Source organism: Phasianus colchicus, chromosome 2 (genome assembly GCF_987193195.1).
Source record: "Phasianus colchicus chromosome 2, bPhaCol1.hap1.1, whole genome shotgun sequence".
Taxonomy (NCBI): Eukaryota; Metazoa; Chordata; class Aves; order Galliformes; family Phasianidae; genus Phasianus; species Phasianus colchicus.
The window spans coordinates 42,486,161-42,717,439 of NC_143437.1; the positions used below are offsets into that span (position 1 = coordinate 42,486,161).

The following is a 231,279-nucleotide window of genomic DNA, read 5'->3' on the forward strand; positions in this document are numbered from 1 at the left end:
CATTTCATTATTTCAGATCTTGCACATTTTTAGCCAGTTCATTTCTGCTGGCTTTATAAAAGAGAAATACTTCAGGATATTTTAAAATGCTCTATGCATGCCAGAGCTATTCTCTTAAATTTCATTATTATCTAAAAGATGGTCAGATGTGGGCTACTCAGTGACTCGAGTTCTTCTGTACCAGGCATGCTGCTTCCATATCTGGGAAGCTGGTAGCTAATATTGGCACAACTCATCCAAGCAAAGAAAGAGCCACTCACAAGGACACGTTCCTGCCTCCACCACAGGAACACATATTGGTTGGCACTAACATTTGCACATCCAGTCAGTGAAAAAGATCAAGGAACTGAACTAGCTTAAAGTTCTGGGGAAGGTTTGGCTCAGTTTTAACTTAACCTCTTCTCCAGTTTGGTTCATTCTGTGGCTGTGTGAGTAATTGAACCAATAGAGAGGAAGAAGGAAATTGTAGCTTGGAGATGGCAGAGCGAGGCCACAAATTATAGTCTTATGCCAGGACTAGTAATATCACTGTTAAAAGCCAAGATCTTTGTCTAAAATGCAACAAAACTTTGTGCAGCCTCCAAACCCATTAGTAGCCTTATGAGAAGCAAGTGGCTTTATCTTCATTCCTTCTTCCCATGAAGAATTTAATTTACTTCCAGTTTGCCAGCAGCTCTTACATCTACACCCATCTTGCAGCAGGTTAACTGGACTAGGGCAGCATGCTGTATTTTTTTTCAATGAAATATGTTTCTCATGTATTTCCATGGGCTCTTAAACCAAGGGACAAAGATAAGGTGTGATAGAAGACATCCAGTAATAGTACATAAGTCAACTTTGCTGCATAAAGGATTTTTTGTCTTTATTTCTGGCCTAGGTGGTGTTATATAGTACGTGTATTTCCCTGAATGCTCTATTCTGATTTATTTCTTCTCCCTCACCTTCCTTGTTGTGTATTTGGACCTCCTGAATTCCAGAGATATGCAATAAAGTAGTCCTTAAAAATCAGATAGTTGAAATGAATCCTTCTCCCTTTAAATTCAAGTTTAATTTTTAATATTTCAGCTCACTTGAATTAAGATGAGGGATGAAAGTAAGAAGAAATGAGCCATGCATGTGAAGAAAAGATCTGAGGTATAGGAAGTGAGAAAGGAGATGAGCAGAGGATAAAATAACAAAAGAAGGAAAAGATGATATTGAAAATGTTAAGAACATAGTAATACTGCAGTGATAAGTCAAGCAATTTTGAGTTCTCGAGATGTTTAGCTGCAATTTATTTGCAGTTTCTGTGGATGTTATCTTAATTCCTGCATTATTGTCAGTGCTAGAGAGGAAACTGTTTAGAAGCTGAGCAGTGAAGTCTTTCATGTGTGTTGGCCCACGTGAGATTAAATAATGTTTGAATGTTTTATGGACATATTTTATAAAGCAAATAATAATAATAAAAGAAGTGAAATATACTACTCTGCTTTTTGTTAAGAGCACCACAACAGAGCTGCTATTCTTTCCCAGCACAGTAAGTGTCTAGGCTGACAGTATCTTGCCAATCCTAAGTCATTCGCTGTGCTTTCAAGGGATACTCTTGTTTGTAGAAAGTGTTTTGGATTTTCATAGCAGATTTATTTCTTTCTTTGAGGAAGGAATTACTAATGTATGTATATGGGGTATATATATTTGTACCCCGTGGCTGGGGCCAACTCTGACTCCTGTATTCAGTCTCAGAGAATGGTGTGTGTGAGTCAGGGTGGGGCTTGTGCCAAAGCCACCTCTGCTCCTGGTTCACCCCACTCTTCAAGAGTTGCATCTGCTGCCTGAAAGCCAGGTAATGGGGACCATCACACTCCTGAAACACTGCCTTCAGCTGGGATACTGCTCTGCCTTGGGAAAGGCTGTCTGGTTGCATCACAGTTTTCTTGGCTGCCCACCACGAGCAAGCTGCCCTTGAACCCCCTGTAATGAAAGGAGGGGGAACCTGGTTACATGTCTGTGTAGCAATTGCAATGTTTGCTTCTCTATCAGAGACAGATAATTCTTTTCTGGGTGTTAAAATTGAACAGTCTCCTAATGGGTGGACATGATTATCCACAGGTTAAGATTGCATATTGGATCTGTAGGGAATAGCACAGGTAGATCCCAATATTGTATTAGGATTAAAGTATCACATTTCAATGAATGTGTAATGTGTGAATCGCATTTTACACGTGGCATGCTTTATGGATTTGAGATGTTTTGTGATGTTAAGGTCATCCTTCAGAGAACGGTGGCTTCCATAGGATTTTTCATTGGTTTAAAGAAAATTGAAACATAATCAGTTTACCGGTGAAGTAATGAATTTAAGAATTGTTTTAAAGCATGTTCCATATTGTTTGGATGCACAGTGGCATATTGTGTTGAGGTAAACTGGTGCACTTGGAAAGATTTTTTAAGATATCTTGGCCACAAGTATTCACTGTACCACATAGGATAATAAGGAGAACACTGGCAGGTTCTGCAAGATTTGAACTGGTGTGTCTGATGGTATGAATAAGCAGTTGAACTTGTATTAAATGGTAGGGCTTACGTAATGGTAGAATTGATTGCACATTTTTATCTCTACTTGAGGAAAAACAGACAAAACAAACTGCCAATTTGGCATTGCACATATGGAAAATAGATTCTTCTTTCAGATGTGTTTGTGTTATACAGTGTGCTTCTTTCTATCCGTACCTCATTGAATTATAGGTTTATTTCAGGATTTGAAAGGTCATACTAAATTCACTGAGATATGTCCAAAGCTTTAGGCAAGTTAATAAGTTGATGTTTCTTTGCCCATTAGATTAGTTATCATAATTTTAGATATCATTAAATTAATCAGATGTTTGGATATTTCATATTCTGTATATAGCCTTTCAACAATTTTCACACAGTTGTCTGATGAGTAGGAAGACATATACAAGATGTTGACATTTCTTCCAGATTTGTTGAAGCATCAGTTAAGCAGACTCATCTCCAGTGTGGGCAGGAGCTGTTATGCAAAAAGAGTGTATTCTTCCTGCTACCTGGCGGCTTAGATGAGAGAGGTGGCACAACAGTTAAGAGGAGCCACTATGTGGCTGAATTTACATAAGGCTGCAGGAAAAGATCACCTAACACATATACGTTGAATGTGTTCAAATTATGCCAGCCTTCAACATCGTAATAGCAATCATTGCTAACTCAGAGGAGGAGACATCCATATAGCCTGTCTTTTGTGTCTTTATCTAAGATGCTTCCATTGAACCACAACACATGCTTTTGGACCCACGCTGTCCTTGTGATAAGGGGACTTCATCTTGTTCATTCTCACATGTTTGGTCAACTATTGAATAGAGGATATTTTACTTTGTTTCCAAACAAGCTGTCTAAGAATATGCCGCTACAGTTGTGTACTGCTGTGAGGTTATGCATATATATCTCAGGGCATGTGGATGATATCAAAGTATCTCAAAAAATTCAGGTTTTATTGCTTCATCAGATGTCATTAAATCTTAGAGTAGATGCTAACACAGTCATTTTGCTAGTCCTCTTCTCATGTCCTTCTCTGTTTCTGGTGCTAAAAATCCTGATACAAACATTTTAGCTTTACTATATAAAGTGGATGGAAACTGAGTTAAATGCTGGTTTTAGTTTGTTAGTGACAAAATGGGACACTGGGCCATACTGTACAAGGTGAATTAAGAAATAAGCATATGGTTTTGTAAATGTCAGATGGAACCTAACAAACTTTTTTGAGACTAGAAATTGTTTTTATTTTTCATGATTTTTTTCAGTTACAAAATTTTTGTAGCTGTATTGGAGAAAAAAAAAAAAGAGGGAGTGTATCTCATAGCACTTCAGACCTTTTTTTTCTCTGCTCTTTCTTCTGTGATCTGGATTTAAGAACTGCAACTATTGTAAGTTAAGACAGGCCTTCGATATTCATCTGAGAAGTGATAAAGAAGTCCAAGAAGAAGGATGTCAAGGCTTAAGATTTTAGGACTACGGATTATTGAACAAATCTCATTCTTGCAGTATCTAACATGGGATATTCACACAGTCTTAATCTTGACTTTTGGTGTGCATTACGTGTCATATATTTTTATCCTGCTAGCTATAAAGCCTATCTAGGTAAATTTGCGTGTGTTATTGGTTTATTCTTTTTTGATGTTACTTGCTGTTAGTCTATTTTTGTAGGAAAAGCTAGCAAGTATGTGCCCTGCCCAAACTGACATTTTGGCTGTGAGCACATAATAGTGGTCATTGTGTTTTCTCTGAAACAGCTCTTGTGAATTGGCAGAGTACTCCACCTCCATTTTATAAAAGAAGATTTGAAGCGGAGATGTGGCTAAATGGAAGTGCAGTTGCACACACTTCAGAATCTGAGTCTGACACACTGTCTGAGAGATACATCCTTTTGTACAAATCAAGAACCTGACCAGAAAGCAGCTCTTGCTCCTTTCTGGTTAAAAAGTCATGGATTATCGTCATGAGGCATATGACTTACCAGTTGGAAATAATAAGAATAAAACAACGCAATCCACACCCTCATTCTCATAGACAATCAAAATGTGACTGGTTTGGGGGTTTTTTGGTTGGTTGGTTTGTTTGTTTTATTTTTTTATGTGGACTATAGCTCAACATAGCCAGATATAGCAAGGTTCTTTTTCAAGGTTATACAAAAACAGTCTGAGATACGGATGGTTATTAACTCAGGTCAGTCAGCTGAACTAACAGTGAAGCTTTTTATCTACCTCATTTCATTTTCTACCTCCGTGTGTAGTTTCATCTAATAGAAGGAAGAAGTTCTACCTAATGTTTATAATCTAAGTTCTTAAGCCCTGTACATTCTTTTTTTCAGAGTTTCTAGGGCAAACAGGTTTTTTTTCTGCTTAGTGAATTGTCAGTTTGGTCTTTTGATGGCTATTAAATGTAAAAATGGGGGTTCCAGGAAATGTTCCACATACTTTCTCCTGTTAGGTGTACAGTATCTTCCAGAGGGCAAATCTGTCTATCAGTAGATTTCTAATGAATGCATTCCTTTGTAGAATTGTTCATGGCTAGTCTGAATAAATAGTAAACATATGCTGTGCGTAATGAAGTTCTGCCATCCAATTTTGGTTGTATAATTTTCACTAAAAGTAGATATTCATAAATATTCATGCTGTAGAATTGTTCATACTTCAGTTACCAAGTAGCGTCTTCCTTTCTATAAACTTGTAGTCCATTATAGGAGTCTGTTTCTGCTTATTATCCAAAGGTAAGAAAGAAGAATTGTATCTTTATCGATCTCCTTCAACTGCACTGGTACAGGAGCTTGTGCAACATAAATGAGATTGGACACCAAATGCCAAGCAAGACCTGTATCAGCCAATAGAGTACAAGTCTGATATCAATAAAAAGAAAAAAAAAAGCAATTGAAGCTGACACCTTTCTGGTTAAATTTCAGTGCAAATTATGACATGACCTGATCTCCATCCATGAAACAGACCACAGGAAACAGGCATGTGTGTGGCCATTGATGCTGTTGCACATCGTTTTGAGTCTATAAGCAGCAAAGCATATAACACAGCAGTCAATACAGCACTTGTTACATTTGCTAGTTTGATGCTCAAACAAGTACTAGATGCTTTTGTGAGGGTTAAAATGTCCATCATCTGGTGAAAACTCAACCAAATCTTGTTGTCTTGTCATGAAGCTGTTATTTATGCAGCAGCCTCAGTTTCCTGTGCACAAATAAGAGCAAGCCGTAAGTCTGTGTGATGCAGAGAAGACTGTGGCCAGGAGTCTGATCCTATCAGCTTTCTGCCCATTCACTGGACATGGGTAGACAACATGCAAGATTTGCTTTCTTTCTTCTGAACAGTGATTTTAATTTGCAAAATGGCTAAAAGGATCTGTACCTTTCCAGTAAAGTTCTCTTGCACCCTCATCCAGACAACATTGCTGATCACTTGCTTTATCATTGCTGGTAAGAAGCATGTCTGAGCTGGCAAATTGTTGTCTGTATTTCACATTGTTGGCTGGGGAGTGCGTCCTTGTTTTTGAGACAGCACTCCAGTCAAGTAAGCAAGACACTGCACTGGACAAAATATTCAACTAGATTCAGCAGCTGGAAGGGCTGGAATACAGCTTGGTGTGCTGATCAAATGAGATCCAAGCCCAGGCATTTTTTGCCTAATGTTTTTTGTTTGTTGGGGGGTCGCTTTTCTGGGGTCTTTTCTGTTTTTCTTATGTACTTTTGAGGAAGGATAGCCAGTATTACTACATATGCAAGGAATGTAGTATCAATTTGTATGTTTTTACTTTTACAGCGATCTCTTAATTTGCTCAAGTAGCAAAGTCATTTTGGTTTTGCTCATAAATAGTTGATTCACGTAAATGTTACAAAGTCCATTTTGGTCACAGGATCTGAAGTACTGTCTGTACTGAAAGAAATTCTATACTGCTTAATTTTACAGTACAGGCCACTGTCTCTGGTAGATGTCTTCTATCTGTGCTTTCTTTCAGGCAAACAATTAGCTCGTGTTTCTTTCAAACTTGATTCATGCAGTGTTGGCTGTTGGCATCCTATTGCTATTACAGTCCTTTAGTTTTCATGGGATATTATTGGTAATACTTGGCTTAACTTATAAAATTTGGAACCTGTGCTGTGAAATATCCAATTTCAAGTGGCTTCTCTTGGAGAATTTGTCTTGAATACTGGGCTTGGATTTCTTTTGTTTGCTTCTTTGTTTAAGCTTTTTTCCAATTGAAGAAGACTATTTTTGAACTTTGGTCACTGGTAACTGCCAAAATCTTGTCTTTATTTATTTTGTGCTACAACAAATACAATAATATTTTTAAGAAATATAATTCAGAATACACAGAGCATTACTGCTTGATACCATTGCATCATATGCCCCACCTTCTCTACCAGTTCTACTGTTTATTCTTGTCTTAATGTGATATTTTCAGTGACTTTTTCAAGCAATTTGTCAGCAGTTAAAGTTGCTCAAAGGAGAGCTGATAATGATTTATGGCCATAAATTTCTAAGTGCAATGAATTTTTCAAGTTGCTGGTTGATCTGGCAATTGTATGTTTATAAATATATTGATGAATGTTCTATTTTAATTGAATTATTTATTTTGACTTGCACCTTTTCTGCTAGAGTCATTGGGGAAAATGGATATTATCCCATTAGCTGACAGTCTGAGATTTTTTTTTAAAACCTCTTCACGTTTTTTGTTTTGAAACAAAGCTAAATTCCACATCCTAGTAGCATACAATGTGAATGCAACAGAAGAACAACTTGCTTTTCAAATCTGTTGTTGTGTTTAGTTTACGTGCTCATGTATTTTCTTTGATTTCTGTATTTGTATTCTTCAGTTTCTGCAACTCAGTTTCTTGTACAGTTTATAGCTGGAAGATGCACTCAGCAGTTGCTCTACTGCTCTCTTGTTCCATAGGTAAAGACTACCGTCCTGGCACTGATGATTATTAGTCCCTCTGTAGTTAATCCCTAAGCACCTGGTTGGAAGGAGCATGAGAAGGCAGGCAGATAATGCCTACTTCCGAGCCTGCACTTATGTTTTGGCAGGGATGTGAGAAGAGATTTGCTCCCAACCTGGGCAATGCTGTATGTGTTGCAGTGTAACCTTTAGCATCAAGCAACAGCTTCTACTCATTAACTGGATACTAGCAGATCATCTTCACCATATTTTTGGGTGCTAAAGAACTAAATTCTGAATGTAATAAATGGCTGCGTAGTCTCAGATGTTTTGATACATCTAATGGCATGTACTTGTATGTTAAAGCACTCTGTGCATCATAGAAAGTGAAGGCTGTGATAAACCTGCTAGCATAGGTAGTAGCAACCTCTCAACTACTATTGTTTTTTTTTTTTGTTATATATGGCAGTTCCGTATGTTTGGAGATGAGAAATGATCTTCTCTTCATGATGCTAGTGTCCTGGTGAGCCTCTGTTGTGTATCTGATGGGCAGGGAGCTACCCTGATCTTGTCCAATTGCTATTTAAAGCTGAAATGCCTTATCAGAATGAGAATGTGTGGCTCTGAAAAGCCTTTGTCAGTATGAAAGCACGGCTGAGTTAGGATGCTTCTTCTGCAGGCAGAGGGCAGGGCACAGACAGAGAGGTGCTGGTGAGAGCCCATGAGAGAGACAGGTGAGTGCCTCAGGCCCTTGCACCATTCAGTGCAGCTGCTGCAATTCGGTCACCACATGCAGGGTGCAATAAACTGCATCAGCTGATAATTTTGGTGCTGATGCAGCTTTACCAACAAAATTGCTTTTTACCTGCTTATTGCTTTTGGAAAGGGTTTATAGTGTACCCGTAAGTAGCTTAGCTCCTGCTGGACCGGCTGCCTTTACTCTCTTTAGCCAGAAGCTGGCACAGCTGTCATGGTAAAAGGCTTCTTGGTTTGGCTCAGCGCACACTGGGGCTGCACCCCAACAGTAGCACTGGGAGATACGCTCCTGTTGCCAAAACAGAGAATTAGAGAAGCAGTCTGAAGGAGGCAAATAGAGAAAGGGGCAAAGCAGATTGCTACTCTGCTGCATGTGCTGTACTGCAGTTATCTTAGGTGGGGGGAGGCAGCAGCGGTCAGGGCACAGAAGAGTCAGAGGCTACAGAAAATTGCAGGCTGAAGGTAGCCATTCAAACCTGACCTCTGTTTTGGGGAAACCGTAAATGCCAAACTATTCATTTACTTGTTTCTATTTTCTTGCTTTTCCAGGTACATAGATGACGTTTTTAAACAAAAGAGAGGGACAGAGCCTGTGAACAAAGCAGATAGTGACAGGCACAGCCAGCCAGCATGGTTCACAGCAGAGCCCAGACATGCAATTAAAGCAAAATCCAACCCTACTTAGAGCAGATCGACTGGAGTAGTATTGTCATTTAACCTCTGAGAGCTTTCTCAGGCTGTAGTGGTGTCAGCTCTCTCTGGGCTTATTTATCTCAGTCATTAATAAGTCATCAGAGCCATTCAATTTCCATATGGGGATATGAGAGAAAGGCATGTCTGGGTGCTCCTTGCTAGTCAGAAAAGAAAGGCTGCCAAGGGCGAGAAGCCCGAGCTGTGCACAGCAGGCAAAGATAGCTCTTTGGTCTCTGGATCACACTCAGATTCATTAGTTTCTGAATAAAGGCTGAAAAATGCATATATGGGGGGGGGGGGGGGGGGAGGAAATGCGGGTAGCTATAAGTCTGCACGCTTCCAGTATATAGTGAGCAGCTCAGAGCTGCAGCCTGTAAATAGATGCACATATTTAACCTCTGAGAAGGGCTGTAGCTGTCTGCTGGAGTATAATAAGAATAGTAATACTTACCATTTAGAGTGTGCTTTCTATTTTCAGAGCTGTGCCAGCATTAGGTATTTTAATGTAGCCTGGTGGGTAATCTAAGTTGGTGGGTCATGATAAGCTTTCTGATTTCAGAGTGGGGGAAGCACATCTGAACAAATCCCCTGAGTGAGAGGAGGCTGAGACCCTCCCTGTTCCGACTGCGGGTTCATGGCGTCCTCAGCCCTCTCCCTGGAGAGGCTCTGGTGCGGGAGCTCTTCTCTCACATCTGACCACTGGAGCCCTCGGTAATTATAGCGGCATTGAAATTCCGGGCTAAAAACAGAAGTGTAGCATGCGCCTGTTCCCCATGTGATTCGGAAACCAGGAAATCGAAGGAGTCTGGCTGAGAGGAGGGCAAAGCCATAGACACATCTAATATTTATCTCAAACCTGCTACGCCGGGGACTCGGAGCTGTCATCTACTGGAGCTGATTATGCATGCAGCAGCAGCGGAGCCTGATTGGGCGTAGTAGGACCTAAGGCGAGGGGGAGAGGGAGTGGGGAGAGAGTTGGGCTTGCAGCACCGAAATGTAAACAGTGGGAAGGCAGACGGAGCACAACGCCGGTGGGCGCCGAGCCGCGCACCTCTCGCCCGTTGCCCGCCGGGCTGGATGAGCAGGGGCAGGGCAGGCACGGCGGGCATCTCCTGCCTGTGGATATCCATCGGGGCTATCGGGATGCGCTAGCTTTCTCCAGCGCTGCAGCTCCGCCGTGCTCCGCACCGGAGCTCGGACGGGGCAATGGACATGAACATGAAGAAGTTCACGGTGCGACGGTTCTTTTCCGTCTATCTCCGCAAGAAGTCTCGGTCGAAGAGCTCCAGCCTAAGTAGATTTGAGGTAAAATCCGTGTTAACTTTGTTATATGCAGCGAATACCGTTATGTGCTGCTGGCAGAGATGAGAGAGATCGCCTGCGTTTGCTGACATGGTAAATAGTTAGAGGTGGTTTTTCCCTAAAGCTGCTGATGCTCACACCTGACGTTCTTTGTTTCCGTGTAATTCAGGGCTTTTCCTTGGGAGCCTTCAATATGTTGCATAATATATTTAGTGCGTTGCTAAGGATCCTTTTATCAGCCTGGCACAGGGGGAGGGAGCTGATTCAGGACATCATGAAGTTGTGGGAAATACTTACGGATTCACTTAAATTAGCACAGATGGCACCATGACTTGCAATAGCCTCATATTTTAATCTTCCTCCCCTGCAAACATATCATTACTTCTCAGTGCTAGATTTCCAAATAATTAATCAATTTACTAGTGTCTTGCATATCTATTGTATGCAAGATAGAGGTTTTCTTGCTTATTTTTCCATGGATTCTGGTTCTTACATAGATTCTTGCATACATCTTCTCTTCGTGCATCCCGTTTTTGTTGTTTTTTTGGTTTTTTTTTTTTTTTTTTTTTTTATTTAATTATCTTACTGTAAGAAGTTGTGTTCTTTAGAAGCAGGGGAGCAATGTCAAATTAAGCCTAAAATGGTTTGGCAGCATCAGGAGATAAAAAGCAGTTCAGGTCGGAGTTATTGGCAGATAGGAATGTGTGAATGGGGGAGAAGCAGGATTTCTGCCTCCCTTCCTTGAACCATTGTTCTCCAGCCCTATATTTGGAGCTGCAAACAGTCGGCAGGAAGTGAGATCAATCGAATAAATGTCAGTTTTATTTATGTTGTTCACTTTATCATTGCAGATGATCTGCAACCTCTGCATTAAAATAAAGGTGGATGGGGCCTGATTCTCCTTTGGCACACATTTGTTTTACACTGGTGTACTTCAGCTGACCTCCAAGGAGTTACTCTGATTTGCACCGGTATTCCCAGGAGGAGGATTAGTCTCATGCTGTGTGAATACATTTTAAAATGGTACTCCCTTAGTGTCCTATTTAAAGGAGTAGGTAATTGTCTAGACATAAAGTTCTTCATATGTCATTGCTTAAGCAGGACAGGAAAAAAAGCTGAGTTTGAAGCTGATCTTTTATTCTTAACTCTTTAAAATCAGTTTCCTTGAAAAACAATTAGGTAAGATGTACCTGACTTTGTTTCATTCGTTGGGAAGCTGCGCTATATATTTAAAACAACCAAATAACTGAAAGCTGCCATCAGTTGATCAAGCTCCCTCCTTTCACCAATCCTAACTGATTAAGGAAAAAGGGTTATGAACCCCCAATTGCAAAGTCTAGGCTGACAGAGATATTCCCTGTAACACATTGTAAATTGACCATGCTCCACAGAGCCAGCAGAAAGTAGAGTTTCTGAGTCGCATGAAGGAGTTCTTCTGTGACAGCTGAGGCTGCCAGTATCAGAGTGCAATGCTGGGAGGGGAGGAGGAGTTTTTGAGACAGTGGAGTCCTACCAGATCTCATAGCTTGTCATTCAACAATGCCATAGTTTGAGAGAAACAGCTTTCACCACGCTGAATGCTTAACTTGCTGAATAATTGATATTCAATAATTCAGTATCTATGGTATTGTTTTTCCTAAGGTGGGCTGTCCTACACCAAATTTATTTTCTAATCTTAAATAATTTTTAAGTAAGTTGCTTTGAGAAGCATCCTGATATGTGCCCTGCTGCACATGTAAGTTCAGAACATTGCATTTGCTTCTCCCCTTTCTCCCTTGACTTGGCAGTAATAACCAACTTTATGCAAAGTAACTCAGTGTTATAAAGCAACAGGGAATAGGGATTGTTCCAACCAGGAAGAAAAAGCAATTCATGAAATCTCTTCTGCTATTTTAAGTTTGAAAATCATCAGAAATTTTCCTACTTAGAGGGGGGAAAAACAAAACATGAACATCAAGCCCCCTCTGGGATTCCTATCCCTGAGTGCTTTTGTGTTTAAATTTGCAGCTAATCAGTGTTCTATAGCCAAATAGAAAGTGCAAAGAAGTCTACTAGTAGGTCGATTTTCAGAAGTCAGAATATTCTTCATCCCAGTCAGTACATATTTTACAGAGGCAATAAAAAGGCATGGATGATTACCTCATGGAGTGAGTAAATTAAAGGGAAGAAATTTGGAGATAACACATGTGGCATTGCTTTGCTTAGCTAATATACCAGGCAGAAGTTATGTGTTGGTAGACGACATTTGAAATTTGGAACAGGAATGCTATTTCTAAGCTGTGGAGTAGTTTTTTTTTTTTTAAGTGTTCTTTTTGAAGACTGATGGAAAGGGCTGAAGGCTTTAGGATAAATATTCCTGGATTCAATTAGTTGGAATTTTAAAAATACCACTGTAAGAGTAGATTCAAAATAATATCTGTTGTTAAAATAATAGGATCGGTTAATTTTTTTTACTGTAGTATTGCTTTAAATTGAGTTGCAATGAGCTTCATAACTTAGAGAACATGGATATAAAAGTAGAAAATGACTTGGCAAATCACAGCTTGTAGTTTGACCTTTCCTTAGTCATTTCATATGCCGATATAATTGCTGTACCTGAGACAACAAGATCATTACCCTGCGTAGATGGCTGAGTTTCACACAGTACTTCTAAAGAAGGCAGAGCACATCCTGATGAAGAAGATATTGCAAGGATTTTTGTTTCATCTTGACTAAAATGTATGCCATTTTGATTGTTCTGGGAAAAGTTGGCTGAAATTTGAACTTCTTTGGCTTCACTTTCAGGTTTCAGTTTGTTATTTTTCAATATGGCCTGCATTGCCCTTCATTTATAAGGCATCTAGTGATGTAATTTTATTAAATGCGCAGAGCCAAGTTCTACCCTTCTGCATGCACACAGAATTCTTATTGAAGTCAGCTGAAAATCCAGTGAAGTCAGTGGGAACTGCATGTGTGCATCCGAGAGAAGGGCTTTGTTTATGGTTCTTGCTGAGTGTTGATGAACATGAATGTGAAACCATCAGGAGAAAGTACACATAACATGGCTTACTAAAGACTTTGAGCCCCAGTAGAATGCATCTTACAGTGGTGAGCAATATTCCTTCATTCATAAATTGAAAGTTAACTATGCCATTTCAATAAGCTAGAGAAAAATCTAAGCATGCAAATAATTTGATTATATTTATTCCAGTATGCAGAAGCCTCTCTTTCTTTTTTTGTTTTTACTTTTTTTAAGGAAATGCCCAATTAAACATTGCCATTAATGCTTTTTGGAGATATTTTTACTTTTGCTCCGCTTGTGTATTTTTAAATCTTTATTCTTACTCCTTAATGCTTTTAATTCTTGTTTTGTCTTTCTGCTAATGGTGAATCTAAATTCTACTTGGTGTACGTATGGGGCTTAGAGTCCACCAGAGCTTTAAATTGATTTGAAGCCTAGTGTCTGTCATCACAGCCACCTGTGAGAGGTGAGACCTCTAGTTGGTGACTGGAATGTGGTCCTTTTTGGGTTCCAAAGCTGTTGCATAAGGAGTTGACACAAGACTATGAAGACAGGTAAGGAGTAATACAGCAGTACTGGCACTGGATTTATAATACTGCTACAAGAGATTTTCAGTTCTTATCTTCTTGAATTCTGATTTCCTGCTGGCTTAAGTTCCAGCAGCTTTAGGAAAGTGTTCAGTAAAAGCTGAACTAGACATCTCTGTGCACTAGGCTGGAACAATTCTTCTCTTGCAAGCACTTGTGAACTCTTCTACCCTTGTCCGGCAGTACCATTCTTCATCTGTAGTGCCTCTATTATTCTGCCTTCTCTTTTTTGCTTTTATAGATAACCATCTTTCAGTCAAGTATTAGAAAGAGGCAAGCTAGAGAACAAAGATGAGAATTAGCAGCCCAAGATGAACTCTGCAAGGTGCTAGTCCTGAAGTGGCTTTAGGACTTCTTTTTTCTTGGTAATTGTGATCTCTGCAATGTGTGTGTGTCCTTGCTACAGAAGTTACCAGAGCCATTGTAGTCCGACTTCTCCAGCTGCAGACAAGACTTTTATGGGGAAATGCTGCAATTCTTGTAATCTTGCATTGCCTGGCTGGGGGGAGGGAGAGCAAGGCAGGGGAATGAGAGCATGTAGTCCATCAAATAGAGTCACTTTGAGGAACCAGGAAATCTTACTTTTGAATTCATTCTTATGACTTGCTGTGTCATTACAGACAGACCTCTGTTCCCTATGCTCTCTGTTTGTAAGATGGAAATGATGATGACTGTTCAAATTCTTTAGCGTAAGTCTACCTATTTAAATTGGGTTTGGTAGTAAGAGAGTGCACATCTGTGTACACGTAATGAAGAAATGGCTCTTCCATTTCCCAAATACTTCTGACTTTGTTTCAAATAAACAGTATGCTGTACATCAGACCTGCTATGTGCTCCTCCCACCAAGTCTCAAATTAACAAAGCTGAGCAGCAGAAAAGGAAAATTAAATAGGTACACTACAGGAAGATCATAGAAAAAATAGGGCTGGGAGAGATCTAAAAAGCCTCATTCTGAACCTTCTCTCCTCCTCAGAAAACATCAGCTGTAGCTAAACCAAACACGTTTGTCTGATTGCTTCTTAAAGACTTCCCACAGTAAATGCCACATAGCATCCCTAAGAAGCATGTTTCACAATGTTATCCTTAGCGTCTGAGAGCTTTTCTAATGCTTAATATAGGTATTACTTATGGCAATTTAAGCCTGTGTCATCTTGTCCTACTCATTGCAACTGAGAGACAGATTGTGTTTTTTGCTTTGCAGCACAATTTTTATTCATTTAAATGTTTTTTAGGTCCCCTTTATCTGTCTTTGCAGTAAGGTGTGAAAAAAAAAAAAAAGGTTTTCCTCCTTCCTGAAAGTTAACTTGACCCTCACTATGAGAAAGATATCAAGGCCCTGGAGCCTGTCCAGAAAAGGGCAATGAAACTAGTTAAGGGTCTGGAGTACAAATCTCATAAGGAGTAGGTGAGGGAACTGAGATTGTTCAATCTGGAGCAGAGAAGGCTCAGGGGAGACTTAATTATTCTCTAAAACTTCCTGAAAGGAGGTTGTGGTGAGGGGGCCTCTTCCACATGACTATCAAGAGGACCAGGGGGAATGGCCTCAAGTTGTGCCATTTGGTTTGGAGATTCAGGTTGGACATTAGGAAAAATTTCTTCTCAGTAAGAGTGATCAGGCATTAGAACAAGCTGCCCGTGGAGGTGGTGGAGTTGCTGTTCTTAAAGGCATCTGAGAAATATTTAGAAGCTGTACTGAGGGACATGGTTTAGTGGGAAATACAGGTGGTATGTGGATGGTTGGGCTGGATGATCATGGAGGTTTTTTCCAACCTTGGTGATTCTGTGATCCTACAACTTTCAAGCATATGACCCTGTGCCAGTTTAAGCAGCATTGTTTGCATACAAAGGAAAGGAAGACCTTCCAATGCCTCTTTATTTTGAAGGACCCTATCTTGTCAAAGACCAATTCAGATTGTTACTTTATGCTCCATTTCCACCATGTAAGAATCTGCATGATGTCTTGGTCTGATGGTATTTGGCATGCAGTCCAGACATGATGAATCCTGTCCATGGACTCTGATGTCACATTGATTCTGATATGTCACATGATTCAATACAGGCTCTATTCACACAGCCAAGGTCCACGTTTGTTTGGACATAAAGCTGATTCCCTTTTGTAACACAAAATGTCTTCATTTGATAGTGAAATGGGTCCTGTATGATCAGCTGATAGACCGTGTGCTTGCATGCCTTATGTGGCTGGTGATAATAGAGCAGTATGGTGAGCACGTGTCGGGTTCTGACCATGAACACATGATAAAATGAATGAAAAGGGGAGGCCAGTGCTTCTCCACTGTCTTTGCAGCAGGTAATGCCTGAAATATGTGGGCATGGATGTTCAGGAGGACAAGATATCTGAACCCGCTGAACAGGTTGGAAGCAGTAGGTAGATGAGCCCCTGCCTAGCAGTAATTTGGAGTAAATTGATTTTATGCAAGTGGAAAATGTGTAATTTTGTTTTAGATCTTACCTCTCAACGTTATGTCCTGTGTGACCCTGTAGCACAAATAGTCTGTTTCATAGAACTGAATTCTCCTGTGCTTATTTTTATTATCAGTTGCATTTGAATTGTCTTTTTTCCTGCTAGTAACAGGAAAAGATTAGATTTTTTTGTGTGCTTTTTGCATTTGTGTCCTCACAAGGAACTGGAAAGGTTTGTCAAATAAAATAGAAATCTGAACAAAAAAACCCTTCTGTTTATTTACTAGTTATTCAAGTAGAACTACTTCTAATCTGAATATTTGCTAGCCAGTTCTTTTTGTTCACTTAGCAAGATTTGTAGGACCCCTTTTTGTGATGGTTCTGTAAAAGTATTTGATGTTAAGAATGACCTACTGTACTGCAGGGAAAGCAGCAGGTAGTACTGCAATCAGAAGTGTGTGTGATGCCATCAGCTCTTACCAGTTGTTTTTGCTTCTTGAAGAACAAAGTTGCAGGAAATGGAAAATAACTGAAACATTGAATCTATCTTCTAGCTCCTTGACTGACGATGTGTAAGGAAGAAAACGATGCATGTATTTTGGGTCTTTGCAGACAGCTAATATTCACAGAAAGGGAAGTACTTCCCAGGCTAGTGGTTTGGGATGTGAGCTCCCTCACCAGGGGTGTGCAAGGCATGGCTTTGGAAGACTGAAGGGAAACATGTGAGGGGAATTAGCTGTGAAATCTCTCACTGCATCTCGTGGTGTATTAATACTTGTGATCAATAAAATTACAGGATGTCTTGGGCTGGAACAGAAATTAAAGACCATCCAATTCCAACCTGCTGCTGTAAGCAAAGCTGCCACCCACCAGATCAGGCTGCCCTGGGCCCTGTCATCCCATCCAGCCTGGTTTTGAATGTCTCCAGAGATGTGGCATCCACAACCTCTCTGGGCAACCTGTGCCAGTGCTTCACCACCCTCTGAGTAAAAACTATCCTGCTAGCATCTAATCTAATGTCAGAATAAAGTTGTCTGAACTCTTTGCCATTGTTTTGAGAAATATTATGCATTTCAGAGTTTAAACTGTTTCAGTACGTGGGGTGTTACAATTTATCTAGCTTAAGCAAGCATCTGCTGCCTGTGGATTGATGTAATGTGTGGTCAAAGTTAGGCATGCAAGGACCCCTACTCCTGGCAGACCATGCAGTGGGGCTTGGTAGAATGTGTTCCCCTGGAGCTGTTGCCTGCTGGGACAGCAGCCTAGTGGCTGCCAATAAGGCAACTGGAGATTGTTTAATTGCCCTTAACGTTTCTTCCTCCTCCTTTGCTGTGGTACTGGTACCGTGTCTGTAGAACTGGGCGATCTAGGTTTGTGAACAGCCTGTATAAATTTGCTGAAACTGTTTGAAAATACTGCTAACATCAGCATTTTGGCAGAACTGCTTTCACTGTAGGATGCAGGAGAGCCTTGAGCCCTCCTCTAGCTGAACACCTAGTCTGCACAGGCTTCTGTGTGCAGTATACAGTGAATGAACAAGGTGGTCATAGTGAGAAGCATGTATTACAGAATGTGCTCTAAGACTTTGCCTTTCTGGCAAAAAAGATTTGTTCTTGGCATCTATCAATCCTGCCCATCCCAGGAGCTGGTACTTTGGTCCAACACTTTGACAGAGAAATAACCACTCTGGCTGTTCAATAAGAGGCCCAACACATTATATAATTTATATGCAAACTGGCAAGAACTGATAGAAGACATGAAAGAAAGCATCTGTAAGATGCATGTGATTACATAAGTAATTTTGCTGAAAAATAAGCAAAAAGCCTGGGTGACTATTTGTTTTTCTCAGTCAGGGAGTTTTTTTTTTTCCTTTAGTGGAAATTACTGTTTTTTTACTAGTGAGTAACAAAGAAAATCCCAAAGCTATTCAAGTCTTCTACACTTCCACACTGAGAGCAAGTCACAGACAAATTCTGTCACTCTGGCAGATATGTTTGTCTCTAACTTCTGCATCAGCATGTCTCCATGCCTTTCCTGCACAAGACAGTGTCAGTCTGTGACTAGAAAATGTCTGGGAGTGCAAGTGAATGTTGTAATTGTGTACATCTTAAAGTCATCTGTCTAAATATGCTAAAACCTGTTTACTTGCTAGTCTACACAATATCTACTTTAATTCTATATGATTATGCACTGCAATTCTAAGTAAACTGTGATTTGAAAGCAAGGCTTTATATTAGATTATTTCTATGAGGCAGTTAAAGTCCATTTCATATAACTGAACTTGAATTTTTGACTACTAAATGTGTGCAAATGTTAAATAGTATGTTTCAGAATTTTTTTTTTAATAACATTTCATTATGTTGAAAAGACCTGAGGCTTTTCCCTGGCAAGTAAAATCACTGGTCTTTTGAAATGAACTCAACATTTCACTGGATCAGTACTATCAAGATACCTAAACCAAGACATTTTCTAAATATGTACAATCATCATATAGTGTCAATACAAAAGAAATTGAAAGTGTTGGCATTTTCCAGCCAACATTTTGCAGAGCCTTAATTTGGAAAACTTTATGCATCTCTGAAGATGATGCAACTGTCCTTTTTTTCCAGATTCTCATACCACAGGGAGTTACCTTCTTCTTTGAATATGGAAACCAGTGAAATAGTCACAAGAGGAGAAGAAAGTGTTAGTTAATCTTAGCTCTTATTTCTTCATTCTGACTTTTTTCCCTGAAGTCCTGCTTCTAGAGGTGGAACTCCATGTTAAGAGTTAGTCAAGAAGTAGATGGAATCTGTGCCAATCCATACAGAAACAGTGCTGTGTTATGTAGAGTTAGGAAAGTCCTAGAGGAAGCATGTATCAGATAATGCTTTTCAGTCTCTGCACTGTTGCAAAGTTGTCTGGGTTTATGATGCCTGTCAGTCTGTGGTAATATAATTCACTGTCCTGGAAGTTTAAACAAAAAAAAATAAAACACTGTTGTATCATATTGCATTGAACAGCAATGCTAGGAAGGATGATGGGCAGCAGAACTTATGCCTGCACAGTATATGGAGATAGCATTTACTTACCTACTTCCCCCAGTTCCACCAGTGTAATTATAGCAGCACCCAGGAGTTTTCTTTTTCTTTCTCACTGTTGTCAGTGCCACTGATGCTACAGCATCCTGCTTTGCACAGTAGAGCAATTCAGTCTGTATTCACTTTTCTGTGATAACCATGTTCTGAAAATAAAACAACACATCTTATGCTATTTATTTCCTGATAGTATGAAATGAGTTTCTAGCAGTACTCTTAACAACAGGTAAGTGTAATCTTGCAGGCAAATTTATCTTTATTTCCCAGTTTGGAAAATCCACGTGGGACCTTAGGTTGAACACCATTAGCAGTAATGAGGACTGTTGCTTCCATCCAAAACATGCACTACCCGTAGTCAGCTGGAAGGTGATCATTTTATTCTGATTGACTTTTTGAAAATATTCTTTCAAAATATCAGGATAAAGTTCACAGGCCAATTGATACCATTCTATTGATACCATTCTATTAAAGGGTGTAAATATATTTAGAAAAATCATGGAGATGATGCAAGCTACCTGTTCTTTTCCTGCTTGGCTTAACGTTTTCTCATTCTGTAACAAGCTTATAAAAGAAGCCATAACAATCATTTGATTTATACTTGTATTTAAAGAAATGCTATAACAGGCAGACATCTGTAAAGCTGTAGCAGGAGTTGTTCTTGGATAGCTTTCTTTTCATGGAAGGTTTTTCCTAGGATTGTAAGGAAGGTCTTAAGTTTTGGACTTAATATCTGCATCTCTCTCATAATGCATGTTCAAATCAGTGGTTTAAAAATGTAATCATTTCTAATACAATCTTGGACATTTCAAAAAACAGCTTTTTGAAGAGCTTTATTTACAAAAAATGGGTCGGTCTTTTCCTCTCTTTACTGCTTGTTTCTTATTTATCTGTTTAGTTTTTTCTCCTGCTGCTTCTTTAGTGCATATCCATTCCTCCCCATTGTTTTCCACAGGCACAAATATCGGTGATTATAATCCACATCTAGGGAACTGTGGGCATGCCAAACAAAATTTAATGTGCTATACAGGCCACAGCCAAAGGAAAGCTTTCCCTTTTCCCCTTGCTTTTAAAATTCTTTTTGCTAGTGTGACATTTGTGGGATTGAGACAGAAAGAATAGTGTGGAACTCCTTGGAGTACTACTATAGTCTGCAAGCACTCCTTTATTTTTCTGGTGACCAGAATGTTATCACTGCCTGGGTATTTGTATCATCTCTTCAGGGAGGCATATCAACTCCAGTTTCCATCTTCCAGTTACTGAGGAAGAGAAATTAAGGCATTTTGCCTTCCTTTTATAATTCTTTCCTCTTGTCTTAAGGCTTTGCTTCCCTATTGTTTAAAAAAAAAAAAAAAAAAGTTGAGGACTTGGACATACTATGCACTGATGTGTAGACTCCCATGACTGAACTACAGAAATGCAGAGTCCCACACATGGAATACATACCCTAAATTATGGGCTCCTGGTATTGTGATACTCTCATTTTGCCTTCTCAGATGTTTCCTCTGTAAGGCAACCATTCCATTTTTTTTCCTTCTTCCAGTCATTCATCTGATTCAGCTTTTTTAATTTATGCTTTAGAATCAGACAATGGGAAGCACATATTTTTACTTTTCTTGCACTGACTCTGTTTTGGTACTTTCCACCCTCAATTTACTGAGGTAACTCGAGGGTCATCAATGAAAACAAAGCTTTGTGCTGGGAAGTGCTGAATCAGAGGACACACTCAGCTGAGTCTGGACAATGGCCAGCCAGATCCAAAGCAAATCCCAAATACAGTGCTTACTACATGTCTCAAATGTTGCTCTCATATGTGTAGTCTTTAACCTGTTTCTTTTCAAATGGCTCTACATTCTGACTCTCCGTAGCCAAAGTTCCTAGTGAGCCCACTTACAGCACAGGCTCTGAATGTATTGGTGAAGGTTTCATACCAATGACTTAGCTTCCAACTGAGCATGAACGTTTGTCTAGGATTTTAGCTCTACATACAGTACCATTTTTCACAGCACCATACTTAGTTTTTAAAGTAATTTCACTATGGTATCTACAGTAGCTATCTACATTATCATTTTGCTTTTAATGCTGACCTTTTCCTCTGGTATTCACCCTCTAGATTTTCTTTTGAACTTTGAATGAAAAACCTCAAAGTGAAAATCAGCTTTGGTCAGTTGTCATTTCAAGATGCGAGAATTCATGCAGAGCCTGATGGCCTTGTGTGGTTTCTGCACAGTCATCATCATCCATCTCAACTGGAAGACATAAGCTAGTTCATCTTGGGAATTTCATTACAGTTTTGAAGAAGCCTGCATTAGTTTATGTAATCACAGTTAAAAAAAAAAAATACAAAAAGAGAACAACACAAACTTCTATCTATAGTACAGTGTCCTGGTGACTAAGTGCTAATAGTCCTTTTAAATTTGCTATGCTTTAAAGCCTAAGACTCTCACAGTGCACACCTACCCAATTCAAAGCAAAATGAAAAGAAAATTCAAATTGCTGGTTTTGTTTGTTTTTGGAATCAGATCTGAATAGGAAGAAAACTTGTATTACTTTCATTGTGACACTAAACATGTTGGCAGAGTGGTGGTGGTGCTGATACAATAGCATTCATTCCACCTTGACAACACCTGAGGTCTATCAGTATGCATGGGCAATCTACCATCATTGTAACTACTTTTCAGCTCCCGTGCACCTGCCAGCTGGTAACATCAAGCTGCTTGTGAAAACTACACAAAATAAATATTGCCTTCTGGCTTTGGACTTTATGTGGGCCTTTTAAGTGGAAAATGGCAAGCTAATTCTGATTGAGTTGTATGTTGGAAATATTAACACATCTGCATCTGAAATCATATGTTCTGTACATATAGCTCCTATCTTGAGATTGTTAAATCTGGAAGTATATTCATGTAAAGATTTCATCTATCTTTTTTCATTACATACAGTGCAAGGAAGTGGATTTAGATCTTCTGAAGTTCCTGGTACACAAAAAGAGACCCATTCTACTGTGTGCAAACTGAAATGTCAGATATTTGTGGTGTTTCTCATTTACTTTTCTGAGACAGTAGTTTGTCCGTATGCTCTCTGTAGGTTATCTGAGGGGAGTTGCCTGTATGTGAGCACAGGAAATTACTGCAAATCTGAATTGTCAACTTAGATCCATTTTTAGTGAAGTGTTCTAAAGAAAAGAAACTTTATACTTTTTTTTTTTGTCTTTTCCACCCTATTGTCCATTTGCCTTTGAACCATTCTACATACATTTAACAGATGTAGACAGAAGAACAGTGTTACTAAGGACACAATGTTCATATAAGATTGATGAAAATAGGACGTTAGACAGTAGATCTTGCTAGTTCCATGAAATGAACTAGCAGTAAGGAGAAACAGTAAGGAGAAGTAAGAGTGGAAATATACTGTTTGGCCACTAAAGAAGCCAAGCAGAAAGGAAGGTGGCAGGACAGAGGAAGAGAATGTTATAAGAAACTGGGCTTCCTCATTATGCTGTTTACAAATAGTTTCTATGCTTCAAGGCCAGGAAGCAAGCTAGGATTATCTGTGAGGAGCATGTTTGGATTTGCTGCAGAAACAAGTGGATTAGTCTATTTACCTGTATAAATATTTAGGCTTAGAAATACTTATATCATGAAATTATTTATCGTAATAGTGTGGCCTTTTAGTACTGTTCTCCTATAATACAAAATAAGCATGCTCTTCCTTTTTAGCATTTCTGTTTCTAGTCTAATTGTTGAGGCAGAAGAAGTGATGAGCAGCAGTATTTTGTCAAGGTTATTGAGATGTTTTAAGGTAAGCAGCGTACAATATGGTGTGAGGTTGGTTGTTTTCTGGAATCTGGGAATCATCTTTGTTTTGAAGCATTGTTTGCTTGTTTTGAGCCTCTTATAGTATGGTATAATGGGGGGAAAAAAGAGGTATCTTAATATAGTATATGGAGAAAAGGATTTACAGAACTTAATATAAAATGACTGATTTATCAATGGAATTATTATAACATTTCTATAAATGTAAATAGAAGCATAAGCTGATAAAGTAAGAATATATTGGAGGAAAGAACCATAATGCATTATCTCACTAGATTTTAGAATACTTATTACAGAATTATAATTGAACATAAGCATTTGCTTGAAACATCCTGTCTTGCTTGCTGATGATGACATGAATAATTCATTTATCTGGATAAAAGTGGATATTTAGATGTCTAGTAAGAGAGGCTTTGGAGTGTATAACAGTGAGTCCTCAGGCTCTCTGGAGCAAACAAGCCTGGGAAGTATATTAGAATATTGTTTGTTTGTTTGTTTTACTTGTTCTGACTTTGCAGTAATTATTACAATGTGTTATTTCAAACTTCTGTTGGACAGGGCCATACTTACACATGACCAGGTTGTTTAGATAGTTTGATGTCTCATATTTTCATGCTGAATAATCATGTGGGTCAACATAGAGAATTTTGACATTTTCTGATAGTTGTGTCAAGAGCAAGGCAAGATTTCTGCATGGTTAGACTGTAGAATTTCTAAATTTTTTCAGTCGAGCCCTGATTGTATAACTGTGTCCCACAATCTGGAATTAAAACTGACTTGTTTTGTACAGTCTTCTTACCTTTTGCCTCTGAACTGCAGGTGAGACATTTGCACAGGAGAGACAGAGTGACATAGGCTTTACACTAACCAACAGGCACATCCTGTTGTTGGACACTATTCTATAATTTGCAATGAGGAGTATGTAAGCAAATAATGCCTAGAGCTACTTTTACTCCTTTTTAGGACAAATTTTGAGCAAGATTCATATTATATAATATATAAGGAATACCTTGTAATTAGTCATATTTTATGTGTATGTACATAGGAATTTATATGAATTATGCATGTAACAATGTGACTTCATATAGTAATGCAGTTTTTCTGTGGAAAATGCTACTAAGAGGATTAGAATTTGATCTCATAATACCATATACAACCTCTTATTGACTCAGAGCAGAGGTTTGTTTAGTTCTGCTTGACACCAAACAGATTAGCAGCTCAGGTTTCTGCTGCTGACATTCCTTTCAGACTGAAAATTACTGCAAAGTTCACTTCTATTTTTAATTCATGGAAATATCTCCTCATAAATAGTGCTGTATAATTTATTCTTAAAATTGTTTCTCTCTTTCAGGATCAACACTCCTCCTAAAGCAATTTTCAGGGCATGACTAAACGATTTCTGACCTTGTTCCTTCCCTTTTGTTCTCATGATCCAGCTATATTTCTAGATCATCTCCTGTCCTCACAGGTGTAGGCTTTTCCCTTTTGGTCTTTAAGAGGTTCTTCCGGCCACTGAAAATTGCTGCTGATGAAATCATCTTTTTGCTGGTTGCTTTGGATGTATCTTCTGTTCTACTATACCTTGTAGGAATAAAGACCAGCTGAAGCCCATCCTGTATGCTAAACAACTTCCCTCTGTGTGTTTAAATATCATATAAACAGCCATTCCTGTCACTAACTGAAGCAAACAAACTCAGAAGAGCAGTCACTGCAAGTGCAATTTCCCAGAAATTTCTGTGATTTTTCTGTTGCCATCATTTCCAATCTGCAGCAATTCCCATTCTCCGTTCTTCTGGTGTCATGCCAAAAGCTGTAGAACCTCTTGGTCAGATTTTATTTGTTAGTCATTGAGAACAGAACCTTATTCCTACTTTCATCCTAAATACTGTTATCACCATTACAGAGCCATTTTCTAACCTGCATCATTCACCATCTACTAGTGATACAACACCTAGCAAAATGTAATGTGAAATCCCCAGTGGAATACACTTGTGGAACTTTTAGATCTGTGATATTTTACAGTTCCTTGAGCTTCTGCTTTTGTAGGAAGTCATATCAGGGAAGCCAGTGATTTGTACCCAATGTTTGCCCTTAGCTGCTCATGCTGCCAATGCATTTATTGGCATAAAGACTAGGAAAGTTATTGGTGGTGTATGATAATCAAGACTATTTACATGACTATGATGGAAGAACTGTGGAACAAATACAGACATTTCTTTTTATTCAAATCATGTATTTGTATGTTTGCCAGTGAAGTTCCCGATTTCTCAGTGGTAAATAACACTTACAGGAGAGTACCTCTGCTATCGATCTTCCTTAGCGTTAGTATCAGTATTTCACAACCAAACCCTCTCTACATCTTGTGTTCATCAGCTAATAATTACTGGAATAAACTTGAAGATGGGGAATGTCTGTGTGTTTGCTATGCAAATGTCACTCTGGTCAGATAGAGTCTCCCCACTGCATGCACACTAGGATTCAGATCTTCGTCTCACCTTGATGGCCCCAGGTGTTCTCATTGGTCCTGATTCCTAATGTGTGGCAGTCAGCTTTCTCATTGGTCACTCTTGTAAACTTCTTGAGAACCAGCTTTATGCTTAATACTCCTCTGCTGAAGTGCTGCGTTTCAAGTGTCTGACCAACCAACACTGAATTCCCCAGCAGTCCTTAAGTTCCCCTTTTCAAGTTTTTGTTGTGTATACATCCTGGATTCACATTTGAGATTTCTGGTAGTTTGAGTAAAAGGACAGATATTGTCAGCTTTCCAAACCCAATTTTTTTTGTTATCTTACCATTAAAAAAAAAAATACATGGTGTCAGAAAATAAAAAGTGTGCATATGTTTCCTTGCTGTGCTTAGGTGTTCTTTGGCTTTGATCAGGTTACTTTAATGGGTTTTGTGGATTTATATTCAGATCTCTGTTTCTGATTAATCATAGGGAAAAGTTTTATATCCTACCCAATCCTGTATGCCTTCTCATCCCGATTACTCTTCTGAAAGGATACGTGTTCTAACCACATTGTTTTTCTTCCTGACTAGTCACATTCAACAATATTGCTCTCTGGAGGGATGTGTAAACAGGAAAACAACTAAATATAGATCAGAGAAAGAAAAGGAGTAGAATGCAACAGTGTGCATAGAGAGAAGTGCTTAGACAGATGGTGTAGGGACTAGAGGAAATCTGGAGAGAAAGAAGGAGACTTGAGAATGAACAACAGAGATGAAAAAAATCAGATTTACCCATGGTGGTACTAGTTCACAAGGGAAAGGAAGTGAATGGAACATCTCTCTGTTCCCTGGAGCAGCCTATAATAAACTGAGTTACCATGAACAGAGAACAGAGGCTGAAACAGAATTGAAACATTGTTTGCTTGTAAGTATTTGCCCTCTTGGTCACAAGCTGGTCAGCAGAATGCCCTGGGGTGCTGCAACTTGCTCCTGCTGATTATCTGCGTTTGTGGTAGGGAAGTGAGTCTCCCTATTGAACAGAACAGGAACATCTGATGGAATGGAAAATCATGGGAAGTTTAGCAAGATACTGCTTCAAACATCATCCTGCTTTGGACTCCTAATATTTTCAGTTTGGTTCCCTTCTGTTGTACTAACAGGACTAACCCTGAGCAGCCCAAGGCACTCCCAACAACAGGAAGTGAAGGAGAGCCCTTCACCTACATTTCTCATTTGCAAACCCCCTGGCACTAGCCATCACGTTTCTTGCCAGAAACAGCATAGGACAGCATACATTGAACGTGGCCATTCACTTGCACACACACACACACCAGGACCATCTGCAGTTAGGTTACCACTCTGCACAGCCCTTGAATGGCGTGAATGATGATTCTGATGGCTGGAGCCTTGGATCATTTATGGAAGACTCTCAGGGATCTGGGCAAATTAGGGTTGGATTCAAAACCTCCTGGTTGTTCTTTCTGCACTCAGGTGGTGTCTATTCCAAGTATAGGTCGTCTTTCTCTTTCCCAGCATCTTTCCAACAGTTCTGCCTGTAGCATGGGGGTTGGAACTAGATGAGCTTAAAGGTCTCTTCCAACCCAAACCATTCTATGATTCTATGGTCTGTACAGGCCAAACATCTGGTTGTTGATGACTTCTTCCTGAAATTATGATGACATAAGTTTTTTTTTTTCATATTGCAGAGTAATTTTACATTGCTTTGGTTTCTCTTCTCTGTTTACCTTCAAGTACTCATATTTCTTCTTTAGAAACACATTTTGGAAAAAATATACTGATAACAAATATCCATCACATCCCATTTAACGTTTAGAAATACTGTTCATTCTGTCTTTTATTCTTTAAATGAGACGTATATTCATCTGAGACAAGTTTTACTCTTGCTTGAGCAAACATGAGAAAAATAAGAGAAAACTAGAGAAGCTGGAAAAGGTATGGTTTTCTGGAAATGAAGAAAGCACATGGACAATGATATTATGAAAAACCATTTACATTACAATGAATGATTCAGCTATAACTTTTAAAATTACTTTAAACTTAGAAAATTATTTTGCTTTTTTTTTTTTTTTAAATAAATAGAACACTGTTATAAGTCTGTTATTCATTTGGTAATAGAATGTTACATCATCTTGGATGAGACTGCATTTCATGTACACAAGTCTTTGAAGGATTGAATTAAGGTTCTTTGTGCTTCACTATTTTACTGGTGTACCTTAAGTTTCAGATTTTCAGAAAGTGATCATAATATACATACTAAAGAGATTTACTGGATTTAGCCATTATATAATTAAAATAATATATCTTGCAGCGAGTAATTCAAGCCAGTCTCCAGTCTTGTATGTGAGTCAATGAAGCTCTGTACATGCTTAGTCTTAAAAGGTCTTTTAACCCTTGAAACATTCGTACAATTACTGATAATATAGTATGAACATACTGCTGGTCCATTATAGCTAAGGGCTGCTACATCTTCCCATTTGTCCAATGGCTTTTTTTTTTTTTTTTTTTTCAATCAGTGAAGGTATCTGAGATAGAATTTAGTCACATTAGTGTTTGTTGTGATGATGAATATTCTTAACAGCACTGCTCATTATATGTGTCTGACCCGTGTTAGGCAAGGATTAACGAGAATGTAAAGGGTTAAGAGTTTGTAGAGTATTTTGTGATCTCTCTAAGCCAAATTAAGCTTATTGTTATGCATTGCAAATTGTATTTTTGGAGCTCTATGCGTCAGCTTATATTCTTATAAGTCTGTAATATCTTATGCAACTTTAAATATTGTATGTTTATGTGAGACTGTAATTCAAATGAACAATCAGTTTTAGCCTTTAGTTTCTATACCTAATGCAAATGTACAGTGCTGCAGATTTTCCACTGCCCTCCTCTGCTTTTATCAGTTCTGGCTTCTGATGCAGCTTCTTGCTGCAGTCCCTTACCTGTGCTCCTAATAACTCATTTCATAGGTTCTAATATATGTCCTCAGCTGGGAATCAGTAGGCACCCCAGGCTGACTCCCTTGATCTGTGGCATGACCCTTGGGCACTCTGAAGAAGAGGCTGAGATGTGAGGGGGGAACGAGGAATTACAAACTCTTTTCTTTTTAAGACATTTTGCCACAGCAGAGGTGTAAGAGAAGAGAAGAAGCGAGCTTTCAGTTCAGTCGAGAAGCCTATTCATAGACTAGGACTGCTTTATGTTGGTACCAGTAGTTAAGAACAGGATGTTGCTGTGCTACTGCATTGACTGGAGAAACGGAAAATGCCCTGAGGGCTTTATATGTAGTGCATGAGGTTGACAGGCTGGGATTAGGAGTGTGAGGGGCTGCAGCAGCAGAAGTTCAGCACAACTCAAAACTGTCAGAGATGTGGTGCTGCTTGCTTTGCTGTGGTTATGTTGGAAGAGAGGAAGGCTTCCTCAGGAATAAATCCAAAATGAGAAGAGAAGGGAGAAGAGAAGAAAGTGGTAGGAGGAAAGGAGGCCCAGTGAAGTACAAGGAAGAGAAACAAGAGCAGAGAGGGTCAGAGTGAACAATGTAAAAGGATGAGCAACTTGCAGAAGCATACAGGGTTCTGTATATGTAGGGAAGAACAAAACAAGAACACCACCATAACCTTGTTCTGAGTGTTCCGGCAGCTGTTGCTGCCAACTGGTTTTATACTCTGCATGTCTTGGTCCCCACCTCTGTTCTCCCCAAGGTGCATTGTAGTGAATCACAACTGGTAATTACCGCTGTAGATGCAGAGTTTGTGCTGAGGAAAGCTAATACCTTTTGGTGTTTAGTTTTGTTTGGAAATCCTACAACAAATAGCTACTTCACAGATCATCCTTTTTTCTTGTATAGCTATGCTGGGAAAGTCCAGCAATGAACATGCAGCTTGAACCAGTGGCGTTCCAGAGGAATGCATTAAACATCTTCCTTAAAGAGGGAAGCAAAACGAACAGAACTGGGGCTTGTCCAAGTTACATCTATGTACCAGGCATCTTTTCTTTTTTAGTGGTCACAAATGACAAACCTAGGACAGCAAAAGCTTACTGTTTTAGACCAAGCCTAAAACACCAGTGACATAAGCCAGCAAACTTCGCGTCTCATTTTCAATACTCATTTCAATGTCTTTTCCAAGTTAATTTTGCTGTTTTGTAGCTCTCAGCAGAGCATCGCTGGCAGACTGCCATTTAAGATTTTAGTAGCCTTACTAAAAGAAAAAATCTACCCTTTACAACATAAACTGCATTGTCATTGGGCTACAACAATGATGTAGAAAACAGCACCAACATGATGTTAGTAGGTTGTTATCCACATGTTTTTTTCCAGATCAAGTTTTTATTATTATGTTTTTAACAAAAAGTTAATCTTAAAATATCACTTGCACTTCACTTTTTACACAATTCATGCATTTCCTAAGCTTAAAAATGAAAGCAAGTCAATAGATATGATTTAATGTTATATATATATATATATATTTTACTATCAGACTTCACTGTGTTAATTTTGTTAGATGAAATGGGTCCAGAGACTTAAATGTTTGTTTGCTAAGGCCATTAGCTATTGAGAATACATAGCCCATGTCAGTTTCTCCAAAATTGCTGTGTTGATACGTATAGAGAAGTGAGAGAAACATTTCTGTGGCTCTATTGCTATAAAGAATCAAAGACATGAAAAAAACCTAATTCTGTATTTAACTCTTCAGTAATGGTATCACTTACTACAATTACTGCCATAGCTCTAAAAAGTAATGCTATTCCTTTCCAAATGAGTTCTACTTAGTTAAAAATATGTTGCAGTATCACTTCACTTGATGGCATGCTTAAGCAGGGCCTTCAATATAGTATTTAGGTCTGAATTTGAAATTGTAACATACATTTTCAGGATGTAAGCTAGTGTTACTTACTGAGACAAGGCTCCATTTAATGTGGAACATAAAAGCAATACTGTAGAGTGTAGTGAAAGATTAAGCTTAAGGTTTAGCTATTAAAACTTAGTTCCAAAGACTTGAGTTCCTGGACCGATGTGATGACCTGCTAGATTGAGTTTCCATCCAAAAGGAGCTTTTTGTTTGCTCTTGTGTTTGTGTAAACTGTATAAAATAGCAATAGCAACCTACAGATGCATGCATGCTCCCAGTCCTGAGCTTACAATGCATGTGAATTTCCAGCTGGATGGAAGTCAATAAGCATGTGATAGTAAATTAAATCTTGGTAACAAATAACATTCCAAAATACGACTTGGAAGAATAAGTTATTTTTCTGAGCATGAGATATACACAGAAGATCAATTTTCTATTGGAATTATATATGGCAGTGTTCCAATGGCTGTTTTTCACTGGGCTACCCAGGCAAATGATTCAGGGTTGGCATGTGAGCTGGCTGCTGTAAACACTATGGGCTATGTTCTTCCAGACTAGAATGTGAAAAACTGGGAACCTTTTCCAAGAGCTTTTAGTGAGCTGTGTTTCTCTGAGCTCTAACTCTGTAGAGTCATAGGATCTATCAAGTCACCTGAGCTAAGCATTAACATGGAGAAGTCTAAGAGTAACACACAGCGCACTTATGTGAACAAGTAAATATTCAGCTGTGGGGTGCTAGTTTTGCCAACAGTTAATGTGAAAGCCTAATGCATCCTCTTTCTGATAGTTTTGTCCCCTCACTGTTGACAGGATGTAGTAAAAATAACCTCCAGCCTATAGATATCTAAACAGTGAAACTAGGATACAACTTTGGGAGGAGGAGTGCTACCCCCGGACTATTTATTACTACTAAGCAGCAGCAGGAGGCAAACTAGTTTCAGTTCATTTAGCTTAGTAAAAAAAAAGAAAAAGAAAAAGAAAAAGAAAAAAAGACTCTCTCCTGAGATTAGGAAGTAATTTCTTCCTTATTTTGTTTTCAGAGAATACTTCGAGATACAGTAATATACTTTCCCCTTGAGGAGTCATGTAGTTTGTTTAAAATTTCCATAGTAATCTATACACAGTTCAGAAATTTATCTTGCAAACCTGAAGAGTTGCTGAATGAACTCCAACATGGAGGAAGTTATGGAATTTCATGTTGTACTTGGAACAAATATGACTGTTTCCAGTTACAATGGCTGATTAAAAGCTGTAGATCTTAATAGGTATGAAAAATAATATCTCAGCAATAGATGAGTTAGTCCTTGTTTATCTTATAAAGCAAGGTAGAAATGAGTATCTGTACTTCATGGCAGAGAGTGAGATTCTGCTTTCTGAAATACATTTCCTGTACCTGTCTTTCTGGAATTAATTTATTCTAATGCCCCTTGTTGCATTTTTGTTCCATGCACTGAGCCTTTATGCCAGAATGTCAGGAATTCCTTTGCCTTTTTATTTGGCCATGGCATGAAAAATAAGCAAAGTTGTGGTAGAACAGTTTTACTTAGTCAGTTTCCACAACTTACCCTTGTGATTTGCAGCTGAGGTCTTTGGCCTTCTCCCACCATCATGGTCCATGAGAGTTTTGTGACAGGCTATTATTAAGGGATATGCAGGGTATCTCTTCTGTTGGAGACATGGGAGCTGTAGTTCTGCACCCACTACATTTGTTGGAAGGATTCCAGGAAAGGTAGCAAAAGTGTTGAAATGTGGCCATGTGCAATACATTTTGAGCACTGAATGATAAAGGCAAAACAGCTTCTTTACCCATCTTATTGTAAAGTTTGATATAACCTAAGTGAAATATATCATCTGAACTGTATTCTTTTTGGTGAGTGGGTAGCAGATAGGGAATCTATTTTCCTATGAAAAGCAATGTGTGACCTTGTAGTGCTATTTACATGCTTATTATTAATGATATAAACTATTATGTACTAGGAAAAGAATGTGAATGTTACCACTGTATTTGTCGTACAAATCATAGTTGCTAGACAAGTCCAGGCAAAGACCTCAATGCTTATGAATAATACAGTACTGTGTACTTTAGTTGTGATTGACTCTGCAAAAATTTTGACTACTTCAGTGAAGTGAATAAGCTTCCTCTTAAGTAATGCTTTTTGGCACTCAGAAGCAAAGGATTGTTGGCCTGCATATCCTGTAGCTCTTTTTTCTCACCACCACCTACTATTCTGAATTGTTTTTTGTTGTTGATCGCAGACAATCTTCTCTGATTTTTCTTTTTCCCCTACTACTTTCTGCATGGTCTCTTGTGCATTCCCTGCTCTCCTGTCCCTTCCCATTGGGAAACTGTGTCTTTGATTAGAACAAAAAAATTCTATATTGCAAAGAGACATACAGTGTTAACCCAAGGAGGACACCGATGTGAAATGCAAGCTTTTTATCATCCATGAGTCACTAGCTATGACTGCCAGTAAGATGCAGTTGAGGGGAGCAAAATTATTTGAGGGCCTGTTTCAGGAATACCAGCAACCGCAAGCCAGAATGCTCCCGTCATCAATTCCTCTTACAAATTAGTTCATGTTACAAGACTGAAGAAATACAGAGTATCCACCTGACTGTGTCTAGGCCCTAAAGCCTATCCCCAGCCATGGCTTGCCATACAACTGAAGGACTGTAGGTGGCAGGAAATTTCAGGAGCTCTCCTTGATCAATGATTGATGAGGTTCCAGTAGGCGCACAAACTGGTCTTAAGCCTCCTGAGATTCTTTTTCTGGCAAGATAATAGATAATGAGAGCTGAAGAATTTATTTTGGCAATAATACAGTAATTTTAATGTAAATGAGATTGAATTTTGGAAGCAGCTAAAAAAAAAGAGCTTGACAGAAGGGATTTACTTCTTGATGTTGGATACCAGTGTTCCTTATTTCTTCCTTTTCTAGTCATTCAAGGTGATTCCTGCAGCATGTGTCAAACGTGCCTCTAAGGGCGTGGCTGGTAAATTATATTTTTATGAAGCGTCCTCCTACTCTTCTGCTATGCTCAGGTAGAAGAACGGGTACAAACTGTGATGAAAAAGCAGTCTAAAAAACCATTAAGTGTGAGTTAGAGATGGTGTTCTTCCACTTCATGCCCTCTGGCAACTCCTTTTATAGCTCAGGCTTTTCACCCAGGAGCACTTCCTCTCCTGTTCTCAAGTGCTTTGCAGTAGTCCCTCCTTTGACACTCAAAAGTGAAGTTCCCTTAGGTGATTATGAGGAAGGAATCCAAGTCATGGACTTCTTCATGTCTTCTACCTTAAGAAAAAGTAACTAGATTAAGGTGCAAAAATTTCAATGAAAACAATGCCAATTACAATGATAGTAATTCTGATTGATAAGTTCTTTTGCTAAATGCTCCACTTATAACTTTTAGTGCACTCTGTAATTTCCTGAAGGGAGGTTGTGATGAGGAGGGGTTTGGCCTCTTCCCCCAGGCAACAAACAGGACACAAGGAAATGGCCACAAGTTGTACCAGAGGAGGTTTAGATTAGACATAAGGAAGAACTTTTTCTCTCAGAGAGTGGTCAGGCACTGGAATGGCCTGCCAAGGGAGGTGGTGGAGTCGCCGTCCTTGGCGGTGTTCAAGAGGCGTCTGTATGGGGAGCTACGAGATATGGGTTAGTAGCTTGTGGTAGCAATGGTAATGGTTGGAGAATTGGACTAGATGATCTTGCAGGTCCTTTCCAACCTTGTGATTCTATGATTCTAACCGCAAGTATTAAAAATCAGATTTTGAGTTCAAAAAACTAACCCTAAAAATATATTTAGGAGTACCTGAGTTCTGTAACGGCCAGCTATTCTCTGCAAGCATTTACTTATTTACTCCTCTGACTCGAAACATACTTTTCCTCAGACGTAATTGTCACAAATAATTCAATGCAGGGATTCATTTAGCAGATGTAAACTTGAAGATTTTCATCGTTAATATGTCCCATTATTTTTCTTTGTGTTTTTCTTCTTCTGTCCTTTTCTGGAGAACTGCAATCCAGAAGAATCATTTTTATTGAATTTTTGGAATGACACATCACATCCAACTGCCTCCCAGCATGTTGGCTGTAATAGACATGTGAGTAGTTGCACTATTCAAAACTGCTATGACAGAATGACATACTTTAATGTGTCACTTGGGAAATCTGAAAAGGACAGGAGTCTGTAGAGCAAGAAGTCGAGGATCTTAAAAGGAGTACCTTTAGGCCTGTTCTTTGAAGGAGTGGGTGGAAATGTAACTATTAAAATGTTTGCAAATATAGAACATTCCTATTCTTGCAATTTCCTTTCCGTTCTTCATCTCTTTCTTGGGATATTTTCTTATCCCCATCTTTGTAACACCCTTTACATCTGGAGTTGCCATCTGGCTGTTAGAAGAAAGGAGAAACTGACAGTTGTTTTATGTGCAGGTACTAGATGAACAAAAGCATATCTTTAGTGGATCCAGGGCGTAGGAAACCTAGTAAAAATGTGGAGACTAACTTGCATAAGCCCAAAGTAGTATGCTGAATCTTATTGTCACCTTGTATGCTAACTGAAAAAGAACATCATAAGCAAGTGAAAACTGGAGATAGCCTGTGTCTTGTCTGTTAAAGTTCATTCAAGTCAATAGATTACTTGTACAGGAGCTGTTCTCATATGCAGTTTAGAAAAAAAAAAAAAGCTTTTTGAGTCATGTGCCTTTTCTCTGCCTTGGAAAATGTCTGGCATGTGAAGGACACTGAAGATCAGTGCCAGCTAGAGCAATGAGATGGAACTTCAACTTGAGCTGTCCCAAATTTCTGATAGTGATGGGTGAGTAGAGCTGAGCACAGGGGAAGAAGGATGTTCAGCTGATGCAAGTTGCTTTAGCTCGTGTAGTTCCTCCTAGAGGTTTATACAAGCCTTATCAGCAGTTAGGATTTCCTTCAATTCTTGTAGGAATTTAGAGTGGGAAAGAAAACTGGTGGATTTACAGCTTTGGAAACCAACAAGACTTTTTGTTTATGAGCAGAAGAATCAAGAACCCCTTTGCTTCTTTACCAGTGCACGTTAAACCTAATAGAAATAAGACAGGATGGTAATTCAGTTTTTATACCCAGTTGTATTACTACTGATTAGTGTAAGAGGATATAGCTTATGGCAGTAGTCTTTACCATATAAATTTAAAAGGAATTCACTGAAAAGCATAAAAGTAATTTGCACAATTAAGTTTGCTTCTAAGAACTGTACTTGCTATGTTTAAGTGAATAGCAAAAGTAACGTCTCACCAGACAGTTTTGTAGTCTTTACCTCTTCAGGTTTCAGACTTTTCCTGTAAATGCCACTCATTCTTTATTCTGAAAGGTGGGTTTTATTTTGGAGCTCAAAAAGGGTCTGCAGGTGCTGCAGGAAAAAGACTCTCTTGCAAGCATACAAACTATATCAGAGTTGATTTCGGTGTCTTCTGTTTCCCTTCTTGCATGTTGTTTCCATCCCCCTCACCATGGTCTGATGAAAAAATAGCTGCTTATGATAAGCTGTGTGAAACCTACAAACAGAGCACTTCACACCTACATGCGGCTGCTTGCAAAAAAAATCTGGGCATTTTCTTTTTTATATTTCAACCTTTTTTTCTGTTTTGTTTTGTTTTTCTTCTAGTTGTTGTTGTTAAAACCTTCCTGAGAGCTCAAAGGCATTGCAGTTTTATTCCAGAGGGCTCAGGACAAGAGAGTAGCTCATTAACAGTCCTCTTTTGATGGCATGCCATAGGCTGATGGTGAACTCTATCATAGCAGTTACAAAGAACAAAACTGTTATCTGGACTTGCAAATGAAATAAAGCCTTTGGAGGTTTGCACTGCGTTGACAGCAATGCGTCTAAACTGGCAGTAATCACGCACAATTATGGGGCAATGGTAACAAATCGCAAAATTTGGAATTCTTTTTAAACTTTTTTAGTAGATCTTATATGAAATGATCAAGATTGAAAGTAGATGATAAGATTTTTATCTTCAGTATTACGAGACAAATTATCTGACTCCAAAAAAAGAAAAAGAGAGGAAGATAAAAAAAATGTGTAAAAAAAAAAGTGGAAGTACAGGCCTTTCATGTGGGCAAGAACAGCAAGATGAAGCAAGAAAAGCCAACTTTGAACTACTGAGCAAGAATATTCATAAAACGAGAGAAAAGTGTCTTTGATTTCCTCTTACATTGCTGGAATTCTTTATCTGCTTAGTGGTACTGAAAAATAGTAAAAGATCATGGGAAAAGTGTAACTCTCTGCTGGTGTGTTCCATAGACAAGAAACATTAATGGAAGGTGTCCCATTGGAGCTGATGACAGAATCTGGTTCTTTGTATTTGCTTGATTTTTGGTTTTTAAATGTTGTTTTCAGTAGTGATTTTTAGCAGTTTACTTAGAGTGTGCAGGAACTAAAGATGCTCTTTTTCAGAATTACTGAGCTCTACCTCAGCCATTCCAGTGCTCATGAGATTTTTCTTCCGTGCAATTGGAAGAAAAGAATGTTCTCAGGAGTGATCAGCATAGATTCACCAAGGGGAGATCTTGCTTGTCCAAACTGCTAGTCTTCTGTGATGACATAATCAGCTGGGTAGGTGAAGGGGGAACGGTGGATGTCGCGTATCTTGACTGAAGCAAGGCTTTTGACACTGTCACCCATAACATCCTAGAAGGTAAGCTTTGAAAGAGCAGGAAAGGTGAGCAGACAGTGGAGTGGATTGAGAACTGGCTGACTGGCAGAGTTCAGAGGGTTGTGATGTGCAGTGCAGGCTCTAGTTGGAGTCCTGTAACTAGCATGTACTCTAGGGGTCAGTACTGGGACTGGGCTTGTTCAGTATCTCCATCAATGACTTGGATGAAGGAATAGAGTGATTCCTCAGCAAGTTTGCTGATGATGCGAAGCTGGGAAGAATGGCTGACACATTAGAAGGCAGTGCTGCCATTTAGCAAGACCTGGGCAGGCTGAATAGCTGGACAGAGAGGAATCTTATGGGTTTCAGCAATTGTAAATGCAGAGTCCCACACATGGGGAGGAATAACTGCTTGCAGCAGTGCAGATTAGTGGCTGACCTGCTGGAGAGGAGTTCTTTTTCTCTGCAGAAAAGGACTTTTTTCTGGCAGACAACAGATTGGCCATGAGCCAGCAGTGTGCTCTGGTGGCCAAGAGGGCTGATGGTATCCCAGAGTGCATTAAAAAAGAGTGTGGCCAGCAGGTTGAAAGAGGTGATTCTCCTTCTCCACTCTGCCCTGATGAGGTCATGTCTGGAGTACTGTGTCCAGTTCTGGGCTCCGCAGTTCAAGAAATACAGTGAACTTGTGGAGGGAGTCCAGTGGAGGGCCACAAAAATGGTGAGGGGTCTGGAGTACTGGAGTATCTCCCTTATGAGGAAAGACCTGGGACTGTTCAGCCTGGAGAAGATTGAGCAGGGCAGGGGGGGAAAAGGGGGTGGGGGAGGAAAGGAAATGTTATCAGTGCTTGTAAATATCTAAAGAATGGGAGTCAAGTGAATAGGACCAACTCTTTTAAGTGGTGTACAGTGACAAGACAAGGGGCAATGGAAAAAAAGTGGAACACAGAAAGTTCCATACAAACATGAGGAAGCTCTTTACTATGATAGTGATGGAGTACTGGAACAGGCTGCCCGGAGAGCTTGTGGAATCTCCTTCTCTGGAGATATTCAAAACCCATCTGAATTCTTTCCTGTGTAACCTTTTCTAGGAAACCTGCTTTAGCGCGGGGGTTGGGACTGTTATGATCTCCGGAAGTCTCTCCCAACTCCTATGGTTCTATGATTCTGTGATTTTTATGTGCCAAATATTTCTGACCCTCAGAACATACCAGTGTATTTTATTTCCATCTATCAAATTCTTATTTTGAAGTTTTGCTTCAGGGCTGCATCCACCATTTCCTTTTATGGGACAATGCCCTATTATACTGTCTTCCACCATTTGGTTTGCAACCGATTGCTGTCTTCAGTGAGGCTGGAAAATTGACTTGGATGCGCACAAAATGTAATGATGCAAAGTGTCGTAGCCACATGATTTCAAGAAATCCTGCCTGATGTATGGGAAAAGGATAAGACCCATTTAATGTTGAGACAGTACAGTGGTAAGGATCTGTCCTGCTCTGACAGGAGGGAGGGACATGGATTACTGCTATGAGCATGGCCCAGACTTGCTGCTGTTAATGCCATTTTTAATGGATGACATGTTCCAACACTGTACCAATTGTAATACTCCTGAACAGGTAAAGGAGAATATAAATTCCATGCAAAGTATGTTTCAGATTTATAAAGATAAATCTGAGATAGATAAAGATAAAGAATACATATTTAAGGTTTTGTGTTTTTAAAGGGCACTAAGAAACATGCATGCTGTTCCAGTGAAAAGCTACATAATACTTAAAAGATAACATTTTTCTTCAGTGGGAGACAAAAACTCCTTTTGGTGAAATAACAAGAGTGCACCTTGTATGTTTTTTTATTAAATCCAAGAGCTTTTTTTTGTTGCTGTTGCAACAAGGATGCTGATGTTACAATTTTTGCTCTTGTTAAAGCTGTGCAGGAGGAGTTGGGAGTTAGGAATCTTTTTGCTAGACTGTAATAAGTATTTTCAGGCATATATAGAATCAAACATAGTTGCTGTGTTCATATACTAGCTTTGGTCTCAAGAACAATATAAAAATCATTGGCATGGGGGCTACACATGGAATCATTAACACTGTGTAGAGACCAGATTACTGTTTCTGGCAAAGTGCTTGCAGTAATTGATTCAGGCTTTTTAGGTCCTAAGCTAGAACCTCTGTTTAGCTCCTTGTTATGCGAGGTACTTAAGTTCCTAATTGTCATGTAGTCATTCACAGAGTGATTTGGAAGTGTGATGTGCTGTGAATGATTGGAGTTATTTATTTTTGTTCCAAAGTATGTACTGGAAATATGAGTGAATTGAAAGGCAACTGGGAATTGAGCCCATATCCTGCAGATACTTATGCAGATGTAGCAGATGAGTAGGCATGCTTATATTCAATTTTGTGCATAAATGTTGACATGAATAGTGCTTTGTTTTCTATCTGTAAAGGAAGGAGGTTCTTTTATATTGCAGCCTTTTGTCAATTCACTTTATAAATTAAAACATATTAACATTTCTTTTTAGCTTCTTGTAAAACCTGCTTGTGGTGAAAAAGTCCTTTCAGATTTGTCATAGTTAGGGAACTAGAAAAGAGAAATGAGCATTGCAGAGTTCTAACGAAGTAGAGTAGATAACAAAACTAGTCAGTAGAGTAGTTTTGATCGAATCAAAGTCAGAATTTAGATTCAGCTCGGGTAAGAACAATGTAGAGCATGCACTTTCTGACATTTATAGCAAAAGCCCTCAAAATCTGCAAACACTTCAGGCGTACAAGAAACTTCATGCAGATGAGTTGTCCTCTGTAGTTTAATCGAATGTAGGATTAACTGTAGTAATTAACTTACTGGGAACCAAACAGTAGCTTACCTCAAAAAAACAAACCTGAAAGATTATACCGTCTCAGCAGTGCAAAAGTTTCAGAGCATTTTTATTACATGAGCAATGTTTGGCTGGAGCTTTGGATGGTTGGCTGAGGTTTTACGTGAACTTTTAGTTGAACTTCTTATATAGTATCTCAGAATATTTCCTGAGTCGGAAATGTAATGCCACAATGCTATGTGGCCGTGCAGCCAAGCCATGACGATTTCAAGAGTGTGAAGGCTTTCTTTAAATCTTGCTTAGGTTAATTTCACAATTACTATTCACTTAGTAAATGCAAGCGAAGGTCTTTCACAGAGCTTGTGGGTAAAACACTGAGAATCACTGACATAACTACAGTCTATGTGCAAAGCAAAGCAGCCTGAAATGGGTTGCCTAAGCTCAAGAAAACTGATAAACCTTAAATTTTGTGTGAGAACATGAAAATGAGGCCCAAAGAGAAGGCACGTCAGAAGCTGGCCTCTGTGTGGCCTCAAAAGAGACTTCTTGGTAGAGAGCAGTGTCTGGCCAAGATCTAATGTCTGGGAACAAAGTCTCAGTTTATCCTGTCCTACAACTGCACTTGATTTGCAGACAAAGTTGTATAAGGTGGATGATTCCATTAACTCCCTTCTTCCAGTGAAAGTGAATGAAAGATATCCTTAGATGAAAGATATTAGCAGGCATGTGGTTAAACCTATCAGTTTTTCATCATTTTGCATTAAATTGAAGAAAATTAATGTAGTTTAATCCTTTACATTATAAATGATTGTAGGGATTTATCTGTTCTAGTAATATGAATTTTATATGTATGTGTTAAATGCTTCAAATTTCATTTGTGTGTTGATGGACAGGCAAATTTTTTTACATGTATTTAATATTGATTACTAGGTTTTCAGTAGAGGAAATAAATGGCATGGTTTTATTTTTCTAGAAAACATTTTCCAGTGATCTGAAAGATAATGGAAGCCAACAGTTTTGAAGGAATAAAAGTATGAGTTACAGTAAGTAGAGACAAGTTGCAGAGGACCCACAAGAATTAGCTAACTGTTGAAAATCTTGGCCATTTTATTTATATAAGCTATTTTACTTTGTATCTGTTTTGTTTTGTTTTTTTTTTTCTTTTTTCTGCCAGTGTGTCTTCTGTGATTCATGTTTCTTAAAATAGTTCATTTGGTAATTCAGAAAAGACAATACATTGCCTACACTTTTTCTTACAGGGCTGCACGGCAAAAATGGCAATGTGGGGTTGGGTTGAGGAAAGATGCAAATAAACAGATCCATCTGCAAAAGAGAGCAGATCTGTGGCTGACTGTAGGGAACAGTAAAAGTTCTGTCTCCTAGATAAAATATATATAGAAAAAAAAAATCTGGTTCAGTATTTATTAAAAAAAAAAAAAAAAGAAAAGAAAATTGAAGTATTTAGCCAAAAGGAGAGTGCCAAGCAAATGAGTCAGTATTTACCTCTGGTATCAGCCGATCTGGAGGAAGAATGTGAGGCCAGAATAAAGAAAGAGGTCTTGAGCTCGTTTCTGATTTATCTTTTTCAAAATATTATGGAAAAATACGTCCAAATTCCACTGTAATCTAATGAACTTGGGAGGAGAGCAGAAGCAGTAGGAGAGAAAAAAGAAGCCAACAAAGGATGACAAGTAAGTTGTAGGAATGAAAACAATTTGCAGTAGAAACTGAGAAACTACTCCAATAATCACTATTCAGTGAATTACTTCTGCTGACATTGTGGGCAAAGGAAGACAAAAGGAGAAAAAACTTTCTGTTCTGGTATGTGCTAACAAATTAAATAACCCACAGTATCTTCTTAATACTAGTGCTTTACTCATTACCCTTTACTCCTTTTAGATAATGGTAAGTTTTTTCAATTACTGACACAATAGAAAGTGCAGAACTATTTTTTCCCCATTTTTGGTAGGCAGCTGGTGAGGACTGCAGGAGAATGCAGGTCAGTGAAAATAGCCATGTAGTAAAGCAGACAAAATGATCTGGCCTTCCTGAGAAGGTTTACAGCTCCAGATGCTTCTTTGTGCATGTCTGTGCCAGGACACCTGTCCTTACACTACTGGAGAGGAGCTCACCCATGAAGGGAACTGAGCCTGTAGCTTATTGTGCATTCTCGGAAATAACGTGCAAAATAGAAAAAAATAACAAAAATTGTGTAATGGTTCACCTGTCTTTCCATGTACCTTTAAGAGATTTTCAGACTGTCAGCTTTCAAAAACATATTTCATCTCGGTCTTCTTGTCCAGCCTCATTTTCTGATCTCTCCCTGTTTTCTTAAAAAGATATTGGGAGCACAACCTTTTAATTAAAAATGCCTATTTAGATTCTAACCTAGCTTATGCAACTCAGCACACATGATTTCAATAAGGACTTCAAGTTCTTCAGGTGATCAATCACCTATTCAGATTCTTCCCAGCTTTCCTCTTCAGAATGACAGAGGTATATGTATAAGCTGCTTGTCGGTTTATATTTCTGCTGATAAGATGGAAAAAACAGTTCAGTTTCAGGAAAGCTGTCTCTTCACTCCTTTCTGTACTGATCACAGTCTCTTAAAGGAAAGAGCTGATGACCCAGGTGGATACAGAAGAGACAGGAAGCTGCCAAGGCAGTGAAGAATCAGGTTTTTCTCTCTGGAGGCACAAAGTCTGGCTTGTAGAATAGTTGTGATCAGAGAATGTAGTTATCCTTGCAGCCAAAGTATTGTCCAAAACCCATCCAAATTACATTGCCTGTGCTCTCATGTTCCTTCAGCTAATGCAATTACTGTCCGCTTGTTCAAATCAGAATGGAGAAAAGCTATTATCATTCTGCTAGAGGTAGGGCCAGGGAAGGCATGGGTAAAAAATCACTATAGGCTCAAATGCTATTCAAATTCCGAAGTTTTAAAGCACATAATATAACAAATTTCTGTCAGTGGGTATAAATTACATTTTGTTTTCATGGTCTGACTTTGCTTGGAAGTGTTTCCAGGGTTTGTTTTGTTTTTTATAAACCTTTATGGAGAAGGAAAATCCAGATTAAAAATTAGGGTCAGCTAAATGAGGGCAGTTAAGCAGATAGGCAGCTGCTCGTAGAGCTTAGAGAAAAGTACACAGTATGCAAACATGTGGATGAAATATTGGCTTTTTTGTTTGTCTTCAAGTATAAAAGCTCAATTGGGCTTTAATTAATCTATTGTTACTTTAAATAGTTCTACTCCTGCTTTGAAAAATCTGTCAAAGGCTACCTTTCCAATACAGAATTAAAATGGCTACAACCTTTAAGACCAGAAGTCTTAAAATATATCAAATCCTAGAATTGCCATTCTTTCCACTATCTATGTTGTAAAATCTGTCAAAAAAAAAAAAGTTTTGAACACAAGTGTATGGCTATTTCAAGTATGTGCTATAATTTCCTTTTTTTTTTTTTTTCCAACCAACATTATCTTTGCTAAAGAACATAAGAACATACAATCTTCTGAAAGTCTTCCATGCAGCAAAAATCCAAAGCCACGATTTCATTTATTTATTTATTTAACCTTTGCCTTTCCAGCTGCAGATTTCCAGCTGGCCATATTTTGAGAGATGATGAGTAACTGAAACGTAACAATAGAGATATAGCCCATGTTGTTTGAAAGGAGTTGAACTATGCAAGTCATGAGATTCAAGGCTTCAACTCTGCCCTGATCTACACTGCCTGTAGCATGTTTTGAAGAGACTATGAGAATGTGCTTGTGCATCATCTGAACTGTGATGTTTCAATCTGATTTGTACATCTCTTGAGAATAGTGCTGGTGCAGTAAGAAAATGTGTTAAGGACCAGTTCAAAGAGGTGTGTTGTAATTCAGTGAAATGTAACTGCATCTATTTCTCTTGTATGAGCTTGAGTGCTCCTAGCAAGCAAAAAAAGCGAGTGTTTGAAACAGACTCTAAATCTCTTATTTTGGCACATGTTTAAATATAGATTTGATGGTAGCAGCAACATCTCCATGTAATTGTACATTTTATATTCATTTGACTAAAAGAACTGTGCTGTGCAACATGTTGCTTCCTGTTTCCCCATCTCCCCGTATTTATGAAGGGTGGGAAGTGAAGTAATGCATGAGATTGTGAACACACATGACATCTCTGTGAAAAGGTTTTGCTTAGAGGCTAACCTCTAAGCTGCTACTTCACAAAGCAAAAAATTTGAGATGTTTACCATCAAAATACTGGCTCAGTTTAAGGCTTGGCTTGCCAAATGTGTTTGTTAACATGTGTAACTCATGTTTGTAACTCAAACTGGCTTGCTGACAAGACCCTGTTATCCTTTACTTCCAAGTACACAGGGCAGGCAGTAGGACATATCCTTGAAGAGGATTTGGCTAAGTTAGGTCTGGATAATGTTACTGTCTTTTCTTTAACTCTGTGGAAACATGTCTCTGGACACTATGTATGTATGTGTCTTATTTGCTTTATATTAATATTGCATTTGTAGTTACAGTGTGCAAATGAAAGTTGCCTGACAGCGTTGTACGAGGCATAATTTCCCAGTCCAAGGAGGAGGCCTGGAACGAAGCTAACTCTAGGAAATCCAGAATGTAGGATATGACCACTTGATAATAAGGTTTTGTCTTCATAACAGACACTCTGGATAGAATTTATTAGGTCAGCAGCATTCATCTTCTCTGAAAGCTGAAATGAGCACATATAACTGCCAGCGTCTTTAAGGTCAAGTGGATTTTTTTCTTACTATGAAATGTGGTACTTTACTTGGATTCTGTTTCTTAAATATCATAGGGTATGGTTTATTTACTGAAGCAGAGATAACAGTTTTGTCCACCCAACCCAAGCTACAGAAGGTTCTTGACTACCATTATTTGACCATCAGAAGGAATGGCTGTTGATTAAACAGCAGTTTGAAAGTCAGAGAATCTGTCTATCTATTTATTTATTTATTGTCAGACAGCATATATATTTATATATATATATATATACACACATATATATACATACATTTATATACATACATTTAGGAATCAAAACAAGATAAATGTTTTGTCAACTGATTGGACTTGCTCCACGATTACCTTGAAGAAGTATGAAGCACCAATGTACAAGTATATTTATCTGTCACTGTGAAGGAGGATTTAGAAACTAACAGATGTAGTTGGGGATTTTTTTTGTGTGTGGTATGTGAATCGCTTAAAAAGATTTCAGAATTATCTAGAGAAGGGTCTTGGTTGCTCCATATATCAAAGGCAAATAAATTTGCCAAATAGTTAACCTTTTTCAATGCCTTTCAAGTGAAGATCAGCTTTACAGAGAAACAGTATAAGGATTATTTTATGTTTTGTTTACCACTGAAAGTTTTTAGTTTGTAGTGGTTTAGCCTCTGAAAGCTACTTTCAGCTTTAAATTACATCTAGAGGAAAAAGTCAATTGAAGGGAATACAGGATGCCATTGTTTTTGTACTCAGATACTGAAGTTTTGTCCCATTAAGTCAGGACCAAATGTGATGTGTAAATCTCCACTTAAGTCTGTATGTGAGATTGGGAAAAAAAAACAAAACAAAACACAACAAAAAGAAACAAACAAACAAGAGGATGATACCAAAGTTATGTAAAGCTTGATGAAGGCTGTTTGGTTTGGGTGCCACAAGATTTTTTATTTAGAGAGGGAGATTTTTAAGGTTGTGAGAGGAGGAAGAAACGGTAGTTGACCCAGCATTGACTGAAAATAAGCTTGCTGGTGTCGGGTTAACTAAGTATATTAGGAACAGCTGCCTTTCGTGTGTACCAAATAGGATCCCTGAATATCAGCTATCAAATTTTCTAGCAGGCATCTGGAGTTCTGAATGTGATATACAGCAGCTCATTACTATTTTGAACAAGACCTCATATTTCTTCTTCTGAAGATATATTGAGAAACTGCAGTTCAGGTGACTTGTAGCAGACCTGTATCGCTTAAGCATCCAGGATCTCATTTCTTCCTTGATAATTGTTTTCTTGCTTTGTATCTCCCTTGAAAATTGATGGTGTCAGTTTGTTTCAATCCCTGTGACAGCAATGTTCTGCATTACAAATCAGTGCTGTGATCCAGCTTGGCCTGTCATGCAGGACACCTCCGTCAGGAGGAATGAAAGTGAGAGAGTCTTTACTCAGTGTCCCTCCCTAACAATCCCAATCAGTAATGAGGACTTGATGAAATGGCATTCATGTGTATGTTAGCTAAATGCATTGGCATAGAGCACGTACATCAGAGTAACACAATAATCCCAGCAATTTACATTGACTACTTGTATGAATACCTTTCCTGCTTTGCGCTATGCTAATGAAAAAGAAAGGGTGAAGGAGTCACAGTGAACAGGAGAACGTGAGTAGCTTTCTGGCCGTTTTCCTTCCTTAGGCAATCAGCAAGCTCACAACTTGAAAAAAAAAATTACGTTGACTTTGGCGCAGATGTGTGTCTGTAGCTCTGGGAATAGCTTGTCCCTGGCTGAATGGCATAGAGGATTTGCATTCAATTTTTATGAGCCTTAATAAGGCCATTGTTCTCCAGTTTCTGATTGATTGTCTTTATGTAATGAGGGCAACTGATAAAGACTCATCAGAGAGACTGATGAAGGTCAGCTGTGACTGCTTCAGTTCAACACAAGCTGCTAAAGTTTCAAAATGAATTACTTTTCATTGCACACAGTGAAAAGCATGTTACTGAAGGTTTTTTCCTTTTTTTTTCTCTTAACTTATGCCCGAGGAATGTGCTTTTGTCCTTTAAACCTTACTCTGTCATATGATAGCCCTTATTGCAATTTAGCTTAATTCTGTTGATTGATATCCTCTGGTTGATGTTTTCATAAGTCCCTGATTGGAGGTTCTCTTGTAGTGAGGTGTGAGTTGGGTGATCAGTCAACAGCTCAACAATCAATTCAAACTCAGGTGTTTTCATGCAGACACTTATTATTGATCATTACTAGTGCTACCAAAGAGTATAGGTACAGATATGCAAGCTCACAGATTCTGGATAAAATCTCCTCAAGGCCTGCAACTTAACTTCATGCACTCTTGAGTTCAGCTGCTTTATATCTGTTACAGGTGATGCTGAAGGCTGTGTTGATACAAGCATAATAGAGGTGTCAGAATCACCTGTCAGTACTTCTGCAATGAAAATTTCCTCACTTCTGGCAGTCAGCCTCAAAGTTCCAGAACCCATTGCATCAGCCCTCCACTAAACCAAAACACAAAGAGAACAGTTCTGCAGAGATGTAAAGTAGTCCTGTGTGCACTCTTGGTCCAGATGGAGCTGCAGAAGCAAGTACTGGATGCAGTTATGATCAGATGAGGCTACCTCTGTTCTGGGCTCCCCTTTCAAAAGAAAGCTCTTGTCTTCTGCTGTGAAACCCCACTACCACAAGTACCTGCCAAAATCGTACAAGACACAAGACCCAGAGGTTTCAGATTCTTGTTTGTTGTCTACCTCATCTGGTAGGACAGTTGTCATCCTGGAATAGCCATCCCAGAATTAGTTTGTCTCTATATTGATGTACTAGATCCTTGTAACTGGAATTATCGCCCCAAGCAATAGTTCGTAATGTGTCTGCTTTTAGTCCACTGATTCTGTCTGTTGCTTGACTTAGTCTCTCATGGACTCTCACCTTCGTGGATGTGTTTTACACCTTCACAGTCTGAACTCTTCTGTTTTTGCCTTAGCCTGTCCTTCCAGTGGGCATATCCGCTCCTGGAAGAAAATAAGAGGCACGCAGTCCTCTTGAATGAAAGGCTTTTTATTTTGAGAAAAGAATTCTGTAAGCCAATTTTGCCTACCAGTTCTTCACACTGAGGAGAGTAGCAGTTGTTCAGCACTGGAACTCAGACACAGAAGCATTTGCTTTTTTAGAATATCACTATGAATTACTTAATTTTCTGGGCTTTGTCACTTAGCTAGTTTTATCAGAAAATGTCCCAGATGTGCTTAAAAAATAATATTGCCCCTTTGCAAATAGTTCCTGTTTTTTTCAACAGAGGCCAAATAAGTTTCTTTCCTAGTGCTTGGCACTCTCTCTAGTGCCAGGCTGCTAGGCTCACTAAATCATAATAGCTCTGACTGTGCATACTTATATATGTAGCTCTGAGAGTATTTTTGGTGATCTGACTGAGTTTCCAGCCCTTGAGGCAGAGAAACTGGAAAATCATTCATAGAAGTCTTGTCAGGGAGACAGAATTTCCTAAGTAGATGAAGAGAGACTTCCTAACAAGAGATGTGTTTTTGCCTCATTTTTATAGCTGAATGGATTTTAATTCTAATGTAGTGTGAATTACTATCCTAATCCGAGAAGCTGCTAACTTAGCACATTCACAAGCACAGAAGTAGTGGTTGTATGTTTTCTATATGCTCTGCTATTACTATAAATGGTTATTGTGTGAAGTTGGATTGAACATTTTTCAGTTATTAATTCTGATGGCCATGTTGCCAGAGCCTTGCTACCCATCTGCACAAATATGCTGAAAATGCTTTCTGTAGCTGATGATTTTAGACAGTAGCACCTCAGTGTGATGAGGTTTGCTAACCACAGCTCTTCCATCAGAGTTTTCCATGCTGCATGGCTTAGGTGATGCCCTCCATGGAAGCAGTTTGAGTAATGGATCAGAAAGCTTCCCAGTATGAAGTTTATGGGATAGGTGTGTGATGGGGTGGATATCAAGGAGAAAGGCAGCACTTAAAGTGACTTTGGCTTTTGGTCTTTTGCCAGAGGGACTTAGCATTATTGCTCTGTTGGACTGTAACTGATGCCTTAGGATTTGATTGAGAAAGGTTTTGGGGACCTTTTTGGACTCTGCCTCTACAGTATGGCTACACATCCTTGTGATACCTGCTGACTGTAGCATTTCTATCTCCCTATTATTATAGAAAGTTTTGGTAGCAAATTATAATGTTATCTATATAAAAATGAATTGTGGAATATATATAGACTGTGAAATGAACTTCTGTGAAAATAATGACTTTGATAAATCCATAGACTGCTGCTTGTATACACAGCTCTGAAAAAAAAACCTGCCTGGATCTAGGGTATTGTTATATAATCCACAGGGGTTTGTTAATCTTAGGATGAGAAGTGATATATTTTTTTTTATGGTGTGCTTATATGTCACATAAATAACATATGAGCTTATGAAGAACGATGTTAAGATCAAAACACTAATGAGAAAAATGGTATTGTACAGAAATGCTGTAGTTCAGACAGTGGGTCCTCATCTGCACTTGTTTCTGTTACTGTTTGAGGGGATCCATACTGAGAATATATATAAAATATTTCATCCACAAAGCCTTTTTATATTTCCAGGGGGACAAGAAGGAAACACTGGAATAACATTAATTACAAAATAGAAACATAATAGTAGACATTGATTTTTTTAATTTATACTTAGGTCCCCAAGTAAAAACACAAAGCAGTTCCATCAAAAATAACATTGAATGAAGTAGATCTGTTGAGAAACGGAAACTAGGTAAGGGAAAGCAGAATTTATGAGAAAAAGTCACCTTGCCTATGGCACTGCCCTCAACATCATCTGCGTGATAGACTGCAGCCCCCTCTGGCCTCAGAGCTGGCTTCAGTGGGAAGGGCGTACTTCTAGAAATATTCCTTCCCATGTAGCTTTTTGTTTTACCTGATTTTGTATTTCTTCAGCCCAACAGAAGATTTATAAATCTGTCATAAGCCTGTATGATAAATTTATTTGTAAATTGTCTGGAAAATTGAATGTTCCTATTTAGTATTGTTCCGTTCCTGCCATCTGTGGATCTTCCATGCTGTCAGAATAGAGGCTAGCTAGAAAATCTGATTTAGGATTAGGGTCAATCTCTAGCTAAATTTGACCTGGGTGGCACTGAACGCTTAAGAACTCATTGCTAATGAATTATTTTATCAATCATTTACATGGTACCAAGATAAATAGTGTCCATTAGAGGATCAATGTATGATTTCAGCTGAAGAATTTTGTAACAAACAGAATTTTTCAAACAGAAGTTAAACTAAACTACACGCATTGTATATCTAAGTGTATATTAAGTTTAAGAATTTTCCTAATAAAAACATTAATTATATCCTTCACAAAGAAAATACCAAAACATTCATAAAGGTAGGACTAGTAGATGTAGCAAATGAAAAAGAACTCTGACAAAAAGGTGTGCATATAGCTCATTATACAGCAGTGAATTTATTGAATTTGTTTCTTGATTTGTGCCACTGTTGAAGCCATATTAATATAATTTTATTTAGGCTTGTGTCTGTTTCTCAATGATTGTTACTTGAATTCTTTCAACATAATTACTCAGCCACTGAGTTCCCAGTAATTCCTGTAATAATGTGAAATTGTATTTAAGTATCTTTATTTCTCTTTCTTCTTATAAGTCAGGTTTGATAGAAATGCATCCAAGTTTCCTGCAAAAGTATTGCAGTTCACTCATGTAAAGGTGAAGCATTTCACTCCTGAAGTTCCTGTGTTTTAAAGCCACAGTTTTGGTCCCAATAGAACACCTGAGACCTTCGTGCTGCAGTCAGGTGTGTTGGTCTCAGCAGGTGGGAGATGGGATCTGGGAAGCAGCTGTGAGCATCACATTTACATAACACATGTTAGAGACAGTGTCGGGTCTGCAGCCCTCTCTGTGACACCTCTGAGACTGAAATCCACTGCCTGGAATGTCTGTTACAGAGCACAGGTTCTGGCAAAGAAGGCTTCAATCCATGCTTTTCAGAACAAAGTTCTCTCATTTGATGAGGCTCTGTGACAAGAGATGTGGTTTCTGCAGTGTGAGTTTTCTTCTGCATGTATGTGTGGTGTCTGTAGGTGTATGTACTGTTTCCATTTCCACCTTTAAAAGAGTTAAGTGCCTTTAAAGCACAAAAGGAGTTTTTAATGAGAATTAGTCTCATTATGTGTTTTTACCTGATCCTATCATTGCTTGTTCCCTAAATCACAGGAGAATAAAACCTCCCCAGAACCTTATTTTGAAGCCTGGCATTGGTGTAGCCTGTCTTTCTTTGTACCAGGAGACAGGCAGGGAGAGAAGGGGGTGGATTGCAGAGCAGAAGTGCGGTGCCCCCATAAAGCATTTCATGAAGCAGTCAGTTTGATTTGGGGTTTGTTTGCTTTTCCCAAGGCTGCATCGTTTTAGTGAATTTTAGTGACATCTCCCCACTTTGATATATTTTTCATGTTTTATATTGTTAATCAATGCACTGTAAGGTGAAGCATTGGTTAGTTTGAGGTTGTGACCATCCGTTTGATTTACCTGCCGTGCTCATTAAGTATCCAGCTACAGCATTTTCTGCTGCTGCTGCTTTCTGTCATTGTGTGCCAGCCTGGAGTGGAACAGAAGCATTACTCAGCAAATGTCTGTGACAACAGTGGCTTGTAATTGCTAATTAGGCAAATGTATAGTAATTTAGCAAGTGAGATATTATAGCCATCCTTGATTTAATTATATGCTGCATGGATTTGAATAGCACAGTGAGAGGAACTAGAGAGGGAAAATACATCACAAAGTGCTCAGATTGCTTCGTTAAACAGTTTGGATTTTCCTTGGGATACAGCTTTCATACACCTGTTTCTTTTAGGAATCCATGTATACATCACTACCTTAATAGAATGTCATTAATTACTGACAGTAGGTCTCAGCTATTGCTGCACTTTGCTTCTTATCTCACAAGGGGTAGTTACTTCCTGCCCAAGTGTTTGTATTGCTCATTTTTTATCTGTAGGCATGGAGCGTGGCAAATATGCTGAAATGTTGCATTAGTATTTCCTCCTCATATGCATAATCTGTGAAGTACTTAGAATCTGCTCAAGTAGTAGGTGTATTTTCTTCTTCTAAAATATATTCACACTGTGTGGGGGGACAGGGGGAGGAAGGAGCAGAGAGAAGTGCATGATCCATTTTTAGTTTACCAACGTTTTAAATGTAATGGACTGGGTACTCCAGCCAGTTTCTTTGCATGGTGTGGAATGATACACTGCAAGCAAGGAAAGCAAGTGGAAATCCTCATTGAAAAACTTCCTTGTTAGGGTCATCTCAATCTACATGGTGGTCTCCTCTACAGAATATCCACTTCTTTCCCCGTTCTAGTATAGATGAGAGGAGGCAGAATGTGTGATGGAAAGTGGATATTACTCTTCTGCTGTTGCCACTCTTGTTTGTGCTAAGAACAGTGCTCAGGAAACTGCATTAAAAACTATTTGCTTCTGACTGCTGCTTGCTTTGTTAGAGTACAGCTTGTGCAAAGGAGAACTGATTCCAGCTTTACCTACAAGACTTTCTGAAAGGGTTGAAGGGTTTTGAGCTGTAATGTGGCATGCAGAGATGATGGAACTGTATGTGCCAACACTGCTGCATTATTGTTTCTCACGTCACAGCAACATCCTCCTACTCTCCCAGGAATGTGTTACTGCTGCCTGGATCTAGTACACAAAATAGATGGCACCCTGATCTCTGTCACTTTCTCAGGGTAAAAGGGAAGTCAAAGCAGAGCTGAGATAGAACCACACCTCTTTCTCAGCATGATGCCCACACTTCAGATGCCCTTTAGGGATGCCGAAGAGCTGAGTTTTCCTGGGTCTGAACTGGGAATGAGTTGAGAACAGGTCTTTGATCTTATGTTGCAACAAGGAGATGTTGTTTTATGCTACTTATTTCACATCCTGTAAAATTTATGCCCAATATTAATTTGTTATAACTAAATGAGTTATTCCTGAGACAGTCTTCCCCTCTCAGAGAATATCTGCTGTACTTTGCCTGATATTTTACCCTTACTCATGAGCAGCATTAATGAAGCAGGTGTGAAATGTAATTTTATTTGCACAATAAGTATCTGGCACATCAATAGTTCATTTCAGCAAAGAAGCATTGAGACAGAGGGCTGCAAATGAAAGCTGTTCCCTCAGCTTCTGGAAACGGTATGTTCAAATACTGAACAGAAGAACCTGACTTCTTCAGGTTGTAGCAGTAGATAGTGGCAGCAATCAACCTTGAGAAGCAACTAATTTACGCAGTAATTAGCAATCATTTGCTTTTATGTGGAAAACAAAGGTTGACAGTGTTTCTCAAGCAGTGAGGTGTCTGCCTCTTCCATGGACCAGCTGCAGTGAGGTGCAGTCTGCTGTAGTGGCTGTGCAGTCAGACATGAGGGCTGTACTTACAAGGGATGCTGACTGAATTATTTAGCAGCGTGGCTGCAGATCTCCTTTATCATGTGTTTTTCAGTAACACTTTTATTTATGCTTGAACTTTTTGCAGGCTGTAGTTTATTACAGCCTGACAGCATTTGTCTGTCTTTCTGGTACATCACAGATGAATGGCTGGGCATATATTGGTGATACAACTTCAGGATTTTGAAGGACGTTCCGACACTCAGAGAATGGAAACTGAACTTTTCTAAATATCAATGCACACATGTGAAATAAGCCACATTAAAATTCTATTTAATGATTCATAACTGCCAGGAGGCTGTAATATTAATAAGTAGACAGTAATGTATCATGTAAATTTGTGCGATTTGGGTTAGAAACTAAAAAGCTAGATGTCTAATAACAAGGCTTCGTTCGACTTGTTCTGAATAAATTCAGGACATATTTATTCTAGATCGACTTCCAGAATGATGTCTCTTGGAGTATTTCCAAGGGCTAATCAATATATATGGTGTGATACACAGCCTATTTTTAAAATGTGTGTGACCATATTCTAGTTTTAGATTGGTCATGATAGATTATCAGCTCCCAGTGAACTCCTATCATTCAGCAATAAAAGGGTCACGTTTCTATAATCTGGCAAAATACCAACGAGCGGCCTGAGAAGTTTGCTGGAAATAAGCAAGAAGTTCTCCAGCCTCTCAGACTCTCCACGGAGACCTTCTCTTTTCTCTGCTCTCCTCATCACTGTGGAGTTTGGGCAGGATTTTGCCTAGGGGCAGAAGACTAACATAAACGTGGAAGACTAATAGCCACTAGTTACATCAATTTGGGTGGAATTTTCCAGTATATTTATTACTCATTGCATGTAAAACCACTACTCTGGCACCCTACAGAGGACAGAAGGTGGCCCAACTCAGTGACCTTGTCAGGTACATAAGAAGTGGTGAAGAATAAGGAAAAATGTTTTCATTTGTAGTCTCTGCATCACTGGTTCACATCAGTGGTTTGCTCAACTTGTTAAGTCTATGTCTGATGGAATTAAGGGCTGCAGCATTTGCAGAAGAACCTGAGGAGTTTCAGTCTTGGCAAATTTTGAAAGTCAGCCAGCTTTTAAGGAATGTTGGTAGTAAACATAAAGAACAAATTTTGGGGATCCTTGAAGAATTTCCTCCAGGAATTCCAATTGTGGCACCAAACAAAGAAACACATTGTAAAAAAGAAAAAAGTTCTCTTCCTACTGATTTTCTTCTTTGATGAAAATTACAGGTTTAAATGCTAGCATCTTTCTAGCATTTTTGTCCTTATGCTATCAGGATCTTCTAATTTCTTTAATATATCTCTGGAACATGCAGTGGAAATTTTCATTAGTGAATTATTCATTTCCTATTAGCAAATGATGGTGATCCATATGAATAATCCCTAGATATAATATTGTTGACTTTATATGTCAGATTCCATTTCAGAGACTTCAGTTGCAATTAGAAATTCTTATTCATATTGATATTGATATTCCTAATCATATATTTGAGATTGGGTGTAATTTTAAATAGAAGACAGTACAAAATCCTAGGGGCACTTGATACTGATCTAATAGATATCCTTATGAAAACTGTAGACGTGGCTGTATATTCTGAAGGAGAGATGTGAAAGTATTATCTTCTTCCAAATATGAGCAAAAAAAATTTCTCATAGCTTTCAGCTTCCAATACTGATGCATACTCAAAGTGTAGGTGTGATTAGCAGTGTAATAAAAGTCCATTTTCTCTGCAAGAAGAAAAAAGAAAGTTACTTTGCCCTTGATGATAGCAATTCTAGACATGAGTAATCTTTAGGGCCTTACTGAATTTATGAGCAATCTTCTGAAGTGGCTGAAGGGAGATTTTGAAACTTGGTAAAGTTTTTTAATTAGCTTTTTTTTCTTTTGGTCTCAAAATCAGATCCCTATACAGAAAGCTTATACAAAATAGGTATTTGTGTATTATTTAAATGCTTCCTTACTGAAAAGTTACTGAAATATTTGATTCCACTAGCAGTAAAGATGAATGTGCTTTTTAGTGATTCACTGGTACAGTTGAAAGCAAAATACTACAGCCTTATGAGCTATGCATAAATGTTTCAATAGCAAAATGTAAAAAAGTAATATTCTTTAGATATGCTATGTCATGCTATGTATCTTGTTTTCTACACGTTGCTCATAGGAAAAAATAAAAACTCCAATACTTCAAGAGCTCTACTGTGTAAAATCTGATATTATGTTGGAAACTGTCCTAAACCAATGTTTCCTAACTTTTCCCCTTTCTTGGGGGAATCTGAACTTCAGGTTGACTGTGCTTCGACATGAAGGATTAGCACTGGGGAAGGTGCAACAGGCGTGCTTGGTGCTGAGCTTACATGAGTTTTGGAGTTCTGCAGTGTTTCTACTAAAGACCCCTGCTGATTGACAGCTTATTTATCAGGAATTGGAGTTACCGAGGGTCAGGTGAAAGAGAGGATGGCAAAACTTTTGGAGCTGTAAGTTCTTCCCACATGGCAGCCTGCAGCAGGAGGTTTGGTTGCTGTTGTGGATCATCACCTGCTAAAGGCAACAGCATTTACTAAACTAGGCTGGGCCGCAAGGTTCCCAGCAAAATTAAACAAGAATAAATGGCAGTGGATGGAGTCTCACCTGGGGCTCCTACTTCAAGGCTGCCCCTGCTAATGTCCCTCATGGCGCAGCTCACTTCAAGTACCACACAGAGCAGAAGGGGTTGCACAGGCTCTGTTTGGCTCACCCTGCTGTCAAAGTACAAGTCTTGACATTCACAGTACCATAGAATATCCTGAGTTGAAAGGGACTCACAGGGATCATCGAGTCCAGCTCCTGGCTCCACACAAGACCACCCAAAATTCAAATCCCACGTCTGAGATATTTCTTGAACTCTGGCAGCATGGGGCCATGCCCACCACCCTCTGGTGCAGAACTTTTCCCTAGCCCCCAGCTGACCCTGCCCTGACCCAGCTCCATGCCGTTCCCTTGGGCCCTGTTGCTGTTGAAGAGAGCAGAGCAGACCCAGGGACCTCAGCCTCTCCCCACACATCTTGCCCTCCAGACTCTTCCTTCTGCAAGTCCCATTTTAAAAGCCTCAAGTGTTTGTTTATTTTGGGCTGAACAGGAGGCATTATATAACCTTAATTTTCCTTTTTGTTGTGCTTACCTCAGGCTGGGAGAGATAGTGCCTTAGTTGTGTTTATGAAGAGGGTTTAATGGCACTGGTTTATATAAGACACTTAATTCTTTTTTTTTTTCTTTAAGTCACTCTGTGTCATGTTCCTTATGTTGCTGCCTTATGGCCTCCATTGTATGTACATGCTCTACAGCTCACTTAGCTTTTTGTGAAAAGGTCTCTGCCTCTATGACGTGCTGGCAGGGCTTGCCCCTCCCTAGGAGGAAGCAAACCGCTCAGAAATGGGTTTTATGTGTAACCATAAGAAGGGGAGCAGTGCAGGGCCTCGCAGTGCCCCACAGCTATCCTGCTGCCCACATGGCTGCTTTGGCCAGTGCTGGGTTGGCTCCAACTCTGCTACATGCTCACAGGTTCGGATCCAGGATGATTGTTCTGATTTGGAAGCAAACTTTTCTATCCTGTGCTTCTCAAGTATGGAGAGGTGGTGTGAAATTGTGCTGTTTGAGTTAACGACAGGCCTGGCAGATGTTGTGTGCATGTCTGAGTGTGTGCTCCATACCCACTTCTCTGGCTGTTACTCTGGTACATCTGCTGCTGTATCACCACATTGTAGCTACACCCGCACAGCCAATATGATCTTCCATATAGAATTATTTTACTTAACTAGATTTTCTGAAATCACAAAGTTATACCATTTCTAACCCAGTGGGTGCATTCAAGACCAGGTTAGATGGGGCTGTGGGCTGCCTGATCTGGTGGGTTGCAGCCCTGTGGTTGGCAGAGCATTTGGAGCTTGGTGATCTTCAGAGTCCCTTCCAACCTAGGTCTTTTAATGATAACAGCTTTGCAAAAGTTGCATTAATTGTAAAAACCCTTCCTCAAACTTTTTGAAAACTGTATAATGCTTTCTGTGTATGATGTTTCAAATTTTGTCTTGGGATGTTCTCAAAAGCAACATCTTTTTTTCTTAAACAACTTCAGACTAAAAATATAATTTTTTTAAATGAGAAAAGAGTTTTTTGAAGCTTCTTTTAAAGATTTGTTGTAAAACCCCAGTTTAAAAATTGTTCTCAGAATATGCTTGATTGGAAAAAACAAAACAAAATGCTTGCTGTAGTTTTTTATTAATATATGTCTTATATGTCTTCTTATATTGTAGCTATCTTTATTATTACCTAGGTAACCTGAACAACTAAGTGCCTCTAGCTCTGCTGTTAGACAGCCATATGATTACGCATAACAGAATCATGAAGGTTGGAAAAGACGATCAGGTGATTGTTGGTGAGAACCTTCGCTGGTATTGACTAAGTGCTTTTTCTTTTCCTCATACTTAGTTGCTCACTCTGGAATTGGTTAATCACTAGAAGTGTTAACACAATCCACAGTTAATGACAAGGCAAGCACCAGTTTCACTGTTTGTTTCCTGAAATACTGGAGTTGACATATTTTGAAAGAGAGAAACCCATTTGAGTGTGGGTGGTGCTTAGAAGATTAAAAACTGTTTCTGTGCAAATAGTGTCTACTGGAGGATTACTGTCATTGATGTCCCTGTCTGTTGGATCTGTGGAGATGGCTATTTTCAGTATGTCTGCAGGTAATGACTGTTCTTTGACTCATTAATCTCTTCTAATTATCCAAACAGATGTTGCTTAACCTACAAAATAGCTAGGACCAATAAAATCTCAAAGACTAATCAAGCATACAAGACAGAGGGAAAGTTTTAAGAAAAACATGAGGAAGGGACAACCAGCTAGCAGGAGAGGTGAAGGCACAACAAAGACAGAGAAGCCAGAAATAATTTTTGAAACAGTATATTGTACATGCAAAACTTTCTGCAATGGTAGACTTTGGGATTGGGTGAGTACCAATGATAGATTCTGGACATAGAAGGGGTTGTCCACCTGTGTGGTGATCTGAAGTGCATGTTCACTTAAAGAGATGGGTTGGACATCCATCTCATTTTTATTAGTAGAACTGGTATTGGGGAACAGGCAATTGAATCCTGTAAGAGTTCCTTTAAGGAGCTGCTGTTTGATCTTTTGTAAACTGGAGTATCATTTGGGAGTGGGTAGATATGCTCCACTGAATTGGGCATATCTGCACTCTTTGTGAGAGTGTATTGCAGATCTGCAAGATTTCATGGGCTTTGTATTCTCGTGATATTAGGGAATCATGAAATTTGGGCTTTATCCTTGGTCCTCTCAAATTCAACGTGTTGGCCATATGCAATCAGCCTAATTTTGCAGCATCTGAAAGTACCTGTCTTGCATGTTTTCTGAGACTATAATAATGTTCGTGTTACTACAACTTCCTGAAATGGATTATATCTACAATGCACATGCTGTTGTTGGTAATAACAATACAGAAGAATGAAATATAGACTTTTCTATTTTTAAAGACAAAATAAGGTAAAAGTTACAGCCTATAAGTTTTAACTTTTTGAAGAGTGCTGCATCGTATTTTGTAGAAATAGTTACAGATAATCAAGGAAGTTAATTTGTGTAGAAAGTAAAGTTTGTTTGTTTTTAATAAAATTACTTACCAGAGGGTTTTGACGACCCAAATTAGGCAAGCTTTGCAGTTAGTTTAGCAATACAGGAATACAGAAACTCTCCAATGGAAAATTATAGCAATGTATTCCCTCAGGAAAGAAATGTACAAAGCAATCATTTCTGTGGCACTCAAAAGGAAACCATCAATTTTTCCTTGCTTTATAGATGCAGCTACAAATTGCAACACTCATCTTCTTTCAGAGTAAGTGGTATGGGGAGGCCTTTGGCATTAGTGGTCAGCAGAATAAATCCTGTATTTGAATTGTTTAAATGTTTTGCAGTGGTAGTGGAAACTCTGAAGAAAATTTAATTTCACGGGGAAGGAAAGCAAAAATAAAAGGATGCTGCAGTACTAGTACAGTGTTGTGCTGCTATTCAGGTAACTTACCTTATGTGTTTATAAGCAAAAGTTATATATTGACCTTTTGTAGTGAAGTAGTTTTGTTTGGCAAACCATTTCAACTGGATTACTAAAGATTTTAAGTCATTACTAAACTAGGTGAACCATGCAGTTTCTCACTTAGTTTTCAGCTGAATTAGATTTGAATTACTGGATTTGATACAGCTGTGTGTAATGCAAAGATTTTTGCAAAGCATGAAGCATCTGCTGGCATTCTATGTAAAGAGCTTTCAAATCTGGATGAAAACCTAGATGTTTGTAGTCATTTTCTATATATTTGTTGGGGTTTTTTTTTTTTTTTTCTTTTGTGTAATGGGTCACGTATTCAGACCAGTATCACTTCAGAAAAAGTTTCTTTGAAACTTTCAGGTATTGCTTTTTAATATGCTTTATTTACTGTTGGTCTTTGTGAAGCATTATGTTTTGGACTGAGCTCTTTTCTTCAGAGAACTGCTAAAATCTAAGTGGCTGAAGTGCTGAAGCTCTTCTGGCTGCGATGATATGTTAGGAGCATCAGGAAGTCCCCCCCCTACTCCCCCACCCCAGACATCCATATCAGAAATATATGGCTCAGGTGCTTTCTTCTAAAGATAGAGTCAGTGGCTTTTACCTTTTTCAGAGAAGACTTTTGCATATTGAAGGGAGACAAACCTGTGCAATTCAAGCATTTTCTTTCTACTTCTTTAAAAAAAAAAAAAAAAAGTGAATTGTTGTTAATCTGTACTGATACAGCCAAGAAGCAAGTAAAATAAAGGGTTAATTCTTCAAACCTTTTTGCCTTCATCAATATATTATTATCATCACACTGTTGTAAATCTCATTTGTATGTTTTTCTTCAGTCAGGATCTACTTCTTTTTTTTTTAGAATAACTTTTACAAACCCAAGCAATAAAAGTACTCTTCATCCTTGAATTTCTTTCATAGAGTGATGCTATTTATATAGCTAGATCTTGATCTCTATTCTGGAGAACGTCCTTTGATGATCTTTGAATTGAGCAAGTAATTTGTTAGCAAGATGTTCCTATCTTCTTTTACTGCCTCATACTTAGCAAAAACAAATTTAGAAACTCTCCTTGTTTACAAAGGAGATGACAGTGCTAGTTGATTAAAAGGGGCGTAATTTGTTGCCCCACTTATCTCATTTTGTTGATTAGCTGCAACAGACGGTGATGCCCAATTCACTTTTTAAATGAGTAAATTTGGCACGTATGCATGATAGTTCCTCCTCTTCTTGTACCTTCATCAACAGACTCCAACTAGCTGGCGTTCTGCCACCATGGAAAGCGAGTTGTTTTCACTCAATGTGCATCTTGTGTTCGCCATCTGTATCTGCCTTTATGTAGGGCCTGCTCCTGAAAAACTACTAGAAGTGCAGTTTATTCTCAAACATTTACTTACATTGCTGGTAGCAGAGCTGAAAGCATAAATAAGAACTATGCTTATTAATGGAGTGAAGATTTTTTAGATCTAGGCTCTCAATTCACAAGGTGGATCTTGAATATCTGCTATGAATCTTGTAATGGCCATCATTTATTAATAGTATTTTTTATATTTATAGCCATGTGCACACAGTATAGGCCATTGGCAAAGACAAAGTACAATATCAGGGTAAAACACAAAATGCAGTTGAGAATAGGTAAGTTATGATCTGGTTACATGTTGCTGAGGTGGTATCTGTTCTGGCGTTTCTCTGACTTTGCCATGGAAGGATTGCTGTAATGCCTAACCTGAATCTTTTATGCTGATGAAGTTTATTGCTTCTCACTTCATTAGATGATTTATATTTGCTGCATATGTCTCCTGTCTCTCATAATTAGCAGATTATTGTTGGTAGAAACGAAGAGAGGGAATTTGCACGTTGGATAGGAGGGATCCAGTTTGCTTGTTTGTTGGTGAAGAAAACATGGCGAGGGATTACATGCCTTTGTGACTACCAAGGAAGAGGCGTTCAGTATCTGACTTAGCTGATAGGTGCTGTTTAGTACACGATGAACTACTTAGATATTTAATAAACTTTCACTTTTTAATACATCTTTTTTTTCTGATTTTTCTTCATATATTTAATATATATGTATAATATAAATAATACATATTTTTCTTGTTAATAACTGGCAACAGTGCTGTGTATTTTCTGTAATCCTTACTGTGTCTGGTAAACATCATTCTGGAACAACTTAGAGCCCATATACAAAAGGATGCCTCTGCCTTCAGTATATACCCTTCACTGTGATAAAAATGGCTTGACTTGTTCTGTTCTCTTTGGTTCCAGGAATTTTATTTACAGAAGCACCTAAACAACCTTCAGTGTCCTTAAAACAAAGAGTTCCTGCTTGTTGGCATAAGAGCAGTTACAGAAATTAGAGTCTGATGTGAATTTTTACTTCCTTTCATTTTTACTTCCAAATGAAGACTATACAGCAGTATTATATGACACAGCTTCACTTAACATTCCATATAGTTAGTTTAGATATTGCAAGTGTGCAAGATCACAATTCTCACTGATGACATTGACATGCTTTTGCCCAAGTTTTTGTTTTTTTTTTTTTTTTTTGGGGGGGGGGGAAGGGTAAGTAAACATTTTGAACATTTAAAACCAATCAGAAAGAAAAAAACAGTCCAAAAAAATAATGTGGTTTGAGAAAACTCTGAAAATTTGGACTTGTTTTTTGTGGGTCCCTTTCAACTCAAGATATTTTATGATTCTGTGATTTAACAAAGCAAACTAAAACTTCACTTAGGCACAGTGGGTCCCTGCTCTGTAGTCACTAATAAAAAAGAACAGTCTTTTAAATGTAAATAACTTTAGGAATACAAATGATGAAATATTTGTGACAAATTTGTAATCAGTTTTTCACAGCATTTTACATTAAAGATCTTTTTTTCCCTTAAAGTACTAGCTTCAATAACAGAAGTTTTAGCTGCCATGGCTTCCTGAAAAAACTGTGACATCATTCAGTGTTTATGACAGGACAAATGGGAAAAACAAGTGAGCATCGGACTTGTGTGTTTGATTAAACACTTATTTGAGGTAAAACTTGTGTATAGCTACAGCTTTCCTCCTTGGTCTCTACTTGTCATCTTCTGATTGTATTGTCTAGTTTTCCTCTGGTCCACAGTATTAATTCCAGGTTTCTCTCTTCCTTCAGTAGCTTAACTTTAGAACAGCTTTCTATGAAATGTGAGTTAAAAGTGGAATAGGAAGAATGCCTGTAGGCTGTGCCCCTTCTGTTGTTTGTGAATAGAAGGTTATCTTTTTCCAAAGGTCCCAGGAAGCTTTGTGTCTGCCCTGAGCACAGGAATAATCTTGCATACTGTGCTGTATTGCAGCCTTTAATTCCCTTGTCTGCGTGGGGATTCACTCATGGGAGAGGTCATGAAGCTGCAATATGCTGATGTCTCAAAGAAAATGAATACCTTAATCTGCACTCTATTCTTTATTCAGATGTAGCTTTATAATAGCTTATGAGAAAATCCATCTGCTTGCTAGGACAGTAGGTATGGGTTGCACTTCTGTCTCTGCCATGTCCATTAACTCTGCGCTGTGCTGCACATGGGACTGCAGAATTGCTTGTGCTTTTAGATTGGATAGCCTCAGTGGGCCAGAAGGATTCTGTCCCTCATATGTGAGTAGGTCAGGACTCTATGTTTGCTGCTTGCAATTATTATTTTCAGTAAAGCCATTTGGATCTTAGCAGGAAATTTTAATCTCAGTTTGATCTTCTGCCTGTTTGCATATACACAGAAAAGGTACTTGCAGAATGGAGGCAACAGCAGTGGATTTAGTCTAGTGCTAATATCCTCAGTACTTTAAAACACCAAAGGATTATACACAGAAATGGATTAAACAAAAGAGCTCCTTTCCACTGCCTGCTTCTGTCACCACGTACCTTCACTTTCAATAGAGCTTTTGTGAATAAAGTAGCTGAAGACGGGAATCAAGAGCACATGATGTAAAGTTCCCTGTACATGATTGCAGCAGAATAAGAAACCTGCAGGGCATCTGAAAGCCCTGTCTCACTGTCTGTAGGCACCAGGTACTGCGATTGGGCTCAATGTTATGTTGTATTAGCAGTCTTCTGACTGATGTCAGTGGAACTAGTGGGTTAATTACTGTCAGGATTGTGCTAAAGCATTTGAATGAAAAGACTGAAGAAACCTGCGTTTTTTTACATTTGTTGTGAAGCTTCCCCCAGTTTGAAAGTTTGGCCTGATATCTGACACAGCGTGGTGATTTAGCTTCCAGTTTCAAGCCCAAGAAAAACACCAACGCACCATGATTTCTCTGACTTGTGGCAGATCCGTGGCATTTGCTGGGCCACATAGCAATCTGTCTGCAGAAAGACATTGCCGTAGCTGTAACAGGTACACATGAGGTCAGAAAGATTAAACAATGGGAGCATCTCACATAGTCCACTAGAGACTGTAGAAAATCCATGTGAAAGGTGGGGTGAAGCAAAGCTTGGCCTGGAAATATAAGGAGCATGCATCTTCTGGAAAGTACTTATGCTCCATCCAAAGCTGAAAGAGCAACTGAGGCACTGAGAAAGGGAGAAATAATCTGTATGTGAACTTATCGGCCTAGAGTTCTTTTTCAGTCAGCAGAAAGTCACACGCTTACCAAGTGCTATTTTAGAGCCTTGCTTTTATCTGACATAAATCAAAGCCTAAAAGTACTCGATTCTCTGCCAGCTACACAAAAATTTAGACAGCTAGCTCAGATATAAACATTTTGGGTGAATCAACCCTGGAAGTCCTTCCAGACTGTGGATCAGCCTTAGCTGAGCTGTTGATCCATTTCTGTATTTGAGTATATTCACACAAAAGCTCTTTCTGTTCTTAAAATGTATTGTTGTTTTATAAACGGTAATTAAAATTAAATATTTTTGTCTGATGGTATTTAGGACTTTGATATTGAATTGGTATATGAAAAGATTTTGCAGCCATGAAGCTGTCATGGTAAGCTGAGAATCACCGAACTTTCCAACCTGAATTTTGTTGTGGAAAATCATATTGTATTTTGAAAACCACTGCAGAAGACCTGAAATGAGTCTTCCAAACAGTGTGGCAAAGGTGTTTTTTTTTGTGTCCATATGGATTTTCCAAATTGTTTGTTCTCACCTCTTCTTTTCAGTGTGGTGTATCTACAAAGTACATGCTTTTGGTTAGCACTGTAAACATGCACAGTAAACAGTTGTTGCCTTTGTAGCAAGAGGACCTGTGATGATCAGTAAGCAATCCACTCCTTAAAGATCCACCATATATATCTTTGAAATACGTTAGCGGCTTTTTTTTTATTTCATGAGACTGCAAAATATAGCAGGCTTCTCCCTGGGCCAGATTTCGAGTAGACTGCTAAAAATCTGCTTAGAGAGATACTTGTGTATGGTAACAGTTCTCAGGGCACTGAAAGGCGTACATGTTTGTCTGTCATGGCAATGAGGCCTACTCTTGCCATCCACATCTCAGGGTGCCAGCTGTACCCATGTTCCTGGAAGCAGGAAAAAAAATCTCGCAGCAGAAAGGGGATATATTGTGGTTTAACTGGCAGATAGCTCAGTTAAACACACAATTATTCTCTCACTCCAACTTCCCAGTGGAATGGGAGAGAGAATCAGGAAAAAAAACAAAGAAGTAGAACTCTTGGGTTGAGATAAAAACTATTCATTAAGACAGAAAAGGAAGAGAGAAGGAGAATAATAATAGTAATGGTAACAATATAATATGTATTTACAAAGCCAGTGATGCACAAAACAACTCCTCACTGACCAATACCCAGCCAATCCCTGAGCAGCTGACAAATCCCTGCAGTTTTTTAATGTGTTTTTTTTTTTTTTTTTTTTTTTTTTGCATTATGTCATTTGGTATGGAATATCCCTTTGGTGAGTTTAGGTCATCTGGCTTGATTCTGTCTCCTCTAGCCCCCTCGCTACCAGGACAGAACTAGAAGTTGTAACCCTTGGCTTCGCGTAGTCACTGTTCAGCAACAACTGAAACATCAGCGTGTTGTCAATATTGTTTTTTTTTTCCCAAAGCCAAAACACAGCATCATACCAGACGCTGTGAGGGGAATATAAAAGCTCTGTCCCAGCTGAAACCAGGACAGGAAAGAACAATATATTTGCTATTACTCCTGACCCATGGAAACTATCCTGATCTCAGGCACAGTTACACTGGTCCCAGGGGATTCTCCTTCAAAGGCCCTTGTGGGCCTCTTCACTCAACAAATTCTGCTTTCCTTCCTCAGCTGCTTCTTCCTCTTTCTTTGCTGTCACATACAATTAGCTTTTTTTTTGTCATTATGTTATCTGTACCACAGCTCATTCCTGCTCTGGAAAAAGCCTTCTGTGTCTAGCCTTAATTTTCAAGTTGTTTCATACTACATTTATGTTGTAGTTTGCAAAGTCAAAACAATTTTCTACCAATCTCCTCCCAGTTGACTTCTCTGCTGACAGAGGCACAAACCATAGTTTCTCTTCACAGAATCACAGAATAACCCGGGTTGGAAGAGACCTCAAGGATCATGAATCTCCAACGCCCCTGCCACAGGCAGGGCCCCGAACCTCCCCATTTAATACTAGATCAGGATGCCCAGGGCCCCATCCAGTCCAGCCTTGAACACCTCCAGGGATGGGCATCCACAACCCCTCTGGACACCCTGTTCCAGCACCTCGCCACTTTCTCTGTAAAGAACTTCCCCCTGACATCCAACCTAAATCTCCCCTCCCTCAACTTAAAACCATTTCCCCTCGTCCTGCTGTTATCTACCCTTTCAAAGAGTTGACTCCCCTCCTGTTTGTAGGCTTCCTTTAGTTACTGAAAGTCTGCAATGAGGTCACCCTGCAGCCTTCTTTTCTCCAGGCTTGTAATTGTTATCCTTTAGGATACCTCCTTTTCTCTTGGTGGTCTTCTTATTCCTAAGTCTTGTAATATTTTTCCTGCTGAATTTTCTTTTTGCCAAAACCATCTTCTGTCTGCCCTATTCGACTTCATCACCCTACAGAGAGCTTTGGTCCCTTCATTGGATCTCTGAGCTGTGAACAGTAGCACTGAAACTACTTTTGCCTTGACTCCTTAATGGCCTGGAATCAGTTTGTTTCTCTGCTAAGACTGTGCCTGTTAAATGCCACTGTGATAATAAAATTCATTACAACATATTTTTTCTTAACCTAATAGTAACAGTATTCCAGTTTGTGGTGTGAGCTAGCTGAAGCCTTTGCTGATGCTTAATGTAATTATCGGACGATGCAAAATGTGCTAGCGGGCTTATATTTATCTCAGAAAGACAATTATGAACCCTATAAGTGATTTTTAAATGGCAGAATGGTATTTTTCCCAAACTGAGTAATCAGTTCAGTAATGTGATTAGCTCTTCATAAAGACTTTTGTCCACTCCATCCCACAGTTTAAAACCAAATCTGATATATTGCCTTTGAATATGTGCATTCAGTTCTTTTAAATCACCATACAAATGTACTAGGGCTTTTTACAGTATTTTCTACCAACTATGCAGCAATGCTATTTACGCTACTATGCTTAGCAGTGTTTTCTTTGGTTCACTTGGAAACAGTGAGGAAATGGTTACAAATATGTCTTGCTTAAGTAGTTTATCTTCCTAATGCAGCTGGAATTTTTATTTCACACTGACTGAACTAGTACAACATCAGGAATTTCTTTTCTCATCTGTTAAGAAGCTGAGCTTAGCAATAAGTGAACTGGAGACAGTAACTAGCTATGTTTCTTGAATAGTATCCAGAACAGAGAGACTTTTTGTTTGCTTTCCTGCTTCCCTGAGCTTGATAGCACAGCACTGGAGCACTTAATATTCTTTCCAGCGCCCTTTTACTTCAGTAACACCACCTGCCTTACCTGCAGTTTAGAGATGAGGCACAGATGCATATGGGGCTATCCATGCCCTGTAACACAAATGCATGAACAGTGGGTTGCCATTACATTAGCACAGTCATTACGGATACCCGCAAGGGCTGGTGTGCTGCAGCAGATGCCAGCCAGCTCTGTAAAGTGGTGGAACGTGGTAGTGCTCCTGGGACATCTCCACAGAATGACCTAAGCCACTTGCAAAATGTTTTCAGGTTGTTCCGAGCAGAACATGCAGGGCATTTGCTGACCTGGCAGCAGAACCTGAGCTACAATGGTGCTGGGATGTGTGCTGTCTCTTCCTAGTCCATGTAGTCTTCATAATTCTGCTTCATGTTACAAACTCATCACCCTAAGGAAATAAGAATACTTATCTTTTAGAAGTAACAATAGTTTCTTCTAGGCACTGGATTCACTCTTAGTTATTTTTTATTCATTGGTGAATGAGCAGCAAGGTCTCTCCTTTTGCCTGTAGTACAATTGGTAGTGGACCTTACAACTCTTCTGAGATGTAACGCCAAAGGCACAGATGTAAACCAAGCCTAAAAGAATGTTGATGAAATTTTTCTTGTTTGTATTTATTGTAGCTTAGAGCGTTGTAGATGAGTTCTTTGTCCTTTAATGGTGTGACTCATTTTGAGATTGTTTCTGTTAGAGTTCACAAATGTATTTGAGTATTTGTAGAGCGCTGCTATATGAGTAAGGCCAGCCAATTGTTTGTATATTTTGTGACCAGATGGTTCTGCTTTTCTTCTGCTTTTTTTTTAACCCCTTGCTTCACTAGTACTTTTTTATTAGTGCCTTCTACTCACTACTCCACATAAATCTTTGTGGGTTGCACCAGTGAAATGCATCAATGTGTAGTAATTTCACTTTTTTTTTTTCTGTGCTAATTCTCACAGTATTCTCAAGAGGTAACAAAAAGCAATTGATCTTATTTTTTCAGGTTGAGGAGAAAGCAGATATAACGTCTAATTTGTTGAAGCTGCATAATCCTGATGCCTGAATTACTCCCCGCACCGTATTTTTAAGCACCTAGAAGTTTCAATTATCTAATTTCTTTTTAAAAATATTTTATTTCAGTAGAAGTAATGTTGAAACTTCCAGGTCAAGTATTTGTGAAGCTATCTCTTGTCAGGCTATTTAAAATCTGACTGAAATACTACTCTACATAAGTATTTTTCAAATTTTTACATTAGATGGCAATTCATCTCGCCCAACTTTAGGAACCCCTATGTTCATATCATCAGAGATAAATGTGCACTTTAAGAATGTGACTTCACCTGATCTCTGTTCATGACAAAGTGTATGTTTCTTTCCAATGACCCATTTATGATATTGCCCAGTTTACATCTACCCAAACCACCACAGAAGCCAGAACTTGGGTTGCAAACCTTTTAAAATGGAAGAATTTTTTTTTCTTTTTAAAAAATTTTTAAATTTAAAAACTACTGGAGACAGGCTTGGGAGGAGGCTAATGAAAATACTCATATACTTTACTCTTTTTTTTTTTTTTTAATGAATATTTGTTCTTAAAGAACTGAACACAGACCAGCATTTAATTTCCTGTGCTAGGTATTCAAATAGCCTATTACGTCTTGACATAAATTACTCTCCTATGGCTTGAACCAGAGTAGAACCTCTGAAACAGTGGTGAAAAGCTGGAAACATTACTGTCAGACATATCCTGTCCTAACTATTCCCATATCAGAGTTTTAAATGTGCTTCCCTAATGAACCATGCTATTTTGGAGAGTTGTGTTGCCTATGGTACTTGGATGTTGTGATTTGGTTTTACATTAGGTAGTAACCTACCAAACGGTAAGGCAAGTAACAAAATAAAGTCTGTATCTTGAGCATGTGCTATAGACTGAAAATGATTCTCTGGAAGAGATAACTTCTCTTTAGGATTACCATTATTTTCTCTTGCAACATTTTAATTTGTTTCTTCGTTGACTTAAGCCCCTATAGCAAGCAAACCCATCAAATCTGAAGGCTGGAAAATCTGCATATCAAAATTCCAGATATTTTTATTGGAAAATGAAGGTTGCCCCTTTTTTACAACCATAGATGCGTAGCAGTTTTGATCCTGTGAAAGTGGGGAGGTAAAGGAATAAAGATCAGAATCGTGTCCTACAAACTGCAAACCAATAATCATCTTCCATTAGCAACATATCTTAACTTCTATGTGATATAGTTGCATAAAATCATCTGTTGCTAAAAGTAGCTGACTCTGAAATGGCACCATGTCCAGTTATTTCACACCAGTTCAGGAAGTCTTGTCCCAATCCTTCTCATATATGAAACAGTGAGTCATTACTATTATGTCAGAAGAGTTCTTTGTGGTTGCTTCCAAGAAGCAACTGGGCATTACTGCATCTTTCTCTAAAATCTGCGTGAGGAAATCTTGTAAGTGAGCTTAGATCAGAGTTAGAGGGAGCAGCTGGCCTTCTGTTCTACCCCTGCTGCCTCCGGAAAATACCAAAGCAGATGTGTCTCAGCTATCTGCAGTCACAGGCAGGGCAACGGCAGAGGCTCTGTTTTCCTGTGTCACAATGGAGAGGAGATACTTGCATTTAAATCCTGGGTTACTTGTTTGTCCAAAATTTATACCAAATTGGGGTGCAGGTGAGTGCATAAGTGAATAATGGAAAATAGCTCCAAATTGGTCTGTCTTGTATTAATTAGCACAGAGAATCACTCTCCATTCTTCTTCCATCATGTATTGCAGTTCATTGACCTCTCTTCCATCATCTGTACTGCTCAGCTACAAGTTTCCTTGAAGCGGTCTCACTTTTGTCACAGGATGATGCTTTTTGTGCAAGTATAAATATTTACAGTAGTTTACAAAAGATTAAGCCTCATCAAGTCAAGCATTTCTGCTAATGCAGTGTCGGGACAAGTCAGCAGGGAGCAAGAGCCTGGGCTGCTGTGCACAGCTGTTGCAGACCAAACTGTGGAACATTCATTTTTGACTCACTGATCAAAACCTCTTTGGAGATTGACACATGGATTGTTTATTTTTTTCCAGAGTGAAGTTCTTTCCACTGAAATAGTTTCTTCATATTGTGCACAGAAGTCTGACTGTTGTCTGCAGAGTAAATATTTTGCCTTAGTTTAGTTGTTGTAATGCAAATTATTAGTGCAGATAAGTTATGCTTGCTGGACCAAGCAATTGAAAAATGCAGCTCAGAACAAAAATATCTGGAGATCTGCCCACAGCACTTGTGCTCTGTTGGGTTAGTTCTCATTCTAATCATTGGTACCTGAGGAAAGTTATCCCACATTCCATCATAGGAATGATAGGGGAAAATCCAAGGAAGTAGCAATATTAAAACAAAACCATAAAACTATGTTTGTTTTTCTAGGAGAGTAAAAGAAACAAGCAGAAGTCATTCCAAAATTCATGCAGCCAAATAAGCCACAAGGATGTTGAATGCATGCAAGGAGATGCACGGCCTGGCACTAATAATCCTTGGATTCTTCTGCAGTCTTTACTCACAGCATTGGTTTCTAGGCAAGAACAAAAAATCCTTAGCTGAACTACTTGGATAACTCTAGACAAGTATCAGTGACAATTTTCTTGCTGCTGCTTACATTGTGGAAATCTGCAGAAAGCCACTGAGCAGCTCAGGAATGAGCTAAGCATTGTAAGACTAGTTAGGGTACCTTCAGGTACCTTTACACCTTGAGTCCTGCTTGTTAAAATTGTATCTGCCTATTTAAATTCTAACCACTCTTTGAGAACATATTCCCTTTCACTAATTTAGATTGACATGATTCTTTATGTAGTCTATTTGCAAGCCATGCAGAAGGTCAGTCAAGAGCATTTTTAAGACCAGTGCTTCATCTTGCGTATTTCCAATTCACTTTCACTATTTTGCATTGCATAGTTCCAGAAAATTACATTTCCTGAGTAGGTCTAGCAAGACTATCTTCATGCTGATGCTTCAATGAAAATAGAAGTGCCTGGTGTTGATGGTCACTTAATGCAAATGTTTAAGATTGTGGTAGTATGGTTGCTCCATTGATTCTGAGTGGCAGTAGAGGCATTCAGCATCTTCTGATGTTGTGGGAAAATGGATAGTTTTCAGCCTTGGCTGTTTTACTGCTGGAGTCGTGTAAGTGGCTGAACTTAAAATACATCAACCCAGTGTCAGAGAGCCAGGAACATATTTCCTTAAAGGGACTGTGTCCATGTTCAGTCTTAAATACTGGAAGCTTTGCTTTTTGCTCTAGTGGGAGGTGGGGATTTGTCATACTAACTAAAACACCAGCTGTCCCCTAGCAGCTCACAAGCAATGCCACTGTAGTGGTGATTGGTGGACAAAGGAGCAGTCTGGCACATTTTTCTTCAATGCTGCTTTGTTGCCCCTTCCTAGTGAGAAGATGGCAGGAAATCCACAGGAAATCCTGCCTTCCTAGATAAACATCCTGCTTCCTCCTAAGAACCCCTGGAGCAGGCAGCTTGACATGACTGTGGGCATTTCTGTGCCAGGCAAATTGAAGAAGAATAATCTTTCATAGGAAGTGGCTAGAGCCTCATTGTTTGAGGTACTGAGAGCTACAGTGGACAAAACCCAGCCGGCCTGATCAAGTGTCGGTGGTAGTCTGAGCAGGAGTGTTGGGCTAGATGACCTCTAGAAGTCCCTTCTAACCAACATTTTTATGTTTTGAACCACATGTTATGTCTTTGAACCACATTCTAGCAGCCTTTTTCCCTCTTTAAAATGAGTGCAGTGGTAAAACACTACCCGGCCTTGTATGTGGTCCTGTTCTTTTCAAAATATATACGCTTTTTGAGATTTAATTAAATATACATGTAATTAAAGTATTGTTCTTATTGTAAGTTATGAAATAATTATGCTATTCTCTGGAAAGGCTTGAATTCATCATCTTAATACTCCCAAGATATTCCTGTAACTAAACACATTGAATGAACAAAGTTATATTAAATTTAATAACACACTGGGAAATATGCTTATACTGTGGCTTTGATGACTAATCTTAATGGATCAATTGAAACTCACTCATCATTTAAACCTGCAAACATAGCTGAAATGACTGAATGGTTCAGGCTGAGATGCACCTCACAGAAATGAATGGATTTGATGTTCTCTTCAGGTAGTAGATTTCAATCACAAATTTTGAATCTGAGGTGTTAGATCAAAGTAGAAGTAAATCTGAGGAAGATGGTGTATATAAAACTGAAGTTGGTCTTTCTTTCTTCAGAGCTTTGCAGCCCAAATATATTGTAAATTTTGTATCCACCTCATACTTCATCTTGTTCTGAGGAATGGTCCTTGCTGTGCTGTGCTGTGCTTCTGGGCAAATGGGGATGGGCAAAATCCTGAAATGGTGACTGAGTGTGCTCAAGCTGTTCTGACTTGAGAAAGGAGTCATTCAGTATTTTCATTATTTCATAGTTCTTAAGAGGCCTTAGTTCTTAAGTACGCACACAGGGGCTGGCCTGTGGAAGCCAATCTTCTCAGAATTCTTTTTATGGTCAATGGAGAACAAACTCCCAAGCATACAAGGTCTGGTGTACAGAGTAAAGGATGATAAATCAGGGCAGGAGCCTGACTGTATGGGGAATAATTCTTTGTGAGTACAATGACTGGTGAGCCATGTAGTGCAGATACTGTACCAAAGCTGTAGTATAGCAGAACAGGCTTATCTCAAAATAGCATTCTTAACAGTGTGCATGCTTCTCAGCTGCAGGCAGTTTCTGTAAAAATGCAGGTCACTTGGTATGAAAGCTCACCACTTCAGGACTTGATGATGACTTTGATTGCTCCATGTAGGTAGTTCCATAAGAAACAGTGTTTTTGAAATTTATTTTAGTTTTCTATTGTTTCTTTCATATAGAAGAAAAATGAAATGATGTATATATATATATATAATTTAATCAGAAAGATACTCTATTCTCCACAGTAATTAAAGCCAGAAAAACAAGAGGCTCTTGGCAGTTATGTACTGTTAGAAAAGTTTTAAATCTCTCTGTGAAAACTGGTTGTTGGTTTCAAGCATTTCCTTTCATGCAGATCACTTTAACTAGAGAAATTAGGATCAGGAAAACTAGTTGCTGTCAGATTATGATTGTATTCCATGATTCTGGGAGCATGCACAAAGTACAGGAAGCTTTCCAAACCAAGAAGAGGATATAGTCCCTGTCCCAAAGCACATGAATGTAAAGAGGAAGGGAGGAAAGAAGAGGGAAGAAACTGCAGCATGTAGTACAGTTAGGGTAATGCTAGATATGCATTAGATGAGTTGTTATAGCTGCTAGAAAGTGACAGCAGTTTTCTTGGAGAAGAGATGAATGGAGTGAACAAATTAACATCTATTTTGTTTAGTAAATAAATATGTTTTGGCCAAATATGTTCGTGAATGCATTTTCATTTTAGGTTATTATTTCTGTTTCTACTGCATGTAGTTTAAGAAGAGAGAAAAACTTCACACGTATGTTATATATCAATGTCTCTTCTTGAGGAAAGAAAAAAACAAAACAAGAATTATAGCAAAATTCAAACTAAAAGTAACGTTTCAAAGATTCTAATGGTTTTTAGTAGATGCATAAATATTTAAATCTATTCCTGAATGGGCAATTCCCCTCAATCTGGGAAACTAAATGAAATAAATTTTATACTAAAAATCCACGTTTTAGTTGTTGAGAAATTAGAACATATATTTTTAATAGGAAAGCACCCTGAAATGTAGGTGTACAGAACACTTCAGAATAAGAATGTGTGTAAATAATATCTTCCCTCACCACTGTGTCCTTGAAGAGAAGATATTTATTTCAGGTTTCTCTTCAGCTCAATGACTTTCTGGGTTGCTGCAAACTCTGTGTAATCCCTCTGGTTCTCCCATAACCCAGTCGCTCTCTTTTTAGAGGATCATGCCACAATAAAAATATACAAACAACTAAATCAAATATCTCTTGTTACAGCTAAAGAGATAAAAGTTCTTGTACAGCTGTCTCTTGTGTTTGCCATTCTTCTTCCTACCACCTCACTTTCACATCTAAATCTTTAATTTGTTTTCTGTTTAGAAGGATTCTGGTAGCAATTTTCCATTCTTCAAGGTAAATTGGAAGATGTACTTTTAACAATGCCTTTCCTTTGTGGTCTACTTATAAGAATTGCTGCTTCAGATTGAAGTGATCTTCACTTTTTAAGATGAATTCAAAGTGATGCTTTGAGCAAGAATGAGAAAGTATGTGGAAAGAAGCGTTCTGGAGCCTCTGTAGTACTGATGTGGAAACATGACACTATGTAAGCAAGGTCTGTGATGAGCACTGAGCTCTGTGGTATATCTCTGTTTCAGTTTCCTATACCTTTATTTAGATATAATCTTGAGACAGATAAACAGGAGGATGTCCTGATATCCAACCCATTACCCTGTCCTGCCTGTAAAATGTACGTGGTATATTTCAACAAACATTTGCTTCTATTTTCAAAATTTCATACATGATTATAGCATTACAGAAGATGAGATTTTAATTAACAATATGTTTCCTTAGGATAATGGTTCTGATTTGGCAATGTTGTTTTTTGTTGTTTCCTTTTCAGGAAGAAGGTATTGTGAAAGAAATAGACATCAGTCACCATGTGAAGGAAGGTTTTGAAAAAGCAGATCCTTCTCAATTTGAGCTGCTCAAAGTATTAGGACAAGGTTCATATGGAAAGGTAATTTTTAATGCCATCTAATCATTTAGAGCAGCACTGAAAATGTTGTGTTCTTTCTCTGAGTTCATTTGCACTGATAATATTGCCCATAATATTGTAGTATAAAGGCAGATAAGCCTCTTCTGCCTTCATTTTAATGCTGGAATCCTGTATGCGGAACAGTTTAGAAAATAATGTTTCTGGCTCTGGACGTAGTCTAAGGAACAGAAGTAAGCAGAGATAGTGAACAGTACTGTTTTTAAAGTTATACTTCTTTCCCTCTTTCTGACCTATCCACTACTTAAATAAGTCTACTACTGCTGCTTAGTTGTAGGAACACTGAAAAGCTTAAAAGAGGTTTGCTTCCCAATTTCTGCTGAAATTGTGTGATCACAAGCGTATTTCAAAATCCCCCATCTTTCACCCTGCTGGTTATCTCACAGTAATTTTGTAAGAAAAGCTGCTTTCTTAGACCTAGGTGCTAAGCGCTTAATTTTCATTGCAGTGTCTTTGTTTTGAGTTTTGATGCCTATAACCAAGCTGTATTTCCTTATACGTTTCACTGCTAAGTGCCTATGAAAGTGTATATGTATGCATACTGTATACATAAAGCATGTGTATTGAAAAAATTGTTGACATGTATGACCACAAGCTACTGAGAAACAACATTTTTATCTTAAGTCCAAGGCTTTTTTCAATCCCACAGGCAATTCTTTTTCAAAAGGATTTGTCAATTGCAAATGAGAATAGGAAGGAAAAATGGAGAGAAAGAAAGGAGATTCTTTCCATGGTTTAACTAAATAAGCCTTTGAAACCTGTGGAAAGGTGAGCCTAATTTACACCAAACATGGAAGTCCTCATCATTTTCAATGCTTTTTAAATTTTAGTTTATTTTATAAGTATTTCAGTGGTAGATCATTCCAGCTAACTTGAAGAACTGATTCATACCTAAAATCTATTGAGGTCCTAGGAAAAGCTGAGAACCATGACAGTGAGCCACAATCCTCAGTTTCATTCATGAGGGGAAAAAAAAAAAAAAAAAAAAGTATTTTGAATGTACTTAGTAGCTTTCTGAATATTCCAGAATTACAGTGATAAGTGAGGTTGTTAAAAGATCCCTGAGATGACAGACATCAAAAGAATTAGCATTCACTACCAAGTTTTGATCTAGAGAACTGCTTAAGAGCACTGTAATGATATTTGGGTTTTGAATGTCTGAGATTGTACTGACGTATTTCATTATTAACTGTCAAATTCAGCATTCTAGCTTCAGGCACTGTATGATTGAAATGTCTAGCCTCTGCTACCACTTCCTAAAATGAGATCAGGTTTTTGTGACACATTCCGCTTGATTTGCTGCAGGATCAGCATATGAGTGCGGATATTAGACCTGTCTGGAGTTGTGTAATTGTAAGGCACTTTAGTATCTTATGTGAAATTGGTCAGTAAATTCACAAAATCATCATAGGCACAGAGGAGCGAAATCTGATTGGAGATTTTTATGCAGTCTGTAAATTTTCATCACTTCAGTATTTCAGCTGATAGCTCAAATCTATAAGTCTCTGGGGATGCCAAGCTTTTTTTCAAGTTGTTCACCTGGGACCTACATCATTTCCTGCAGAATTAAAGAAAATGCCTTTGGTTTCAGAGGGAGTACAGTCAACACTATTGAAAGTCACAGCACTTGCTTGGGTTTCTGGAGTGGGATTTGGGTGTTGTACTCAGTACTCCAGCTAAGGGGCTTTTACTAGTTCTATCAACACATTTGCTTACTCATAGCCAGAGGTGCAAATCATACTTGAAAATTGAAATTCTGCTCAGGAATATGCCCATACTGTTCTGGTAAATTATTATTTTAAAGCTAATATAAAGAGTCCAGTAAGTATTTCAGGACCACTTCATAGTTTCAAGAACTAGCAAGACTATACCTTTAAGAATAGCTGGGAGGCAAACACCATTTTGCAAGGCAATGCATTTTAATTTGCTCTTTTTCCTTTTTAGTTTGGTAACTTCAGTATCCTCTGAAACAGCACACAGTGTTCTTGAGTCACCTGTTTTGGAGGAAATGCAGACCAAATGCCCTATCCCATAGAACAGCTGAATAGTGACTAGAAATGTAAATTGATTATTCATTACAGCAACTAGGATACTAGTTTTGCAGGATAACATGGAGGATAGGGGTTATTTCTAGAACTGTAGCCTAGTATTTTTGCAGATGCAGCATACTGTGTTGTTGTATGTGCAGTAAGTCTTTAAATCATAATATTAAGGTTTTGAGGTTCAGCATTTTCTTTCTTTTTCCTTTTTTACTCTTAAAAAAAAATCTATAACCATTTTTGCACAATAACAGTAATGCTAAAAATCTAGTGTTTTGGCAATTAAAAAATTAAACCTTTGAGTTGGACTGGATGGAAAAATATCCTAACATTTCTCTTTCTATCTGAACTTCTAAATGAATTGACTTCCTGTTAATATTGGAGCAGCTGAGCTTAATTTATTATGAACGTTAATGAAAGCACTTCAGAAATTCTTATGTGTTCCTGTTGCATCCAGATTTCATATTTGTTTCTGCAGTTGTGAGTACCAGAGGTACTTGCACGTTCTTCAAACTGGGAAACAGGAGGCAGGAATCAGCAACATCTGCCCAATTTCAGCAAGTTAGGGCAACTTAGCTGTAGAGCTGTACATTTCTCACATGCACAGGAAACATCTTGAGAATGAAAGCCTCACCAAAAATGTATCAGATCGTATAGCAGAAGTGTTGTAGCTGTGATGTTGTGCAGATGTAAGAGCCCTGTTAAGGTGTTCAGAGAAAGAATTTACTCTTTTTTCCTTCAGCTTCTCCGGATGGCTGTTAAAAGTTATCTCCTCCCACAAACCTTTTCTCAGAGAGTGCTTGAGAAAATTGTAAATTTTTTTACAGGTTTTTTTCTTTTCTTTCTTTTTTTTTTTTTTCTTTCTTTCTTTCTTTTTTTTTTTTTTAAGAAGGAAGTGTCTTTCAACTTGCAAATAACGTGCTAGAAACAGACTTCCTCATTTCTTTTTTTGGCTTTTCATGTTTTGGATGGAGACAATTTGCAAGGCTGCGTGGCTCATGAGTAAATGATGGATTAAAATAGTTGCCACAGATTTTTGCAATCTAAGTAGACATTCTAGAGTAAAATAATTTCATTTAGACTTCAATTCATGTATTTATATGTATATGTTACGTATGTGGACTTTGTGATGCTTTTTTGTATTTGGCATTACTTCCAGCTTCTGTCCAGTAGTAAAGGTGCTGAAATAACAGTTGAGCCGCCGCTGTCACGTTTCTGACCTCTGCAAACAGTGTGTCCTGAGAATCAACTAAAATATTGATTTATTTTCAAATATTAAAATACTGAACAAATTATAAAGACCTAACTAAATTACTGATTCCTTTTCTGTTGCCCTAGTGTTCAGACTAACCCAGAGTCAGATAAGAAATAATAGTTTCATGGAGTTAAACAAAACAAAAAAATCAAAATTTTATCTACAATTTATTTTATTCCAATTAAAATTGTACACTGTCAAAAGTTGTAACAAAGAAAGATGTCCTTACTATAATAATCTATCTAATGCTGCAAGGTTCATAACTAAAAGCTTCGTACCCCCTTACACAAACTGTTCTTTTTACAGGTATTTCTAGTGAGGAAGATCAAAGGATCTGATGCGGGTCAGCTTTATGCCATGAAGGTACTTAAGAAAGCAACTCTGAAAGGTAAGGTTTTGGGAAGGTTTTGGGCACTGGCTGCATTTTTGTGTTACTTCAACAGCTGCTTTTCTTGTCATTTTTGCATTACTGCTGTTTGATGGTATACAGGAGTTTATCACCATAGCAAATGTTCTATGAAAAAAAAGTACACAGAATATGTTACCTACACAGTACGAGAGCATGAAAACAGAGCAATGGTGCTTCCTACCATCTTGCTTTCTTTATTTTCTTACTGTTACTTCCAGAACTTTGCTGGGTGTGCATTAAATTGTATCGGAATGGCAGTATCTCTCTGTAGCTGAAGTACACTAAAGCAAATACTTTTAAATAAGGACATTGCTGGAGTAGAGCATGACTCTTGGCAGGAAGGCCTTCCGGGTGGTGCTTCTCACTACAAGCCTAAAAATTCACGGAAACTTATTTTCGAGTGTGATGAGTCATTCTGAGGTTCTTAACACCTTACTGTTTCCTAACTCGTGACCAGTCAGCATGTGGCCTCCATTCTCTTGGGCCAAATGACTGATTATTAAAGCTGGTGATCCTTTTCTGGGATCACTGGCTGCTGCAACCTTGCTATGACCACAAGGGAGTTTCTAGTAATGGGAGAGGTAGGTAGGACTGAATAATAAATATATTAAGTTTCATCTCAACTGAAGCCCTTATTGTTTGTTCCTCCAAAGAACTAGGAACATCCATGCTTCCTCCTGTTTCCCTGACCTAGTACTGTACTCTGCTTTTAACCCCCAAAAGCCAGTACATGTTGTTCTGGGTTTATTTTTCCAGGGCAGCTCTTTTACTTACTCAGTAAGTGTTTGCACAATGCAGAATTGTGCCTACGTGTTTATCCTCGAGTGAAAAGAGCTAATTTTTAAATAGTTCTGATGACTTAAGAATCCAGATTGCTTTAGTGTGTATTGATATGGGAAACCAAAAGAAGAATGAAGCTACTGCTAATTGCCAGGAAATGTTTCAGTAGGTCATGGCAGACAGACACAGCACCTTTCCTGAGTAATACTCGAGATAGTAAAGTGGCAAGTCAGGAATTAGGCACGTCTAGATCCTTTCTGTGTCTACAGTTCTTTATAACACAAAGCTGCTTCTTTTCTCCTCCATCAGCCTTTTACAGCATAATATTTATTAGTTTCTCAAGTGTGGTGACAAGCATGGGTGACAAGGTCCAAAAGTTGAAGTTGCTCTGTGTTGCATTTCTTTCCCATTCAGACTACTTGCCTCTCTGACTGGTAACTCTAGGTTTGTCAGTTATCTCAAGATAGCTAGCACATTAGTAGGAATTAATTTGTCCATACTAATTTATATAAATAAGTTAAATTCAACAACTATTTAACTCGAGGTGCAAAAATGAAGGCAAACCCTGTTAACACAGGGCAAGTGAGAAGGGTGAAAAAATGAAGATTGCTGTCAGTGAGCTTCCTTGTAACTTCTGGCACAGAGATAATATTTCTGACAGCTTAATTTCATCTTTTAAGTGAGAGCGCTGAATTGCTGCTGCCTACCTACACTCCAAAAGGATGCGAGTCACTTCAGTGTGAACTATTTATTACCATGTCAAGTAATGGGAGCAAAGCCATAAGTACTTGTTAGCACTGCATTCAGTATTTACTGACCAAGACATGCTATGAGATAAATTTCTGGATGATTTTCCTTCCTAATCTGTTCTGCACAGTATAATGTGGAGTGAAAACATGAAAGCTCAAGGAACTAGTGACATTAACAGGGTCACATTGCCACAAGTACCTTAGCAGTTCTTTCCCTTTGCAAAGCAAATTTGTGAAACATGAAATGGAGAAAGGAGAAGAAAGGGGGATTAAAAAAAGAAAGAAACAAAGAGAGGAGCATGATGAATTAAAACACACACAAATAATAATTTGAAGAAGTTAAATGCCTTCAGGAGTGAAGAGTTAAAATAGCTCTGTACCTTGAAAAGCATCCATGGAGGGTCCTGCCAAGGTGTTTCCCAGCCCAGGAGTAGGACTTTGGCAGTGACCAAATGAAGATGTTTAAGAAGCAGCAGAAGTACAAAATGGTGCTTACCCCAGTGTATCTACTGCTTCTTGCCAAAGTAGTCCCTTGCTAGATAACATGACCCCAAATTCATCAACAGTGAAGGCTAATGTAAGAAGAGTACTGCAACCAACAGCCACACCCTCCAAGTTATTGGAGCTCAGATAAGTTGGTTGATACAAGAATCTTTGTAGATCAATTCCTTTTGTAGATCCAAGTTTGAAGAAATCTGCCTAATAGCAGAATGATTCCAAAATCCAAAGTATTCCAGTTTAGATTGTAAAGATTTGCAAAGGCACATGCCGTAGATGCAAACATTTGTGGAAATGAATTTAATCTTTACCATATTAAAGTTTATGTTAAATGTAAAGTATGTCTGAATAAACACTGATAGGAACATGGACGTTTGAAAGAGAAAGCCACTGTTCCTGTTGGTTGTAAATGAGGACATCATACCTCATTTCCTTTTGCAGGACCTTGTGAATTAGGTAATACTGTTAAATTCTATCTTAATATGTTGGTTTTGTGTTTTCATTTTTTTCTTCTTGCAAATGAGATTTTTAGATTAAAAAAAAAAAAAAAAAGTGCAAGATAATAACATTGATATGATCACAAAATTGTAGAATGGCTTAGGTTGGATGGAACCTTACAGACCATCTGATTTCAAACCCCCTGATATCAGCAGGGCTGCCACACACCAGATCAGGCTGCCCAGGACCCCATCTGAACTGGTCTTGAAAGCCACCGGGAGTGCAGCATCCACAGCTTCTCTGAGCAGTCTGTGCCCGTGCCTCGCTGAGTCAGGCGTCTTGTCTGTCTGTTCTGAATGCACTGGGAGAATGAGGAAAGAGGGAAAAAACAGGGACTGATTATTCTGTGCGTATGTGTGCCTTGCATTCATCATCAAGGCTCCATCAGCTTTATTGAAGGTGCTTCAGGATTTCATGAACAAGAACTGTTTACATTGTTTACAATGTAAGCCTCACTAAACAAGTGTGAAGTGTTCATAAATCCCTCACAGGCTTCTGAGCTGGAATATAAGGGCTACCTCCAGAGCCTGAAAATTGAAGATGCGTCCCTCCAGAAGGTACGCAATCTTACAGAAAGTGGCATCAAACCATGATTTACTGATATAATGCTTCTGAACTTCATAAATATTACAGCGAAGAGGTATGGTCTAGCAAAAGTTATGTGTTGGGTTACGAGGAATTAGTCTGCACCTGCCCATCTTGTTGGCTGTGTGAATCTCAGCACTGGAAGCTGTTTGACACTGAGAACTCAGATATTCTACCTTTTCTGCTCACAGGGTTTAGAAAAGGTAATTTGTTTTGTCAAAAACTATGAAGTGCTTTGCTCTTTATGATCCCCCTCAGAGTAAGCCAGTAGGCTTATGAGTTTATAGTTGTGCTGACTGCGAGCGATGTTTATAGATGCAGTAAGCTCTGAGTGCAGCTCTGCTGACTCACAGAGAGCTTGCCCTGTGTTCTTAGGGATATAAGATAATTGATAATAATTGTACACTAAATTTAACAGCTGAGATGTCACCAGCTGGACTGTGATTTCCATCCAAACCATGGGAAAACTGTGGTAGTGGCTTCCCTGTTTGGATGTCAGCTGAAGTGGCTTTTTCAGTTTTCTGGTTTATGTGATTGAATTTTCCTGTAATATTTATGGTAATATAGTTCAAATATCGAACTATAATGAACTATTGAACTATAATGTTTTCCTTCTGCTTTGAAAGGATCAAAAAATGCAACAAAACAAAAATCTAAGGACAGATTAACCTCATGAAGCAGGACTCACAGAGCCTTCACCTGAGTAAACTTAGACTTTTGTGCTCAAGTTTTCATGTGTCTAGTCCTATTAAATTTGATCCCTATGATGGGGTGAGAGACCCTGCTACTTTTCTTGCTCTGACCTTTAGATTTTGGTTTATAATATTAAAGCGTTCTTCTTTTTAATAACTTTTTAATATCTTCCTTGACCTCTTATTATCCTCTTCTAAACACTTCATTGTGGAAGTCCTAACCACACATCCAGTTTCCTATGAGTACAAACCCAAGCAGAAGTGCCCTTCCTTCATTGTCTGAGGAAAGGCTACATGCTCAGCATCCTCAGGAACAATTACAGTGCGTGTTGCTTACTAGAAACAGCTTCTTGACTCTGATTCACTCTTACTCTAAGATTTTCCTTATCTAGGCCTTAGTTTCTGAATGAGGAAAGGGTACAGTACATTTCAGAGAGCACATTTACGTTGTTTCTAAGAGGCTGTGAAGAATAATGTGTTCTTATAAGGAGAAAGAACTGCGTTTAAGGGCCAACCTTACAATGTCAGCAAATATTACAGGGTATCTTGGCCTGTATATACTAGATGTTGACAGATGTTTATCTTCATAGGGTTTACTAGGAACATTAATGTGCATTCATTGAGACTGTAGCTTCTGGCTTAAGTACTCAATATTCTATAGTGATTCTGTACAGTGTTTGGATGAGAAGGGAATGTTTTTCCCTATAAAAATAAACTGAGCATGCATCACTTAAAGATTTTATTATCTGTTTCTATCCAAGCCTTGTGGAATTCTCCTTGTATAAAGTCCTGATTAAATTACAGCCTCTTCACAGTGCTAAGTGCATGGTGAAGATGCTGTTATCGGGCAAAATTTCCCACTATGAAGATGTTCAGACAATGAACTCTGGATATTTAAAATGCGTTCTGCTTTCCAAGGGAGAGTTTGGCTGTCACTGGTTTTCTTTTTTTTAAAAAAAAAACAGACAAACAAAAAGATATTATTATTAATAAAGCTTTTTCTAAGAGCCAAAGGAAATCCAGAATTTCCTTCATGCAAATTTTGGCTGTCAAGTTCTGTAAGAGGTCCCAGTGCTAAAAGTGATACTCAGGTTGCAAGATAGGAAGTATTCCTACTGTCCAAAAGAGGACAGAATAAGTAAGCCTTCACCTAACAACTACTGAAAATTATAATCAGTTTCCCTATCATTTTCCATACCTTTCACTTAAGATCACACTCTTCCACTCCTGTCATACACTTTGTACATAAATGCAGCAATACTGTCCAGTTCCTTCCTATCCCCAGTTTTGTTCAAGTACAACTCTCCTATTACAGTAAAATGAAAATGTAGTCCACTGCATAGTTGTATGTTCTTTTGGAACACAACTTCAGCAGCTTAGTATCTTGCTGGCCAAGTTAGCCCAATTTTGTTTTCCCCAAAGCCCTGGCAGCAGCACAGGACTCACAAGAAAACCCCAACCCTCTCCACGAGTTCAGTGGTGCAAAAGAAACTGTGACAGGAGTTCTAGAATCTGGCAGCATTGGTGTTTTTGATTATACCATGCTTTTGAAGCATTCTTTTCAATTATTCTCATTCCCTGTCCTTTGGTTTTCCGGGCACAGAAGTCTAGGAGCATACAAGCTGGGTTCTCTCCTAAGGAAATGAACTAGGAGCACACAGTGCCCCCCCAGGGCACACAGGCCAGGGGAATAGGGTATGATGCCAGCCCCCAATGCAGCTGTGTAGTATGGGAGACCACAGGGCCAAACACCCACTGCTAATTTCCACAAATTGCAGTTACACCACATGCTAATGTTGATGTAGGTTTAACAACGTAAAGTTTCAGATTTTGCAGTGAAGACTCCAAGGGCATATGTGTTTGTGCTTTTTACTAGATGTAGCACAGAGCTGTCTTAAATTATTCCATCTTTTTTTGCTAAGTTAACTTTCTCACAGCCTTGGCTTCTAATTTGAGTATCTCCATAGGCCCTCTTAGCAGCAGCTGAAAGTGTTGCATATTCAGGTATTCATTTGAAGATTGCCTGAAGCATACAAAGGAGATTCAAATCAGAAAAAGAGATCACTGAAAATTCTGTTGGTTTCTTTGATAGAAAAGGGTATATTCTACACCTGTGATCAAATTATGCAAGTTTGTTCTAAACATTTGTTGAGTCACACTCTTTTGTCAGTGAAATATAGAAAAAGATGACTGTTTTAAAGAGCAGCAGTTCTTGCAGGCTATTCTAGCCAGGAGAGGAGTGATGACCCTTTTCTCAGGAATCAGTAGTCCATCATACTTTTTTCATTATTGATAGTGAAGACTGGTTTTCAAAATCGCCTTGTAATTTTCAGTCAATTTACCATGTAACTCTTTGAAATTTCATTTGGTATTGCCTTTCTTGACACTGTGAGTAAGTATCATTGGAGCTACTTTAAACTGCAGCTCCCATAGGTGCCATCAGTGAATAGGTTTCAGACTCAAACTCGTTTGTCAAAGTCCCTGTAACAGACTTAATCAATGAGATTTCATTACCACTTGGTTTCCCTTAGATCATTCCTTTTGTCATATTCATTGTGCTGTATATCTAATGGCAGCTATTTGCAATTGTAGTTAATCCCAAATCATTTGTCACTGTACGGAAAAGGCCACGTCTGATATTTTCTACTATCAAGTAGCAGATTGCTATTGGTTGCTTTTATTGTGGCCTCAGGAACTGAGAGGTTACCTTGATGGTTGTCCGTGAGTGAAATGTGTATCCTGTTTAGTTAATGTAATGCAATTTCACTTTATCTGTAGAAAACCCACTTCTACTAGAAAAGTACTGGGAAGTACAAAGGATTACTCAGCCATCATACATTTCATCTGTAATAGCTGGCAAGCACAGAAAGGAGAGCATACCTTGCTTTAATTGAAGCAGATCTACAAGAGTGATGTGAAACTCTAGCTTAATGAAGGAATCTGTGGTGAGGTGAGTGCTGCTGCCTATGTGAAAGGCTCTCCAAGGTGGCACCAACCACCAGCTGATCCCTAGGACAGCTGCAGGGACTTGCTGGTTTTGCAGTCATGTTGTTTAGATGTTGGAAGTTTGCTCATTTGGAGAATCCCATTCAGAGCAGGTTCCTAGGAAAAGCCAGTCCTTGGATTTACTCATCATGTGACTGCTCCTTGCACTGTTGCACGATGTTTCCAGTTTCTTATGGTTGCCCACAGCTGTCAACTTCCATTCTCCTTCTCTTCTGTGTTTAGCTTCAGAATTAAACATAGTATTGATGGACAGGATGTACCTAGGCCAGTCTGGGTTTAGTAGTACTAGTGCTCACCATTTTACGTTATCTGCTGCCCTTTTCCTTTTGCCTTTCTCCCTGACCAATCAGGAACCTTTAAATCTGCTTTTCAGTTTTTATTTTGGCTTAATGTTGAGGCTTATTTGTTGTTTTTATGTTGTGTTTTCTTGTCATTTATCTTGCACTGCCTTTAAGGGGGCTTGTAGGCTTCCTGCTTGCTTGTGCTTCTATTTTTAAGAAACCCAGTGCTGAAAAGAGAAGCTACTATTGGCGACCTATTGAGTCAACTTGGCAGCATGTGAAGGGACTATTGAGAACCATTTTTAATCCTGCACTATCTCCCATGGTTATCTCCAGTCTGTAAATTATGTGAATCTATAGAAAATTTGTTCTTTTGGCTACTACAGGCTTAGGTGCTTTCAGTCTTCATCTCTTTGAATTAGTGTCACGTAGTCTGTTCTTTCATGGCAGGCTGTGTTTGGTGTAGGAGCTGGTACCTCAGTTCAAGAGTTCCAAGACTTTGGTTCTGCTTGTGTCTTTGCTGCCAACTTGATTCACAAACACCAACCAACTATTACTGCTGCTCCTCTTCTCAATCTCTAAACTTGCAGTGTTAACCTAATAGTGACAGCCTCCTCTTCACTATGCTTGATGTCCATATGAAAAGTAATAGTCAGATACTAATGATGATGTTATTAACACTCCTCTCCACTTAAATGATATCTGTGGCATTGTGCAATGTAATAGCTAAAGAATCCCAAACAAGAAATTGCTAGGCAATGTCTCTTCTGTATAATGCAATGTCTATTTGAAATAATCAGAGCTATGAATCAACTGTACTTCTACATAAAATTATAGCTGTAGCGGAAAGCTAAATTGGAAATACAATGGCTAAATATCCCTGGGATTTTTAACATCACTAATGGACTCCGAAAGTCTTTGGCTGTGGTACAAAGCCATTATCTTTATGAAAAACATTTGTTGTTTGTTCAGTTCACTGAATAAGTTGGACCAGTTGGAACATCCAATGTAATTGCCATTTAACCAATTTCAGCTGCCTGCAACTGCAGTACTTTTATGGCTGGCTGGAAACCGAACTCATAGCCATCCTCTGGGAGCTGCATCCCACTGCTTTTACTGGTTCCCATGATAAAAAAGAAAATGTTACTGCTTTCAAACATGAGGACAGATTGACAGAGGTCAACAATGGCATTTGATGGCATTTCAAATCAGAATGACCACAGGAAGTAGGGGTTATTTGGGCCGGCAATAGTTCTCCTCCTTTGATTGTGTGCAAATCTTCATGGAGCAGCTGGCCAGGCATGCAGTTCACACCTACTGCTGGAGGTATACTAGCACTCAGTTGACTCTGTAGAAGGGATATGGCACTGTATAGGAGGCTACCATCTGGGATTTGTTTCAACGGAAGCGAAATTATTGTTTGTGGTTTTATACTCTTCATGTGGGTTGTACATGTCAGTTATGGTTTCCTCATGCCTGTGGCATTTGCTCCAATTTGGAGGGTTTTGTGATGTTCAAAGAGAGGCCAGCAATCAGTGACAGTGACCTCCTTTCTATTTTGTCTATAGCATTTTCTATCTGCTTGTGTCTGTCTTTTACACACTTGAAAAGTTTCCATGTCACAGTAATTTAACTGATGTTAAATTGATGGAAGATTATTTTTGTAAATTTAGGCAAAGTCTGAATTACTCGGATAATTGCACTGTGTCCTGGTCATCTTTTTTTATGCTGTGACATAGTTCCTAGTTAGTGGGCAATTGTCAGCATCAACACCATTAGCTCAGATCTGCCTTCATGCTCAGATGGAGCACACTTTGACATTGGAATCAGGAAATAACTGACTGGTTGAGGCTGGCAAGGCTATCTGGGTGTATCTGCTCCAATCGCTGTGCAGCAGGGACACCTAGCAGGGGAGCAGGGTGCCTGGATCTATGCCCACACAGCTTCAGAAGATCTCCAAGACTCCACAGCCTCACTGAGCAATCTGTACCAGTGCTACATCACCCACACAGCACAGAAGTACTGCCTGACACCTCCTGTGTCCTAGTTTGTGCACTTCGCCTTTTGTCCTTGCACTGGGCACCACTGGAAAGAGCCTGGCTCTGTCCTCTTTGCAACCTCCCTTCAGGTATTTATAGACATTTATGAGATCCTCCCTGAGCCAGCCTTCTCCAGGCAGAACAGTCCCAGATCTCTCACCTGTCCTCATTGGAGAGATACTCCAGTATCTTCATAATTTTCTTGGCCTTCAGTTGGACTCCAGAGGTTATTATTCAATGACTGAGAATTGTGATGGGAATGAGATAGTGTTCTCTGCACCTTGAGGAAGCAGGCAGTAACATTGTCCTCCTCCAGCTGCTTTCTTCTTGAGGCTGCAAAAGAAGAGGGATGCTCGGCTCTAACCATTCCCATGTGGCTTTTTAGCTCTCTATTTTTCCTTTGCTTTGTTGAAATATTATGACATAACTTTATAGGCATTAATCCTAATGTAAATGATTGCTCTGTTTCAGTCAGACATTTCACCCAAATGATTGTGTACATTAGTGAGGGCTAGATTTTTTTTTAAAGGGATCTTTATTCAGATGGAGTCCCTGCAGCAAAGCATCACACAGTGCAAGATGCAGCCCCTTTCTGCTGCTACCAGAGCAGGCTAGTATCTTGCTAAATCATTATTTAGAATTTTATTCCCAATTCTGTTTTAAAAAATGTGTGACGAGGCTGCAATCACAGCTCTTTTCTCTGCTTCCTGTGGTTCGTTCTGTTGGGGTTTGCCTGGCACATCCCATACTTATATGCACCTTCTATTTATATTCCTTTCTTTCCTTATATTTTGATAAATAATTCTTCTCTATCCATCGTGTTTACTTCCTTTAAATATTTATCTGCTCTTCTCCTGTCCCCTTTTAGACATTGCTTGTTAAGGTTTATGTTTAGCTCTTGGCAATTACCCAGTGACATAGGAAAACGGAAGATTTCCTCTTCTAGTTCAAACAGTCGCAGATATTTTCAGAACTGTATACAAGGCTGGAGATGTAGATGGTGAGATCCTATTAATGTCAATGGCAGTTTTACTACTGACTGTTTTAGGGCCATGATTTCACCCAGAAACTCTCTGAACTTAATCATATCTTCCACTGGGCTCCCTATACGGTAGTGGAGTCCAGGCTGAAAAACCTTTTGCAGTTGTTTGAGCAGTGCATCGTCTCTCCTAATAGGAAAAAAAAGATTCCATTGGCCTTTTTACCCTCACTGTTTGTGTGGACAAGTTTTCCTGGTTGCAGCACTTTAGTCACTAACTCATTAACAACATGATACCAGGCTTTTCCTTATGCTCTCATTTAGGATTTGACCGTGCCTTGACTTCACACTCCACTTGCTGCTTGGGTTGGGGAGCTTTCACAGTGACAGACAGGCATCACACAGATGCTCATTTCCAAGGCAAATGTATCAGCTGAGCTACATAAAGCATGTCTGCATAGCATGTGTGAGCCTGGGCAAAGTGAAGGTTTGGTTTGTCTGTTCACTGACATTAAACGCTGAAATTTTCCTGAAATGTCTGTATTCTAAACTCCCTGTTGTGCTGTGTGCAGGTAGCTCAGTGGGCTGTTTGCATGGTTTCTCCTGCATGGTTTACAAACAGAAGCTTTGACAAGGCCTCAGATCTCTTAAAAGAAACAAGAGTCCTTGTGTTTAGATTATGAGCTACTATCCCATCTCCCTCAGTGATGTCTTAGACATACTAGCTTCTTATTTCACAAATCAAAATATTTAGAATTTAGTAACCCAAAATGCTCATCCAAAATATTTCCTTAGCTCAAGGAAGGTTGGCTCTGTGTTTACTGTGTGCAAACAACCTCATGGAGCAAGTGTTCAGAGTGGAAAGGCAGCTTAGTGTGTCTGTGAGTGAGGTGGCTGCTTAGCTCAGGGGGAGTGTTAACATTTGCCTCATGCTCTTCCCAAGAAACTTGTGTCACCAACGAACCACAGCCTTGCCTTAGCCCTAGCAGAATTAAGCTAGCAAATGACTCTCAGTTTATGGTAGTCACAAAAACATTATTTATTATTTTTTGTCACTACCCCACACTTAGAAGATGTGTAGTTGGGTAGTTTTGTTTAAAAACTTCTGGTGGGTTTGGTGAACTTATTTTTTCTGTAGAGCACCTTTAACTCTTCTGATTTAATATTCTGTCTTCTTCTGAATGTACATTACAACTGACAAATAAAAGACATATAGTTCATTTTCTGGTACATTGTCTATCCACAGGAACAGACCATTAGGCGAAATTGCATTTGAAAAATCATTGACAGTAAGCATTTCAGTGCAGGCAGACTCTATGTTTCTTTTTTAAAAATGATTTTATAGCTGGTTGTATGTCAAAACTAGTGTTTAAGAAATAATAGGTCAAAATTGAAATTAAAAACCCTTAGCAAAACAGTACTTTGATGAACCAAAACCAAATTTTTGCTATTCAATTTTGGCAAAACTTGCTGAATTTAGGCTTTTTGTTCCAATTCAGATCAAAAACCACAGTAAAAACATATTTAAAAATGTGCAAAATTACCAGTTTCAAGCAGCTCTACAGCAGGCATTTACCAGAATTAGTTTAGCCTATGAGCTAAACTGACCTGGTGGCAAATTACAGTATCCCAGTACATGCTTTCTCCACAGAGGGATAACACCACATTTTTTCTCCTTCCAGGAATTCTCACTTAATAGTGTATGAAACACTATTGTTCTTTTCCATTAACATCCCAGCTTGTCCAAGCAGAAGATTTCATACTGAGCCATTGAGGAAAATTTGGGAGCTCCTAAAACAAAATAGATGGGACTCAGTGGGCTTAAAATCAGAGCTGGAAGCTCTGTCAGTGATTTTCTATTTTCTCAAAGGTCCTGAAGTGGAGCGAACTTCCCTCTCAATGCTACTGGCTTTTTAGGACTTTAGAGACTAAATAAAAGGAATATTTTTTCTTTTTTTTCCTAAGGATTATCATATGAGGGAACATTTCTACATTTTCACCTTTGAGCCTGTGGTCATTCCCAATAATTTTCAAGCAGAAAAACGTTAGTTTTGCCTTTGATGATAAGCTGTAAAAAATATTTGTGGAAAATGCCAAAGTGCAGCCAATTTTCACACTTCCAGAGTAAAGTAGTCTGTAAATTTTAATCAGCCCTGCCTGTATGTACAATTAGGTGTACTGTAGGAGCAAAGAGCACCAGCTGTTGATTTGCTTCAAGCTCAGAAGGCAAGTGATGAAGCTTGTTACCCAGCCAGAACCAGCAGCTCTTGGAAGTCTGGATCATCTCCATCTCAAGGAAGATGAGAAAAACAATTTCTTTGTTGACTTAGCAACATCACAAGAGCAAACCGAAGGCAAACACTCATTTAATACTGGAATGCTTCATGAACACGAAACATGAAGCTTGGTGCTGCCTCTTCTTTCTAGCTGTATGCTAACTGTCCAGCATCAGCACTGCAGCATGGCAATGGCTACGAGAGAGCAAGAGCCTGGCAGAAGAAACTGTGAAGCTAGGGAACTGTGATGGAGAACATTCATCCCTCTTGGGACTGTAGGACTGTGAGCTGTATATGCTTTTCATAGAATCATAGAATGGCCTGGGTTGAAAAGGACCACAATGATCATCTAGATTCAACTCCCCTGCTATGTGCAGGGTTGCCAACCACCAGACCAGGCTGCCCAGAGCCACATCCAGCTTGGCCTTGAATGCCTCCAGGGATGGGGAATCCACAACCTCTTTGGGCAACCTGTTCCAATGTGTCACCACCCTCTGTGTTAAAAACTTCCTCCTAATACCTAACCTAAATCTTCCTTGTCTCAGTTTAAAATCATTCCTTCTTGTCCTATCACTATCCACTCTCCTAAATAGTTGTTCCCCCTCCCGTTTATACACTCCTATCAAGTACTGGAAGGCCATAATGAGGATTCCCCAGAGCCTTCTCTTCTCCAAGCTAAACAAGTCCAGTTCCCTCAACCTTTCCTCATAGGAGAGGTCCTCCAGCCCTCTGATCATCTTAGTGGCCCTCCTCTGGACCCTCTCCAAGAGTTCCACATCCTTCCTGTACTGGGGCCCCAGGCCTGGGTGCAGTACTCCAGATGGGGCCTCACAAGAGCTGAGTAGAGGGGGACAATCACCTCCCCGTCCCTGCTGGCCACCCCTTTTTTTAATGCAGCCCAGAACGCAGTTGGCCTTCTGGGCTGCAAGCACACACTGCTGGCTCATGTCCAGCTTCTCACCCACCAGGATCCCCAAGTCCTTCTCCGCAGGGCTACTCTCAAGGAGATCTTCCCCCAGTTTGTATAAATACCTGGGATTGCCCCAACCCAGGTGCAGCACCCTGTGCTTGGCCATATTGAACCTCATTAGGTTTTCATGGGCTCACTTCTCCAGCCTGTACATGTCCCTCTGGATGGCTTCCCTTCCTTCCAATGTATCAACTGCACCGCTCAGCTTGGTGTCGTCCACAAACTTGCTGAGGGTGCCTTCAATGCTATTATCTATGTCACTGATGAAGATGTTGAAGAGCACCAGTCCCAAGACTGACCCCTGAGAGACACCGCTTGTGTCTGGCCTCCACTCTGACACAGAGCCATTGATCACAACCTTTTGGCTGCATCCAGCCAGCCAGTTCCTGATCCACCAAATGGTCCTTGTTGGATTCTTTTAAGTTAGTACTAAGTTTTAAATGTCTATTTTACACAGGTTGAAAAAAGACCAACTGTCTCCCAACTGTTTTAATCAACTTTTCTTTATTGTGAAACTATGAAACTATGAGCCACCAGTTTCTCCCTTTGGATTATCACCATTTCCAGAGCCTCTGATGAGCAGTGTTTACTGGCGTCTCTGAATTCTGAGGCCAGCTCTTATTGGTTTCTCATTTGGAAGTTATACTTATTCATAGAGCATAGATTATTATTACCTGTCTCTAAAAGATAATAGTGAAATTGTTGCTATTGCTTGCAATTATAATAATAATTATACATCAATTCAACTTAAGGAAATATAATACAAAATACGGATAGATTACAGCAGAACAGAAATATGTTGTCTCACGGATCATTTTACAGGATAACTTGTCCACTAAGGTAAATAAGTTTAAGTAAAACAGATGCCTTACATCAGAAAATGATGACTGAGGTACAGCTGTGCAGAGGTTTTGAAAGCTTTCAGCTTCCCAGAAGTCATGGACAGATATGTAGGTTCTGGCTTTTTTGAGGGTGTTCCATTCTAGCAACTGTCAGCTTTCTCTTCTCTTCATCAAGTCCTTTATTCAGTGCATTTTTTCAGTGCTTGTTAGAACAGATTTATGTGATTTCAAGGGGTATAATTCTGACTTTGTTGGTGTTGTGTCCTTGTAAGATTTGGCTTATTTGATTTTGTTGCACATCTGCTGCTTACATACCTTGGATGAAGGAGAAATGTGTTCACATCTGTGCATATCCAGTTGGTTCAGCTCTGTTTCAAAATATATAAAAATTCAAATTTTACCTCTATGTAAAGATACAAGATTTATAGGATTATTCTGCTGGTCTGTCTGTTGGTGCACTTTTAATGATGGGGTTGAGCTCACTGGCTAATTTCAACCATAAAGCTAAAACATGCTAAAGCTCCTGCAATGTGTGTGGAAGTGTTTGCCAAGGAGAGATCTTCTGTTTTGCGTCCCAGCAGGGAGGAGATCCGAGCCCCATTTGTAGCAATGGGCCCCAAGGTGGTAGGTAAAGCCCAGGCAGGGTGTTTGGAAAGGTGCAGGAGGGAGCTCAGATTGCTGCTGGAAGAAAAGCACCAAGACTGTGTAGATCATCATGCTGTAGGGAATGAGGCTTTCTCGATTCACCTACTGTAGGGAGCCTGTTTTGGCAGGGCAGTTGGACTCGATATCTAGAGGTCCCTTCCAACCCATACAGTTCTGTAATTCTGTGAACTTTTCCAAAAATTTGGAGAGAATCGTGAACTTTTGGTGATAAATAATATAATTCAAATCTGAACGTTTAAAGTTTGAAATTAATTTAGATACATCTGTCCTTAGTCTCAATACTAAAGCATTCAAACTACTTTACAGAGTCACAGAATCACAGGGGTTGGAAGTGACCTCTGGAGATCATTGAGTCCAACCCCTGCTAACACAGGGTCCCTACAGTATGTTGCACAGGAAAGCATCCAGATGGGCTTGGAATATCTTTAATTTAAAAAAAAAAAAGTACAAAAGCAAAGTCTTTGATCTCTTAAAAGCAAAATATGTTCTTTTATATAAAAGGGGAAAAAAAAAAAAAAAGAGAGAACAAAATGACCTCCTCTAGACTCTGGTCTCCTAAAAACAGTCTGTGTCCATATTGATTTTTCAGAGTGCTTTTCTACAAAGATGTGCTTCATGCCCTGTAATTCTGTTTTATGCCTTTGCTGCAGCAGCTCTAGGGCTGAGTAGTAAAGCTCTGGTTGTAAAGGAGCTTTCCTTATCTCTGTGATGTTTTGTTTTTGGAGGCACAGAGGACCTTTCTTCCAGAAAAATAAATTTCATAAATTTATACGCATCTCACAGAAAATGTTTGTAGAATTTCTTCATGCCCTTACTGGTATACTTCTGCATTCAGGTGGCCACAGCACAGTCTTCTGTTTTATTCTGTGTTGCAATAATCCTGTGTGAAGGTAGGACATGAAAGGGTGCTGTTTAGAAGATTTTAGTATAATACTGCATGGAACAGAAATGCAGTAATGCAAATAATATTCCCAAATAGAATCAGTGAAACCTGATTATGTCTTTTTTGGAAAATCTGTATTTCTTCATATCTTGTGTCAGTAGTCACCACACAAGCACTTTGTCTTCTAGACACTCACACTGTGGATTTGTAATTAGAATCTAGGTCTCTATTTTTGCCTACAGCAGCCAGGATTGAAAAAAGAAAAAGAAAATAACAGAAATAGGATTTGAAAAGAATGCTGTGTGTAATTTCATATATATACTTGATTTTCTGTGCTATTGGCATGTTACAGTGCTAAGTGAAAAATTTGAAGTTGGACTGTATATTCCCAAGTCTGAGTTATATTTCTGCCTTTGTTCCACTGACTTCTAGGGAACATAAAGGATGAAATTTAGACCCAATGTTTACACACTGATTTCTCCTGCTAACAATACTTTTTAATGATGTTTTAAGTTAATGTAGTTTTTATCTTCCTCTGTTCTTGCTTGTTAATTAGTGTTTCCCTTCCACCAAAGCAAGGATATTTCCTAACAAAAGATAATTTTGTAGGTGTGGGTAAACTATTTATGATCAGTGAAGGTTTTTGCTAAGCATCCAAGCAAACTTTGAAGCCTTTTCATTGTTCAGGTATATTCTTTTTGTGTCTTTCTGAAGTGACACTTGCTGGTGCCATACATGCAGTGAGAGTCTCTCTATGGTTTTCTGGGTCACGAGATTAAGTAGCACTACAGCTGAAGTTGTCAGGAAGGATATAAGGCCATAAGGACATGTCACTGGGACACCTAACACATTCCTAGGTTCAAAAATCTTTAAGCTTTCAAAGGTCAATATCAGCCTGGTGACACAGGAGAAAGAGACTGGAGCTTGTAGAGAGGCAGCCAGTATACCAGGAGCAGCCCTAAAATACCTCCAGCAGGTCCTTGGGAGGGACCTGGCTCCTGTGGCTCAGGGCAGCAGGCCATGGGTATTCACACAGGGACTAGAGTCATATAGGGAATTGCACACTAACCACTCTCTTAAGAAAAATAAGTTATCACTTTGGTGCTCTTGAAGCATGGTAGCACTGTCTTTAGCTTTAGATACGTATGGTACATGGGTTGGTTATGGGACTTAGTATGAGGCTCATGCCTTGTAGCAATAAATCTGTATGCAAGAACAACAACAACAACAACAAAACAAACAAACAAGCAAAACCATTAAAAACTGCACTGCAATTTATACTAAAATATATTGCTCTTGAAGTAGAAATACCAGCTGTATTCCAGGTAAGATTTAGATGATAGCTTCAGGAAAATCTTAATAGAACTAAGAGTTATTTTGGTCAGCAATGAGAAAAGTAAAATTGAATAAAAATGTTTAGAAGTTATTCTTTAGCCGAAGAGATCCCAGAAGCAATATTCAGTCTCCACTGAAATTGATGTCTGAGTGATTTTTAACTTCATGAAGCTGTGACTTCAACTCAGGTACCTTGTCACTAGAAATATGGCAAGTTACTTTTCCCTTATGGTGAATTAACTATACGTTTTAATCAGTGTTATACCAAATACATTAGTATCTCTGTTATAACTCCCCTTTAACAGCTTTTGCAGGCCATGGTTTCTCTAATTAAAAGCTTTCTTGGGTTTAACTTGACAGCCTACTGAACAGATACAATGTCATTGCTCGTACATCAAGTAAAGTCCCTAGATCAGCACTGCTTGACAGTCCTATTGCTAGAGATGCACTGACTCTTGGTCTCTAAGTGAGAAACATGAAATTCATTGGCTGAAAATTAGTTTATCTTTCTGAATTTAAATCTTAACCATAGTTGATATTGTAAAAACTTCAGTGAAGGAAATAAGATTATGGTTTTATATTCTTTTTTAATAAATAGACTGCTAATCCATTTTTGAGAAGGATATTTTTTCCCCTTGGAAGGTGCTCTGAATGTATTTTTCCTTTTTTCCCCCTTTCCCTTCATTACTTCATGATTGTTGAAAATGAAATAGCCTCAGAAATAAAATTCATATGTTAAATTAAACCCCCTCTTTAAGCATTAGATAAAATAAACGGTAAATTTGTCTTCTTTGATGTTCAGAGCTAGACATACAGAACAAGCTGAGTTTATATGCATGCATATGCAGCTGTCTCCATTTCTCTTTCATATCTCATTAATACCTAGAAATGGGAATTGTTTTTATTTCAAGGTAGCAGGTGCTTCCTCCCCTGTTGCAGGTCCCACCAGTCTGGTCTTTTCTGCCTTACGACATGAGGGATTAGTTCAGGGATGGTTAGCTGGCCCAAAAGCATGCAAACAATCTTTATGACGTTATGCTCATTGCTCCAGGTTGTGTGCTCTGCTTCCATCTGATGTATGATTTAAGGAGAAGCAAAAAAACCCATGGGTAGAAAGGACAGGAGTTTAGCAGTTTAGCACCAGTTCCAATGGGATTGTATTTGTGAAAGTAAACATCTGGTGCAGGCAAAATCTGCCAAAGCCACCTGCACCTACCCTCTGTGTGCTGCTCTGAGTCCTTTCAAGTGGTCGAAAGCAGGGGGGGTAGCTAAGGTTATCTAATCCCCATCAATACCAAAGGCTGGGCAGAAGCTCTGAGCTTGAGAGCAGCCTTGTGCCAGGGGGTCCTTTCCAGAGATTCAGTTATTTTGGAAATGAAAGGAGAACTTCATTGTGATACACATTAACTGATCCCAAAATGAGACCATGCAAAAATGTATATGTTTGCTTGATGACTGTATAAAAATGCGCACTGCTAAAGTTTAGTCCTTGTCATCCCTGACACCAACGCAGCTATTCAGACCCTGTCCCTCTCTCCCCTTACAGCTGGATTCCCTGTGTAAGATCAAGCAGTCCAAATAAGCAGCCAGAACTAATTCAGATCACACTGAATTAATCTAATTACCCAACTACCAGGATATATGAACTAGAAGGGATGCTTCCTCAGAAGGGCAGGCTGGGACCACTGAATCCTAGAAAAAGTCTCCCAAGATGCATTTTTTTGCCCACTGTACTTGAATGATGAAGTCAGAGAAGTCAGACTGAGCTGAAGCCTTGTGTTGTAGGAATGTTATGTTCAAGTGCTACCCCTTCTTAAAACTTTTCCTGATGAATTTGAGATTCACATGCCCCAGTCCCAACAGTGTAAGTGGAATGAACAACAGAGGAATTCCTTGCTGTATATGGAATGAGAGAAAAGATATCTTCTTTCCTGTTATGGCAGAATTAATAATAAACCAGAAAAGAAAAGGCAAGAGGGCCTTGTGCTGCGTGTTTATTGAATATCATGTCTTATTATTAATTAAATATTAATATATGTATAATTAACTATCATGTGAAATGTTGGACATTTTTAAATGTGATGACAGTAAATGTGCTGCATAAGACAGTGTGCTATGGTGTTCAAGCTGCTGTGAGCAGGTGAGTATCCTAGAGAGGTGACTTTGGAGTTTGAAATCAAATGTTGCCCAGATACATGGAGGCAATCAGTAAGAACAGAATGCAGACCAAGAAAAAAAGGAAAGGAAGGGAAAGGGAAAGGGAAAGGGAAAGGGAAAGGGAAAGGGAAAGGGAAAGGGAAAGGGAAAGGGAAAGGGAAAGGGAAAGGGAAAGGGAAAGGAAAGGAAAGGAAAGGAAAGGAAAGGAAAGGAAAGGAAAGGAAAGGAAAGGAAAGGAAAGGAAAGGAAAGGAAAGGAAAGGAAAGGAAGCTTGTGGATTTGCCTTCCTAGAGTATATAATTAATTAAAATATCTGGGCCTGTGTGGCTTCTGCCCTCAGAGCATCTAAATTGAGCAGCTTTTGATGCTGGAAGATGCTGAGGGCAGATCACCAACACACGTGCCAAGCTGTAATCCCAATTACAGGTTCCAACTGTCTCTTTTGGTTGACACTGCAAAGGTAGTGATTACAGCAGCTTTGGAGCAGACTAGGCTCAGCAGAGGCTATCAGGCCATGACTAGAGATTTAGGTGTCTCTTGCAATGACAGAGACTTTGCTTTAATATCCCCATGATCCTAGGCTGTGCACATGGGGAAGGAGGTTGACACTGTAACCCTGCATGTCCACAGCCTGTAACTCCTGTAACAGAGGCCACCACAGCAGCAAGCAGGATGGGAGGAAAAGGAGTTCAGCAAACCATCCAGTGGCACGGTTGTTCAGAGCTTGCAGTACTGGTGGTAGGAGGACATACTGCTGTCTGCTAGAAAATTCCAAATTTGCTGCTGATGCTGGACTGCCCCTCAGATGGATAACTGCTTCTTTCTGCAGCTAGTACATTCCCAGTCTTGAGTAACCTAAGTCTGTGGCTGTTCAGTGCTACAGTCAATGCTGGATAGAACAGATAGATGAATGACAGTGTGTGTTGCAGAACAGAATAGCTGTTCTTTGCCTTTGCAGCATGATTGATGCTTTTATCCAGCTGTGCATGGTAAACCACCCAACTCATGTTCAAAATATCCTGTGGATTTTGTAGGATATGTCATTGTGTGAGCATATAGAAGTACAGAGAGGCACTTTATGAGGATATCTAACCAAACCTAATAGGAAGTATCCCACTCACCCACCTGTCCACCAAGAATTCCTGCCTGGGAGCATTCTGCATATCACAAGGATCTGGATCTACGGCATGAGGAATGCTCTTGCTTCACATATGTTAAGCATTTTCTAATTGTATGAAGTGTAATTTATATTCATGAGATAATGAGTTAAGATTCTGAGATCTCTTTGTTTTGCTTTTTATCTACAAGGTAACTTAGGTTGCAAATTATACATTGCTACTGACACAAGGAAAGCATCAAAACAGCAAGAAATTCAAGTTTTCCTCCACTACTTTTTAAGGTTTTCGGATCAGATTTTTTTGTCCTATTTCTGTGCATCAGTTCTTAATGTGCAGCAGCAGGGTATGTGGTTTTGTTATAGTATGTTCATTACTGAGGCGCTGGAAGTGCTTGGCTTCTCAACAGATCCACAATACATGCAGGCGATGACAGCATCTCACCAAGATCTCAGGCTTTACCACCTAAAATAGTCACATAGCATTCCTCATGGATGCTTTTGGCTGCAAAAATATTGGCATTGTGTAATGGAGAAGAAAATTTTAATACTTCCATTGCAGATTTAGAAAAATAGTGATTGACTGAAAAATGTCTGTCTAAGATCAAGAGCTGGCAATCTGAGAGCTTGAATACCCCTCAACATCTGAACATTGTTAAAGGTACTTGCTCCAAAATCTTCACTTTGATGACTGGGAACTCAGCTCACCTCCCTAACTCCTTTTTCTTTTAGTCTCATCTCAGCCACAACTGTTTTTCTCACTGCTTTCCCACAGTTATTACTCTATGTGTGAAAATCGTTTTTTATTATTTTTAATCAGTTTTTTTCTTTATTACTGATTGTTTAAGGGTATTGTTGGAGGCTTATGATAGTTCATAGTAATAATTTCCAGAGAATGTTTTCTAGAGATATCTAATAAAGACTGTTAGCATCAGCACAATACAAAATGTTAATTTGCACAAGGTTAGCCTGGCAGGCTCTGAGACTGGTTCATTTGGTGTAATCTTAAGTGAGATAGAGCTATTGATTTTATACAGTTTTGACTCTCATATTGTCAAAACACGATCACTTTCCCCTCGTTTGTAACACTGCAGTGCTTTTGGTTCAGACTGTTCTCTACAGAGGAGGAGGCAGCGCCCTCCTGAAGAGCTCACCCTTTGCAGATGCAAGACAGGCACAGTAAGGGGCTACCAGAGTGTGACATGGTTTGCCAATGGTTATACCACAAACCCTTAAGAGAGGGAAAGCAGGACCCAGCTCACCTGAAGCTCATTGCAGTACTGTATCCAGCAGACCATGATGCCTCTTAATGTGTTGCTTTTCTTATTTTGTTCTTTCCTTATAGTTCGAGATCGGGTACGGTCGAAAATGGAGAGAGATATTTTGGCAGAAGTAAATCATCCTTTCATAGTCAAGCTTCATTATGGTAACCATGATAAAGTATAATTCATGTTTGTTCTTAAATTTGTTGGAGAATTGTAACCAGATGTGTTATAATTTCAGATAGGTACCGGCTGCCTATATATGACAGTCTCTAAAATCATAGAATTTTAGTATAAGTAGCTCTTAGCCATTTATCCATCAAAATACATTTGACATAAAATGTAGTGTGATGTATTGTGCTAGTGGAGTTGCTGATGAGTTAGTTACATCTGCAAACCCCCTCACCTGCTGTCAGGTATCATCTAAGAAAACAGAGGAACTATTTTTAATAATCAGCATATTAGTGACTGTGAATTCAGTGTCTTCCTGGAGCTGCACTCCTCAGCCTCAGGAGCTCCCCAGGCCCATTACTACTACAGAGGGCTGTAAAGAGCCCTCTGTGAATAGTGCAGGCTCTGCCTTGCTCAGGGAACTCCTCACTGTGCACAGCACTCCATGTCTTCTGGTATTTGTACAATATAAAGCAATATGAATTCATAGGTGTTTAGAATTGAATGGAATATTTTAGTAATACATCATTGTCTCTCAGCTGATGCTGTTTTCCCTGTCATCTAAGATAGATTACTTATTGCTGTAGAGAAGTTAATTCTTCTGTTCTCTAAGTGAAAAATGACAGTAGAACTAATATCACGAATGATATACTATCAGTCAACAATATTTATTCTTTGGAGACTTTCTCTTGATTCAAATTTCCAATGTCTCCGTCTTTTTCTAATGCAGCATTTCAAACAGAGGGGAAGTTGTATCTAATACTAGATTTCCTGCGGGGAGGAGACCTTTTCACAAGACTCTCCAAAGAGGTAAGTAGAAAGATTTTAACTTTGGAAAAGAAATTCTATTCTCAATTTTCAGAAACCAGTGAAGCTGGTGAGAATGATAAAGGGCTTTGAAAATAGTCCATATATATACATACAGGCTATATATAAATAAAAGCAAGAGACAGATAGATAGAAAGATAGATAGATAGAGGCTATATATGTAGTAGAGCTGCATCATCCTGCATCTCTAAGTGGGTTCTTATTAATTATATTTGAATAATGCCACAGATAATTAAGCAGTTAGGCAGTAAGCATTACTACCACAGAAAACTAGTAGCCATCATCACAACAAAATAGTTTCAGGCTCATTGCTAACCAAATACAACTTGGCTGTGATGAGAGGCAATCTGAGCAGCCCATCTCCAATACATTTTGCCTGGGATGTGAGCACAGAGCTGCTGTAAAAGCACAACTGCTGCCAGCGGGAAGAGATGCTGTCAGTCATGGTCTGACCCCTGCAGAAGGTGTGCAGAGGATTAGGGCATCAGTCAACAGCAGGACAGTGCCACCTGCTGCAGTTGCTGCTGGCAGTAGGTTGGAGGTCATGCCCTGCCTCAGGCTTGCAGTTTGATTGTCACCTGCTTGTCCTGCTTTCCTCACCTCCCTGACCTCGATCAGTCCCCTGCCTTCTGCTCCTGCCTGTGGAGAGATGCTGCTGCTGAAGAATAGGATAGTTAGAAAACCAAACCTGTGTCTCACTAAAGCCAGCAGAGAGAGGTAGCTGCAAGATATCTACATTCATCTAGTGCTCGCCTGTTTCTCCTAGTGCTTCTTGGAGACAGCTGTCTGTGAGTCCTGCAGGCAGAAGTAGTGCTTTGGTAAGGGAGCCCTGCCACCTCCGGGGAGGAACCAGGAAGCTTTTGGGGTCCCAAGAGTTATCTGTATTCCAGGGTTTGATGTCACCAGTGTAGTGTCCTCAGCTCTTGGTCACTGTCCAGACTGTGGGGATGAGGCATCTGTATCCACTTGACACAGGATATTTGAAGATAAGATGAAGGGGAGGGGAGTCTCTCTTTGTTTTGGGGAGTTTATGGATGGACTATGAGAATAGAACTTTGATGCAGAAGTTCCCTAGCTGCATTTTCCACCCCACAAACCCAGTCTGGCTGGCAGTGGCAGCTGGTGAAATGCTGCTGTGGAATGGGCTGACAGGCAGACTGCTGAGTCCACCATGGGCTGTAAGCCCAAGTGTTCTCTTTCCAGACTTGTCTGCTAATGCAGGAAGGCATCAGCAGTGGGTTTATGGCAGTGCCAAGTAATAGCACCTGTTTATGTATTTACTATATGGAATCAGTTATTTTAAACAGAATGAAAAAGATTCAAGAAAATAAAAATATATTCCTGCTGCTCATTATGAAGTACAGATTTGTTACACTGCATTGTCTTTAAAGAATCTCTCTGATTTCCTGGGAGAAGAGAGAAAAAGTGGTTCTTGACACATTCTGCACAGTGAAGGAATGTGGAAGCATGACTCAGATTTTGTACTCATTTGACACTTTTGGTTTTCCCAAAGCTTTCACAATTCAGTGCACTGAATTCTCTGCTTTATGCTATCAATAATGAGATCTGTTAGCTTGGCAGTCCTAGTACATCTCTTTTCTGTGTTTGCAGCTCATCTTGTCTACCTATACTTTGCAGCTCTTTACCATAGAATCATAGCATCGTTTGAGTTGGAAAGGACTTTTAAAGGCCATCTACTCCTGCTCCCCTGCAATGAAAACAGGGACATCTGCACCTAGACCAGATTGCTCAGAGCCTGGTCCAGCCTGGCCTTGAGTGTCTCCAAGGATGGGTCTTTCACCACACCTCTAAGCAAAAAATTGTAAATTTGTGTTGAGATGACTCATTTTACTTGTGCCATATGTAGTATTTGTATTTGCATATGCAGTGCACCAGCTTCTCATTCTACATTATTATTGCTGTGCATATTGAACTTTAATTAGAAGTAAATTTCATCTGGGATACAGTAAAAGTTGAACCATTCTAGGAACAAAAGGATTTTCTTGGCATCTAAGCTAAGTGATTTGTTTTGTTTGCAGAAGTTTCTTCTCACCTAATCCAAAGCTTTCCAGTATTGGTAGTAGCTACTGAAAGACAACAACTGCCATCAGCCCTGTGTGTTGGCCAACACATCATTGCTCAGGGCATCTGCACCAGGATTGCTAAGGTTCAGCCTGAGGTCATGCTCCCTGATCATTTGCACTGGATCTGTCCCTGGCTCTGGCTTAGGGGGAAGCTGTTTCTTCTTCTAAAGCCAAAGCGTAGGTACTGTTGTAGATGCTCCTTTGCACTGGGGACACTTCTTCTAGCTGTCATGCATAAGGATATGCCAGGTTTTTTTCTTTTGCTCTCTCCCATGCTATCCCAAACCATACAAGCTTGAGTAGTACCATGGTGAAAACCTCTGGCACACTGTATCAGATATTTCCACCTGGAAAACCATAATCAGAATTCTATGCTTCAGGCGACTACTTCAGTAGTGTTCTGCTGGGGGTAGGGGAGCCCCTTTCCCTCCTGCAAAAAAACTGGGGAATCTTTCTCTGTAAGAGTCTGGTGGCGCCTAGAGGTTCCTTGGAGCGTTCCATGGGCGTTTAAATCTATCTCAGAGTGTTTTCATGCTGTGTATTCTGCTCATATTTGGGAAAAATATATGTTTCAGTTTCTAAAACAAGAAGCGTTACACTTCCTCAGAGGCGTTCCTCGTATTATTCTATGAGAATTCAGGAGTCAAGTGCCAAGATTTTAGCAAATTGAGAGGTATGAAAACAATAAAGGCTGTAGTGCTGAATGTTGAATTTTGCCGCTGACTTCCAAAGGGTAAGGAGTTAGAACCTTATTTATATTATTGTGACATGATGTCATCTAAACAGATCAAACAGATGAATGAGAGCAGCGTGTTTGAAGGAACAGGAGTACTCAGCAGATCAAGTTTTGTTTTATAAGGAGAATCTGGTAAGAATTGTTAATGTGAGCTCAGACAAATTATGGAAAATTGAACCTGATATGATGGGCCTTCCAGCATTCCTGAGTTAGGCAATTCCTTCCCTCTGTCTGCTTAATGCAAGCCAGCCCACCACTGTCTAGTAAATAGACATGTTCTTCTTTTCCTTCTCTCTAGGTGATGTTTACAGAAGAGGATGTCAAGTTCTACTTAGCTGAGCTGGCCTTGGCTTTAGACCACCTCCATGGGCTTGGAATTATTTACAGGGATCTAAAACCAGAAAAGTAAGTTAATGAGAAAGACTGAGCTAAAACATAAATACATGAGCTTTTAGGTTGTTTCTGCTCCTCATCTTGCTAGTAAATCAAAAAGTACCAGACTCTGCCTTCCTTCCTGCGTGAAAGACTATGCATGAGAGCTTAACCATCAGGAGTAGATTTTGTCCCCTCTGTGTAGCTGATAAGGTAGGGAAGGATCATATATTTTCACCAGTGAAGCATGGGAAGTGGTGAATCGGTGGAGCAACAGCTGAGGCAGTGGTGCTGTAATAATTATAGAAGCAGCCAAGCTGGTAATAACTGGGAGATCCTGCAATGTCTGGAACAGAAGCACTGCAATCTTTACCTGTGTTTATTTTTGGTTCTACCACAAGGCTAAGGCATAAATTCAGCACCAGACCTGACAGCTCCAGTCTCTGAGTCTTTCTATTATCTTGTTTTAGATGAGGCTAAATACTTTGACTGTGGTCCAGTATGACGTAGCCTCAGTTTAACGAGTGAGCTGAAAGCAGGGTTAAGACATATTCTGTTCCCTTCAGTATCACTGTTCTGGATTTGCATTATTTAATGTGGCCTTCCCCTTCATGAGATAGAGACTGTCCAAAGCAAATCCACTTCTAGATCATTCAAAATGTGTGGTAGCACCATTCAGTTTTACTGTATTCACTGCTTAACATAAATGAGACTCTGAAAACTGATGTGTGTGGTGCCTCATGAGAGATGATAACCAGTTTTTAAAAAACATTTTTATTAACAACTAAAACGGTTGTCCCAGAATGATTCTAGCTGGTATTTGCAGCTATTTGCTGTTGTTAATGTGGTGCTCTGTAGATTTTTCCTTTCTCTTTTTCCTTTGCAGTACGTCAATAGACTAAATGACACCCACAGAGCTATGGCTGGAAGTCATGTGATATTGCCTTTATTCTGTTCCACTTGGCTGGTGCTTTGCCTGCTTCTCCTGTGCCAGCTCCAATAAAGCAGGCTGCAGCATGTCAAACTTTCAGCCTGTTCAATGCAATGGCCACAAACATTTTAAAATGATAACCACTGAGAGCAGTCTGCTTGGCTGTTTATACTTCCAAATTATAACAGCAAAACAAACCTTTTCCTTTTGTGGAATTTAAAAATTTAAAAAATATGCAATTCTTTCCATCATGGTCACAGAAAAAATAAGAAATCAAGAGTAATAACAGAAGTTGGATTTTGTAGGTGAAAAGCTGAAGGAGAAGAGGCTAGTTATCTTCAGCATAGTAGTATGTGATATAAACTTTGTATGATAGTGTACGATAGCGATAGTAGTAGTACAATATGAATTCACATTGATTAACCTAAGAAAAGCTCTCAATCCTTTGAGCTGGAAACCCTTTCAGGTGGTCAAAATTTCCACCTGTTATACTCTGAATTAAACAGCAGAGGAATAAAGGTACCAGTTGGTTTTGTGATATGAGATGCAGGTGGGTAGCATCTCATGCCACAGCTGCTGCCACCACATGCTGTTGCATCATCTGCCAGCAATTCTTTGGGCTCAGGTTTGTTACTTTATTAATTCAGCTTCAACAGGTATGTATATTACAGAATAACTCCCTGTTCATTTCAGGGAATTTGGAGGAGGTGACCTTTAAGGGTCTCTTGCAACTCAAATGATTCTAAGAACTTTAGAATCTCTAACTAGAGTTAGAGCTTTTTTAAACTTTGTTTTTAGTGAGTGTTAATATGAACCATCTACTTTTCTTTCTGATGTTAGATATATTCCTTTTTATACTAGCATATGATATATGAAGCAGCTATTAGCAGTTATCCAAATATGAGCCTGTACATTCAAATATAAGTCACAGTGCTGCTACATTTATAGTCATGTGCCAGACTTCTTTTTATTTTTTTTTTTGCTTTAAAAGAAGTTAGAAACCAAGGAAAAATTTAAATGTGTGTGAAAACTATTCACTGTATGTGAAATATGCACAACGTGATTTTTCAGGGTTCTCAGCATTATGTGTCACTTTGTATTTTAATGCACATCTCTGTCTGAATTCAGTTGCAAGTGACAGTACTTAATATTTTTGCAGACCAAAATATAGCGTCTCTTCTCAGGGATCAGTGAATCAGGAAATTAGTGCTCACATATAAAGGGAGATCTGAGTGATTTGCCACTGCCACACAGAAAATGCCAACCTGGGAACCAGTTCTCTGCATTTTTATCTGTCCTAAGACCAGTCAGCCATCTCCTTCACTTTACAGCTTTGCTAAAATCCCTGGGTATTGTCTGTCTGTTCTGCCACTTGTGGTAGGAGTTCTCTGGAAGAAAACAGGGAGACTCGCCATATAACTAAAGACCTTTATAGATTGAGGTCAAACTAAGGTGACAGCCCTCATTCTGTTATTTCCTAGCTTTTTATATGTACTTTTATATGTATTTTTACAACCTGACATTTTAGTATGGTCCTTGATGTACAGTTAAATAGATACTGCCTTAGTATTGAGTTACATTATTATTGCCATTATTGAGTAGGAATAACCCAGACTGGTGTAACTGATGCTTATACCTGGGAATAAATCATGGCATCTGTTTAAGTAAAAAGAAAAAAACAAAACTTTTTAAATGGCTTTATAAATACCAAATCTACGTATGGTCATGTCTCAAACAGCAAAGCATGTCAGCCTGTGGCTGTTCCAAACTTAAAGTTTGGAAAAGAAAAACAGGTAGCAGAAAAAAAGATTCATTCTGAAGGGGAGAAAATTCCATATTTTTAAGTAACAGCTAGAAAAGGATAGCTTTCTAGATGAGATGGTACTAGAAAATGAGAACTATCACAGGATGATTTCATCTTCGCCCTTGCCAGGGTCAAATGTATTAAGGTCGCTGCAGATGTGTTGCATCTGAACCAGCATCTTAAAAAAGCTGGTGAAGAATCCACGGCCTCCCTAACAGGGCTCTCAGCATTGTTCTATCATTGGTATGGCTGATATCTAGAACCTAAGATGCCCTCAGCAGCTAATTTGACATTTCTTTGGTGCAGCTATAGGCCATGCTCCTTGGCCTGACCTTCCAGACTCCCCAGGCAGCACACTCAGCTCTCAGCAGCAGCCTTGGGGGGGATTGAGCATGTCCTCATACCCTCAGTCTGCACTTCTGTAGCCTAAACAGCCCAGTTACTGAAAACATTCTTAGCAGCCAGTCTTTCTAGGCATTCAGTCATTTTCATTCCTCCACTTTGACTTCTCTTGATCCATATCTCATCTGAAGTAGAACTTCCAGAATTGCACCACATCTTCACGAGAAGTTATTAGTCTGTTCTAAAAGATTTACTCACCCAGATCAGACTGCAAATCAAAGCAATTGGGATAAATTACTTTGTAAATATGTTGTCCTTCTCCTCCTTTGCTAAAAGATAAGCACTACATTCATCCTTTCGTTGCTTAGTGCTCTTGCCATCCTCCCAGAAGTTCCCAAAAGTAACTGCTAATAAATTTGAGATTGCTTTTGTCAGCTCTGCAAGTATCCTAAATTGAAGCTCATTGGAGTTGTTTATGTCAAAGAAGATTTGTTATAAAATAGCACTGTTCAGACCACTTGAAAGAACCCTCAGTACATTAAAATGTCCAGTTCAGTTGTTTTGTTTTTTTTTTTAGGACTCCCTGAACAAAAATTCGTATTAACAATTCAAAGCTATGAATTAAGTTTAAGTGCAGCCAGAATACGTACTCTGGGAGTTGTCATGAAGTGAGCTGTACTTATTTTTAAAAAGGCAAACGATTGATTTTGCTGGTAGAAATCTTGTGCAGAACAAGGAGATAATGATGCTTTTAAATTGCTTATGCCGCTTTCTTCTCCTTGAGTTCTCTTGGTGATTTCAGTGAAGTCCCTGGTGGAACAAGGTGCTGTTTGGTCATGTTGAAGCTGATGAAATGGGTGAGACCTCATTTACACAGTGAGGCCTGTTTCTGCTTAAGAACTGCAGCATCAAGCTATTAAATGTGACTGTACTGAACCAGAAAAGTGGGAAATTATTTTAAAGTAGTGTATGAAATATATGCTGTGGTTTAAGAGTGTGAATGGCTTAGAAGTAACTCTACCTTCTGTGAATGCACAGGCATTTTATTTATTTTTGCCTATTCTATCTCCAGGTACCCAGTTACACCTTGATATAGTTCTGTTGTAAAGGCTTCAGCTTACAAGGTGGCTTACATTGTGTCGCTCACAGGTGTCCATAAAAGGGACAGATAGCTGCTCATATAACAGCTCGCATTTAATGGAACATACTATAAACCACAGCAATTCATTCGTGAGCATAGCTGTCTTGTGTAGAGAGGAAAGATCTGAGAATTGATAAGGAGCCAAGACCTCTGTTATAAAATGGCTATCAGCATCCACTGAAACAAGCTGTCCCTTTCTGGGGCTTCATGATGTCGATGAAGCTACAGCGCAGATGACTTCAGTCTAAGACTGTTCAGCTTCTTGAGACAGTATGCTGTCATGCATACACTGAAATGTTAAAAAGTTGAGGAAAATCTTCATCTCTGGGAGATATTTGTATATTTCTTTCTATTCAGTGCTTTCAGACCAAAGCCTACAGTCAAACTTAATATTCTTTGTGAAATTTCAGATTTTCTTTCCAACCTGAGATTTTGGCTACAATTTCTAAAAAACATGAAATGTGGGTTGAATTTCCTGTGAAACTGAGCTGACTTGGAAAAAGAAGTTAAATCATTAAAAACAAAACAAATGATCTTAATGGCTTTGGCAGAACCATTGATTATGTTATACTGGAGTTCAATATGAAGCCTTGAAGACTTGACTCTACCAAAAAAAAAAAAAAAAAGAGAAAGGAGAAAGAGCTACTATGGCCTTGGTTCTAAAATAGAATATGAAACAATATCAAGAACTAATATTGTAGGCTTTTTATCTCTGTGCAGAAAAAACACACTGAACAACTAACAGCTGAGTTAGTTACAGTCCTAACTCTACCATGAGCTTCTCCTGTAGCCGGGAGAACGTAATTCCCCTGCTCCTAGGCTAGCTTCCCAGCCTCTGACATGGAGATTTTCAGATTTTATTACTCAAGGCATACATTTAAACTGAGATTAGCTAAAAATGTTTAATTTTTTGTTGGACCATACTGAGGCTAAAGTGGTGTTGTGTTTTTTTTTTGTTTGTTTGTTTTTTGAAGTGTTGTTTAGAAATAAATTGACAATGGCAGCATCCTGTAAACACATAAATCTTAAACTGAGCATCTAAAATGGAAAAATCTGGTAATGAAAGATTATCACTCAATGGAATTATAGCTTAGTTTGATATTCTCCTCTTGTTTTTCTTATTGTAATTTCAAAACATGGATTGAGTAGAAAGATTTTGCTCAAGGCCAGATCACATTAACAACTTCTAGTTCTTTTTTCCTTCTCCTAAATAGCAGTAGCTTATTTCAGTTTAGCTGATCCTGCAAACTATAGCTAACATAATTTAATTGTCACAATAGAATTTCTATTTGACACTGTGGGATAAAAAGCAGCAGTAGAATGATAGAGATAAAAGAAGACAGAAAGGGTGATCAGAGAGTAAATTTGCTTCTACAGTCAAAGAAAAAATATTTGTCAGTTGCTGTAGTGTGAACACTTTGCTTCTTAATGTCATTCAAAGCTGTTTCACTGCAGCAATTATATTTTTCTCCCAGTTAGCATACTACTTTCTTTTTTACATCAAAAGTAATTTTTCAGTTCATAACCATAGCATTGTATGCATTGGCAGATGGCAAATGTGGAAACCCCCAGCTGTCCCACGCATATAGCCAGGGGCGAAGGGAAGCTGAAGGCAGCCAAGAGTTCTGTGTAAGGGCAGATTTAGGGAACATGGGACAGAAGGAAACTATAGAGTATTCAAAGATAAAGGATATATGCCCCTAGCAAGGCAGGATCCGTTCATTTAGCTGCTCATACAAATATTTAGTGTGAGAAAGTCTATTGTATACTTCTGGCTCACTCAGCCCAAGTGTCTGATAGCTGCATGGCTATTGCCTTTCTTCATACCTCTAATGGAGGTGAAAGATATGAAAACCATATATTGCTGCATAGAAAAGCAGCATGAATTTTCCATAGGAAGTCGATGAAATATAAAATTGATGTTTCTGGGGAAAATTCCATACCCCTTGATTTGCACTCTTACTCACAGGGATTCAATGGGCGTGGGACAAAATCTGGGGTGATTTCTGTGAGCTGTGCTTCCTCAACCACTATTGCAGGGCTGGGTCTGTGAGGTTCAGGCATTCTCTCTCAATTTCAAGCTGGCAGGTGTTTAATTTGGTCACAAAAATACATGTAAGCAAGCCTGCTATGTTCTGGTACTTAAATTTTATGCCTCTTAAAAAAATCTGCAGAGAAAAAATCTAAGAAAAGAAGCTTTTATTGAGAAGAAAAGGTTTAATTATTGAACATATAGTAGTGACTCAGCTGCTGGCCTTTATTTGATGAGTTACACAATAACAGCCTGTTCCAAACACACAAATGAATGGCAGAAGATCACCTCTTTTCAATTATGTTTCAGCGCAGAGGAAACTTTTAACAAGAGTTACACACAACCTTTCCCAATGTGTTAGCTTCATTTCTGTCTTAATTTCTTCCTGAATAAATGGACCAAAGTGACTCTATAAGAGAATGAAAGTATAAAAATAGCTGACATCTTGCTAGACCAGTTTGAAAGCACAAATGCACTAAATCTAACTAGGACTGATGAAAAACCATCCTCATTACTGTTTCAGCACTAATAGGGACTAAATTTAACAAAATCTTATTATTTCTTAGTTTCACTGATCCTTCTTCTTTCTGTAAAAAAAAAAAAAAAAAAAAAAATTTAAAAAAGGCAATGTTTTTTTGGTGAACAACAGTCATTTTTCTTATATAAATGTTGGAGTGCCTTTGTGAGAATAAGAAATGTTGGCAGGTGGCAAACGTGAGAGCACTTGAATTTGGCTTCCAGGCTGAAATTTCATTTATGCTTCCTGACAGAATAAATTAGCAGGAGCTGAGATCCATGCAGCTAGACTGTGACTATTCATTATGCTCTAAAATCACTTTTATTACTTTAGCATTTATGTATCTACCTTTGGAGTTAATTTTAGACCCAGTGAGTCCAAGCCCTCATTATTTTTGTACTTGCCTTTATTATTATAAGAACAGCAGAAAACCTATAGCTCTGTCCCCTGCTGGAAGCAAATACTCTGTTGGTGTTTGCTTTGAACACCATGTTCTTTCTGAGCTCAGCTCACATCTTCATCCTGAGCGTGCTATGGACTAAAGAGGAGGCTCCCTGTTCAACTGCCTCAGGCAGTGATTGCTTCAGGCATGAGATCAGTTAGGCTTTGGGGGATCATTTTTCTTTATGGAAGCATATAATACAGTGAGGATTTGTTTACACATGTATTTGAATCGTATACATCTCATTACCTGTCTTAAACATTTTTATTAACTGCAATCTGTGACTACGTAGTGAAAGTATCTTTGCTTTTTGTTTTACAGCATTCTTCTTGATGAAGAGGGCCACATTAAGATAACAGGTATGTGAGGAGCAGGAAACTTAATGCCTACAAGCTGATTTAATTTGCAGTATGTTGCATGCAATTTTATCATTGTTTGAAAAGGAAGAAAGAAAGAAAGGAAGGAAGAAAACTTAACAAGCAGAAGAGCTTGTTCTTTTTTATGGCAATTTGTCATGCTCTCAGTCTTCGCAGCACATGGAAAACATAGGTTTTTTTGGTAAAATCACTCTCCTGACTGATAGAGCTTACATTCTTGACTGCCTGCCAACATGGATGGATGGATGTTCCCATATGACTTCTTATTCCAGATTAAATTATCTGAATTTATAGCTGTGTAGAGGACATCTTGGAAAGCCATCCCTTTGTGTGAGATGTGTTATCACCATTTCCTATCTGGGATTATTACTATTAATGCTACAGTAAACTAAGAATCTTTACCAGCATTTTCTTTGCCGAACTTGAACTATTTCTTGAACTGAATCTGCTGACTTGCACATTCTCTTCTGCTTTGAACCTCAGTGATAGGTTAAAAAAAAAAAAAAAAAAAAAAGTACATGTGCTTTCAAGACATATTAACAAATGTCACCCAGGTATGTCATGTAGGTAGAGCTTCACTGTGTGTGTACCTGTGGCTTTCCTACACACAGAATGTGCCCACAGATGGATGGGTGCTCCATTGTCTGTTTCATGTATTCTCCAACCATTTTTTATTTGGACAGTTTAAGTGCATAGGTGTTAATGATACCTTTTAGAAATTTGACAAGTATTTTTATTTCAATTAATTTAGATTTCGGTCTGAGTAAAGAAGCCATCGACCATGACAAGAGGGCGTATTCGTTCTGTGGAACAATAGAGTATATGGCCCCAGAGGTGGTCAACCGCAGAGGACACACTCAGAGCGCCGACTGGTGGTCTTTTGGTGTGCTCATGGTAATGGAAAAGTTGTATTTCTTTGTTGGAGTGGTGGCTGGAAAGTTAGCAGTCACTGAGATAACAAATATCACGTTCAGCAGTTAAGGGTTGATAGGAAAGTAGATGTGTGATAATTACTTGATCATTTTCATTGCATCAAGAATAGGAAACAAGCTGCCCTGGCAGCATATGAGCTAAAATTTGCCGTAGATTCTCTCCTTTGTCTCATTTCCGTCAGTGGTATATTGTTTCAGTTGGTTGCTTTGAGCCATAAATATTTTTGTTCCACAGGAACAGAGCAGGGCAAGCTTGTAAGAGTGCAAACATTTCAGAAGAAATGTCTACCTAGTTACTAACACAAATCTTGTTGTTGGAAATTTCAGAGGTCAGGGGCATATTCTTGGAGAAACTCAGGAGTGTACACTTTTTTTTCTTGTAAAGTATATTTTTAAAACAATGTATTTTTGAGGGCACTCTGAGTGCTTCATAGTACCTCAATGATTCTTTTGCCATTAATCTGCTTTCTTTACATCAGCATTTCTGAACAAAGTCACTTTCATGTGCCTTTTAATAAAGTATTTGATCCAGTGTTGCAGGAGCAAGTTACTAATTTAAGGTGGTCATTAATCCAAGAACTACCTATACCATCTAGAAATGTACCACAAGGAAAAACATGATAGAAAGGAGTTATTCGTGCTAAAAAGTAATGTTATCCCAAAGTCAGATAGGAATAAGCCCTTCCAGAAATGACAGTTTATTTAAATGTTGTTACCCTAAGCAAGCAAATGGTTTCAACAAAAGTAACAACAGGTGGCAATGTGAAAACTAGTGAGCATATTTTGGGAGAGAGCCTACATGCTGATCTAGCTGGTTGAAAGCAGTTAATCTAAGGTAAAGATTGCAATTAATTACCTGAATGTAAAAGAAGGACATCCTTATCTCTTAGAGACACAAAGCCATTTGTGGATGTTGAGCACTTTCAAATCACGTGTTTGTTCAGAAAAATCAATAGGTTATGTCTCCTATATAATGAATATAGTACAACCCTTTAAATTTTTCATGCGTTTACTCTTGGAGGATATCTGTGCCTTCTCACTATCTTTCTTCAGTTAAAAAGAAACACTGATGTCTTTGGTGCATAGATTGGTTTTCTTTCACCTCCTAATGAACTTGGCTCTTTGCCACATGTTTTTTGCTAGGCTTTTTTTTTTTTTTCTCAATCTCTCTTCTTCATATCCTCTCCCACGGATTCAGTGTGTTAGAAATGGAAAATATAAAAATCCATTTAAAGAGAGTTAAATTATTTTAATTGTAAGTTGATGCTTTAAGCCTCTGGACACCTCAGAGAAAAATATATTTAATCACTTCAACATTTTTTTCCTCTTTATAAATTAACTGATTACGGTGAGGGGATTTTCATACACTAAAGTGTACAAGGATTTCCACTGTTTCTTGGGTTCTGCTCATCACTTGCATCCTCTGTTAGATAAGCTGTTTTTATGCTAGTTGGAAAAGCTGCCACCATTCTCAAATGTTCTGCAAGTACTTGCCTCTTATTAAATAAGTGATTTTTACTGTTTTGTATCCAATTAAAAATGTGCTGGGGAAGTTGTGGTTTATCATGTCTAGACTTTTTGTTTGTTTGTTTTTTGCCTTCTTGAATCTTACTTATTGTATTGAAGATTTTAGATGGAATGTTGCTCAGTTTTAACACTATTCTTCAGAAATTTTGCATCAAGAGACCTGCACAAGCAGGCCTTACAAGGAAGAAAAATATTCCCCTTGCTAGCCAACATACTCTATTTTAGGGTAGTTTCCACTTTAACCTGTACAGGCTCTGGAAAAAACAATATAGTACATCAAAGCAATAAGGTCTTTTACAAAATCCTATCATGATATTCTTGTTTTATTCCCATTACATCGTATAGCATTCTTAATGAACCATATTTTGAACATTTATACTAGTTGCTATGTGAAGGTATTCAAATCCTTTGGACAAAATAAAATTCATTATGCTTCATATATAGCTAATAATGATAAATAAAGCATTTTACAGATGGTAAAACCGAGTGCCTGACCAACTCCCAACTTCCTGGAAAATCGCTGAAAGTGTTGAGAGGGGAAGCCAGCTGTTCTGATAAGAGTGTCTCTACTATCCAGATCTGAGTAATATCAAGTTTCTTTTGTAACTTCAACTTCTGTCCTAGGCTCACAATATTCAGGCAGATTTGGGCTAGGATTATTTGCACAGTCTGCTGTCCTTCCATCTGCTAGGAATATTCATCTGGCAGTTACCCCAGGCTGTGGATTTTTCTTGTAGTTGCTCTTCCTCAGTGACCTAACAGGATCACTTCTCGTATCCATTCCCACCAAGTTTGTTCTGTGGTTGTATTAACAGGCAGCTGAACTGGAATAGGGAATATTTGCCTTTCTTGCTGAATATTGGTATGGAAAGGAAGCCAAAGCTGGAAGGAGACAATGTCTTCTGAAGTGCTGGCTTTGAGAGGGCAGCTCTCCAGAATACCCAAGAAGTGAGTAGTTGGGAGGCAAGGAACAAACCAACAGATGGTTTATACAGATGGGGAAGCGGGAAGAGTGAAGAGTGCATTTCCCAGCAAAACTATGGATTTCACTTTAATAGCCAAAAATGCTGTAAAGTTTGTTCACACCTAGGCTCAGCTCCCAGTCAACCTATCATGACCCATATGACTCTGAACTTATGTAAAACATTAGCAGCAAAGACTTCCTTGTTTTCATGTTTAGGTTTAGCAAGGGTCTTGATATTTAAAAAAAAAAAAACAAAAAAAAAACAGGAAACCAGAGTGTTGTGCAGCAGCTTTAACTATATTTATTTTTTCATAGTTTTCTTCAGTTTCATTGTTTCATTTTTAATCTTGAACAGATTTTAGAATCAAGGCAGCATTTATAAGAACCAGTGCTTTCTTTCAGCTGCTGCTCGGTAGAATTCACTGTAGTCAAAAGCTCTGGTATATTTACCATACTATAAAGGCAGTTCACTTTAAATATTGATGTTAGGTGCATTCCTCCTGAATCTGCATTAGTCTCAGTATTAGACTTGTAAAATTGGTAACAAAGTGCTAGCTGTTGGAGCAGTGTGGTAAATACTCCCTGCAGCCTCTAGGACAAGTGACTTCCCCTGCTCCCTCCTGCAACTTCTATTTTTTCTTTCCTTCCTTCCTCCTTCAACACTGCATCTGAATTTCTTGCCCTCAGGTTGCTTGGCCCTGCACACATAGTGTGTTTGCAGATCTGTCTCTGATGTCCTGGTGGGTTGGAACTACGGTTGTCATCTTCTCACAAAGCCATTGGCCAAGCAATAGCATGTATCAGTTATCATATACATCAGCAGCTTCAAGCCCATTTCTGTCTAAATAAACGAGCTGTAGCAGTCATTGTTAGTGCTGTTAAATTAGATCTATTGTAACAGCAAAGTGACATGAGCAAGCGTAAGTGAATATTAGATACTTGCCTAGAACATAAAGGAAAATCTTTAGAAATCATGATGAGGGTTTTGTACAATATGTGCCACTTTCATTACTGCTCTGGGAAGTGATCTTCTCTGCCCCTTGTCACAAGGATATATGACCATTTTTGTCACGACAGAGGCTCTTACAGGTCACAGTTATTTTGAAAATAGCTCTTGAGCTCTCTGTCATTTAGGCAGTTTCAACAATTCTACTCTATCACGTTTCTTTCTAGCAGACAAGCTGCTTTCTTCCTCCTTTGTCAAGCAACTGCTCTCTTGACTTTCTTAAATCAAGCAGGAGTGAAAACCTTTGCATTTTCCAAATCTTGTCTGTATTTTTCAGTCATACAAACCTTTTAAAATATTTTTTTCCATGCTGCTGGCTCATATTTCATTATCTTGAAGTAATTTGTTCGTAATGCAAAAAGTCCTTCAATTAATTATTATCAATTAATTATTTGTCTTCTAAGCCTCTCATCTACCCTCCTCACAAAACTAGCTTAACAGTTTCACAGGTAGAATTTTCTTATGCCTTCAGATAGTTTTCTTATGGCACAGCTGTATTTAATCTCAGATAAGAGAGAGCAGTGAAGCTTTTGTGCAATAAGTTACAGAAACTACATAATGGTTGAAGAGACTGTCCTACTTTAAGAGGTATTTAATTACAATAACGAGCATTAATTAGCAGGTACTTATCCTAGAAGAGATCCAAAGCCTGAATCTCAGATACAAGTGGATAACTGTTCATTTTCCTCTTAATGGACACTGTCCTCCTTCATGCTTGGATGAATTATGTTCTATTTTTAATTGCTGATGCATAACTTTCATCAGCTACCACTCATAGCCCCATGAAACACTGCGTCTAGAGCTGCATGAAGGACCTGCTATCGAATCCATATTAGACAAGATTGTATAAGTATACCATCAATCAAATAGACAAGATTGTATAAGTAGTGCAAATATGCAATCAACAAAGGTGATAAGACTCAGATAAAAAGAATATCCTGAGTTGGAAGACACCTATGAGGATCGTGGCTCCACACAACACCACCCAAAATCTAAACCGCACATCTGAGAATGTTGTCCAGATGTGCTATGGCAGCTTGGGGCTGTGACCACTGCCCTGGCGAGTCTGTTCTAGTTCCTAGCCTCTGGTGGAGAACCTCTTCCTCATACCAACGTGATGCTTCCCTGACACAGCTGTATGTAATTCCCTCAGAAGGGCATGGTGAATTCATTTGCCCCACAGCACAGTCTATGCCAAATGCCTAAAAACAACTGTATTTGTTCAAACTAAAGTTTTGGTTAGCCAATAGCATCCATCTTGTCTCCAATATTGGCCACAGAATCAGTGCTGGAAATAGCAGCACATGTGATGCTTTTCCCCAAATTTACCAAAATTTACCATCAAGTATCAGTGTAAACAATTTAAGACCCTTGAACTAAGTAATCATACTGGTCCATAATATTCTGCGTAATCTAGACTTGCTGTGACATTTTTTCCATAACTACTGTTTATTAGGCCATTCCCTCTCAATTTTTCAGTTCTGTTTGAAATAAACAGAAAATGGTTGGTGTGTGATGAGCTATTAAGGCTGTCTCAACACTTACTCAATTTATCATTTATTCCACAGTTTGAGATGCTGACAGGGTCATTACCATTCCAGGGAAAAGACAGAAAGGAGACAATGGCTCTTATACTCAAGTGAGTATCAAAATCTATTTCATTCCCTTAACTATGAGTTAGCTATACACTTGGGGCAGCCTGTAGGTCCAAGGTATATGAAAGGTAGAGAATAATAATGTGCATAATGAGTTTTTCAAAGCTTTGTAAGGCATTCATAGCTAAATCCTATGTGTGGTTCTAAAATTGTCTTCAGAGCAAATAGCAGGAAGTGAATTACCAAACAGGCCTTACAAAAGAAATATGTATTAGTGTCTGTAATACAGAATTATACAATCATTATCCATACGGAAGTGGAGATAGATTCTGGAGGACAGCTTATGTTCTGTTTTTTGAGGGTTTCACATTTTTTTCATTAGAGAATTTCCTACTCGTTTAATGTTACGTGCAGCACAAGTATTTCAGAGCTTGAAGCTTATCCTTTATCAGTGGTGTTACATGTCTTCTCTGTAGCTGTGAATCACTGAGAGAAAAGTGTTATTTTCCCTAATCAATATATGATTTATTAGTATTATCTTCATGATACTTCATGTCTTTAAATTTCTCTGGATTCCCAAAATTATTCCAACATACTAAAAAAAATTTTTTAATTCCATAGGAAAAATACTTCTTAAGGTTTTGCAAAAAAGTATTAAGAGATTCATTAGATCTATTCCAGTGATGCCAGTGATAAAACATACTTTAACTTCAACAGAACAAGATCAGTCCCTCAGTTTGTATTGTGGTATGTTTAGATAGTCATGCCTTTGGTCAGCAAGTTCATTGCTTGCTCCTCCTAACTACTGCTATGCTGCTCTTTAAACCAAAGTGTGATGCAGAAAATTTTTTGAAAAATCTATTTTCTTTTCAAGTGTTGTGTCCTTTCAGAGCCAAGCTGGGAATGCCACAGTTCTTGAGCATAGAAGCCCAGAGCCTGCTGCGAGCCCTCTTCAAAAGGAACCCATCTAACAGATTAGGTACGCACATGCATTAAATCAATGCATTTGTTACATATGCTTGGTCTTGTCAACTGATGATCATTTCTCTCAGACCATCTTCCCTGGGAGTCATCCTCTTCATTATGCATGCATTTTAGATGCCTTGCTAGAATGCAGGAAACCTTCAGAATACTAGAGAAATTTGGAAAGAGCACGGACAAAGCATTGGAATACAAAACATGTTATTAGCTTGTATTTTCTTTTTCAAGGAAGAGGGAGAGTGAACCACCATCATTTATGAACTGTGTAAGGCAACTCATGCATATGATAATGTAGAGAACTTGGATGGCAGGGATCTTTTTTGTTTTATTCTGAGTAGATGAGCTGCAAATCAGAAGTGGGGGAAATAAAGGCAGTAAAATTTATCATGAGCTCCCCTGTTCTAAAATGCATTTTGATGCTGTCTCATTTTGGTTGCTACAAACACTTTAATGGTTGGTTTTCTTTATTGCTCTAGACATATTATGTCCTTTCTCACTGACATATTTTCCCCCTTTGTTAGTAATTCAATTTAAATTGTGATAAACTAGAGGGATATATTGGGTTCTGTATCTTATGCCATCTCTGCCTTTGTTTGGGAGTTTTATTAAGGAATTTATTACATTTGGTTAGATCACAGACCATGCCAGGCACATAATTGTCATTGAAAATTTAACATTCAGTTTTTATGTGTAAAAATAAGAATAGTCATATCAAGTGAATAATACCCAGATAATAGTATTGTCATCTTTTTCATTTGAAAATCATATCTTGTTCTGTTAAAAAAAAATTGAAGGTTTATTTTTGCCTCACGCTTTCTCATAGATTTTTAGATCAGTAGAGGAATAATTTGTTTTTAAAGGAAAAGGAAAAACCAAAGAGCAGTGTCCTGGTTTCCTTCTCCATTGTAACTCCTTCTGCAGGACTTTTGTGCTTAGGCCTGTGGGGCTGGCTAGGAATGGAGACCCTGTCCTTTGGCATGCTGCTGTGACCCCACACCTCCTGGGAGGACTCCACATGACCCGCAAAAAATTATGCACTCCCATAGATCCTTCCTCTTGACCTAATAATAGTTCTTGTAGACTGATAGAGGAGAAAGTGCAAGAACACATTTTCTCAACTTCTGCAAGCAATTGACTTCACATTAGAGAAAACTAGAGTTTTTGGAATTTCCACATTTAATCCATGTTCAGGAAGATAGGACACAACAACAAATATAAACTTTTCCTCCCTTCCTTTGTTTCTTTCTGCTTTCTTTCCGTTCTCTGTCTCTTGTTTTGTTCTGCTCTGTTCATTTTGTGGTTTCCCACAATTTTCTGTGCAACCAAAACGTGCTCCAGTAAAGTCAGTGGGCAGTTCTGGATACTAGTCCTTAAGAAAAAAAAAAAGTTAATCAGTTAAATAAACAAAGTTCCTTAGCATTAGAAATAAGCTAGGACAATTCTAGCCTCAGTATTTTTTCATTCTGATGAAGGAGAAACTTATTTTTTAAAGTTTATGATCTCATTAAATTGAAAGATAAATTTTTCTATGCATCAAAGCAGAACATATCTTCTCCATCTTCAACTACAGTATAAGGAGAGAATGACCATGTCTTTGGCCTCTATGTTTAATCTACTGGCACATGCTTTTGCTTTATAGCTTCATGGCCAAAACTTTAGATGTAGCTGTAGAAATCTTCAGAAGGCTTTCTGTATTTTAACTGATTGAGAATGAGAATGAATTGATGAAAACATATTTGAAGAAGAAATATTTAAATGATTGGCCTAAATGCTGAACAGAGACCAGCAAATACAAAGCCTGCTTCAGCTTTGTAGGTTGTATGTTTCTCTGGGAGAGGAAAAATAGTCTAAAGTTGAAAGGCAAGTGGAGTTTTGAAGGGAAAGAAGGAAGTTCATAGTCCTGTTTCTCTGATTTTGCTTTAAAATCTGATAACCATACTATTTCTTTCTAACAAAATTTTAAGGAATGGAAATTATTGCATTCTTCGTCATCCCTTGTTATGGGCACTGTCATTTTCTGAAGCTAAATTCTCTACCGAACAAATAGTCTGCATAATACTGCTTTGGTAGTATTGCTCTGAATAAATATAACAAATTGCAGATTATGAATGCACATAATTTTATATTACTACAGCAGATTAACTGGAATATCAGGCAAAGAAGATGTAAGCATCTTAGAAAGGAAATTGTATGATAAAAGTATGAGTTTATTGCATTGATAGTAATTAAGCAATGGACTAATTCTCATATCCCCAAAAGTCTGGATCTGTTCAGGTGGGTGAATTAATGTAGAGTATTTCAGGAACTCTTTACACTGCTGAGAGGTATAAAGATTTCAGAGTCCTCAAAATTGACGATTTTGGTCAAGATAGTATAAAGTAAAAGCATGTGCTAGTAGATTCAGCAGAGAGGCCAAATAAGTGGTTGTTTTTTCCTTAGTCCCAATTAGTTTCAATTGCATGAGATGATGATCTTTATGAAAAAAAAATTTTTTTCATTGAGTGAGTGTATATCTTCCTTGTAAACCTTAGAATGAATTTCAAAATATCTGAAGAAAAGCTGTAGAAAAATAAATATTTTATTTGCTGAAACTAAAATTCTTGAAAATCTTTCTGCTCATTTTGAACATTCAGATAATCAAGTTTCCTATTGTCGTCCTTTTTCCCCTTATTTTATTTCAATGCTCATGTTGTCCATAATAATTCAACCATCAAAAATAATTACAAATAAAACATTTTCCTGTTACTGCACGTAGACACTTTTATTACGGGCATAAAACAATCTTAGGTAATTACGTTCTCACTTATTAATAGGAGACAACTTTTATATAACTCCTTGTACTCTATAATGTGTTTAACCTTGCAGTTTGATCTAAAAGCATCATTTATCATCTTGGACCCTTGTGGGACTGTAGAGCAGCACTTGCAGGCAGTAGGTTTGATGTTGCAGATTATTCTTCACAAGTAGATCTGATTACAAAGTTGTAGCTGAAGTGAAGTTAGAAAAAAATAACAAAACAAACAAACAAAAAAATAGAAGTCCGGAGGAAGGTGATAGGTTTGTGCCATAGTGTGTGCCACCATGTGCTGCAATTCAGTGGTCTTCTCAGTCCTCATCCTTATTCCAAGAACTGTTCATTTCCATGAAGTAAGAGAATCCAGATGGGACTTCTGTGCTTGTTTTCTCTATGAAAGCATGTATCTTACCAGTACCACTGTAGATTTGTTGGCAGTAGATGAATGGCCTCAAATGTTCAGGATGGATCCATAGAGGTGGTACTATAAGCACCTCCACTGTAACTTTTCCCTTTGATTTCCACACAGGGCCAGGATGGCCCCCTAGGGCCTCTCTGGACTGTCCCCAAGGCTAACACTCTCAGACAATGTCTCTTCTGCTTTGGAGGGGACTGGGTCATAAGCCACTGCCTGCAGCCAGAGCATAGGGGCTAGGAGGCAGATGTGAGCTGTACCAGTAGGGAAGATCAGGGAATGAAAACTGCAGGAAGGACTGAGTCTTCTCTGCAATGTAAAATCAGCTGCTATGAGTTAGAAGTCCACTGCTCTTTGCAAACTTAGGCTATTACCATCCTAAATCTCTTTAATACACTAAGCTAGCCAAAGATGGAGACAAGCCATCACATTCCCAACAAAGTATTGTTTCTGTGCCAGAGCTCCAAGGTGGCCTCAATTGGGAAATGCTAATTTTTCAAACAAATACCCATGTCAACTGCTTGCTGCATTCCTTACTGCACACTTCAGTCCTCCACAAACAGAAGTAGTTAAAGGTGGCTTGGTTCTGATTTCTGTGTTTTTATAGAAAAAAGAAAAAAAAAAAAAAAAAAAGGAACAAAAAAAGTGTGGGTTTCAAATAGGTCATCTTAAAAAGGTGGTTCCTTCCCATCACACAGTAGTGTATCCATAAGCCTACAAAACAGGAAAAAGTGAAACAGGGCAGAGAAGATTGAATATATTGCCAGTTTTCCTCAGCCTAGGGAATGCTACCAGTAACTTAGGAGTGTCTGTAGCATTTATCCTAGCTCTCTGACATTGGTTTGGCACTTGAGTTTCATCCTCATTTAGTAAAGAACATCGAATGCACATTACAAAGTTTCCAGTCACCACCAACTGAGCACAAGACATTTATCACAGATATTTCTTCTCTGAAGAGTTGCTAAATGTAATTCTTTTCAGAGTAACTTTGTCGGTTTCATCTTTCTGTTGGAACTGCTGAAATTGGAATGATTCAGCTTGGGATATCTAGTATAGACTTAGACTATGCATGGAAAACACTAAGCTAGGGAAGACATAAAATAAGTGTTGTTACTGTCTTAGTCTATTCTCAGTATAGTCTTAGTATATTCTTAGTGAATAACTAGAAGTCATAAACTGCATCACAAAGAGCAAGAATAAGATAAACGTGTAACACTTCACCTGAATTCTCTCTTGGTCTCCACCTGCTTTAAGCTCAAGCGAGGAGTTTCCTGAACCTCCTTTGGTTTGTCAGTGAAGCAGATTTCTTCAGCAGATGTCTTTTTCATACACTTTTCTGGTCTCCTCCTGAATCTATATAAGTATTTTATATCCGTGTCCTCTTTTTCACGGAATTCCACATCACACATCTGGCTGCTGTCTGAAGAAAGACCTCCAGGATGCTCTGTACCTGATTCCTACTAGGATCATTTCCTGATCTGAATCAGGTACTGGAAAAAATATGGAATGGTTGATCCTCATCCCCACTTTCCAAGCAATCATGACTTTTTGATCTGTCCCATACGCTTCTCAGTCATGTGTTTCCACATTAAAAATTGTCAGCCTACTCAGTCATTCCATACTCTTCCTCTCTGCCTTTTTGATCTTTTCTACCTATAAAAAATATACCCTTTACTAGATGAGGGAATCAGCTATATTCCACACTCACATTGCGGGTGTACAACAGATATATATAGCGATGCAGTGATGTTCAGTGTTTGTTCTCTTTAGTCTCTCTAAGATTTTAATTATACATTTTTCTAGAACTATTCATCATAACCCAAAAGGTCACCTCAGCACATATGATTTTTTATATCAAGCTAGGATTGTTTATCCTCATGTGCGTCACTCATGTTTGTCTGTACTATAAGGTTACCAGTATAGGGAAGTAATCAGACCTGTATTCCTTTTGAAATGTTACCCAGAAGGCCTGACATAATCCTGCATACTATGTTCATAAAGTCTTTGCTTTTTGTATTCACTCATCAGTGAACATTAAGCAGACTGTAGGAAGCTGTTCCTGATCAGTGCATTTTGGCAAACACTGGTAATGTCGTGTACACAAGGAGAGCAGATGTCACATTTTACAAAAGCTGGAGTTGACAAGACCTTTCTAAAACTGCTTGTAATGTTGATTCTTCATTACAAATACTGCATTTAAAAAATACCACATAAAAAAACATAAAAAACTGAGTCCTGTGAGGTTCTGATTGCCTTTTGCAAGATGCTTATTAATCCTGAGTCCTTTCAGAAACCCAGGCTACTCAGCATCCTTGTAAAGAAGTGCTGCGTACCTTTCAAAAACCAGTTTCAAAATTGCAGTGTGAAGCCTTTGCTTCCAAGTGTTATTTCTTCAACTGAAAAAATGATGAAAAGTCTAATCAAACCCCCCAAAATAGCATCCTAAGTCATCTCTGACAGTTGTTTAATTATTACTGAATACTTGTTGGTTTTTTTGTGATGGCATTGAAGCAATTAAATTCAACAAAACTGACAAAATAGCAGTCTCTCTAGATTAAGATTCATTACCAGATCTCAGAGTAGTTTTCTAAAATATTCAATAGTGAACTTAAGAGGAAATTAACACTATTAACAGTGAAGGAAAGATACCACTGAGAGTGATGACTTTGATGCTCATGCAAATTTGAATATGATATTTGAAAAGGGGAAACCTAAAATGTTGCCTTATCTCAAATCAATTGGAGCATTTTGGTATTTTGAGTGGGAACTTTCTTGTATTGCAGCTTTTCCTACCTGTAGAGGTAGAGGAGGATTAGAGAGATTAGGCAATCAACAGCAAGTTGGTGGCAGTAGGCAGCCATAGCCTTGAGGGAGCATCGGGACATTTTGGAATTCCTCCTTGCTAGTCCCTGTGCTCTGCTGCATCTGAAATCCTACATCTCACCTGAAGCCCGAAGAGAGCTATCTTGGCAACAGACTCACATAAAGGAAAATAAAACCCTCAGCCATCAAGTTTTCATTAATGAAGTGCCATTGTTTGTTTATACAGTTATGGCAGTTGTACTGTTCAGGTTTTCTTGATTAAAAGAAAATTTGGGATGGTGATTCTGGTTTTTAAAAAACGGACTTGGAAAGGAAATTAGAAGAAGATGTGCCGTGCAGCACTCTACTAAACATGACATTATGTTGATTCTTTCTTTTTCATGTCAGGTGCTGGATTCGATGGAGTGGAAGAAATTAAACGTCACCCTTTCTTTATTACTATAGACTGGAACGTAAGTGGAGAAACCTTTTAATTCTTTCATTTTTCTTTGCTAAATTTGTAAGTCCGACTTCCCCATTTATCAGAAAGGTTAAGTGAACTCTAACATAGGATCTAGAGCTTTTTAAGTTGGTTCCTATATCTCTTGTGATGTATAAATATTTTTTTATGTATCTAAATATGAAAGAAACAGAAAGCTGCTCAGTTTTCTCTGACTACTTTTTTCTGTTTTGTTTGATGGGCTGTCTTATCACAGTACTATGTGAGGCTATTTATCTAATAATTTCTACATTCAACTCTGCATCGACTGTGAAAGCTGAGTCAGAGTGAAATGATGAGCTTTAAATGAAACTATTCCTGTAATATTTCATATTCTCTATACTTAGCCCTGCTGAGGCTGCACCTCAAGTATTGTGTTCAGTTTTGGGTCCCTCACTACAAAAAAGACATCAAGGCCCTGGAGCGTGTCCAGAGAAGAGCTATGAAGCTGTGACAGGTCTGGAGCACGGGCCTTATGAGGAGTGGCTGAGGGAGCTGGGATTGTTCAGTCTGGAGAAGGCTCAGGGGAGATCTTACTAACTACCTGAAGGGAGATTGTATAGAGGTGGGAGTTGGTCTCTTTCTCCCACGTAACAAGCAATAGGACTAGAGAGAATGGCCTCAAGTTGCGTCAGGCAAGATTCAGGTTGGATGTTAAGAAATACTTTTCCAAGAGGGTGGTCAGGCACAGGAATGGGCTGCCCAGGGAGTCACCAACCCTGGAGATGTTCAGGAAGCATTTAGCTGTTGTATTGAGGGACATAGTTTAGTGAGAACTATTGGTGATAGGTGGACGGCTGGATTGGATGATCTTAGATGTTTTTTCCAACCTTGGTATTCTGTGATTCTGTATTTTAGTTGCAAAGGAAAACAGAGCCAAAGAACTGGATTTGAAGGAGATGCTCAGAAGAGAGGCTGATGTTCTCCGTTTTTATTCTTTTATGTTCCATATTGATATATTTGCCCTTTCTCATTGGACCTGGCAAGTGGGACTAAATCCTAGTTTTATTCTTTACAATGTCAGGAACCTCCAGGAATCCTTTTCTCTCTTTGAATTATACAGAGTAGCTCCAGATCCTCTCTTTCAAGTATCTGCACATGCAGCTCCAAGCAGCCCCAAGACTTCCAGGCTCACTATTTCCCAAACACAACTACTGGAGTTGGCTGGTGTACAGCAGGTTGTGCTACATCATGCCAGGGAATAATAAATCTTCTAAGGTGGCTCTATCAACACCTTCTTGTCTGTTTTCGCCAATGTTAATATCAGACAGGATCTGACTCTTCTACAATACTGTGATGGGTGCTACAGAAATGTACTAAATCAGAGGATTTTCAGAGCAATGCTTTTGCATTACTGGGCATACAAAACAGCCAACCAGTACAGGAAATAGCAACTCCTCTCACAAGTGGTTGATGTTTTATTGAGGTGAGTCATTAATTTAACATCAGTGTTCAAAATTGGAACAGCAGTCATTTTATCAAATATAACATAGTTCCAATAAGAAATGTCAAACAGACATGATTCATAGAATGGTAAACAAGGATTTATTTTATTGCTATCAGATACAGCTCATAAAGCTAGCAGTAGAGTTTAGCTAAATATTCAACTCAGACTTGCAGCAGGTTAAGCCTTGCTTTTTTAAAGAAGCTTTGAGGCAAATACTTTTTGTTCATGATTTTGGCATCTGTCAGTGCATCAGAGCTCCCTTTTTCTGCATTCACTAATATTTTCTTGTTTAATTTTGTCTGACTTGTGTTATGGTATTGTTCTGTCTCTTTAAATCACGTCACCGTTCTTACTGGTTCAGTTCTTACAATAAATTCTGGTAAAACAGTGTGAATGTCTGCCATACAGCCATCTTCAAACCATTGCCCGTGGCTTTTCAATAAAGCTAATTCTTCTGTGAAAGCACATTTTATGGTGCTCTAGTGGCCTCTAAATGGCCTGCAGAATCATTTATTTTGGAAAACCGCATGAAGTTACTTTGAAAAGCATGCTGAAGAGTTGGCATGAGTCATTAGCATGTTACAAGATGATCAATTAAAGTGGAGTTTGAGACTTTTCTTCATGGCTCCACTGTATTTTTGTCCTCTTACATAGGTTCTGGAATATAGACTCTTCTTCATCTTCTGCTTTTTACTGATCATAAGATGCTTTGCAACTTTATCAACTCTAAAAGTATTCAAACAAACAGAATCTGGAAAGGGTTTTTATTAATACTATTACTGCTTCTGTTCCTCTTATATCTCCATGGTCTTCACCTTTGGGGCAGGTGTTTAAATCTTAATTTAGATGGGAACATTGGAACAGTGATGACATCTCTCCTTTCTCTTTTGCTAGTGTAGCATCTCCTTAAATCATGGAGAAATGAGCCAGTGTATCTTGACAAAGATCCACTCTTGCCCATCCAAAGGAATTTTCACAGTCCTCCATCATTTGAGTAAGTTCATGTGGGCAGGCAAGGGAAACATATTCCATGACCAGGCTAGATATGCACAAGCATTACTTGGAGCTAGAGAGGGAAGTATAATTAACTTCTTATGAGTCTTATTTAGACTGTAACTGAACTGTAAAACATAGCTGTAAAAACTTATTTTAATCCTATCTGATTAGTTCTCATTGCACTCTCTTGGATACAGATGAATCATTATTGCATAGGTCAACTATCTTTATAATATAGTTCCTCATTTATTCCTAATTTTACTATCACTCAGGGAGATCTTGGCACTGTACACATAGGTGCAGCGGCAGTAATGTATGCATTTCAGAGTGATATGATCCACACCAGTCCCAAGCTAAAGCCAAGACTTGGAGTTAGGATGGTGATCCAGCTGTTAACGAGTTCTCTATGGACAGAAGCAGAGCATGTGTGGAGAGCAGAAATGGATCAGGCATAGGTGTTTAGTGCTGATCTTCTGATTGAAGAAAAAAGAATCAACAAACAACAGCATTGATGAGGCAGGATGTGAATTTGATTTATATCTTTGTAACATAAAAGCCTCCATGGACAACAGGCAATTCTCCTGGAGAGCTTCTAAGGCACCTTGACAACTCTGATAGACAGAACTACTGCAATTGGCAGCATAGAAACTATCAGGGGCTGTAGTAAAATGATCCTATATCCGAAGCCCCTTTATCACAAAGGATCACAGTGGGTTATTGTCTTCTAGAAAACCAGTGTAAAAAGAGGTCATTTTTAAGAAGCTTTTTCCTACAACAGAAGTGACATGCTAACTAGAAAAAGAACACTAATCTGCTTAGTATCAGTTTATGAAAAGATTCAAAACAGAAATGAGAGTTAGTTCCTTCTTTCCAAGTTATATGTGATGTCTAGATATTATACTGATGAAGTCATTAGAATTGAAGGCAGGAATGTATAAATCGTATCTTCATTTACTGTCAGAGCTGTTCCCTTGGGTTTTGAATACAGGCTTGCTTATTGTCTCTATCAGTGAAATGTTTACCTGTTGGAGCGGTCATTTCCCACTTGTTTCCCATCTTTCACTGTCTTTAGACAGACACAACCAGACACAGTGTCTGGTTTTGGATGCAGGCAGTGAACGCAGTGGAAATGACATACATGATGTAAGGAGCCCTGTTATGATGCTCCAGATGCTCATGCTAAGCACGACAGAAGCAATAGATGCAATCCTGGCAACTGTGGACGTGGCTATAGAAAATCATCCTACTCTAGTCCTTTCCCACAATATCTTGGCTCATTCTCATATTCTGGGGCACTGTCCTTCAGTCCAGGTGTAACATTTTCTGTGTAGGTAGCACTGAACGAATTAAAGAATCTAATCAGAGTATTTATGCCAAAACATAAATTATAGCATGAGCTAATTACTGTATGACTGTTATTTTTACACTATTGTTGTCTAGCAACAAAACTTCAAGTCCCCACTTCCCAGGATGAAAAATAGGTGAAGGTTTCTGCAAAAGCCTGTCTTACTGCTCTAAAGCTTTTTGGTGGCACTGTGACACAAATTGGATAGCTCTTCTGTTAAATGAATGGATTGTCTTTTGTGATCAAACCTGGGATTTATAGGAAGTTCAGTTGTCCATCTCCTTCTGAGATCTTTTAACTGCTTACTGCCCTTGTCCTCTTATCTCTCTAACACAAAGAGACCCATAATGAGTTGCCTTCAGATAATTTCAATCACTGGATCTTAGAAAGCACAGCCTGGTTCCTGCTATTTGTGTTACTGTTTCTTCTTTCCAGGTCACGCTTAAAGAATTTCTGGCTTTTCATTGAAAATGAAAAATGAAATTCATTTTTGCAGACTGCAGGCAGAAGAGTGAGACAAAAGCAGTGTTTTTTGTTTAGATGACAGACTAAATTAGAACTGGAGCAAATGGCACACTAGAAAATGAACTGTCAGCTACTGCTGGGAAGAAGTAGAAAGAAAGAGGACACAAGTTCTATTTTCTCTAATATTAATCAGAGATCAAATTGAACTGGAATTGTGTTATTTAAGGCAGATTTTACCAACAGCAAAAGTTTGTTTGGAGGCCTGAATTCTGCTAGCTTTTCTATCATTTGAAGGTAATAGCATTGTGCCATTAATCTAGGAGAGAACAAACATTTTAGAAGGCAGTTCATCTTTTTGTCTGCTTATTGGGTTTTCTATGACAGGTAGATGTATCCTCGCACTACAAGCGCATCACTGTGGAGGGTAGCATCCTTCTACTTCTGAAAGGTGTCTGAGGAATAATTCAATTTTTTATCAAAGAAGCTCGGTCAAGAAAATGACTAAATAGTTAAACCATTTCCTCTTTTTTTTAAAAAAATATGTTTTCCAGGCACATCACATATACATTTTCTTCTATGGGTTTTGTAGAAGTCCAAACCAGGACTCTTGTGACTAGAGTTCACAGAATCATATAATGGCTTGGGTTGGAAGGGACCTCAAGGATTGTCTAGTTCCAACCCCCCTGCCACAAGATCAGGTACTTGATCAGACTGCCCAGAGTTCCATCCAACCTGGCCGTAAACAGCTCCAGGGATGGGGCTTCCCTAACCTCTCTGGGCAACCTATTCTAGCACCTCACCACTCTTTCAGTATAAAACTTCCCCATCTAAATCTCAACTCCTTTAGTTTTAAAGTCCTATCAGTCCTATCCACCTGTGTAAAAAGTTGGTTTCCTTCCTGTTTATAAATTCCCTTTAAATATTGGAAAGTGCAATGAGGTCTTCCTGTAGCCTTCTCTTTCCCAGGCTGAATAAGCCCAGTCCCTTCAGCCTATTGTCATAGGAGAGGTGCTCCAGCTCTTGGACCATCTTCACAGCACTCCTCTGGACCCTGTCCAAAAGCTTCACATCCTTCCTGTGTTGGGGGCCCCAGACTTGAATGCAGAACTCCAGCTGGGGCCTCACAAGGGCAGAGTAAAGGGGAACAATCACCTTGCCTCGCTGGCCAGCCCTCTTCTGATGGAACTCAGGTTACCACTGGCCTTCTGAACTGCAAGCACATGCTGCTGACTCATGTTAAGGTTTCCATCAACCAGGCCCCCATAGTCCTTTGCAGCAGGACTACTCTCAAGGAGTTCTTCTCCCAGTTTGTTTACATATCTGGGATTATCTCAACCCAAGTGCAAAACTTTGCACTTTGCTTTGTTGAACCTTATTAGGTTCACAAGATCCCACCTTTCAAGTTTATCAAGGTCCCACTGGATGGCAACCCTTCTTTCTGCTTTATCAATCACACCACTCGGCTTAGTGTCATCAGCAGGCAGGATGATAGCTGTTTAAAAATCACCAGAAGTTATTTGAGAGACAGATAAAAATGGTCAAATACAATATTCCAGACTTATCTTGGTATGTCATTTGCCACTCTGTTTGATTTTATGTTGGAAGAGATCATTGTGGAAGAGATATGCCACTAGCCTCAAATAATTTTGGGACTGTGACAAGACATGATCAGTTAATATGTTTTACCTAAAATCAGAAATATTCTTGGAAAGACTAGAAGGATCTCAAATCCTCTGAGAGATTTGCTCTCTATTTTTATGGAAAACAATAGCCATGATTCTTAGGTGAGTTTGTGTTGCCTGTGAATTGGCGTCAGCAGGATATGGGCCATTTAAAGAAAGATGTGTTCTGCCTGCAATAAGCCTTACTTTTAACTCTGCACTGTGGTTTAGTTTGCTTCAATGAATTGGCTTTGGTTGTAGTGGTTCTCTCAGAGCAGTAGAGCCAGGATAGCAAAGCCTGCAGATGACTCTGCTCTGCACATTCTTGTTCCTCACAATTCGATCTAGCTACCTGATTCTAAAAGCTGGGATGAAAAATATTTTAGGCTGTTGACCTTTTGCTGTTCCTAATCACCTAGTCAGAAACACTGGAAACAAACTCAATTGCAAGTGGAAAAGGAAATGGAAAAGGGTGTCAACCAGTTTGCACTCAGGAGGTTCCTTTCTCCCACACAAGCAACTTCTTTGTTTCCATCCCCTCCCATCAAGCGGATTTGTGATTACACATCTTTAGGTGGCATGTGACTCATGATGAATCTCAAATCCCTCCTCAGTAGAGGAGGATGTGGGTTAGGGATTCAAAACACAAAAGTAGATCCAACAGCACTTAAGAAACTACAGATGGAGGGAAGAATTGAGAGGCTGGGCAGAATATGGTTATGATAATGAAAAGAGAGTGCAGTTCCCAAATGATGTACAGTTCTAAAATGTTTTCCCATTTTTGGACCTCACAGGATGAGGAGTGCATTTAATTCAAGGAGGAAGCATGTGTGTGTGACCAGATTGCTTTTTGCAGTAGAGGCACTGCAGTTGTGAATTAAGACAAATAGAAGGAAGCTGGAAGCAAATAGCTTACTCAAGGTTAAATCCTAGCAAGAGGAAAACCCACAGTAGGTGCTGAGTGCTCTTTTAAAGCGCCCTGCAGACAGAAAAATGTGTATGTTAATTAATAGGTTTATACTTTTCAGTTGATGAGTGACACTTCCTGCTTAAGATCACAATTGGCTTTTAATTATTTGGAAGACTAGCTTTCCACTGTGGCTTACAACAATTATGTATCTCTTTTTCTCTCAGAAGATATGGAGCAATTTTGCACAAGCAGGAACTTTTTATGGTGAAATGGCCATTAATTACTGCAGTCATTTCCAACCTCGCCATTCCACTTTTCCAAGGAATCATAATTCAGCCACAAACATCTGCTTTATACTAATGCTAATACTATGCTGCAGAATGTCCTGCCTCAATAACTGTTATTTATCTATGCAAAATAAAGTTTAAATTATGTTGATGCGTATATATATTAGGTTTGACCACATGCTTTATATTATAGAAGTTAATTCACCACAAAAATCACAGTTAAAAAAAAGTCTTCCTGCTTGCAGAGAGCTGGACAGGCATATATTTAATCTCCATTAAATGTTTTGGAAAACCAGCTCATTATGAAGTTGTTTCAAAAGTTACCTTGAGTATATATATATTGTAAACAGTCATTAAATTGCTCTCCAGCTCTTATCATGATTTGAAAGTTTGAAAGAAACAAAATATTTCTGCTCAGGCATGCTAATTATTGGAAACTGTCTGTGGCAACAAATTCAGTTCTTTGAAACCTGAGAACAAAAGCATTGCCAGAAAGGGAGCAAACTTAGGGATGGAAACATGGGGCAGGGAGTCAAATGGGAGCTTTGTTCCTTGTGCTGCCATCAGCATGGTGCTCAGGTTTGGCCACTTCAAGCACAGATAATGCAAAGATAGTTGAAATGAATCGGACTCTTTAACCTCTGTAGGCTTTGGGTCAGTTTCAGACATACTAAGTTTATTCATCTTCCAGAATGTGTGTGTGTGCATATGAATGCTTGCAAAGGAACAGAGTGGAACAGTTTCTTTAACATTGCTAAGTATGAGTAAAGAGGCCAGGAGATCCCTTGTAACAAAGACAAGGTATTAGTGTACATATATGGTGCCTGTTACTTAGGTGGTCCTCTACATGCTCCCTCACTCCCCAGCAAAAACTCACTCAGATGTTACCTATTGTACACCTTCCTCTCTTCCTTAACTTCTTCCTTAGTTTTGTTCCTCTGCTCAGTTGCTCAATCTGCATTTTCACCCTTAAAGTGATTTCCCTCCCTTCTGCAGTGTTTTCTTCCTACTGTCTTTAGATGGGAAGATTGGATGGATTTCATCTAATCTTCTTCTGTGAGCTCCTTCCATTTCACCAGATACACCAAAAGAACAAATCTCTTGTTTAGGTTGTGAGCTCCAAGCAGCAAGGCCTGTTGCTCAGCTCCATCTGGCAGGGTGTCAAACATATTGCTAGTTCTTGACAAACAAAAAATGCTAAAGCAGTCACTGCTTCCAAGTGGTTCTTTGAGCTTGTTATCACTAATGTGATGCTTAGCTCACCCATATGTGGTTTCCTAATGTTACCATTGCATGTTCCAATCCTGCCCTTAAGATCAGTAAATTTCCAGATGCTCCAGATAGACTGTTCATGGTCTAAATTTTGACCAGAAACATTGTGTTTACATTCTGAGTCCTGATAACTAAGAACTGCAGGGACCAGCCAGGGCATAGATTTGAAGCCTGCCAGTTAAACGAGAGCCAGTACTGTGACTTCATCATCCTCTTTGTCAGTCCTGCAAGGATGGCGCTGGGCTAACAAAGGCCGCACGAAGGCAGGGAAGCCTATATGTGAGTATTGAAGTAGCAGAATTTGTTGCCAGGTTGCTGACTGTGGTTTGTTCTTCTTCTAGAAACTGTACAGAAAAGAAATCAAGCCACCTTTCAAGCCTGCAGTGGGACGGCCAGAAGACACTTTCCACTTTGATCCGGAGTTCACATCTCGGACCCCCACAGGTTAGCACAGTGGCACATGGGTGATGGATCTTTTTAGTGATTCATTTCAGTCATAATCTCCCTCCCCATTCCACTGAGTCAAAAAGTCTGATCACCTGTGGAATTGCTGGGTTTTGTGATACCCAACAGCAAGCAATGAGTGCTTTGCATTTCTAAGAAAAGGCAGGAACATTTCACCAACTCCACATTAATATGTCTGCATTGTTTATAGTGAAACAATGTAATTATTGGCTATTTTATTGCTATTACTGTTGCTTATATTAGCTGAATGTAACTGTTCTAGGCTTTAATTATGTATTCCATAGATGTTTCTTCAATTATTAAATGAGCTCTACTGCCTAGAATCAGGTTTAGTCCAAGTTTTGCAACCAGTCACTTGCCAGTCTAGTAGTTTGCTGTTTCACAGAAAGCTTTCTTTAGTCTGGAGGTTGAAACAGCTTTCTGCAGATTCCTAAGCTCTCCTCTGACAATTCTAAAGGTGCAGTTCCAATACTGACAGTTCATCATTGCAGGTACAGTTTTACATGACCTTTTCTCAGGGATTCATCTGAGTTTGAGTCAATTTTTCCGGTCACTTTATTTTTGAAGTCCACATAAATGTTTCATTTATGTTGACTCAGCTGTCTATGGAGCCTCACAGGGAGCAGAAGTGATCCAGGCTATAAGTGATGATTTGAACATGAATTAAACCAAGATCATTGCAGTAATCCAACTTAGAGTTCAGCCCACTAATGGTTGCACTGTTTTAAGTGATTGGGCAGTTTTCCACAACCAGTGCAGGCTCTTAGGCTGGCCTTACTGCTGAGAAAATGTATGTAAATTTACACCTCAGGTATCTAAATCTCCTCTTCTGCAAATAAAATAATAATGTTTGCTAACCCCAGCAAAGCATGCTGAAGTAAATTACTACAGATTTATTAGGCCTTTATGAATACTGTAGTACTGTAAGATGCTCAGGAAGGACAAAGCATTATAGCTTTCACAGTTAGGAAGATAGCCATTATAGGAGATTGGTGCTTGCGAGTGTGTCAGACATACACAATGATTCAATATTTATCAAGACTAGGAAAAGGATTTAGGATTCCTAACTATCACAGTTAACATAAAACATAAAATGTATTAACATCCAGTCCATACAATGGGCACATTAGTCAGTGGTAGTGAATATTTAACACTGAACAGCAAGCAATCAGTTGTTCTTATACGGTGTTTCATAAAGAGATCAGCAGTGAATTAAGAAGGAACAGTTGTTTTTAATAGAGATGACCTAGCACTTGTGGTTTAGAGCTGAGTCACAACTCTTCTGTAGTTCAATAATATTCAAGATTTGAATTATTCCCGTTCCATTTTCAAAATAAATACTATTTCCCCTTATTAATCTATTTTGGAAAACTACTCCAGTATGTACGCCATTGTAAGAAGTACCCAGTGATGAAAGAGATCTGATGAGATTCGTCCATATATTTTCAAGGACTGTTCTCGTTGACGCACAAGTAAACAAATCGCCCACTTTGTTTTACCAAAGAATAGGCTTTTCCACGTAGTTTGGAGTGAGGCTAGACTTGCTGTGCTTGTTTCTAACTTCAGCCAAAGCTGAGACTTTGTAGAGATATAAAATTAGCTGCAGTCTCTGTTTTGTTTTTCTGAGCAGATCAATTGTTTCTACCATATTACGGCTTCAGAAAAACTGAACCTTGTATAGTAAACCACGTGTTGCATTTAAGAAATCACATGATAAGTGGAATAAAGAATATTCACAGTTTACATGCCCAGGAATAGTTTGCATTGCTGGTCTTACTGCTTATGAAAGTGCCCTGGACAAAACACATACTGTGGGAGAAAGATTTCTTTAAAGCATTTCAGAATTCTAAGGGAAGCTCCTCTTCTCTTCTTGCTTTGGCAGGATGTTTCTCTCATTGAGAGAAACGTACCAGAGATTGTTCTCTAGTTGTTTCATTCCAAAGGCAGAACAATTCAGGGCTCTTTGAACTCCCCTGGAGTGGGGAGGTTACTTTCAACACCCTCAGCCAGTTTGTTCACCTGAGGACAAGTCAGCCAGCCTCTTCCTGGAGTAGATCCCAGCTCCTAAAGCTGCTCCAGAAAGATCCCTTTGAGACTGCAAACCACCATTCTGGGAGCATTGTGTTTTTACACTTGCTTGAAGTCTTTTCTCCTTTGCATTCTCCTTATCCACACATCACGTTGCATTACTCTATCCTTTGTAATTTCTGTAGTCAAGATGTTCCACAAAGGACAGATAAAGTATCCCGCAGCTTTTTTCCACTCCCTGGAGAACTTCTGCTAATCCAAAGCAGTGCTCTGCTTTGAGCTATCCATCCTTCTCCTGTCCTTGTCATACTGTCCCTTCTCTGCCTATGCAGACTCCTGACACAGACGGTGCTTCACTTTGGAATGAAAATTAACCATGATTAAACCTCTGTATCCAAGAGGAGTGATCTTGCAGACAATATCCCTGCACTGTTCACATCCAGAGGAAAGGGATGGAGAAGGCACATCAGAGTCTTTATTATGGAGGTGAACTAGATAAATACATGTCTACCAGTTCAGCAGAGTGTGCAGCTGACTGACAGGGTGACTAAGTCTATTGCAGTTGTTGTACTATTACTTTCTGATCCTTTATGCCACTCATGAGGTCATTTTTTTCCTTCTACAGATTCCCCAGGTGTTCCTCCAAGTGCCAATGCTCATCATCTTTTCAGAGGGTTCAGCTTTGTTGCCTCTAACTTGGTGCAGGAGCCTGCACAGCAGGATGTGCACAAAATCACCGTTCATCCAATTGTGCAGGTACGGATGCTGATGTTAAACTTTGCACCTGAAGGGCAGGTACATATGTGCACAGTGTATTTAAAATGCCTCAGCATTCCAGATTCATCCAACCCTCATCTGTTTCCATGCTTCATGTAAGAGATGGAAAATTAGATATATTTTTTCATGAAGGCTTTTATCTTTATGTTCACATTCTCCACTGCCCTACACAGGAAATAGGGATCACGCCTTATCACAGCTCAGATGAAAAGTACTTCTGCATACCTGAAACACTATTACAGGGCAGGTAATGAAGTGTTGTTTTTTAGTGACTGATGTTATTCTCAACAGTTTTGTCTAGAGTTATGGGATACAGTCAGTATTGGCAGAGAGGCTTAATGAATTATTTCCATAGGCTCCCACACACATGGAGCCCAAGCTCCTGGGTATAGGGAGGCCACAGTGTTCCTGTTGTAATTACACAAGAGCCTGGTCATACTCACATAACCCAGACTGGATTGGCAGTGGAAGGAGAATTTCCAGATTCTTGGTTTCTTGCTGTCATTTCCCTGTGACATTCTCTCCAGCAATTGTAATTTCACATTGGAGTAAACCAGAAATGAATTGCTACAAATGGCTCAGCACATCAGAGGAACAGTGAATCAGGAGAGAAGAGGGCAGCTCACAGACACTGCAGATTTTCCCACAAGGAAAAAGCTTTTCTCTTACCCACAGCAAAAGATACATATGCCTCAAGGGAAAGAGTCCTTGCTTATGGTATCAGCTTTCATCCCTATTTTAATAATTCATAGTTTATTGTTAAAAGCTCTTTTCTGCACCACTAAGTGAATTATTATCCAAAGAATTACATCTCAAAAAATGTAACTATGTTTTCTTCTAAAAATGTATTGAATATAATATGTGCATGTCTTACACAGTTACATGTCTGACAAGGTTCTGTTTGGGCTTTTCCAGTGAGGATACATTTTTAGACAGACGGTCCTAGAGGGTTTTTAGAGGTGCTGGTGATTTCTTCAGTCCTGGAGTTTGCAGCAAGGTTTAAATTTGGGCTTTGGGAGGGTATCATCACCTAATCAATCTGCCTGCCCAAATTATCTGGCCCTTCAGTAATTAGGAATAAGTTTCTGTAGTCGAGAAATGTGGATTTCTCAAGAGACTTAGGCCTGCAGTTCCCTGTGAATTTTTAATAGGAAGTGGTTGTCTGCATTCCATAAATAGTTTACAAAATCACTCCTTTTTTTAGTATTACTTCTAAATGGAAAACTCCCTTTTACAGACTGAGAAAAAGGTAAAAAGGGCTGGGACGCACTTGTTTAGATAAAAAGCTTTGGATATTTTTTAATTAGACTTAGAACGCACCAGCTGTGGAGAAGATGAGATCAAGCACTTTGTGAATAACTAGGCTAGTCCTTGCACTTATGTACCCATGTCCTGATTACCTTGTTTATTTTGTCTTTCTCTATAGCAATTACATGGAAACAATATTCACTTTACAGATGGATATGAGATCAAGGAGGACATAGGAATTGGCTCCTATTCCGTGTGCAAGAGGTGTGTTCATAAAGCAACAGAAACCGAGTTTGCGGTGAAGGTAAGAAAATCACATGGTTGATGCCAGACACGTGGTTGAGACTTCTCTGCCAGTCTATGCAGAAGTGTGATCAGTCTTACAGTGTTGGCTTATTTTTTTTTTATGTTGTTCTTTTTTACTTTCAAAAGATGACAGGTTTCATGATAAGCCTCATTATTTCTCATGCTTTAATAAAGTAAAGTTCCAGGATAAAAAAAACCAAAACTTTACAGTCTTGTATTGAAATCCCACTTATTATTTCAGCCTTGCTGCTTTCACGATCTAGATATGATTTTTAGCATATGATCATTCAAAACAAACAAAATAACAAAATGATTGCAAAATTGAATATCCTATGATTGCAAAATAACATTTTATTCTTCTTAAATTTAGTTTTGATAGTTCTTACTGTAATAAGAGAGATTTGTTAGTAAAGAGCACGGTCACTTTCAAATCATCAGGTTTCTTTATCTCTCCTTGATGTTCAGCACCAGCATGCTACACAAAGGCACAAATGACAGGCTTCAGTGGAGATTCAAAATATAAATTTGGTAGAATTAAGTTGAATATTAAAGACAGATAAGTGAATTTCAAACTTGTTCTAGCAATCCCATATGTTACAGCAGCCAACAGCCAGGAAGCTGCAAGAATGTATGTATGAGGGAATTTGTTATAATAGGAAAGAAAGGCTGCCCAGTAGAACTGCTTTGGAAGAGCTCAGAGAGCTAAGTTTAAACTTAGTTAAGTGCTATTGGTTAATAGCATGTAGGTTTTACAGAGGGCAAAAAAGTTTAGTGTATGTGTCAAGAAATCAATGTACTTTCAAGCAAAAAGTTACAAAAATTAAATTTTCTGTGGCAGAAAGGTGTAGTAGTTAAAATGTTCATATGCTAGAAAATTATTTAGTGATTTTGTTCTTGTACCAAGAAGTGGTAAGATTGGATTAAATGGGTTTAATGAATTTGGAAAGACACGGACAATTAAGTCAGATCCTTTAATTCTGCAAGATCTCATGGAACAGATTGCTTAAATGAGCAGAAGACAAAAAAGTAATTCCTTGAAATCAGTGCACAAAGAGACGTATTTACTAAACTTGCAGGAAATCACAGAATCATTAAGATAAGAAGAGATCTCTAAGTTCACCAAGTCCAACCGCCAGCCCATCTCCCATGCCCATTAACCATGTCCTTCAGTGCCACACCTCTACAGTTTCTGAACACTACCAGGGACAGTGGTGTCCATGGTGTCCACCACCTCCATGGGCAGCCTGTTCCAATACCTCAACACTCTTTCAGAGAACAAATTTTTCCTGAATCTCTCCTGGCACAACTTGAGGCCACCTCTCATCCTATCACTAGTTACCTAGGAAAAGAGACCAATCTCACCAATCTCAAATAAAGTATTGGTGGTTTACTTTTTGTATCTTAAAGTTCGTAGAAAAACTTAGCTTGTAAATGAGACAGTGTCTCTGCAACTAAATAAGAAACTTGAGTTTAAAGTGATCCAAACTGCAGGTCATAAGATAAATGAGTTACAGGTAGTCAATAGAGTAATAATGAAGTATTTACACAGTCTTATTTTCTATAACAAAATGGATGATAATTCAGTATCCATTGAAGTCCATGAAAGTTTTGGTGTCTCCAAGTAGTGTTCACAAAAATCTGGGAACCATTAATAATTCACAATTTGTTGATGTCATTGTTCAAACAACAGCTTTATCATAATTAGGAGCACAGCCCTACAAGCAGGTCTTGGGCTTGCACAGGAACATGATGGGATTGTCATTTTTAATGAATGGAAAAATTACCTATTAATTTTCAACAGATGATATTGTGCTATAGTAAATATAGGTCTTGTAGAAATAAATGACATCTGTGGTAAACAAAATGTGAGTTAAATGAATTGTTTTAATATTTTATGTATATCAAGAATTGCTAACAGCTTTATGAGTGTAATACAGTCAGCAAAAAAATGAAATATGAAGACCTTTATCCTCAAAGATGTCTGAGTGCCTGAATCCAAGACGGTCCAGCACCTACTTAGCAGTTATGGGTTTGGAGTACCTATGAGAATCTAGAGCAAACTCAACACATGGAGAAGCCCAATGCCTTGGAAGAGTTTAGCACTTTTGTTGCAAGGCTTATGCTCCCTTCCATTTTTATTAATTTACTCTTTTTATTCCTTTGTTCCTTAAGTTCTTGCTGCTTTCTTGTTATGCTAGTAGGTCTTGATTTTGACCACCAGGCTTAGGCAACTCACTTTGCATATCAGTTTCCAATACAGAGTGAGTCAAACGTGTAGCACAGACTTTGAGTTGCAGATGGCTGGTGGGTTTCTATTTGTACTGTCTTTCCAGCGTATTGACTGCTCCCTACTTGATTATTATTCCTGCAAATATATTGGTTTTATTATCCTTTCATTTTTTTTTCTATTTGATATCAAGTTTGTATCATTTTGTTATCAAAGTAACTCACTTTCATAAAGATTGCACAATGCCATCCATTTCAAGTAATTAGATGGTACAGGAGTTGCAACTGACATTATCTCAATTATGTATCAGTCCCTTTTGACATGCATCTTTTAACTCTCTCTATAAAAATCACTGTAATTACATTCTTTTGATTTCTTTCAGTAAGCATAATTTTCTCTGGAAAAAATATCTGCAGTGATCATTCATACAATAGGCAGTTTCCCCATTTGTCTGGTAACACCTCATTAAAAGCTCTCTAGTAAAGACTGATTGCTGACACGTCAGAGAGCATCATCCTATCTCCCCAAAGAATACTGACAATAATGAAGGAGTTAAGGAAATGACGTGATGGCATCACTGTGGAAAGGGGTTTGTAATGTCATCCTGTAAATAATCCCTTCATAGAGTCTGCTGCTCACCAGGCCTTATTTACTATCATTTTGTAGTGCCATACTGAGACAACAGAGTACTGAGCCAGAGTAACATGAGTCAGAGCTACTGCCAGAAAATCCACACAGAAAAACAAAACCTTTCCTAACCCAGAAGCAGCATGTATTTGTCAGAAACATTTCATTCCTTTTGCTTTTGCTGGCCATCTGCAACTAATTGGAGACCATCTTATAGAGATAATTAGAGGTCTAGCAATTTAAAGATGCTCTTTGTTGACATGATAAAAGCATTTGAACAGATCTGTAATTTAACTCTTTCCAGTGTTCAGTGAGATGAGGCACATCACTCACTGAGGGACTTTTGAAAATCCCTTCAGACACATGTCTGCACCTTTGGGCTCTGGGTTACCTTCAGAGTCCATTCACTGAACTTGCAGAAGAGATTTTTCTTCCAAGCCATTTGTAAGAATGAAATGTTGATAACAAATTCTGTGTCTATTCTAGACCTGCCCTACATCGAGGCTCCTAAATATAATGTTTAAGAATTGAAACTTAACACGTCTGTACTACTGAAAGCATTTCAATATCATACTGCCAGATTTCCAGCATGCTAAGTCTAACCTGAAACTAGTGGAACAAGCCTGTGTCAGTGTAGGTAGATTTAGGTTTAGCAAACCTTTGTGTAATATTCTACTGCACATACATACTCTGAAGTACTTTTAAAATGTTACTCCTAGGCTTTTTTTTTGCCATCCCGTTCCCAAGGGAAAGTTGGGAATATAAAGTTAAGAAATACATAAATATTGTTCATTCTTTGGAAAGTTTTATAAAACTCTGGTATACAGAAGAAAGCTGGGAAAAAAACCCACAGTGTTTCTCTTATGATGAATCTCTAATGTTTCAGATTCTTCTGCTTGAATATCGATCATCCTCACTACAGTAGGATGATTTTTTATAACAAAGGGAACTGTCAGTGTCAATCAGAATTACAAGCATCAAGTGGGTACAAATGTAACAGCGAGATCAGAAGGAAAAGAAAATCAGATTAAACTATTTCAATTGCATCATTATCTACTATCTAGAGAAAGTAAGTCAATTTATAAGAAGATTGATTCTAGAGCAGATGGGAGGGATTTCATGCACGGAAAAAAGGCTGCGATGGAAACTTGCACACATTCTCCAAAAGAGCTCTCTTTTGGAAAACAAAGGAGATGTGTAAGTTTTGGATATATCTGACTTTTCAAAACCTGCCAGAGATTTGATGCAATTAGTGTATGTCACAAGTTTTTTGCTTCATTTAAAATCATTGCACTGATTTCAAATTTGGATCTCTACTTCTACTGAAGCTTTCAAGCTGGATTTTCAAATATGCTTCTTACTGAAGCCAGATGAAGTTTGCAAAAAAAAAAAAAAAAAAAAAAAAAAAACTGATTGCATCTCAAGATTTCTCTATTTAGATTGACTTCTCCCCTCTCCAGGAGAGATTACTGGAAGATAATAGCCTAAGTAAAAACTGCTGCTGCTATGGCCTATTCTACCCCCCGTTACATTATCTGTACCAAACACTGCAGAGGTGGGTGGGATGGGGGCCAGATTCAACAGCTTGAAGGCAACTGCTTTCTTCTCTGTCAAAAGACTATCTACCTGGTTAAATCTTACAGATTTTTAGTTCTCCTATGTTGTTGGAGCCAGGGCAAATGACTGGGTAAAAGGACAGGTTACACTCTTCCTTCTCCCCTCCTCTGAGGAAACAAAGCATACAGCAGAGATAGTCCCAAATGACAACTTCAGTTTTGCAGATGACAACACTGCAGTGGAATTTGGATCTCAAATGTGTGAATTTCATGACTTTTTTTTTTCCTATCTCTGTAATGCACTAACAAACTATTTGGTTCCAAACGTTCCCAGCTGTGAGAAAGGCTAGATTTTGCTGTCTGTGTCTGCCTCTGGGATACAGGTTAGGTTATGCTGGAGATCTAGTAAATCCTACAGTTCATATATAATTCTGGTAATTACTAAGCATTGAAAGTGCATTTATCTCAGCATGTTTTGTATGGGCAGACTGGGGAGAATGTTCGATTTAAAGAGCTATAAAAATGCACTTCTCCAGTGGTAACGGGAGAAGTGATGTCAACATGCTATCAATAAACAGAAGACAGTGACTCCTGAGAGCTGTTTTTAGCAGGCCTGTGTAGTTAGATTTCCTATATACCTCTACTTATGTGCTCATAGCAGTGACAATCACCAGATGAATGAATTCCAGAGTTGTTTCATGTTTCCTTTAAACTTCATTTTCCCCATCCATTGATGTTCATAGTCTTGGTTTGCTCATTTTTAGGTGGTTGGTGTAGTTAGATATCCTTGTCAGAAGGCAGGAGGTTCCACAACAACGATTTTCCCATAGCTTATATTATGCCTGTGTCAGGAGGTTAGTGCTAAATGTAGAGAGCATGAATACCAAAAAAAGTGAAGTTAGAGATATTTCAGTATCCATGGTTTAAAGTAGATTATAAACAAAGGAGAGAAAATCTGAAAAAACAAGTAGTAAAATATATGCAGTAATTGCAAGAGAGTATCCAAGAGAGTTACAAAATATATATGGTTGAGGACAGGCAGCTGATGTGATCAAAATCCGTTAATATCTGTAAGATAATATAATTGATAGATAAAAACTCAGCTGCTATAGGCAACATGACGAGACAGAATGTCTTGAAGCTAAAAAAGAAAAAAACAGGAAAATAGGAAACAGGAAAATAGTGTGGTGGTGAGAGCGGTTGGTAATACACTCTTAAAGTGATGGTTGAGGTGTTCTTCCCCTCCCATGGAAAGAAATTAGATCTGATATTAGTGGAGTTGTAGCCTTACAAAATGTGGGTCAGAATTGTAAGATTATTTCTTACCTTGATAAATTAGAGAGAACGATTATGAAGCCAATGAAGTTTGGCATATGAAGCTGAGATTTGTGAAATCTTGTTATTCAGATTATTTTCACTGTCTGATGGATATTTAAGCTGGTAGTGTGGCAACAGACTCAATAGGATATAGAGTATTATGTGGGAGGTACAGATTTCAGAGATGATTTTAGGCATAAATCTCGGTGTTGCTTTGGATTTGCACAGGGAGGGCAGTTTTCCAGAGGGGTGCTCATCTGGCACTTTGCAAAAGAACCAGCATGGAAAGCTTCAGACTGCAAATAGAAATCTATGGGAAGAGTGCTTATAGACAGCATGAGACAGTGTCCTCATTATGTGCTGCAGAGAGAAAACTGATCACAGTAAAATGGATGGAATAGCAAAGGAGTGCAGTGGAGAAATTTTTCTGTGAGGATCTTGCATCTGTTCTGTGAGTGTATTTTGAGGGCTTTCCAGGTTGTCTCATTTTGAGTAACTTCAAAGTTCTTGACTTCCATGCAGAATGTTATTGTGCACATACTCACCATAGCAAGAGACAATAGAGCATATTTAATGCTGTTGTCATTTTGTAAGATTTGAGTTTAGTCGGATGCTTGCCAAGCTTCATTCAGCCTCACTTTTCTATTGTTTTAATTTAGTGTGCTCAGGTTTCTGCCAGGTACTCTCACTGTAAGTCAGCTCTTAATAGAAGCACATCTCAAACAGACAGGATCCTTCAGTTACATCTTCACCAGCGAAGAGTGTGGGGCTGTGCTGGAAGGGCTTAGAGGAGGGCAGGGCAAATAGCCAGGAGCACCCTGAGCACTTTTACAAGCAGTGAATTTTGTTTGTAACAGCAAGAGCCATTGCTGGATGGTGACAATTGGCTAAATGGGATCAAGGTGTTGCATAAGTCTCAACGGATAACCAGAGGAGGCAGATAGAAATACAGAAGTGTGGGCAGACCAGCACTTAAACTTGTGCTTCAGGGCAAATCTGAGATATTCAGTGTCTGTACAGCCCTCCAGCTTAAAGATATTACAGCCTCCCTCCCATTCAGTCACAAAACTCACAGTGCCCCTCTCCTTGACATTGCTGAGCTTCTCAAGAATGGTGCTGTTTTTCAGTGCTAACTGGATCTTTTCTGAGACGCAGGGTCAGGCATCAGCTTTCCTGTAGTTTAGCAGTATCACGTTTCTCGTCTCTAGATTGCTTGCCAAGCATCTAAGCATTTTGGACAGCATTTTGTCCTTTGCGGCTCTGTTTCTCTTTTGGGGCCATTTAAACTGTTTCTTGCATTTGTCTTCCATACTGATGTAATAATCTTCCCCTTTTGTAACATCCAAATATGACACCGTGGTTTTCATCCCTGAAGCTTTTTGTCAGAGAAGGTGGGAGTAGTGCTGCAGTCATCTCACGAACTGAAAACTCATCAGTTTGATCCATGGATGTGTGCTAGGGCTGTGCAGAGCAGCCTAAAACAGTGGAGAGCTTTTCACACTCAACCATTCTGCCTCTAAAATTGCAGGTTTCTCTCTAAAATGAGTTTTCTGCTCTACGGGTGCTGTTGAAACAAATTTTGTTAGTGTTTGCATTGCTTAGAAAATGTGTGCAACTGTATAGGCTGTGATTAATAAGTACTAAAGTTGCAGTCGGCAGCTTGGGAGTGCTAAGTCAGCAATGGGCATGCCTTCAGAAATCTTAATGCCTCACCTACATATCTTGATTCAATGGCCAATGCTTATTTCAGAAAAGCAGTGCTAATTAGGCCTGTTACTTTTTTTCTTCACTATTTTTCTGAAAGATTTAAGCAAGGATGAGGGAAGTGGAACTCTGGAGCTAATCAAAACTAATAGCACAGCAAATAGTCCCTCAGAAACTATTAGGCTTGGAATAGCTCTCCTTGGAGACATGTTAAATGTAAAATTATACCATGGTCTGTTAAATAATGTTAGCCTTTCTGCAGTGATTTTCCTCCAGCTTTAGTAATTTGACATCAAAAAAGGGACCGAATTAAAACAGATGCTTGGCATGAAGAGGACTTATTTTTAGAAGAAAATATTACTGAAATTGAAACCTGTACATTTTCCGGCTCACAAAACTGCAGAACTCTATCTCTGTGACACTTTTGTTGGAATTAATGCTGGAGACGAAACTGTCGGTTTATAATGTCTGTGTTGTAATACTACCTTTCTGTAGAAAAGATGAATATCCCATCTATAATTCCACTCACTAGTGGTACACTGAGTTTCAGATATGGAATTCAGCCCATAGATACGGTGTAGAAATGCTGTGGTCATCTCTCCTCCCAGGGAAACAAAAAAAAAAAAAAAGGATTCCTACAGGGAGTATTGCATCACACCATCACTCTGTTATATGAATTTCTTCTTAAATATGATTAACCCATACTTACATTGCAGACAGGCTGTAGAGAAAAATTCAAGATAGGTAGCAGAAAATAAAGCATCTTTAGAAAGTGTACAAAGCCCTCTTTCTCCTCTTTGCTTTTTGCACAAAGTCTTCATGCTGATCAAAAGATTCTTTCAGTCATCCTGCTTCCTGAACGCACTGGCAGCCTCAGCTGTGGCTGCTCGAGGTGTTGCAGTGCTCAGGTCTCTGGCCTGACCTGCTGGACTCTGCTGCTGGAACCAGAGCACCAGTCTAGGACTGTGCCCATGGCTCAGCTTTTCCAGTTCACATTCCTGTGTCTCAGTTTCAGCTGCCAGGAAAGGTCATGGGGGGCACTGAAGAAAAGACAAGCACCAGTCCTATTTGGGACTGAGGTCAAAAAGGGCAATCCAGGAGAGCTACACCTTATACCCATGCAGCACAGCCCACAAAATCTATTCCACCAGAGCTCCACAACCTCTTTTTAATTTATGCCTGTGCTGCAGGTTGTACCTTTAATGCTTCCTGATTATTGTTGATTGTGGTTGATCCACTGCAAGTGGAAGTTTTCCAGTGGAATAAATACGTTAAAACTGATTTCTTATTTTTTGGAGCCTATGGTAATGGCACTCACAGGCTTAAACCACAGTGCCAGTATTGGCACGTTTAGCTTGATTTTCCCAGGGAAATTGAGGAAGATGGCCCATTTTGATTGACATGACTAGGCAGAACATTTATGTCCCACATTTCTTAAGAGGAAGAAGCGAGAGCCAAGCAAATGTTTTAATGCAGTTGTTTGTTCATTAAAAATGTATAAAGACCTTTTTCCCCAGCACAGGAAGACTCAAACAGCAGCAAGCAGTTTCCTTGCTTCTCGCTCCAGCTTACCCTGGCCAGAGCCCATCCTTTCTCCTAAGCCCAGTATCAGAGCTGTTCCCATCACTGCATTTCATGTTTCTTTTCAGTCTTCATTCTCACACAACTGCTTTTCTCTTACCTTTTCTTTTAGTTTATTCATTTTCCAGACAGCAGAAGCAGTTAAATTGTCACCTCCTACCTCTTACCTTTTTCCAGTATCTCAAGTGTAGTGATGGAGAACTTTGTGTAAAGAACAGTCATCCTTCTTGCACAAGGTCATCCAGGTTAATTTCAGCTGTTTAAAAAGGCAATTTGCATTAACAAGGCTAATTCTGCCCAAAGCAGATAAGGGAGTGCTCACACATACCATTTCTTTGGCAGGGCTATGAAGGCTATAAATCCCAGCTGGTGGGTGGTATCAGACAGCTGAAGACTGTAACATCTGCTAATGGCATAGCTAGCTCCAGAAGAAGAAATTCATCTGCACAGTCAGAGACACAAAAATACCTCCACAAAACTGCAGACAGCAAATGTATACTCTCTGTATAGTTACTGTATATTTTGTACTTGCTCATTTTCAGTGACCCACTCACACAGAACTGTATTGATGCTCTTTTTTATACTCAACAGTACACCTGGCAAAGCTGAGACATTGAATACCCATCAGTAAGGAAGAATCAGGTGGTTTTTTTTCCATGCAGGGGATTTGTGACGGCACTTGTGAAAACTGGCCAGACATACTAAATAGGATTTTGAAAATATTATCTCCTGATCCTGTCTCCTTTAAGAGAGAAAGAGTTTAGTATTATCCCTTGATGGAGCTTGACTCATTTTAAAATATCATAAGGTTTTTACCCTGAATTCCACAGAAGAAAATACAACTTTTCTTTCAACAGGTCAGTAAAATAGACAAAGAATGCATTAGCCAAGGAACAACGCAAAAAAAATCACCATTAGAACAAGCTGAACAAAGAATACTTTTGCGTGTGTCGAGCCCATTTTACTCTGAAATTGTTTCCTCCAGTTATTACAGTGTTTGTAGGCAATCCTTGAGTGCCCAATACATCCGGAAAAATCAGTTTCTTATTTTTCTAAAGGACAACAGTAAACCTCTCTACTTCATAGCTCTTTTATTCCAAGGTACAATAGAACTTCTGTTACATTTTCAGTTATTTATACGTTATGATGTTTTTCCGAGTTGGTTTTCTTCCCCGTACATCTACAGAGTGAAATAGAAAAATAGCAGCATTGCATATTACCACAGGGCTGGAAGCAGAGAAAACCTTCCCTGAAGTCTGTAATGGAGGGTGTACATACATTTAGTTGAGTTCAAATCACAGTGACTTTCCTCAAGGAAGATCATTCCTTGTGCAAGGAGTTGCAGGAGGTTCATGGTCCACCATAAGAGACGAATAGGAAAGAGGCTGCCTTCATGCAAGATGCAGTATCTCAGGGGAAACAATGAGAGACTGGAAAATACTCTGTCTCACAAGAAATTTTACAAGTCAAATAGCCTAGCTAAAAGCTAGGTGATTAAGAGTTCATTGGGAGTACAGCAGTATTTGTATCTATACCTATAACATTTAATGCATTTTTTTTTTCTAGCATTTCAGCCTTCAGTGTATAGGTAGGACACAATTCAGAGTTTCTGGCCTTTATTGGAGCAGAGTACCTGCCAACAGGCTGTTCTGAAAGTGTAGCTCTGAGAGATGTGTCAGATCGCATTTGAAGATCATGGCCACATCAGATGGACCTGAAGTACTGTGGTCTGGTCCACACAGTCTCCACTGGATAATTCTGTGGGCAGAGATAAAACCTCTCCATGCTTAGGGACTGACAATAGAACTGGACTTTAAAAATGAGGGATTAATTAAATTCCAGAGAAGGAGCAGGAGGAAGATCCATTAACAAAGTGGAAAGTGGAGTGGAAAGCAAAGTGCCTGGTTTGTGTCTGTTATGGTAGTGGTTTGCTGCTGATGAAAGCCTACTGGAAAGGAGATTGGGACCAACCCCCTGAGAGCAGAGCCGTGGGACCCAGGAGGGGCTGGTGAGCGTAGACCTCAAATTGTTCCCAGAAGGAAGTTCAGCACCTGCTTTGTGATGCATCCCTCACCTTCTCTAGCAATCAGGAAGTCTGACTTAATGAACACTTCTCAAGTTACTGTCAAGGCTGCTTCATTTTCTTGGCACTGATCTACAGATGTGCGCATGGATAAACATGGAAGGCTGTGGAAGAGGTGTTCACAAAGATTTTGGAACATCTCAGGCCTCTGCCCGTGGTGCTGACTATGGTTCTATTTGTCTCAGCCTTGCCCCTACTCACACTGAAGCTCCTTCAAATAACCATCTGGGTAAATGAGAGTGGTCATTACCAGGAAGACAGGATCAGTGTCAGTCATTGAGATTTTAGTATAATGAGTAGTCTGAGCAACAATGGAGAGTGTCACATGCCTCGTTTCCTTGGCTGGATGGGACCCAATGTTCTGGTTTTATGTGAATGTCACATAAGTGAAGTACATATGTCATTTGAGTGACATCATTCCTTTCCCACTAAAGCCTTCCCCTTTCTAGCCAATTGTAAAATGGTGGAGTGGTGGCAACCATCCTGACTGCATGGTGTCACAGGGCTGCAGAGAGGCAGCCGAGGGCCTGCCCAATGGGGGCTCTGCAGTGGTGGGTTGGGTGCTTTGGGCAGCTTGTCCATGTAGTCACAGCTTCTGCACGTACTGAAGTAAAAGTTCTGTGTATTTAAAAGGACTGTTTTGAGATGAATATTTATAAAGCATGTTGGGATTGAGAAGCATTACATATTGTCTTGCTACTAAATCACTAGCAGACTGCTTCAGGTTATGTTTTGAGTTTTATTTCAATAGCTAGGACTAATTTTGGTTTGGATTTTTTTTTTTTTTTTTAGGCAGTATATATGTACTTATATTCCTGCCTTATTAATGGCTGCTTAAAGTTTTCCACAGCCCTAGATACCTTCTTTCACAGGAAAAACAACCCAGAATATGTCACTTGCTGCAGCACCATGGTGGTAGCGGTGCTTCCCACAGTAGCAGTAATACTTGCTGTTCTGCTGGTTTGTAGGAGGCAGGTAGATCTTAACGAGCACACATATATGTAACTCCATTAATTTGACAAGGGCTATATTAGTTTGCTCCAGCCAAGAATGTGGTCCCGAGTATCTTTTTATATGTTATTTATTGGTTGAGTGGGACACATTCGGCCACTGTCGTTTTATTTATGAGGGATTTCATTGGGTTTTTGAGAATGTCTGTACTGAACTAGAAGAACAACATTATTCTAAGGAGAAGTCTAGTAGGATTTTCTCCTCTCTGCATTGTTGAATTTTTACATTCATTTATTCAGAGGTGGACAACTGCCATTTCCCTGGATCAGCTCCCTGTTGCACTTGAACTTGTCACACTGCTGTTCAGGCAGAATTAAATCACTCATATGGCTTCAGATGCATACTGCAACTACAAGCAACTACCATCATCATTATCAGTACAAATGCATGTCAATCATGAGGAGTACAAAACCTCTGATGTATGCACTAATATGACTGATGCACTAAATTTTAGATATGTACTTAAATGTGTATCACCATAATTAAACATTGAAATTGCATGCAAAAACAGACAAGCATTTATCTCCATCAACAAAAGAGGTTTTTAAAAAGACATTTCCCTTCAAACATTGCAATCGAGGCTCTTCAAACAAGCATTGAATCTGTGCTCTGTGCTGAGTTCTTACAGAGAGCTAATCACATTTAAGGTTGGAAGCCTTCACATCCAATAATGGAATTGCGAGTTTCTTAATAATGTCACCCATTATTCTTCTGTAAACTTGTTATTCGAATGCATTGCTGCTGTTTTCTAGAAATAAGAAATTCTTACCAAAATATTTCATTCCTAATGAGTTCCTAGTAGAACAAATTTTTTGCTACTTCCTGTGAATTTACATTTGAATTTTGAAGTGTATCTTCTTTGGGTTATTTTACAGTTATTTTTTTGGTTTGTAGTTATCACATCTGCAAAAGAGAATCACTAATCAGTGCTCTTGACTGGGCAAGATTGGGAATTGATTGAGAATTTTCGGTGGGTCTGTGCTCAGTCCTTCCATCCCCTAGCTTTTACTGAGAGTAGGGGTTGCCATGACCCAGCTACAAGACCTTGCACTTGGCTTTGTTGAACCTTGTGAAGTTCTCGTGGTCCCACTGCTCAAGCCTGTCTAGGTCTCTCTGAATGGCATTCCATCCCTCAGGTGTGTCAACTCTGCTACACAGCTTGGTGTCATCTGCAAACTTGCTGAAGGCGTATTCAGTCCCACTGTTGATGTCACTGAGAAGACATTAAAGAGCATCAGTCCCAGTACTGCCCCCTAACGGACACCACTCATCACTGATCTCCATCCGGACATTGAGCCATTGACCCGCATTCTTTGGGCACACTGTTGCAACCAGATCTTCATCCATCAAGCAGGCCACTTGCCAAATCCATATCTTTCCAATTTAGAGAGAAGGATATTATGGGGGTTCATGTCAAAGGCCTTACTGAGGAGACAGATGACATCGGTGGCTCTTCCCTTGTCCATCGAGGCAATAATGCTATCATAGGCAGCCACTAGGTTGGTTGGGCAGGACTTGCCCTTGGTGAAACTATGCTGGTTATCTTGTTTCACTGCCTGGTCTTCCATGTGCCTTAGCACAGGAAAGTTAGTTCTGTGATTTTCTCTAGCACAGAGTTGAGGCTGGCAAGTTAGTAGTTTCTTGGGTCATCCTTTCTACCCTTCTTAAAAATGGGTGTGATACTGTCTTTTCTTCCAGTCATCAGGGGACTTTGCCTGACAATCATGACTTTTCAAATATCATTTTTACATGTTTGAGCTGGCTTTTACTAGAAAAATTATTAGTAAAAGAATGTTAGATATTAATCTAAGTTTTGTTTTGTTCTTAACGCTATTAGCTGGTATTTTACCACCCAGTGCTTTATTTATTCCAGATAATTGACAAGAGCAAGAGAGACCCTTCTGAAGAAATAGAGATTCTCTTGCGATATGGACAGCATCCAAACATCATTACTCTTAAAGATGTGAGTACTCACTGAGCACTACAATATTAAAGAATTTTCACTTTAGGATCAGGTTCACCTCTTATCTGGAAAATTCTCTAAGTTTGGAGCTAAAACAAGACACATTGAAGTCAAGGAAAAAACAAGGCATTAACAAATTATTGGCTAACAAATGGAAAAACAAGTCAGGTTGTACACTCTCCAAGTCTTGTCTAATCAACTGCAGAAAAAATCAAAGCTGCACCATGCTGGAGAACAACAAAATACACCTGTTTTGCAGTACTTTCCAGTAATTTCCCAGCCAATAACTCATTATGGTTCACACCTTACAGAAGTCTATACACATTTTTTGATCACTTACCCCAAGAAAATCTCACCCAGTTCCTAAATATTAAAGTATCTTAAAATTGTGCAAAAGAGAAATTATATTCCTTTCCAAAAGCATTTGGCATTGATGACTGTAACATTGTCTATTATTTCAACCTACATAAAGGATTATGACATGAAAACGGACATCTTCCAACTTAGACAAAGAAATGTCTTTTCCCCCTTTCAATTGACATTGAAAATAAGTACATGTTATAGCTCATGCCAATATACTCACCAGAACTGCAAATAAAAACTCTATGACATCATTGGAAGCAGGTCTTGGCCAACAGTATAATACAGTTCATTTAGCTGATCATGAGTCAAAGGGAAATATTGGTATTTAAAATGGCAAACATTACTCGGTAAAACGGGAAAGAGAATATTACGGGGAAGGAGGCTTGGGTGAGAGCCAGGAGACATTTCAGGCTGTGTGAAGTTGTGCTGCTTTTAGCAGTTTGGTCTACTCTGCCGACATGATAGCAGATCAGGAAGGCTGAGTTTCTGCATGGACACACCAGCAAGTTGCTACAGACACAAGAAAAAAGTGATGAGGAAGTTGTGTTATAAAGTTGCCTTTTCTGATGTTAAGCATAAGAAGCACATTTCCCATGCATTAGCTGACATTTTCTTCTTCCAACATCTTACAAGCCAATAGGCTGATTAAAGGGCCGACCTTCACCAAGTTAGATGAAGCTTGAGTCCAAAATATATGTTTATTATATTACTCTCACAGGTCTATGATGATGGGAAATATGTGTACCTGGTGATGGAGTTGATGCGGGGAGGAGAGCTCCTGGACCGCATTCTTCAGCAGAAGTGTTTTTCAGAGCGAGAGGCCAGCGCTGTGCTGTGCACTATCACCAGGACTGTGGACTACCTGCACTCCCAGGGGGTAAGCATTACTTTTTTGCTTCTCTGCAGCAACCTCTGTAAACTCCTACATTTTGTAAAAGCAAATGGTTGTGATTATCCTTCTCTAAAATATAGATATATTTTTTTCCCGAAAAAGCAGAGTTCAGTGAAGTTATATTTCATTCTTTTTCCACATTTAGAATTGTATTTGAGTTGTAAAATAGGGTTGTAGCCTTTCTAGTCATTTTGCATCTGAACTGCAGTACGTCAAAGTGGTGTTTTCATCCCTGAACTATAATGATTTTCAGATATCTTTCTGAAATAGTAATTGTTTACTGCTATTCCTTTCTGTTTATTGCAATAATTATTGCAGTATCTTTTATCAGATTTTCCAATGGGACATCTGAGTCAGTTAGAAATCTATCTGAGACCGGTGGAAAATAAATGCTCAGCTTCCAAATTGAAATGGCAGTTTGAGCAGCTGATGTGAAAGTTTCCTGACATGCTGTTGGAAAGCTGACTTAAAATCCAAGCTTCCTCTCCTCTTCCACTTTTCAAGGACAAACAGTTTGGATAACTAGTCAAATATTTGATTCTTTTTCCTTTCATGGTTAAAGCAAGCATATTTTGTGCTTGGACTGGTATGTTTTCATGATAGTTTTCCAGTTGTATAATCAGTAAAGGTTGTTTTCCCACCACAGAAATGCAGTACCTGTTGTAAAATATGCAGCATTGGGTGCCTACAGGGAAGATTTTTGTGAAAAGTAGCCCTACTCTTTAAATGTTAGCCACTTCTATGTCACAAGAAGACCCTTTCCTCCAATGGCAGGATTTCATTGTGACCTTTACAGCTGAATATTTCAGGGCTATCTGAGAGACCCTGATGCCAGTGTGTTTGTACAGCAGCCCTTTTGACTGCCCTCAAGAAGATTGCCCTCCCTTAGAACAGCTGGCTCCATCATATTTCAGCAGAGGTTGCAAAGCATACTCTTTTTTTATTTTAACAGATTTTAAACCTTTTTTTTCTCCTTTATTTACCTGAGGTTTTTGTGCAGCTTTTCTCCAAAACAGAAACATCTTGTGTGCGAGCTCTTGACTTACTCAAACAACAAACCAGACATGGCAGCCAATCCTGTGTGCTCCTCCTCTCCTTACTCATTATTCACTGCTTTCTCATTAAGGTGGTGCACCGAGATTTGAAGCCAAGTAATATCCTCTACATGGATGAGTCAGGAAACCCAGACTCCATCAGGATCTGTGACTTTGGCTTTGCCAAGCAACTGAGAGCAGAGAACGGGCTGCTCATGACTCCCTGCTACACCGCCAACTTTGTCGCCCCTGAGGTAGGATCACATTTCAAAGCTGCGGCTAACACTTATGACATAGAAAGAAGTCCTCTGTCCCTCTCACCCTTTTCTCATTGCCTTTCAAAGAGGAGCAGGGCAGATACACAGCAATAGGAACTTTCACAGTTTTTATTACTAGAAGTTTCCTATTCCTGTCAGTTTTTTCAGGAAAGTTGTTTTTAGTCTTAATATCAGGAGTAAGACCCAAAAGAAATACCCGTGGATGAAATCCTTACAACAATGAAGTTGGTAGGAGCTTTGCAATGATTTAATTGAGACACTGAAACATCTCTCCTCCTGATCTTTTCAAGAACTGATCTCACTGTTACGGGGGATACAGAGACTAATAGTAAAGATAGGAAAATTCTATGAATCCAAAACCCCTCTCTCCCAGGCCTCCCTGTCTGTCCTTACTCTCATTTTGGAAACAAGGAGTAAATTTCTTCATGGCATCAAGTCTCTGGGCTTCTTATATCATTTCTCTTACTATACCCTGCCGAGCTACTCATGGAGAAACACACTGTTTGATGCAAGTAATAACCCAGAACTGACCTGCCCTTTTCTGCTGAATTGCAATACATTGAGGTTCCCATCACTACCAGAGCTAACAACAACTGTGTGAGGGAGGAGAGGGCTACTTTCCTATTTTTACAGATGTGAAAACAGAGACAAGCAAAATAAACTCCACATCCAGGGAGTGGTAGTTCTGCATTGCCAGTGGGTGCTGCTCCTCTCTCTTTTTCTTCCTCATAACTGTCCTCCACCCAATGCTCTTCTGCATGGATGCAACTGAGAAGTAAAAAATGGGATGATCTTCCTGTACATGATCCTTCCATGATGCCACAAGATACAAGGATCCAGCATCAGAAAGAGAATCTGGTAGTATTACCAGGGGCAGTATAAATTCAAACAGATATTTTTTTTCAGTTAAAAAAACCTTCCACTGCCAAGACAGATTGGGTTGTTATTTTATCACTGTCTGAATGTTTTTTTCATTTTAGATACTGGAATGAGCTATATGAACTGTATCAAAATGAGTAATGAGAGATCTGTGGCACCCACAGATGCTTAATTTCAAAATCAAAAATTAATCGCATTTGTAAGATTTAGAGCACTGAGGTTTTCTCCAAGATACAATGTGCTTAAAATAGGTGTAGGTGTTTTTCCTGATGGGCTGTTTTTTTCAGTGTCTGCAATCACAAACATTGTCAGCCCAGTGCTGTTTCAGTTTAGCTTCTTCTGGTTTGAACTGAAGGCAGAACTCACTCTCCAGGTTGTTTGTGATGAGCAAGACAAGTCCAACTAAAGCAGGAAATGTCTGAGATTAACTGAAATGTTACTGGAACTGACAGAGAGCTTACATAGAGCCTCACTACTTTTACATTTTACTTGTGATATAATGCTGCCCTCCAGCCTGGACCTGGCTTCTGCATTTTCTGAGCCCCACTGCAGCATCTGCAATATGCTGGTGACACGGACCAAGAAGGCAGGAAGTCAGACCAAATGATGACACAAAAGGATAGCGGCAGAGGGCTGATGACATATTTGCATACTTGAGTCTTGCTTTATTGTGGAAACATTTAATTTGTAGTTCGGATGAGAATATTGGGTAAGTTGAAAGTTCTCAGAAAGAAAGAAGCACTCTGCCACCTAGTGTGAGCAATGTCGTTTGCAGAGAGTGAACAGGGAGTGAGCAGTCTACTGAGCTCTTGCATAAACTAAAAGGACTTCATTCTGCAGATTTCCTCCAAAATCTTTGAACTCTTTTTTTTTTTTTTTTCATTAAAAATTATAAGATTATTATCTTTAATGCCCATATCCATCCCTTTTTGTGTTACAGCTGAGAAAAGCCTGTATTTATAACACTGTTAATCCAATAAATCAAAATGCATAGAAATAGGAGGAATTTAGAGAAGCATCTGAGCCATTATCACAACTGAATGAATCCAGCTGAAGTTTGATTCTGGGCACCACAACACCCTGCTATGTGTGGAGCTAAAAAGCAGCTCATGAATATATTTCAGATCCCACCAAATTCTTTAGGTGACCTAGACCCTAAATTCTCCAGCAGTTCACCAGAGAATCATAGAACAGCTAGGGTTGGAGGGCACCTTAAAAATCTAGCTCCAGCCTTCTGCTGTGGGCAGGGCTGCCACCCACCAGATCAGGCTGCCCAGGGCCCCATCCAACCTGGACTTGAACACCTCCAGAGATAGGGCATCCACAGTCCCTCTGGGCAACCTGTTCAAGTGCCTCACCAACCTCTGAGTAAAAAATTTATTCCTAACATCTAACCTAAATCTACCCTCTTTCAGTTTAAAGTCATTCTCCCTTGTCCTTTCACAATCAGACCACGAAAAATGTCAGTCCCCCTCCTGCTTATAAGCTCCCTTCAAGTACTGGAAGGCCGCAGTGAGTTCTCTCCAGAGCCTTCTCTTAGAACCAGAGCCTTGTTAGTGGGCAGAAACTTTTGCAAAGCTCTTTCATTAAACTTAGATTTCTTGCTTTCACTTAGATTTGTTTCTAGGACACAAGTTATCTTTCAATTATCTCTCCCCCTCTTCCCCTCGTAAAGCCCCATTTTGGTCAAAATTTCCAGCACTTGATCCTGCCAACTTCATTTTCTTCCTTTAACAACAGTTGCAAAAGTCTTCAAGAGACATTTTAGAAAAGCAATGTCACTAGTAACTCACTGCCTGCTGTTGTTATCCATGGAGTGATGTTGTTGCAGGTGAGAAGTATCTGCCATCAAAGCTTTCTTAGGAGATGGAACAGAGTCAATGTCCCTGTTGTCTTGCAGAGCTGTTGCAAATTGAATGATAGCATGCAGCAACTCCTGCCCATCATTTTGGGGCTGTGTGAATACTTGCTTAATAGCCTTCTTCTCTAAATTTCATCACTACCTAATTTTTCTGTCATTTGTATTTGACTCTATTGTCCTTTTGTTATTTGAGAAAGACAAAGACAGTGATAGCAATGAAAATGTAACTGCTTAAGTAGCAACAAGAATGCCTACACCAAGGGATAAATGTTGGGTATTCAGTCTCACATATGAAGCAAGAAGCAACAGAGCTTGACAAATAGAAAAGATTGGGTTTTTTTCCCATAAATTCTAACATTGTAGAGGAGCAATGAATGCACGAACTAAAGACATAGGAACAATTAAAACAGCCTGAGAGAACACATGAAGCACAGGAGAGAAAGGTAGAAGAGGATTTTTACCAGCTTTGTCACTGGTGGAGAAAGTGTGCTTTCTCTCCATATTATTTCAGTGTGGCAGATGTTCTCCTAGCAGCATGGCAGATGGCTGCTTTACCACTCATCATTTGTAAAATTTGTCAAGGCAACATTTTCTGAAACTTTTTTTCCAGCAATACTTGATGTTTTCTGTGATAAACTTCAAATAGCTGACATCATTACTGGATAATAACCAGGTCAGAGAAAGACTTGCTGAATTTGTACATTTCCTTTTTGTGCGTTTTGCAAATAATAATAATAATAATAATAATAATAATGCATGTGATCCACCAGAAGGGTACTAAACTCTTCTTGTGTGTCAGAACTGAAGTTAAGTAAACAGAATGGTAGTCTGTGTTTATGAACAAAGAAGCTCTGGAGGTGGCTCATGAGTCTTTCTGAGCCAAAGAGAAACACAGCTCTTCCCGTGATTGCAGCAGTGCTTGTCAGTCGTTGACTTTACTTTCACTTGGACCTGCAGGGACTCAAACATAGGTTTCTTCTGTTATGCATTTGCATAGATTAAATTCAAATTACATCCTTGCTCGTCTAACTGTCCATCCTGTACCAATTCTGATCCTTCTCAGATCTCTGCCGAATATCATGAAATTTGCTTTCTCTGTGTGGAAAAGTTTTCACACATTAGTTGTTAATCCCCATCTAAATGCTGCCACTTTGCTTACACCAGAAGTAAGATAAGCCTTTTAGCTTTCTTTGCAGTTGTAATGTATCTGTACGAGTATGACATAAAATATGAGTTTTATGCATCTAGTTGCTGTATCAGATCCAAACAAAGCTCAGACATGCTTCCACTGTCAGTTAGCCCTATGCTTGATTCATCCACGGTGAACTTGGTGACCTTTCTGATTGGAGGACACATTAAGGAGTATTAAGAGCTTTCTTCAAGAAATGTTTAAAACACTGAAAAAAGTAGGGAGGGTTGCCTTGCTTTGATGTTGAAGGCCAACACACCACCTCCAGCTCAGACCCTGTAACGATGGGCCTGCACACTGACCAAACAACCCTGGTCTGAGCCCCTCTGTGCCCCACACTGCTACCAACAGCTGTCTCCTGAGCAGACACCTCTTCAAGCCAGGTGTTAGTGCAAGCCCTGGAAATGTTGCCTGATACAACCTCTGATCAATGCTTTTTGCAACACAGAAGCAAAAATTCAGGAATCAGATTAACTTGTATTTTTTCATCCATCTTTTCTTCACACAGGTCCTTAAGCGCCAAGGTTATGACGCAGCCTGTGACATCTGGAGCTTGGGGATCCTGTTGTACACCATGCTGGCAGGGTAAGTTGAGAGGTTTTCCTCCAGTGGGTATACTTCAGCAGTGATTAAGCCAGAAAGGAGTGTAAGATAGAGACAGCAAACTGCCAGGCCTATTCTGGGAGATGTTCTCCAGTTGTAAGAGGCAAGAAAACAGATGCCAAGACCTAGAATTAGAAAAAATTTTTCCAAAACATAGGAATGTCCTTGACACTTTACAAGCCGCTTAGGTTTTTAATATCCTGGGCCCATAAATGTTCACTGAGACTTCAAGTCCCAAAAGGTTCACTGACCACTTAAGTTGTGTGAAAGTGTTACACTGGGAGAGCAGTGTTGGAGTGTATGCCAAATCATGGCCACCTTACCCATAAGAAGAGATATATTTGTTTCTATTAATACATATATTCTCTTCAGCTTCATTCTTCTCCTATGGTTGTTGTTATTGAGCAATTTAAAAGGCTAAAAAAAAACAAACAACAAAACATCATTTTCAGATGCTATTCGAAAAAATATGCTGCAGAAGAGGCAAAGTAAATAGACCAGCAAGGACAGGAACAGGCAGCAGGAGCTTCTTGGGGGATATTTGGATTAGGAAACCTAATAATGGGTTGGCTAAATATTGATGCAAAAAGACTGAGGGAAAGAGTGAAATAATTCCCAGTGTGGGATAAGAATAAGGTGTGCTGGAGTGAATAGGAAACACCATGTGCAAATCCAAGCTGGATTTATCAGGCCCCTGAACTTCATTTCTCTTGCTGGCTGCAGGCTATGATATGTGCATATACATCCTATTTATCGGTGCAGCTTGGAACTTTGCAGTGACCGCTTGCAGCTCTTTAGTCTACTTCATGATTGTTCAGCTGTGGCAAGAAACTTGTATTCCTAAGTTCATGCAGAAAACAAACAGGTCCTGTCACTGTGTTATTTGTGTCACTTGCCTTGTGAACTATAGAAGAGGTGCCAGGAGTTCCTGCCCTATTTCGATCCTGAGTACAGTTGTGCTCAACATTATCTGAAATATAATGGGGCTGTCTCAGCTAAAAACAGGACAATACAATCAAAATGTTTTGTTTTAAAATGTGGTTCTTAAAAAATATATATCCAAATGGAGGTTGGTAGCCCTGCATGTGGCAGGAGGGTTGGAGCTTGATGATCTTTGATGTCCCTTCCAACCCAAACCATTCTATGATTCTATGATTCTAAATGTATTTCAGATCAAATCTGAAATACAAATCACACAGTTGAGGTGTCACCACTGTATTGTGAATGCTTTTGTCTTCCTTAACAGAGGAAAACAGTAGGAGCTGACTATTATTTGCACCCATGATGTCATTCTCCTCCCAGTGTTGCTATGAGTAGAGAGGGCTCAGACATGAAGGGCTGGAGCACAGGTCTGGGATACTATTAATGCCAGGAATGGCCGACTTTGGAGTTTCAGCCAGTCCTGAACTCTCAGTGTGTCTCTTTGATGGGAATGGAATAACAGCCTGCATCTTTCTGGGCTGAATTTTTGTGAAATCTGAAACATTGGTGGAAATGAGAAAATACAGCATGAGAAATTGAATGTGCTTTTACAAAACAAGGGGATAGGAAGCTGTGGCCAAATCCCAGTATCTGTTTAACAGCAGAAGAACCAAACTGATGGATATCCAGGACAGCAAAGACAGACGGAAGGGAAGGTATACAAATCCCAGATACCCCTTCTAAAAGTAGACAGCTGTTTAACATTGCAGAATAAATTTTGGCCTGGTATATTTTCGTCAGCTGCAAAATCTGATCACTTGTCAGTCTGTGAAGAAAAAATATCTGGGCCCTGTGGCACTGATTTTGTAAAGCTGAGTATATGTTACTACTGATTTCTGACTGGCTAGATCAGGATGTTTTTAAATTACCTATTGCATAAAATTTGTTTTGTCCAGCAAACTTGCTTGTTATGATTAACAAAGGACTGCAGAATAGATTGCAAAGATTTTTTTTTCTTTTTTCTTTTTTATTTCAGAAATGATTTTTTCTCCTTCATTATTTTTACCTTTTATTCCCATTATGAAGGTTCCTCTATCAAGGATAAAACAGAGTCAAAATGAATACAGAAAAAGTAAAAGCCTGTGTAGTTTTATAAAAGTATATTGCCTTCAATAAAACTGAGAGCATAATAGAAATTTTATGTTAAAAAAAATGTAACGTCTTTCCTCTGCAAAACAACTTAATATGAGGGGACAATGCACTGCATCTTTTGAGTGAAAATGAAGCAACCATGTTCTGCAGTTCACTCTGGAAGAAAATCCCTGTTGAAATCTATGGTGTTTATCACTAGATCCTAGAAGTCAAATACCTGCAAATTAAACTTTTGTTTTTAATAGGTTCACTCCTTTTGCAAATGGGCCCGATGACACCCCAGAGGAGATTCTGGCCAGGATTGGCAGTGGCAAATATGCACTTACTGGAGGAAACTGGGATTCAGTGTCAGATACTGCAAAGGTCAGTGGATGCTTCCTGAGATTTTTTGCAATCCTCCTAAATGGACTGGCAGTCTGCAGTTGTAGCCAATTTAGAGAGGTTCAGAAAGGTTATTTCTCAGTGCCCTGTGAAATAAGAGCTTGCTTGTTTGTTCATACCACTCTGCATGATACAGTGTTTGGAATTTTAGTAGTTATTTTAATTAAACCAAGGCATAACGTAGCATTTTCAATTGTGCATACTCTCAAATTAGCTTGCAGCTCTTTTGTCGCGCAACTGAGCTTTGACAAGAAGTGCAGGGTAATCAATGCCACAAACTCATGGTCTATATGTGAGTCACCTTTTTGATCCTCAAAGCTAAACTTGAGCAGGCAGTTTTTAAACTAGCATTTTTAACTCCTGCCTGCAGTTGAGGCCACACATCTATCACAAAGCCTGGAAATCCCAGGAGCTGGAATTCAAACTGGTGCTGTGACTTCTGGGTGTGAATCTATGCACTGGTCTGTGAGATAGGGGAATGGGCAGGAAAGCTGTTGAGCTTCCAATTGTCTGGCATTAATTAGAAAGTTTGACACAGTTTATGTATTCCTCCAGGAGATTTCAGTTTTACCAACTGGCATTATGGAATGGAAAAACAATGATATATTCAGTCACAAAACTGCAATTAATTCTAGTAATTTACTTGCCTCCAGATGGCATCCTCTCTAGGCAGTTTATCTGCTTTATGTAGTCACCATAATTATTAACACTCAGTAAGCTGAATACCTGCCACATTATCTTTCAGTTGTATTATCATTTGAGAATTGGATGTTACACCTGAGCATTTTGAAGATTAGACTTTTTATTTAAAAAATATACAGCAATTCTAAAATGCAGCCTTGTCTCATTTGTACAGGCTGGTGATGACTGTGTCATTGAGAAGATCCTACTAAATCTGCACTGCTATTAATTACTTTTTCCCTCTAACTTTATTCTTCCTTTTAAACCTAGGATATTGTGTCTAAGATGCTTCATGTAGACCCTCATCAGCGTCTCACAGCAGTTCAAGTGTTGAGACATCCATGGATAGTGAACAGGGAGTATCTGTCTCAAAATCAACTCAGCAGACAGGATGTTCACCTGGTGAAGGTATGTCCTACACTCCTAGGTATCCCTTTCTGGCAGAAAGAGCTGGGACTTTTGTAAATATTCTGGAAAAGGGGAGAGGAATTGGGAAAACAGTTTGCCACAGAGGCAAAATTTAATATGGCACTGTACTACAAGTAAAGCTTTTTGACTCATCATCTGTTTGATACTGTTAACTTTCAGCTGTGTTACAGTGAACTCTGTCTATGAAATGCTGCCCACTGGTTTGAATCAGGCACTACATCAGTCTGCCAGCCAGCAATCATTGTTATCATTTAACAGAAATTGGGCCTGCACCCAAGGGATTGGACTGGGAAAGGGAGGGAAGAAGCATCTAAGAAATGAATTTTAGCTCAATGTTTTCTCTTTTTTTCTATTGTACAGGGTGCAATGGCAGCCACTTACTTTGCTTTAAACCGAACACCTCAGGCACCAAGGCTGGAGCCTGTATTGTCCTCCAATCTGGCTCAGCGGAGGGGCATGAAAAGACTTACCTCAACCAGATTGTAGCAGTACCCCCACAAGGCCTCCTTGGAAACCCACAGTTTATTATTTGAGAGAGTCATCTTTACTTGGTTAGTAGAACTTTTTTGGACAACTTGCACATGAAATCACTGGAACTAGCAGGAGTCCAGCATAAGGGAAAGTCTGCCGTTCCTCCATCATTTCTTTTACATTCCAGCCAGAATCCTGAGTTTAACAACTTCACAAAGATGTGCCAATTTTGCCGGTACCTCTGGTTTGTCTGTTTCTTTACTGAAGTAAAGCCAAATAAAGTAGATATGCTCCATCCATCCCTCCCTAGAAGAGTCTTTAAGATGTTCTGCAGGAACATAGTTTTCACTTTTTATTCTCAAGAAAAGCACTTTTTGTAATGAAGATGCAGTCAGGTTTGAATGTTCTCAGCGGTTCCCACAAGCATCACAATGAAGTGCTCGGCTGGTTGCCTACTGGTCTACATTCACTCCAGGAGGACTGAAGGCTGCAGAAACACATGGATAATACCTTACTGGAAATTAATGCTATGCTGTATGAAGGAGAGCAAGCTGTCTGTGGTGGAAACACCTTCTGATTTCAAGAAATCTTTTGCACTTTGCCCCTGCGCTGTCTGGAACAATGTCAGCAGCGCTCGAGGAGAAGTGCACACCGTGAGCTTGACTTTGACAGAGATCTGGTCCTCTGAGAGCAGAAAGTCTCTGAGAAACATAGTCCTCCAAGGGGACTATTGAGTCCCATGGGACTGTGGGAAAGCATTTGTCTAAAGTAGTGGAATAGGAGCCTATGGATGAGAGGTGACAAAGCTGTCTGTCTGGTCTCAGCTCACAAGGAGGCTGTCTGCCTCTGGCTGCAGGCAAGGCCACTGCCACCAGTGGGGAGTGCCCATTTCTGAAGGGCCCAGCCAACTCTGTCACAAGCTTTAACAATAATAAATCAGGAGGAGAAACAGGAGGATGCTGTGCTTTTATATTTATATAAATATATATACATGTATATTTATATATATATAAAAAAAAATCTGTACCCTACTGCCTGGATTTTTCAGGTTCAGGGAAATAAAACTTGGTTGAGAAGGTCTCAGCAAAGTGGACCTTTTTCCTCATTCCCTGAGCTACCTTTTTTATTGTTTTTCTTACCCATCGTGGCATATGGTGATCACGAGCTGCCCAGGATTCTTCCTTGTAATGCTTTTGTTTTGTTTTCTGAGTGAATTTTGTCACCTAAGATGCTTTGTGGGGAGAAGCTAATGTGCTATATTGAGTTTTTGTCTATTTTGAAGGGAGGAAAACAAAAAACAACAAAAACAAAAAACGTGAACATGGAGCTTTGTGTGCTAGAGGTGGCAATTGCCTGGCTGGATAGTGGTGCACTATGGTACCATGTGAAATTACCAGGTCATGGCATCAGTGTCCAGGGGGAGAGGATTTGCGTTTGCTATAGCAATATGCTTCCTAAAACTATCTGTGTTCCAGTGTTAACTGAACTTTGTTTGTTTGCATTAGTCTATTTTTAAATTTAAATTTATTCTTAATAATTTAAACCAATATTTAATGTCCAGGTTTATGTGCTGTGCACACAGGAATGCTGCAAAGCAGCTCTTCTTGAAGGCCTTCTCTTTTCTAGAATAAACAATGCTGTGAAACTTCACACAGAGGACGAATTGGCTTGAATTGCTATGTGGGAACATGCACAGGTGTGGCTATGTTTATTTACAAAGCAGCAGAGAATAATTTGCTTAATTCTCTACTCTGGCTAAGCTGTGCTCAATATCAGCTATTTGCTACTTTTACACTTTTCTTCTCGTTAAAAATTAATTAAGTCTCATACATTTCTGCTGTCAGAGATGTCCTGGCTGATGCAGAGATGCTCCAGCCAAGTCCCTGGATGTGACTTCTGTCTGCAGGAAGGCAAGGTGGCATGGAGATGCTGAGGGCATCTGGAGGGGGGGCTGGATTTTCTGGTGTCCCAGTTGATTGGAATTGTTTCAACAAAATGTCTTTTTAATGTGTCATTGTACATGGGCGGAAAGAGTGCTGTAAATACTAGGGACAGTTTTTGTCTTCACTAGAAATTTCCTGGCATCCTTCATTGGTTCAGTTTGGATTCTCCTCACAGTCACTGGAAACAGTCTGGTCCCTTCTTGATGTACTCAGTCTTAATTTTTCAAGCTTTTTTTTTTTCCATCTGATTATGTTGTAAGCCAAGCTTACAGGATGCTGCTCTTCCAGGAGTTCAATAGTTTGAATCTCTTTCTGGCTGAGCTCTTTCTAGCCCACCAGCTATCACCCTATTAACCATACAAGGTTGGGGCTGTGTACACAATGCTACGTGTTGATGCTCATTAATTATTTTCATTTATAAGTCCATAAATTACACATAGTGGTATTTGATTATCAAGATTTTGTTGCCATTGTGTCCAGATGTATGCATGTGTGTGCGTATCAAAAACATGCAGTCCCAGCTTATCCAAGTGAGGATGTCAGCATAGTCAGCAAAGCAAGTGTTTGGCATCTGAGCAGGCAGGGAATGGCAGCAAGACACCAAGGCACCAACTCTGCTGTGATATGTACTGGCATGGGGCAGTAGGGCCCTCCACTGAGGTGAGTGCAGGCAGTGGGCTTTGTAAACAAGCAGCTTACCCACACCAGGTTGTGCATGCAGAGGAGGGAGGCAAATCCTGACTTCAAGAAGTGTGCCACAAGTTTGTGTAAAATGCCAGTAACCAGAAGGTATATGCTTTCAGATGATGTGCTGTGGGGAGATGGTGCTGACTGTGTGTATTTTTGCCACTGTGGAGATTTTAAAGAAGAAATCCCGAGGTTTATTGTGAAATCATCAGTTTTCACAGAGGAAATTCCTGATTTTGTAGAGTGATCCCTGACAGGACGAAGGCAGACAAACATGGAAGGCAAAGCAGATTACTGTAACAGAAAAGAGGTATCTCAGCTGCCACACAAAAATGATTTTCATTCAGGTCTGTTGAAGCTGTATCTATGGAATTTTGTAGCAAAATTTGCCAAAGCAAACAATCGGGAGCAAAATTCCCTTGGAGAACATCTGTGGACTGCTCCTTTAAGCAAGAGCCAAGGGAGATCCTGGCGTCTAAATCCTAAAAGATGCACAATTAGGCCAACAAGCTTAGATATCCTTTAGATTAAAATAAAAAGGCTTAAAATAATGCTGATAAGATGCTTTAGTACAATTTGTAACAAAGGAAAATGTGCAAGCCCATTTCCATCTGTCCATTTGAAGCACACATCCAAACCCTGTAGAAGTATGTGCTCCCTGCTCTGGTCCCACCACAGCTGCCCCCACAGCAGGTACAAGGAAAGTTCTGAAAGTGAAAAACTTGAGTAATGTTACTCAGAAAGTGAAGACAATAAATTTGTATGTAACCAAAATCCTCAGCATTTAGGCGAACAGTGGGTAGAAGCCTGTGCAGAATGAGAATGCTACAGAACAAATAAAGTCCCACTAGTTCCCAGAGCCAAATTTTAGCTACAAGCTATCTATGAGATTGGAAAGGCTAGACCTTGCGTTCCTGCATGCACGTGAATGACAAGGTGCTCAGGACAGACAGCTAACGAGGCATCTGACTGTGCATGCAAATGTTGGCTGGCATGGGTAAATGTTCTGCAGCCTGAAGTTCAGAATGTAAGAATGGGGTGTTCTGCATCACCCTGTGCTGTGTTAACCATGGTGGTCAGTGTTCAACTGTATAACCACAATTCTTGCCTAGGTACATACAGCTGTAGATTCTGCTTGTGCAGAAAGTGTCACCTAAATGGATGTGATGCTCATAATGTTTAGAGAAAATGGGGAAAAGGCAAATGGGGAAAATGCATGCTTTTTTGGATGAAGTGGAATTTTGAAAGGGAAAATTGAAAGCAGGCCTTTGGAAGTGCAGAAATTGAAGACTAGTTACTAAAAGATTGTTTCTGATTGTTTGTAGCCAAACCTTGCCCCTCCTTACTGTTGTATTGGTACCTTGTTCTGTAGGCAGCTCAGGTGAGATCTGAGGCCAGCTGAGAGCAGTATCCTGATGGTGAAGTGGGACCACTGGGTAACAAGGTGTGCAGGGGGTACCTGGGCAGTACCAGGCAAAACTGACAAAACATGGACCATGATTTAGCATTTTGTTTACAGGCTCCACATTCATGTTTACAGTAACTTCTGAAGCTTGTGCTTTCTACGTTTCCTGTATGAGAAGGGCAGCTGGTGTACAGATATTTATTATGTTTACCAGCATTTCCAAATAGATTTTTTTATAGTACATGGTTTTATGAAGTGTAATATTTTTATAGCAGATTGACGATCTTTGGACTTTCTATACTGTTACACACAACTGTTTCAAACAAGCTCTTTGCTCCCCTTTCTCTCTGCACTGTTTCCAGTGCTGCTGTGCTGCTATACTGCTGGCTTCAGCTGCTGCTCCCACAAGATGACAGTATTGTGAAGCCACACAAACAGACTGCAAAAAGCTGTGAGCGGGTGAGAGGGTGGGCAGTGTGCTGGGACTGGCCAGAAGGCTGAGCTGAAGCAGGATGAGGGCTGGCTGTGGGGAGATGCCTCAGTGCTCACCTGTCTGTACTCTGTCGTTTTGGCTTGGCATGCCTATGTTTTCCTTCCTTTATAAAATAATAAAAAAAAAAAAGAGAGAGAGAGAGTAAAAGGGATCCCGCTTGGTTTTGCATGATGTCTTTCCAGTCCCCAAGCACTGTCCATGCTTGAATGTCAGGTGTGGTGATAGTAAAGGCACATCTTTACCTTTCCAAGTCAGTCTGGAGCTGTTACCTCTGTGCAGCCTGAATTCTCAAGCCTCTGATTTGGGAAGCAACAAGTAATCCAACCCTCCACCAGCAGACAGTTCAGCCACCAGGCATATTTGGAGTCTCACTGCCAGACAAATGCAAGCATTCATACAAGCTGCCTGACATGGATCTCCTCTCAGAGACTTCCTGTGGCACGGTTCTTCTGGCAAGCAGCCAGAATAGCCTATTCTTGCTGAGCTTACAGGTGACTGCAAAGCAAAGCCAGCCTGTCCTCCTGGGAGGAGCTGGGCCTGCCTCCCTGATATTACCACCATTAGAATTCTCTTCCCCTCTGTGATATCCAGCAGCAGATTACAGAAGTGGTGAGTCCAGATCAGGAACTGCATTTGGTACCAGACATGGAAAAACTGCATGCAATCCATGTCCAAGTAAGCATAACCAAGGGAACTTGGACTTCATATACATGGCACAGCATTTTTGCTGTGCCCGTGGGTAGCCAGATGCCTCTGTTCTCCTGCCAGCTGCTCCTGTCCTCCTCCTACTTCTATCACTTCTTTTCTCTGTCCCTAACAGAAGTGACCCTTTCTGTGCCTTTACTCCTCGTGGTCCTTCACCACTAAGACATCTGTATGTCTCCATCCTCTTCCACATGCCTTTGTGCCTTCCATAGATCCTTCCTCCTTTCCTTTATCAAGCTTTTCCCCTGAAAGGTCCATACGATGGCTTGTAGAGCGTCTCCTGGGAGGCAGGACAATGACTGCTGCACCTTAAAGGCAGGCTTTTCTGGAGAGCCCTTATCATTGAAATGGGAAGACTGATAGAAAAAAAAAAAAAAAGAAAAAAAAAAAAAGAAAGTATTCCTCTCGCCTCCCTCTCCCCTTCTAATTCCTCCTTTAACATATTCAGGGTCAGGAGCAACCCAAGCTTAACCAGTGTTTGTCACACACAGCTGTGCAGAGGACATGGTTAAAAGTCACTCCTATCTGAGTAGCATCTCATTCACAGACAGCACAACTGCAGGCTGAGGGCATCAGACTGTAAGAGCAGTAAATAGCAGGTAGTAATAATAAAAGCTAATTTCTGAAAATCACAAGCACAGATTTTTTGCTAACAGCTATGGAGCAGAACAGAAGACACGAATTTTTGTCTATTCAGGTTGACCACAGATTGCTTGCAGTGCACTGGCCGCTGATAGTGCTGCCTACCCATTTTCCAGATGCAAGGCAGAAGAATTGGATTCTATCCGTTCATCCAACTGGACAGGAGAGCTCCTTGTAGTGCTCTCACTGGATGTTTTCTCACTATCCAAAGCTGGCCTGAGCCCAATTCCATTCTTTTTTGGGGAAATTAGTCTATAACAAGGCTGGTGAGTCACACAGCCTGTGGTGAGGCTGCATGTTGTGCTGGCTTGGCACACTTCTGTCTCATTGATTCTTCCTATTTTTCATGTTCTGCCCTCAACAGTAAAAGCAGCCATGGTCACAAAACTTCACACCTTTCTACTGCAGAAAAAGTGGGCTTGAATTCTAATGCTAGCCTCCTTGTTAAGACATGCAGACAAAGACTCTGTGATTTCCAGTGCATTTATTCAGGCTTTCTGATTATTGTGCTGTTATCTGGGCTTATTCTTTCTGCTTATTGTAAACTCTGCAATAATCAGTTATTTGTTTTACTCATCCATTGAGGCTGACTGCTTCTTCAGCTGTGAGTCAGTGTCAAGGGTGAAGTGAAGGTGTGTATTTCCTTAGCATTTGGCCTATACATGCCAGTGGACTTCAAGTATGAATCTCCACCGTTATTACCTGAGCAACACAACCAAATGGGACGCAGCAGGGATGTCACCCCCAGCGTCTGTCACCGCCTCCCCCTGGAGTCAGAAGCCTTGTACTGATTGTTACAGGTTAATGCATAGGAGAACCACCAGAGGGCCTCAAATAAATATATTACCAGCAGGAATAAGACCTCCCTGTACAAAGAGGTGAAAAAGGCTTAAATCTTGAATAAGCTCTCCGATTAGAATGAAGCTGTCTTAGAGAGAGTGACAAAATAGATCACAAAAGCTTCAACTCTTAAATTCCCAATACTTGGAGCCAAGTGATGACTCACGAACTGAGGGTCTCCATGCAGCTTCTGCACATCCATGAGGTATCCCAAGACATATGGATAGGTTGGCTGCAAGATCCTAATTGTAATATCCCAGGTATTGAGAAAGGAAAAAAAAAAAAAAAAGGTGAAGAAGGGAAATAAATTGTCAGTGACAAATGCAGCTGTTCATAATAACACATAGTGACAGTGCAAGGAGCTTCTTCAGGCAGAACACCACCACCACTGTAACACTTGCACATGTACAAATGCACACAGCCCCAAGATGGGTAAATGTTATCATTTCCCCATTTTTAGTAAATTCTAACATTTTCAAATAGTCCCAAACACTGTCTAGTGAGAGCTGTTCCACCACTGTGACAAACAGCTTCCCTGAAGTGTGAAGTGGCAGAATATGTATTGATCCCATCAGAGTGCCCTGATGTGGGGTGACAGTCCCTGTTTTAGCCCAAAAAGTCTGAAAGAGCCTGTATAGATGGAAGCCTCTGCCGTGTTCCCGGGAGGTGAGGTGTGTGGGTTTGGCCAACATCAGTCTGAGGAAGGAGCTGGTGGGGCTCCCTGCACAGCAGTACCTTTGGCAAGCACTGGAACCACAAGGTTTCCACATGGTGAGTGATGATGTTCACGCTGTCTCCTCCTAAGTTTTGTGAAGAAAATTAGCAGCTGTGCTGTGCAGGTTGGAAAAACTGACTTCTGCACAGCCTTCAGAAAGGGCACTCTGGGCAGAAAGCAGCCAAGTCACAGGCTGCTGGCATGATAAGGGCACTCCAATGTTCCAGATTTCCTGCTGTTAGGGTTATGTTGAACTTCCACACTCCTGCATGGCTAATTCTTCCCCTCCTCATTACCCAAATGACAAAGCTTGGCACACGGAGCAGGCCCTGTGCTCCACTCCAGGCATGAAGCCTGTAGCTTGGTGTACAGGCTTGGAGCAGCCAGGAATTGCACAGCTTTGGGGCATGGGCTCTCATGTTTATGTTATAAGGCTCTCAGTGTAAAATAAATAAATAAGGATATCCTTTTAAGTCCTTGAGATCTGAACTGTAGCCTTACCGCTCAATATTAGTGTTTATTAGGAAGATCAATACTCATATAAAAGAGGACCTCTGACTTTCGTGAAGTCACAGTATTTCAATGTTTTCTGATGTGAGAAAGACCTATACCACAGACTTTGGCCACCCATCTCCCTTCTACTTAGCCACATATGGGCACGTGAGTCTACGTGTCTGTTTTCTTAAAAGCAAGCCCATTTGCACCAGTGACATTTTTTTCTGCTGGACTTTGTATGAACCTAAATGACTCCCTGTTGAGTCCTGAGTGACCTTGTAGAAGTCCACCAGGATCTATCGTTTATTTCACTTTGATCCCAGCAGCTTTGGAAAGGACTTTGGTATGTTTACCTTCAAGTTACTCATCTTGCATGCCCACGGTTTGTTTATCCACTGTAGCCCACTGAAATCTCCCCCCCTTTTTTAGCCTGTTAAAGAAATAGGCCAAAGGTGATTTCAGGGCCCCCATCTGGGTTAGCATCACCAATTCCGTCAGAGACAACCTTTGACTTTCTCTCGTAAGTCAGCAGCATCCCAGATACTGTCATGCTCTCACCAGTCACCAGCAAGTGGAAAAATCTCAGCCCACTGAGCCAAAAATTGGCTCTACCTGAAGCAGATTTAACACCACTGTGGATACAGCATTTAAACCAAAGACAGCCCAGGTGTAATCATAGCTTTCTGATTCAAGAGTATTCATCTGCTTTTATATATCCAGGCAGTTGCATTGGCATTAAACGGTTTTTATGTTTTCGATGGCTTGGAAATTGGACTTGATGATCTTAGTGGTCTTTTCCAACCTTAATGTTTGTATGATTCTATAATATTAGTATTCAAGGCTTTCTAAGTGAGTTGCTCTTTAGCAGAAGAAGGACAGGAAGCAGTGAGAAGCACAGAACTGTTCTGATCCACCAAGACTGACATCCCCCCCCTCCTCCCAGCCAATGCCCAGCCTCAAATGGGAGGAGCTGAGATACAGCATATATAAACAGTAGGCAGTACTTTATTTGTGGTGAAGAATACTCAGAATCCGTCTTTTTATCATGTTCTACTGAATTTATATTTGTTCAGTTCAGTAGTGACCTGTGATTTCTGAGGAGAGGGTTATACAGCTAAAATGACTGTCATTAATTAACAGTGCATCTGAACTTCGATCCCTTCAGTTTCTGCCAAAGAGCAGACACTTGATCTCAGTCTCCTTGGACGTTTGGAGACATTTTTATTGGATAAAACTCCTCGAGGTAGTCACAGAAAGCTGGAGAGAAAACCTGTCTCTGGTTCTCCTCATGAAATACGCATGTTTCAGCACATGGTTTGCAAGATGTGATACCTCCCTCACAACCTCAGCCGTGCTGTTCATGATGTCACATCATCAATTCTCCTTCCTTAGAAAACTATTTCTACCTTTTATTTTTAAATCCAGCTGGAGTACTCCACAGTCTCTGCTTTTGCAGCCCAGTTCACCTCTTTGGGAGGCGTGGCCTGCCAGGTGAGTGCTGCCAGTTTTGCCTGCTCTGCTCCATTGGAGATGACAATTACAGCAGTGAAACCACATATGACATGTATATGGCATTTAACTGTAAAAAAAGATTCTCCTGCCTGAGTGAAGGAGGAGAATATTGCAATGTGGTGTTGCAAAAAGCAGTCCTCTTACCCCAGCTGACATGATTTTGCAATATACAGTACAGAGTGCACCTGACTGAACAAGCACTCCTCAACCCTTCCTCCTCAAACACAAGCAATAATTGCTTGAAGGATACCAGCAATGCAGCACTGTGATATTAGAAACAGCAGGGCAATCATCTTCCTTATAAGGATCTGATATGGACCTATGTTGCAAAACCTGGCTGATTCTAAGCAGCCTTCCAATACATGCTTATATTTAAAAATAGAGCCTGAAATGGTCTCCTTTGAAGCACTGTTAAATAAATAAACTGGAGAGATGTTCTTTAGCCCAGGAAAATAAATCTTAAAACACTTAATGTCAACTTAGCCTTCACAATAGTAAAAGATCAGATAAAAACAGCCAAAAATACTGGAGGTGAATACAGCATGAAGTCGGATCAAATAATTCCAGCCATAGTTCTGGCTGCTTTATTGTGTGTGACTAATTTAGGACTCATCCCAGAGAAGCTACATCCTCCTGCTGCCCTGCAGCTCTGTTGCTTTCAGCATGCACCACATGCACTGAGCGCTGCCAGTGTGGGATGCAGCCTTTGTCTACAACTGCTTGGCTTACAGGGATAAAAACCGCCAGGAGGAAATTGGGCTTAAGCAATAACTTTACCATAAGCTCACGTATGGAAAGGCATAGGAGTAGTCTGTTTGGTTGGAGTTTCTATACTTATACCAACAGACCGTGACAGGGCCAGAGTTTGCTCAATATAGTTCATAATAGTGGGAATAAAAGTTTCACATGTTCAGACCTGCCTGACCATAACCAGTGACATCTGAGTCTTTCTGCAGGGAAAGTAGGGAAAGGTAGTGATAATTGCACCAATTACCAGAAATAGCTTACGTTCTGTGCTGACAAAATACTTTTTTTCTTTGTTATAGGCAGAACCTCTTGCTTCAGTTCCTGCTGCCAGCTGTTTCTTGGCTGCCCAGTTATGACAGTCAATGACTATAGTTGCTAATTTGCAGGTACTTACGTCCCAGCAATCCAAATTCTTTTTCAGATCCATTTTGCATCTATTTTTCTCTTCCCTTCTCAACCTTGTCCCTTATAATTCCCACAACACAGTGTTCTTTTGGCTAATTATAAATGTGGGTCTGTCTTCTTTGCAGAGATTTTATAAATATTACATCATTGTCTTCTTATCCTCCTTGGCATTTATGGTTTTTGATTCTTGCTCCAACTTCAGATCCTACTGAGAGCTGCAGATGATGAAATACATGTAGCTCCACTATGTAAAAATTAATCCTAACTAATCAGGTTTTGCAATTAAACTAGTTAACTTGCAGATTCATTGTGAGATCTGCAACCTGTGCGCTGCTGTACTTCTCAGGGCTGAGAAAAATGTGTCTGCATATTTAAAAATGTTTCTAACATAAGATAGAGTCCTTTCTAAAGTGATTTACCTGCTATACACTTTACTTCAATTTTCTTTAATATTAAACCCATTTCCACAAGGATGTTTCTACCAATGTGTCAGACTGACCATGCATCTTAAAGAGTGTATTCATTATTTACATAAGGCAGCCTCCCAAGTCAGCATTTTGAGGTGCCCAGTCAACTTGAAGTTAGTGCTGTATACTCCACATGGAATAACACTTCTCAAACAGCATGCCAGCTCCTAGAAATAATACATCTGTAATCAAAGATAGGAAGACAAATGCAGATGTCACATCAAGCTGCACTCTAACTTGGCTCCATTTGATACTGCAGGCTAACTAAATGTCATAGTCAATGGCTCGAGTCAGCCTTCCCATCTTCCTACTAGACGACTTGTCTCGACCTTAATGAAGTGGTATTTCATTACTACAGAAGATTATGGTAGCAATTCATCTTTTCTTTTTATTTTTTCTGCATCTGTGGAGTAGTAATAGCAGGCAAATAAGACCTAACTCTGAAGTCACAGCTCACTTAACAGCTTACATGCTGTACCCTTGTCTTTCATGCAGCACTCCAAACTACATGTTCTTTCAGTTCCAAAGCACCATTGCTTTTCCATGCAGGTGTTTGTCAGTAGTTGTAATAGATATATCCTATAGGACTGATATCATGTCTTACATCAGAAGTATGACTATTGACTAACATTGGTGCACCATCTCTTCAGTTCTGTGATGTCTGCAGTACAACTTTTTCTTCACTGGTTTCATTGACAGACAGGTAGTACGTTCCTCGCTCCCAGCCAAAGACATGCTGCCATGCATGGCATGCCAACGGGAAGAAAGAGCTGTCCTCAATGGAGAAAAACACAGCAACTGGACTTGCATCTGCTGACATCAGGAAGTATGCATTCCTCAACAGTAGTTTTGGGATGAGAACAGGATGGTCCTTCAGCTGGGAGGCTCACCCCTGCCAAGCTGCACACAGAAATGGAGGATTTGAGATATGGCAAATCCCTTCTGAGGGAAACACATCAGCCATTTGCTAAGCAGAGCTGTCAAGCCAATATCACACCTTCTCTCATAGCCAAAATCTGAGATACTGTGAAAAATTATTAAGGTTTACTCCACCTCGTATATCTATATATGTGTCCATGTGTGCAAAAATGCCAGTGCTAGGTGTGCTAGCATTACAGATTTGGAGGAGTCAAGCTGAAGGTGCCAGTTCATCCCACCAGCTGCAGGTGCAGGTGAGGCCAGAGCCGATGTGTGCTGGCAGGAAGAGATGATGAGCTGTACAAACACTATTTACAGAAAGCTTTTGATTTCCTCTGTTACTGGTGAGTAAGTATCCCATGGAGAGTAACTGCTGGAGAATGGGAGGAGTCTACCTGCTAAAAACAAGGAAGAGAACTCAAGGGCACCAGCAAAGGAATGTGCACTAATAGAAAAAAAAAAGACATAATAGCTGAAAATAAAAATCAAACAAACAGCGTCAGCCTGCAGAAAACAGAATCAAATATGGCAAGGCATGAAATCAGTTTCAATTGTCATGGGACATAGAAGATGACTAAAGAAGTTTGATAAAAGCAATAGAAATTAAAATACAACAAAGAAAATTGCAGATACTGAATAATGCAGAAAAAGCCCACAAAAAGTAAATGCACAGGTATGACAATAACTCCAATAGGTCTAAATCATGAGTGAAGAATGGTAGCATGACTGTTCAGAGCAGGAAAAAAAAGGGGGGGTTGAAATATATTTTAGATGTGTGGTGGGTCCTGATGAAACTTACTTCTAAGAGCCACCAGGCCATAGTAGAAGCAACTTGAGATCACCACTGATCATTGTTCAGCTCATGGAGAGAAGGGGACGGCCTAGGAGCATTTGAGAAGACCAAGTGTCTGAGGAAATGGGGTCAGTAAATTATAAGTCAGATGGTATAACTAATAACCAAAAAGCTCACTAGAATAACTTATTAAATAATCAGGAAACAGTCTGAGAACAAAGTACTTAAAAGTTCACCTAGCATGGACCTGCCACAAACAAATCATGTAAAATCAATCTAATTTCTCTATTTAATAATCTTGGTGATTAACAGGGAAGTTGTGAATGTGATAAAATGAGGATTGTTTGTGTTATTTTTTTGAGGGGGGAAGAGGGTTGAATTGGTTTGGCTATTGACACAGTCCCATATGATACAAGAAACCTAAAAAATGGAATGGAAATATAACTGCTATAAATACATACAGAACTGCAGCAAAAGCCCATTTCAAATTGTTGCTTGCTGCCTCTGCTGCTCAGCTGCTAGGGCTTGTCACTTGGGGCTGGTGTCTTCTGGACACATATCTAGTTAATGATTTTTCTATTAACTGTTTTGAAAACAAAGTGGGATACCTCAGAATTAGAGGACTCTGCACGGCTGGGAAGGCTTTCACTCAAACACTATGAACCACGTTGGAAAGCTGTAAACAAGACTCTGGATGGAGTAAGGAAAGTGATAAAAGATTTAAAAGGCACAGCATGCGAGATAGGGTAAAATGGGCTTGTGTATTCTTGGAAGAAAGACTAAAGAACACTGTTTTCCCAAGCTGGTGAAAGATGTTTTCCTTTTCTTTACACAATGTCAAGGAAAACAAAAGAAGTGAAACACTGGCTTGATGGCTGGGCCCAAAGAGTTGTGGTCAGTGGAGTTAAATCCAGTTGGCTGCCGGTCAAGAGTGGTGTCCCCCAGGGCTCAGTGCTGGTGCCTCTTCTATTTAGCTTCTTTATTAATGATCTTGATGAGGGGATTGAGTGCACCCTCAGTAAGTTTGCAGACGATGCCAAGTTGGGAGGGAGTGTTGATCTGCCTGAGGGGAGAAGGGCACTACAGGAGGACCTGGATAGACTGGATCAATGGGCCAAGGTAAACTTCATGAGTTTCAATAGGGCCAAGTGTTAGGTCCTGCTTTTTGGTCACAACAACCCCAGGCAACCCTACAGGCTTGGAGAGGAAAGCTGCCTGATGGAAAAGAACCTTGGTGTACTAATGGACAGTTGTCTGAATATGAGCCAACAGTGTGCCCAAGTGGCCAAGAAGGCCAATGGCTTGTATCAGGAATGGTGTGGTGAGCAGGACTAGGGAAGTCATCCTGCCCCTGTACTCAGCACTGGTGAGGCCTCACCTCGAGTATTGTGTTCTGGGCACCTCAATACAGAAAAGACACTGGTGTGCTGGAGCAGGTCCAAAGAAGGCCAACAAGGCTTGTGAAGGGCATGGAGAATATGTCCTGTGAGGAGAGACTGAAGGAACACGGGCTGTTCAGTCTGGGGAAAAGGAGGCTGAGGGGAGACCTTGTTGCTCTCTTCCAATACCTGAAAGGTGATTGCAGCGAGAGTGGGATTGGTCTCTTCTCACTGGTGACAGGTGACAGGATGAGGGGAAATGGCCTCAAGTTGCACCGGGGTAAGTTTAGGTTGGATGTCAGGAAACACTTCTTTACAGAAAGATTGTTAAGCACTGGAATAGGTTCCCCAGGGAGGTGGTTGAGTCACCGTCCCTGGAGGTGTTTCAAAGCTGTTTGGATGTGGTGTTCAGGGACATGATTTAGCAGAGGGCTGTTAGTTAGGGTAGTATGGTTAGCTTGTGGTTGGCCTCGATGATCTTTAAGGCCTTTTCCAACCTGAGTGATTCTATGATTCTAAGTATTCTCAGTGAAGGATTTCAGCTAAAACTGTAGCTCAAAAACTACTGACTGAAACAGGCTGCACCATGCAAGATACAAGGAATCCCAGTGCATAAGAGCTTGTTTGCACATACAGGACTGATTTCTGTAGATTCCCTGTGTCGGCACAAGTTGAACCACATTGAGTAGCAACTCCTTCAAAACCCTTTTGGATTCCCTTTTCTGCTTTTAAATAAGCAGCCTAACTAGTCCATAGAAACACACCAGGGCTTTTTGTAATACAGTATGTAAAGGGCTCTTTATATACAACTCTTCCTCTCACACAGCCAAATGAGGGGAGGCTCATATCACGTGCCAGCGACATGTGCAAAGGGGAGGCTGTGCCCAGACTGTGCCTTCCTTCAGATCTGTTCCTCTCCAAGCAAGTAATGCAGCAGAAAAGGGCCACATGGTATTTTTCCAGGAAGTGGAGAGCAGGGAGTTGCTGTGGGTCCCTGCGCTGCCTGCGTGGCCCAGGCTGCACCCAGCTGCCAGCCCAGAGGTAAAGGTGCTGCAGGTCTTGGGAAAGCAGTCGGAGCAGGTAAACATCCATTTTCACTATCTCCAGTACACTGAGCAAAGATAAGCAGTCATTCACATACGGGTATTTGTTTGACCGACCCAAATTATACGGAGAAGGTATTACAGCAGGGTTAGAGTTTATCTCCAAGTCTAAACAAGCAACCTCCGCGAGGGCAGGAAATGGAAAGTGCCTTGCGGGCGCCAGGTCCCGCGTCCTGGGAGCGATGGGGGAAGGCCGAACCCTGCGCTCTCTGCCCGCACACCCACAGTTCGCGCTCTGGGCTCTTACAAGAGGAATTATCCTTGGAAACCACCCCAGCCGTCCACTCGCACCTTCCCGTCCAAGCTGACGCCACACGCGTCAACCACCACCTCAAGGAGAGCCTCGCCAGCCAATGAGGAGCCAGCAGCCGAGCCGCGCGTCCAATAGCGGCTCGGCAGGGCTCCGCCCCGCGGGCTGCGAAGGAACGCCGGCGGCTCAGCCGAGGGCGGCCCCGCGTCGCGCTTCCCGATCGCCCCCTCCCCTTTCCTTCGCGCCGCTTTACGGCGCTCCGCCTTCCCCTCGGCTCCGAGCGGCTCTACAGGCTCGGCTCGCGGCGGGCGGGAGGCGGGGCCGCGGCGGCCAATGGGCGCGGGGAGCGCCGCGCTGACGGAGGGGGCGGCGGCGCGGGCGCTGCCGTAAAGCGGGCGGCGGCGCGGGAGAGCCGTCCGCTGCGAGGGCTGCACGGAAGCCGGGCGCTGCCCGTCTGCTGCCGGGCCGCCATGGCGGGGGCGCTGGCCCGTAAGGCCGCGGACTACGTGCGCAGCAAGGAGTTCCGAGACTATCTGATGAGGTGAGCGGCGGGGGGATGCCGTCCCACCCGGGGGTTTGACCTTGAGGCGGGCGGGTAGGAGCGGGGCGCCGGCGGCAGCGGGCGGACGGGCTGCGAGGCTCGGCGAGGCTCTGCTGGTGACGTGAGGAAACCTTTCGCTGTTGCGGCCGCCCTCGTTGTGCGAGGGCGCCTGGTGGTGTGAGGAACGGCCCTGCTTGGGGCGGGCCTGCGTGGGGAGAGCTTCTGTGGGTGGTGAACGGAACGCCTGCGGCGTGCGGCTCTGTGCGAGGCGGGGAGTGATGCCAAAGCCGTGACCCAAGTGCGGGAAGAGCGAGAGCACCTTCACAGCGAGATGGCAGCCGGAGCAGGCCTCAGCAGGGCTTCCTTCTGGAAGTTCTGAGGGTATCCTGTAAGCTCGGTGGATGTTTTGTGTCATTAACGCTTCGTTACTGTGCTGGCATTCGTCGGGAGCACGTATGCTGTAGTAGTGCTTCGGTCTGCTCTGTAATAAAGGAAAGCAACCGGCTTCTGGAAGAATTAATTGCTCCCTAATGCCACCAAGGTTATCTGCTGAAGTACCACTTTCCTTATCAAAGACTTAAAGGCAGCTGGACAAAAAAAAAAAAATAATAACCAGCTGTATTTCATCCTGGTTCTCGTCTTGAAGTAAACAAAGTTCAGTTATCTGAACATGCACAGGATTCATGCTTTGTAGGATGGGTTCTGTCTTTTGTCCTTTTATTACTGGGTGTGCCACGAAGCCAGTTTAACCACCCAGGGCAGCCTTTCAGCATTGTTCCTACCCTAGGAAAGCAGTACAGGCTCTTGGTTGTGCTTCATACTAACAGTTTAGCTAACTGTTAGTAAAAGGCTGCAGTCTTCTGCTGTAGCAGAAACACAGTGTGTCTTAAGAGCTGTATCCTGGTATATTCCTTCCTGAAAGCTCTTGTTTTGCCAGGCTGGAGAGCTCTGCATCTTGCACAGAACTCCTTTCTTGCCCTGCTCTTAGAGCAAGAGTTTCTTCAAAGCTATGAGACCATGCTGTCTGCTCTAGGAATCAGTATCTAATCACATCAGTAGTTACAGTGAGACTTCCAAGTGTGATTTCTTCGTATGAAACAATGACTGGAGATCCTGCTTGCAACACTTAGGTTGTACATGTTCGTACTTGACCTTTGATAGAGTAACCATAATTGCCCAAAGCAGCAGAATTGATTATATGGTGAGTGGTGAGCTGTTATATCTTAGTGCAATCAGTCCTTGCAGAGGTCCATCAAGTAGCTTCAGTTTCAGCTTCATAACTCAAAATCATGGAAGCTGGTGTAGTGAACACATACTGTTTTTCTCAGGTGGCTATGTCTGGCATTACATCATGAGCTAGCTTCTGGATCTCACACAAAGAAAAGATAAATTGCTTTTAAAACTGTCATAAATAATTAAATGTTCTGCCAATTTCACTTCTGGCTTCTCTGAAGTGGTGTTTAATAGGGATGTGAATGACTGTAAATCATGTAAATATAGATTTGCCCTAATTATGTCTTGAGGTTTTAAAGTAAACGTGGTAAGAATGTAAGCTCTAGGTACAGCTTCTTTTCCTTCTTGTAAACTTCAGCAGCAGTGTTAGCTTAAAACAAGCTGATTGGCATATCAAGGTTTGACATGTTAATACAAAATGCTCTCTTTTTCATGGAATTAAATGTAATTGTTGGAAACTACAGATTTGGAGTGATATCTCTTCAGGGTTAGATATATGCAATTGCACTGTGTCTGCAATAAGGATCCTACAGCATTTGTTGCAGCGTGTTGGCTGCAGAGCTTTGGGGCTGGGTGCATGCTTCTGGAGGAGCTGTGTGACCTTGTTCTGCCCTCTTCTGGGAGCATAATAGCTGTTCCAGTTTCACGTGAGCATGGGGGTGGCTGCAAGACCTTAGCCAGAACTGTTAGCAGCAGGCAGCGTGGTTCTATTTCAGGCTTCTGCATGCATGTGAACAACTTGCACCTTAAAAAAGAAGGTTGGGTTCTGTTAGTGCAAAAACACTCTGCTAAGGGGCTTATTTGAATTTGTTTTTTTTAAAGTTTTACCAAAAAAAAAAAAAGTGGAATGTGCACGTGGCTTGTGAAACTGGCCTGCCAGTTGATTATTGCTGCAGTTAATAAGAAAACAGTAGAGCAAGTGGTTAGGTTAGTCAAGGATGTACTAACAATGCACCTTGACTCAGATTGCTGCTTGTAACAAAGATTCAGCTTGACCTCTGAAGTAGGCCTGACTGTCTGCTTACCATAGCCATTTGGTAAGAGATCGTGGAAGCTATTATGATGAAGGTGATTAATAGTAGTATAGATCAGTATTAATAGTTCTGGTAATTACATGATGGCTTAAATGAAGCCTGTATATTCCTGGTGTGTACATGGCATGTTAGGTCACTGAATGTGTTTATAGCTTGTATGTAATACAGCCATGGTTGGCCTGAGCTTAGTGACAGCGAGACGTCTGGCAATGTTTGGTTTGATCTACTTAAATATAGGTATATGGAGAATTCATTGACTTCAAAGCTTTTACAGTGAAGCTATAGCAGTTTAGCTTTGTTCTAGATAAAGCTTGAGGGCTTTTGACATCTGTTTTAAACCAGCTTAGGGTGGGATTTTTGATGCTTTGAAGCCTGCACGGCAGGAAAGACTTTCTGTGAACCATAATTAGGTTTTTGTTCTGCAAGGTAAATGACAGTAAACATTTCTCATAGTAACAACTCTTGAAGGAAATAACAGTTAAATTAACCAAGGTTGTTGCCAAGATAAGTTACTGACTTATACTTGTCTTTCATTTATTGTGAGCATCAATCATATATGAATTACGAAGGAAACTAATACCTTGTTTCTTTTTGTCTCCCATTTGCTTTTTTGAATGGCAAACAATGATGGCCCACTTCAACAGCACGGTAAGGAGTGGGGAAGGGACTTTGTTTCATTTTCTTGCATGAGTTCAGTAACTTGTAAACTTTTCTGCCTCAGCACTGTTAATGATGCTGCTTGCATTTGAAAAGCACCAGGAGTGGTGCACTAATAATTGCAGATCTAGGCTTTATGTGACTGTCTCACAGTAATAACTAGAAAATCAAAGGATCTTTTCCTGTATTCTTTGCTAAGGAGATCTAATTTATCTAGAGCTGTTCTTCTATATAGCAGAGACACTGGTAGCATAGTAGCTGCTGAATTACCTTGCTTGACTTAATTTTTTTAACCAGCTTTACTTGAGACAATAAATGGTACAGTGTAATTCTATCTGCAGAGTTTTCCTTAACCTTCCAGTTTGCTTCTGAAACTGGAAGTTGATATTTTAGACCCGTTATGCTCTGAATGATATGTTTGTGATGGCTCATAATAGTAAGAATCATAATGTTATGGAAAATTTGCTCATCTCTGTAGACCAAAGACAAACAGGATAGGTGTAGTTTAATTATTGTTTGTGAAAACATCGAAAGGTTGGTTGTCTGCAGGCACTTAAAATTGGATAACCATTTCAAGTGAAAAAAGCTTCACACCTACCTCCCTGGTCAGCAGAGGAAACTTACTGCTGTGGCATCTCAGGTTGATGATGGTTCTACAGTTTGTGTAACTGGAGGTGGTCTGCAGTGTATCATCTGTGTTGTGATGGCAGTTACACAAAAACATGAAGTTGACCTGAGCTGCCTTTCAAACCAGAAGTCTCCGGTAAACATAGAATGGCCTGGGCTGAAAAGGACCACAGTCATCATCGGGTTTCAAACCCCCAAGCCAACCACCAGACCAGGCTGCCCAGAGCTGCATCCAGCCTGGCCTCCTGGGATGGGGGTATCTACAACCTCCTTGGGCAACCTGTTCTGGTGCGTCACCAACCTCTGTGTGAAAAATGTTGACAGGGTTAGAGCCTTAAAGACCTGTTTTCTGAAATTAAATTGCTGTTTCAAGAATCTTATTTAAACAGTAGAGGTCACAAATGTATACTGCCTCACCAGTTACCTTTTGTGCTCTGATTTAGTGTGATAACGTGAATACATTTGTCTTAACCATGATTTGCACAGTAAAGATAGTCAATGTGATTAGGTACTTCTTGTTGGCCTACTTGCTGTCCTTTAAATAGTTTCAATAAAGAATTGGAAGAAAGTATCCTACATACTGCTGATATTTTTATTGTAAATGCTCTTCTGTTACAGCAAATACTTTGTGTGTAAGTTACAGATACATTTCTTCACACTATCTAAACATACCTGTGAAGTACAGATACCATGTAACCATGCAGCTATTCTGAGTTATGCCATTTTCTCTCTGAGTCTTCAGCTGTTAAAGGTGTTGATTTTTTTCTATCAGCAGAAATACAGTAAAAATAAATGCATTTGTTGCAGCCCTTGAATACTCCTTTAAATCTGAATTTGAGCCAATGCAGTCTGTAGGCACAGAAATATTGCACTCTTTTGCATATTGCACAAAGGTCAAACTACAAATGATGCGTAACATAACATCCCATTTTTCTGTATAGGTTCTAGTTAAGTTACTAATATTGCAACCTAAATTTACAGGAAATGAACATGGCTTTGTCAGAGTCTAATTGCAATCTTACAAGCTGATATTCAGACTGGTAAAATGTTGCTCTTGAAATTTCAGTTGCAAGAAACTTGAATGTCCCCTGACAATTCCCAAGTATTAGAGTATCTCCAGTATCTCTATTTGGGGAAGAGACAAAAGCATGTGCTTAATTGGTATCTGCAAAGCTTTTTTCTTTTCTTTTACAGCACTTTTGGGGGCCGGTAGCCAACTGGGGACTTCCTGTTGCTGCTATTAATGACATGAAGAAATCTCCAGAAATCATTAGTGGCCGGATGACATTTGGTAAGTAGTGAGTTAAGCATCTTCTCAGTGAACTAACTGTAGAACACCAATTTCACACTTAAAGCAGTGTGGTATTAATAATTTCTTATTAACTGATGATCAGAACAGATACAGATATTAAAAATCTTGCTATATAACCTTGGTGGCCACTCATACTGAGTTACCAAAGAGTTGCAAAAGTCTTTTGCAGAGCTTTTCAGCAACTTTTTTTTTTTTGTGAAGAGTCCTGGTGCATAGTTTTGGTCACCAGATTGAAGTATTAATAGTTTTGGTATCCTCTACTAGTGCATGCAGTAGTTCAGAATGCACCCAGTACTATTTGCATCAAGGATACCAATACAGTGTGATTGGTGTGAGACTTTAAATGTAAACAGTGACACTGAAGAAACATTAGTGCTTGGTCTGTGGGGTGCTAAAAATACCTGAGGTAGACTAACTCTTTCCAAGCAGTTACCTGAATGTCAGGAGGCTATTATGGCTCTTAATGTGATGATGTAAGAATTTCATTTTTAAATACATAAGCAACAATTGTTCTGCCTTTTTTTGCCTGTGTGTAGTCTTTGCCTAAGTGTCTTATTTTAAGTTCTTCTGTATTAATTTACTTTACTAAACAGGTACTTTAATACTAGTGTAATTGCAGTTACACTGATAAAGGAATTAACAAGTTAATTCCAAGTAATTATTCTACCCCAAGCAAAATACCATTGGGTTAAGGAAATCTATTGCTTCATCTATACTAGATTCTACTTAGAGTAATTCAATCTATTAGTCTACTACCCTAGAGATGAAAGACCAGTTTAAATATTGTCTCTAGTATAGTGATAGTGTGTTTAGCAAATAATTTTTGGTGGCAGATACCCAGCTCAGCAAAGTTCAGATATTTAAGACAGAAACAGAGCACACTGTAGTTCTGCCTTAGTTGCTTTAGCTCCTGCCACAAAAAAAAAACACTTATACTTTAATTGCTGTATAGCTTGAAGCTCATTAGCAAACCTAGTATTTTAGAAATACGATCTTTGTCTTGATATTTGTTTTCTTGTCAAATATGTCCAAATAAATACTTGCTGATTTTGCTTTTTTATTACCCAAGTTACTTAAAAAATTATAATAATTGAATGTAGACATTCAGCTACGGAATATGCAGGATAAAGTTTGGAGAGTGAATATTTGTTAATGCCTTTTTTTTTTAAAGTTGCAGCTACTTATTCCTGCTCCTGGTTTTGATCTGACTTATAGCTGAACAAAAGTTCATAAGTATGAAGTAGTTACTAGGCTGCCCTTAAACTAAAAGGTTTTCTATGTGTGGAGTCAGACATCAAATTACTGGACTCAGAAAAGCTTGAAGTGATTCCATGTGCTAAGTACAAATAACTCAGTGTGGTCTTGTAATGAGCTAGACCTGAATAAGTCTAATTCCTTTCCTTTATAAAAGGTGTTATTTATGGTTCTTAGAGCTGTTAACGGATCTCTTAAGTTCTTGCCTAAAATAAAAAGTATTTGGTAGCAAATCCTATTTTTTGTATTGGTTCTTGTTCACTACAATTGATAACTCCGATATCTGAACTGCCATTTTATAATCAGAACTTATTAGTAGTTCTCTTATTAAAAGGTCACAGGACTATTAATAGTTCAGAGTGTGCTACTTGCAGCATTGAAACTTGTGATGGTAATAGCATCTGGTTGTGCTTACTGCCCTTTTTAGGGTACTTTTTACAAGTATGTCTAGGGTGGTATGTGTACAAATATTTCTTTCATCTTCTATGTTCTGAACCTGGGCAAAAAAGCTATTTAGTTTGAAAATTTTCCTGATTTTTTTTTTAATTCTTTCTAAGCATATTGGAAATCTAAAGCATGAACTCTGCGAAACTTGTGACTTAATAGGTTGTAATTTCCTGTATTCAAATGCAATTATGGCAGGAGGGTGGATTGAGACTATTTCTAGCCTTCATGGAAAGCAGGTGAGAAACCTTTATACTTCTGAATGTTCATAATTTCTTGTGGCTGGGAGCATCTGGGAGCTTTTCCAGTAACAACTATATGCAAAGTAAGTAGTTCTTAAAAATACTGTCCTAGAAATTTGTCAGGTTATTTGTTGTCATATCTCGCTGGTATTAACAGGACTCCTTTTAATTTCAAGCTGAGATAGTTTAAGTCATAACCTAAAGAAAGCTTCAGTTTTACCACAACAATATGAAGGTTTGTGATGATGCCAGCCCCACAATTTCTTATGTAGTAAAACTACACTTGACACTTTAAGGATCCAATGCAGAAAAATGCATAAGTTTCTAACACAACTGGAAAACTCAAATGCCAGTGAGAAGCATTCTGTGTATTGTTACATTTTGCTGGTTGTGGAAATAATTTCTCAATAAAATATAATTATTTAATATAATCCACTGATATCTATTATATCTTGCAGCACTGTGTTGTTACTCCTTGACTTTCATGAGATTTGCCTACAAAGTGCAGCCAAGGAACTGGCTTCTCTTTGCATGCCACTTGACTAATGAAGTTGCACAACTTATTCAAGGAGGGCGACTGATCAAATACAGGCAAGTTCTAATTTAACAATGGGAAGCTGTAAACTGATGGCACTCAGGATACTCTTTCAGTGGCTTTTACTTGTGGTGTAAGCTGCTGTGTGGCTTCTGGGCTTGTTAATAGGCATGCAGAAGGTAATGAAGAAAAAGCTTGTCACAGGTTTAAAATGTGATTTGTCTTGCATGTCCTGTGAGCTTTGGAGGGGGTCTACACTGAAAAGACTGGAAGGTCATGGATGCAGACAAGGCTTTCAGCAGCTGCTGGCATCTTTGGTTTTTGCTTAATGTATTATGTTGATTAGTCCATATGTCTATTTCAGTGACTCCTGAGACTGAAACAGTCATAAAATGGTGAAGGGGTGAATGTCTGAAAGGTGAAAAGAAACTAAGCTGACCAATCTTGTATGTATGGGGTAGATCTGAGATTTAATATTTTGTATCTGGGGAGCAGATTGCAATTCTTGCACTTCCATTATATAGTAATACAGATACAACCCCAAACAATCCTGATGAATCAGAGCTATGGTTTTTCTCTTTTAAGAAATGCATCTGGTGAGATAATGTCTCCTGATCTAAAAATTAAAGGAGACTTAGGAAAGTTGCTACTGGATCTGCCTTTTTAGAAATAACCAGTTAGGTGTCTGACATTCCTGAAGTTCTATTGTACATCCAGACTTTTGCTAACTGAAGTTCAGTTTTGCTCTTCTAATAAAAAAAAAAACTTGTTCTTCTCCTGGCAGGTTGGAGAAAAAGAACTAAATATCTGACTTGAACTAAGCCAAGGAATATGGTCATCCTGAATTACAACCAAGGAAGATCTGCCATCTACAGTTGCTGTGACAAAGACAATGGGGATAAAACAAAAGCACCTGTTGTGAATGACCCCATCAGTGATATTTCAAATTTTTATCTTGCCTTTTTAAAAGTACTATTCAGCAATGGGAACCACTGCTTCTAATGTTTTGTTGCCTTATTTGTCCTTAGTAACTACCCTTCAAACTGAGTTTGTTACTCAAACAACCAGCACTATTTGAAAACCAATTTCTTATTATGAAAATAAAATAGTTTGTGATGGCTTCACAAACATTTTTCCAAATTAACCGGAATAGAGGTCAGTAAAACAGAACTGTAGGTGGTATTATTCTATATATTAACATATACTTAAAAGCCATTTAACTTGGGTGCATTCATTCCTAGTCTCTTTTTTTTTTTTAACTTAAGCAGTGTCTTGCTAATCTCCAAGAACAAATGCATAGACACAGCCTGGAAGCAGCCAGCTTTCCCTCTTACTGCATGCCTTGTCTCAGTAAAGAGACATAAAGGTAACAATTTAAGTCGCACATTACTTAATAAAGATGGTGAAAACCAAAAGCATAGCACTGAATGAAGGAAGGCAACAAAGTCTGATACTATTTTCCAGGTAATTCTAATTTGTTTTACTACTGCTTGAGTTCTAGATGTATGTAATCTTTATTCAGTCAAGAACTTACTTAACTTAATTTGTTTGAGTCTGGGATGTGAAGGACACAAGGTGCCTTTCATTAGTTTTTTGGTGTCACTGAAGAGTGATTTTCATGCATGACTTGCCTGAAAGTTACATTATTGTTAAAAATGTAGATGACAAAGAATGTACATGGTGGATTTTATTTAGGTGCAGTGTTTTGAACAATAAAACATATTCCAAATGGCAATAAACCATCTCAAAAATTGTGAACAGTTCTATTTATCATACTGTGACATCAAATCCTAAAATGAAATTTTAGGAGGGAAAGCCTGTTACTATGATGACATGGAGCAAAAACAGACTAGAAAAAATAAATGGCGTTATCCTTTGCATGTGGTGAGTCGAGGCAAATATCCTCTGGATCCTATTACCTAAAACTTCCTTTTTCCTTAGGAGAAAGGAGATGAAGATTTGACTGAATACTCCAGCTACAGTAGACAGTGTTGAATTTGTACTAGTTACTCAGCTATGTAACATGCAGCATGTTTCTTTTGGTTACCTGGACTGTGATAATGCAGCCTGTACTAAAGGACTTGCCAGCTATTGCAGGCTAAAAGACTTGAATTCTAGGCTAATATTGTGTTGTTCCTAATAGCATAACAGCTGAACAATGTAGCAGGTATACAGTAGTATACAGTAGTCAAATGGGGCATGCCCTGCTAGATGAGTAAAGCAAACACTGACAACTTGCTAAAGCTACTTGCTGCTTTGAGAAGTTAGTGCATTGAGCTGCCCCTCCAGTACTGTTGCATGGTCACAGAAAGTATCTCCTATCCCTCATTTTTTTTTTTTAATTATAGAGGAGAAATGTTAAGCTTCTTAATATGGGTAGTGAGATGAATGCAGGCAAGGTTAACTGCTTGCCTTAACGCTTAATAGTTTGTGTAAACTTCTTTGTGGAGAGGGAAATTACTTACAGATACAGTTACTAGAGTTCACAGATGAGATATAGTGGTTTTGGCTTTTGGGTGAATTTTGCAATAAATCAAAAAAAATCAAATTCCTACCAGTCATCTAATGCTTTGATTGCTGTTCATTAGCTTCTATTGACTTCATTAAATAGGGAATAAATGTTTACAAGAGTATCTCCTTCCATTTTCCTAATGTGTAGTAGCACGGACTGTATCTTCTCATGTGTTTCCTACTTTTTTCCTTTTATCTCTCTATAGCCACTTACTAAGGCAAGGCTTAACTTCTTTCATACTGGAGTTGTACAGGGGTGAATAGCAGGTGCCAGTTCCTCTAGTGCGGAATACTGAAACACATTGGTATTTGAGCATTTTGAAGATGGTATTTTGGAGCAACCTGAAATAAGCACACTTTAGAGAAACTGAAGGTCTTTGCATTATGAAATCTGAACAGCTTAATGAAGATAATGGCTTCCCTTTTTTCACTCAGGATGTGTTGAATGAAAGTGGAGAGCTACTCCAGTTTAACTGATTAACAGTAATCCAAAGCTTGTGCTCAGTATTTGCATTACAGGGCTTGTCTCTACATGCTGTTATTTTTGGAACAGCTATTTGGTTTTAATTTCACAGCTTGCCTAGTCTCAGTAACTTTTCAGCAGTGGGATACCTCCTTTGCTAGAAACCTGTTCTACTATGGTTCCAAGCCCTTCCCTGAGTCTATTGTTCCTACTTCACAGTAGTATTACAAGGAACCACATAGCCTTTCCTGTCTTGCTGCAGCCTCAGTTGCTGCTTTGTTTCATGTGATCAGACAAAGGAATTTATCACCTTTCTGAGTAAGTTGTGTTGGACTGCTGCTAAGGAACATGGCACCTTTGGGAAGCTGGGTGGGTGGCAGTACCAGGGATACTCTCAGTCTCTGTCATGCCCTCTTGCTTCCCAGACTCTTGACCCTCTTCTTCCAGAGGAGACTGAGACTAATTGTCTGCTGTAGCATTAGAATAGCTTGTGACTTCTGTTGTTGTGAGATTAATTATTCTTGTTCTAGAAGTTTGCTGATTTATAATTCAAACATGGAGGTCATTTGGTAGCACAGTAATAAATTACAAAAAAAGCCATAACTGTAATTGTGGGGCCGGAAGAGAAGAAATTGCCTGAAAGATTTCTTTAATTAGGTTACTGACAGCTGCAGTGAATTTGGTTCAACTTCCCACAAATGCCACGTGTTATATATTCATTTTGGTTACTACTGCTGTATTCTATGCATTCTTTTTTTCATTTTGCTTCTCTGGTTCCTATGAGTGACTTTTTCCTTCTTTGAAAAGAGCAGGAAATATTATTTACTGAGACTACTGCCAACATAGTTCTCCAAGAAAACGCATTCCTTATATAACGTAGTTTCTTATAGCATTGTGGGTTACCTTTGTTCTCCACACAAAGCACAATGGTAACATCTGAGCAAGGACAGCAGCATAGAGAACTGTGGGGAAAGGGATGGAAAAACTCTCAGCCATGTTACAGGCTGAGGGAAGATGACAAGGACAGGAAAGTTAACTCCTTGGGGCTAAGAGAGGCTTTGGAGTAGAAGTGTTTAGAAAACGCAGTGCTGGATTAGGACAGAGGAGCCTTTCAACTACTCCAGTGCTTTCCCTTAGCTCTATCTGTGAACGTCAATATAAACAGTAGCGTGGTCTGATACATAAGGCATCAAAAGTGCTTAATTCAATTACATATGTTTCTGGTGTAGACAAGCCCATTTTACACTGGCATGGCTGCGTACACGTTACTGCTTTACATGCCTGTTATAAGAAAATGAAGGGAGAAAGAACAGCGGGAATAAAAAGATGAAATAGTGAATAGCAACATTAATATGTTCACAGGTTGGCTTAGTACAAAGCCATTATGAGTACAACTGTTTCTTTATGGTAAGAGGACAAACTGCCAACATTATAAAGTGGTGATAGCAGAAGATTCATACACACAATTATTCTTTTGTGTCCTCAGCCCATATCTCATAAGACAATTTGGTTCCATGTGCTTTTGAGGAAGAAAAATGCTAACAATGCATCTGTAGTTCTGCCTTTATAGAACTTGAATATTCCTGCTTTTATCTTAAACAGGGACTAAAAAGTTAATTGTGATCAAATGAGGCATTGCTGCAAATTTCCTATCTTTGTAAAGTGAAATGAGGGTTGACACCATTTCTTTAGTAAATAAATTGTGAAAGAATTCTTCTCTCAACCCAATCCAAGAGCAGCCAGTGCATGCATTTTGCCCCTGTGGTAACCATTCATTAAAAAAAATGATGTCCATAAGATCAACCCAACAGCAAACAAAGTGCAGAAAGATGGGCTGCCTGGATACCATGCTCTTTAGTGTCATCACCAAGACTCTGTTCTTTCAAGGTCATCACTGTACCCTTATCATATGACCTAACCCTGGCCATGATATCACTTTTTTTTTTTTCCTACTTTTTCTCCTTCTCTCTCTTCATTCCTTCTCTTTTTATCAGCAGATTTCAAGTAACTATGGCAACAAGCCTAAAAACTTTCAGCCTATTCATTATTATGAAATCTGGGTTATGTCGTTTGCATAAGTGAAACAGTTACACGGGAATAACTGCCCCGAACTCAGCCTTGGTGCAGGTAAAAGCAGTGCTGATTATAGCAGCACTGGCAAGCATTTATGTGATTGCTCTTCTTGGCCTGCTGTAAAGAAATGTGTATTGTCACAAAGCAAACCACTTATGGTTTTGAAAAACGTTAATACTTTTGAACTAATTTAACTCATGCATTATCTGAGGCAGAATCAGGCTGTAACTTGTTTTTGTTGGTCGATACACAGGGCAGTTGGAATAGACTCTCATCATGCTTGTTGTCCTTGGAGTTGTGTTAACTGAAGAGATGCCTTGTCAGAGTGGTACTGAGGTAAACGAGACTGGTATCCTTGCTCATCCTTTGTAGGAGATGTGGTGGTGTGAAATCTTAAAGCTGTTTCCTGGAAGGACAAGATATTAATCTCCTCTAACCTGTCCCTCTGCAGTCTGCTTGGATCCAAAATCGTGGCTTAAGCACAGAAAGATCTTCAGATTTTAACATGTAGTAATGCTAAGGGAAAAAAGAGAGATTGTCTCAAACATTCCTCCCTTGCACGTTCAGGAAGACCATGTCTCCTTGTCCCTGAGATCCCAAGGCAGTTATTCTGTTTGTTCATGGGGCAGTCATATGAGGCAGCAATTACAAATAGTTCTGCACATGCTTCATGTTATGGGTCACCTGGAAGCACAGGTGAAAGGAACAATGTGATCAGTAATCTAGTACTTTGTGTTTTTGTACTGTAACTTGGTAAACATTAGCATCAGCTCTCAGCCAAGTTATTGCTAGGAAGAGGAACAGGTTCAAAGGCTCAAAGATCTGGCAAGGTACCCACTGTTGTATCAATTAACCAAACCTCTGTGATACCTGACCGGAGTGTATGATGCCACTTTCTCTGCCACAGAGAAAGATGAACTCACAAGGCTGTTCATTATGTTCTTGTGTTGGTTCATTAGCCATTATGAACCAATAAAGGTTATTATCTTTCCCTGCAAAACTTTCCAGCAGTTCACAAGAACCACAGACTACTGTGCCAACCACTTTGGGAAGCAGCTGTTATTTCTGCAGTTGCTTTTTTAGACCTCAGCTCCCCACATCAGAGGACTGTGAATGAGTTGAATGTCTGACACTAACAAAGTGATGACTGGATCTGGAAAGGTTTGAGTCACAACAGAGGCAATTACCATGAAGCTGTACGAAGTCACTGAGTGCATGCTCTACTACACAGGTCTGTGACTCTGGGAGAAGTGCAGGAAGCAACAGGCAGAAGCAGAGGGTTTCCTGAACTGAGGCACAAAAAAGTAGAAGCATTTTCTAGCTTTTACTTCATTGCTCCTTGTTTTTGGATCACCATTACCTGTCACTGTTAAAATAGCTGTTTAGGTTCTTCTAAAATGTCCAGTTTCAATGGATTGTAATAATCCAGAAGATTGCTCTAAATTTTAGGGTTTTTGTTTGTTTGTTTGTTTGTTTTTGTTTGTTTCCCACCCCCCACCCCCTTTGGCTGTATTTATTTAAATCTAATAGGGGAAATGAAAATTAAAGCCTTGAAGATAAAAGCTGTGATTTCAACAACCCATGACAACTATACTTTGGAGGCAGCACAGGCAATGTGCCTCGAATATGAAGGTCTTGACCAGGTCATCAGTTGATACTGACAACACAAGAAATTATGTTAAACTAAGATGGAAGATTTAGGTTAGGTATTAGGAGGAAGTTTTTTACTCAGATGGTGGTGATGCACTGGAACAGGTTTTCCAGAGAGGTTGTGGATGCCACATCCGTGGAAGCATTCAAGGCTAGGCTGGATGTGGGTCTGAACAGCCTGGTCTAATGGTTGGTGATCCTGCCCATGGCAGGAAGGTTGAATCTAGATGATCTTTGAGGTCCTTTTCAACTCAGGTGATTCTATGATTCTGTGATCTAATGCTTGTTTGAACACCATTGAGCCCTGGATTGCCATAAAGCAGAGTTCAGAGAAGAGCATGCTTTTTGCATCATGCCAGATCCCCATACCCACACTGCCAAGAGGACTTTTGGGAAGACACCGCTGGAGACACCTCTCTGGCCTGCTCTCCACAGCAGCCTACATCAGGAATTCCTGGTATTAGCATTTCAGTGTCCAAGTTGAATTAAAAGGCTTGGCCTTGCTATGAAAAGATAACAAGCTGGAGAAGAGGTGTGTTAGGCTTGTGGCATTAATCTCAGCTACAGAGAGGTGACATACATCACTGTGGAACCGTGGCATGAGCAGACTTAAGGCAGAAAACACAAACACAGAGCTGCCACAAGTACTATGGCCTCAGCCTTGGCTAACTGCATGTATTATACCACAACAATTCAGTCTCCCACAGTTTCTGCACCCTGCTGCACAGCCCTTTCCCCTCCCAGACAGAGTGGATTAGAGGCTGATGGCGTGGTAATGGTAGTGCATCTAAAAATACTCTGGAAGACATCAGCAGGTCACAGGAGCACACTGGACATTCAAAGCAGGTGGCAGTCAGCATGGTCATCACTCAGGAAAACACTCATTGCTGTTTCTGGCTCCCTTCACACACTGCCATGCATGAAATGTGCATGGTAGCCTTCCCCTAGCCACATCAGTGGTCCTGCTCCTGTGACTTTCCTTGGCCATGCACAACTTCCTCAGAGATCACAGTTGAGCAGTCAGCTGAGCAGCCACTTGTGTTCACGGGGCTGGGGCTCTGTGGGAAGACTTTGAAGTACACGAATGCTTGCATGGTTTTGATTTTAGAGACGAGCCCAAATATTTCAGCTGTGAGGAGTGGGAAGGTGAGGACGAGACTGTCATGCTCTGACATGTCTGTTGTTGTGCCACAGCTTCTAGAAGAACCACAAGCATTTTTGTGCACGGGAGAAAACAATAAAAGTAAACTGTGGGTAATTTTTACCCAGGGCACGGGTGGTGAGGGGCTAAAGGAACGGCAGCTCTTGCTAGGAAGCATTTACCTGCAGAACTGCCACCAAGTCACGCTCCCATGCTGACACCATGGGGCCAGCTGCAGATGAGCAGGTCACCAAGGACCTCCACTCACTGTGTCCTGCTCATGTCCATGGCACTGTACCATGCCACCCAGGCATCCAAGAGGTTCACTGAGAGGCCTCTACTTGCAAAACACATAGGAGAACAGCTACCCAAGGAGGCCTTGGGTGCCCTATCCTTGGCATTCAAAGCCAAGTTGGATGTGGCTCTGTGCAGCCTGGTCTGGTGGTTGGTAACCCTGCACATAGCAGGGGGTTGAAACTAGATGATCATTGTGGTCCTTTTCAACCCAGGCCATTTTGTGATTCTGATTCTATGTGAACCTGGCCAGAAGCTCTGGGGAGTCACGGAGGGGAAGGGTTGTGCCCTTCTCTTATCACGCCTCACTCAGGCAGCAGCACAGCTTATCGCATCCTCCCCTCCCACCGCCGCACCGCGCACTGCCTGCCGCCCCTTCTTAGGGAAGCGAAAGGGTTTATTAACCGAGAAATCGCACTACTGACCAAATGCAAATCACTTCTAATGAACGTACTGAAATAAGCAGATTCCGAGGCAAGCGGGGAAACCACAAGCACATAAACCCACCCATCCGCCATGTCCCTCCAGCCCCGTCCTCCTCCGTGCTGCGCGCATGCTCCCAGCCGCCTTTGCGGCGGGAGGCGGAGCCCGCCATTTCCTATAGGGCCGCCGAGCGGTCCCGGCCCCGCCATGGAGAAGCTGCGGCGGGTGCTGAGCGGGCAGGACGACGAGGAGCAGGGGCTGACGGCGCAGGTACCGCGTCGCGGAGACCTCATCGTCCCTCTCCGCCCTCACCGGCGGTGTGGGGCTCCTACCAGCTTTCTGAGCCGAGGCCCTGCCCTGCCCGAGCGGCGCGGGTCCCGCTGGGCCGTGCCTGCGCCAGCAGCGGGCCGTGGGGCGCCGCTCGGCCCCCACTGAGTGCGCGGCCGTGGGGCGCGGGAGGCCGAGCGGCTGGGGAGTGCGGGACGTGCGGGCGGCCGGAGAGACGTGTTGGGCCCGGCCCTGCTCGGGGAAGGGCTCTGGCGCAGTGGTGGTCTGGGCTTCGTTGGTTTTGTTTTCTGTGTCCTGCTTTGAAATTAATGAGGTCTCCCCGTCTTGCGTGCACTGACTCTCCTATATTTGTGGAAGCGAAAAATGTGTTCTCTAGCCACGTAGTTCTCTGTATAGTGTGCTGAAGTTCTTTTTTTACCCCGGCCTCCTGAAGTACTGCTTATTGTTTTTATTTCCTCCCCTTCTTCAGTTATTTCCCTGCTGGGTATAGGCGTTTGACGCTTCTGAGATTTCACTTGCTGCTCGGCTCCTAAAGATCTGGTTACCCATTTATGCAGCCAGCTCTCTTTCAGCTGGTGTGACTGTAGATCCAAGCACCCTGCGCCATGGGAGATCTTGGTTCCCTGTGCTGCAGGATGCGGGAGTATGGCAGAAGAAGCTGGAAAGCAAAGAAGCCTCAGCCTGAGCTTTGGTGAACCAGAACAGCTGAAGTATAGTTGTTATCCATGGCACAGTATTAGTTCCAGCAGCTCAGTGCTGATGTGCTTCTTTATGTGAAGTTGGTGCTGGTCTGTAAGGCACGTGAACTTGGCCTTTTTGCCACAGTGAAGTGGTTGAATTGCTGTGTACTCAATGTGATTCTGAAAGCAGTGCAGCATCTGTACCCCTCCGTGCCTAAGCTAACTGCTCCTGTCTGGGATGCTTCACCTTCAGGTTCTGATCTGACAGTTGTCCAAGTACTTACTCCTGTTAGCACTGAGTTCAGTGCCAAGAGAATTATTGAGTCTACCATCCCTAGGCATATTTCAAATGAGACAAAAATGGCGACAGAAAATTCTCCTTTGCTTAATGCTGCGGTGTTTGTTTCAAGGCAGCAATCTGTTGATAAACGGCTGAGTATTTAATGATTAATTTTTAAATAATTAACATTTAATAATATTGAATAATTTGGTATTTCAGGTGTTGTCAGCAGAAACTGAGCTGGGAACTTCATTTGTTAAACGCCAGTAAAACCATTTGGTGTATTAGATGACCTTTCTGGAGCTGAGGCATGCATTTGATTAAACACAATGACCCTCTCTTAAGAGGAGTCGATAGTTGTGTAATAGCAATCACATGGTTTATGTTCATGGATGTTCCTGTGTTCTGCTCATTCCTGATCTTTGCAGAACGATAACCATGAGGTTGGCAGTAATTCCTGTTAAAGGAAGTCGAAGTAAAGTACATAGCGAGACAGTTGTGTGGTGATTCAATGAAATCTTTGTGTACTTTCTAAACTCTTCAGATAACCAACTGTTGTCTTGCTGCAGTTTGATCAACAATCCTTGGAAAAAAAAAATGGGGGGGTGAGGGGGCAGTTGGAAAAAAAAAAAAAAAAACAAAAAACAAAAAACCAAAACCCTGTAATAAACTGTAACCATACAGGTGTAATGATGATTTCAGTGCAGCCTTGTGCCATTTAGTTTTCCAACATGAAAATAATGTTAAAAAAGTGCTTTTGACACACTGGATTGTTTTCTGGCTCCTTGTAATTTCCCATTGGTTTTCCGTTGACAGCTGCTTAAAGCATTCAACAAGATCTTAGCATGGAGGAAGAGACGAAGAGACAGGATATTTCTTATTTTGCTCTGAGGGTTTGATAGAAATACATAGAAGGAAAGATGAAAACGTACCTCAGTACACAAAAATTTTGAAACAAGCTAAAGAATTCAGTCTTGTAAAAACATCTGTTTGGAACTGTGTTTTCTCCATTAGTGGCATATTGGTAGATTTCTTAACAAGGAGAGATGTGACTTTGAACTTCTAGAATCTTTCTTAAGATCAGTAGAAAAAGGTACTATTTTATTTTTCTTTGCCCATGTATAAGACGAGTGAGTAAGATCAGTGATGTACGAGGGGAGCTTAAGCAGATGAACAAAGCTTCAATAAATGCTTTTGATAATAGGCAGCCTTGGGGGTTATCATTCACGTGGTTTATTGGATGTCCATATTGAGTATCTGTCACCACAGACACTGCTTTCTGTTGTTAGCAGCTTGTGTAGTGTGCTGCTGCAAGATAGTTCCCTTTGGTTCAGGAAGTTGTGTTCCGGATTCCTGTTTCCACTTTGGGTTTCCTTTCGTTGTTTCTTTGAGATACAGATATAGATATATATCATTTTCTGGAGTGATCTTTGCATAAAAATCTTTGCTTCTTGCCCAAGAGTTTTGTCTTAAAGCTTAGCTGTAGAAAATGAGGATTTCTACTTATTGGTTTCTGGTTGTGTTTTGTCTTGTTTGGTGTTTTTTTTTTTCCTTGTTTAGAAATAAACTGAAGAGCAGTATAGCAAACTGAATATGTTTTACCCCCTTCACTTCACAATTCTCCTTAGGAATTTCTCCCCAGGTATAGAATTTGCATAGAAATTTTGTCTTATTTTGTCAGTAACAGCTTCTGCTGAAGCAAGTATTTTAGAGAGCAGTGCCAACTCTTTTTATCTGAAATCCAGGATTACCTGTACATTTAGGTCAGACTTGTTTCTTTGTTTGTTTTTCCCCCCCCCAAAGTCCTGATCTTACATTTAGTCGTTCATTTCTGATCAGGAGTGAACTGTTTCTGCTTGTAGTGCAGGTGTGATTAGTTGTATAAATGTGACTTGAAAACGCGTTGCCTGTTTTGAGCATGTATCTTCACTTGTATGCTGTCAGCTCTTCCTGCCCCTCTCACCTTTGTAAGCTGTCAAAAATAGTTTGAAATACTAAACCATCTTTCAGTTACTGTTTTTGTCTTTCTTTAATGCATACGTAAGGATAAAAAGGTGGACCTAACAAGGTAAGCTGCATCTTCTGACCTTTGGGAAGTTCTGTGTTAACTACTGAGTACAGAGAAGAAATAAAATGGAGAGCTATACTGTGTTCCAGCAATGTCTGTCCAGTCAGTGTGCAAACATAAAAGCTGTATTTTCAGTATTGTGATCTTCCTTGTAAAGCAAACATTCAAAGTATTTAACTTGATTAAATGAGGTTATGAGTAGAAAGTAGTCTGAACTGTTCTCTGTTGACACATGTTCAGGGACTGATTCATTACAGTGTGAGCATGTATGTGCTGCTTTTTGATTCAGTTAAGTGTGGATTCGTACAGACATGAAATCCTTTTAAGTAGTAACCAAATATCATTCTGAGAAGATTCTGAAGAGTGGGAGAAATGTCTCAGTCATGGTCTGAGGAAGCCCAAAATGTTGGTGGTTGTTTTCTTAAGAACGTTTGATTGAAAATATCTGCAGAACAGATGATGAGAAACAAGTGGGCAAGTTTGCTTGTGTCACTTGAACAAAAAGGAAAGTTAGATTTATAGCCATCTTATGTAAGCTGATGTACCAATTTGTTTAATAAACCAGTTGAGCATAGAGAGTATACTTAACTTTAATGACCTGGCACAATGTGGATGGATGAGTGAGCTGAGTAGGCCTTAACAAGTCAGCACTGCTGAAAGGGGCTGTTCTGCCAGCTCTGTGGTTTTCCCTCTTTCCCCGTATCAGGAAGCCTTGCTGTTCTGACATCTTGCTGAGCTGGTTTGACTTATTGCATAGACTAAGTCAGAAAATAAAAGAAGTGCTAGTTCTCTTCCCACTTCACAAGTTGTGTTGGCTGGTTCAGCTCATCAGGTACTGAAATCACTCTGGAGAAATAGGAAGCAAAATTATCCCTTTCAGCAATTCACTGTCTGGTGAGCCAAACTGGGGTAATATGTCTACACCTTCACCCTGTAAGGAACAGCAACCAAGGAGGAATTGTGATGCTTACAAAGAATTGTTGCATTCATAAGGACAATGGATTCCACCTAGCAGCAGAGAAGAGTGGTGTCATTGTAGGAGGATTCAGCACTGAACAAATAGTTCTGTTTTGCTTTGGTATAATCATGAGAATTTTCAGTTTAATTACCTGGGGAAGGGAAAGTCTCTGAAAATGGAGTAGCGTTGCTTGTGAGGATGTATCTTCATATGTTCTGTCACTTTTGTGTGTTTCCAAACTGTAAACATAGTTTTTAAGCTGGGAAATAACGTGCAAGCATCCTTGTTTAAACAAGGTAAAATAATTGGTTTGGGCTGATGTATTTTTTGGAATTAAGTACTTTATTAGTACTGAAAAAATGCGCATTAGACCATTCAAAGCTGTTTTTGTAATATCCATTGTTTTCCTCTCTTCTTATTAAGGTTCTTGATGCCTCAACACTTAGCTTTGGAACACGAGTCAAGTGGTTTGCCATATGTTTCATTGCTGGCGTTGCATGTTCTATTCTTGTAAGTAACTGTTTTTTACTCTGTACTTTATTAAATGTTCTATGGTAGAACATCAATACTATTCATACATAGTATGTGATACTATTTACTTGATCCTAAATCCTAAATTTTATATCCATAAATCTAACGGACTGTAAAATGTGTAAGTAGCACATAGGGGCTGTTGATCTGTAAATTGTATTTCTGGCCATTTTTCTTACAGTCACAGCAAAGAATGTTTTTATTGTAGGGTAATAAAATTTCTTATTAAGAGGCATGAACACAGACAAAATATACTGTATTTCTTACTTAGATATATATGGTGTGCTAAAAAGAGGCTTTTGCTGTTTAATTTATACCTGTTCTATTTTTATGTGTACTCTTTTCATGACAGGGGAAAAGGAAGGGGAAGCTTGAGAGGTTTTTAAAGGCTGAAGAAACCACAGGCGTAGCTTGTCAGACCTACAGTTCAGTAGGTGATGACTGTGTAATATGCTTTAAGCTTTGGTTAATCCCAAAGTGTTTAGGCACTTGGATCCTTGTAGGTAATTCTTGTAGGTCCCTTCTGACTGAACTATTCTACTCTTTCGTTTACTGTAAAAAAAATTATTTAGAATTGAGGAGACTTGGTAATTGCAGAAGAAAACAGCTGTGAAGGAGCAGCATGTTGTGGCATTTAGCCATAGTGACTTGCTGGATTCTCCTGCAGGTGCAAAATCTGCCAGCTGCATGTTGAGGCTAGTCCTGGGAGCTCGGGTCAGGTTGGAAGCCCTCTCTCTTTAGGATTAAGAACTGGTTGGTTGACTGCTCCCTGCTGCTTTCCTCACAAGAAATATTTAACTAACATGCTCACATGCGCCAGGTTTGTGCTTCAGTATCTACTTCTGCTCAGGCTAACATTCTTTTTGCTGCTGTGTTTTTTTTTTAAGTGTTTAATCTTTGTGCTTTTTTTGCATCACGTGGTGTGAAACTGTGAAATCACAAATCAAAGGCCTTAAGGTTTTGCTTAGGTTTCTCCTCTGAATATCTTGCTAAATAAGAAAGGGTCAAGACTTAAGATAGCCAAGGTCCATAAACACACTACTTGATTAGTTTAGAGGCAGCTCCCTAGCTGAGCTTTGCCAGGTGGAGCTGAGTGCTGGTAACTACCCCTTCTCTCAGTATCAGACCTTTGCTGCAATGCTAAGGAGGCCCTCAAAGAAACACTGAAGTCATCCTGTGCAGGCATGTATCTCACCTCCTTGATTTCATGTGTGTGCAGCCTGGTGGATACATTATGTCCTACGTTTGTAACAACGTAGGCTTTGTGACAAAGCTGCAAGTGTTGTAAAGAGAATGTAAAAGATACGAACGAATTTTAGGAACAGTATAAGAAACATAACCTAGTTGTAAAATTGTTGCAAAAGGGATTAAATCAATACATTATTTTGCCAGTAGGTGGCAACGGAGGCACGCCGGGTATTGTCAGGAGGACTGAGCATCCTCGTGTGTCCCTGTGTGTTAAATGGAACTCTTGTAATCTTTGAGAATCTTGAAGATTTTATTGTCTCTAATTAACAAATTGAATTAATTAATTACAAACATACCTTTTTTTTTTTTTTAAGGGAACAGCATTGTTATGGCTCCCAAGGGGAATCAAACTTTTTGCAGTGTTTTACACCCTAGGAAACATTGCTGCATTGGCCAGGTATGATTTCTTTATTATTATTATTAGGAAAACACTCTCCTTTGAATCTACATTTCCATTTCCTTTTACTCTACAATGATATGTATTTAATGTATATAAACAACGTTGTTTTCACACTGGAATATTAATAACAATCTTAGTTTTGAAATTATTGTAAACAGAGAATATCAGTTATCCCTTTTTTTCTTGTTTTAGTGGAATGTCTTACGTGATTGCTTTGTGGATTAGTGTCAACAATGAGTCAGTTAAAGTATTCTGTTTGTTGGTTGTCCTCCTCCCGTCGTGGCATAGTTAAAGCAGAGTCGTGGGACTTAGGATGAGTGGATGCTGGTCTCACTTTCATAGACTCTGTGGCTGTTGTGTAACTGCTGAGTCAAAGCATAGTTAAGCTGCTGAACATGGACAATGTGACATTAATATTAGAGTGGTGTGGTGGTGTAGTGCTTCTCAACTAACTTGCTGGAGGGTGAATTTATTTATAATGGAATTGTCTCTATGTAATTACCTCACTTTATATTAAAACAAGACAAAATTACTACTACGAGGTAGGAAAAACTGTGTCTTCCCATTTTTCTCCCTTACTTTTGTTTTTAGCTGTTTTTTACTTTTTAACTCTATCCTGGGTGTGTTTTCACTGCTTCAGATAAAATTAGAATTCTAGAAAATCTGTACTAATCAAGTCTTAATTCTCTGTGAACTAAGAGGAAAGCTTCTACAGGCTGGTATTTATTTTCAACATTTCCCTAAAATAACCTGAGTTGCAGCTAAAATAGGAAGTAAAAAGAAGCCCTCTACCCTTTCAGTAATTCTGTTTGATGTAAACAGCAGGCAGCTGTGCTCTAAGTACAATAGGAAATGAAAATGAAACCCTAACTTGACAAAATTTAAACTTTTTCAGGTTGATTTGCATCTCTGGATTAAAAATAAAATATAAAAAAATAAAGCTACCAGCATAAGTAAATAGTCCTTTCTGGTCTGTTCTTACTGTATTATCTGTCAGTATGTATGGAAGTAATGGTACATATTTGATTTTTTCCTTGGACTGATGAGCAGATCTCCTATAGAGTGTGTTGTGTGTAAGAAATAACTTATGTAAGTGGAAGACCTTGGAAAAAAAAATAATCCCAGTCTTCCTGCACCCTGTGGGTTCTCTTACCTTTCTGGAGATGTTCTTGTTGTGATATCTGTCCTTCAGTGCTTAAATCTTAATTTAATTTTAGGGCCAAGATAAGATATTCTGAGAAATTAGTTTGAAATGAAGAGAATTGGAAATACTTATTCCTATTGAACTCAGAATTATTACTTTGGTTTTCTTTCATTTAACGTGGGCTTTTGGGAATGAGCTCACCAGTTGTTTCACTTCATATATATAATGTGTATTACCTAGAAGGGGAGTTAAACGTAGGTATCTTTTTGCCTAGTAAAACATTCAGACCACTACCTACCTATAAGGATCCTCTTTCTAGTTAAGTATTTTCTACAAAGTGGAGTGGCTTCAATAGGAGAGAAGGGAGAGACTCATCTCACTACGTGTAGCCAGATTATTATTCCTATAATTGTGAATTCTTGGTTCACATCACATTTCTTTGGATGAACAGTTAAAGGTGAGAGCTAATGATAGATTTCATAGAATCATGGAATGGTTTGGGTTAGAAGAGACCTTTAAGATCACTTAGTTCCAACCCCCTGCTATAGGCAGGGACACCTCCTACCAGAGCAGGTTGTTCAAAGCCCCATCCAGCCTGGCCTTGAATGCATCCAAGGAGGGGGCATTCACAGTCTCTGGGCAACCTGTTCCAGTGTCTCACCACCCTCACAGTAAAGAATGTCTTCCTAAAATCTAGTCTAAACCTACCCTCTAAACCTACCTTTAAAGCCATTTCCCCTCATCCTGTTGCTACCTGCCGTTACAATAAGTCCCTTCTCAGCTTTCCTGTAGGCCCTCTTCAGGTACTGGAAGGGCAGCTGTAAGGTCCCCTGAAGCCTTCTCTTCTTGAGAATGAAAAGCCCCATCTATCTCAGCCTGTCCTTGTAGGAGAGGTGCTCCAGCCCTTTGTGGCCCTCCTCTGGACCTGCTCCAACAAATTCATGTCCTTCCTGTGCTGAGGGCTTCAGAACTGGCCACATTTCATTCTCACTTCAAGTTCATAAAAGAAAGTTGGAGATTCAATGCAAACTATTGGATTTTTTCTTCTTTTTATATTTTTGCTTGCTGTGTTTGAGCAAAAAGAATTTAAAGCTTTTCTGTAATCCTGAATGTAGGTATTTGTGTGCTGCCTGGGTGATAAGCTTGGTTTTTAAAACAGGAGTTTTCTGCAGAAGTTTAATCTTTGAATTCTGTGCATACTTTTGACAAGTCTGTTCTTAAACAGCCTCAAAATCAGCTTCAAATTGACAACCCTCTGCTAGGTGTGGTAATGAGTGTGGAAAGAATTTCATAGCCAAGGGTGATTCAATATGTGAGCTTTTTCCAGGACTGGTGAGTTCATGGACTGCTTCACCTTTCATCCTAGCAGGTGTCTGTTGGTAAACACTGAAATGCCTTTCATAGCTTTGTAGTCATCTGACTGTTGGAAAACTAATTAATTACCTGTTGTCTTTTGCAAAGATTTGAATGTGTCTGGTTTTTGGTTTTTTTCTTTTCCCCACCCATTAGCACATGTTTCCTCATGGGGCCTCTGAAGCAACTGAAGACAATGTTTGAGCCCAAAAGATTAGTTGCTACACTTGTAATGCTGGTAAATATACTTTTTTCTTTTTCCCCTATATCTTCTTTCACTGAAAAGGTTTTGAGGCTCTGTGAAAGGGGGGGATATTTCTGAATCCACACTTTGTTTGTACTGAATAATTATAGTCAAGCTGGGTCAGTGATCACCAAGTCTAGCTGGGAAGTTGTTTGTTGGCTGCAACTCTCTATATAGCTCAGTGGTTCAGTGCTTTCAAAGATGGAAAAAATGTATTCTGTCAAAGTCAAGAAAACCACCTATTCATCCTCATAGTTCTCCTTTAGTTCCTTTACCTCCAGTAAGCAGCGTTTCCTCTTCCAGGAGGATGGGGAAAAGCAGGACCAGCCCCTAGGGTAAGGATAGGATAAATAGTATTTTTCCTCAAAACCTTGAAAGATTGCATATATAATTTTAAGTACAGATTCCAAGCTGAAAAAGTTTCTTTTTTTTTTTAAAAAAAAAAAAGAGCTGCAAAATTAGCTTCAATAAATCTTCAGCTTTCTCACTCTGTATGAGGCAGCTGATCCCTGCTGGCCTCTTCTTCATTACTGTCACAACATTTAAAAAAAAAAAAAAGGGGGGGGTGAGGGGAAGAGCTGGGGCACAGAAGGAACAGAGCCTGTATTTGCCAAATGCAGGAATGGGTATTTAGGAATGGATTGCTTGTTGTAATGCACATACCTGTCTTGACAGATGTTGATACTGTGACTACTGGATTGAGAGCAGTACTGTGTGCTGAATTAGTAGAACAATTCCCACTCTCCTTGGTTGCTTTCAAGCAATCCTTATCATCTAATCCCACCACTCAATAGTCCTGATGCATATGAGTACACTGACCTGGTCGTATTTCTTTCAATTCCTGAAGGCAGTTTCTGCCTCCCTTTCTTCCGAGGTGGTCCCACACTTTTGGCCTTGGAGCACATCATACTGTGCTTTAGAAAACACTGATTTTTGTGAAGTTCAGTGTATAGTCACTGTGTGAGAGCCTTTGGCTCTACTTCTTTCATGCATCAATTCTTGAAAATACTGAGTATCTACTGGAAACACCGAGGCAGTTTTGTATGTGCTTTGTTGTATATTAGAATGTTAATTCTTTTCTTTTTTTTTGTCTCTTCTCCCCCAAGCTCTTTCTAGTTTTGACTCTGTGTGCTGTTTTCTGGGTAAGTGAGAAGACTTTGTTCCCCTAAATAGCAATATAACTCAGTTATTTTATTGATTGCTTTAAAATTTGGTTTAGTTGTAGAAGAAAGATAAGCTTGTATGTGATATTTGAGTTCCTAACTGCAATTGAATTTGGGTGGAGTGTTCAGTCTGGCTACAAATGCAGCCTTCCACCTGCATGTGATGTAGATGAGAACACACAAACCAGAGCACTAGTCTGTCTGCAAATTTTTAGACTAAGAACTGAAAATATACTTGACCTATTTCTGTCAAAAAATAGGTTGTGGTCTTTAGGAACACCTTCAGACCATTAAACTAATTAAGATAAACAAAGGAAGAGAGATGGAACAGATAGACACCTTTGAGTGTCCAGAGAGTTTTGAAAACACTGTGTTATGTATTGCACTGCAGTAGGTATGTAGCTCAAGTGAACTCCAAATTGGCAGGCATATAGTGTGAGTGGAAACTGAAGTGTTACCTTTCTGTAAGGTGTTTTCAAAGGTAGAGAAGGTTTTCACTGCACTGTGCTAATGAAGCGATAGATAAATGAAAGTAGAATCAGTTGCTAGAATGGAAACAAAATAATTAAGAGGAGGAAATAAAAAAAATTTCATCACTTAACTCCATTTTTGGCTGCCAGTCTATTGCACTTATTCACGATGTACACTGGTGTGAAATAAACTAATTTCTGCAATATTTGTTTCATTTTGACTTAGTGGAACAAAAAAGGTTTGGCACTGATATTCTGCATATTGCAGTTCTTGGCAATGACCTGGTAAGTTTCACTTTGATTTCTTCTCTCGTGCCCCTATACCTACACGTGTACAGACCTGTGTGTATACACATAGGTAGATATGTATGTGTACCCTTCTTGTAGTGTGCCCAGATGCTGGCCTCAATGATGTGTTTTCCTATGCTAGATTATGTAAGCTCAGCAAAATCTATATGCAGTCATCTTGCAGAAACAGTAATTTTAAATACATTCTGCAATGTGTGGACTTTTTTTTTTTTTGAAGCATTATGAAAAGAAAGTGTATGCCAAAGCAAATTCTTATGCCTCTTCTCTGCTGTGAAAGTAACTGTATTTTCATACATCCTGGTTCTGATGACTTGCTCTCTCTTTTGAGTTCTGAGTCTTAATCTTTTGAAGTGGAAAAAAAATCTAAATCACATTTTTATGCTCTGTCCACAATAGTATTTACTGGGTTGTTGTGAGAGGGTCAGTCTAGTGCAGCAGAACTCTAGACTGGCCAGATACAGTTATAGGGCTGGGCCTGGGGATGTGTGGGCACAGTTAGGTGAATGCCTGCAAGCCTGGCAGAAGATTTAGAAGCGATTTGTTTCTCCATGGAGATGCAGCAGAACTTAAATTAATTTCCTTGTCCTGGGTAAATTACTTGGTACTAAAACGTCACTGTTCCAAAGTGACCACAGTTCTTGTTTGAGCTTGCCCTGAATAAGTAGCATCGTAAACTGAACTTTAATCTGAGGAGCAATAGCAGTTTGTGCAGGAGAGGGACTGTATGGTGTTGTGCTGGACTCAGATGAACGCTTGGCTGGAGGCAGAGGGAAAACTGCTGACTGAAACTGTATTCTACCTGTTTGCAGCAGACAATTTGTCATTTGTCAGGCATCTCAGAACTTGGTCAGTGGGGGATGAGGACAAAGTAGGGTTGTGAGAAGCAAGTTTCAGAAGATGATAGAGAGCCAGCTGTTTGAATGTCATAACCACAGCATAGTATTCTTACAGCGTGCATCTGTATTTATAGCTACACAAATGCTATTACATCTGTATTTTTGTAGTATTGTATCTTCTCTTTTCAACTTGAAAAAAAATGGTCTCTGTTGTCTTGAAGGGTATAATTTTTCCAGAAATCTATATTCCTTTTGAATCTGAAGATGACAGTAAATCTACAGACTTGGTTTTTTTTTTTTCAAGTTGAGTTTATGTGCAAGGAAAGTAATAAATTATATGAGAAATGAAGTTAAAACTAAACCAGGAAGTCCTTGGCAGTACACTGAGTTCTTGTCCAGTTCTGTTTTCTTTTTTTACAAGGAAGCATTAAATTCAGTAGGTAATGTTAACAAGTTGTAGTAGAACAGATTGTTTTTTATTAATGCTGGTCAAACGTAAAGCAAAGGGGCTCTCAGAAAGACAGGAAAACTCTGTAAAATGTTTTTTTTTCTTCTTTATTTTTCAGGTATAGTTTGTCATATATTCCTTATGCAAGGTGAGTGCATAATTCCATTTTAATGAAAAGCTGGTAACGTTTGTTAGAGAGAAGAGTCCCGTAATTCAGTATGTGGGCACAGCATCCTTTTTTTTCTAATTTTTAGAAAATGATACAAGTAAGCAAAGAGTAACACTTGATGTGAACTTTAAATACAAGTGCTTAGTAATTTTATGTTAAATTTCATTCTAATTTTCATCCTGAAAAGATTTTTGTTTAATTTCTCCACTTACTGAAAAATGCATTGGTGCTGTAGTCACTTCTCCAGCTCTGAAATTAAAGCTAGCAGGTGGATCTGAGCCCTTAGGTAAAGGCAAACAAGCAGAAGTTCAGCCACTAACTCTGCTTCTGAATTTCTCCATCATTTTAGGAGAGGCAAAGCAATTCTTGGTGTTTATTTTCATTTACTTTTTGGCAAACTTCTCTCTTTTGTTTATGAAGTGGAAACATAAGCTAGTGAAATACACGGTGAAACCACATGCAGTTAAACACAGTAAAGAATGGTTTTTTTCTCTTGTGTTTCATGTAAAATGCAGTGTGGTATTTCAGCAGTGCATTTCCCAAAGAGTAAGGTGCTTCTAAATTCATGTGTATCATTTAATGAAGTTTTCTGTCATGAAAGTGGGGAAGAAATAAAACAGCAATTACTATCTATCCCTTTCATCTTTTCAATTTACAGCATTTCTGCAGCTTTGCAGGAAAGTCTGTAATATAGACTTCTTTTTAAAGCTTGAGTTTTTCACACAGAGGGTGGTGACACCAGAACAGGTTGCCCAAGGAGGTTGTGGATGCTCCATCCCTGGAGGCATTCATTGCCAGGCTGAATGTGGCGTTGGACTGCCTGGTCTGGTGGTTGGTGACCCTGCACATAGCAGGGGGGTTGAAACTCGATGATCTTTGAGGTCCTTTTCAACCCAGGCCATTCTGTGATTTGGTCTAGGGAGAATTAAGCTACATGCATTTTTAAAGACAGTTCATATATTTGATACAATTGCAGTGGATGAAATACTTCAACTGATGTTTCGCATTGTGGGTTTACTCCTGACATCCAAGCTTCATCAGTCAAAATGAATGGTTTGAATTCTTGTAGTCCCTGTGGCCATGTGATGGTCCCAATAGGGCCAGCTGCTGCTGTCTCAGGAGTGGCTCAGACTCACTTCCTGTGGACTTGGGTGGCTGCCTGGATGTGGCTGTGCCCTCTAGCCCTGCCATGCTGACCAGTTGCTGTGAAACAGCCCTGAGCCTTGGTGAAGCCACAAAGTGCTGCACAGCAGTTGGTAACACTGTATGCAGTGCAGGAGTGGTGAGCACTGAGCCGAGCCCAGAATATGGGTGTGAGCCTTTCCTGCTGCTGGTGATGGATGGGTGCTAACATCCTGTATCAGTTCAGAGTTTGCATTTGTTTAATGATTATTGTCTTAAATTTTTGGAGTGTTTTTCATTTTCAGTACGTTGTGGTTGATGTCTATAAACAAACCCACAAATCCCTTACCTGGCTTTTTTTTCCTCTCTTCAAAGGGATGCTGTGATAAAATGCTTCACGTCCTGTCTGGAATAAATTGCAAACAAGGACCGCCATGTACTTTAAAGCAACTCTTCTGTGAACTTCCCTCGGAAAGCCTTACTTTTCCACTCCTGCAATTCCCAGTAACAGCTTAGTATTTTCCTCCCCTTTTACCTTTAGGGGGGTTAAATAACTTCTTCTAGAAGCAGTTTTCAAACTACACAGGATGAACTTTTCACCCTGAAACTTTAAGGCTTTTTAACCAAAAAAAAAAAAAAAAAAGTATGTTTAAACACTTTGCAAAGAGCAGTCTTAAAACTGCCCTGCATGCAGTAACACAGCTCGTTCCCCAGTGCAGGAGGGCTGCTGCAATGCAGGCTGTGCAGCGTGCGTCGGGTTTGCTTTCACAGTTCTGTCTGAAACCTGCAGCGCCGCTTCTGTTTGCGTCGTGTTCGTTTGTGCTTTTCCAAAGACAGAATTTTATGAGCATTATAAAGATGTGGTAAGGTAACTGCTGCTTTGAAATTCCTCTACTTGTGTTTTATGGAGAAAGCTTAATGAGAATACGTGGAAGTCCTGTTAAAAGCGCATTGATTTTTATTAAAACTATATTTTCAACTTTTTTTTTACTTCTAAACTTAAAGACTGTTTACTAAACAAACTTGTGGATAATGTCTAAATAAATGAGTTGTGAAAGAAACTTGTTTGAAAGGTGCTTAAAGTTTTTTTCTTACTGAGGAATCGGCTAAAGAGAGCTGAGTGCTTCAAGGATCGTTCTTTAATAAAGTATGAAAATGGGGGGTATGTTTATGACTGTATCCAAATACAGTTAACGCTTGCAGGAGTGGTTCCTGCTGATGTTTGCCCAAACATCAGCATTCTCACTTAAATTCCACAAATGAAAGAAGGAATGTGAAAAGATGTGAGCTGCAGTGCTAGGATGGGGGGAAATGCCACATCACATTGAGGGTTCTGGCTCAGCAGCCACCTTGTAGTGTGTTCCTGTTAAATCTCAGCATCTGTTGCACAAATTAACATCTGTGGGGAAGCTGTACAAGAGGTGGCAGCGTGAACTTGCAGTTAAATTGCCCATCAAACTGCCCCATAACTGCTTGATGACAATAAAGTGTGAGTAAGGCAAGATAACTTCTATGTTGTGGTGAAGGGGCAGGGAGCCCACACCCTGCTGCAGGCCCTGGGCCTCTTTGGCACTACTTGGTGCGTGGGCAGACAGTGGCACAACCTTCCCAGTGCTGCCTCATACAAGCCATGGTGAGTGGTGAGACACTGGGTGAATCTCATAGCTTGCAGTGTGCGCTGCAGATAGTGAGGATGTGCCTGCCTTGATGGTGGAGGCCAGGGTGGCACCAACCAGAGCTGATGGCAGGAAGACTCCATCCTGTGAGGAGTGCTTTGGGGATGGCTGTTGCAAAGCTTTTGTTGCTCGTTGGCTACCAGCTTGGGTACAGAATCACTGAGATCTTCAGTTAGTGCTGTGTTGGCCATAGGGGTGTTGTTTATGTTGCATGTTGGGTGCTGAGCATTCATTTAATGGTTTGCATTAGAGCACCAAAATGAGTTCAAGTGCTACAGTCAAAAAATCCGTATACTGTCACACCAGCATGCACATGTAACTCGTGTATTTTACCACGTTACTCTTGCTTTCTTGAATACTTGATCTGTGATCTGCTTTCTTTATCTGCACACGGAGCCTGTGTCGTGTTGCTTCTGTGGCACCTCTTGCTCCTTTGCATCCTGTCTTAGTTTGCAGTATGACAGTTCAGACAGTGCGTTCTCGTTGCACGACGCACTTCTATGCCTGTGAAGGCACAGCGGTGCGGCTCTCGCTCCCTGTGCGTTGCACGGATGGAGCCTGCTGCGGGCCCGGGGCTCGCTGAGGGACGGGGCAGCGCCCGCGTACCGGAGGCGGAGCGGGACCGCTCGGCGGGCGCGGACGATCGGCGCGGGCTGCCGGCGCCGCCGAGCTCCCGAAGAGAGGGGAGGGCCGTTCTCGGGGCGGGCGGAGGGTGGGCCGGGGGCGGGCTGCGAAGGACCGAGCGGCGGCCGGCGGCGCCCGCCGAGCGCACACGCGCGCCGCCGCCGGCCCGGGCTGCCGGTGGGGCTCCGGCCATGGGGCTGCAGCCGCGGCGCGCGGCGGGTCCCTGCCCGCCGGCGGGGCGGTGCGCGGCGCTGCCCTGGGCCCGCGGCGAGGAGCAGGACGGGGTGCCCGGCCGCGCCGCCTCCCTGCCGCCCCTCCTGCCGGCCCCCCCGGCCGCCGCCCGAGCGCAGCCCAAGAAGCCGACGGCGGCGGCGGTCCCCAGGAAGGCGGCGCCGAGGCCGGCGGATGAGAAGGCGGCTCGGAAGGCGCGAGGGGCGCCGGCGGAGAGGGCTGGCCCCGTCTCCGGCTCCTGGCCCTGTACTTCGCTGCAGCGGCGGCCGCCGGCGGAGCGGGGGGCGCGGCCCCAGCCCGGCGCGCCGCAGCCGCGAGGCCGCCCGGGGGCGCCGGGGGCGGGCGGCCGGTCCTGCGAGAGCTCGGGCGGGGCGGCGGGGGAGCCGCGCTTCGCGCTGAGCCTTCCGCCCGAGGCCGTGCGCCTGCTGCAGCGCCGCAGCACCGAACGCCAGCGCGCCCAGCCCGGCACCGGCACCGGCGGCGGGGCGGCAGCGACGCGGCGAGGGGCGCGGTCCGGCGGCGACGTGCGCGCCCTGCTGAAGGTATCCCTGCTCAACGACCGGCACCGCTACGACGACGAGGAATACGAAGAGGAGGAGGCGGCGGCGCCGGGCGCGGCGCCGGACGAAGGGCTGGTGCGGAAGTGCACCGAGTGGCTGCGAGGCGTGGAGAGCGCGGCCGGGCGCGAGCGCGGGGACCGGCTGGGCAGCCTGCCGCACCTGGGAGCGCGGTGAGCCGCCTCCTCCGGGAGTAACGGGAGGGGCCGCGCCGCCGCCTGCCGGGGACAAAGGAGCGACGGCCGGCTCCCGCCCGGCGCGGAGAGCGGCATCCTCCCGCCGCCGTTTTTAAGACTTCCCGCTCCTTTGTAAGATGCGCGCGACCGTTTTGTACATTTGTACATTTTTATTTATTTGAATAAATGCGGTGATTTCTGTGGTACGACGGCCTCCGTCCCTCCCTGGTGCTGTGTTCTCGGACGCCGCCCCGCACGGAGATGGGAGCGCGGCTGCCGCTTTGTTGGCGGCCCCGGGGCCGGGGCGCGCCCTCCTCCCTTGTCTCGGGCGGCCGCCGCCGCCGGTCGGCACCCGGCGAGGAACGGCGGCGTTCGCTGAGCTGGGTGAACGCTCTGCCAGCCGGTGCGGGAACCGCTCGATTGAATTTATGAAGCAAAATGAAACGCTTGAGTGCCGCGAATTGGAAACGATGGGTTTCATTGTGCTGTGAGTCGTGTGTACAGAGTGATGCGCGGCTGCGGTGACCCTTCCCTCGAGTAACGGGAGATAAATGATAAACGGTAGTTCGGCTGCATGAAGCGAGACCGCATCGCATCTGTGCAGTGTTTCATTTTGATCTGCGTTTGTTCAAACGCTTTTTTTTTTTTTTTCCTTTTTCTTTCTTAAGCCTCGGGGATGAGAGCGGAAATGCTTTAAGGATATTGGGATACATTGGTACGGCCACTGAAAATATTACCCACCTAATGAAGGTATGAAACTGTTCTGCTCAAAGCCCGCAGGAAATAGCGTGGGGCACGAGAACATACGGACAGTGATTGTCTTTTCACATCGAGTTGTCCGTAGCGCCAGCTCTGAAGCACACGCGCCTTTGTGCCTTTTTACCCGAGTTTGCACGTGGTTGTGCTGCATCCGCCGGTTGCCAGCAGCGTCTCCAGGCAGCTCTGCCCTAACAATGGCACATCTCCTGCCAAGCGTGATCTGTGCCAGCTGCACGATGGGACTTCTTTCCTCGGGTAGCGGTGAGGAGAACAGCAGATGAGTTGGAGCTGAGCCCCTCTCTCACGTGGGAATGGAAGCTTATAGAGAGCCCCCTGGGCAAACGCTGAGCATCGTGAGCTCTCCATGCTCTCACTAAGTGCAGGCAGTATGCAGGGAGGAGTTCAGGCAGCAAAGCATCCAAACCTTTACTGGTGGAGCTGGGAGATGTACTCCTTCAGTAAATGTTAGCAGTCTGATTGGTTGCTTGTAGTACTGGCTGTCTTTTCTGCTCTCTTTGGGTGGTGAATGACAACCTTTAAGGGCTTTTATCTGAAGCATCCGTAGGTCTTGTAGGCAGTATCCAGAAGGGCAAAAGATATTGTTTTCTTCATAGTAAGTTACTTGTGTTGATTCTGCATGTAGCTTCCCTCTCTACTGCAGTTAAAACTCATTTGTTCTACCTAAAAACCTTTTGTCCCTTTGAGAAAAAAAGTGTCAGGGTGCCCAGCACATCCCATGTCAACTCATGCCACTTCTGTGGCACGGGTGGGGAGCACACATTGGTGTAGGGTGGTGTGGGCAGTGCCAGCCAGGCCTCACGCTGTGCATGTCAGATGTCAGCAGGAGCCTCAGCCTGAGACTCCCCACTCAGACCCCTTTTAGCAGCTGAGAGGGAGCCGTGAGCAGCTGCTGCCATGCATGTTTAAAGTAATCGATACTGCTTTGGGGTAGAGAGCTTCCCTCCTTCCTCTGAGCACATCAGTGTGATTTATGATCAACAAAACCATTCTCCCCGTGTCTCCTTTTCTAGATGGCTGACGTGTGGTGTCAGGCTCTCTGCTGCTGGTAAGCGAGGTGCAGATGATTGCTGTGCTGCTCTGATAGAACAATGTGGCTTTACGTTTTCTTGTTTTGTTTTTATCATACTGGAGGCATGTGTTTTTGCAGTGAGGTATGGGAGAAGGACCTTAGGTCATTCATTCCATGAGGGCTTACCTAGCACTAGGAGGTGCTGGCAGAACAGCTCATTGAACCATGGAATATCCTGAGCTAGAAGGCACCTGTAAGGATCATCAACTGTAGCTCCTATGAAATGTTTAGGAATGATTTCCAGTCCTTACATTAGTTTTATACTGTGGTTAAGGCAACTGTTCAGTAAGGGTCACCGGATGTTCAGTTTTCAGCACTTTGACTGAGGATGTAATGGTTTCCTGATCTTTCTTGTCATTGCACTTCTGATTGCTGGTCAGTGCTGAGCTCTGAACGAAACAGAAAAAGAAATGTCCCTACTTAAAAAATAAAACACACGGAAGAGTTGAGTAACACTGAATTGCTGTGAAATCATTTATAAAGAGCGAGATGTCAGACTTAACAAAGCAGCTCTGTACTTGGGATTTTATCAGCCTTTTTCAGCACTGCTGGAAGGACAGAGCTGAACAATGAGCTGTTCTGTCCTCTGGTGCCAGTGCAGCAGCTGATGGCTGCAGTAGCAGCTTGTGATATGGCGTGCTGCACGGGAACCCCTCCCTGCACACATACTCGAGGCATCGTGCTGGCGTACACACAGCTGCAACCAAACTAGCCCTAATGTTGATGGTATAGAAAGCCATGGCTGCTCCCTGTGTGGTTTATGGGGTCTCAAATTAGCATAGAAAAGAGCAAATTGTGCTAATTCTGGGTATTTTATTTTTATTTTTATTTTTATTTTTTGAGCATTGCGTTGATTGTACAGGTCACATCTGTCAGTGAGGTACCAACAGCTCCCCAGGTAAGTCTCACAGTGAGAGAATGGGGAATATTTTCAGCAATTTCCTTGTCAGGGCATCTTCTGAATGGAGAATCCAAGTGGGAACAATGCTATGCAATGAAAACTTCAGTGCTTGAAAGATAAACAGAAACTATTCACAGCTTGAAGGGGACCAGATAATGGCAAATCTTAAGAGTGAATTCCATGATTCTAACCTGGTGGGCCGCCCCACGTGGTAATGTGCTTTCTCCTCCTTGGTTTGGAATGACTGCAACTACAGCATCAGCACAATAGGCACGCTAGTATGACTTGGTGTTAAATGCAAGATGAGGTTGCTTTTTCCTGCTTGATGTTTGCAGCCATACACATACATATTTGCTCTCTCTACACCTCCCTGAAGGGAGGTTGTGGTGAGGTGGGGGTCGGCCTCTTCTCCCATGTAACCAGCAATAGGACTAGAGGGAATGGCCTCAAGATGTGCCAGGGGGGTTCAGTTTGGATGTTAGGAAATATTTCTTCTCCGAGAGAGTGGTCGGGCACTGGAATGGGCTGCCCAGGGAGGTGGTGGCGTCACCAACCCTGAAGGTGTTCATGAAACATTTAAATGTACTGTAGGACATGGTTTAGTGGGAGATATTGGTGATAGGTGAACAGTTGGACTGGATGATCTTAGAGGTCTTTTCCAACCTTGGTGATTCTGCAACTGTATGAATCTATATGTTCTAAGAATGATTTTTCTCAGCTTGTAGGTAGGTAGTCACTGAACTGCATTTAATTTTGAGAAGCTGACTATGCAGGCCACCCTGGGGTTGGTGCTTGGCTGATGTATCTGGAGGATTGTACACAATGTGTCATTAGCATGTCATTGCTCACAGTTACAGATAGAAGAAAAAATATTAATCTGCTGCTTTCAATCCCATGGCTTTCTGGTTTTTCCACTGAGCTTAGGCTTCTGTCAAAATGGGAAATACTCTGACCCACTTACTGTTAGTGATCACTGTGATGTCTTCAATTCCCACACGCAATATTGCCATGTTTAAATTGCCACAGAACAGCAAATAATGGGTTTGTATTGATGCTCAAAATACCCTTTGGACTTGTTTGTGCTTCCTGGTATGTTTGAATAAGTTTATTGTGCAGAGTAAGGCATTCTTACCCTATTTATTTATTTTTTGGTCTAGCGTTCTTACAACACATGCATCTCTACAGTGTTTCTCCCTGCTCCCATGGGAAATGCTTTGCTGCAAAATTAAGATTAACCAGATTATGTTTTTATGTGTTTGTTTTGCTTTCATTTATCTACAGAAACATGGCAAAATAAACTCAGGTTTGTATGTTACTGGGAATTTAAAATCTTGCAATCTGTGGGTTACCTGGAATTCACAGGTCGCTCCTAAGGATTTTATGAAGGCAGGCACTGGATTTCTAACCTCTGGTGGATGAATGCAGCCCTTGAGCAGAGCAGAAGGGGTGTCACAAACCTGCTCAGCAGACAGCTGTTCCCCATTGCTGACACCTGGCTGTGGAACAGCTCTCACTGCACAGGCTGATCTGCTTAATGGGACTGCTCCCTTAACCATGGCATTCAGCATGCACTCGGCTAGTGTGAGCTGGTGATCTTTGTTCACCAGGTTTGCTCTGACTCCTACAACTGGGGAGACTTTCTGCTAGCGGCTGAGTCAATGCAAATGAGGTGTTTTGCTATAAATCTCCTGATTATACCCAGCATGACTGAATGCTTTGCTCATATTTCACTGACCACCTGCAGGGTTTGTATTCCTGTGCATTCCCAATTTTATCTTTTTCCTTAAACCATTGCTAGTTAGAAGAAAATGGATAAAAAGGTGGTGGTGTTAATGGTCACACAACCACCTATTTTCATTGCCTTTTAGATGGAGTCATGTAAAAAGATGGATTTCACCCCACCAGACGCTGTTCCTAGATACCTGCCATAGTAGTTTCCAGGGTAGGCAGTAAGTTGTATGAGTAATGCTCTCAGCATTGCCTGGGCATTTGTTGGCAGCCACAGGGTTCAACTGTGCTTGAGGTGAAGCTGAGTGGTTCACTAGCACTTCATTTTTTTTCACTACAGTATAGAACATACTTTATTTATGAGATCATATCTTAAGGTCTTGGGTGTTTATATATCATTCGTAGCCTCGAAATTTATCTTCAGTTAATATAACAACGAAGATAATAAAATAACCTTTGTTTTGATTCTCTGAATGATTCACATCCCCCCTTCCTGGCTGTTTTGTTCAAAAATAAAGAGGTGGGAAGAGAGAATATTCCAAGTACAAAGGCAGAGGATGAAAGCATCATTCTGTTTCTGTTCCTCCTACATAATATTGCCATAGTAACAAGGAGATGAATGTGGCTGTTCATCACTGGAAGCGGAGGTACAGCAGACACTATTCTTATTCAAGGGAATATTAGTAAAATACAGATTTTTAACATGTCAATAATGAATTAGGAAAAAATGATCTGCTCTTCATAGCAGACTCTGAACACTAATAATAAAGTGCCACTTTGAAAGAAGAGAAGGCAATTAAGGCATTTAGCAAACATTTATAGTGCTGTAAATCAGAGCATTTTATCTTCCACACAAAGCTGTGCTGAGTTGCAAAGTGCAGTCACAGATAATATATTCTGACATCAAACCTACATGAGACCGGCAGCTTGCTCTCCTCTGTCTGATGTATTTCTGTCACAGCAGTTGGTTGTGGTTGTTGCCAAACGTTTGTGCTGCAGCACTGACTGGTTGTGCTAGACTGGAGCACAAGCGGGTAAACAGTTTTCTGTATTTAGGATTGTCTGATGTCTCTTGGATCCTGATGCTGTTTTTTAACCATTAATCTGCTTCCAGAGCAGATGAAATTCTACCCCAAATATACACATCAGGTCAAAATATGTGTTTGAAATTTCAGTAAAATGTGTTCAGTTACACTCAAAACTGGAGAAAGAACAAGAAAATGCATCTTTTGTTGCACTCAGTGAAACACCTTCATGCTTTGCAGCAGGGATTTGATAGTTAACTTGTTCCATTAGCAGTCCTTTCTATATATGTGTGTATGTATATATATAATTTTTTTTTTTTTTGGGGGGGGGGGGGCGGTGGGGGGAAGTGGGGGAGGAAAAGTTATTTGTATTTGATAAAATGATGAATTAAAAATAAAATCTGATACTTTACACATATGCTAAGGCTTTGCTTAATTGAAAGCTTATTTTTTTCTGGAGTCTTGAAGTGCTTCAGCTGAGGACTGAAGGGTGGAGCAGAGCTTCATTAGCAGCTCCAGCTGCCACCTGGGTTGGGGAGTATGAAACGGCAGCAGGAACTGCAGTGCTTTGCCAGCTTCCCTTGGCTCTGCCTTGGATTAAAGCAACTAGAACTGGAGGTAACAGATCTGGGGGAAGTGAAGCTATCCTCATACAGCTGGGAAAATGATAATGACATCATCAGAGCCAGGCTCTAGGGACAGGAAGCTCAGTCAGGAGAAACCAGAGGCTCTGCTGCTAAGGGGGCTGACAGAAGTGGGGACCGTGCTGAGAGCTAGCAAAGCTCTGTGAAACACAGAAGTAGATGGTCTGGCCCAGCTCCTCCCATGCTTGACTGAGGAAGCAAATGATAACCTGGTACCAGAGCCACGGCCACTTGCTGCACTCCACATTGGCTCCCAGCAGTCCCACTCCTGTTGGCAGTTGTGTGGGAGGCAGAGCGATGCACGCCTGTGGGGTCATTTGTTTGAGAAGTTGGGAGGAAGGTTAGCATTCACCTTTACCTTTTTGAAAAGAGTCACCTAGGAAGTTACGTATGTGTACGTGCTGCAATCGAGAAGTCAAGCATGCAAAAGTTAGGTCTTCAGTAATTCACTCCCCCCACCCTCCGGTTGCTTGTGTACTCATATAGGCTTTTTCTAAGTTACATCATCTTCAGTTATTGTTTAGATTCTGCTTTTCTTTATGCAGCCTAATTACCTTCCTAGGAGCTTGTTTGCTATCCACAATGGTTTTTACATGGTTTCCCTGCACAAGTGAATGGAAAATTCCAACCCCTTTTCTAATTATGCCCCCTGTTTGGTGATGTTGACGTGTTCTCCTTGCTGTTGACCATGTTGCCTGGTAAAAAGCTGGCTAACCCTGAGCTTTTGCTTCCTGAGCATACTAATAGGATACTCCTTGCATTTCAGCTGCTGAGGGATCTGTGTGTGTAAAGGGAACAAATAGAGATCGTGTGACTCCATCTCTTTTCACAGTTTGAACAGTTGCCTGAGGGGTATTTTTATTGCTTGCCTGTGAGTAGTAAATACTTCTCCGTGAAACTGCTGTGGTCTATTTGACTGGTGGAGCTCCAGTTTCAAAAGCAGCTCTTTCATTTTTGAGGGCAACTTTCTGTGCGTAGGAAGCTGTGTGCTCATGTGGAGATAGGAGAACAAGATTTGGAAGAGGAAAATTTGTTTATGGGATACTCTTTCTGTCCAGATTATTGCAATTAGAAGAGAAACCACACGTTTTCAGAAGCAAATAAAAAGCAGGATTCCCATTTCATCCCCTTGTCTTAGGTATACATTAGACCTTCATGTGCCCTCTCTGTCTCATCTAATGGACTTGGAGAAGAGAAGTAGAATATTCTCATAGCACTGAGACAACAGCCTGGTTGTTATGCCACTCTCCTGGAAGGTAAAGGGATGTGAGCGTGTATTCCTTCATGAAGAGGAAGAAAATTCACTACTATAGCTTGTTACAGAAGGTTTTCCATTTTCCAGGACAGTTCTCACTTTTGGAGATGATAGAGTGAAGTTCTGATGGTTACATCGGGATTTGTAGTGAAATATTTGACTGTATATTTGAGAAACCTTATTTCCTTAGCGCTTTTTACCCCTCTACAGTGTAATCATGAGAAATGTCTGTGTACCTGTGAGAGGGCACATCTCCAGAACTTATGCCTCAGGCTCTGTGAAGCACTACTGATGTGGGTTTTGGTGTCTGACTTGGACTTGTGAGTACCAGTCTGTGAGCTGAATGCCTTTATAACCAGGGTCAGTGCCAAGTGTTGCCTCATTCCAAGTATATACCTCTTTTGATTTCTGTAGATTCAGGCCCTTTATTTATATATGTTGTGATTCAGGTGGCTTAGCACAACAAAGATCTCTGTTTGATCTTGTATGGGGAAAATGATAAAACACTTAGGTTAGGACTGTAATGTGTAGTTTCTGCATGCTTTGTTTAAATACTTAAGTCAAGGCTGTCGGTGCATCCCACAACAGAAGAATGAAGCCATGTTGCAGGACAGTGTTAGTTTGTGTAGATTTGGCATAGCATCTTATGCACAACAGGCAAATAATTCAATACTTGATGATCAGAGATAAAGTTTGTATGCCATCAGGCAGATTCATACCTGGATTTAGGAATAAACTTACAGAGACTTCACATCAATTGTGTTTAACTGGAGTGGAATTTGGATCAAGTAAAGAAAGGACAGGTCTCTTAGCATGTGTTTGATTATTCATCTTCTGAATACATTTTCTGCTTTCCCTGGTGTACAGGCCAAGATGCTGCACAGTGTAACTGACCTTAGTGTGTTTTCAGCCTTGTACTGCTTATGTTACTGCCTTTATTCCAAGAAACACCTGTTGGTTTGTTGCTTGCCTTTTTTTGAGGCTGAATTCCCCCTCAAGTGGAGCTACAGGAGTTATGGAAACTTGCAGCAAAAGTCATGCTGCAAAATCTTGAGCTTTGCAATGGAGAGTTGAGTTACACAAGATTCAAAGAAACCTTAGAATATCTTGGGCCAGAAAGCTTTCTCATGTTGTTTAATTGGGTTTCTTTAGCTTTCTACACGTTTGCAGTGCTATGTATTTTTCAAGTTCCTTTGATGTTGAATCAGAAATAAGTTTCAGAACCATATCAGTAGGAAATAAGTGAACAGCCACAGACTTGCAGCAGTCCACTGTAGGGACAGAAATGTGATCTCAGCCCTATGAAGCATACAAAATTGTCTCAAAATGGTACTGCTGGAAACCTCTGTGTGAGAAGAGGCAAATGTGGTATTGTTAGGTAATTACTGCAAAATGGAAATAGAAAAATAGCATTAGCATGAAGAAAAGTGAGCAGGTGCTAAGAGACATGATGCAAAAGAACAAAAAATAGTCAGCGGCACTGCTCCCTTTCTCTTTCATAAATCTTCCTGTGTGGTTCTCAGTAGGATCACCTTGCCTCTGGAGAATGTGACTGCCTGCATCATCTGCCAGTTTTTCCTTTGTGAGGCAGGAGATCCCTGTGTCATTCAGCATTAACTTGGTGTAGGTGTACATTCATCTGTATCCATAGTGCAATCGGTGCTCATTCAACTCACTGCTTGCGATAGGACTGTAAAGGTTTGCTTCACTTGACTGCTCAGAACCCTTTAAATGTAGGATTTAAAAATCTACAGGCATGGTTGGAATTACTACTACTGAATTTAATTAAATTTCTCTTTTTAGCCCTCTTCTTGAACTCACAAAACTGTCCCAATGCCATAGGGTGCCATTGGGTACCACTGGTGTGTTTCTCCACTTCAGATGCTGTGTCCAACACTTGGGAGGGGAGGGCTGTGAGAAGCTGTGTCAGGGCTGCATTCAGGTTTTCTCAGCTCAGTGGGTGCATGCAGACCTTTCTGCAGGGTGGGAACAGCTGGGATTATGCATGTTTACTCGTGTCCTTGGTAGCAAAGGATTACTTGCAATGCAATCAGGATTCTTCCCACTGTAAGCAATGTGCCTATTGAACAGTACTTTGGCATTTAGCCAAACAGACGGATTTTGCAAACGAGAGGGAGGAGGAAAGCGTGGTGGTTTTTCTTGGTGTTTTGTTTAGTTTTATTTTTTAAACAAAACAAAGTTTCATTTTGTATGCCAGTCTCCTCTATTTTCCTGTCTTTTTCCTTGTTCCATTTGCTTCTTACTAGATACATGTCAGATATTCGTCAGCTTTCAAAATCAATCACTCACGTTCTTGAGATCTCATGGAGACCAATTGTACCAGTGAGCAAAGGAAGAAGCAGTGTCATTTTCAGCAATGACAGGTATTCCTGTAAGATGATATCCATTCATTTTGCAGACTTCCTTCTCCTGCACGCAGGAAAGGTGTACTCAGACTTGGTGACGAACAGCGTTTGGGGCAAGTGAATGTATTTTCCTGGATTGTGTTGCCTCTTGACCACTGGTGGGAGAGCTAGCAGCACCCTAGAAGCACTGTCACAAAAGTTATAGCTTTTGTGACTTGGGAATCCAGGATTGATTTTGAAGGGGTCTGCTTCTTAGAATGATATTTAAAAGTTTGCTGAGCCCTGGGAAGCATCCAGCTAAGTTAGAGTTGGACACTGAGCTGTTGTAGTTTAAATAAACCAAAAAACCTCAATGTGTGTATGGGAACTGCTGAATCACGGCCTGAACCTCTGATTGACCACCTGAGGTGAGCAATGAGTCAGCCACGGGAGCACAGGTGAAGGCAATTCACCTGTGCTGCCGGAAGGGCTGGAGCCTGGCTCCACCTCTCCTAGACCCATTTAAGAACTGACTACTGTGGGGAAGGATCTCTTCTGGAGATCTCTCATCTGAAATTTCATAGTGAGCCCAGGGTGCAGGTAAGTGTTCTGTCTATTCTGTTTTGGTATAATAATTGCATAGCCAAACTCTCTGGTATATTTCATAACTATAATATCTGCACATTCATTGGTTATACAGTGCATTACAGATAGAGTTCAGTGAATTGCATCAGGTTTTCCTGTATGAGGTACTTGAATAGTTTAGCTCCTTGAGCCAGTGCTGTTTTGTACTCTTGCCATTAAATAGCCTATTCTAATCTAGACATCAAAAATCAGAGCTTGCTGTGATCTTTTCCTGAACTTGCATGTTGTGTTTGCCTAGGATGCTTTCTCATGATTATAATTTTGTTCGTAATTGAAGAAATGCTTTGGTTCTTAGATATCCTGGTAAAATTCTAGATTTTTCAAAATTTACAACATGCACTCTACCAGCCAATGTAAACCTAAGCAAGCCTTGCCTACATGTGAGCAACAGGTGCTGTTCTAATGACACAGTATATTCATCCAGAACTCTAGTTATTTCCTATGTCCTACAGGTCCTATGCCATATCTGCTTACCTGTATGAGTGTCCCTGATATGCTATTGCATCACACGTGACTCGGGAGGCCCTGCATTTCAGCAGGATTTTATATGTTGTGTAGGAGGGAATCTTTGCGTCTTACTGGTGCAGCCTGCAGGATTTTGGCTGTACAATTCCATTCTGTACAGCACCCACTCTTTAGATATTTATAAGCATTGATAAGATCCCCCTTCTCAATCTTCTCTTCTTCAGACTGAACAGTCCCAGATCTCTCAGCATTTTCTCATAAGGGAGATGCTCCAAGCCCCTCACCATCTTTGTGGCCCTCTATTAGATTCTCTCCAGCAGTTCCCTGTCTTTCTTGAACTGTGGAGCCCATAACTGCACACAGTACTCCAGATGTGGCCTCGCCAGAGCGGAGGGGGAGGATCACCTCTCTTGACCTGCTTGTCACTCTCTTTTTAATGCACCCCAGGATACTATCGGCCTCCTTAGCCACAAGGGCACCCTGCTGGCTCATGGCCAACCTGTTCTCTGCCAGAACTCCCAGGCCCTTCTCTGCAGAGCTCCTGTCCATAGGTCAGTCCCAGCCTGTACTGCTGCATGCAGTTATTTCTCTCCAAGTGTAGGATTCTGCACTTGCCCTTGTGTTGAACTTTGTCAGGTTCCTTTTTGTACAGCTCCCCTGTCCATCCAGGTCATGCTGAATGGCAACACAGCCTTCTGGTGTGTCAGCCACTCCTCTCAGCTTCGTATCACCAGCGAAGTTCTGAACTGTATATTGGCAAAGATGAGCATAGCTGAAAGAGCAGTGTGTATTTGTTGCCACTTTTTTCTGATACTGATTTATCTTTGTACAGAATAACAAGCACAAAGAGACTATTAAAGATGACAGAAGAAGAGAAACACAAAATAAGCATTTAGTGAGGAAGATGCAATGGAATAAGATTAGGTAACGCCATTAGATTATCAGGTTATCAGGTAACTGACACTACTAGTTGTAGAGATTTCTCATCAATTGACAGTGAAATGACTCCGTTGCCCAAAAGCTGAACTCCCTGTTTAGTACCCAGGTGCAAAAGGAGTTTCTGCGCTGGTGAAGTGCCCAAGTAATTCCTTGAATTAGCTGATGACACAAATGTTATCAAAATCAGTTCTCTTATCAAATTTTGTCTGGTTTTTTTTTTAAATTTGTTTCTTTTTATTACATATTTTATTAATTATTGCCTACCTCTAGCATTTCCCCTAACAGAGCGCAGTGGGAAATCAGGGGCTGTATTTCAGCACAAGAATTGCTGATAACTAGAAGAGATTTGCCTTTAGATGAAGTAGAGTCATGATATTTGCATAACAGTGATGTGCAGTAGCAGGACAGCTGTTCTTTTTTCTAGTGCCAGGGATTGTAACTGTATGCAGATGGAGACATCTTTCATTCCCCAGCGTAAGAGATGAGACTGAGGAGGGAGGAAACCAGCATAGCTGAGCAAGGACCTGCTGGTCAAACTGAGGGAAGAGGTGGAAATATACAGACAATCAAAGCAGGAATGTGTGATCTGGGGTGCTGTCCGGACTTGCAGAGATAGATCAGAAAAGATACGTAGTAGATGGAACTGAACTTGTCAAGGGATGTGAAAAATAACAAGACAGTACTGTCTCTCCTGGGGAAGCTGGTAGCCCATGGCTTGGACAGGCACACTCTTGGCTTGGTAGAGAACTGTCTGGATGGCCAGGCCCAGGGAGTGTTGGTGAATGGAGTTAAATTCAGCTGGCAACTGGTCATGAGTGGTGTTCTTCAGGGGTCAGTATTGGAGCCTGTCCTGTTCAGTATCTTTACTGATGACCTGGATGAGGGCACTGAGTGCACCCTCAGTAAGTTTGAAGATGACACCAAGTTGGCTGGAAATGTTGATCCACCTGGAGATAGGAAGGCCCTGCAGAGGGATCTGGTCAGGCTGGATCACAGGGCTGAGACCTATGGAATGAAGTTGAACAGTACCAAGTGCTGGGTCCTGCGCTTTGGCCACAACAACCCCGAGCAATGCTACAGGCTTGGGGCAGAGTGGCTGGAAGACTGCAGGGGAAATGGAGCTAGGGGTGTTGATTGACACTTGGCTGAATGTGAGCCAGCAGTGTGGTGGTCTCTGGTGCTTTCTTTTATCTTTCATCTATCCAGGTTATATATACTTTTCATCTTCTATTGACACATCAGTAACATCGAAGTATGAGAGAGATTTTTTTTTATTCCCCAGCATCACCTTAAAATGTGTCAGGAGCTCTGCATGTGAAGCAATGCTAAACATGCCTATTGAGGATACTTACTGAGAAACTAAGTTCAGAAACAAGACTTCAGCAGTGAAGGAGAAAACCAAAGTATTCAGCAAGTTCTTTGCCTCAGTTGTCACTGGCAGTTTGGCTTTCCGTGCCTCTCATATCTCTGAATTGCTAGGCAAGGTTTGGGGGAGCAAATCCTCCCACTGTAAGCAAAGAGCAAGTCCAAGACTGCCTTGTGAGAGTAAATGTGTACAGGCCTATGGCATCAGACAACAAGCATTCCTGAATCTGCAACATGTATTAAGGCAGTTAGCACCCCAAACACATGGAGACTCAGGCAGCATTTAGAAACAAAGTGTAAGCTTTGATAAAGAGAGATACATACAGATTTTTTTAAAAAATATAGGATTCAAGGTATGCAGGTATCTGAAGCTCAAAGAAGGGAAGTTCTTTTCTGTTCTGTTGCTGTGGGTATATTCTTCCTGGGTTGGTGGGTGAACACCGGCTGATACTAAATCAAAGCCAGACCAACGTTGCCATCTGCTGGGGAGTTGCTCTAGTTACCAGTAGTGTTTGGTGAAAAATTCTACTTTCTTTTTATGTAGATATTAGATAGTTATTGATTCATAGATTTTTATACTTATCTGATATTCTAGAGTTTGAAAATGTACAGATGGTGTGTACAAGCTAGCAGTATATTACCACCAAGGAAAAACTACCTCAGTTCTTTCTAATAGAGTTTAGAGAAAAGAGACTTGAGAAACTAGGGAAGATAAGAGATCGTGGACTAAATCCTCTGGTGTTTTCCATTTTCCCCATGAAAATAAGACCACCACCATTATGAAGATACTTTCTGGCAATTATTACCGGTCTGTAACTTTTCTCTGCATTCTTTGCAAATTATTTTGTATGAAGTGTTTTTGCTCCTGTTTGCTTGATCTGTGCCCAAAGTATGCAGAATATCTCAATTTTTTTCAGTTAAGTCAGCCAGTGTTTATGTATCAAATGGAAGTGCTAAAATATGTCTGTTCCTAGGAACTCCAAAACAGAGTGATGGAAAAAAGGTATGTCTCCTCATCTTTGTTGTATTAACTAGTTTCCTTTAGCAGTATAATGCAGATAGATTCCTTAGGTATATATCAAAGATCAAATCTGTCTCTTCCTTTTTAAAGACAATGGAACAAGTATGTGAAATAACTATTCAAAGGGCATTTATAATTTAAAGCAGTTTCAGCTTGCAAAACAAGTCTGTCTCCATCAGCTCTCTCTCTTATCTTTCATCTATCATCCAGGTTATATTTTTCATCTTTTGTCAACACATAAGTAACATCAGTGCATGAGAGAGACTTTTTCTCCTCAGCATCACCTTAAAATTTGTCAGGACCTCTGCATATGGAGCGATGCTAAATATATGGAGCAATGCTAAATAAGTCTGCTGAGGAGATTTGCTGAGTAGCTAAGATCAGAAACAGAATTCAGATTCAAATATTTGATTTTAGGCTCAAACAGAATAAAAATAAAAAAGATATAAAGCTGGGAGATATGAGGATATCAGGGAGAGAGGGTGATGTAACAAGGCTGGAGCAGATTTTTGTTACTTTTAGTAAGACTGGTGTGTTCACTGAGGAATCCATGTGTTTTCTCTTACTGGAAATTAATACATTTTTTAAGCTAAGGGACTCTGTTACAAGAAGCAAAATAGTCAAAAAGGCTGAGAAATCTGTTTAAGAGATGCAGTTTGGAGGCAGATATCAGAAAACGCCTTTGTAGAGTTAGCAGCTAAGCAGAGTAAGAGGCTTGGATTTGTTCCCTTTTATTGCTATAATGTGATATACAAAGAAATTCTGAAATCAGTCTCTTAAAATAAAACTTCTAGTAGCAGACAGAATAAACTGCTGTGCCTAGGAACTGCAGACAGCCCAGCAAACTGCAGCTTTTATAGCTTGCAATTCACCAAACGCCAATTGTGGAGATCCCTTCCTGTCTGTCACTCAGGCTGCTAACACTGGCATCCTTTTATGGACTCTTATTCCTTAGTAGTTACTATGTTTTTTTTCCTCAAAAGAGGAGAAAGCCTTTCAAAATGTTGACTGTTGAGCATGTCTGTTTTCCTTAAGAAGTGGGCTACAATCTTGCATGAAAGTTTTGTTCCTCGTGATATTGTTTTGTCCAGATACGAATTTTCACATGTTGTCTTGGATTGTTATTTCCCAGCTGGTGATTCTGTGCTTATAAAATCTTGTTAAGCGGTCTCACTGATGGGAATACAGTCAGGGCAGCAATCTGAACAACATTTTGTTCAAATAGCCATAGCTTGTAGGCACAAAACAGCTCTTGCTTCTCTCTGTTTTTTTGCCGCTGCTTCTGTCACCTCCTGGATTTTGCAGTGAATTGCCTGGTTTGCGCTGAGTAAATCTTTCTCTGCACTACTTTCGTTTCTTCATGCTACTTATTCCCTCTGCAGGGTCTGTAAAGACATGAACACGCTGGCCTCTGGAACAGATGCCACAAATCAGCCTAGCACTTCTTTCTGATTTTAATGGAGATGAGCTCCTAGTTGTAATTTCTTGAATCTCTCAGTTAGGATGTAGAGAGACCATAAATCTTAAAGCAACAAACATTCCCAAATCCTATGCTTTGAAGTCAATAGGAGCTCCTGGGTCATCAGCACTTTTGGGAAACAGGCCGTTTAACTAGGTGTCCAAAGCCATTAAAACTTTTTTTTTTTTTTTTAAGCAGTGCAAGTAGCAGCTTTGCTGAACAGCCCAAGACAAATCCTGTGGATAACATAGCATCCAAACTCCTGTGCTAAGACAAGTAACTAGATTTGTTTCATTGCTGGTCTTAAACTTTGACTTTGAATTGTATCTATTATTGTTACATTTAGTTTGGTGGAAGGGATGCTGTTTTCCTTCCTGTTTCCCTCAACTTCAAAATGAAAACAAATAAGAAAACTTAAACTAAATGTCAGATTCTTTTAAGGCTCTTCCATCAGGACTTTTCATTCTATACTGATATATATATGTGTGTATATATATACACTGTATAAAACCTACTCCCTCTTGGGTATGAGATGAGATTCTAATCAATTGCAATCAATTTCTGCTAAAACACATTCCTTCACAGACTACGAGATAACCAGAAGTACATAGTATACTATTATATTCTTACCTTTGCTACCTTATTTTTCTCTTAAGCTGAACGTTCAGTTCCTCATTGTAGTCTCAGTAGACAATCTGCTAGTGTACCAATCATGCTGTGCACTTGTTCATGAATTGAAGACTTAATTCTAGAAGAGTAGTACCATTTTTCTGGTGCACTATGTACTAGTGTCCTGGTAAACTATGTAAGCAGTATACAGAAACACAATGAGGAATTGACTGATTCTTAACAAATCCTTGCAAGTCAATTAGCGACGGAGGGAAGAAACATGAAGGGTAATGTTGCGGCAAAAGCTTTTACACTGATGACTTACAACCCAAGTGACCTGGACCTTCACTAGGTGGGGAAGTTTTTTGCATTTGGTGGTAGTGGGTCCCACAGAGTCCTACTTTCTTAGGCTGGTAGCTTTCACTCCAAGATACCCCAGGGCTGTTCTTGTGTCCTAGAAATGACCCTGGACTTGCTTCTGAGTCAAAGGCTTTTGCCAGCTTTAATTTCATTTATAGTTCAACCTGGTGAGAAGCTAAACACCACACAGCCCATCACTTTGCAGTTGGCTGTGGGAGGGAATCAGGAAAAAAAAAAGTGGAATTCATAGAGTGAAATAAAAACTATTCACTAGGATGGAAGAGAGAAATAACACTAATAACAGTAACAATTATAATTTTACATGTATAATATATATTATAATTATATACAATGTAAGATATATATGATAGTATATATAATGTTATGTATGTAAAAAACAGGTGGTGCACAAAGCAGTTGCTCACCACCTTTAAACCAATGCCCAACCAGTGTCTGAGCAGCATCACCCCCCAAGACAACTCTTCTCAGTTTTATGCTTTTACACATAATTTCATATGGTATGAATATCCCTTTGGTCAGTTTAGGTCAGCTGTCCTGTTCTACATCCTCCCAGTTCCTTGTGTCCCCCCAGCCCCTCGCTGGCTGGTCAGTATGAGAAGCTGAAGAACTGAAATGTCTTTGGCTCTGTACAGCACTGCTCAGCAACAGCTAAAACATTGGTGCATTATCAACCTTGTTTTTTTCCTAAAACCAAAACCATCATCATACCAGACAATATGAAGAGAATGAGCTCTGTGTCAGCTGAAACCAGAACATCTCATTAAAGCACAGCCTTTGCACACTTGTGACCTGGCAGACAAAGTAAGTGTGCACCTGTGAAAGGGCACATCTCACAGCCATCATTTCACTGATATGAAGCTCTTGTGGTTTCTGATTCTGCTTACTAGCTTAGTCACAGCAGTGGCGTATAAGATGACGTATATCTCCTGAAGTCCCTTTCCATATTTCTACAACTGACCACTAGTGTGCAATTAATATCTTCCTTTCTTATCTGTCACTGACTCATCAGGACTTTGTCATGTTTGTCAAGTAACTCCTTCCCTCATCAGCATGGTTTTGTTCAGATGGCTTACCTATTGCTCACAGCTGCTATGGGTTCTTTGATTCACACTATAGCAAAGCCATACTGTCTTCCCATTCATACTCCAGCAAAGCCCACCTGTTGTGCACTACCTATCAATATTAGTCTGGTCAGATCTCACATCACAGAATGTGCAGGTTTGCTCCCGAAAACTAAAGTAGAGGGTAAGCAGGTGGTTCTCTCCATGTTAGGGCCCCCTGGGAATTTCTCACACTTATTCTGAAAGCAGCTTGAGTGGAGCCTGCAGAAGTCAGGATTTTGTTGGAATTTTTTTCTTGTTTTTCTGAGGTATTCTTACAGTTTTTGCAGCACTGTATGCAACACATAATGTGATGGAAAATGCATTTAAGATGCCTTCTTGAAGGAAGTAAATGCAAACATCCAAACTTTTAGACATTCCTAATTTCATAATATTATGACAAGTAAAAAAAAGAAAATATAATTCAATAAATCCATTCATTTCAAGTACAGATTCTTCCAAATATTTGTGATCTTCTCATAGATATCAAGTGAATTTAAAAGTCTACAAGTATCAGATATTACTTTTTAAAAGAAGTGAATATTTGCTCTTGCAAAACTTTAGGTAAATTATATGTAATTAATATAATTTAATAATTATATATTATTTATACAATTATACCTGGATACTCCAAAGAAAAAGTAGGTAGACAAAAGCTTATATGTGATGCACACCCTTTAAAAGACTGGAAAGGTCAACAGCGTGTTTTCTGCCTGAGTTTTAGGCTGTGCTTCTAGTGGAAATATTTGTCTGCAAGTGTGTGACAAAGCCAAGCAATCATTCTGTCCTGAACTCAGGAAGGAAAATATCCAAGGCCTTTGGTACTTACACACCTCAAGCTAAGCAAGCGCTTGAAATGCTACACAAAATA

At 40.0% G+C, this 231,279-nt stretch overlaps 4 protein-coding genes across 6 annotated transcripts; all 4 read left to right on the top strand.

Moving 5' to 3' along the window:
* Nucleotides 1-9,451: 9,451 nt before the first annotated feature.
* RPS6KA2 (ribosomal protein S6 kinase A2) lies at nt 9,452-165,419 on the top strand. 3 transcript variants are annotated; one of them, XM_090135532.1, is made up of 21 exons: nt 9,452-10,179; nt 74,600-74,716; nt 78,353-78,434; nt 100,151-100,231; nt 100,969-101,048; nt 104,185-104,291; nt 111,789-111,826; nt 112,596-112,738; nt 117,842-117,912; nt 118,759-118,847; nt 125,269-125,333; nt 134,084-134,186; nt 136,861-136,991; nt 138,439-138,564; nt 152,546-152,635; nt 153,717-153,875; nt 155,017-155,178; nt 159,640-159,716; nt 162,053-162,170; nt 163,140-163,277; nt 163,659-165,419. In XM_090135532.1, exons 1-21 carry the CDS (start codon nt 10,081-10,083, stop codon nt 163,782-163,784), a joined length of 2,202 nt encoding a protein of 733 aa, XP_089991658.1. In that variant the 5' UTR covers nt 9,452-10,080; the 3' UTR covers nt 163,785-165,419. The 3 variants fall into 3 exon arrangements, with proteins under 3 accessions (XP_089991658.1, XP_089991659.1, XP_089991660.1); XM_090135533.1 differs by lacking the exon at nt 9,452-10,179 and adding an exon at nt 37,000-37,063; XM_090135534.1 differs by lacking the exon at nt 9,452-10,179 and adding an exon at nt 62,145-62,179.
* A 14,195-nt stretch (nt 165,420-179,614) lies between these two features.
* MPC1 (mitochondrial pyruvate carrier 1) lies at nt 179,615-188,905 on the top strand. Its single transcript, XM_031612936.2, has 5 exons — nt 179,615-179,809; nt 182,721-182,724; nt 184,555-184,651; nt 187,071-187,203; nt 187,932-188,905. Exons 1-5 carry the CDS (start codon nt 179,739-179,741, stop codon nt 187,948-187,950), a joined length of 324 nt encoding a protein of 107 aa, XP_031468796.1. The 5' UTR covers nt 179,615-179,738; the 3' UTR covers nt 187,951-188,905.
* A 6,919-nt stretch (nt 188,906-195,824) lies between these two features.
* Nucleotides 195,825-210,485, top strand: SFT2D1 (SFT2 domain containing 1). Its single transcript, XM_031612923.2, has 8 exons — nt 195,825-195,972; nt 200,400-200,486; nt 202,070-202,152; nt 204,809-204,890; nt 206,003-206,038; nt 206,756-206,814; nt 208,241-208,270; nt 209,789-210,485. The coding sequence occupies exons 1-8, from the start codon at nt 195,910-195,912 to the stop codon at nt 209,826-209,828; spliced, it is 480 nt and encodes a 159-aa protein (XP_031468783.1). The 5' UTR covers nt 195,825-195,909; the 3' UTR covers nt 209,829-210,485.
* An 85-nt stretch (nt 210,486-210,570) lies between these two features.
* On the top strand, nt 210,571-212,883 carry PRR18 (proline rich 18). The gene has a single exon (XM_031614369.2). It carries the CDS (start codon nt 211,590-211,592, stop codon nt 212,676-212,678), a length of 1,089 nt encoding a protein of 362 aa, XP_031470229.2. The 5' UTR covers nt 210,571-211,589; the 3' UTR covers nt 212,679-212,883.
* The last annotated feature ends 18,396 nt before the right edge of the window (nt 212,884-231,279 follow it).

What these genes read in the sequence shown, in the direction of transcription:
- RPS6KA2 (XM_090135532.1), top strand. Translation starts at nt 10,081, where the DNA reads ATGGACATGAACATGAAGAAGTTCACGGTGCGACGGTTCTTTTCCGTC. An exon ending in CATAGTCAAGCTTCATTATG is followed by an intron (nt 100,232 to 100,968) that starts GTAACCATGATA and finishes TTTCTAATGCAG; the next exon opens with CATTTCAAACAGAGGGGAAG. An exon ending in TCACAAGACTCTCCAAAGAG is followed by an intron (nt 101,049 to 104,184) that starts GTAAGTAGAAAG and finishes CCTTCTCTCTAG; the next exon opens with GTGATGTTTACAGAAGAGGA.
- MPC1 (XM_031612936.2), top strand. Translation starts at nt 179,739, where the DNA reads ATGGCGGGGGCGCTGGCCCGTAAGGCCGCGGACTACGTGCGCAGCAAG. An exon ending in TAGTGGCCGGATGACATTTG is followed by an intron (nt 184,652 to 187,070) that starts GTAAGTAGTGAG and finishes TATATCTTGCAG; the next exon opens with CACTGTGTTGTTACTCCTTG.
- SFT2D1 (XM_031612923.2), top strand. Translation starts at nt 195,910, where the DNA reads ATGGAGAAGCTGCGGCGGGTGCTGAGCGGGCAGGACGACGAGGAGCAG. An exon ending in AGCAGGGGCTGACGGCGCAG is followed by an intron (nt 195,973 to 200,399) that starts GTACCGCGTCGC and finishes CTTCTTATTAAG; the next exon opens with GTTCTTGATGCCTCAACACT. An exon ending in TCATATATTCCTTATGCAAG is followed by an intron (nt 208,271 to 209,788) that starts GTGAGTGCATAA and finishes CTCTCTTCAAAG; the next exon opens with GGATGCTGTGATAAAATGCT.
- PRR18 (XM_031614369.2), top strand. Translation starts at nt 211,590, where the DNA reads ATGCCTGTGAAGGCACAGCGGTGCGGCTCTCGCTCCCTGTGCGTTGCA.